The sequence below is a fragment of the Tamandua tetradactyla genome, chromosome X (genome assembly GCF_023851605.1).
Source record: "Tamandua tetradactyla isolate mTamTet1 chromosome X, mTamTet1.pri, whole genome shotgun sequence".
NCBI classification, from domain to species: domain Eukaryota; kingdom Metazoa; phylum Chordata; class Mammalia; order Pilosa; family Myrmecophagidae; genus Tamandua; species Tamandua tetradactyla.
The window spans coordinates 18,158,333-18,438,180 of NC_135353.1; the positions used below are offsets into that span (position 1 = coordinate 18,158,333).

Here is a 279,848-nt window from a genome sequence, read left to right on the forward strand (position 1 = left end):
TACAGTGAAGGTAATGTTTAACAAATGAATATGAGTGCTGAATCATTATATTATTCCTTTTAGTCTAAAGTATCTTAGAGCAGCTAGAAGTGAAAACCTAAAATTGTGGAATTGTAACCCATACAAAACTCTGAAATCTGTTCTATTTAATTGTTGCATTGTACTTTGCAATTTATTGCTTTTTTGTATATATGTCATTTTTCACAAAAAAAAGAAAAAAGAAAGAAGGAGGAGTATAACAGAGAAGATAAGATTTAACAAAAGAGTATGATTGCTGAATCATTATACTGATATTTCTTTTGGTCTCCAATGTCTCAGAATAGCTAGAAGAAAAATGAAAAATCACAGTAATGTAACCACATCAAACTTTAAAATCTGTTCTATAACTACTTGTTAAAATGTTCTTGGAAATTTATTGCTTTTTTGTATCTAAGTTATATTTCACAATAAGAAAATATATAAATAAATGTAGTTTGGGAAGGCCAACTGTGGATGGCAGAATGCTTCCCCTATTATAGGTCGTGCTTTGGCAGAGCTGCTCAGCAGCAGTCATTTACCAACAACTCAATGTCCTGCTAGCTTTGCTCTACAATGTACTGGTCTGTAAGTCTTTCAGAAGAAAGTTCTCTTTTGATTCTACTAAAAAATAAGTGTAAAGTAATTCTTTCTCATTGGTATTATTGATTTCTGCCTAATGATCTACTGTTCACCAGTTCTCACAGAGGAAAATTTAGACAGAGAACTGCCACAATATAATCTGCATGTATCACCGGATTGTTGATATCTTTTGTATTATAAATTGGTCACATGAGGAAGCAAAAAGATAAACCCTCCTGAAGGACAGATTTTTAAAACACTCTTTTCAAAATTATTAGGCTTTAATGTCACCAGAGTTAAAATAACTCCAATATGTTTTTGGTTTGAAAAAAATGTAATTATACCAAGTTAACTTGAGGGGAAAGCCACATCAGCATGTTTAGAGAGCATTACTGTCCAATATCATGGTGAGAAAGTGGACAGGTACCAAAATCCTTGATCCAGCTAAGCACCAAACTTGTCATTAAAGCAGATAATTGGACAGGCAGCTTTACCTCAGTGAAAGGGGCTTAGAATTGAATACGTCCAACCAAAAATGACTAGCTGATGCCATCCCCTATTTTGTCTAATCAGCTTGATTTTGTCTAATTCAGATTCAGTCTGATTTTCTTCAGCCACTGTGATAGTTATGTACTTTCAGAGGAGAAAATATTGCTGCATTAATTGGTACCAATCTTTACAGAACTGACTGAAGAGCAGAGAAGAATACCAAGCTTTAATTCCATGAAGAAGAACAAAAGGCAAAGGGAAAGTGGTACCCCTCTCAAGGGCAATCTCTGGGAGTTTGTGGAAAAGAGATCGATCAATCTTTTTCATGACTAACAATCAAAGACCTCCCTTAAGATGTGGTATAGGGGAGGAGCAGGTTTGGAGCTGACTAGTGAGATAAGGGAGACAGTGGGTTTTGTTTGTTTGTCAACTAGGTATGAAACAGGGCAGGGCATGGAGGGAAACTGGCAACACCGTCCAGCAGGTTCCCTTTCCTTTACACCAACCTTCTTTTCACATTGCCTCTGCTTATACGGAAAGGCAGCCTTGTTCAATTAAATCCCAGTTTGTGTATCAAGAGTTTGAACCTTATTATTGCTGGGTGGTATACCATGGTATGGGCGTACACAGTTTAACAACCATTCACCCACTGAAGTACATTTAGGTTGTTATCCTGTTTTTGGCTACTGAGAAGAAGAGTGCTACAAACAACTGTATATAGGATCTAGTGTGAATATAAGTTTCCATTTCTCTGGGATGAATAGCCAGAGAATGCTGAGTTGTAAAGAAAGAGCATTGTTTAGATATTTAAGAAACAGCCATAACATGTTCCAGAGTGACTATACCATTGTATTTTTCCACCAATAATATATGAGAGATCCAGCTTCCTACATCCTTGCCAGCATTTGGTACTGTCACTATTTTTTACTTCAGCCATTGTGATTGGTCTGTGATGTCTCATCATCATTGACTCAATTTGCATTTACCTGTAGGCTAGGGATGTTGAAATTATTTCATGTAATTATTTATCATTCATATATACTCCCTTGGTGAAATATCCATACATGGCCTTTGCCTGTTTTGTAATTAAATTGTTGCATTTTCAGAGTTCATTATAAAATGTTTTAGATAATGTTTCTCTGATATGGGGTATGATGGTTAAGTTCATGTATCAATTTGGCCAGATAATGATGTCCAGTTCTTTGGCCAAGCAAGTACGGGGTTGACTGTTACTATGAAGCTATTTTGTGGATATAAATCATCAGTAAGTTGATTGTATCTACAGCTGGTAATGTCTACAAGTAACTAAGGATATTGCCTTCAACAATGAAAGATGTCTCATCCAATCAGGTGAAGGCCTTAAAAGGAAAACTGATGACTTCAGCAGGCAGAAGGAATAACTTCCATCTCTACTTCCAAAAGTCAGCTTCTCCCGGAGAATTCATCAAAAACCAGCAAAGTTCCCAACTTGCAGCCTGTCCTACAGAATTCAGACTTGCACATCCCCACAGTCATGTGAGCCAATTCCTTTAATAAGTCCCATAACATTGATTATATATATACATATATATATATATGTATCTTGTCGATTCTGTTTCCCTGGAGAACCATGACTAATACATGGAGTTTATAAATATTTTCTCCATGTTTATAATCTGGACTTAAGAGTAGTTAAAATTGTATGTTGCAAAATATAGGGCAACTACTAAAAATCTTTTTTTAAAAAAGGGTAATTGTTGGGTGGGCCATGATGGTTCAGCAGGCACATTTGCCTGCTATGCCGGAGACCTGGGTTTGATTTCCGGTGCCTGCCCATTCAAAATAATAATAATAATAATTGTTGTTAAGTCACTGAGTTTGGGGCTTGGAAAGCATTAGACTCAGAAGTCAGTAACACAAAGCCAATTGATATCCTTGATATTTCCTCAGCATAGACAAGAATATAGCAAGGATATATTGCTACCAATACACCAATATATTAGGATTCTGAGGCCAGTTTCTATAGTACAAAGAGTAGTTCAGTTCAGCAAATAACCAGCTACAAAGACATCTCTTCTGACATTTTTCCCTTAGTCAAGCTAAACATTTCAAGGCCCTCATGATGTGTAGCTTCAGGGACTTCAGACAAACTTTGAATTATTAAATAAAATGACTTAAGAGTGTGTCTATATGGTGACATAAAGATGAATATGGATGAATAATTAAAATGACCAGTAACCTATTACTTAGGTAACAGAGGCACAGAAGCACTATTTATTAGAAATGATATTTATTGGAAATGTTATTTTAAATGAAAACAATCAAATACAAAAAAAAAGGATAATAGTTACGCTATACACCACAGTTCGCCTTTCTGCTTCTTAGTTATTGTACCCTTTAGTCACCTCCATCTATTGGGCATCATGGATAATGTCCAAAATAAACAATCCATTAGACCATTCACATTTAAAGTGATTATTGATAAAGTTAGACTAATGTATACCACGTTTGTATCTGCTTGTATTATTTGTTCTTTGCTTCTTTTTCCCCTCTTTTTCTGCCTTCTCTGGTTTTAATTGAAGGGAGATAAAATGGAGACAAAACACTCATAATATATATATGATATATTTATCTGGGTATTATATATATATATATATAATACCCAGATAAATTTCAGACTATGTTAAGCAAATAATTAAAAATACATAGGCAAAATCCCTTGAGGGACTGGAGAAAAAAATTGGAACTATTAAACTCTCCCATCTGGGAAACCCCTGATACTCACTCAAACACTAGGGACTCCCAAATTAATAGGCCAAACCCCTGTTCTTGAGGCTTGCACTTATGAAACTTATTCTGTAGCAAAGAAGCTCAGCCTGCCTATAATTAGGCCTAAGAGTTACTTCTAGAGAACATCTTTTATTGCTCAGGTAGGGCCCCTACCTCTTTAAGCTCTACTCTGCAAGTAAAATCATTACCCTCCCTGCTATGTGGGTCATGACCTCCAGGGAGTGAGTCTCCCTGGCAATGTGGGATCTGCCTTCCAGGGATGAGCCCAGACCTGGCACCACAGGAATTGACAATGCCTTCCTGATCAAAAGGAGAAAAATAAATGTAGCAAAATAAGGTATCAATGGCTAAGAGAGCTCATATCGAGTCAAGAGGCTATTCTGGAGGCTACTTTTAGCCAAGCTTCAGCTAGATATTGCTAATTGCTATAGTTTGCCAAACCTCACATAACATCATTTCTGTTAATCCTAAAGAACACCCAGGGCTTTATCTGAGATACAACAAAAGTTGTACTCACTAAGTTTACTTTTCCGAAACCTAAAACATTCAGATGGTTCCTAGGAAAGATAACTTCTGAAACCCAGAGGTGCCACTATCTCCAAGAACATAAACAAGTTCCATCCCCTTATTCCATATTTTTAACATCCCTTTGCGAAATGAAAAAAGTTAGAATGGGCATATCCCAAATATACCTAATGAATGGGGGAAGGATCAAAGGAGAAGGAGTTGTTTTAACAGAGAAATTAGGATATAATATATAAATATGACTACTGAATCATTATACTGATATTTCTAATTGGTCTCCAGTGTCTTGGAGCAGCTAGAAGGAAAAACCTGAAATTGTGGAACTGTAACCCATACAAAACTTTGACAGCTATTCTATAACTACTTGTTAAAAAGTACTTTGAAATTTATTGCCTTTTTATATATGTTATACTTCACAATGAACAAATGTAAATTGTCTAAATATTCCAATAATGGACAGAGAAGGTCAGAGTGAATAAAAATAGAAATTTCAACTATATGTTAGCTACAAGAAACCTACTTCAAATATAAAATGCCAGGTTAAAAGTAAGGCAATTGAGAGCCTCATGCCAATCAAGATGGTAGAGTGAGACACATCAGGGCGCCCATCCCCAGACAGAAACATTGAACAATAAGCAAGAAACAGCTTTCTCAAAGCTCCTGAAAACAGTTAAGGAGTTGCAATAACAGGGTGAGCACTAAAACAAGAAAAAGTCCATTTGAAAGCATTAGGATCTCCTAGTGTCCTGATGGGCACCTCCCCTACCTATCACCTGCTCAGCATGAGCCAGCCAATGCTATCAGTGCAGGTCCCTGGTTTAGATTCTAGAGAGAGCAGAGTAACTCTCATGAACATTCTGGGAGCATATATGTATGGCCCAATTTCTCTGGTAGTGGCCTGAGGGACTGAATCAGGATACTTGTCATCCCAGAATTTACACTGCTTGTAGAAGGCAGCTCACAGACCTTTCCTACAGAGCACTGTGGGAGATGATTCAAGTGGCAGCCTGAGGCAAGAGACTGCTGACTGTAGGACATACACTGAAATGCCCAGGATTGTGAGGAAACTGCTTCCTATGTTAGAGGGACATTTGTATCCCTGTAAAAGGGGAAAGTCCTAGGCCACATGCACATGCCTGAGACATGACACATGGGCAGAAAGGATCAGGGAGGCTCTTAAACTTCGGCGTAGAGCTATTCTCTAAACAGATTATACAGATAAGCCCTGAAGGAAAACATTCTGCAAGTCAAGCTGCAAAGACTAGAAAACGCATTTTCCTTTTTTTTTTTTTTGTTAGCTCCTGGCATTCAAGGAAATCTCTGTCATAGCACTAACTGAATACAAGCTTAAGAGACAGCTATATCAGAGTTTGAATTCCAACAATAACATACTGAAATATCAAAAAGTCCAAGTTTCAAGAAAATATTACAAAACATACAGTTTGCAAAACAGGAAACAAAGGCCCAGGCAAAGGAGAAAATTAAAGCATTATAAACAATCAATGAGGACGTCCAGACATGGGACATACCACACAAAAACATTTTTTAAATGGTCCTAAATATGTTCAAAGGGCCAAAGGAAAATATGGACAAAGAACTAAAAGAAATCAGGAAAACAACAGATGAACAAAAAGAGACTATCAATAGAGAGATGACAATTATGAAAAGGAATCAAAGAGAACTGAAGAGCACAGTAAAGAAACTCAAAATTCCCTAATGGGGTTCAACAGAATATTGAAACTAGCAGAAGAAAGAATTAGTGAACATGAAGATAAGACATGTGAAATCATCCAGTGAGAAACAAAAAGAAAAAAAGATGAAGCAAAGGAAACAGAGCCTGAGGAATCTGTGGGACACCATCAGGTATACAAAATATGCCTTTTAGGAATACCAGAGGAGAAGAGAGAGAGAGAAAGGAACAGAAAATTTATTCAAAGAAATAATGGCTGAAAACAACCCAAATTTAATGCAAGACAGGAATACACATATCCAAGATGCTCAACAAACTACAAACAGGATAAACCCAAATAGACCCATACCTCACTGAATTATACTAAAACTGCTTAAAGTCATCTATAACAAGGGAACCACAATAAGATTAAGTGCTGATTCCTCATCAGAAACCACGGAGGTAAGGCAGCAGTAGGATGACTACATTTAAAGTGCTGAAAGCAAAAAACTGCCAACCACGAATTATATATCATGCAAAACTGTGTTTCAAAGAAGAGGGAGAGATTAGCACATTCCCACATAAACAAAAGTTAAGGGAGTTCAGCACTACTAAACTGGCCCTACAGGAAATGCTAAAGAGAGTTCTGCAGGTTAGAACAAAAGGACACTAGACAATAGATAGAAGTCACATAAAGAAACAAAGATCTGCAATGAGGGAAATGACATGGGCAAAAATAAATGCCAGTAATATTGTATTTTTGGTTTGTAATTCTACTTTTTATTTCTCCCAGGATCTAAAAGGCAAATAAATAAAATGTAATGAGAAATCACTAGGTCTGAACTCATAATAAAAACATGTAATTTGTAAAAAGCTCTACCTACAGGTAGGGGAACAGAGGCAGACAGGAACACTCTGTATATAGTATTAAAATTAAGTTGGCATTAAAGTAAAGGAGAATGTCATATTTAAGATGTTAAACTTAAGTTCAATGGTAACTACACAGAAAATATCAGAGAATATGGAAGCTCATGGAGACAGAAATTAGAGTGCAGGTTGTGAGGAAAGGGGTGACAGGGGGAATCAGCAGTTAATGCAAAACAGGTATAGAGTTTCTGTTTGGGGAGATGGAAAAGTTTTATTAACAGAAGGCAGTGAGGGTACCACAACATTGTAAATACGACCATTCTCACTGAATAATATCCTTAGGAGTAGCTGAGACCAGAAAGCTTATGTTGTGCATATATAGACCCACAATTAAAAAAAAAAAAAAAGAATGAGCAACTAAAGAAACAATGCCAAGCAATGGAAAATATAATCCTATCAAGGGAGAAGGAAAATTTCAGACGGACATTACAGCAAATGTTCTAAAAACAATCATGGCGATGAAAAAAATGATCATGGTGATGAATACACAACTATGTGATGATACTGTGAGCCATAGATTGTATACCATATATGGACTGTATGTGTGTGAAGACTTGTAAATAAAAATATTTTTAAAGGACATTATTGGGACATGAAAAAATGGAATATTAACTGTAAAGTTTATGTCAACATTAAATTTCTTCAGCTTAATCATGGCACTTAAGGTGATTACAAAATGAGTATTCTTAGTCTACAGGAATGTACATGGCAGAATTAAAGGTTCAAAAAGCATGATGTTATGGACTGTAATTGTGTGAAGATTTGTCAGTAAAAACAGCTTTAAAAAGCATGATGTATACAACCTACACTCATGTATCCAGAAACTGGATTGATAATGGACAGAGACAGAAAGATGAATTGACAGATGGATGGATGGACAGAGTGATAAGGCAAAGATGGCAAAATGTTAAAATGGGTTGATCTGAGTATCTGGGGGATGGGGGATGTTGCATGGGGGTTGAATTATTTTTGTAACTATACTGTAAGTTTGAAAGTATTTCAAAATGAAAAATTTTAAATTAAAAAAAGTAAAGAATGGAGAAAAATATACCAGGTTAACACTAATCAAAGAAAGCTGGAATAGCCATACTAATTTCAGACAAAGCGGACTTCAGAATAAAGAAAATTATCAGGGATGAAGAGGAGCATCACATAACAAAGGAATCAATTCTTCAAAAAGACATAACCATCCTTAAGGTGTTCACACCTAACAAAAGGGCATCAAAATATTCTGCAAAAACTGGCAGAACTGAGAAAAGTTAAAAATCAATTTTTATAGTTGGAGACTCCAACACTACATTGTAAGTAACTGAAAGACAGAACAGTAAGAATATAGTTGGCCTGCACACCACCATGAATCAACTTGATCTAATTCAAATTTCCAGAATACTCTATGGAAAAAAAGTATCCACATTCTTCTCAAGCTCACATGGAACATCACCAAAAATATATGCCAAAGAACAAATCTTATCAAATTTAAACGAAAAATAATCATACAAGATATGCTCTCAGTCTACAATAGAGTTAATCAAGAAATCTATAACCGAAAGATAGCTGGAAAATCTCAAAACATTTGAAATTAAACAACACACTTTTACATGACACATGAATCAAAGACGACATCTCAAGAGAAATTTTAAAATATTTTGAACTAAGTAAAAATAAAAGTACATGTGCCAGTTTGAATCTATTATGTACCCCAGAAAAGCCATGTTTCAATCCCGATTCAATCTTATAGAGGTAGCCATTTCTCTTAATTCTGATTCAATAATTTATGTCGGAAACTTTTTTTTTTAATTTTTTTTTATTAATCAAAAAAAAGAAAAGAAATTAACACAACATCTACACATGCACTCAGTAATTCTTAGTATCATCACATAGATGTATGATCATCATTTCTTAGTACATTTGAATTGATTTAGGAAAAGAACTAGCAAAACAGCAGAAAAAGATATAGAATGTTAATATAGAGAAGAGAATTAAAATAATAATACTAATAAAAATATATATATATATATAAAGGAAAAAGAAAAAAAACAAAAACAAAAGATACAAACACACAAACAAACAAACAAAAAACTATATTTCAGGTGCAGCTTCATTCAGTGTTCCAACATAGTTACATTACACTTAGGTATTATTGGGCTGTCCATTTTTGAGTTTTTGTATCTAGTCCTGTTGCACAGTCTGTATCCCTTCAGCTCCAATTACCCATTATCTTACCCTGTTTCTAACTCCTGCTGGTCTCTGTTACCAATGATATATTCCAAGCTGATTCTCGAATGTCGGTTCACGTCAGTGGGACCATACAGTATTTGCCCTTTAGTTTTTGGCTAGACTCACTCAGCATAATGTTCTCTAGGTCCATCCATGTTATTACATGCTTCATAAGTTTAGTCTGTCTTAAAGCTGCATAATATTCCATCGTAGGTATACACCACAGTTTGTTTAGCCACTCGTCTGTTGATGGACATTTTGGCTGTTTCCATCTCTTTGTAATTGTAGATAATGCTGCTATAAACACTGGTATGCAAATGTCTGTCTGCGTCTTTGCCCTTAAGTCCTTTGAGTAGATACCTAGCAGTGGTATTGCTGGGTCGTAATCCATTCTGCCAGTCTATGTCTTTTGACTGGGAAATTCAGTCCATTAACTTTTAGTGTTATTACTGTTTGGATAATATTTTCCTCTAACATTTTGCCTTTTGTATTATATATATCATATCTGATTTTCCTTCTTTCTACACTTTACTCCATACCTCTCTCTTCTGTCTTTTCATATCTGACTCTAGTGCTCCCTTTAGTATTTCTTGCAGAGCTGGTCTCTTGGTCACAAATTCTCTCAGTGACTTTTTGTCTATAAATGTTTTAATTTCTCCTTCATTTTTGAAGGACAATTTTGCTGGATATAGAAGTCTTGGTTGGCAGTTTTTCTCTTTTAGTAATTTAAATATATCATCCCACTGTCTTCTAGCTTCCATGGTTTCTGCTGAGAAATCTACACATAGTCTTATTGGGTTTCCCTTGTATGTGACAGATTGTTTTTCTCTTGCTGCTTTCAAGATCCTCTCTTTCTCTTTGACCTCTGACATTCTAACTAGTAAGTGTCTTGGAGAATGCCTATTTGGGTCTATTCTCTTTGGGGTGCGCTGCACTTCTTGGATCTGTAAATTTAGGTCTTTCATAAGAGTTGGGAAATTTTCAGTGATAATTTCTTCTATTAGTTTTTCTCCTCCTTTTCCCTTCTCTTCTCCTTCTGGGACACCCACAACACGTATATTTGTGCGCTTCATATTGTCATTCAGTTCCCTGATCCCCTGCTCAAGTTTTTCCATTCTTTTCCCTATAGCTTCTGTTTCTTTTTGGAATTCAGATGTTCCATCCTCCAGTTCACTAATTGTAGCTTCTGTCTCTTTAGATCTACCATTGTAGGTATTCATTGTTTTTTCCATTTTTTCTTCTTTGTCCTTCACTCCCATAAGTTCTGTGATTTGTTTTTTCAGATTTTCTATTTCTTCTTTTTGTTCAGCCCATGTCTTCTTCATGTCCTCCCTCAATTTATTGATTTGGTTTTTGAAGAGTTTTTCCATTTCTGTTCGTATATTCAGCATTAATTGTCTCAGCTCCTGTATCTCATTTGAACTATTGGTTTGTTCCTTTGACTGGGCCATATCTTCAATTTTCCGAGCGTCATCCATTATTTTCTGCTGGTGTCTGGGCATTTGATCAGATTTCCCTGGGTGTGGGACCCGGCTGGTTGAAAGGTTTTTCTGTGAAATCTCTGGGCTCTGTTTTTCTTTTCCTGCCCAGTAGGTGGCGCTCGTGGCACTCGTCTGTCTGTGGGTCCCACCAGTAAAAGATGCTGTGGCTCCTTTAACTTGCCAATCCGAATCTCGCAGTTGGCCCGGGAAACCGCACGTGGAGGGGGGGTCGCCGGCGCCGCGGCTTGGGGGAGTGCTGGTCCAAATTGCCCAGCTGGCCCGAGACGCCAAGCGTGGTGGGAGGGCCCCGCTATCCAACGTTCCCAGTCAGACCGGGGAGCCACGTGCATGGAGGGGACCCCAGTCGCCAGCCGCCCCGGCCGGGAAAACGCGCGCCCCTCGGGTATCTCACCGCAGCGGATTCTCCCTGCCCGTTCGGCTGTTCCAGAATGGGGTACGCTGTCTTTTTGGTCTCTGTCGTGGCTCCGGGAGCTGTTTCGTATTGTTTCTGTTTCTTTAGTTGCTGTTCTGGAGGAGGAACTAAGACCCACACGTCTTACTAAGCCGCCATCTTCTCCGGAAGTCCTATGTCAGAAACTTTTGATTAGATTATCTCCATGGAGATGTGATGCCCAATTATGGGTGTGACTTTGTGATTAGACGGAGGTATGACTCCATTCATTCAAAGAGGGTCTTAATTAGTTTACTGTAACCCTTTAAAAGAGGAAACATTTTGGAGGAGTGAGAAAGGACAGGAGCCAACAGAAACTTAAGAGCAGAGCTGACACAGATGTTGACACTTGCAGAACAGAGACACGGGTGTTTGGAGATGCTTGGAGCCCAGCAGACAGCACCATGAGATGTTAAGCAAGCCAGAACCTGGAGAGAGCCAAAGGAAGTCAAGAGATGAAAGCCAGCCCTAGAGAAGCAAAGTGAGGAACCCCCACAAGAACAAACACTGAAAGCAATGGAGCCCAGGAGCAAGGGACCAGCAGATGCCAACCATGTGACTGTCCAGCTGGCAAAGGTGTTCCTGATTCATCGACTTTCCCTGACCTAAGGTAACCTGTTGTTGGTGCTTAAATTTGGACAATTTTACAGGCTTAGAACTATAAACTTGTAAGTTATTAAACTCCTCTTTTTAAACGCCATTCCAGTTCTGGTATATCACATTCCAGCAACTTGCAAACTAGCACAGTACAACTTATCAAAATGTGTGGGATGCAGCAAAAGCAGTGCCTTGTCCTGAGGATGAACCTAGACCCAGCACCATGGGATTGAGAAAGCTTTTTAATTTTTTCAATATTTATATTAACAAATCTGTATGCACATACATTTCACACATACTGTACCATCAATGGCTCTCAGTCTCATCACAGAGCTGTGTATTATCATCATGATCATTTTTAAAACATCTGCATCACTCTAGAAAAATAAAAAGAAAAAAGAAAAACTCATACATCTCATACCTCTTACCCCTCCCTCTCATTGATCACTAGTATTTCAATCTACCCAATTAATTTTACCCCTTATCCTCCCTATTATTTATTTATTTTTATCCATATTTTTTTACTCATCTGTCCATATCCTGGATAAAAGGAGCAAGAGTCACCCCTAGACAATCTTTTATTGCTCAGATGTTGCCTCTAAGCCAACTTTGCAGGTGAACACGTTGCCCTCCCACCTTTGTGAGACATGACTACCAAGGGTATAAATCTCCCTGGCAACGTGGAATAGGACTCCTGGGATGAGCCAGGGCCCAGCATCATGGGATTGAGAAAGCCTTCTTGACTAAAGGGGGAAGATAAGTGAGACAAAATAAAGTTTCAGTGGCTAAGAGATTTCAAACAGAGCTAAGAGGTTATCTGAGAGGTTATTCTTATGCATTATACAGATATCCCTTTTTTAGGTTATGGGGTATTGGAGTGGTTAGAGGGAAGTATCTGAAACTGTTGAACTGTGTTCCATAGCCTTGATTCTTGAAGAAGGCTGTATAACTATACAGCTTTTACAATGTGACTATGATTGTGAAAACCTTGTGTTCATTGCTTCTTTTATCCAGGATATAGGCAGATGAGAAAAAAAACTTGAATAAATAAATAAATAATAGGAAGGGATAAGGGGTAAAAAAAAATTGGGTAGACTGAAATACTAGTGGTCAATGATGGAGGGGTAGGGGTATGAGATGCATGAGCTTTTTCTTTTTATTTCTTTCTCTGGAGTGATGCAAATGGTCTAAAAATGATCATGTTAATGAACACACAACTATTTGATGATATTGTGAGTCACTGATTGAATATTTTAGATGGATTGTATGTTTGGGAAGATATCCCAATAAAAATATTTTTTTAAGTACATGGATGAAATTTAATTGCATGCTGCTAAATGAAGGATGCTAGTCTGAAATGACTCTATGCAACTATATGACATTCTGGAAAAGGCTAAAGTATACAGACAGTAAGAAGATCAGTGGTTGCCAGTAGTTTGGAGTAGGACAGAGAAGACTGAATAGATAAAATATAGGGTAATTTTATGGCAGCAAAACAATTATGTATAATAATGTCATGTGGATACAAGAACTAATATATTTGTCAAGACCCATTAAAGCTTACAGCACAAAAACTAAAGTCTCATATAAGCAAACTCCTAAAAAGTAATGTAGGCTATATTGATCGTTCTTTTAGTCTCCAGTATCTTGGAGCAGCTAGAAGGGAAAACCTAAAATTGTGGAATAGTAACCCATACCGAACTGAAATATGTTCTACAACTACTAATTGCAATGTACTTTGAAATTTATTGTTTTGTATACGTGTTATACTTCATAATTTTAAAATATTTATTAAAAAGGTATTATCGGTCCTGTAAAGAAATAAAATAAGGAATTATGAATTAAAGAAAGAAAAAAATTAGAAAGTAATGTAGGAGGTCAGGGAAATCCCAAGATAGAATGTAGAATGTGACAAAAAAGCTAACTGTATTACAAATGTATTAAACATCCTTAGTGAAAAGGATGGGGGGAAGTGCTGAGCTAAGTAACTTTAGAAATGAGTAGAGTATAGAAAAGCTCATGTCCAAATAAACTGTACAAAAGTACTGGACTCTAGTTAATAAACTTGTACCCCAAGGGGGGGATCAAGGGTAAACAATTCTGATATACATATAATGGAATACAACAATTATGTAAATGGATGGCAGATGGTAGGAGCCAGGTTTCTCATTGATGATCACAGATAACCAAGGGGAGGAGGCTAGAATGATACATGTGGTTTACATTTGAGTTAAAGACATCAGTATGCCCCATGGCTAGATTAATATACAGAGACAGTTACATGAAGAAATATGTATAGATAAGTACATATACACGGGTTAGTATACAAACATATTTTTTCTTGCTTTCAGTTGGGAGAGTATAGAAGTAATGACACCCCAGGAGCAATGAGAGCATCTAGTGTTCAGATCTTGGTTTCTAACATCATTCTCCAATAAAAGGTAAGAGAATACTTTGAAAAAATAGGCGATTTTAGGAGTAGGGCTAGAAATATACAAGAGGAGCTTGAAGGAAGGAAGGGAGGGAGGGAAAAAAACATGAGTGCATGTCACAGGAATGAAAGAAATTCGAGAGTATAGGTATCAGGGGATAAAAAAGTGGGCAGAGATTTGGCAATCAATGATTGAGGAGTACAGAATGTTCAATAAGGCTCACTGTGAAGGTTCCTAGATTGGAAGCTCTTAACTGTTATTTCTAAATTCTGAGATGCTGTGCTCTTTGTGTATAACCCGGTAGTTCCCTAGAACTTTAGGTATCTGTGTAATACCTGAGACTCAGAGTTAGAGTTCTATAGCTCTAGCAGTCACCATTACTCCATACAGCAACTCCATACAGTTAAAGAAGCTGAAAAATGGATCAATTTCAATGAAACATACTAATGAGGCAAATCTGGTTAGGACTAAGATAAATCAGAATATAGGGTAAATGATGGTATTGTCTGTATTTTAAAATTTCAACTTTTGTGTGAGACCAAGGGAAGAGATATTTATTTGGTCTGAAGTTTAAATTTTCTGTAACATGCTATCTGATTTAACCTGTCTGGTCAGTTTATTTAAATAACCTAATTACATGGAACCTAGAATAGGGAGAGAAATCTTATTGTTCTTTAGAGGTTAATGGAATACTCAGATACATTCCAGAATATTTTGGGAGGAAAATAAAAACGTATTTGCAAAGTCACCTTGAAAGACTGGGGAAGAAGGTGATCACTAAACTTTCCCACCTGGAGAATTCCTGATATTTTCTAAGGCATTAGGGACTCCCAATTTAATAGGACAAGCCCTCTATTTTTTAAAAAATATTTTAGTGAACTATCTTCACAAATATACAGTCCATCCAAAGTACGCTATCAATGGCTCACAATATCATCACATAGCTGTATATTCCTCACAATAATTATTTTTAGCACATTTGCATCACTCCAGAAAAAGAAATAAAAAGAAATAAAAAGAAAAAAGAAAAAACTCATACATCCCATACCCCTTAGTCCTCCCACTCATTGACCACTAGTATTTCAAACTACCCAACTTCTCACTGTTATCCTCCCTAATATTTATTTTTTATCTGTCAGCTGGAAAGCCACGTGGCTGGCATCTGCTGGTCACTTGCTCCTGGGTTCTAGTGCTTTCAGTCTCCGTCCATATGGGGGTTCCTCACTTTGCTTCTGTGGGGTTGGCTTCCATCACTGGTTCTATTGGCTCTCTCCAGGTTCTGGCTTGTTTAACATCTCACGGGAAGGCACACAGCAACGTCTGCTGTGCTCCAAGCATCTCTAAACATTCGTGTCTCTGCTCTCTCTGCCAGCCCTGAAGTTTCTGTTGGCTCTCTGTCATTTCTGGTCCTCTCCAAAATGTTTCCTCTTTTAAAGGCTTTCAGTAAACTAAGCAAGACCCACATGGAACAAGTGGAGTCATATCTGTATCTAATCAAAAGATCACACCCAAAATCAGGCATGTTACATTTCTGTGGAGATAATCTATTCAAAAGCTTCCACTCTATAGGTATTGAATTAGGATTAAAAGAAATGGCTGCCTCCACAAAATTAAATCAGGAATAAAATACGGCTTTTGCAGGGTACATAATACTTTCAAATGAGCACACCTGGATAAAAGGAGCATCAGACACTAGGTTTTCACAATGAGTTACACTGTAAAAGCTATATAGTTATGCAATATCCTTCAAGAATCAAGGCTGCTGGAACATAGTTCAACAGTTTCAGGTACTTCCCTCCAGCCACTCCAATACACCCTAAACTAAAAAGGGATATCCACATAACGGATAAGAATAACACCCAGGATAACCTCTCCACTCTATCTGAAATCTCTCAGCCAGTGAAGCTTTGCCTCATTTCTCTCTTCCCCCTTTGGGTCAAGTTTTCTCAATCCCATGACGCTGGGTCCCAGCTCATACCAGGACTCCTGTCACATGTTACCAGGGAGATTTACATCCCTAGGAGTCATGTCCCACATAGCGGGGAGGACAGTGAGTTCATCTGTCAAATTGGCTTAAAAAGAGATGTCACATCTGAGCAACTAAAGAGGTTCTCTGGGGATGACTCTTAGGCATAATTATAAATAGGCTTAGCTTCTCCTTCGCAGGAATAAGTTTCATAGGGGCGAGCCCCAAGATGAAGGGCTCAGCCTATTGAATTTGTTGTCCCCATTGCTTGCAAGAATATCAGGAATTCCCCAGATGTGGAAGTTGAATATTTCCTCCTTTTTCCTGAGTCCCACAAGGGGACTTCGCAAATACTCTTTTTATTCTCTACCCAAATAACTCTTGGATATATTGGCAAGCCCTGGATTTTGAGGCCTGCCCTTATGAAACTTATTTCTGCAATGGTAAAGCTAGGCTTGCATAATATTATTCGTAAGAGTCATTCCCAGAGAGCCTCCTTTGTTGCTCACACGTGGCCTTTCTCTTTAAGCCAACTCTGCAAATAGCCTCATTACCCTACTCCCTCCAGGAAGCACATGACTTCCAGGGATGTAAATCTCCCTATCAATGTGGGACATGACTCCCAGGGATGAGTCTGGCCCTGGTATTGTGGGAATGAGAATGCCTTCTTGACCAAAAGAGGGAAAAGAAATGAAACAAAAATAAAGCTTCAGTGGCTAAGAGATTTCAAATAGAGGCTAGCTGTCATTCTAGAGGTTATTCTTATGCAAACTTTAGCCAGATATTTCAAACTATCACAGTATGCCATGTCTCTATCAACAGTATTCCTGAAAACCCTAGGGAATGCCCTGAGCTCTATCTAAGTCACTATAAAAGTATTTCTTAGTAAGTTTACCTTTTCAGAAACAAGGCCTCCAGATTGTTCCTATGACAGATAAGCCATGAAACCAAGAGGAACCAGTCTCTCAAAGAACATCAACCAGTTTCATTCCTCCACCCCATAATGTCAACACCAATTTCCAGTATGAAGAAGTTAAAATTGGCATTGCCCAGATATTACTGAGGATTGAGAGAAAGATCAAATGAGAGGGAAGAGGTGGAACTGACAATAAGGATTTAATAAATGACTGTGACTGACATTATATAAATATTTCTTTTTACAGTCTAGTATTTGAATAGGCAGAAGAAAATATCTGAAATTGTTGAACTGTAATCCAATAGCTTTGATCTTTGAAAATGAAAGTATATAGCTTTAATCATGTGACTGTGTGGATGTAAAACCTTGTGACCTTTATCCATTGTACTGGTAGAAGAGTAATAAACTAAAAACATGCATGAAAAAAAAAATAGGTCAGGAGTATGGGGAAAAACACCCCTATGTAAACTATGGACAATAGTTATAGTATTACTTCAGCAATCTTTCATCATTTGTAACAAATGTCACTGTTTTCCTCAAAACTGCTAAGGTCATCCAAAACAAACAAAGTCTAAGAAACTGTTAAAGCCAAAAAGAGTCTATAGAGAAATGAGGATTAAAGGTAATGTGGTATTCTGGATGGGATCCTGAATAAAACTAAGGGAACATTAATTAAGTATGGACTGTATTTAACAGTGATATATAAATAAAGGTTCATTATTTGTAACAAATGTACTTAATAATATGAGATGCTAATAATAGGGGAAACTGAGTGCAGAACATACGGGGACTCTCTGTACTATAGTCATAAATTTTCTGTTTAAAACTAATCTAAAAAAGCTTATTCAACTATTTTGAAAATCAGTTGGCTAAAAAAACTTCAGGTATTTATGTGACACTTGAGACTGAAGAGTTGGAGTTCTGAAGCTATGAAAGTCAGCACTACCTCATACAGGAACTGTTTAAAAAGATGAAAAAATGATCAAACTTTGACTAGAGATATGAAAAAAGCTAATCTGAATAAGACCAAGGTAGATCAGAATACAGGGTAAAGGATGATATCATTCATATTTTAAAACTTCAACTTCTATGTGAGATCAAAGGGAGAGATGTTTATCTGGAGCAAAATTTATATTTTAGGTAGTGTACTACCTAATTTAACGTGTATGGTCAGTTCAGCTGAACACCACAGTACATAGAATCTTGAATACGACATGAGACCTTTTGGATTTGTGCAGATTAGTGGGATGCCCTGATGTATCCAAGAGTAATTTGGGCAGTGAATAAAGAAGTATTCTCAAAGTCCCATTGGGGAACTGAGGAGAAAGGAGGAAATATTGAACTTTTCAATTTGGAGAATTTCTGATATTCTTGAAAGCACTGGGGACAAACAAATCAAAGGGATGAGCCCTCAATCATGGGGTTCGCCCCTATGAAACTTATTCCTGCAAAGAGAAGGTAGGCCTACTTATCATCATGCCCAAGAGTCATCCCCAGAGAACCTCTTTTGTTGCTCAGATGTAGCCTCTCTCTCTAAGCCAACCTGGCAGGTGAACTCTCTGCCCTCCCCACTATGTGGAACTTGACTTCCAAGGGTATAAATCTCCCTGACAATGTGGGACAGAATTCTAGGGATGAGCTGGGACCTGGCATCATGGGATTGAGAGAGCTTTGTTGGCCTAAAGGAGAAAGAAAGAAATGAGACAAAAAAAGTTTCAATGGCTGAGAGATTTCAAAGAGTTGAGAGGTTATCCTGGAGGTTATTCTTATGTATCATATAGATATCCCTTTCTAGCTTATAGAGTATTGGAGTGGGTGGAGGGAAGTACCTGAAATGGTTGAGCCGTGTTCCAGTAGTCTTGATTCTTGAAAATGATTGTATAATGATATAGCTTTTAAAATGAGACTGTGTGATTGTTAACATCTTGTGTCTGATACTCCTTTTATACAGGGTATGGACAGATGAGTAAAAAAAAAAAACATGGATAAAAATAAATAAATAGGGTAGTACGACGGTGGCTCAGTGGTAGAATTCTCACATGCCATACCAGAGATGTGGGTTCTATTCCCAGTGCCTGCCAATACAAAATAAATAAATAAATAAATAATAGGGGGGATAAGGGGTAAAATAAACTGGGTAAATTGAAATACTAGTGGTCTATGAGAGGAAGGGGTAAAGTATATGGTATGTATGAGTTTTCCCTTTTTTCCTTTTATTTCTTTTCCTGGAATGATGCAAATGTTCCAAAAATGATCATGGTGATGAACACACAACTATGTGATGATATTGTGAGCCACTGTTTATACACCATGTATGGAATATATGAGTGTGAAGATTTGTCAGTAAAAATATTTTTTAAAAGATCAGTTAGCAAAGAGTGATATCATCAATATGACAACATAAGACATGCACTGTCTCTTCTCAGAAACAACTAATCAAAGGATAATTTCCACTTGCTTGGAACTCTGGAAGACGATAGAGACTGGATAAGGACTGCACAGCACCCAATCAAAGAAAAAGGAAATAAATACCAAAGACTGGTAAAGACTTATGTCCCAGACCCACCTTTCCAGACCTCTACCCCTCACTGTGTCTGACACAACTTATAGGTCACACAGAAGCATCACAGCCTGAGCATATCCTGCCATGGATGCAGACCATGAAGCCACTCACAGCAGTAACTTACAAACCCACAGGGACAAAGGGAACAAGTCAGCAGAGGTCCAGGGTGAAATACAAGTACCTGATGAGTGTTGCATACAAAAGTGTTTCTAAGAAAAAAGACTGTGGCATAACTGTTGAAAAGAGGTTCACACACTCAATCTGGTCTGACTGCTGGGTCACCTAAACCAAAAAGGGACCTTGCTAGATTCACCCCCATCTGCCTACCCAGAGAGGATACCCTAATTGAGAAGAAAAGCTTCACAGAAGAAAAGGGGGAAGGGAGGGAAGCTGCTGTAAAGCAGGATGGGTCTCACACCTGAAAAGGGTAATGAAAAGGATGCACCGAATGAAGAAGAGAATTGAAACAAACCATATGAGCTGGGGAAAAATTCTGCACAAAAACAAACAGATCAGGATTCCCAGAGTTAGAGTACAGGAAAGGAAGCTTATTCCTGGAGGTGAAACAATTAAACATAAAAGGGCATTCTGAAACGTACCACATATCCTGGGCAAGAATCAGGTGCAGAAGACCTGAGAAAATCTGAACAGTTAAACACAGGCTACACTAAAGGTCGAGTATAGGTTGGTCCACGTGTCAAAGAGACTCAACACTGCCAATCTACTAACCTCCAGATTTAGCACATTAAGATAATCAGATACCCAGACATCAGCAAAAATTTACAAGCCATATTATGAAAAAGGAAGCAATGGCTCAGTCAAGGGAAAAAATCCAAATTTTATAGGAGACGAATATGGAACAACTAATCAAAGCAGTTCAAACAAATCTCCTATCAATTAAAGGAGATGAATGAAAATATGCATCAAGACCTAAAGAAAATTAAGATGACAGTATGTAAATATAAAGAAGCATTTGAATGTTTAAAAAGAAATATAACAGAAATTACAGCATAATAATGGAGATTAAAAATATACTAGATCAAAACACAGGGAGACCAGAATAATCCTGTATAGTTCAATGTAATGCCTGAATACACCCTAGAATACATTAGGCAGATAATCAAAAAGTATTGGCAAAGTCCCTTGAGGAATGGGAGAAAACGTATGGAACTATTAAACTTTACCACGGGGGAAACCCCTGATACTGTGTGAAATATTAGGGACACCCAAATCAAGGGCCAAGCCCTTGATCTTGATGCTTGCTCTTTTGAAGCTTATGTATATAGCGGAGAAGCAAAGCCTACCTTATAGGTATGCCTAAGAGTTAATCCTGGGGGACCTCTTTTGTTACTCAGATGTGGCCTCACTCTCTCTAAGCCCAACTCTGCAAGAGAAATCACTGCCCTCCTCTATACATGGGACATGACATCCAGGGGTGAAAGTCTCCCTTGAGGGGTAGGAGATGACTGCCAAGGATGAATCTAGTCCTGGCACTGTGGGATCAACAATTCCATCCTGACCAAAAGGGGGAAAAGAAGGGTAATTAATAAAATATCAGTGGCTGAGAGAGTTCAAATAGAGTCAAGCGACTACTTGGAGGTCACTCTTATACAAGCTTCAGTTAGAATTGCTACCTATCACAACTTGCCAAACCCCAACCAAAACCATTCCAGCCAATCCTAAAGAACACCTAGGGCAATATATAAGATTCTACAAAGGTTCCATGCACTAGGGTAGCTTTCCAAAAACCTACAAATTCCAGATGGGTCCTTGGACCAGATAAGTCCTGTAATCTAGAGGACCCAGCCTCTTCAAGACATCAGTTAGTTTCATCACCCTACCCCATATTATTGATAGCCCCTTCCAACATGAAAAGGATAGAATGGTCATGGCCCAAATATCCCTAAAGAGTGGGGTAGAAAGATCAAAGGTGATGTTGGAGTTACACAGAGAAGGTAGGGTTTAACAAACCAATATGATTGCTGAATCATTATATTGATATTTCTTTTAGTCTTCAGTATCTTAGAGCAGTTAGAAATAAAAACCTAAAATTGTGGAATGGTAACCCATACCAAACTCTGAAATCTGTTTTACAACTAATTGTTGTGCTGTGCTTTGAAATATATTGCTTTTTTTGTATATATGTTATTTTTCACAAAAAAAGAAAAAAAAGTCAATTGTGATGATAAAAAATTATTTATTCCTTATAGCCTCCTATGTTCTGGGGAAGCTAGAAGGAAAAGTCTGAGATGATGATATGGTATCGTATGACAAATTCTGAGACCTGTCTTATAACTACTTTTTGAACACAGCTTTGAAAACTATTGAGTTTTTTGTTCTTTGCTTTGTATATATGCTATATTACACAATTTTTAAAAAGTTAAAAAAAATACATACTAGAGGAATACAACAGTAGATTTTTACAGGTAGAATAAAGAATCAGCAAAGTACAAGATAGGGTAACATAAATCGCAAAGCCAGAAAAGGAGATAGAGAAAAGAATGGAAAAAGAGAGCAGAGTCTAGTGGCCCTGTGGGTTACCATGAAGTGTACCAACATAAACATCACGGGAGTCCCAGGAGGAGAGGAGAAAGGAAAGGGGGCAGAAAAAAATATTTGAGGAAACAATGGTCAAAAATTTCCCAATGTATAAATATTAATGTCAAAGAAGTCCAACGAACTCCAAACAGAATAAACCCTAAGAGACCACTCCAAGACACATACTAATCAAATGTCAAATGCCAAAGATAAAGAGAGAATTCTGAAAGCAGCAAGAGAAAAGTGATTTATCACATACAAGGGATCCTAAGCAAGACCAAATTCCCATTTTTCATCAGAAACCACAGAAGTGAGAAGACAGTGGCGTGATATATTTAAGGTACTAAGAGGCAGTGGTATGATATATCTAAGGTACTGAAACAGAAAAATTGCTAGCCCAAACTTCTCTATCCAGTAAAAATGTCCTTCAAAAATGAGGACAAGTTTAAATATTCACAGATAAACAGAAACTAAGAGAGTTCATCAATAAGAGACCTGCCATACAAGAATTACTAAAGGGAGTTCTGCAGGTTGAAAGGAAAAGAAAAGTGATAATGGCTAAGAGTAGTGTAAAGTGAAGATCTTCAGTAAAGGTAACTAAATGCGTAAATGCAAAACCCAATAGTATAGTATTTGCAATATATAACTCTACTATTTATTCCTATAAGTGTCAGAATACCATTAAATAAGAAAAAGTCATATTTCCTGACAATAGACATGTAAAATATGAAGAGGTAATAGAGAATGTGGAGGCTACTGGCGTTAAGATGATATCTTTTCAAATTAGCAAGTTATAAACATAGGTTGTGTAATACAAATCCCAGCATAAGCACAAAGAAAGTATGGAAACAGAAATGAGAAAGGGATCAGATACATCACAAAGGATCAACTATACAGAAAAAGAGACTGCAATAAAAGAATAGAGACAAAAAAGATATGATATATAAAAACCAAAGGACAAAATGGCTGAATTAAGTACTGCCTTTATGGTAATAACAATGAAGGTTAATGGAGTAAACTCCTTGTGCTGGTTTAAAACTGTTATGTATCTCAGGAAAGCCAAATTCTTTTAATCCTCATCCAAACTTGTGGTGGCAACCATGTTCTTTTAATCTTGATCCAATATTGTAGAGTCGGACCTCTTGGTTAAGTTGTTTCCTTGTAGGTGAGACTTTTTTATTAGATTACTTCTATGGAGAAGTGGCTCACCCAATTGTGGGTAGGACTTTTTGACTGGATGGAGATGTGACTCTATCCAATTCAAGGTAGATATTAATTAGTTTAGTGGAGTCTTTAAAATAGCTCACACAGAAACAGTTTAAGCTGACACGCACACAGATGTTTGGGCATGCAGAAGATGCAAAGCCCAGCAGTCACTACCATGTACCTTTCCATGATATACTAAGCAAGACCCCACAGTACTGAAAAGCCAGAACCTGGAGAGAGCCAAGGGAAGATGTCCTAGTTTGTTAGCTGCTAGAATGCAGTATAACAGAAACAGAATGGCTCTTAAAGGGGGAATTTAATAGGTTGCAAGTTTATAGTTCTAAGGCCAAGATAATGTCCCAATTAAAGCAAGTCTATAAAAATGTTCAAATTAAAGCAACAACAAGAGATTACTAAGAATCATTTAAGAAAGGCCAATGAAGTTAGGGTTTCTCTCTCAACCGGGAAGGCATATGGCAAAAATGGCAACGTTTACTAACTTTCTCTGGAGGCCTCTTGCTTCATGGAGCTCCCTGAGGGCATTCTCCTTCTTCATATCCAAAGGGCGCTGGCTGGTGGACTCTGTTGGTTCTCTCATCATTCTTGTCACTCTGCTGTGTGTTGTTCTCTTGTCATTCTCCTTGTTCCCAAAAGGGACTCTCTCCAAAATGTCTCCTCTTTACAGGATTCCAATAAACTCATCAAGACCCACATAAATGGGTAGAGACATATCTCCATCTAATCAAGTTTAATACCCACAATTGATTGAGTCACATCGCCATGGAAATGACCTAATCAAGTTTCCAACCTATAGTACTGAATAGGGATTAGAAGAAACCGTTGCTCCCACAAGACTGATTAGGATTAAAACATGGCTTTCCAGGTGGGCCACAGTGGCTCAGCAGGCAGAGTTCTCACCTGCCATGCCAGAGACCCAGGTTCGATTCCTGGTGCCTGCCCATCCAAAAAAACAAAACAAAAACAAAAACAAACAACAACAACAACAACATGGCTTTCCTAGGGTACATAAATCCTTTTAAACCAGCACAGAAGCTAAGATAAGAAATCCAGTGTTTGTTCCAGAGAAGCTAAGAAAAGACCAGCAGACACTGGCCATGTGCCTTCCCATGTGACAGAGGAGACCCAGATGCTATCCAGTCCTTTCACGATATCTTTCTATGGATACCTTAGCTTGGACATTTCTATGTCCTTAGAACTAGAAACTAGAAACTTAACAAATCACTTTATAAAAGCTGATCCATTTCTGGTATATTGCACATTAGTAAACCAGAACATTCCCTAAAAGACACAGATTGGCAAAATGGATTTAAAAAAAAAGAATGGCCGAACTATATGTTGTTTATAAGAGACTCAACTCAGTCACAAAGACACAACTAGGTTGAAAGTGAAAGGATGAAAAAAGACAATCTATACAAATAGTAATCAAAAAAGAGCTGGGATAACTATACTAATATTGGACAAAATAGAGTTCAAGTCAGAAGCTGTTACAAGAGACAAAGAAGGGTACTATATATTAATAAAAGAGTAAATCTGCCAAAAGGAGATAGCAATCATAAGTATTTATGTACTGAACCACAGTGCCCCAAAATACATGAGGCAAACACCGGCAAAACTGAAGAGAGAATAAGAACCTCTACAATAATAGTTGTAGACTTCAATACATCATTCCCTTCAATAGAAATAACATTAGACAGACGGTCAATAAGGAAACAGAGAACTTGAATAATACGAAAATAAACTAGAGCAAACAGAGATATACAGAACAATACATAACAAAGCAGCAGGATATACATTATTCTCAAATGCACATGGATCTTTCTCCAGAATGTGGCATGTTGGTCACAAAACAAGTCTGAATACATTTTAAAATACTGATATTATACAAAGCATCTTCTCTGACCACAGTGCAATGAAGCTGAAAATCAATAATAGATAGAGAACTGAAAAATCCACAAATATATGGAAGTTAAATAACACACTCCTAAGCAATCAATGGGTCAAACATGAAATCAAAAGGGAAATCAGTAAATATCTTGAGACAAGTGAAAACGAGAACACAACGTAACGAAACTTATGGGATGCAGCAAAAGCACTGCTGAGGGGGAAACTTACAGCCCTAAATGCCTACATTAAAAAAGAAGAAAGAGTTAAAATTAAAGACCTAACTTCACGCCTAGAGGAACTAGGAAAAGAACAGCAAACTAAACCTAAAGCAAGCAGAAATAAAGAAATAACAGAGGTAAGAGCAGAAATAAATGAAATTGAGAATTAAAAAAAATAGAGACCATTGACAAAACCAAAAGTTGGTTGCTTGAAAAGATCAATAAATTTGACAAACCATTAGCTAGACTGACCAAGAAAATAAGAGAGGACACACACAAAAAAATCAGAAATAGAGGAGGGGGACATAACTACTGACTTAACAGAAATAAAAACATAAGAGGATACTATGAACAATTGAACAATTATATGACAACAAATTAGACAACTTAGATAAAATAGACAAATTACTAAAACACACGAACAACCTACATGACTCTAAAAGAAACAGAAAACCTCAACAAGACCAATTACAAGTAAAAAGATTGAATCAGTCATCAAAAATCTCCCAACAGGACTTCCGGAGAAGATGGCGGCTTAGTAAGATGCGCGGGTCTTAGTTCCTCCTCCAGAAAAGCAACTAAAGAAACAGAAACAATACGAAACAGCTCCCGGAGTCACGACAGAGACCAAAAAGACAGCGTACCCCATTCTGGAACAGCTGAACGGGCAGGGAGAATCTGCTGCGGTGCGATACCCGAGGGGCACGTGTTTTCCCGGCCGGGGCGGCTGGCGACTGGGGTCCCCTCCACGCACGTGGCTCCCCGGTCTGACTGGGAACGTTGGATAGCGGGGCCCTCCCGTCACGCTTGGCATTTCGGGCCAGCTGGGCAATTAGGACCGGCACTCTCCCAAGCCGCGGCGGCCAGCGACCCCCGCCTCCACGCGCGGTTTCCCGGGCCGACTGCCGTGCAGACAGACGAGCGCCATGAGCGCCACCTACTGGGCAGGAAAAGAAAAACAGAGCCCAGAGATTTCACAGAAAAAGCTTTCAACCAGCTGGGTCCCACACCCAGGGAAATCCAATCAAATGCTCAGACACCAGCAGAAAATAATGGATGACGCTCGGAAAATTGAAGATATGGCCCAGTCAAAGGAACAAACCAATAGTTCAAATGAGATACAGGAGCTGAGACAACTAATGCTGAATATACGAACAGAAATGGAAAAACTCTTCAAAAACCAAATCAATAAATTGAGGGAGGACATGAAGAAGACATGGGCTGAACAAAAAGAAGAAATAGAAAATCTGAAAAAACAAATCACAGAACTTATGGGAGTGAAGGACAAAGAAGAAAAAATGGAAAAAACAATGGATACCTACAATGGTAGATCTAAAGAGACAGAAGCTACAATTAGTGAACTGGAGGATGGAACATCTGAATTCCAAAAACAAACAGAAACTATAGGGAAAAGAATGGAAAAACTTGAGCAGGGGATCAGGGAACTGAATGACAATATGAAGCGCACAAATATACGTGTTGTGGGTGTCCCAGAAGGAGAAGAGAAGGGAAAAGGAGGAGAAAAACTAATGGAAGAAATTATCACTGAAAATTTCCCAACTCTTATGAAAGACCTAAATTTGCAGATCCAAGAAGTGCAGCGCACCCCAAAGAGAATAGACCCAAATAGGCGTTCTCCAAGACACTTACTAGTTAGAATGTCAGAGGTCAAAGAGAAAGAGAGGATCTTGAAAGCAGCAAGAGAAAAACAATCAGTCACATACAAGGGAAACCCAATAAGACTATGTGTAGATTTCTCAGCAGAAACCATGGAAGCTAGAAGACAGTGGGATGATATATTTAAATTACTAAAAGAGAAAAACTGCCAACCAAGACTCCTATATCCAGCAAAATTGTCCTTCAAAAATGAAGGAGAAATTAAAACATTTATAGACAAAAAGTCACTGAGAGAATTTGTGACCAAGAGACCAGCTCTGCAAGAAATACTAAAGGGAGCACTAGAGTCAGATATGAAAAGACAGAAGAGAGAGGTATGGAGTAAAGTGTAGAAAGAAGGAAAATCAGATATGATATATATAATACAAAAGCCAAAATGGTAGAGGAAAATATTATCCAAACAGTAATAATACTAAAAGTTAATGGACTGAATTTCCCAATCAAAAGACATAGAATGGCAGAATGGATTACGACCCAGCAATACCACTGCTAGGTATCTACTCAAAGGACTTAAGGGCAAAGACACAGATGGACATTTGCACACCAGTGTTTATAGCAGCATTATCTACAATTGCAAAGAGATGGAAACAGCCAAAATGTTCATCAACAGACGAGTGGCTAAACAAACTGTGGCGTATACCTACGATGGAATATTATGCAGCTTTAAGACAGACTAAACTTATGAAGCATGTAATAACATGGATGGACCTAGAGAACATTATGCTGAGTGAGTCTAGCCCAAAACTAAAGGACAAATACTGTAAGGTCCCACTGATGTGAACCGACATTCAAGAATCAGCTTGGAATATATCATTGGTAACAGAGACCAGCAGGAGTTAGAAACAGGGTAAGATAATGGGTAATTGGAGCTGAAGGGATACAGACTGTGCAACAGGACTAGATACAAAAACTCAAAAATGGACAGCACAATAATACCTAAGTGTAATGTAACTAGGTTGGAACACTGAATGAAGCTGCACCTGAAATATGGTTTTTTGTCTGTTTGTTTGTGTGTTTGTATCTTTTGTTTTTGTTTTTTTTCTTTTTCCTTTTTATATATATATATATTATTAGTATTCTTATTTTAATTCTCTTCTCTATATTAACATTCTATATCTTTTTCTGCTGTTTTGCTAGTTCTTTTCCTAAATCAATGCAAATGTACTAAGAAATGATGATCATACATCTATGTGATGATACTAAGAATTACTGAGTGCATTTGTAGAATGGAATGATTTCTAAATGTTGTGTTAATTTCTTTCTTTTTTTTGATTAATAAAAAAAATTAAAAAAAAAAAATCTCCCAACAAAGAAAAGCCCTAGGCTTCACAAGTAAATTCTACCAATCATTCCAGGAAGAATTAATACCAACCCTGCTCAAACTCTTACAAAAAGTTTGGAGAGAACAATACCTAACTCATTTTATGAGGCCAACATCACCCTAATACCAAAACCAGATAAAGATAGTACAAGAAAAGAAAATTACAGACCAATTTCTTTTATAAATATAGATGCAAAAATCCCCAACAAAATACTTTCAAATTGAATCCAATAGTACATTAAAAGAATTATATACCATGATCAAGTAGAATCTATACCAAGAAGGCAAGGGTATTTCAAAATAAGAAAATCAATTAATGTAATAATACACCACATCAACACAACAAAAGATACAAGCACATGATCATCTCAATTGATGCAGAAAAGGCATTTGTCAAAATCCAGCATCCTTCCTTGATCAAAACACTTAGAAAAATAGGAACAGAAGGAAACATCCTCAACATGATAGGATATATTTGAAAAATCCGCTGCTGACATCATACTCAATGGTGAAAGACTGAAAGTTTTCCCTCCAAAATCAGGATCAAAACCAAGATACCCACTGTTACCAGTGTTATTCAGCATTGTGCTGTAAATTCTAGGCAGAGCAGTTAGAGAAGAAAAAGAAATAAATGGCATCCATATGAGAAAAGAAGAAGTAAAACTTTCACTATTTGCAGATGACATCATCCTATACAGAATATGGACAACAAAGTTACTAGAGCTAATAAACTAATTCATCAATGTGACGGGGCACAAGGTCAACACGCAAAATCAGTGGTGTTTCTACACACTAGTAATAAGCAATCTGAGGGGGAAAAATCAGGAAAAAATTCTATTTATAAGAGCAACTAAAAGAATTAAATGTCTGGAAATTAATTTAACCAAGAATGTTAAGGACTTGTACACAGAAAACAATAAAACTTTGCTAAAAGAAATTTTAAAAGATATAAATAAATGGAAGGACATTCCATGCTCATGTTTTGGAAGACTAAACATTGCTAAGATGTCAATTCAACCCAAAATAATTTACAGATTCAATGCAATCCCATTTACAATGTCGGTAGCCACGTTACTGCTGGATGTTGGTGAACTTCCTGACTCCCCATCAGGGCTCATCTGACACCACCCAGCAGGGAGAGAGAGAGGTGCCTCATTACTGTTGGGTTAAGGTGAAAGTCCAGTTTCCCCACACAGTTTCCACTAACACTGAGGGCAAGGGAGTCTTGGTTATATCCTGGAGAGAATGAAAATCTCCACTTCTCTGATACCACTCCAGTGGGAAAGGGATTGGGGTGCCTTTTTACAGTGAGTGTAGAAGGCTATGCTCCCCATTTGGCCTTTGTTGGCATGGATAAGGATGGGGCTGCAGTATTTCCTGTGGTGTCTTGGTAAAAGAGTAGAGCAATTACAGTCTAAAAGTTTTCTGTCTTTGCTAGCCTGCCCTTTTCCTGTTCCTTTGGTTAAAGAGAAGAGGCTTTTATTGGGGCTTTTTTTTTTTTTGGTCTGGGCCTATTAGCATTGCTGGCTTGGTGGCTTATTCAGCTCCAAGTCTAAGACATACATGCCAAAAAGAAAACCCAATGAACTCACCACTGTGTCATTCCTCAGGTCCCAAAGTTCCTAGTCAAACTGCTGTCTTCTCTCCAGCTTTCATTGCCTTCTCATGTTTGTTTTATATATAAGGTCTAGGAATTTTAGCTGTTCTTAGCAGGAGAAATAGGGGAAAGGATGTCTATTCCATCTTTGCAAAAGTGTGAGTCCCCCTTGAAGGTTTTAAGTAGAGGACTAACAATGTTTGATTTGTTTTAGAAACATCACCCTTGCTGCAGTGTAAAAAAATTATTAGAGGAGAGCAAAAGTCAAGGAAGAGAGATCAGGTAAGATGCTGTGGCAGACCAAGAGTGAGTCAGTGAGTATTGCAAATTAGGACTTGGTTGTTGGGCAAGTCTATTTACCTCTCTGGGCCTCAGCATTCGTGTCTATAAAATGAGGAAGTAGGAGTACACAGGTGTCTATGGTTCATGTCAAGAGCTAAAAATTCAGTTGCCTTGGTAAAAGAAAAGTACTTTACTAAACAGCAGTGAAAAACAACCCAGGGTCTGGGTCAGTGGCAGTCAAGATAAGCAGAGACTGCTATAAGTAGACATCAATGTGAAGGGAACGATGTTTGGATTCAGTTTCCCCACCCCTGCCTCTGCTGCACACACACCCTTTGGGGCACTTGATTCAGACCTGTGGTCCCCATAACAAGGCCTCACTGGCCCGACTCCCCACCCATATTCATTACTGCACGGTGCTTTACAGATCTAGTGGGATCTCTTTCTTGTGCTAAAAAAGAGACTGAATATCAAGAAAGAACAGGAATTTGATTCAGGTTGCTCTGCTCAGCTCATATCTTTCCCAGTACACCATGGGCCATCAGGGAGTCTTACCTACAGGTATTTTATTAACCTCTAAGGGTCTTTCTAAAGTGGCAATTAAACAAGCTTATATATGAGTTGGTTCCTATGAATTGCATTTTTAGCAGGGGTCTTCTGGAGACACTGTCTTCTTCATTACTCAATTTTGTGGTTTCCATTACATCTGGGGTGCGGCCCAGGAATCTGGATTTTGCACAAGCTGCCCAGGTGATGCACAGCATGGATGGGATCTTCTGGTCTAACCCAAAGAAGTAATCTCTGTCAATGTCTCTCATACCTGGCTGCCATTAAAATGATCTGGGAAGCTTTTTAAAAGTTCTGAGACCCAAGATCTACCTCAGAACAAATATTCTAAGGAAAAGGCCATGCCTCATTTGGCTCATCTATAAAATGAGCACAGTGATAGTACATACCTCTTTAGGGTTGTGGTGAAATCAAGGAGACAAGGTATGCAAATGGCTTGTCACTTACTGGGTGCTCAATAAATGACAGCTCTGTCTATAAGCTCACCATGTGATTCTAATGTGCAGTCAGGGCTGAGGACCACTGCTCTAAATGGTGGGCATTTCAAGCATAGCAAATAGGAACACAAGCTCCTGGTAGGCAAAGGAGAGTTAAGGCTTAGCAGCCCTTGGCTCTACTATGAAAAACTCTGGTTGGGGATATGTGTGTTTCCATTCTGACCACTACTTACATTTGTCTGGGCTCACAGAGGTCTTGTACCTACCTTATCCAAGGGCACCAAAGTACCAAATGGGAAAACTGGGACTTTTAGAATTTCTGCCTTGCAAGCCAGTTTTCTTCCCTACGATTGCCCCCTCATCACTGGTTTTCACCACAGGGAGAATCTCCCTTGAGGACTTTGGTTAACAGGTCTGTTGGCCTAATTCCTGTAGGAAAGCAGTCATCTTTCCAATTATCTGAAGCACTAATTTTATGCTGCAGAGGGAAACTTTACTTCTAGAAATGGAGTGCAGCGAATAAAAATAAAAAAGCACAGCTTCTGGAGTCAGGCACTTGGTGGGTCTTCAATAAATGGGATCTACTGTCATTATGAATGATTCTGATGATACTTACATCAGCTTTCCAAGAAAGGGGGATGGTTAGGGAAGCCTGAGCAGGCCTGCGGGGGAGGAAAAAGAAGGTTGAGACACTCCTGGCATCCAAACCCATCTCCCACCACTTACTTACTCACTGCATGATCTTAGACAGAAAGTCATCTAACCTCCCTGAGCCTCGTTTAGCTCATCCACAAAATGGGCACAGCAATGGTACCTACCTCGTTAGGGTTGTGGTGAAGATCAAGTGAGATAATGTATGTAAATCGCCTGTCATTTACTGGGTGCTCAATAAATGATAGTTATTTTGATTACCCTTTCAAGGTGAAACCATTCCCAGCCAAAGCATTAATATCAGTGATTCCCTTTATTTGATGAACCAATCTGCATCTGATTAACTCTTTCTAAGTATCTCTTGGGGTAGAATTGCAATGTGTCCTTCACTTTCTCTCACGAGGAAGATTTGGCTGGAATTCTGTGTGGAGGAAATTAATGGTCTCCATGAATCCATTTGCATAAGTACTTGTGCTACTGCAGTGACATTAAAGAATGCACCCTGATCTGGTCCCGCCCGCACAGAAACAGAGCTGCAGGGATGAAAACAGACTAGCGATAGCAACTCTGAGACTGTTTTCCCAGAAGCTCTCAGCCTCCCTTATTTTGCTAAGATAGGCTAGAAAGAATTCGGCAGCAAAATGATCTTGCAGGAATAGCACCTAAGGAAAGACTTTCAGTTCCGAGTAACAGAAATTTTGCCTAGGGACAGGAGATAAAAATCCAGCCTCCCAATACGTGTCACACACATTGACTCCAGCCTCTCTTCCTGTGGCCAAGACCTTCCCTGGCTGAGAAGGTTCTCTGTGATTCTCAGGAGGGGCTTGACCCCCTCAAAGGCCGCAAGACACAGCTACCCACATCCAGTTGGCCAGGTCCTGGGGTACTTGGGACCTTGGCTGTATCCCCAGTGCACTCTTTACTGTCTTGCAAAGACTAGATGTGCACCAATGCCTAGCCCCAATCTCCAGTAGCCCACAGATATACATGCTAATGGAACTACAATGGCATTTGGCTGTGTGGCCTTGGCACAGTCTCTCAACTTTTCTGTGTCTAATTTCCTCATTTGTAAAATGGGAGGAATGAGTGTCTCCTCAAAGCTCTGAGGTGTAAATGAGATAATACTCAGCACATGTTGGATGCAACATAAGCTCTCAGCCAACGGCTGCTATCAGGTAGATTTAAGATCAAATGGATAGCAGAATTCTCACCTACCATGCTGGAGACTGGGTTAGATTCTGGTGCCTGCCCATGCAAAAAAATCAAATGGATAAAGTCAAAGCATTTTCCTACTTAGTGCTCTGGCTTTGAAGTTTAATCTATTGAAGTATTTTCAATGTTCAAAATATTTTACAATTTTGGGCCAACAAACAGCTGACAAATTGAAGCGTTATCCTAAATTTGTTTTTTTTTTTGTTTTTTTTTTTTTTTTACAAAAGTGAATGCTGAAGTGCTGGAGAAAGCAACCTCTCATATATTGCTGGTGGCAAAGTGAATTGTTTTAGCCTGTCTGAAGATGAATCTGGCATTATCTACTGAAATTAAAAATCCAGTTAGACTTCAAACTAGCTATGCCACTCTCAGGAATCTAATCCACAGGAATAAAAGCACCGGAAATGGGAGGAAAGTTTATGGTGAGAGGGATGGCTGAATGAATTATGCATCCAAACCATGGCCTTTCATGCCACCATTTAAACAAATGAGGTGGTTTCTATGGTGCGTTGAGGAAAACAAGATATGGTAGTATATATACTAGGATGCCACCACTGTAGAATCAAATAGCCCAAACATCCCTTATTTACGTGTAATATAAACATTCTATACAATTATGTAAGCACAGAAAAAGGTGTGGAGAAATACACACCAGGTTACTATCATTGGTTACCTTTGTGGGGGTGGTGTGGGGTGTCAGGAGAAAGGATGGGACATTTTCTAAAGAAAGGTGTCACGATGAAAACGCATATTCTATAATTTCATTCAGGTAAGATTCTATGTATGTGTGTGCACACAGGCATAAGAAGAAGCAAAAAAAAATGGCTAGGAAGATGTTATTGGTGCTTATCTGGGTGGGGGGTGGGCGGTTTCGATCTGCAGGTAAAAAGTAAAACAATATTCATTCATTCCTTCATTTCGTACAGTTAAAACCTGAAAACTTCCCTCAGCATAAATCTCATCTGAAGAATTGGGAGCACAGGTTCCTTTGGGGGAAAGGGAACTAAATAAGTAAGTGGGAGGTTGGAAGGGAAATATACATCTCACTGTCTAGGCTTTTGTTCCTTTTGATTTGGATATCATACGTATGTGTTACCATTTCAAAATAAGGACTAACATCTGATATTAACACCTGTAAGCCTAAGAACCGCAAGCTCTCAGACCAATGATTTGCCATCAGTGACCACACCACCAGCCTCCTCTCGGGCCCCTAGCACACCTCCTTTCCCACCTCAGGGTTTATGCAGTCCCCTCTGACTAGAAAGCTCCTTTCATCTAATCAACTCTTACTCGCCTTTCTGATCTTGGCTCAAACATCCTCTCCTCACCTCTGTGACTAACACAGGTCCCTTGTTCTCTCGCCCAATTGTACACTGCATATATCTAAGGAATCAAGACCACGTTTGATATTCACCTGGTTTTTCTTACTCTCTGCCGTGTGCGTGTGCAGGCTCACCTAGAAGAGTACTGCTGGTGAATTTGGAAGACTCAGGCAAGCTCAATTCTGATTGATTCCTACCCCCACCAGAACCACGAAAAAGCCCAGATGCTGTATTAGCAATTGGGTCCTTCATGCCCTCATTCAAGAAATATTTATGGACCATCAGCCGGGTCCTAAGCCCCATGGAGAAACTAAAGGGGGTAGAAATTGATCTCACAGAACTCACAATCTAGTGGGGAAGACAGGAATTAAAATTACTAACCAAATAAATGAAACAAGTTCTAGTGACTGCACGGAAGGAAGAGTGCAGGGACCTATCTGAACAATACATTCAAATATTGCATCTACTCAAGTGTATGCTACTTTTTAAAACTCAGGTGTATGCTACTTTCTAAAATTTAGATAGATGGAGCTAGGATCGATTCATTTAAAGGTGCTACTAAAATTCATAGTTACTTTTTTGCACAGTCACCAGATACTAAAAGCACAATTCTTCTCAACGTGGCACGTGGGAGGGTGAGGAGGGAAGAGACAGCTCGTGAAAACTGCTAACACTATAATGGGTCTTCACATGTGTGCATACTAAGGCCTTTCTAAGTGAATTTTGGATTCCTATGCCACAGAAAGCTATTCTACATTTTCATCATCTTTCTGCTGTCTCTTCTCTTCTCTCTCTCTCTCTCTCTCTCTCTCTCTCACACACACACACACACACACACACACACACACACACGACACACGAGCATCTGGCAAGTACTGGCAAGCAGCAACATGCCTATTAAAGCGAAAGATTACAAAATCACTGCTCCTGCATCCATCTCTCATCTCATAAAGACAGCCAAGAGCAAGATGAAGGGAAGGCCACCTCCAGTGGGGGCTAGTATCCAGTCCAGTTTGCAGATGTATCCTACTATACATCTGGTGCAGTGACTGCCCCATATTCCAGCCTGGACAATGAGAAAACAGTCATCACCCATCTTGCTCTTCCCTGGGATCCCAAAACTAAGAGAGAGAGGCCAACAGCTACATGATTGGATCCACACTGACTCTGCAGGGTATCAAGAAATGCAAAATTCAGTCTGTGCCCTCAGAGAGCCTGCAACCTACAGTGGAACCAGTACTTCGCATAAATTAAATGTTCAGTGAACCAACATTCTCAGTTAAGTGTTCCAACTCTATTTGGCTCATTTTCACTGGAAAGCCTTCTAAAATGTGTTACAAATTTGTCTTATTCAATGGAACATTCTGGACATCAACCTTTTCCTGATGATTTAGAATCATCAATATGATATCCTTTATTGTCCCTCATCAGAATTCACTATTCTGAATTCCCCTTCCTTCCACATCTGGCTGTCCACTGTCACTGCTCACCCACAGTTAATGAGCCTGTCTCTTCCAAACCTCTCAGCTAATCACTGATAATAAAAGCAAAAACTGCACAGATTCCCTTTTACATCCCAGGCCCTGTGTTAAGTGCTTTGCATGGATTAATTAATTAAATCCTCAGAACAACCCTTGAGGCAGGTACAATTACTATTCCCAAATTACAGATGTAACCAAGGGCCAGAAGGGTTAAGTAATTTGCCTAAGGTTACTTAGCAAGCAAGTAGCAGAACCATTCGTCCATTCTTGGACCCTCATCACCTGGTCTCAAGATCTCAAAATCTTTACCCCCTCACGTCAGTGTCTTTCAAACCCTTTTGAAAGTGAGACACAATTGTAAATAAATTGTATCGTCATCTACCAGAAGACACATACATATCTAACAACCAAAACTTCCAACAATTTTACTACATGGAACAAACTCTGATATTCTATGCTATCTACTCAATCATATTCATCATCATTACAGATATTCTATCTATTCTATCACCTTCATCATCAAGATCATTATTACTATCATATTAATGTTGATGACCCATAGACATGATTCCCAAGCCCGTTAATAGGTGACAACACATAGTTTGAAAAGTCCTGCAGTACATTTTGTGGCTAATCTGCTATGGGTCCAGGATCACTACTAGCCACATGACACCTTGGTGTGAACTGGGAAAAGGTGCCTCTTCTTCAATATGCTTAACTGCATCTGTCAGAAAATTGTCATAATACATCAATTTTGTTAGAGTAAGACCCTTTACCACCACTGGCCAGAAAATGGTTAAAATAAATAACTTTCAATGTCAACATTATAAATGGTGGCCCCTGAGAAGAAATGATATTGTGAATGCTCAGTGCATAACTGTACATATTGGCCCTAGCAGACAGGAAAACCAGATGACAAAACTGGTTAAGAGGTGTTTGTGAGATGAGTGAATTTCCTCAGAGTACCTGCATGCCCAGGATTTGTGACAGCTCTTCTGTCTTCTCAGACCCCTTCTGCTCACTTCCCAATTGGGGATGCCAGATAAAACTCAGGACATCCAGTTAAATTTGAATTTCAGGTAAACAACAAATAGTTTAGTATAAGAATGTCCCATGCAATATTTGGGATATGCTCATACTAAAAAATTATTCATGGCTTACTTCAAATTCTAATTTAATGGGGCATCCTATATTTTCATTTACTAAATCTGGCAAACCTATTCCCAATGCATAGATGGGTCAATGCAGGTCTTGTTATTCGGTCTTAGGAACCCAGGCTGTTACCAAAAGATACAGGCGAGGTGGCAATTCTGCTTTAACAGCTCAGAGCTTGTCACAAGGTAGAGTATTGTTCAGGGCCAAATGGTTGATCCTGAAAGGTAGAGGAATGAGTCAATGTACTAGAGGATATCAGTTATGAGAGAGGGTATGCAGCATTGTTGACTGCGGTGGAAAGGGAAGGCTTCCTGGAAGAGGCAGGCTTGGCAAGACAGGGAGAATGGCTAAAAATGTTGAGAACTGTCTCATGGGAAAAACATTAGAGAGCATGTATTGCACTTAGTGGGAGATGAGCCTGACAAGAGCAGGGACTTGAATATTTAATCATTTAGAGAGAAGCATGTGAGAGGTAGTAGTGACATGGCCTCCCTAAGGGTAATGGTTTACTTCTTTTTTCTTAATGGCACAAGGTGAGATTTTCTTTTTTGTGAAAAATAGCATATATACAAAAAAGCTATACATTTCAAAGCACATCACAACAATTAGTTGTAGAATAGATTTCAGATTCTGGTATAGGTTACAATTCCACAATTTTAAGGTTTTACTTCTATCTTCTCTAAGATACTAGAGACTAAAAGAAATGTCAAGATAATGATGCAGCAATCATACTCATTTGGTAAACTCGTCCTTCTCTGCATAACTCCACCATCACCTCTGATCTTTCTCCACCCTTTAGGGATATTTGGGCTATGCCCATTCTAACGTTTCCATGTTGGAAGGGACTATCGATAACATAGGGTATGGAGATGGAACTAGCTGGTGTTCTGGAGAGGCTGGCCCCTCTGCATTTCAGAACCTATCTGATCCAGGGACCCTTCTGGAGGTTCTAGGCTTCTAGAAAGTCACCCCAGTGCATGGACCCCTGTAGAATCTTATATAAAACCCTGGGTGTTCTTTAGGATTGGCAGGAAAGGTTTTGGCTGGAGCTTGGCAAATGGCTTACTTCTTGTAAAATAAAACTCCAGTGCCCCCCAAATAAGTTGCATATTTCCTTGGCCCTCTTTTCTGCTCTCTCCAAAAACTGGAGCCTGATTAATCCTACTCTGAACAGAAAAGAAGAATCCAGAAGCTCCTAATTGTTGGTATTACATCTACCAGTTTGAAATCTCACAGTAAACAGAGCAAACACAAAGGGGATCACAGGAGCCATTCCATTGACCAGCATTCTTTCCATGATGGGAAGTATGAAAATCCAAGAAGCCAAAACACTGGCTATATTCTTCTTTTTTTTTTTTGCCTCTTCTTATTGCTTGCTTTATTACTCACCTGTAAACTATTCCATCTGAAATTTGTTTTAAGATTACCAGATAGTACGGCTTTATTTGCCAAAACACTTAGCTTCTAAACTCTTAGTATTACTTACTCAGACATCAAGACCCAATGGCTGCACTTTGCCATACGAGCACTATCACAGCTGGATCTATGTTATCCAGGTTTGAAGAATGGTGGTTGCTGTGCTTACTTGTTGTCAGTTCCTTTTCTCCGATTCATCCATGCTCACCAGTCCAGCCGAGCTAGGGACAGTGCAGCCAGAGAGTGAGCTGAGGGGCTCTGGACAACATGCTGGGAAACCAACTCCCTGGGCGAGGGAAAAAGTCCCTGTTTGTAGCATTTGCCAATTTCCATGGTGGGATACGCCATCACGGCCAACTTCAAGCCACCAGTGTGACCCTGATGAATGCGAAGTTGGGAAGAGATGCTAACAAAAACTTTCTAGAGCCAGTTCAAGCTGAATAGGGTTTGGCAATACACTGTACAAAAGGAATGGGGCCCATTAGTAGCTGACTACTTAAATAAATAAGAGTTTATCCATACAATGGGCTACCAGGCAGTTATTTACAATGCTGATTTGGAGCTCTATTTATTTATAAATTTTCTTCTTTATAAATAACTACATCTATATTTATGGACACAGAAATCACCCACAATAGTCTATTTTTAAGATGAAAAGTCACAAAACAAGATGATTAGGATGATCCCAATAATAATAATAAAAATATAAGCTGTGTGTACACTCACAAACATAGAAAAAAACATGCACATATATATACAGTACGTAATCAGTGGGTGGTGGACTCATGGGTGATTTTCACCTCTCCTCTCCATAAATTTTCTATGCCGCAATTCTTTTTATAATGGGCACAAATAACTTCTGTATTCAACATGTATGTATATGCACACACATATATGTGTATGAATTTCTATTTTTAATTTTGAAAAGCAGGAACTTGAACACTGTGTTACTTAGTGAGCCCTTTTCCATTCCTTCCAATAGAAGTGGTTGGGCTAGGATGGGGCAGGACCTCATCTAGAATCTGAACAAAGAGCACACCCCTGTGAGTCTTATTCCACTTTCCCAAGTGCCAGCCTGAGAAGGGAAATCACTGCCCAACAGTACAGAGAAAATGAGTAGCAGTGCCCTGGTCACAGAATTCTCAGGGTTAACTGCTCAGGCAAGTTCTCCCTACAGCGACAGCCTCTCTGACAACACAGCATCCAGTGATTCTAGCCTAGCCCTTTACAAGTGAGGAATTACAGGGGCAAATTGCACATTGAGATTTTGCTATCTGGTGGACTTGTGTTCTGCAATCTAAGTTATAGCACCCACATCAATTCCTTACCACTTTCTTCTGAGAAATATGGGTCTCACTCCTATTTTAAGATGGTTAGTTTCTTAGGCAAACTGGCAAACAACTGCCCTCCAAACACATCATGATTTAAGTAGACTGTGGGCCAATACATGGTGTAACTGAAGGACAACATTATTTGCGAGTTAGCTTAAGAAACTAACCATCATAAATAATATTGCTTCTATGGGAAAATATGTTCCAGGTTTCCAACTGACTGACGCGTTAACGTCTGGAACATGACATGATTCATGTGTAAACTGGGGGCTGCCAACTGGGCACCAGGTGGTCTGATCTAAACAGATCAGAGCCGTATGCTTCTCATATGGAAATGTCTTTATAGATGTGCTCTTGTGATCAATGAATAATTTGAGCATTTGGGAAACGTTAGTTATTGACTCTCACTTGCCTGACCAAAGCTGGAGCTACAAAATGCCACACAAACTGAGTTTGGTCTAGACCTTCTCAAATAACTATGCTAGCTCTCTTCTTCCTGGGCCGGCTGTTTTCAAAGGGTTTCGTCAGTTTCAGGTTTGTTCGAGGAGAGCTCAGGTAAAATTAAGGATCAAATGTTGTCACTCAGAGCACATACAGAAAAAATGAAATTTCACTTAAAGAGAAATCCAACCTTCTGTTGGCTAAGATTTTATAGTTTTATAAGATTTTTAATAGTTTTCTTATTAGATGTATCTTCATGCAAAACAAGAATTTGGTTTTCACTCTCTTGAAATGGCAATGTTTGCTTGGATTATTTATTTGCTCTTAGTGAGAAGCTGTAAAAGGTTTTCAACCATCTGAGTAATCTGCATAGATGACAAAAATTCTGTTTTATCAGACCAATATACTTATTGATATGTAAAAAAGAGAGAGAGAGAGAAACCCAGCCCTCTCGTTCTCATTCAACGCAAGTTACCAGGGTATTATAGTTTCCCAGTTGTAACCCAACTTCTGCAATGTCACTTGCTTTTGGTTATTACTGTACTCCCACCCCTAATTTTCTAATTTCTTCCTTCAAAAAATTCCAAACCCATTTGTTTTTCAGGATGTTTCCCCAGGAATAATGACAATCCCCCAACTACTTTGCTTGGGAGGGGAAATATTACCAAATTTGTGCCTTCAGATATGAAAGCTCTCTAACCCAAAAGAGTCAGTAATTTAAATCACGACTCTCAATGGGCATGCTTGTGTTCTAGATAAACAATGGTTATGCTCTATTACAAACTATCTAGAATCTTTTTCTAAACCAAAAAGGAGAGGCTACACAGATTTTTAACCTACAAATCAGGAGACGTGGATCTAGTATTGCCTCTGCGACGAACTAGCTGTTTCCTGCAGCAAGTCTTTTCTCTTCTCTGAGCCTCAGTCAGTCTCCTCACTCAGAAAATTAGAGCTGTTCTACCTCCATGGGATTTCATCAAAGCCAGGAGGCCAGGCATGAGCCAGAATACTGCGTATGTAATCTAATGGGGAAAGCCATCTGGTTTAGCGAGATGATCCATCAAGAAGTACATCTTCCCACCTGAGGGCAGGCCGTCAGATTTGGTCTTGCAGGAACAGTCATCAAAAGTTCACAGTTCCTTTTTATCCCAGATCAAATGACAAATGGGGCAGCTGAGAAAGCGCAGCCAGTGCCTCCTAGAAAGGAGGGAAGATCTAAGAGTATTGGCACCTAAGCTCCGAATCAAAGTGGAAAACAGGGAAGGAGTGATTACTGCCCCCATCCTGCAAAAGACCAAATTGGTTCTGGCAATTTATGAATTAAAGCAGGGGTGGGTGAAAATGGAATCATTTATTAATTTTTCCTCTTATTTTGAAATAAATTTGTGTTGGAACAAATTCAAGCTCTGGGTTATTTCCAAGACTTTGAGAAGATGACTGTCATAATTCGGTTTTACCTCTCTCTCTCCCTGACCAGTAAGGTTCTTTGAAGGCAGGATGTAAGCACAGGGATTATCTAATATGATGTGCCAAATAAAGTACTGAGTAGCACAGTTCTGATTTTTTTTAATCGATTTCAACAGACCAAAATCAGCATAAAAACTAACAAGCTGCCTTAAAATCTTTCTGAAATGAGGTAGAGAATAAAATAATGAAACTGTTGTGATTAATTTCTTCCCAAAAGTTTCTTGATTCTTAAAGGGTAACGTCCCTAAATTGATATTACACTGTGAACAAATTCTGGAAAGCCCAAGCAGCCCTTTCCACCATTCATCCACACCACAGATATATTTAACTAACCTGTGAAAGCATGGCCCATATTTTAAGTTGAGATATTTCTATATAGAGTTAGTCTTTATGGAAGGTATTGAGTAGGGTAGTTAAGAATTGAGATCAGAGTTATCATTCGAGCTCTGCCAAGTAACCTTGAGCAAACGATAATACTTCTCTGAGCTACGGGTTCATTACCCTGAGGAGGAGGATAATGATGAAGCCTACTCATTGAGCTGTCATGAGGAATCCATGAGAAAAGGCATTAAAAGCACAGAGCCTGGGACATTGTGAGCCCTTATGTTACTGCTGCATTAGCCACAACAACACTCACATACATATATATATCTTTTATATATATATATATAAGACACAGGTTCTGTGAGTTCTCTGGAATCTCCTTCCAATGTCACCCACATATGAGAAGGCAGAGCATGGCTGCTGTAATCAGCCATATCCCAATAGGAAGGAGAAACCCAACACCGTACCTACCCATATTCTACCTTTTACAAACAGAACATACCACTACTATCAAGGTTAATATTGTTCTTTTCATCAAAAAATCTGAAAAATCCTCTATACATTAAAACCTGTTTAAGGAACCTTATCAATGTCTTTGATCCTTGCCGAAGCTGTATATTCTAGACTAATCACCTTCATAGATCTGCAGTCTTTCCTAACAGCAAAAGAAACCTAAACATATGCCTGACAAGCTCTTGCCATTCTTCCTAATTGCTGCCTGGCTCTCTGTCACAGCTGGAGGACACACTGTCCCAAGATTCCTTCTGCTACTTTATGGTTAATTACAATATGGAATCATCGAACTCAGAAAATGAATAAAAGCATACACCTCTTTACTGTACAATTCTGACAGTATTTATAAAATAGATGATCTGACAGAGATTCTGCTGAAACATAGTCCTTTCCAGTCAGTTGCCCATTATTAACAGGTTTATTTCCACTTAACTGCTGTTAGAACAATTGCTATTTGATCTGATAGCTTCATATCATGGAGAAATAGGAGTTATTTATTAGGTTTGTCAGATTTAGCAAAAAAAAAAAAATACAGGACGCCCAGTTAAGTCCAAATGACAAGTAAACAATGAATAATTTTTAATGTAGCTGGGTCCCAGATATAGCATGAGACATACTTATTCACTGTTTATCTGAAATTCAGATTTAACTGGGCATCCTATATTTCATTTGGCAACCATATTTGTATACAACTATTCATCTTGACTTGTAACATTCCAAATATATGAATTTGATAACATTTTATAAACGATAATTTAGTAATCAGCATCACTGTTTTCTATAGCAAAGGTCAACTAGTCACATTTGTTCTTTAATGTAGTACAATATGACTCCTTTAATAAATTCTAACAAAATTTCTATAAATCCAAGTAATGAGGCTTTTACTAGCATTAGGAATAACTGCATTAACAAACAGCAGAAACTACCAATGAATTCATAGTTAAGATAAACTCTGGCTAGGCCACTTTGAAACCTAATTCATGTTGGAAACTGGAGCTCCAAACCATCCCACTGAGGAAGGCTTCTGCCAGTTCACAAAGGTCATATTTACCTGTAGCTAGTGGCATTTCCTTGTTCCTAGATAAGATACAACAAAGGGAAGTGTTAGGTTCCAGGTGAGTGGGAAAGGGTGTAAGAAATAAGAAGATAACAGTGTTTGGTGCAGGTGGGAATGTGCCCAGCAAACGGTTCACTGCTACACACCCAAGAGTCCACTAACCAGCCATAATGCTATTATCATCACCCATTAAAATCCTGGTTCTCTTTCATCCTGTAGAAAATTCTGGCAGAGAAAGCGCCATAACTTTCCTTTTGCAGAGAGGGAAAGGTACAGTGAGATTGGTATTTATATTTAATGTTTATAAAACAGCCTGTCATGACTGTGTCCTGCATGGAGTCTCTAGTTAAGAGCCTAAAAGAGGAACTAATGAGGTTACAAGCCTCTGATATACAACTGCTCATTACTGACATCAGACAAGTAATAGCTTTGTGGCAGCACCCACAAGGCAGAGAATAACTGAGAAAGGCACTCATAATTTTGTAAGACCTTACCAGACTACAGGAGTATTCTCCTCTACACCATCGCTGCTTCCAAAGTTAATTGTCCGACTTTTGTAAATCAAAAGAATTTTAAATCATGAAATGGAGCCTACTTTTTAAAATGGGTGCTATGGTAAAGATTTCCCCAAACCCAGATGCCTAGGACTGCTAACTGGAAGAATCCAAATACATTCTGTAGTTAAAAAATACAACCTCCCAATGTCCTTGCTGCTTTTTCACTGGGGGAGAGGGGTCAGGAAGATGAGCTAGGTGAGTAAATACTAATAAAGATCTTTAAACATCTTATCTGCATAGGCTCTATTTTTTTCTGCACATCACTCCTTTAAGTCCCAAAGTATGTTTTGTTGGGGTTTTTTGGATGTAATTGTGAGGAATCTTAACGTATCATTAACTGCGGTCACTCGTTTACCAAATGAAACTTTGGGCTGTGAAGTATCAACTTCCTCACCCTTCTCTGCACCATATCCTTAAATCTTTTGTCCCATTCCTTGAGACAGGAAGCCGTGGTATCCTTTGGACTGGAGATTTTCCAACAGCACATACCCATATGAGAAGCAATGTGTGTGTGGTGGGGAAAGCACAGGATTTGAAGCCAAAACCCTCCATTTCAGTCCTGACTGCATGATTTACTGGCTGTGTAATCTTGAACTGATTATTTATTCTCTCTTCGACTCCAGAGCCTTACCTGCAAAATGGACTCTTGGAATCCAGTGAGAAAATGCATGCGAAAGTGACCTGTAAATAGTAAAGCAGTATAAAAATGTTCTTGATTGTTCTTATTAGAGGACTCAAAATGGAATTTCCAAGCCTTTTGTGCTAACAGGGTGGGAAGAGGGCAGAGGTGGCTTTTGTAGAGGCTCCCGGTGGTTGGTGGAAGGGCAAAGTCTGGAATGTGAAGCATCGTTCTCGCTTTAAGACTGAAGGACTTACCCCGCGACCCTTCTTTATGTGCACCCCTTCAATGACTTTTCATGAGGCCCCAGTAAACTAGAGTCAGCTCCTTTTTTGCAAAGAGCTCCTTCCTTAGGAGTTGAATCCCCCTTCCCTCCCCTGACAAAAGATGCGGCTTTCTCAAGAGGGCATGGGAAAACGCAGAACTCCTGTTCAATTTCATGTTGCCTGCATCTTCTGAACTGCCACAGATCCCGGCTGGCCAAATATTTGAGGCCACTGATGGCTCATGCCAATTTCTAGAACACACTGATTATACACACTGCTTAAATCTCACAAACTGAGTGTAAAACTGGTTTAAAGAGCTGCAAATCACCACCAAACCTAGGAAATGAGATTTTTTTTCCAGTTTAAACTATGCAGTGACAAAGTATAGTCTCTAATATACAGTATTATTTGTGAGGTATAATGACATAACAGCTAAAGCTGAAAGTTAAAAGACACCCATTACAAGAATGCATTTCTGCAATATTGTTATATCAAATCTGAAGATAATTTTGAGCTGGATTTCTAGTATTTTTAAAAGCACAACTGCCAGTGCTAAGTGACTAATAATGTATCATTCATAATATCCTCCTGGCTGTACAAAGCAAACAGCAAATTCCTTTCACAGTCTTAGGAAGTTTGTGAAATATAAGGTTTATAAGCTTCCTTTCCTTTGTAGGATCTTATAAGTACATGAAATAAAAGTGAAGCAAGTTCCATCTGGCTATGGGAAGTATACAGTAAGAAAAAAATTTTTCAATCCTATTGATATTAACTTCAAATATTTCTATCTAGACTCAAAATGAGGCACCTGACACTATGATGCATGTTACATGATAACTGGCACAACTGCACCTGTGGACAATTGGTAGGTGTTTGAGTAGTATTTTATTTGGTTTTGGTTACAAGTTTGGATCCTGGCAGCCAGGTTTGTACAATGCAATCCCATCCTTGACTACAGCTGATTGGTCCAGGGACAAGGACACATCCATGTATTTGGAACTGGGACTAAACGCAATGGTCTCACTCAGGATAGCTGGACTTACAAATAAATGCAAGTGCCATGCCCTAGGGATAACCATCTGCTGCCATGCAGTCTAGGGAGCAGGGAAAGGAAGAATCAAGTTGACTGTCTACAGAGAGGAACAGAAATGACAGTGAGGGAAAGGAAAGTCCTGACAACTCACTCAGCGCCTCGTTCCAGATCATTCCTGAAGTCTGGCTGCATCCTTGAGAACCTGGGGTCTGTAGACTAAAAATTTCTCCTTTTTGCCTAAGCCAGCCAAAGTGTGTCTCTGTTGCTTACAACCAAAAGAGTCCAAATGACTGTATATTCCAACTTTAATTTTGACAGTCTTTACTTTTAAAATAGAAACACTTGACCTAAAATAAAAAAGAGCTTGCAGTCAAGGGTCTAAATAGGCAGGAGAGATCCTGCCATAGTCTGGAAGTGTCTGGCAGGTATTCTAGAGGTAGGTGCTCCTATAATATTTGATGAATGGATGAATGCATGAATGGAATCATATATTCCAAATCTCGTGGCATGAGCTCAATCTGAGATTCAGATAAGCTCACAGCCCATGAATGTATGAGTATACAGTTTCTAAATCTTATTGAGTATTAAAACAGGTACATTTAACCCACTACTTTTGAAGCTACCTGAAAGGCAGGGGGACATAGTAGTTACAAACACTGGTAGTAGAGACAGTGATTGCATTTGAATCACGGCCCTACCTTTGGGTCTGTCAAGGCCTCAGTTTCCTCATCTGTGAAATGGACATAACAACAGCACATATATTTTGAGGATTACAGGAGATAATAAATGAACCACACACAGTAGTAGTAAGTGCTCAACAAATGTTAATGACGATTATGATGGTTTGGGGTAACGTTTAAAGAAATAAGAGCAGCACTGTTCAAATCTCACTTGGTATGTTCCTTTTGCCCTTTTTTTCCTTGATCCGACTTTTCTTTGTCATTTCTTTCCAACTGTAGGGTGCAGGGCAACTTGGTGGCCAACCTCTTCTGGAATATCCACCTAGGTGCCAATACTTTTGTCTCATCTAGTGACAGTCCTCAGAGGAATACCAAACACCCAGTTCCTATCTGGCTGCTTGAATTTTTAAAGTCTCTGTGACCCAAAAGCACGATAGCAGAAAAGTCGACATTCCTCAAGATGAGATTTTCTCCCATGGCAGCATTTTCTACAATTTTGCAACTCATTTAAAATGTTCTTGTGGTCTTTATGTTGCAGCCACACCTACTGAAGTATTTACAGATGAAATGATGTAACTTGGATGTGCTTCAAAATGACTGGAAGAGGGATAAGGTTGGAGTATAGGTAATACAGGGTGGGCCATGAAAACTAGGTGATGGGTACATGGGGATGCATTATACTAATCTACCTCTTTACATACTGAAAATTTTCCATGATAAAAGGTTATGTCTAAAAATGTTCTTGAGCACCCATTAAGCCTTCCCTCTGATGCTTCTATAGCCTGAGCTGTGAATGATTTTATGTATATAAAATGGAGAGTTTTCTTCTCTTACATCATAAACTGCCTCCAAAAGAAGCAGAAGACCCATATCCTACATGCAGGTGATTTACGCACAATTTAGATATTGTTTTTGAAAAGACTTAAACTGGTTTCATTCCTGTTTTGATACTAATCAGTGTAATAAGGAAGAAATCCTATGAGAAACTATCTCTTGGCTGAAAATTTTCTGTTTAAAACCTAAATGGTGTGACACAAGCACAGTGGTTGGAAAAATGACTTTTAAAAGATACCGATGCAACATAAATCAAAAGCCACATGAAAAACTGACTCCACCTTGGATCACAGAGGACGTTCTTCCATGCCTTGTAGTCAATATGGCAAATGTATCAAAACAACAGTAATGGGATGCTACTAACAAGAGCCTCCTCCAAATGTTTAATCTTGGTTGCAAGCTTCGTAGAAAATTCTTACCATGACGTTGTTTGACAACAGAAGGCATCATTTATGTGGCCATAAATGACTACAGGCCAATTTAAAGCACCAGGAAATGGCTGCCACTCTCTGATGGGGCCAGTCACTCAGGAAAAGGGGACAGATAGAAAGTAAATAAATATCATCTGCACTGTGATCACTGCCTTTAAATGGCCATCAGTGCTGATCATCTGTCTGCAGAGCCCAGTGGAATTGGGGATTGATTTTCTCGTGTGGCCCTTTTTACACAAAGACTCAATCTTTCAGCTGTGTTGCTGGTAGTGTAGGTTCATGGGCATATACTCTCCTTATCACCTCCCCTCCTCCTTGGAACAAACACATGGTGGAAAGCCAGCTGGTAGGGTTAGGGAAGAGGAGTAGGGCCGAAGAATGGAGCACAGCTAACTGCTCCCCATGGGGATCCAGCCCTGACCTTGGCCTCATTAGCTTTGGGCTCTGACTGAGTTAAACCAGCCCAGATGGCTCCAGGAATAAGACAGGCCCACTTTGGGGGGGGGGAATAGAAAAACAAATTAACAGCTTGCTAGTCCTAAAGTGATGCAGAGGCATGGAAGGGAAGATGTTCTAGATGTTTTTCTCAGTGAAAACTTCTAAGAACTTTTCAAGTCGCATCTGTTTCATAGTTACCATTACTACCATTATTATTTTCAAGGAAGGATGATTAAATCATTTATTTTCTCCCAACAGAAGCAATTTTTATATTGCTAAAAAAATGAGAACAAGGAAGTTTTTACTTTGAATAAAATTCACTTTTCCTGACACTTTCAAAGGGAAAGAAAAGAAGTAATATTCATCAAGTAACTTCTGATTATATAGATCATTTCATTCTCACACTCACAGCATAACCAGCTAGGTAATATTTTTCTCACCAGCCTTGAACACTGAGGCCTGGAGTCTCAGTCATCCAGAGAGTCATATGGCTAGTAAATAGTGGAAGGGGGATTTGAACTTAGGTCTGTCTGCCATCAAAGCACCCCTCCCCTCCTGCCCATTTCCTACAGTACCATTTGGCTTATCATTCAGAGACGCATAAAACAATCACAGGTGTTTGCTCAGAATGTCTGCTTGCTAAGAATGTCTGTGTGGTTTAGAACTAAGTCAATGCTCATTGTCAAAATTATTAAATTAAATCATAAAAGACACTCTGGAGTGTTTACAACAACTGACCATGTTTTCCAGGCAGCACCAAAAGTTGCATCACACAATTGTCAGCAAAATGGCTCCCAAATACATTCAGATGGTTTCTTCAAGGTGAGCACTGGAAACATATTTTTGGTGTGGGGGCACAAAACCCCTCTATGGTTGTAGTTGGACCAATCCACTACATTGTTTTCTGTGATCCAATGATGGTTCATTGCATTAATGGTTGGCTAGAGAGCAGCTGTGGTGCTGGAGGAAGGGCAGCCTAGTGCCTCCCAGGATAACTATGGCAAAAAATCAATCAACACCTGGGCAAGATAACACATGAGTTACCTAGATTAGAGAAACAGTTTCATAAACAGTGGCTATTGTTATGACCTGTATTATTGTGCTTCATTCTATTTTTCTTTTGCCCTTCCATGGGGAAAACCCCTCCTGTACCTGTGGCCAGGGTTTCCCACCATCAGCACTACTGACATTCTGGACAAGATAATTCTTTGGTCTATGAGCTGTTCTGTGAACTGCAGTATGTTTATTTAGCCACAGGACCAGGTCTAGGGTGTAGCAAGTGAGACACTCGCCTTGGGTGCAAAATATAAGAGACACCAAAAAACTCAGTAATTAATGTAAATGAATTTTGATATATTTTTAAAACAAAAGAGAATGCTACAAATCCTTGATGAACAAAATATTAAAATTGTAAATAAAGACAAAATCAATATTGCTGATTTTCCCTTTTGCCTCAGGCTCTGATGAGGCTCAGTCCAGCACTATTACTGACTCTCTTCCTGTCCTGTTAAGCAGCATCCTTGGCCTCTATCCCCTAGAAGCCAGTAGCATTCCCCACACCCACTCTCAATAGTGAAACCAAAATGTCCCTAGACATTTCCAAATATTCCCTGTGAAGCACAATCACCCCTGGCTAAGAATCACTGATTTCAGCATGGAGGGTCCTCCCCATCTAAAAACAAAACAAAACAACAGAAAAGACTAAGTACTGTGAAAGGCTAAGGGACATGGTAACACTGCAGTTAAGGGCACTTATCTGGCATCACGTAGACTTGTATTTAAATCTCAGGTTCAAGACTTGGTAGATGTGTGACTTTGTGTGTTTCAGTCTTGTGCTTCTATTTCACCACCTAGAAAGATGAGGCTAAAATTCACATCCTAGACTGTAAAGATGAAACAATTATTTGTCTAAATCATTTAGGACAATGCATAGTACAAAATAAGAACTCAAAATTATTAGTCACTATTATTCAAGGAATTAATCATTGTATGGGTCCACCTCTCCCTTTGGTTTCTGTACCAGGAGAAGGGACTTCTCATTTTTTTTTTTTTTTGAGCAAGAAGAAATTAGTGCTATAGGAAAGAGGAGCATGATATTTCCAATGACCTAATCTTCAGAAACACAAGTACAGGTAATTAAAATCTTTCAGAAGGAAATATTTAGTTTGTTTTATAATTATACATCTTGGTATGGAAGTCTTAGTGTCTCTTATTGCGAGATTAGAGCTTGACAAACCCGATTACAATTCAGAGAAAACGTTTGTTGTGAAGACAGAAAAGTTCAGCCCACAAACTTGTTCCTATGCCATAATTTAACAAATAAACAAGACAGCTTACAAACATAAGAAACCACTAGAATTTAACAGCATCAAAAATCTTATTTTGAGCACTGCCTGGAAAACAAATAAGGGCTGATTTGCTTTCATCTGAATGCAGACCAAAGAAAAGTACCAGAAATACTGAGCCACTCAAACGTGTAAATTCTTGAACACCCATTTCAAGGAAAATCTTTTACGCTACCTTGTGATGGGCTTATTTTAGTTTTTCTTAAGATCCTGAACATGCTGGATAAAAGACTGTTTCTCTAAGTCCAAATCACAGTTTCAAATTTTTTAAGTTTTGAGATATAATTCACATATCATACAATTCGCCCATTTAAAGCACACCATCCAATGGCCTTTCATATAGTCACAAGGTTGTGCAACCATCACAACCCTCAATTTTAGAACATTTTCATCAACTCAAAAAGAAATTCACCCTCATTCCCCCAGTTTCACGCACATGCACATCCGCATCCTGCCCACCTCAGCACCCAAGCATCTGGGCCCTGATTCCTCAATTCCTGTAACCCATCTACCCCTCATCCCATGCGTATGTGCACCCCACTCTCCAGCTCTGCTGAAGAGCACACTAGTGCCCCGACCCTAAGACACATGCACATGCTCAACCGTGTCATCACCAGCACCCATACATCTGCACCCCAACTGCTTGATACCTCCACCCAACACCTGTACCCTGCACATACATCCACTACAGCCTCGGTCCGCCCCTGCCACATGCATGCGCACCCCCTTGTCCCACAACCCAGAAGAAGTGCCCCACTCCCACACCCAGCAGTTACCCCCATGCACATCTGTGCCATACAGCCCTCCACCCCCAGAACTCATGTGTACCCCTGCCCACCCCACCCCCCGCACACCTGTACCTGTGCCAGGGCCCTGCCCATAAAATGCACACACACAAACACAACCCCAACCCACGCCCCACAACCTGTGCCCTGCCCCTGAACACACAAGCATCTGCATCACAGACCCCAGAGTCCCCTCCCCCCAACACAAGCACCCACACCCTGCCTTCCCTGTACCCCAATCTCTGTGCCCCAAACCCCACACCCTGATCCCCATGACCCCCATACTCAATGTGCCCACCTGCATCCTGCTCATGAATCAGCTCCCACACGTCCAAAGAACCCGTTCGATCTGCTTCCCATTCCACACTGTCTCTGTGTCACCTACACCATGCCCTGCTCCTGCACTCCAAGGCCTGCCTAACCTGCACCCAGCACCCATGGAGCAGGTTCACATAAGACTGAGTTCAGACTACACAACAAACACTATGGAGGTGAGAAGGCAGTGGTATGACATATTTAAGATCCTGAAAGAGAAAGACTACCAGCAAAGAATTCTGTGCTCAGGCAAACTGTCCTTCAAACATGAGGAACAGATTAAAATTTTCACAGATAAACAAATGATGAGAGGATGTATCAACAAGAAACTGGCCATACAAACAGTTCTGTTGGCTGCAAAAAAAAAGAAAAAGGCAGGAGAGGGAGGTCAGGGGGAGGGCACGAAATTGAAGAATGCCAGCAAGGGTAACTTAAAGGATAAAAAGACAGAAAGGGAAAAGAACATATAAATCTGACAAATAAATCCAAAGGATAAGATGGTGGACTCAAGAAACACCTTTGCAATAATAACTTTGAATGTTAATGGACCAAACTTACCAATTAAAAGACACAGATTGGCAGAATGGATTAAGAAATATGATTCAGCTATATGCTGCTTGCAAGAGACCCATCTTAGATCCAAGGATACAAATAAACTGAAAATGAAAGGAAGGAAAAAGATGTTCCACCCAAGCTGTAACCAAAACAAAGCAGGAACAGCTATATTAATATTAGAAAAAATAAACTTTAAATGTAAAGACATCATAAGAGACAAAGAAGGACAGTATATATAAATACAAGATATAATTCACAAGAAGAAATAACAATCATAAATGTTTATGCTCCCAATCAAGGAATTCCAAAATAAATGAGGCAAACACTGCCAAAACTGAAGGCACTGATAGACATTTCAACAATAATAGTACAAGACTTCAACACACCACTATTCTCTATAGACAGAACAACCAGACAGAAAACCAACTAGGAAACAGAGAACTTAAACAACTTGATAAATGAATTCGTCCTAACAGAAATACATAGGTCAATACACCCCAAACCGCCAAGATATACATTCTTTTCTAGTGTTCGTGGAACGTTCCCCAGGATAGATTATATCCTGGGCAACAAAAAGGTCTTTATAAATTTAAATGGGTTGAAATTATTCAAAGCAATTTCTCTGATCACAATGGAATGAAACTGGAAATCAATCACCAACAAAGAACAAGAACATTCACAAATATATGGAGATTAAGTAACGCACTCTTAAATGACCAATGGGTCAAAGCAGAGATTGTTGGAGAAATTATTAAGTATCTGGAGATGAATGAAGATGAGAATCCAGCATATCGGAACATACAGGATATGGCAAAGGCAGTGCTGAGAGGAAAATTTATTTCCCTAAATGCCTATATAAAAAAGGAGAAAGAAGGGAGTACAAAGGCAGTTCAGTGGTAGATACCTCACCTACCATACAGGAAACCCGGGTTCAAATCCCAGCCCATGCACATCCCAAAACAAGCAAACAAGCAAACTAACAAGCAAACAAAAACAAAAATTCAACAAATGGTGCTGCAATAACAGGATGTTCACATGGAAAAAGAATGAAATGTGACCCCGCCATACAGCATACAAAAAAAAAGAACAAAAATGAAGGACTTAATTGCTTACCTGGAGGAACTAGAGAAAGAATAGTAAACTAATCCCAAAGCAAATAGAAAACAAGAAATAACAAAAATTAAAGTACAGTTAAGTGAATGGGAGAACAGTAAAACAAAAGAAAGAATCAATAAAACCAAAAGTGAGTTCTTTGGAAAATCAATAAAACTGATGGACAACTCACAAGGCTGACAAAGAAAAAAAGAAAGAGGATACAAATAAGCAAAATAAGAAATGAGAGGGGGGTCATTATCATGGACCGTGAAGAAATAAAAAAATCATAAGAGGCTATTATGAACAATTACATGCCACAAACTAGACAACTTAGATGAAATGGACAAATTCATAGAAATACATGAAAAAGTTACACTGACTCAAGAAGAAATAGCAGATCTCAACAAACCAATCATAAGTAAAGAGATACAATCAGGCATCAAAAATCTTAAGCCTAGGACCAGATGGCTTCACAGGGGAATTTTATCAAACATTCCAAAAAGAACTAACACCAATCCTGCTAAAACTTTTCTAAAAAAAATGAGGAAAAAGAAACACTACCCAATTCATTTTATGAAGTTAACATCATTCTAATACTAAAGTCGTAAAGATGCTACAAGAAAGGAAAACTACAGGCCAATCTCCCTAATGAACACAGAAGCAAAAATTCTTAACATAATACTAGCAAACTGAATCCACGACATGTTAAAAGAATTAAACACCACGACCAAGGAGGGTATGTAATAGGAATGTAAGGTGGTTCAATAAGAGAAAATCAATTAATATAATGCAGCACGTTAATAAATAGAAAAATAAAAATCACATGATAATATCAATTAATGCTGAAAAAGCATTTGACAAACTTCAACATCTTTTTCTGTTAAAAACTCTTTCAAAAGGTAGGAATCAAAGGTAACTTCCTCAATATGATAAAGGGCATATATGAAAAACCCACAGCCAGCATCATACTCAATGGTAAGAGACAGAAAACCTTTCTCCTAAGATCAGGAATGAGATAAGGATGTCCTCTGTCACCACTATTATTCAACACTGTACTACATCTTCCAGCTAGAGTGATCAGGCAGGAAAAAGAAATAAAAAGCATCCACATTGGAAAGGAAGAACAAACTTCCATTATTTGCAGATGACACAATATTATACTTGGAAAATCCTGAGAAAACTACAACAAAGTTATTTGAGCTAATAAACAAATTCAGCAAGGTGACAGGTTGTAAAATTAAGTGCATATAAGGGAAGCCCAAGAAGAACATGTGTAGATTTCTCAGCAGAAATCATGGAGGCAAGAAGACAGTGGTATGATACATTTAAGATTCTAAAAGAGAAAAACTTCCAACCAAGAATTCTATATCCAGCAAAATTATCCTTCAAAAATGAGGGGGAAACTAAAACATTTTCAGACTAAAAAATCACTAACAGAATTTGTGACCAAGAGACTGGCTCTGTAAGAAATACAAAAGGGAACACTAGAGGAACATCAGAAAAGACAGGAGAGAGAGGTGTGGAGAAGAGTGTAGAAATGAAGACTATCAGTAAAGGTAAATAGAGGGAAAAAAATTAGATATGACATATAAAATCCAAAAGGCAAAACGGTAGAAGAAAGTACAGCTTTTACAGTAATAACAATAAATGTTAATAGATTAAATTCCCCAATCAAAAGACAGACTGGCAGAATGAATTCACAAACAGGACCCATCTATGTGCTGTCCACAGGAGACCCAGTTTAGACCCAAGGACAAACATAGGTTGAAAGTGAAAGGTTTGGAAAAGATATTTCATGCAAACAGCAATTAGAAAAAAGCAGGAATAGCTATACTAATATCTGACAAATTAGACTTCAAATTTAAAACAATTAAAAGACAAAGAAGGACACTATACACTTCTAAAGGGAACAATTCAACAAGAAGACATAACAATCATAAATATTTATGCACCCAGTCAGAGTGCTCCAAAATAAATGAGGCAAACACTGAAAAGAGAAATAGACATCTATACCACAATAGTTGGAGACTTCAATTTCCCACTCTCAACAATGGATAGAACATCTAGACAGAGGATCAATAAAGAAACACAGAATTTGAATAATATAATAAAAGAACTAGACATAATGACATTTATAGAACATTATGCCCCACAACAACAGGATACACCTTTTTCTCAAGTGCTCATGGATCATTCTCAAGTACAGACCATGTGCTGGGTCACAAAGCAAATCTCAATAAATTTTAAAAGACTGAAATCATACAAAACACTTTCTCAGATCATAAAGGAATGAAGTTGGAAATCAATAACAGCAAAGGGCCAGAAAATTCACAAATATATGGAGGCTAAACATCACAACCAGTGAGCTAAGGAAGAAGGTACAAGAGAAATCAGTAAATCTGTCTTGAGAGACAAATGAAAATGAAAACACAACATATCAAAATATATGGCATGCAGCAAAGGCAGTGCTGAGAGGAAAATTTATTGTCTTAAATGCCTATAACAAAAAAGAATAGCAAAAATCAAGGAAGTAACTATTCACTTGGAAGAACTAGAGAAAGAACAGCAAACTAACCACACAGCAAGCCAATGGAAAGAAATAATGAAGATGAGAACAGAAAAAAACCTAATTGAAAACAATTGAGAAATGTACAAAACCAGAAGTTGGATCTTTAAGAAAATTAATAAAACTGATGGACCCTTAGCAAGGTTAACAACAAGAAAAAGAGAGAGGATGCAAATAAATAAAATCAGAAATGGAAGAGAAGACATAACCACTGACCTCGCAGAAATAAAGGAGATGATGAGAGCATATTATGAACAGCTTTATGTTAATAAACTAGACAACATCGATGAAATGGGAAACTTCCCAGAAAGATATGAACAACCAACATTGACTCCAGAAGAAATATATGACCTCAACAAACCAATCACAAGTAAAGAGATTCAATCAGCCATCAAGAAGCTCCTCAAAAAGAAAAGTCCAGGACCAGATGGCTTCACATGTGAATTCTACCAAGCATTCAAGAAAGAATTAGTACCAATCCTACATAAACTCTTCAGAAAAATTGAAGAGGAAGGAAGGCTACCTAATTCATTCTATGAAGCCAACATCAGGCTCATACCAAAGCCCGACAAAGATACTACAGGAAAAGAAAATTACAGACCAATCTCTCTAATGAATACAGATGCAAAAATCCTCAACAAAATTCTTGCAAATCGAATTCATAAGCAAAATAAAATAATTATACATCACAACCAAGTGGGATTTATTCCAGCTATGCAAGGATGATTCAACATAAGAAAATCAAATATTGTAATACAGTATATCAACATATACTACAAACTACATGATCACCTCAATTGATGAAGAAAAGGCATTTGACAAAATTCAACATCCTTTCTTGATGAAAACATTTCAAAGGATAGTAATAGAAGGAAATTTCCTCAACATGATAAAGGAAATATATAAAAAACTCACCGCTAACATCATCCTCAATGGGGAAAGACTGAAAGCTTTCCCCCCTAAGATCAGGAACAGAAAAGGATGTCCACTGTCACCACTGTTATTCAACATTGTGATGGAAGTTCTAGCCAGAGCAATATAGACAAGAAAAAGAAATACAAGGCATCAAAGTTGGAAACGAAGAAGTAAAAACTCCCACTATTTGCAGATGATATGATACTATATGTCAAAACCCCAAAAAAATCAACAGCAAAACTACTAGAACTAATAAATGAGTAAATAGCAAAGTGGCAGGGTACAAGATCAACACTCCAAAATCTGTAGGGTTTCTATATACTAGTAATGAGCAATCTCATTGCTCATTAAGGGGAAATCAAGAAAAAAATTCCACTTACAATTGCAACAAAAAGAATAAAATATGTAGGAATAAATTTAACTAAGGATACAAAAGACCTATACAAAGAAAACCACAAGAAATTGCTAAAAGAAATCACAGAAGACCTAAATAAATGGAAGGGCATACTGTATTGATGGATTGGAAGACTAAATATAGTTAAGATGTCAATTCTACCCAAACTGATTTATAGGTTAAATGCAATACCAATTAAAATACCAAAAATTTACTTGCAGAAATAGAAAAACCAATAACCAAATTTATTTGGAAGGGCAGGGTGCCCAGAATAGTTAAAAATATCTTGAGAAAGAAAAATGAAGTTGGCGATCTCACACTACCCGACTTTATGGTGTATTTTGAAGCTACAGTGGTCAAAACAGCATGGTACTTACAGTGGAATACAATACAGTGTTCAGATATATATAGACCCTCTCATTACGGAGAACTGCTCTTTGATAAGGCAGTCAAGCCAACTCACCTGGGACAGAGCAGTCTGTTCAATAAATGTTGCTTGGAGAACTGGATATGCATATGCAAAAGAATGAAAGAGGATCCATATCTCACAACTTATACAAAAATTAACTCAAAATGGATCAAAGACCTGAACATTAGCACTAAAACCATAAAACTTTTAGAAGAAAATGTAGGAAAATATCTTACAAAACTTGTAATAGGAGGTGGTTTCCTAGCTCTTACACCCAAAGCATGAGCATCGAAGAAAAAAATAGATAAATGGGAACTCCTCAAAATTAAACACTTTTGTGCATCAAAGAACTATATCAACAAAGTAAAAAGGCAGCCACCCAATGGGAGACAATATTTGGAAAACACATATCAGATAAGGGTCTAGTATCCAGAATATATATTGATTCTTCAACTCAACAAAAAAAGACAAATAACCCAATTAAAAATGGGCAAAAGACATGAGCAGACACTTCTCAGAAGAGGAAATACAAATGGCTAAAAGGCAAGTGAAAAAATGTTCAACTTCACTGTCTATTAGGGAAATGCAAATCAAAACCACAATGAGATATCACTGATATGCACTAGAATGGCCATTATCAGAAAAACAGAAAACGACAAGTGCTGGAGAAGATGTGGAGAAAGAGGCACACTGATCTGCTGTCGGTGGGAATGTAAAATGGTACAACCACTGTGGAAGGCAGTTTAGCGGTTCCTCAGGAAGCTAAGCATAGAATTGCCCATTGCTAGGTATCTACTCAGAGGACATGAGGGCAAGGACACAAACATACATTTGCGCACCAATGTTTATAAGCAGATTATTTACAATTGCCAAGAGATGGAAACAGCCCAAATATTCATCAACAGATGAGTGGTTAAACAAGCTGTGGTATATACATACGGTGGAATATCATGCAGCTGTAAAACAGAATAAAGTCATGAAGCAATTAATAACGTGGATGGGCCCTGTGGACATTATGCTGGGTGAAATTAGCCAGAAACAAAAGGACAGATACTGTATGATCTCACTGATATGAACTACATTAATGAGTAAACTTGGAGAATTTCAGTTAAGAATATGTTACCAGGAGACAGAAATAGGGGAGAGATTGGGTAATTGGTGCTGAAGGGATACAGATTGTGCAACAGGACTGATTGTAAAAATTCAGAACTGGATAGCACAATATTACCTGATTGTAGCACGATAATGTAAGTACACTGAATGAAGTTGAACGTGAGAATGATAGAGGGAGAAGGGCTGGGGGCACACATGAAATCAGAAGGAAAGATAGACAATAAAGACTGAGATGGTATAATTTAGGAATACCTAGACTGTACAATGATAATAACTAAATGTACAAATTAAAAAATGTTTTTGCATAAGGAAGAACAAAGGAATGTCAATATTACATGCAGGGTGTTGAAAATAGATGGTAATTTATATTTTAAAACTTCAACTTCTATGTGAGACTAAAGCAAGAAAGGTTTATTTGGTACAAAATTTATATTTTAACTAGTGCATTTCCTATTTTAGCTTATACAGACAGTTTAACTGAACACCATAAGTACATGGAACCTTGAACAGGGCATGAGATTTTGTTGGTTTGTCCAGGTAAGTGTGATGTCCCAATAAATCCCAGAGTGATATGTACAGTGAATAAAGACGTATTTGCAAAGTTCCCTTGGGGGAATAGGGAGAAAGGGGAAAAACTCAACTTCCTGATTTGGAGAATTCCTTATATTCTCGCAAGCAGTGGGGACAACCAAATCAACAGGCCAAGCCCTCGATCTTGGTGATTGCCCCTATGAAATATTTCCCTGCAAGGAATAGGCTAACCCTCCTTAAAATTAGTCCTAAGAGTCACTCCCAGAGAACCTCTTTTGTTGCTCAGATGTGGCCTCTCTCTCGGCCAACACGGCAAGTGAACTCACTGCCTTCTGCCCTCTACATGGGACATGACTCCCAGGGGTGTAAACCTCCCTAGCAACATGGGACAGAAATCCTAGGATGAGCCTGGACTTGGAATCAGGGGATTGAAAAAACCTTCTCAACCAAAAGGGGGAAGAGAAAAATGAGGCAAAATAAAGTGTCAGTGACTGAGAGATTTCAAACAGAATCAAGAGGTTATCCAGGGGGTTATATTTACACATTATACAGATAACCCATTTTTAGTTTATGGTGTTTTAAACTGGCTAGAGGGAAGTACCAGGAACTTTAGAGTTCTGTTCTAGTAGCCATGTTTCTTGAGATGATTGTATAATGATGTAGCTTTTACAATGTGACTGCAATATTCTGAAAACCTTGTGTCTAATGCCCCTTTTATCTAGGGTATGGATAGATGAGTAAAAAAATATGGATAATAAACAAGTAATAGGGGAACAAAAGTTAAAATAAATAGAGTAGATGGGAATACTAGTGGTCAATGAGAGGGAGGGGTAAGGGGTATGGCATGTATGAGTTTGTTCTTTTCTCTTTTTTATTTCTTTTGCTGGAGAGATGCAAATGTTCAAAAAAAATGATCATGGTGATGAATAACACAACTATGTGATGATACTGTGAGCCTCTGATTGTAACCATGTCAAGAATGTTTGTATGTTTCTTTGTTGTTGACAATAAAAATATTTTTAAAAATTAATATACGGAAATCAGTAACGTTTCTATACACAAGCAATGACCTAACCAAGGAGTCAGTTAAGGAAAAAATTTCATTCAAAATAGCAACTAAAAGAATCAAGTATCTAGGAATGAATTTAACTAGGGCTGCAAATGAACTGTACACAGAAAACTATATAACATTATCAAAAGAAATAAAAGTAGATCTAAATAGGTGGAAAGACATTCCCTGTTCATGGACGGGAAGGATAAATGTAGTTAAGAATTCAACCTACCCAAATTGATCTACAGATTCAATGTAGTACCAATCAAATTTACAACAACCTAATTACAAGAATTGAAAAAGCTAGTTACCAAATTCACCTGGGAGGGAAAGAGACCCCAAATAGCTAAAAACATTCTAAAAAAGAAAATGAAGTGGGAGGATTAACACTCCCTGATGTCAAAGCTTATTATAAAGCCACAGTGGTCAAAATATCATGGTACTAGTTGGGGAGGGGATTCCTGGAACTCAGTCTGGGGACAGGTGACAGAGTTCAGATCCCAGACCCTGACCAAGGAAAGATGAAGATTTTATTTCACCCTAGAATACTGAATGGGCTACAATTTCTGAAACAAGACAAGGATGCCCACTGTTACAATTATTATTCAACATTGTACTGGAAGTTCTACTAGAGGGATCAGGCAGGAAAAAGAAATGAAAGGCATCCAAATTGGAAAGGAAGAAGTAAAACTTTCATTATTTGCAGAAGGCATGATATTATACATGAAAAATCCTGAGAACTCTATGACAAAGTGACTTGAGCTAATAAATTCAGTAAGGTAGTGGGATACAAAATTAATGTGCAAAAATCAGTAATGTTTCTATACACAAGCAATGACCTACTGAGAAATCAGTTTAGGAAAAAATTCCATTCAAAATAGTAACTAAAAGAATCAAGAAATAAACTTAACTAGGGACATAAAGGACTTACACACAGAAAATCACATAACATTGCCAAAAGAAATCAAAGAAAATCTAAATAGGTGGAAAGACATTCCCTGCTCATGGATAGGAATGTTAAATGTAGTTAAGATGTCAATTCCACCCAAATCAATCTACAGGTTCAATGCAGTCCTAATAAAACTTCAAAAAACCTACTTTGAAGACTTGGGAAAGCTAGTTACCAAATTCATCTGGAAGGGAAAGAGACCCCAAACAGCTAAAAACATCCTACAAAAGAAAATCAAAGTGGGAGGATTAACACTTCCTGACTAAAAGTTATTATAAAGCCATGGTGGTCAATACAGCAAGAAACTGGCACAAAGATATTAAGTACTGCCCAATGGAATCAAATCGAGAGTGAAGAAACAGAGGAGCAAATCCACAGTCAACTGATTCTTGACAAGGCCCCCAAATCCACTGAACTGCAACAAAATAGTCTTTTCAATATCCACTGAACTGAGACAAAATAGTCTTTTCAATAAATGGGCATGGGAGAACTGGATATCAATAGCCAAAACAATGAAAGAGGACCTTTACTTTACACCTTACACAAAAATTGACTCAAACTGTATCAAACACCTAAACATAAGAACTAGCACCATGAAGCTTCGAGAGGAAATGTAGAGAAACATCTTCAAGACCTAGTAAGAGGAGGTAGCTTCCTAACTTTACACCCAAAACACAAGCAACAAAAGAAAAAAATAAATAAATGGGAACTCCTCAAAATCAAATGCTTCTGCACCTCAAAAAACTTTGTCAAAAATGTGAAGAGGCAGCCAACTCGAAGGGAGAAAATATTTGGAAATCATATATCGTACAAAGGTTTGATATTCTGTATAACATAAAGAAATCATACAACTCAACAACAAAAGAACAAACAACCCAATTATAAAAATAGGCTAAAGATATGAATAGATGTTTTTCTGAAGAGCAAATACAGACGGCTCAAAAACAAATGAAGAGATGCACATTTTTGTTAGCTATAATGGAACTGCAGATCAAGACTACAATGAAAGGGTGGGCCATGGTGGCTCAGCAGGCAAGAATGCTCGCCTGCCATGCCAGAGGACCTGGGTTCAAGAATGCTCGCCTGCCATGCCAGAGGACCTGGGTTCGATTCCCGGTGCCTGCCCATGTGAAAAAAAAATAAGACTACAATGAGATACCACCTCAAACCTATAAGAATGGCAGCTAATAAACAAACAAGAAACTATAAATGTTGGAGAAGATGTGAAGAAATTGGAACACTAATGCACTGCTGGTGGGAATGCATAACGGTGCAGCTGCTATGGAAGATGGTTTGGCAGTTCCTTAGGAAACTAAATATCAAGTTGCCCTATGACCCAGCAATAGCTCTACTTGGTATATACCCAGAAGAGCTGAGAGCAGTGACACAGCAGACATTTGCACACCGATGTTCATAGCAGTATTATTCACAATTGCCAAAAGATGGAAACTATCCAAATGCCCATCAACAGATGAGTGGATCAACAAAATGTGGGAGTATATACACGATGGAATATTATGCAGCAGTAAGATGAAAAGGGCAATGAGGCTGCCAACTCAGTAGGAGAAAATATTTGGAAATCACACATTAGAAAAAGGTCTGATATCTGTATACATAAAGAAATCATACAGCTTAACAACAAAAGAGCAAACACCTCAATTATAAAGTGGGCAGAAGATATTAATAGGCATTTTTCCAAAGAGAAAATACAGATGGCTAAAAAAAGTTTGCTATTAAACAAACTCTCCAACTAAATGTTGGCGAGGATGTGAAAAAACTGAGACACTTATGCACTGCTGATGGGAATGTACAATGGTACAGCGCTATGGAAGACAGTCTGGTGGTTCCTCAGAAAACTAAATATCGAGTTGCCCTATGATCCAGCAATACCACGTCTGTAGTTAACACTTCCAGTAGTTAGAGACAACAGGAGAGCTGGAAGCAGTGACACAAACAGACATTTGCATATCGATGTTCACAGCAGCATTATTCACAATCTCGAAAAGGTGGAAACAATCCAAGTGCTCATCAACAGATGAGTGGATTAACAAAATGTGGTATATACCTACGATGGAATATTTTGCAGCAGTTAAGATTAAATGCCATTCTGAAGCACATGACAAGGTGGGTGAATCTTGAGGACATGGTGCTAAACAAAATAAGTCAGACACAAAGAACAGATACGGTTTGATTTCACTTTTATGACCATGGTAAATGTAAAGTCAGAGGCTTACAATACAGAATATAGGGGACATAGAGATAGACGGAAGCTAGAGATGGGTGAACTGTTAGCTAATGAGCTTGAACTTAAATGTAAGGGAACAGAAAGAAGTGAAGAAGTTCATTAGTAGGTACAAAAGTAATATTGCCATATTGAAGGTAAACATGATTGAAAAGTGTTGTATAGACCCATGTGTCTAACCAATTAACACTACAAATATAAATAAGTTCTTGCATAAAGTACTTCAAAAGTATGAATCTTGTACAAAGTGTATAATTTCAGGGTTTGGGGGAAAATCGCTATCACATCCTATGGGTTAATCTTAAACAGGAAAACATCAACAGTACCACAGCAATACCAGGGGTAAATAATGGAGGGCAGGACAAGAACTAAGGGGAGGTTTGGATTTTCTATTTGGTGAGGGTCTGTTTACCTTGTATTTTTCTCTTGGGAATGATGAAATTGTCTAAAATTGGGATTATTGATGAACTGCTGACTTTGGACATTATACTTGATGCCTATTCGATGGAGGTGGCTGAAGGATGCACTGACTGAAAAGTAGAACAGCGAATGATGGTATATATATATATATATATATGATCAAATATTGTGCTCTACAGAAAGCAACAAAAGTGTGAGGCATGCAACATCGTGAATGAACCTGTGGGATACTTGATGAGGCAAAATAAACCAGAAACAAAAGAGCAAATATTGTATGGCCTCATTTAGAAAACACTTACAAGAAAACAGGGGCCTAGATTGTAAGCCCTTATAGCAGTCACATTTAGTCTGGAGCAGTAATTGTTATTTCTAGATTTTGAGAGGCTGTGCTATATATGTATAACCTGGTAGTTAGAGACAAGAATGAAACCGATCAGGTTGGGATTAAGGTAATCCAAAATACAGAGTTAAGGAAGACACTGTCTGTATTTTAGAACTTCACCTACTCTAAGAGACCATAGAAAGAAAGGTTATTTTGTTCAGAACCAAATTTTTTTGTAGCACATAATCTAACTCAACCTATCTGGATAGGTCATTTAAATAATCCAAATACACACAAGGAGCCCAGAATAAGAATGAGGGCCTTTAATCTTGCATAGCTTAATGTAATGCACAGATACATCCAGAGTATATTATGCAGATAATCAAAAAGTATTGGCAAAGTTCCTTGAGAGATGGGAGAAAATATATGGAACTATTAAACTTTACCATCAGGGAAACCCCTGATACTGTGTCAAACATTAGAGACACCATATCAATAGGCCAAGCCCTTGATCTTGAGGCTTGCTCTTATGAAGCTTATTTATGTAGCAGAGAAACGTAGCCTACCTATAGGTATGCCTAAGAGTTACTTCCAGAGGACCTCTTCTGTTGCTCAGATATGGCCTCTCTTTCTCTAAGCCCAAGTCTGCAAGTGAAATTATTACCTTCTCCCCTATGTGCGACATGGCATCCAGGGGTGAAATTTTCTCTGGCATGTGGGATATGACTCCCAAGAGTGAGCCTGGCCCTGACACAGTGGGATCAACAATTCGATCTTGACCAAAAGAGGGAAAAGAAGTATAACTCAAAAAGTATCAGTGGCTGAGTTCAAATAGAGTGGAGACTACCTAGAGGTCACTCTTATGCAAGCTTCAGCTAGACATTTCTACCATCACAGTTTGCCAAACCCCAACCAAAACCTTTTCTGCCAACCCTAAAGGATAACTAGGGCTTTATATAAGATTCTACAGAGGTCCCATTCACTAGGATTACTTCCCAAAAACCTACAACCTCTAAGTGGGTTCCTAGGCCAGATAAGTCCTGAAAGCCAGAGGGGCCAGCCTCTCCAGAACATTAATTAGTTCCATCCCCCTATTCCATGTTATACACAGTCCCTTTCAATATGAAAAAGTTAGAATGGACATAACCCAAATACCCCTTAAAAGTGGGAGAAAGATCAAACAAGATAGTGGAGTTATACAGAGAAGGTAGGGTACCAACGACTATGACTGCTAAATCATTATATTGCTATTTCTTTTAGTCTCTAGTGTCTTGGAGCAGGTAGTAGTAAAAACCTAAAATTGTGGAATTGTAACCCATATCAAACTATGAAATCTGTTTTACAACTAATTGTTGTGGTGTGCTTTGAAATTCCTTGCTTTATTGTATATACGTTAATTTCACAAAAAAGAAATTCAGTATACTTTGTCACCTCCCCACCCCCAGACCTAAGCAACAACTAATCTTCTTTTTGTCTCTACAGATTTCCCAATTCTGGAATTTCATATAAATGGAATTATATAATATGTGGACTTTTGCATATGGCTTCTTTAATGACTCATACTGTTTTCAAGGTTCATCCACATTGTAGTATGGATCAGTACTTCATCCCTTTTTATGGATAAATAATATTCCACTGCTGAGCTATATTGCTTTTTGTTTATCCATTCATCCACTGATGGGCATTTGCACTGTCTAAACCTCTTGGCATATTCAGAATAATTATTCTTCTGTACACAGTCACATACCAGCTGTGGTGTGGACACCTTTTCTCACTGCTCTTGGGTATATCCCTATGAGTGCCATTGCTGGGTCATATAGTAACTCTAACTTTAACCTTTTGAGGAACTCCTAGACTGTTTTCCACAGTGACTACAGCATTTTTTATTCCCATCAATCAGGTATAAGGATTCCAATTTTCCACATCCTCACCAAGACTTGTTATTGCCCACGTTTTTTTATTACAACCATTCTAGGGTCTTTCACAGTGGTTAATTCTCATTGTGGTTGTGATTTGTATTTTCCTGATGGCTAATGATGTTGAGCATCTCTGCATTTGCATATTGGTCATTCATATGCATTCTATGGAGAATAAGTGGTTTCCATTTGATACTCCAGGAAGGTGGGACACTCCGGAATAGAAACAGGAACACTGATTAAGTATACATTAAATCTCCACCAAGTCCTTCCACTACATAAGTGAATAACAAGCTTAATCTACTGGAAAAAGAAAAAACATTTCTCTAATGGCAATAAAATTATTCTGTTTGTGGACCACAGCTGAGGTTTAACAGAAACTAGCTAATGGGGGAAGCTTGTTTTGCATGAAGAACATGCCCATCTCTAAATTTACTACAGAGCTTTGCTGAAACCCGGATTCTGCCAGTACATATCAGATCACTGTCGTGTGCTCTTGTGCACCTTTGGTAGCAGCATGAATGTGCTCTTTCTGTCTGAACTGAATGGCTTCCACTGTACTTTCAGTTGACCCTATGGGAATTTTTTTCTTCCATGTTTGGAAAAACATTCATATTTTCCTCTCTTCTGGAAATAAAGCTCTCCTCAGAAGACTACTATGAACATACAGTCCATCTATACTGAATTACCCCATCAAGATCCAATATTTGAGTCATTTCAGAAAGTTTGTAATGCTACAATCAGAGCTCTAGGGTTGAGATGACTACCCATCTCTGGAAGAACTCTGGATAAGCCCAATAAATTCAGACATGTGGAAATACCAACTCAACAGTCTGTGCAAAATAGGGTAGGCAAATGAAAACAGAACTCCAAGAGCATTAATCTAAATTAATTAACCCAGTGACATTGTCATAGAATTTTAGCCCCACTGTAGAGCCCAAATGAATACAATACTTCAGGTAGGTAAGCTTTTTTGATGTGGGATGTTTATTTACAATGAACTGCAGAAGAGGGTTAATCTAATGGGATGCAGGACAGCATCGGATGGTGAAATGCTTTGTGACCAATATCCATTTGAGATATCAATTAAGTTTTAATTCTTGGAGGGAAACAAAGCAGCACTGCACAAAGACTAAATTGGGGGTGGCATAAGGGGCACAGAGCTCATGGAACCTTAGGCCTACTACCTTTTTGTAACAGGGAAAGGCCTCCTCATCTAACACAAAGGGGATGAAGAGTAGGGAGGGAGAAGGGTGAATTGGTGTGTGGCCTGTTAACTCAATGATGTTTCTAAAGCTTGAATGCAAGAGTCAAAGCCACCCAAGTGACAACAGCGCTAAGTCAACAGCTTGGCAGAGACAGCATGACCTGAATGGAAATGCAAATGGTTCAGTCCAATAACTGCTTTGGGGTATCACTCGGTATACCAGCTCTTATATTCCTGGGAACCTTTGTGACTGCACACAGAAAAGCAAATCACCTTCCAAACTCCAGGGAAAATCCAATACATGCCAATCCAAATTAAGAGAACAGAAAAAAAAATGTACAGGGTGGCAATTCCCAATATTAAAAGCATACTGACTGTACTCAAGGTGTCCCTAAAGGGTCCTTTTAAGCCACCAGCCATGTGATTTTGAAAAAAGCACCACCTGTGTTCTAACAGAAGACTCTCACGTTCAACAGTGGAGAAAATGCTTTCCCTGCAATGCTGTTGTGGACATGTCTGGGCTTCTGACCCACCAGACGACGGCACATGAGTACATAATTAGTTTGTTTTCCAAAGGGGGAGCCACCTCATGCTTTTCTTCAAATTCAATCAAAACATCCACTTTCTAAATAGAAACACGTTCATTTGAAACCTCTTTGCATGAGCAGCTGTCTGGGCCAGGCCTGGCCAAAGAGCCAAATTCTATTCATCCCTGCACTCCAGCCAGTAAATGCTTGGCTTTGTTTACCCCCACCAGCAGAGACCTTCAGACTATGTCCATCGGGCAAGGGGTTTTAATGATCTGAGGCAGGTGTCCTCGGAGGCTGCCCAGGTGAGGGGGTCAGCCTGGGCACCATGACTCACTCACTTCTCCTCAGTTTACAAAGCAGCAACACACCCCCCACCCCAATTAATTACCTCCATTAATGTGCTCTACCAAGCAAGTGAAAGGAGATGCTCTCGGCATGCTTGGGGCCTCTGCTACCATTTAAGAGCTCTGAAGACAACCAAGAGCCACTGTTTTCAACAAAGGAGGGGAGTGAAGCACTCTCCAGAAACTCTACGAAATGAAATCATCACGATGGTAAAGAAATAAGCAGCTGCTAAGGCCTTATACTGTGGTCACAAGAAGCACAAAGATGGCCGTTCAGGGTTAAGAGACTCATATCCTCAAGTTCCCAAAACATAAGGAGAAGGCTGTAATCTTGCCCTTAATGAGTTTTAAAATATCACTGCAGAAGACAAGCCCAGGAGACAGAGAAAAATGATCCTTCTTTATGTCTAATTCATGCTTTTGCATTCTCAAAGCCCCTGGCTTGCATATTGCCCCATTTTATCCCCTAAGACTTGGTGAGGTAGGAAAGGTGAGTATTAACAACAACCCATGACAGATGGGGGAAAGTCAGTTTCAGAGAGGTTAAGGGATTTGCCCATAGTCACACAACTGAACAGCTGGAACCCCAGGGTGGGAGGGTATACGCAACTGGTGCCGAAGCCCCATCCACAATCAGACCTACAGAGGCGGTCCCCCAAGTCCTGGGGGAGTGCAACTGGCTGCATCCTGGGTTAAGCGGCCCAAGCTTTGCTGGGGAGGAAATTGGCATTTGATGGCCTGGAAGAAAGAGTGAGCTCTTTTGTCCAAAGCGTGCACCCCTGACATTGGAACCCAATTTGTGATGCTCTGTTTACTCTGGCTAGATAGGAATTTAAGTGTTTCTGAAAAGATGTTGCAGGACCCTGGAGTTTCTCATGAATGCAGAGCACCTGCCTTCATAACATTTTCTGAACTCTCTCAACTCTTGCCTGGAAAGAATTTTCACCAGGACTAACCAGTTTTCATCTCACTGCTGACTCCAGGACTCATTAAGGTATGTATTTTTTTTTTTTATTATATAACCTGCCTTATTCCAGAAAGAATTCCAGGAGGCTGAATTTTGTGTCCATTCACTCCTGCCTAATGTGAGATCATTTTTAACCCAATGGGTGCTGAGATGAGAGAGCTGCCTCTCTGTAGCCTACTGGTTAGTCTCAGGGTTCAAATCTCAGCTTCCAGCTATTTGCCACCTATGCAGCCTGGGGCTGGTGACTTAATTCTCTCTGACCCTCACTTGCTTCATCTGAAAATTAGGCACAGCAGCGAATATTAAGTGACGCAGAACACAGAAACTACTCAGCCTGGTGTATGAGGTGTGCTCATTAAATTTTAGCTGTTAAATCTATTAGCTTTCTTGTTGTGACACTTACAGTAGAAATCAACTGAAAAATACTGAAGACAGTGCCTGACACATGGTAATAGCTATGCTACTGTTAGCTGCTATCATTATCATGTTTTATTGCAATGATTATCACACTCTGCTCCCTATCCCTTATATCTCACAGTGAAGCCAAACTCATCTATCCCCTCCTGCTCTACACAGGTTATTCCCTTTAGTCAGGCTGAACTCCCTTTTCTGGATTTTGTCTGCTAGGTCGATTCTCGTTCAAGACACAAATCAGAGGGCACTTCCTCCAGAAAGCTTTCTGAGAAGTCTCAAAGAAGAAAACCGTGCTCCTCTTCTTGTTCTCACGTCACCGCTGGCTTGCCCATGACAAAGCTCCCCACACTGCCTTGTAGTCTCAGTCTCCCCCCATTAGACTGTGAGCTCTTCCAGGACAGGGGCCAGATCTCTTTCATCCCTCAGCCCCTAACACCTAGCTGAAAGCAGATTCAGATACATTTGCTGAGGAAATTATTCAAATGATTAGCAATTACAATTATCATTAACAAGGAAGCCTGCCATTCTGCCTCAGGCAGACTCCTCAAAGACCCTGGAGATTAAAGACATCCCTAGGCAGGCCCCAGAAGGGAAGAGGGGGGCAAAGGTCCACTCACTGGCTCCTCAGGCTGAATTCCAGGCAACAGCTGAGCTGCAGCACCCATGAAACCTGACTCTTTACCCTAGATTAAGAGGCAGGTGAACCAAATCAAACAGGTCTGCAGAACAACAGAGCCCTGCACTATTGAGTTAGCTGAATTTGGGTAGTCCAGCCGATTCGAGTCAAGAAGTCACTACTTCTAGGCTTAAGAAGTAAGGACAATTTAAACCTATCAGCAGCCAGCTAGAGTACCTCCAATGGGTAACCTAGCAGCTTCTAGGACTCTTCCTAGAAGTCCCATGCAAATAATCCCAACAAGAATCTCCTGAGGCCTGATAGTCCCAATCTCAGCAGCTCTCTATCAAGCACCAGGCATTCTATCAAGCTCAGCTCCTATTCTTACAACTGGGGGAGTGAGAAGCTGCTACTACTGCCATTTTACAGAAGAGGTCAACGGGGCTCAGAGAGGTTAAGTGACTTGCCCAAGGTCACAGAGCCAGTCAAAATACAGACTCTGATTCAGCAGGCTTGGGAGTGGGGCCCAATGTGTTGCATTTCTAACAACCTCCCAGGTGATGCCCATGATGCTGCTGGTTCATGGCTAGATTATCTCGACTTTTCATTTCAGGGTAGTAAAGAGGCCATGACATAATAGGTGTTAGATCCCAGGGAAGGATTTCCAATCTGGAGCTTCGGAAGCCAAGAGCCAGCCTGACAAACTCTAAATCCCATCTGTATAGCCTGCTAGGTGTCCCCAGTGTTCAGCACTATAAGCGCTACACAGATGAGCCAGGCCATGGTGTTTTAGTCCAAGGTTCTAGTCTAGAGGGCACACAGACATATTCAGAGATAACCATACTGCAAGGCCACCCACTCTCCATAACCTAAGACAGAACTCCACAGAAGGGAGTGATTCAGTGTAACTGGTGGGGATTTGGAAACATAATGTCTTTTTACACAACTGAATCTCAGAAGGTGGCCTTCTTTCTTAGTGCCATCTTCAACTTTGCAAACCCCCTTTATTTTGCTCTTGCTCAAACGCATTCACTTGCCCCACTACTTTTTTCTCCCTTCTTTTAGTGTCTGTCCTTTCTTAGCAGGCATAACATCCTTAAACCACCCTCATGGTTCTCACTGGCATTTTCCCTGCCACATTCCACTCATTGTTAGAGAATAGATTTGACAAAGGGGTGGGCGATTGGATTAGATGACTTTTAAGATTCCAACTCCAAGAGTTGAAGATTCTCTGATTCTAAGGCAAAGTGCTCAGATGCAAAGAAAGCCTCAAGAGGGAACTGCAGAAATTAAAAAAACAGACCTACTCATCACAACCATGAACTCACTCACCTAAAAATCTTCAAAACTGCTTGGCCATTTTAAATACAAAATCCCAAACAAGATTTGTCAACAGTTTTTAAACTATACGCTAAATTTTTAACCACTTTCCCAATTTAAAAGGTTGGTTAGAATCTTATAAATAGAGTCCCTCTTGATTTTCAAATGGAATTCTGATTCAAATCAAAAAGGGTTAAACAGTAAGTTAGAAATCAGCCCTTGAATTCAAAGCTGGGTTTAAGCGCAACAAAATGTCCTTGCTCTCGTCCAATAGGCAGGTTTCAACTCTATTCCTGCAATCCAAGGGCACTGAAAATGGGGAACCAGAGGTGACAGTCTTCATTCTCATCCAGGCCCCTATCTATACCATGTTAACAACAGAATTTTCACAACTAGATAGTGATAACCTAATTCTAAAACTTTATCTAAATCTAATAATAGGATTAAAGATAATTCAGTGAACCCAATCTTAGATCTCCCACCACATGTTAACCCCCAACAGACCCCCAGTGGTCATTTGCATGGGCTGTCCATTCATTTAAAACAGTACCATTCCCACAAGCCACAAAAGAAAAACACAGGTAAATTAGACCTCATCAGAATTAAAATCATGTATGCTTCAAAAGACCACAGAATGGGAGGAAAATATTTGCAACTGAAGTATCTGCTAAGGGTCTAGTATCCAGAATATATAAAGAACTCTTATAACTCAACAATTAAAAGGCAACCCAGTAAAAAACGGGCAAAGGTTATGAACAGACATTTCTCCAAAGAAGATATACAAATGGCCAATGAGCACATGAAAAGATACTCAACATCATTAGTGAATAGGGAAATACAAATCAAAAACAATATTGATACACCATTTCATACCTACTAGGACATCTAGGAAAAAAAGACAATTACAAACTGTTGGCAAGGATGTGGAGAAATGGGAACATTCACACATTGCTGATGGAAGTGTACAATGGTGCGGCCACTTTGGAAAAGAGCTTGGCAGTTACTCAAAAAGGTAAACATAGAGTGACCAGCAATGGCCCAGTAATTCCACTACTTGGTAAATACCCAAAATGAAAATACAGGTCACAAAAACCTGTAAGCCAAAATTATGATCATGAATGTCCACAGTCACATTATTTATAACAGCCAATAAGTACAAGCAACCCAAATGCCCATCACCTGATGAATGGATAAACAAAATATGGCATATCCATACAAAAGAATATTATTTTCCCTCCTTGCCTTCACTCATACTAGACATTCATCTCCAACAAGCAAGATCCAACTTATCTTTTAAACATCACTAGTCTCAAATTCTGTTTCTTCTAAAAAGTAATGCTTTGGTACGTGAAAAAGTTCAATAAATGTTTGTTGAGTGATTGAACAAATGAGTGACCTCAGTTATTCAGCCCTAAGTAGATTTGAAGGAGGAAAATTACCCAAAGTTAGTGTGAGCCCTTGCCTAGTTTCTCCAGGGGTTGCTAAAGCCACCCGGTGGCTGACTAGCAGGCCTGGGGGTAAGGTTATGTGGCTGGCTCCAAATTCATACCTGAGTATCCCATAAAAACAATGGAATAGCATGGCAATTCTCAGGCTTTTATCCATCAGGACACATATCATAAAAGATATATCCAGGAATAAAAACCTAAAATTATGGTATTGTAACCCACACCACACTCTGAAATCCGTTCTACAACTAATTGTTGCAATGTACTTTGAAATGTACTGTTTTTATGTATATATGTTATTTAAAGAGAAGGAAGAGTGTAACAAAGAAGTCAGGATTTAACAAATGAGTATGACTGCTAAATCATTATACTGATATTTCAATTGGTCTCCAGTGTCTTGGAGGAGCTAGAAGAAAAAAAAAATGTGGAACTGTAACTCATACCAAACTTTAAAATCTGTTCTATAACTACTTGTTAAAATGTACTTGGAAATTTATTGCTTTTCTGTATATATGTTATATTTCACTATAAATAAAAAAGTTTACATATATGTGTATAGATATTTCTCCTTTAAAATAAAAAAAAAATCACCAGCAAAACTACCTCTCACCAGGCACTGCCCTAGAGAGAAGGAAGGGTAGAAGGAAAAGCCTTGAACAAGAAAGGGGAGGGGAAATAAGTAAAGTTAATCTATAAAAGCAAATGGCCCCACATTGCCCATTTGCCTGTTACCTGTAGCCCTCCATCTTTCATTACTTGCAAGAGTGCCCACTTGTCCTCTTACTTAAATATCTAGTAAATTTTCTGCCTGCTTACTCTAAAAAAACCACACACACCAACAAAAAGAATGGGATCAATTGCTTTATACGGGCAGAATGTTTAACTAAGATGAACTTAAAACGCTTGGAAATGGACAGAGGTGACAGTAGCACATCATTGTGGGAATAATTAACAGTGCTGAATAGTATGTGAATGTGGTAGAAAGGGGAAGTTTACAGTCATGTATATCACCATAAAGAAAGCTGGAGGTAAAAACAAAGGAATGTATAACATGGTGAATCTTGTGGTAGACAATGTTCATGATAAACTTTACAAATATAAAGTTCTTTCTTGAACTAGAACAAATGTATGACACTATTAGAAGTTAGTAATAGAGGGGTTTTTGGGAAAATGTATCTATTGCAAACTATGAACTATAATTAACTAATATTTTAAAAACTCTTAACAACAGTTAGCGTTTAAAAACTCTAAAACAGTAAAATATAGTACACCAATACTATGGTAAATAATGGGGAGGATGGGAGGATTTGGCTTTTCTTTTTAATTTTTATTTCTTTTTAGAGTAATGAAAACATTCTGAAGTTGATCATGGGGATGCATGCACAACTATGTGATGATACTGTGAGCCAGCAATTGTATACTTCAGATGGTTTGGATGGTATGTGAATACATCTCAATAAAACTGCAAGAAAAAATAAATACAACAGCAAAAAGGCTACATACTGTATGAGTCCAACAATATGACATTCTGGAAAAGGCAAAATTATAGAGACAATAAAGGGATCAGTGGTTGCCAGGGGATCAGTGGGAGAGACAGATGAATAGGTAGGAGACAGGGGAGTTTCAGAGCAGTGGCACTATTCTGAATGATAGCATTAAGGTGGAGACATGAACCACGAATTTGTCAAAACCCACAGGACTGTACAGCACAGGGAATGAACCTGAATGTAACTGTGTGCTTTAGTTAATAATCATTTATCAATATTTGTTCATCAATTATAACAAATATACCACACTAATCCAAGATGTTGATAACGGGAAAATGGGGGGAGGGGGTAATATGGGAACTCTACTTTCTGAGTAATTTTTCTGCAAACTTATAACTCTAATAAGAAAGATTAGTATTAGAAAAGCAGTACCACCCCGCCACACAGCATTGAAAAAAAAGCAGCTCTATAAATAAAAACCTGTAAACTATGAGAGGTCATTACAACTGTCCATACTCTCAGCTTAAAAAATATCATTCTAGAGGGACTTCTGGGAAGATGGCTGACTAGAGTAGCTCTAGATTAGTTAGCCCTGCTTCACAGAAAAGTTAGAGAAGGGACAGGAGGGTGACTGAGGTGGAGATTCAGGACTGCGGCTGACATGGGAGAGCCTTCTGCACCACACGGGGCAGCCCTGGTAGCAGAGGCTGGGGAATTAAGAGGTAGAAAGCTGGAGCCTGGAGCGGAGGTGCTGAGCTACAGAGCCTGCACAAGTTCACGAATAGGAGCGCAGGACTAGGATGTCAGCCAGGCCATGTTCCTTGGGTGCGCTACACTCACCAGTGCAGCCCCGTGACTGGCAATTCACCCCACACCCCACACACCTGAGCCCCATCACCCAGTCCCATTCCCCATGCTCCAGGCATCCCCACACAACCAGCCCCCAGTGCCTGTACCTGCCCCACACCCCCACCCCAAGTGCAGCCCAACCCACCTTTACTGCACCCTCCAGAGCACTACCTCCCCCTCCCTGTTCCCTGCAGGCTGTTGCCAGCACATAAAAGTTGTAGACACTAACTTCCATACCCAGGCTACCCCTGCCACCCATCCCATAGTGTCGAACAGTCTCACCCCACCCCCCTGAACCTTGCACATCAGTTTACAGCACTCCCAAGTCCACACATGCACACAGGCCCCCAATCACACCATTCAGCTCTGGAAACCACACTTTACAGCAGTCTTAGAACCACGCATGCGCACAGCCCTCAGCCTCACTTCCCAGCTCTGAGAAAGTGCCAACCTGCACAGTCAGGCCATATCTGCCCCCAGTCCACAAATGCATAATGCTGACCTGCTGCCACAGCTCTACGCATGAGCACAAAGGGCCCCATGCCTTAGACAGTGCACACCAGGGTTATGTCCTCCAGTCTGGTGCACCCACACAGCTACATCTTCCCTGGCTACTGGGCACCCACATTCACAAGCATCAGCGTAACATCCCCAACCTGCCCCTATACCTGACCTGAAACAAATCACTGTACCGAGTGCTCCATCCCGTGCCCTGCTCCCTGCTGTACAACCATCCCGCAAACACAATGCCTTAGACTACTAAAAGAAAACAACTTCCAAAGTAAATCAATCAAGATATTTATATGCCATGAAAACAGCAGAAGATCACTAAGCATATCACAGTGCAGACAGATATAGTCCTGTTTAATGACCAAATTAAAACACCAGAGAAGGCACAGACATTGGAACGACTAATCAAAGATGTTCATACAACTCTTCTTAATAAAATAAATGAGACAGCACATGACGTAAAGGAGATCAAGAAGACAGTAGAAGAGCATAAAGAGGAATTTGAAAGAATAAATAGAAAAATAGCAGATATCACAGAGATTAAAGATTCTGGTGACCAAATAAAAAACATACTAGAGGAATACAACACCAGATTTGAAGAGACAGAAGAAAGAATAAGTGATATAGAGGACAGGATAATCGACTTTGAAGACTCAAAACAGCAAACAGCAAAAAAAAAAAAAAAAAAAAAAAAGATGGAAAAAAATGAACTGGTACTCAGGGAAATGATAGACAAAGCAAAGTGCACAAATATAAGAATGGTTGGTATCCCAGAAGGAGAAAAGAGGAATAAAGGGCTATAAAGAGTAGTTGAAGATATAATGGGAAAAAACTTCCCAACCCTCATAAAGGACATAAATACACAAGTCAAAGAAGACCAATGAACTCCAAGCAGAATAAATCCAAATAGGCTATCATGGTCAGGTTCATGTGTCAACTTGGCCAGGTGGTAGTATCTGTCTGGTTGGGCAAATGCTGGCCTGTCTGTTGCTATGAGGACATTTCATAGAATTAAATCATGATCACATAGGCTGCATCCACGGCTGATTCCATTTGTAATGAGCCAAGGGGAGTGTCTTCTGCAATGAGTGATATTTACTCTAATCAATGGACAGCTTTTAAGGAGAATTCAGAAGTGATCATCTCTCTTACTGCTTTGGCCAGTAAGCCTTTCCTGTGGAGTTTGTCAAGACACTCCATTGGTGTCGGCAGCTTCATAGCCTGCCCTATGGATTTTGGACTCTACATTACCATGGCTACGTGAGACAGTTTCATAAATTTTATATTTACGGATATTTCCTGTTGATTCTCTTTCTCTAGAGAACATTAACTAATACATATGCTTTCCCCAAGGCACATACTAATCAGTCTGTCAAATGTTGAAGAGGAGCAGAAAATCCTGAAAGCAGTAAGAGAAAAACAATCTACTACATACAAAGTAAACCAAATGAGACTGAGTTTGGACTACACAACTAGGACCCTGGAGGCAAGGAGGCAGTGGTATGATATATTCAAGAATCTGAAAGAAAGAGACTTCCATCCAAGAATTCTGTACCCAGCCAAATAGTCCTTCAAAATTGAGGAGAGTGGGCCAACATGGCTCAGTAGGCAGGGTACTCGCCTGCCATGCTAGAGACCCAGGTTCAATTCCCAGTCCCTGCCCATGCAAACAAACAAAATTGAGGGGGAGATTAAAGTTGTCACAGACAAAGAAGTCCTGAGAGAATTTCTCAACAAGAGACCAGCCCTAGAAGAAATACTGAAAGGAGTTCTGCTGGCTGAATATAAAAGACAGAAGAGGGAGGTCTGGAGGAGTGCACAGAATTGAAGAGTACCACTAAAGGTAACTTAAAGAATACAAAGAGGGAAAAGAATACATAGATCTGACAAATAAAATTTTAAAAATAAAGATGATGGAATCAAGAAACACCTTTTCACTAATAACTTTGAATGTTAATGGCCTAAATTTACCAATTAACAGATACAGATTAGCAGAATGGATTAAGAAACACAATGCAGCTATATGCTGCTTATAAGAGACTCATTTTAGACAAAAGGATACAAATACATTGAAAGTGAAAGGTTGGAAAAAGATTTTCAAAGCAAGTTTTAACAAAAAGAAAGCAGGAGTAGCTATACTAATATTGGACAAAATAGACTTTAAATGTAAAGACATCATAAGAGACAAAGAAGGACACTATCTACTAAATAAAGGGTCAATTCACCAAGAAGATATAACAATCATAAATGTTTATGCTCCCAATTAAGGAGCTCCAAAGTACATGAGACAGATATTGACAAATCAGAAGGGAGCGATAGATGTCTCAACAATAACAGTAGGACACTTCAACACACCACTCTCCTTTATAGACAGACCAACCAGACAGAAGATCAACAAGGAAACAGAGAAGTTAAATAACTTGGTAAATGAATTAGACCTAACAGACATATATAGGTCATTGCACCCCAAAGCACAAGGATATATATTCTTCTCTAGTGCTAATGGAACATTCTTCAGAATAGATCATACACTGGAGCACAAAACAGGTCTTCATATATTTTAAAACACTGAAATTATTCAAAGCATTTTCTCTGATCACAATGAGATGAAGCTGGATCTCAATAACCACCAAAGAATGAGAACATTCACAAATATATAGAGATTAAATAACACGCTCTTAAACAACCAGTGGGTCAAAGAAGAAATTGCTAGAGAAATCAGTAGCTATTTGGAGATGAATGAAAATGAGAATACAACTTATCAGAACTTCTGGGATGTGGCAAAGGCTGTGCTGAGAGGGAAATTTATTGCCCTAAATGCCTATACTAAAAAGCGAGGAAGAGCAAAAATCAAGGACTTAACAGCACACCTGGAGGAGCATGAGAAAGAATAGCAAACAAACTCCAAAACAAATAGAAGAGAAATAACAAAGATTAAAGCAGAGATAAATGAAAGGGACAACAAAAGAACAATAGAAAGAATCAATAAAACCAAAAGTTGGCTCTTTGAGAAAATCAATAAAACTGATGGGCCACTAGCAAAACAGACAAAAAAAAGTAAGAGAGAGGATGCAAATAAACAAAATCAGAAATGAGAAGGGGTGCATTACAACAGACAATAAAGAAATAAAAGAAATCATAGGAGGATATTATAAACAACTATACACCAACAAACTAGACAACTTAGATGAAATGGACAAATTCCTGCAGACACACAAACAAACTACACTGACTCAGGAAGAAATAGGAGATCTCGACAAACCAACCACAAGTAAAGAGATTCAATCAGTCATCAAAAATCTTCCTACAAAGAAAAGCCCAGGGCCAGATGGCTTCAAACATCCCAGAAAGAACTAACACCAATCCTGCTCAAATTTTTCAAAAAAATTGAGGAAAAAGGAACTCTACCTAACTCATTTTATGAAGCTAATATTTTAATAGTAAAACCAGGTAAAGATGCTATAAGAAAGAAAAACTACAGACCAATCTCCCTAATGAACATAGATGTAAAAAATTTCAATAAAATATTATCATATCACATCCAACAGCATATTATAAAGAATTATACACCTTGATCAAGTGGGGTTTATACCAGGAATGCAAGGATGATTCAACACAAGAAAATCAATTAATGTAATACAGCACATTAAAAAATCGAAAGGGTAAAATCACGTGATGATCTTGTTTGATGTTGAAAAAGCATTCCACAAAATTTAGCATTCTTTTCTGATGAAAACACTCCAAAAGATAGGAATCAAAGGTATCCTCAACATAAATGGAATATATGAAAAAGGAATAGCCAGTATCATATTCAATGGAGAGAGACTGAAAGCTATCCCTCTAATATCAGGTACAAGACAGGGATGCCCAACATCACCACTGTTATTCAACATTATGCTAGAAGTTCGAGCGAGAGCAATCAGCAGGACTAAGAAATAAAAGGCATCCAAATTGGAAAGGAAAAGTAAAATTCTCATTATTTGCCAATGATATACTACACTTAGAAGATCCTTGGAAATCTACAGCAAAGATCCTTGAGCTAATAAACAATTTCAGCAAGGAGGCAGGATATAAAGTTAATGTGCAAAAATCAGTAACATTTCTATACACAAGCAAGGACCTAGTTGAGGAGTCATTTAGGGAAAAAATTCCATTCAAAATACCAACCAAAAGAATCAAATGCTTAGGAATGAACTTAACTAGGGGTGTAAAGGATTTGTACACAGAAAACTACATAACATTGCTAAAAGAAATCAAAGGAGATCTAAACAGGTGGAAAGACATTTCCTGCTCATGGATAGGAAGCCTAAATATACTTGAGATGTAATTTCTCACCAAATTGATCTACAGATTCAACACAGTACCAATCAAAATTCCAACAACCTACTTCGAAGATTTGGGAAAGCTAACTACCAAATTCATCTGGAAGGGAAAGAGGCCCCGAATAGCTAAAAGCATCCGAAAAAACAAGAACAAAGTGGGAAGATTAACACTCCCTGACTTTAAAACCTAGTATAAAGCCACAGTGGTCAAAACAGCATGATACTGGCACAAAGATAGAAGCATTCACCAACGGAATTGAATCAAGAGCGCGGAAATAGACCACCAAATCTATGGTCAATTTATTTTTGACAATGCCCTCAAAACTTTTGAACTGGGACAAAATAGTGTTTTCAATAATTGGGCATGGAAGAACTGGATATCAATACGCAAAAGAATGAAAGAGGACCCCTATCATACACCCTACACAAAAATTAACTCAAAATGGATTAAATGCCTAAATATAAGAACTAGCACCAAAAATCTTCTAGAAGAAAATGTAGGGAAACATCTTCAAGACCTAGTAATAGGAGGTAGCCTCCTAAACTTTACACCCAAAGCACAAGCAACAAAAGAAAAAAGTAGATAAATGGAAACTCCTCAAAATCAAATGCTTCTGCACCTCAAAAGACCTTGTCAAAAAGGTGAAGAGGCAGCCAACTCAATGGGAGAAAATATTTGGAAATCACATATCAGACAAAGGTTTGATTTCCTGTATATACAAAGAAATCATACAACTCAACAACAAAAGAACAAACAACCCAATTATAAAATGGACTAAAGATTTGAATATGCATTTTTCTGAACAGCAAATACAGGTGGCTCAAAAACACGTGAAGAAATGCACATTTTCACTGGCTATAAGGAAAATGCAGATCAAGACTACAATGAGATACCATCTCACACCAATAAGAATGGTTGCTATTAAACAAACAGGAAACTACAAATGTCGGACAGGACATGGAGAAATCGGGTCACTTACGCACTGCTGGTGGGAATGTATAATGGTGTAACCACTATGGAAGACTGACGGTTCCTTAGGAAATTAAATATCGAGTTGCCTTATGACCCAGCAACAGTACTACTTGGTATATACCCAGAAGAGATGAAAGCAGTGACACAAATAGACATTTCCACACCAATGTTCATGGCAGCATTATTCACAATCGCCAAAAGACAGAAACAAACCAAATGCCCATCAACAGATGAGTGGATCAACAAAATGTGGGAGTATATACATACGATGGAATATTATGCAGCAGTAAGACAAAATGACGTCCTGAAGCACATGACAAGATGGATGAGCCTTGAGGACATAATGCTGAGTGAAGTTAGCCAAGCACAAAAGGATGCTATATGATTCCACTTTTATGACCAGCATAAAGGTATAATTAGAAGCTTATAATATAGAATATAGGGAACTTAGAGATACATAGAAGTTAGAGATGGGTGAACCCTTAGCTAATGAGGTTGAACTCCAATGTAAGGGAATAGATATGAGTGAAGGTGGTTCTCTAGTCGGTCTGTAAGCAATATTACCATATTGAAGATGAACAAGACTGAACACGTTTTTATAGACCTACATGTCCCACTGATTAACACTAGGAATATTAATTAGTTCTCACAAGAATTACTTTAAAGATATTATTGTTGTATAAGGAGTGTTTAAGTCCAGGGTACTGGGGGAAAACTACTATTGCATGCTATGTGCTATGTTCAAAAGGAAACCATCAGCACTACCATAGCAACAGCAGAGGTAAATAATGCGGTGAGGGACAAGAGTTAAGAGGAGGCTTAGATTTCCTATTTAGAAAGGGTGTGTTTATTGGTTTTCCTTCTCTTGGGAACAATGAAATTATCTAAAGTTGAGAATGTTGATGGACTGTGGACTTTGGGATCTCTACATGATGCCCTATGAATGCATGTGGCTGAAGGATGCACTAATGGAGAAGAAGATTGGCGAATGATGGTGCATACTTATGAACAAAGGTTGTCCTGCTACAAAAAAGGAACAAAGTCATGAGGCATGCAATGAAGTGAATGAACATGTGGGACATTTGGTGAGACAAAATAAGTCAGAAACAAAAGAACAATAATGGTGTGGTCACCTTTAGAAAATGTTTATAAGAAAACAGGGGCCTAGACTGCAAGCTTTTAGAGCAGACACACTAAGTCTGGAGTGGTGATTATTATTTCTGGATTTTGAGAGTCTGTTTTATATATATAACCTGATATTAAGGGATAAGAATGAAGCTGAGAGAGGGGGCCAAGATGGCGGCTTAGTAAGGTATGTGCGTCTTAGTTTCTCCTCCTCCAAAGCAACTACTAGGTGAACTGAAACAGTGCAGAACAGCTCCCGGGGCTATGGCAGGGAATGGACACACAGCGTACCCCAGTCTGGACTGGCTAGTCTGACTGCGAGACTCGGCTGAGGTGAGATCCCCGAGCAGCGCGCGATTTCCTGAGCAGTGGCAGCTGCGGCGGCCGGAGCTACTCCCTCCCTCCTTCCCGGGCCGGCTGAGAGTCTCGGAGAGGCAAGTTTCCCAAGCCGAGGCAGCCGGCGCCCCTCTTTTGCGGGCGGCTTCGAGTCTCGGCTTCGAGTCCGCGGCTACAAGTCTCGGATCAGAGGGCTATCCAAGCCGCAGGGGCCGCCCCCCCCGCGGGCAGCTTCCTGGTCCGGTGGCAAATTCCCCGGGCCCGCTGCGGCCGACGACCAGCCACAGGGTCTCCTCAAGCCGCGACGGCTGACGCCCCCGCCACGCACGGCCCCTGAACCAACGGAGAGAATTGGATCAGAAATCCCCAGGCCGCGGAGATCGGTGACCGGGGGGATCCATTCCAAACACGTGAGACAAACGTGTGCCACTAGCGCCACCTACTGGGCAGGATAAGAAAAACAGAACCCAGATATTTCACAGAAAAATCTTACAACCTTGTTGGGTCCGACACCCAGGGAAATCTGACTAAATGCCCAGACGTCAGCAGCAGAAGATAACGGTCCACGCTCAGAAGATTGAGAATATGGCCCAGTCAAAGGAACAAACCAATAGTTCATATGAGATACAAGAGCTGAGACAACTAATGCTGAACATACGAACAGAAATGGAAAACCTCTTCAAAAATGAAATCGATAAATTGAGGGAGGACATGAAGAGGACATGGGCTGAACATAAAGAAGAAATAGAAAAACTGAAAAAACAAATCACAGAGCTTATGGAAGTGAAGGATAAAGTAGAAAAGATGGAAAAAACAATGGATACCTACAATGATAGATTTAAAGAGACAGAGGACAGAATTAGTGATTTGGAGGATGGAACATCTGAATTCCAAAAAGAAACAGAAACTATAGGGAAAAGAATGGAAAAATTTGAACAGGGTATCAGGGAACTCAAGGACAATATGAACTGGACAAATATACGTGTTGTGGGTGTCCCAGAAGGAGAAGAGAAGGGAAAAGGAGGAGAAAAACTAATGGAAGAAATTATCACTAAAAATTTCCCAACTCTTATGAAAGACCTAAAATTACAGATCCAAGAAGTGCAGCGCACCCCAAAGAGAATAGACCCAAATAGGCATTCTCCAAGACACTTACTAGTTAGAATGTCAGAGGTCAAAGAGAAAGAGAGGATCTTGAAAGCAGCAAGAGAAAAACAATCCATCACATACAAGGAAAACCCAATAAGACTATGTGTAGATTTCTCAGCAGAAACCATGGAAGCTAGAAGACAGTGGGATGATATATTTAAATTACTAAAAGAGAAAAACTGCCAACCAAGACTCCTATATCCAGCAAAATTATCCTTCAAAAATGAGGGAGAAATTAAAACATTCTCAGACAAAAAGTCACTGAGAGAATTTGTGACCAAGAGACCAGCTCTGCAAGAAATACTAAAGGGAGCACTAGAGTCAGATACAAAAAGACAGAAGAGAGAGGTATGGAGAAGAGTGCAGAAAGAAGGAAAATCAGATATGATATATATAATACAAAAGGCAAAATGTTAGAGGAAAATATTATCCAAACAGTAATAACACTAAATGTCAATGGACTGAATTCCCCAATCAAAAGACATAGACTGGCAGAATGGATTAAAAAACAGGATCCTTCTATATGCTGTCTACAGGAAACACATCTTAGACCCAAAGATAAACATAGGTTGAAAGTGAAAGGTTGGGAAAAGATATTTCATGCAAATAACAACCAGAAAAGAGCAGGAGTGGCTATACTAATATCCAACAAATTAGACTTCAAATGTAAAACAGTTGAAAGAGACAAAGAAGGACACTATATACTAGTAAAAGGAACAATTAAACAAAAAGACATAACAATCATAAATATTTACACACCGAATCAGAATGCCCCAAAATACGTGAGGAATACACTGCAAACACTGAAAAGGGAAATAGACACATATACCATAATAGTTGGAGACTTCAATTCACCACTCTCATCAATGGACAGAACATCTAGACAGAGGATCAATAAAGAAATAGAGGATCTGAATATTACTATAAATGAGCTAGACTTAACAGACATTTATAAGACATTACATCCCACAACAGCAGGATACACCTTTTTCTCAAGTGCTCATGGATCATTCTCAAAGATAGACCATATGCTGGGTCACAAAGCAATTCTTAAAAAATTTAAAAAGATTGAAATCATACATAACACTTTCTCGGATCATAAAGGAATGAAGTTGGAAATCAATAATAGGCGGAGTACCAGAAAATTCACAAATATGTGGAAGCTCAACAACACACTTCTAAACAACGAGTGGGTCAAAGAAGAAATTGCAAGAGAAATTAGTAAATACCTCGAGGCGAATGAAAATGAAAACACAACATATCAAAACTTATGGGACGCAGCAAAGGCAGTGCTAAGAGGGAAATTTATTGCCCTAAATGCCTATATCAGAAAAGAAGAAAAGGCAAAAATGCAGGAATTAACTGTCCACTTGGAAAAACTGGAGAAAGAACAGCAAACTAATCCCAAAGCAAGCAAAAGGAAAGAAATAACAAAGATTAGAGCAGAAATAAATGAAATTGAAAACATGAAAACAACAGAGAAAATCAATAAGGCCAGAAGTTGGTTCTATGAGAAAATCAATAAGATTGATGGGCCCTTAGCAAGATTGACAAAAAGAAGAAGAGAGAGGATGCAAATAAATAAGATCAGAAATGGAAGAGGAGACATAACTACTGACCTCACAGAAATAAAGGAGGTAATAACAGGATACTATGAACAACTTTACGCTAATAAATACAACAATTTAGAGGAAATGGACAGGTTCCTGGAAAGACATGAACAACCAACTTTGACTCAAGAAGACATAGATGACCTCAACAAACCAATCACAAGTAAAGAAATTGAATCAGTCAATTTCAATTTTTAATCAGTCAATTCAAAAGCTTCCTAAAAAGAAAAGTCCAGGACCAGACGGCTTCACATCTGAATTCTATCAAACATTCCAGAAAGAATTAGTACCAACTCTCCTCAAACTCTTCAAAAAAATCGAAGCGGAGGGAAAACTACCTAATTCATTCTATGAAGCCAACATCACCCTCATACCAAAACCAGGCAAAGATATTACAAAAAAAGAAAACTACAGGCCAATCTCTCTAATGAATATAGATGCAAAAATCCTCAATAAAATTCTAGCAAATCGTATCCAACAACACATTAAAAGAATTATACATCATGACCAAGTAGGATTCATCCCAGGTATGCAAGGATGCTTCAACATAAGAAAATCAATTAATGTAATACACCATATCAACAAATCAAAGCAGAAAAATCACATGATCATCTCAATTGATGCAGAGAAGGCATTTGACAAGATTCAACATCCTTTCCTGTTGAAAACACTTCAAAGGATAGGAATACAAGGGAACTTCCTTAAAATGATAGAGGGAATATATGAAAAACCCACAGCTAATATCATCCTCAATGGGGAAAAATTGAAAACTTTCCCCCTAAGATCAGGAACAAGACAAGGATGTCCACTATCACCATTATTATTCAACATTGTGTTGGAGGTTCTAGCCAGAGCAATTAGACAAGAAAAAGAAATACAAGGCATCAAAATTGGAAAGGAAGAAGTAAAACTATCACTGTTTGCAGACGATATGATACTATACGTTGAAAACCCGGAAAAATCCACAACAAAACTACTAGAGCTAATAAATAAGTACAGCAAAGTAGCAGGTTACAAGATCAACATTCAAAAATCTGTAGCATTTCTATACACTAGCAATGAACAAGCGGAGGGGGAAATCAAGAAACAAATCCCATTTACAATTGCAACTAAAAGAATAAAATACCTAGGAATAAATTTAACTAAAGAGACAAAAAACCTATATAAAGAAAACTACAAAAAATTGCTAAAAGAAATCACAGAAGACCTAAATAGATGGAAGGGCATACCGTGTTCATGGATTGGAAGACTAAATATAGTTAAGATGTCAATCCTACCTGAATTGATTTACAGATTCAATGCAATACCAATCAAAATCCCAACAACTTATTTTTCAGAAATAGAAAAACCAATAAGCAAATTTATCTGGAAGGGCAGGGTGCCCCGAATTGCTAAAAACATCTTGAGGAAAAAAAACGAAGCTGGAGGTCTTGCACTGCCTGACTTTAAGGCATATTATGAAGCCACAGTGGTCAAACAGCATGGTATTGGCATAAAGATAGATATATCGACCAATGGAATCGAATAGAGTGCTCAGATATAGACTCTCTCATCTATGGACATTTGATCTTTGATAAGGCCGTCAAGCCAACTCACCTGGGACAGAACAGTCTCTTCAATAAATGGTGCCTAGAGAACTGGATATCCATATGCAAAAGAATGAAAGAAGACCCATATCTCACACTCTACACAAAAGTTAACTCAAAATGGATCAAAGATCTAAACATTAGGTCTAAGACCATAAAACAGTTAGAGGAAAATGTAGGGAGATATCTTATGAATCTTACAATTGGAGGCAGTTTTATGGACCTTAAACCTAAAGCAAGAGCACTGAAGAAGGAAATAAATAAATGGGAACTCCTCAAAATTAAACACTTTTGTGCATCAAAGAACTTCATCAAGAATGTAGAAAGACAGCCTACACAATGGGAATCAATATTTGGAAACGACATATCAGATAAAGGTCTAGTATCCAGAATTTATAATGAGATTGTTCAACTCAACAACAAAAAGACAGCCAACCCAATTACAAAATGGGAAAAAGACTTGAATAGACACCTCTCAGAGGAGGAAATACAAATGGCCAAAAGGCACATGAAGAGATGCTCAATGTCCTTGGCCATTAGAGAAATGCAAATCAAAACCACAATGAGATATCATCTCACACCCACCAGAATGGCCATTATCAACAAAACAGAAAATGACAAGTGCTGGAGAGGATGCGGTGAAAGAGGCACACTTATCCACTGTTGGTGGGAATGTCAAATGGTGCAACCACTGTGGAAGGCAGTTTGGCAGTTCCTCAAAAAGCTGAATATAGAATTGCCATACGACCCAGCAATATCATTGCTGGGAATCTACTCAAAAGAATTAAGGGCAAAAACTCAAACGGACATTTGCACACCAATGTTTATAGCAGCGTTATTTACAATTGCAAAGAGATGGAAACAGCCAAAATGTCCATCAACAGACGAGTGGCTAAACAAACTGTGGTATATACATACGATGGAATATTATGCAGCTTTAAGGCAGGATAAACTTATGAAGCATGTAATAACATGGATGGACCTAGAGAACATTATGCTGAGTGAGTCTAGCCCAAAACTAAAAGACAAATACTGCATGGTCCCAATGATGTGAATCGACACTCAAGAATAAACTTGGAGTATGTCATTGGTAACAGAGTTCAGCAGGACTTAGAAACAGGGTAAGATAATGGGTAATTGGAGCTGATGGGATACAGACTGTGCAATAGGACTAGATACAAAAACTCAAAAATGGACAGCACAATAATACCTAATTGTAAAGTAATCATGTTAAAACACTGAATGAAGCTGCATCCGAGCTATAGGTTTTTGTTTTGTTTTGTTTTGTTCTTACTATTATTACTTTTATTTTTTTTCTCTATATTAACATTCTATATCTTTTTCGGTTGTATTGCTAGTTCTTCTAAACCGATGCAAATGTACTAAGAAACGATGATCATGCATCTATGTGATGATGTTAAGAATTACTAATTGCATATGTAGAATGGTATGATTTCTAAAAAAAAATGGACAGCACAATACTACCTAATTGTAATGTCATTATGTTAAAACACTAAATGAAGATGCATCTGAGCTATAGTTTTTTTTGTTTGCTTTGTTTTTTATTTTTTTCTTATATATTTTTGTATTTTTTATTTTTAATTTTTCTCTATATTATCATTTTATTTCTTTTTCTGTTGTCTTGCTATTTCTTTTTCTAAATCGATGCATATGTACTAAGAAATGATGATCATACATCTGTGTGATGATATTAAGTATTACTGATTGCATATGTAGAACGGAATGATTTCTAAATGTTGTGTTAGTTAATTTTTTTTAATTAATAAAAAAATGTAAAAAAAAAAAAGAATGAAGCTGAACAAGTTGGGGTTAAAGTAATTCAGAACATAGGGGTAAGGAAGACAGTGTCTATATTTTAGAACCACACATACTCTTTGAGACAAATGGAAGAAAGGTTTATTTGATTTGGAACTGAAATTTTCTGTAGTACATAATCTAATTCAACCTATCCGTATAGTTAATTTGAACTGAAACACAGGGAGCACAGAGTAAGAAAGAGGCCCTTTAATCCTGTATAGATTATTGTAATGCCTGGATACATCCTAGAGTATATTAAGCAGATCATCAAAAAGTATTGGCAAGGTCTCCTGAGGGACAGAAGAAAAATTCGGGACTACTAAACCTTACCATCAGGGAATCCCCTGATACTGTGTCAAACTTTAGGGACACCTGAATCAATAGGCCATGCCTTCGATCAGGAGGCTTATTCCTGTGAAGTTTATGTAGGTAGCAGAGAAGCTTAGACTACCTATAGACATGCCTAAGAGTTACTTCTGGTTGACCTCTTTTGTTGCTCAGATGTGGCCTCAGTCTCTCTAAGCCCAACTCTGCAAGTGAAATCATTGCCCTCCCCCCTACATGGGACATGACATCCAGGAGTGAAAGTCTCCCTGGCGACGTGGGAGAGGCCTCTCATTTGATGAATCCAGACCTGAAACCATAGGATCAACAATTTCATCTTCACCAAATGGGGGAAAAGAAGTATAATTAATTATCAGTATCAGTGGCAGAGAGAGTTCAAATAGAATCGAGAGGCTACTCTGGAGGTTGCTCTTATGCAAACTTCAGTTAGACCTTGCTACCCATCATAACCTGCCAACCCCCAACCAGGACCATTCCTGCCAATCCTAAAGAACACCTAGGGCAATTTATAAGATTCCACCAGGGTTCCAGGCACTAGAGTAACATTCCAGAAACCTACAACCTCCAGATGGGTCCCTGGTCCAAATAAGTCCTGAAACCTAGCCCAGCCTCTCCAGAACATCAGATAGTTCCATCTCCCAAACCCATATTAGTGACAGTCCTTCCAATATGAAAAATTTAGAATCGCCATAGCCCAAATACCCCTAAAGAGAAGGATGGAAAGATCAAAGATGATGGTAGAGTTATACAGAAAAGATAGGATTTAACAAATGAATATGAATGCTGAATCATTAAATCGATAACTCTTTTAGTCTCCAGTATTTTAGAGCAACTAGAAGTAAAAACCTAAAATTGTGAAATTACAACCCATGTCAAACTCTGAAAATGTTCTACAAGTAATCGTACTGCTGTACTTTGAGATTTATAGCTTTTTTGTATACATGTTATTTTTCACAAATAAAAAGAAGTTTAAAAAGTCGATTGTGATGATAAAAAAAATAATTAAACCCTCTAGCCTCTTGTATTCTGGAGCAGCTAGAAGGAAAATTATGATAGTATCGTATGGTAGCCCATGACAAACTCTGGGATCTGTCATGTAACTACTTGTTGAAGAGTGCTTTGAAAACTATTGTTCTTTTAATTCTTTGCTGTGTATGTATATTATACTATACAATAAAAAAAAGTTTAAAAATTATCATTCTAAAGAGATTCTTAGTTTTGCTGATTCTCAAGTTTTAAAAATTCCTCATTCAGAGGCGCAAGCTGTCTATGTTCTCTTCCAAGGAAATGCTGACTCTAATTTGTGAGAAAAATAAATTTGAAAGAGATCGTGAGACATTTGGAATATGATTTTCAAAGAAATTTAGCTGTAGTGAGTGGGCCACAAGCAATTCTGGTAGAGTATTTTCTCATTGGTAGCTCCAGCTGGACTGAATTCAGGAATCTAGTCTTCCATTAATTATTCTCTGCCGTGCACTTTTTTTCTTTTAAACATGGAAAATTGGGGAATGAACTCATTAGACTTTAAGTACTTTATAGTTTGCTATGATTATGCATGTTTCCAGTGGCATGGTAGTCAAATGGTGGGCAATTGAACTCTTCAGAAAAAAATAAAGCACATTGGAAAAGAAGTTAGAGAGTACAGATTTTGATAATCAATGGCATGCATCACCCTTTTCTCTGCTTTTGTACTGAAAGAGGGTGAATGCAGAGGTAGGAGTGCGGAAGAGTGGCTATACTGCAAGTGAAAAATTATCTTGCAGAAGAATCTATTCAAATATTAATAGACATATACCTGGAATAACAAAAGCAAAAATATACCAGGCCACACCACAGTATTCATTCAGGCTGCTAATAAACACTCTTCTAATACTGCAGAAAGTATGTCTTATGGAGACATTTTCTGACCACAATGATTGTATGTCTTTCCATAACAATTGTCTTTTAAAAACTAACTACCAAGTTTCTATGTCAGTAAGAAAGCAGATGAACTGGGAAAGGAAAGGAAACTTTGTGCATACAGCTTGTTTTCCATGACATGGGAGGTCTGCTTTTGAAAGCCAGCAAAGGGTTCACTTATTAAGAAAACCTAGTTCTTTGAGCCCCTGCTAAGTGTTTTTGGGCTCAGCACTTACTAAGAACTCAGGGTATGGATTCAAACCTCCCTCCCATCCATTCCCCTACCTCCCTGAAAAACAGGAACTCGTACTGTGCTGCACTATACCTTCATCCCTTCAACCTTGCTGCAAGCAGGGCTGAATATTATGTGAAACTAGTCACAAAAGAGAAAAGCTGAAGGCAGGTGCAGGAACAAGACGCTGTATTCCTTGGAGAGGGCCTTAGGTAAGTAGCTACAAGAGTTGTACATGCCAATCAAAGACGTGCAAAAGGGTCAAGCTCCCTTTTGTGCACAAACAAAGACTAATTGCATGTTCATAGCTGTAGAGTCTGTGGGCACTAATTCAAGAGAGGAACTATAAAAACCTTGGACTCCCGCCTCCCAACAGCAGCCAAGGCAAAGCAGCAGGCTCAAGGAGCCCAGTTGCTGTCAACCAGCTGGGCCTCTCCCTGCCTTCTCCACAGCAACCAGGGGCTCCCACGTGGCTGCCATTTCAGAAATGAAAATAAGCCATTTTGTGGAAACTGAAAGGATAGCTGTGTGTACATAACGCCAAGCCAATAAGCAGCAATGGAAAAGGCTCCGAGCCACTTAGTTTCCTTTGAAGCACAATACCCAATACTGTTGGCCTTGCTTTTTCATTGAATCGACCAAATTAGGTGGCTCCTTTGACATCTTACAGACATGACTGGTCAGTGCCGGTTGTCCTTTTCTTATATTCAAAAACAAAGGTCTGTTAAGGTGGTTTGGTTCTGGAAGGAACCATTTTGAATCAAGTTACTATTAAGTCTAAGGGACTGAAGCAGCCAGCTTTTGAATTTATTATTAATAACAGCTTCCACTCATACAGCATGTTCCCATTTCCAAAACACTTTCATTCATTCATTCCCGAAACATTCATCGGTACTCCTGCTATAGGCACGGTTCTGTACTTGACAATGTGGAGAAAATACACACGTTAGCCAAATGAGAACCTTGCTCATTCAGCCAGGCAGACATGATTATGTTCATTCCAAAATCAAAGAAACTCAAAACCGACACAGTGAAGTGACTTGCCCCAGCCATACAGCCTCTTAGTAGCAAAGCCAAGACGATGATATGCAGCCCTCACCCTCCCCTCAGTGCTCTGCCCACTGCACAACACTGTCTTTTTCACAAGCAAGCTTAAGAAGCCCTGCAGTAGAGGGCAGTGAGTGTGGGCAAGGGCAGGGGACTTCAAGCCTGCACCGTTTCTCAGTTCAAAATGAAACAACTCCTGGCAGTATGTGTGTGGGGGGGGGAGACACCTTTTTGCTGAACTCCCATATATAGAGCAGATGAAAGCAGAGTTGCTCTGGCTGAAGTGGAGATGGAGCCACTGTTTTAGTAGAAAAAGCACTGGCCTGGGAATAGGAACACATGGGCTTCGATCCCAGTACTTCCACTGACTAGCTATTGACCCTGCACAAATCACTTCTTCGCTGGGCCTTCTATTCCCCATCAGCAAAAGGAAGGGGGCTAGGCTCACTGAATCTGTGAGTACTGAACTTGGCTGACCATCACGGGCCCTTCCTCAGACCTTACAAATTCTCATTCCCAGGGGAAAAGGCACAGGACTCTAGCGGAATGAGCTCAGCAGAAAATCCTGCTTTGCAGCCAGGATCAGAAGCCCTGCACAACATGACTTGCAGTGACTGGTCTGGCCCATGAAAATCCACACATAAGGGGTAGAAATCAAATGAGATAAGATGTGAAGAAGCTGCCCATTTATTTATTTGTTCATGCATTCCACAAACACTCGGAACCATTCTTGCTCTGATTTCTGTATTGGGCCCGAGGAAGACAAACACGGCTTTGCATATAGTCCCTGCCCTTAAGAAGTGAATAGTCTAGTTGGAGAGACAGGCATGTAAAAAGATTAGTGCAACTTCATAGCTGCACTATTCACAATAGCCAAAAGACAGAAGCAACCCAAGGGTCCATCAGCCGGTGAATAAACAAAATGTGGTATATACACACAGCAGAATATTGTTCAGTTGTAAAAAGGAAGTCCTGATACATGTGATGATTACGGATGAATCTTGACATCAGGTTGAGTGAAATAAGGCAGACACAAAAGGACAGATAGTGCATGATCTCACTGTTACGAAACAACTGGAATAAGCAAATTCATAGAATCAGAAACTAGAATACAGGTTACCAGGGGCCAGGGTGGTGGGTGGGGAATGGGGATTGAATACTTAATTGATGCTAAATTTCTGATTGGGGTAACAAAAAGTTTTCATAATGAATGGTGGTGATGGTAGAACAACGCTGTGAATTTAATTAATGCCACTAAACCATATGCTCGAAAGTAATTAAAATGGAAAATTTTATATTGTATATATGTTACCACAACAAAAAAGAAAAAAAAAGATTAGTGCAACAAAAGTGGTACATGCTTGGAAAAGGATGGGTAGAGTGTTATAGGATCACAGGGGAGAGAACCTGTGGGAACACCTGAGCACAGCTAAGGCATATGGGCTAGTTCATGAAGTAGTGAGGTAGGAAGGGCTGTTCACCACGATAAGACATGACAAAGAGGCTGAACTTTATCCTGTAGGCACTGAGGAACCCCTGGGGTGTTTGAGGCAAGAGAATATGATCAGACTGGTGTTTTGAAAAAATCCCTCCTGTCTGCTGGATAGAGAATGGGTTGGAAGGAGCCAGAGCAAAGGCAGGGAGAACAGCAAAAGGAAAGACGCCAACAGACAGCACGAGAGACAACTGGGGCCCTGACCTGGAGCACTACTGGCTCCCCCTATATACCCAGCACCCAGAACATGCAGCACCTGGAAGTGCTAGTTAAATGAAACAGATACACTGGGCACTTTTCCAAGCTTCTTGCTTAATTCCTTTAACAATCCTACAAGATAGCTGTCATTATTATCATAATATTTATTTTATAGTTGGGGCACCTGAGGCCCAGAAAAGTTAGGAGACTTGTCTGAGTCAGTTGGAAAGGAGTGCAGTAGAAATTTGAGCTCAGGCAATCAAAATCCAAAAGTCCAACTCCTGACCACTTCAACTCTGCTGACTCCCTAACAGGCTCTTGGTAATGTCCGTAGGAGGGAGGGAGGAAGAATGGGTGAGTGTGTAGGTATGTAGGAGGGGAGCAGAAGAGGCAGGATTTATCAACCCATGGATACAGAGGATGACAGAGAGAGAAGTCAAGGATGACAGTCAGGTATATGACTTGGAAAGCTGGCTAGAACAATGGATGAAAACATCAGTACATCTTCTAGGTGAGGCAGAAACCCAGAATAAATGGTATAATGAAGGGCCCCAGAGGATTTGAATAGAGTGGTAGTAAAGGTTTGAAATAAGGCACTACAGAAAAAGGAAGCTGTCAAAGCCTAAGGTGATTGCTGGGCAGCTCCTTAGTCTCATGATTTTGCTCCAGCAGTGCCTAGTAGTCCAGGAATGGAGGCAGGGCATGGCGGGAGATGCTGCCAAAAATACTACAAGACTTACTCCGGTCTGACTCTTCTGAACATGAGCTCAACTAATGCCTATGGTAGACTGGCACATGGGGCAGGCAACAGAGAGGAACCCCATTTCACTTAAAACTCAACCAACAACTTTTTCCCCCTACCAAGGAGTCACTTAGATATTCTGGAATGTTCCACTGTGGTGCTCACCCAAGTGAATATGGTTGCCAGCGGTGGCCAGCATGGGGTGGGGGAGGTTCTATTTTGGAGTCTGGAGGAAAATGCCAGCTTGCTTGGGAAGCTGCTTCCCCACCATCCCCAACCATCAGAATTTAAGGAATCAATGGACAGTGATCTGTAGGGTAGGGCCAGGGTTTGTCACAGAGGGAGCCCAGCCCTCTAGGCCTTGGCTATGGTTCTCCAACTGTGGTGTGCATCAGAATAACCTGGGAGGCTTGTTAAAACACAGATTGCTGGACACCACTCTCAGAGCCAGATGTGGTGGCTCTGGAGTGGGGCCTGAGGATTTACATTTCTAACCAGTTCCCAGATGATACTGATACTGAGGATTCCAGGCCACCCTGTGAGGACTGGGACCCTTTCACACTTGTAACAATTATTGAAACTCTTGAGGAGATTTTGTTTGTGTTGATTCTATCTATATGGCTATATTAGAAATTAAAACTTAGATATTTATTCATCGTTTAAAATAAATAACTATAAACCTATTACATAGCATAAATAACATTTTTATGAAAATCATATTTTTAAACAAAAATGTGAGTGAGGAGAACGGCTTTTACGTTTTTGCAAATCTCCGTAATGCCTGGCTTACCAGAAAACAGCTGGATTCTCTTATTTGCTTCTGTATTCATTATGTGGTTATCATTGATACATAGGAAGAAACTCCAGCCTCCCACAGATAACTGTGCTTGAAAAAGGGAACAGAACATAAAAAGTCTTTTCAGATAATCATGGATATTAATCTTCAGCACTACATAAAAAGTCCATGAGTGATCATTTCTTCAAGGTTAGTGGTAGTGTATAATTTGAAACTGTATCAACAAATTTTACATACTCTGTCATACTAAAATCCATTATCTACCTTTTCATTTGAAAGTCATAAGACATAACATCATACATCAATCATTTCAAAAATATTGATTTCCAAGTTGTGATGATCTTCTAAATATTTGCACTTTTCATTGTACAATATTCAGAAATTTCATATTTATCACCACTAACCTCATCAGAAAAGTCTTTAGATACTGAGAAATTGCCAGGCTTCCAGTGGTGGATTCCAGTTTTCCAAAATTCTAATCTTTGCTTGAAAGTTCAAATTTTATTTGAACCAGCTGTTCTTCTTAAAGTGACAGGCTGACTCTGTTCATTTCCAAGAAAATGTCAGCCAAATACCCAAATCTGAATAACCGTAGTTTGTCTGTCAGTCGTTCTTTTAAGTAAAAAAACAAAAAAAAGTGACCTGTTCAGCATGCAAATCAAACAACTGCACAAGTACTTTTCCTCCAGACAGCCACAGCACTTCAGTGTGCAGAAATGATTTATGCATACAAGTACTTAAGGGTGGAGATTTAATAAAATAAATATTTTTTTTTTACTGCTTCATCAAGGATGTTCTTAAGCAATACTGGCTTTTTTTAAGAATGCAATGATTACTAGTAGTAAGGTTTGTCGTCACTGCTGCCTAAAATCGTACTAAGATGCCAACTGCTTGATCCATCACTACTTTCACATCTTCCATGCAAACAGCAAGACAGAGAAAAGGGCAAATAAGGTCTTAGTAGCGCTGTGACAATCATTTTGGCCTCACAAACTCCCTGAATTGGCTTCAAGCATCCCTAGGGTCCACGGACCTTGCTGGCAGATCTGCTGGGCTAGAGCAGTCTGGATCCTAAGCTTTATTTAATTCCATTAACTGTTGATTCTGTTATTTGTTCAATCTTTCACACACTCACTCACTCACCCAAATACAACAATTAAATACCTGCTGTGTGCCAGACTTCCCACAGCTTACTTACATTTCCTCCTACTACCATCTGCTATCCAGATTAAGTTGAGGGGCTAGTACTAAAGCAGAAACCTACCTCCAAATTTTTAAAAGGGGGGGACAGGATTTAGGTGATCCCCAGGCTGTCATTTCCCAGTGAAGCCTGCTTCATCCAGATTCCAATTCAGTGTCCTGCCATTCTGCACTGGCTCAAAGGTATCACGACACTCACCTAGGAACACTGTATAAGCAACAGTCAGGCATCCCACAAGCACCCACTATATTACGAGCTTGATGACTTATAGGAAGGTGAATGGAGTCAGCCACAACATGGCATTCCACCTTGCCCCACTTCACTTGCAACTACACAATTTGAACCATCACTTATGGCAATTACAGATTTCAGTCACTATGCACTATTGGCAATCGTCTTTTTAAGATGGCTCACAGCAAGTGCTATATGTGTTGTGAAATAAAATACATATGGTCCAGGCAGGCACTCATCTAAGGACAAATCTCACTTTTATCTCACTCTTCTAAGGCAGATTTGGCATAAATGCTTTATGTCCGTTAATAATTAGTGGTTATAATTAAACTGTATCAGAAAATAAAAAGCTGAAGACCAATTTTTCCATTTGGGTGATACAAAGCTTAAAACTTATCACAGCAGAAGCTGCAGCTAAACTTCATTGTAAGAAACAGAATTCCTGAGCCTTCATCTAAAGTCTCGATGATCGGCCTGCTATGCTTGCTTCTATCCTAAAAACTTTATTTTTATTTGTTTGGATTTTCCTCCCCCATCGCCTCCCTCTCAAACTGATGCAGCTGCATCCAGCCCATACCACTAAGTATTACTACATTTATAGGGAATTACATAACTTTCAACAGAGGGTTGGGTTTTTTCTATTACCACAAATGTGCAGGGCATCTTACGTACTGTTAATACTATTACCATTGATACCTAATGCTTTGTTAACACAAAAGGGAAACATTTAAGTACAAATCCAGGAAATGCTATTCTCTGGGGCAACGCACCCTGACCCATTTGTTCTGGAGTGGGACAAATGCTGAAAGTGGCAAGGTATCATCAAAAGTTTATTTACATTCATTGTCTGCTTGTTTCCCACACAAATATATTCTGTGTTTAAAATGTATAAAGCCAGGCCAGGCCTTCTCACGCTGTTTGCAGTAAAATATGGCTTGCCACGTCTCTCTGAGGAACCACTGACAAATAGGCTCTTGTTGTCCAACTTTCGCTCTGCTGAGGATAATGATTCAGTAGTTCAGAAGGTTAATTCCTGGAGATAGTGTTGTTTTTGGCTTGAACAGATGTTGGTAGTGCTTTAATGTGGTTATCAAACTAGGCTGCCCTCCATTCTTTGCTCTCGGGAGCCCGGGGCATTGTTCCACAAGGCATTCCAGCCCCCCGCTATGGAGATCCAGCAGAGCTGAACATACCACAGCATTACTCCTGCCAGCACAGGATCCCTCGGGGTCACCGGGGATACTGACAATATACAGCACCGAAACTTATAATGACAGATTTGATCTTTAAATGATCCGTAAATATTGGTCAATGCATAAATATCTGGAATGCCTTTTGATGCTCTGATTCAATAATCTGTAAAGCTACTCACTTTTTAGGTGTTCAAATCCCTCAAAGGCTTTATGGACTGGCCCCTTGATGACTTACTACATACCTTAATATCTTCTTTGTCATAGCAATCTCCTAAATGTCCAGAATAATTGTGCAATCAGGAGGTCCAAAGCCACTAAATGGAACCAACAATATCAAGCAAGAGCCCAAATACCCAGCAGGTTCAACTTTGCTGGTGCTGTTATGTAATGATGAAATCCACCGTAACCAACTGAGTGATAGAGAGAATTCCCTAGCCTAGGAGAGCTCATTTCCATCAAAGCACAGATTCCAGCTATTCTGGCAAACTGCTGTCACAACACCACCACTGCAACAGTAGCATCCCAATGGCATAATACCATTTCAAAATCACACAGTGGTAGGCAACAGCCTGTGATGTGTCCAAGTGCTACACAAAATAATAAAGAAATACAAGAAGGTCCTACTGTTATGGAACTCAGTCTGGGGAGCTGATTTACATATACAAAACAATTCAAGAGCAACAGGTACCAGACAGAAGATAACTTGGTGTCAAATTGTGTGCAAATACCACAGACTGTCAGGAAGGAGACAATGTGATTCTGGTAGCGGTTAATACTGATATTCAATCCAGCTTTACTGAGGTCTTTACTCTGGGCCAGCCCTGAGTTAGGCACTAAGGTTACAAAGATGAAGAAGACAGAGCCCTGTCCTCAAAGAGTCACAGTCCAGGGGGAGAGAGACCTGTAAACCAATCATTTCAACACATCTGATAAGGGTTAAAATAGAGGACTGAACAAAATGCTAGGGGAGCCCGAAGCAGGAAGCCATGAGCACTAATAAGAAGGAAAGGGGTGTTCAGGAGAAACATCACAGAGAAGTACGGCCCATGTGGGACTTTAAAAGACAAGTTGCAGTTCTTCAGGTAGAGAATGAGGGGAAGGAATGATGGGGTGGGTGGAGGTCAGCCATGTGAAGGATCATGGCCTACGGAGGAAAACAAGAGTCTACAATTGCTGATCATTTATACGACAAGGCAAATGAGGCTCAGGTTAACTCACCTCTCCTAGGTCCCACAGCTGGGAAGTGACAGGCAAGATTCCAGTTCACATCTGATGGACTCATCCATGACTGTCTCAGTCAGCAAACAGCTTCCATAAAGACCTGTGAACAAGCACCGAGTCAATTCAAGGAGTTCATAAAGCCCCTGTGCAGTTTAAATTTGTAATAAATACACTTCGACATAAGATTCTAACAATCTGCAAAAAGCAACAACAAGAAAATCTACTTAAGCTTTAGCACCTTTTTTTAGTTTTGGCATCTTTAATTGAAGGAATGTTAACTTTCAAAATTGGCAACAACAGTTTGGATACATGAAGATATAGCCAAAGTGCTTACTACATGGAAAAGAAAAGAAGGAAAATTGAAACGCATCATTACCAATTTTTTTTTCATTTTTTTAAACATTTTTTATTATGAAATATATAAACAAAAAAGCAATAAATTTCAATATACATTTTTTTTAACATGGGCAGGCACTGGGAATCGAACCCGGGTCCTCTGGCATGGCAGGCAAGCATTCTTGCCTGCTGAGCCACCGTGGCCCGCCCTCAATGTACATTTTAACAAGTAGTTATAGAACACATTTCTAAGTATGGTATGGGTTACAGTTCTACAATTTCAAGTATCTCCTTCTAGCTGCCCTAAGACACTGAAGACTAAAAAGAAATATCAATATGATGATTCAGGAGTCACACTCATTTGTTAAATCCTAGCTTCTCTGTTATAACTCCACCTTCTCATTTGATCCTTCTCCAAGTCTTTAGGGATATTTGGGCAATGACCATTCTAACTTCTTCATGTTGAAAAAGGATGTCAACATTATAATGTAGGGGGATGCAAAAGGTTGATGGTACCTCTTGGAGAGATGGTACCTCTGGGTTTCAGGACTTATCTGTTCTAGGAACCACCTGGAGGTTTTAGGTTTCTGAAATATAAACTTAGTGAGTGAAATCGTCATAGAATCTCAGCAAGAGCCCTAGGTATTCTTTAGGGTTTACAGAAATACTGTTGATCACTACCAATTTTATTTAAACTTTCAGGACTTGAGGAAGCCCCATGTACAAAGACAGGGACCTCAGCAAACAACATGTAGAACAAGCTTCATCCCTTCTCTGGGACTAGGTTTCCGTGCCTGCAATTCAAGGGGGCTATACTTGTTGGAGAGACATAAAAATTCTTACCAAACAGCTGACAAGAAACTGAAAAGAAATATTAAATGAGATAATAACCTTCTACAGGGGTAGTGGAAAGGAAAAGGGCCTCAGTTTCTCAACTTGAAACTGGAGGGACAGGTCAGGATGTTCCTATGGGCTCCACTCTGCTCTGACTCTCTATGCTCCTATAGTTTTCTATAAGGCTTGGTTCTCACAGGGGCACTATAGTCCCCAAGGTACATATTCCCCCAAAACTGGGGGGGGGGTGACATTTTGAATGTCACAGTGACTGCAGGCATCAACGTTGCCATTTAGTCATTGGGGACCAAGAAGTCACACAACAAAGAATTGTCCCACATCACACATGACTTCTACAGGTCTCACCAGACCTCCATGTAGCTGGAAATTGTTTTTATACCTATCAAAACCTTAAAAACCTAATTCTATTTTAAACATGCATGGTTTTAGTATACACTATGTTTTCCAGGAATGCAGATATCATATATATCCAGAAAATACTGCACAGTACATTGTTCAGGTCAGTACTTCACCAAGAGTTGCCCGACATTTCAGTTACCAGCTGTGATAACATTCATTGTATTTTGGTAGCTGAAATAACCTGGGCACCATCAGTCCACATGCAGAGCTGCAACTTCACACAGGTCTACATATAGGGGAAAGCATCTGGCTACTTCATTATGTCTTCTACAATAGTTGGGTGTGAGCCTTTGTGTATGAAAAACATTTTTATTATTATTCTGTTTTTTTCTTTATAAGGGAAGCTGTGGGTTTACAGATCAGGCATAAAATACAGGATTCTCACATACCATCCTATTATTAACACTTTGCATTGGTGTGGAATATTTGTTACAAGTGATATGGCACATTTTACTAACTGTACTATTAACTATAGTCCATGGTGGAAAACATTTTATTACAACTACTTTTCCATTTGTTTCCCCTTTATAGTACAGCTAAAGCATTTTGTTTCCTTATGTTTAATTATGGGTGTACATATATTATAGCAATGACACTCAAAATTTGCTGTGCATATGGACCACCTGGGGATCTTGTTAAAAGACAGATTCTGATTCAGTAGGGCTTGTGAATGGGGCTCAAGGTGCTGCATTTCTAACAAGCTCCCAGATAGTGCCCATGATGCTTAATTTCATTTCAGGATAGTAAAGAGGCCATAACATAATAGGTATTTGATCCAAGGGGTGTGTGATCGAATGTGCTTGAGGATCACTGCATTAGAGAGAAGCCCAGAGCTCTGGAAACACTTGGGGAAATGGTATCATTTCTTACTCGTATGAAATAATGTCCATTTCTTGAGCACATAACAATGTGTAAGAGGTCCAGTGCAAAATGTTTTTGATGTATGATCGCATGTGATCCTCACAGTAAACCTGTGAGGCAGGAAACATTATTGTCTCTAGTTTTTAGATAAAGAAATCGAGACACACCATGTAAGATGTCATAGCCAATAAAAGGCAGACTTAAATCTGTCTGATGTCAGAGCCCTTGCAGGAACCTCAGGAAAAGATTCTTTGTAATCCAGCACAAGAATTCAGGTCCCTATGCTCTGTCCAACTGCAAAATCCCCAAGACACTCAATTGCCCAACGAAGGGACATTCTGGTACAGTCACCAAGTAGGAATTCTCAAACATCCTACCCTCCCTACCTGCTGGGTGCCAGGTGGGCCTGGGGCCAGGTAGCCATGCTCGGCCTCTGGGCCTGCCACCCCCTTTCACCATGGGCAGGAAGGCTGCTCAGTGCACCTTGGGTATGAGTCTCCTTTTCCAGTTCCCTTGCTCCCTTATCCATAATGTAGGAAGGAACTATTTCAGAAGAGGAAATGGAGACCTAGAGAGCTTATGCAACTTGCCTGGCTCAGAAATGGTAAGCAGGGACTGAAGGAGATACCTACCTCCAGGGAACATGCTAACCATTGCTACACTAAAACTACCCACCCTTCAGTTTGGGACTGAGACAAAAGCAGGGGCCTTGCTTTTAAACAAAAATTCCCTTTTCAAAGCCCAAGCTTGGCAGAGTTTCTTCGTTGGTGTTGGCATGGTCAGGTTAATGTGTCAATGTTGGAGAAATCATAAAATATTGCTGACATGGCTGCCGTGGCTGATGCAAGGCAACACAAAATGACTGACCCGAAATCTGCCCTCCGCCTTAGCAACAACGGTGACCAATCCCAGAAATCTGCCCTCCGCCCTAGCAACAACGGTGACCAATCCCGGAAATCTGCCCTCCAGCCTAGCAACAACAACCCCAGCCCGACATGTATCCCTGCATGCTTCCCAGCCTATATAAGCCTGTGCACTTCCTGAATAAAGCAGACACCTTCCATTTTCCCCTGAGGGTTGTCTCCTGAGTCACGTGCTGTGTGCTCTGTGTCTGTGTGACTGATTCAGTACAGCCACTTACCCCCAGCCATCAGCCAACCAGCCATCAGCTACCCCACATGTCAACTTGGCCAAGTGGTGGTACCTGTTTGTCTGGTTGGGCAAGTGCTGGCCTGTCTGTTGCAATGAGGACATTTCATAGAATTAAATCATGATCACATCAGCTGCATCCACAGCTGATTCCATTTGTAATCAGCCAAGGGGAGTGTCTTCTGCAAGGAGTGATGCTTAATATAATCACTGGAAGCCTTTTAAGGAGGATTCAGAAGAGACAGGTTCTCTTTCTGCTTTGGCTGGCGAGCCTCTCCTGTGCTGTTTGTACAGACCCTCCATTGGAATCGTCAGCTTCACAGCCTGCCCTGCAGATTTTGGACTCTGTGTTCCCTCGGTCACATGAGACACTTTTATAAATTCTATATTTGCAAGTGTTCCCTGTTGATTCTGTTTCTCTAGAGAACCCTAACTAATACAGGTGTCTTTCCAAATGCGTTGGGAGAGACTTTTGCAAACTGTCTACCTGATGTCCAATCAACCACTTATGGTGTTAAAAAAAAAGTTAAATCAAACTGTGATTTCATTTCTATAAGAGCAAACAAATGGTTCAGTTGTTGGTTGGTTGGTTTTATTTCTATGGAATTAGCTTATGAAATGTGATACTGTTTTAAGAAAGTTACAGCTCATGATTCTGTACCAGAGCTTCAAAATCAAATAAGGCATAAAGGAAAAGAGATTTTGCAAACAGTGCTTTCTGAGTTTAGTGGAAATGAGCCATGTCTCAACCTGAGAGTGGCTGGGAAATAGAGTGTTTGGGAGTCACCACTGCACAGACCCATTGTGCCCCAGAAGTGTAAATCACATAGAACACCTGGAAATGGTGCCCTTGGAAGTGGGCCATGCAATAGCCTTCAACCAGTTTCAAAAAGCCTTGCTCGGGATCAGGGGCAGATTCAGGCTTTGTGGAGTCTAGAGCTGATCCAATTGAGGGTGGGCCTCTTATAATGAATGAAACTTTATGAATACAGAATTAGGCACAGGCATAGGTTTAACAAATGATGTACTAGAATGCTCAAAGTGTATATTTCTGAAAGCCCCAAACTGGAATCAATTCAAATGGATAAAGTATAATATACTCACACAGTGTAATAATAGGCAGCATTAAAAACTAACTCAAGTATATATCACAATAAGGATGAACCACAGCAATAAAAAATAAATTACTAAGGGTGGGCCATGGTGGCTCAGCAGGCAGAGCTTTCACCTGCCATGCTGGAGACCTGGGTTCAATTCCCGGTATCTGCCCATGCAAAAAAACAAAAAAATAATTACCAATACATATAACAATAAGGATGAACCTCACAGATAGGACTTTGAGTAAAAGAAACCAAGCACAAAAGAGGACAAGCTGTACGATTTCATTTCTACAACTTAAAAACATAACCAAACCAAATCTATGCTCTTAGAATCCAGCCCAATGATTACCTTTGGGGGTTAGCAACTGGAAGGGAGCACTTGGGGGGTTCTGGGGTGTGGGTCATTTTCTGATTGTTTTATCAGAGTGCTGGTTACCACCTGCAAAAAAAAAAAAAAAGTGTTAAACTGGGGCTGAATAGCGTAGCTAGAGATTAGTCCTGCTCCATGGAAAAGTTAGAGAAGGGACAGGAGGGTGACTGAGGCAGCAACTCGGAACTGCAGCTAACCTGGGAGAGCCTTCTGCAGCACATGAGGTAGCCCTGGTTGCAGATGCTGAGGAACTGAGAGGCAAAATGCTGGAGCCTGACACAGAGGCATGAGGCCATAGAGCCAGCTGGAGTGCATGGACAGGAACACGGGACTAGGAAGTAAGCCAGGCCACATTCCTTGGGCGCGCTACTCTCACCAGTGCACCTCCATGACCAGTGACTCACCCCACACCCCACGCACCTGAATCCCATCACCCGCTCCCATTCCCCATGCTCCAGGTGCCCCACCCCACCAGACTCCAGTGCATGTACCTGCCCCACAACCCCACCCCAAGTGCAACCCAAGGCATCTCTCCTGTATCCCTCCCGAGGACTAACTCCCTATCCTTTTTTACTGCAGGCTGTTGTCAGCGCATAAATGTTGCAGGCACTAACCTCCACACATAGGCTACCCCGCCCCCCTCCATCCATAGTGTTGCACAGCCTCGCCCCACCCTCCCTTAGCTCCACACATCCGTTTACAGCACTCCCAGGCCCACGCATGCATGTGGGCCCACAATGACATCATTCAGTTCTGGGAACTACGCACGTGCACAGCCCAAAGCATCACTTCCCAGCTCTGAGATAGTGCAGACTTGTGCAGCCGGGTCACATCTGCCCCCAATCCACAAAGGCATAATGCTGACTTGCTGCCACAGCTCTACACATGTGCACAAAGGGCCCTGTGCCTTAGACCAGCGCACACCAGGGTTACGCCCCCCAAGACTGGTGCACCTGCACAGCTACATCCTCCCTGGTCTCTGGGTGCCCATGTTCACAAGCATCAGCATAACATCCCCAACCTGCGCCTATACCTGACCTGAAACAAATCACTGTACTGACTGCTCCATCCCGTGCCCTGCTCCCTGCTATACAACCATCCTGCAAACACAAGGCCTTAGACTACTGAAAGAAATCAACTCCCAAAGTAAATTAATTAAGATATCTACATGCCACAAAGACAGCAGAAGATCACTAAGCATATCACAATGCAGACAGATATAGCCCTGCTTAATGACTAAATTAAAACACCAGAGGAGACACAAACATCGGAACAACTAATCAAAGATGTTCATTCAACTCTACTTAATAAAATAAGTGGGACAGCAAATGACATAAAGGAGACCAAGAAGACAGGAGAAGGCATAAAGAGGAATTTGAAAGAACAAATGGAAAAATAGCAGATCTCACAGAGATTAAAGATTCTGTTGATGAAATAAAAAACATACTAGAGGCACACAACCCCAGATTTGAAGAGAAAGAAGAAAGAATAAGTGATATAGAGGACAGGCTAATTGACTTCAAAGACTCAAACCAGCAAATGGCAAAAAAGATGGAAAAACTGAATGGGAACTCAGGGAAATGACAGATGAAACAGAACAACACAAATAAGAGAATCACTGGTGTCCAGAAGGAGAAGAGAGGAGTAAAGGGCTAGGAAGAGCACTTTGAGGATATAATGGGGGTAAACCTCCCAACTCTAATAAAAGACATAAATATACAAGTCAAAGAAGCCCAAATAACTCCAAACATAATAAATCCAAATAGGCCTTCCCCAAGGCACATACTAATCAGCCTGTCAAATGTTGAAGAGAAGTAGAAAAACCTGAAAGCGGCAAGAGAAAAACAATCTACTACATACAAGGGAAACCAAATAAGACTGAGTTCAGACTACTCAACTAGCAACCTGGAGGTGAGAAGGCAGTGGTATGATATATTCAAGATCCTGAAAGAGAGAGACTTCCAGTCAAGAATTCTGTACCCAGCCAAAATGTCCTTCAAAACTGAGGGAGAGATTAAAGTTTTCACAGACAAAGAAGTCCTGAAAGAATCTGTCAACATGAGACCAGCCCTACAAGAAATACTAAAAGGAGTTCTGCTGGCTGAAAAAAAAAGACATCAGAGGGAGGTCTAGAAGAGGGCACAGAATTGAAGAGTACCACTAAGGGTAATTTAAAGAATACAAAGACAAAGAGGGAAAAGAATATATAGATCTGACAAATAAAATTAAAATGATAAGATGGTGGAATCAAGAAACACATTTTCACTAATAACTTTAAATGTTAATGGACTAAACTTTTGAATTAAAAGATACAGATTGGCAAAATGGATTAAGAAACATAATCTAGCTACATGCCACATAAAAGAGACTCATCTTAGACACAAGGATACAAATAGACTGAAAGTGAAAAAAAAGATTTTCCATGCAAGTTGTAACCAAAAGAAAGCAGGAGTAGCTATACTAATATCAGACAAAATAGACTTTAAATGTGAGGTCATCATAAGAAGCAAAGAAGAACACTATCTACTAAATAAAGGGTCAATTCACCAAGAAGATACAACAATCATAAATTTTTTGCTCCCAATCAAGGGGCTTCAAAGTACATGAGACAGACTTGGCAAGTGAGAAGGAGCAGGAGATGTTTCAACAATAATAGTAGGAGACTTCAATACACTACTCCCCTCTATAGATAGAACAATCAGACAGAAGATCAACAAGGAAATAGAGAAGCTAAATAACTTGATAAATGAATTAGACCTAACAGACACACATAGGTCATTGCACTCCAAAGCACAAGGATATATGTTCTTCTCTAGTGCTCATGGAACATTCTCCAGGATAGATCATGTGCTGGAGCACAAAACAGGTCTTTATAAGTTTTAAAACATTGAAATTATTCAAAGCACTTCTTTGATCACAGTGGGATGGAAGCTGGATCTCAATAACCACCAAAGAATGACAACACGCACAAATATATGGAACTTAAATAACACACTCTTAAACAACCAGTGGGTCAAAGAAAAATTGCTAGAGAAATCAGTAGCTATCTGGAGACGAATGAAAATGAGAATACAACTTATCAGAACTTATGGGATGTGGCAAAGGTTGTGCTGAGAGGGAAATTTAATGCCCTGATACCTATATTAAAAACAAGAAAGAGCAAAAATCGTGGACTTAACAGCAAACCTGGAGGAACTTGAGAAAGAACAGCAAACTAATCCAGGAAGAAGAGAAATAACAAAGATTAAAGCAGAGATAAATGGGAGAACAAAAGAGCAATACAAAGAATCAATAAAACCAAAAGTTGGTTCTTTGAGAAAATCAATAAAATTGATGGGCCATTAGCAAGACAGAAAAAGAAAAAAAAGAGAGGATGCAAATAAACAAAATCAGAAATAAGGAGGGGTGCATTACCACAGACTCTGAAGAAATAAATCATAAGAGGATAATACAAATAACTATATGCCAACAAACTAGATAACTTAGATGAAATGGACAAATTCCTGGAGACATACAAACAAGCTACACTCACTCAGGAAGAAATAGAAGATCTCAACAAACCAATCACAAGTAAAGAGATTCAATCAGTCATCAAAAATTTTCCTGCAAAGAAAAGCCCAGGGCAAGATGGCTACACAGGGGAATTTTATCAAACCGGGAATGCAAGGATGGTTCAACCAAGAAAAACAATCAACATAATACAGCACATTAACAAATTGAAAGGGTAAAATCAAATGATCATCTCAACTGATGCTGAAAAAGCATTCAAAAAAATTCATTATCCTTTTCTGATAAAGACACTCCAAAATATAGCAATCAAAGGTAACTACCTCAATATGATAAAGGGAATATACGAAAAACCGATAGCCAGCATCACACTCAATGGAGACAGACTGAAAGCTTTCCCCCTATGATCAGGTACAAGACAAGGACACCCACTGTCACCACCATTATTCAACATTGTGCTAGAAGTTCTAGCAAGAGCAATCAGCAGGCCTAAGAAAGAAAAGACATCCAAATTGGAAAGGAAGAACTAAAACTCTCATTATATGCAGATGATATGATACTATACTTGGAAGATCCTGAGAAATCTACAGCAAAGATCCTTGAGCTAATAAACAATTTCAGCAAGGAGGTGGGACATAAAATTAATATGCAAAAATCAATCACATTTCATACAAGAAATGACCTAGCTGAGGAGTCAGTTAAGGAAAAAATTTCATTCAAAACAGCAACTAAAAAAAATCAAGTACTTAGGAATGAACTTAACTAGGGATGTAAAGAACTTGTACATGGAAAACTTCATAACATTTCTAACAGAAATCAAAGGAGATCTAAACAGGTAGAAAGATATTCCTGCTCATGGATAGGAAGGCTAAATATAGTTAAAATGTTAACTCTCCTCAAATTGATCTACAGATTCAACACAGTACCAATCAATATTCTAACAACCTGTTTTGAAGATCTGGAAAAGCTAACTGCCGAATTCATCTGGAAGGGAAAGAGACCCCAAATAGCTAAAAGCATCCTAAAAAAGAAGAAAGAAGTGGGAGGATTAACATTCCCTGACTTTAAAAGCTATTATAAAGTGGTCAAAACAGCATGGTACTGGCAAAAAGACAGAAGCACCGACCAATGGAATCAAATCGAGAGTGCAGAAATAGACCACCAAATCTATGGTCAACTAATTTTTGACAAGGCCCTCAAATCCTCTAGGAAAAAATAGTCTTTTCAATAAATGGGTAAGGGAGAACTGGGTATCAATAACCAGATGAATGAAAGAGGACCCTAAACTTACATTCTATACAAAAATTAACTCAAATTGGTTCAAACACCTAAATATAAGAACCAATACCATAAAGCTCCTAGAAGAAAACGTAGGGAAACATCTTCAAGACCTAGGAATAGGAGGTAGCTTCCTAAACTTTACACCCCAAAGCACAAGCAACAAAAAATAGATAAATGGGAACTCCTCAAAATCAAATGCTTCTGCACTTCCAAAGACTTTGTCAAAAAGGTGAAGAGGCAGCCAATTCAAGGGGAGAAAATATTTGGAAATCACATATCAGACAAAGGTTTGATTTCCTGTATATACAAAGAAATCATACAACTCAACAACAAAAGAACAAACAATCCAATTATAAACTGGGCTAAAGATTTGAATAGGCATTTTTCTGGGTGGCTCAAAAGCACATGAAGAGATGTTCATTTTCATTGTCTATAAGGGAAATGCAGATCAAGACTACAATGAGATACCACCTCAAACCTATAAGAATGGCTGCTATTAAACAAACAGGAAACTATAAATGTTGGAGAGGATGTGGAGACACTAGGACACATATGCACTGCTGGTGGGAATGTATAATGTTGCAGCCACTATGGAAGACTGTTTGGCGGTTTCTTAAGAAACTAAATATTGAGTTGCCCTATGAGCTAGCAATATCGCTACTTGGTATATACCCAGAAAAGATGAAAGCAACGACACAGACAGACATTTGCAAACCAATGTTCATAGCAGCATTATTCACAATTGCCAAAAGACGGAAACAAACCAAATGCCCATCAACAGATGAGTGGAAGAAAATATGGTATATACATACGATGGAGTATTATGCAGCAGTAAGACAAATGATGTCCTGAAGCACATGACAAGATGGATGAACCTTGAGGACATAATGCTCAGTGAAGTTAGCCAGACACAAAAAGGTAGGTTCTGTATGATTCTACTTTATGACCAGCATAAAGATATAATCAGAGGCTTATAACACAGAATATAGGGGACTCAGACATACATAGAAGTTAGAGATGGGTGAACCGTTAGCTAAGGAGGTTGAACTCCAATGTAATGGGAATAGACAGGAGTGAAGGTGGTTTGCCAGTGGGTCTGTAAGTAATATTACCATACTGAAGATGAACAAGATTGGAAGGCGTTGTATAGATCCACGTGTCCCACTGGTTAACAGTAGAAATATTAATTAGTTCTCACAAGAATTATTTCAAAGATATGATTGTTGCACAAAGAGTGTTTATGTCCAAGGCACAGGGGGAAAAGTGCTATTGCATACTATGAGCTATGTTCAAAAGGAAACCATCAGCACTACCACAGTAACAACAGAGGTAAATAATGGGGGGAGAGACAAGTTTTAAGAGGAGGTTTAGATTTCCTGTTTGGTGAGGGTGTGTTTATTGGTTTTCTTTCTCGTGGGAACAATGAAATTATTTAAAATTGAGAATGTTCATGGACGGTGGACTTTGGGCCCTCTACATGATGCCCCATGAATGCCTGTGGCTGAAGGATGCACTAACGGAGAAATAGATTGGCGAGTGATGGTGCATACTTATGAACAAAGGTTGTGTTGCTACAAAAAGGAACAAAGTCATGAGGTATGAAACGAAGTGAATGACATGTGGGATATTTGGTGAGACAAAATAAGCCACAAACAAAACAAGAACAATATGGTCACCTTTAGAAAATGCTTATAAGAAAACGGGCCTAGATTGTAAGCTTTTAGAGCAGACACATTAAGTCCAGAGTGGTGATTATTATTTCTGCATTTTGAGAGTCTGTTTTATATATATAACCTGATATTTAGAGAGAAAAACTGAACAGGTTGGGGTTAAAGTAATTCCGAACACAGGGGTAAGGAAGACAGTGTCTATATTTTAGAACCACACATACTCTGAGACCAATGGAAGAAAGTTTTATTTGGCCTGGAACTGAAATTCTCTTGTAGTTCATAATTCAACCTATCTGTATATCTCATTTGAACAACTGAAACACAGGGAGCACAGAATAAGAAAGAGGTCCTTCAATCCTGTATAGATTATTGTAATACCTGGATACATCCTAGAATATATTATGCAGATAATCAAAAAGTATTGGCAAAGTCCCCTGAGGGAGGGGAGAGAAATATGGAACTATTAAACCTTACCATCAGGGAATCCCCTGATACTGTGTCAAACTTTAGGGACACCTGAATCAATAGGCCATGCCCTCGATCAGGAGGCTTACTCCCGTGAAGCTTATGCAGGTAGCAGAGTAGCTTACACTATCTATAGGTATGCCTAAGAGTTACTTCTGGAAGACCTCTTTTGTTGCTCAGATGTGGCCTCAGTCTCTCTAAGCCCAACTCTGCAAGTGAAATCATTGCCCTCCCCTCTACGTGAGACATGACATCCAGGGATGAAAGTCTCCCTGGCGATGTGGGAGATGACCTCCAGGGATGAATCCAGACCTGGCACCGTGGGATCAACAATTCCATCCTGACCCAAAAAGGGGGAAAGAATTGTAATTAATAAAGTATCAGTGGTAGAGAGAGTTCAAATAGAGCCTAGAGGCTACTCTGGAGCTTGCTCTTGCACAAGCTTCACATAGAACTTGCTACCTATCATAACCTGCCAACCCCCAACCGGGACCATTCCAGCCAATCCTAAAGAACACACAGGGCAAAATATAAGATTCAACAAGGGTTCCAGGCACTAGAGAAACATTCCAGAAACCTACAACCTCCAGATGGATCCGTAGCCCAAATAAGTCCTGAAACCTAGCCCAGCTTCTCCAGAGTATCAGAGAGTTCCATCTTCTTACCCCATGTTAGTGACAGAGCCTTTCAATATAAAAAATTCAGAATGGCCATAGCCCCAACACCCCTAAAGAGGGTGATAGTTCAAAGGTGATAGTGGAGTTATACAGAGAAGACAGGACTTAACAAATGAAGATGAATGCTGAATTATTAAACTGATGACTCTTTTAGTCTCCAATATTTTAGAGCAGCTAGAAGTAAAAACCCGAAATTGTGAAATTGTAACCCATGTCAAACTCTGAAATATGTTCTACAATTAATTGTGGTGCTGTGCTTGGAAATTTATAGCTTTTTCGAATATATGTTATTTTGCACAAAAAAAAGTCGATTGTGATGATAAAATAATATTTAAGCCCTCTAGCCTCCTATATTCTGGAGCAGCTAGAAAGAAAACTACGAGAGGAGCATATGGTAGTCCATGACAAACTGTGGGATCTTTCCTGTATTTGTCATGGGATCTTTCCTGTAACTACTTGTTGAAGAGTGCTTTGAAAACTATTACTTTTTTATTTCCTTGCTTTGTATGTGTTATACTATACAATAAAGAAAGTAAAAAAAAAATGCATTAAACTGTACCCTTATGATGTGTGCACTTTCCTGTATGTACATTATAATTCAATTTTTTAAATGCTTTTTTAATAGGTAGAGGGCCTTGGAGGGGGCCTGTGTTCTAACCTACCACAGCCCTGGGACACTAAGACAGAAACAGTTGTCCCCTTCAGTGTCAGTGTCTACAACATTCCCAGGAACAGAATTTGGGAGAGGTCTTTGGGGAATGCCACCTCTGTCTTAGCTACCTGCCACCTAAGACCTCTTGCTGGGACATCTTACTTAGGCCTGTCCCTCCCAGAAAGTTCCCTTCATTCAGGGTTTTCTGAGCACTGTCCTCAACCTTTTTCCCATCTCCCTAATTCCCATGCTTATCTGTCCCATGGCCTGTCCCCTCCAGACTCAGATTTCTGTTCCCAGGGATCTCTGAAGACATGGCCATTAAGTAACAGGTGGAGCTAATGGAAATTCGGGACTGCTGGCTGGCTGATGAGGGAGTTGTGAGAGCAGCCTCCACCACCAACCACCACCACAAAACCAATTAGAAAAAAATTAAGAATTTTTAAAAACTAACACTAACAGCTTCCTATATGTCAGGCATTGTTCTAAGTAGTTTATCAGTATTAACTCAAGACTCAGAATAACCTATAAGGTGGGTGCTATCATTTTATGAAACTCAGAGATGAAATGATTTGCTCAAAGTGGCACAGTTAAAAAGTGGAAGAGCTGGGATTTGAACTAGGTCTAAGTAGACTCTGAAACCTATGCTCAACCACCAAACTATGCTTCTAACAAGCCCTAAAGGCCCTACTTCTAACCCCAACTTACATTTCCAGCCCACTTTCCCAATGCATTTCTAGAACATCAGTAGTTTGCTCCCAACAGAGCAAGAGCCTCCAGGCTGCTCTTTCCCCGTCACATCAACTCAGTAAACAAACTGAACACACAGGCAGGGGATCCCCTCACAGTTCAAAACTAAAATAGTTCACAAATATAACAAAAGTATTCCCAAGCATGTTAGTGCCACCAGCGCCTCAGTGATCCTGTGAATACATACATGTGTACACTCTCAGGTGTGTGCACATGTGTGGGTAAGGTCACGTGTATATGCAAGACCACATCTGTTTGAGCACCTGTATCTGTGCGCCCATGTGCACGTATGTGCTGGTAAATGTGCAGATAGCACTGTGGTGTGTGTATCTATGCATATGGGTATATAGGTGCATATGCGTAGCTATGTATATTGTGTTTCCATGTTCGTGTGTCTGTGTGTACATCTGTATAAACACGTGTGTCTGAGTGTTGGTGTGCTTCTAAGTGTGAATATGCATGTTCTCTGCATGGCTCTCTTGTATGAAGCCGTGTTTGTGTGCCAGTGTATGTCTGTGTGTCTACATGGCTTTGTACCTGTACATTTGCATAAATGCAAGTGGGCAGTTTGTGTGTTTCTATGTGTGGGTGGGTGCATGTCTGTATGTGTGGCTTGAGTTCATGGGTACCTGCATACATGTTTACACAGATATGTATTTAATTGTTTATCTGTGTTCTTGTGCACGCGTGTGAGTCTGCTTGCTTGATGTAGCTGTGTGGGTCTGTCACACATAAATATATGCGTGTTGTGCATCTATACACGAATCTGTATGTTTATGTGCATAATATTCTTGTGAATTTTTTGATGATTGCATGTACATATAAAAATATCCAGCTAATTCTTATGTTAAACTATCAAAGCTTTGCTGGAAAACTGTTTCCCCTTCAATATATGATGGTACAGCAAAGCTGTTAAATAAAAATGTAGCATCTCAGGGGAGCATTTTAAATTGCAGAAGTAAAAAGTTATAGCATATATAATTCTGATGAGTTTAATTTTATTTTTTACAGGGAAGATTTTTCCCCCTAAAACTACTTCTGGGATGACAAACTGTTTCCATTCTTAAAACCTGCAGTTGTAAAAAAAATACAAAATTAAAAACCCAGCTACCTAAAACTCTCCAGCTCGGAATTTCATTCCATCAGTTCTGTTCTGCCCCAAATCACACCTGCTCATCTCTTGAAGATCTTCCCTCCTGGATTTCAATATGCAACTAGATAATCTTCCAAAATGCCCTGGCCTCTCGGTTCCTTAAACGCCTCCCCTCCAATCATCCGGCCCTGGCCCCCACCTCAGTAGCTCATTCCAACAGTCACACCCTAACACGGTGATTATCTGTTGCTGCACAACAAACTACCCCAAAACTCAGCAGCCTAAAACAACTCCGACTTTTCGTTACTTACGATCCTGTAGACTGGCTGGGTGGTTCCTCTGCTGGGCTCTCACCTGAGCTCAATGACGCTGCTGCACGAAGCAGGATGCGTTGGCTGGAGGCCGAGCTCAGCTGGCCGCTCTCTAGGTGTGGTCTTTCATCCTCAAAGAAGCTTTATGTGTTTTGCTTGTTAGTTTTTTTTTAACCAGGTGGTGGAAGCCAATCGATAGCATAAGGAGGGAAACGGCCCGACGTCTTGAAGTTGAGGCGCTGAAATTATACATCACTTCCTCCTCTTTCTATTGGTCAACTCAAGTCACGGGGTCAGCCTTGCTCCTACTGGCCAGGGAAACAGACCCCACCCCTTGATGGGAGAAACTGCAGGGAGTTTATCGCCGTTTTTAATCTAGTACACCAAGGCCTTTCCGGGAACAATAACTGCAAACCTTCCATAATCTCAATTTATAAACCCCCTCTCTGAGGGCCACCTCCAATATTGTCAACTCACTTCCTCTTATTCTGCAAATCCAGGCATCTTTCAGCCTTGCTGGGACCTCTATTTCGTGGATCCTACCGCCTTTTCACTACTTCTCTAATGGTCTCACTTTTCTCCTGGCCCAGCTTAAATTATTTGGGCAATCATTGGCATCCCTTGTGGCACTTACCTAAATAACAATCCACCTCCCACCTACCAGCCCTTGCACTTGAGCATCTTGAGTGGTGCTGCGGAAAAGAACACGCGATGATTCCAACTGGATTCCCTCTAAATTCGTAACTGTCAGCCTCAGGTGGGACGTTGATACTGCCCCAGAATCATAGTACCCTAGTCCATTTATTCCGACACTGCCCTTGAAGAACATTTCATGCTTGCTTCTCTCTCTTCAAATCTCTAACAGCCGCCCCACACTCAGCTGACCACTTTGCTTCCTGTTTGGCTGAGAATGTTTCCGCATCTTTGCCCACAAAGAAGATTTTTCCCTCGGATTACTAGGGATGACAGGGCTAGGCTCCTAGCTAAAACAACCTCCCCACCTGTGCATACTAATCCCATTCCCTCTCACCTACTCCAGGACTTGCCTCCAGCAATTCTTCCCTTTCCCTTCTGCCTCATCAAGCTCCCCTCTCTACTGGATCCTGCAGTTCTGGATCATTCCAGTCACATGTATACCAGAATTTCTCTCAACTTAAAAAAAAAAAAATCTCTCCACCTCCCTTCTCCATCAGCTCTTGCTCCAATTCTTCACTCTCCTTAATAGCAAAACTCAAGCCTTCTGCACTGCTATTTGCAATTTCCCCTCCCATTCCCTCTCCAACCCATTTCAATCAGGTATTTGTCCCACCACTCCACTTTAAACTGCTCTTCTCAAACTCAGGGATGAGCTCCATGTTTTCAGACACAATAGGCAATTCTCACTCCTCTGTTACTTGACCCATCAGCTACGTTTTGCCCATTATCACTCCTTCCTTCTGCAAACACATTCTTCATTTGGTGTCCAGGAGAACACACTCCATTTCCCCTGTTTTCTTATTTTACTGGCCACGCTTTCTCACTTCCACTGATTTCATCCAGTTGCATGCTTTTAAATACCATCTATTTTTTGATAATTCACAAATTATTATCTTGAGGCCAAATCTTGAGGCCAAACCTTTCCTGAACTCCAGACTGACACATCCAATTAAATCCTTGTATCTCCATTCGAATCTCTGATTGGCATCTCACACTTCACATGTTCAAAACCCAATTGCAGTTCTTCCCCCACAAATCAGCTCCCCCTGCAGCATTGCCCACATCTGTTAATGGCACTTCAACCCTCCTATTTGCTCAGGCCAAAAGTCTTTGCATTGTCTTGACTGAGTGCGCTCTCTCTCACTCTCTCTCTCTCTCTCTCTCTCTCTCTCTCTCTCTCTCTCTCTCTCTCTCTCTCTCTCTCTCTCACACACACACACACACACACACACACAGAAACATACACACATACACACCTGATCCAATCCATCAGCCAACTCTGTTGGCTTTACTTGCAAAATATGTCCAGAATCCTACCACATCTCAACACCTTCACTTCCTATCCCCTTGGCCCAACCCACTAGCTTATCTTGCCTGGACCACTGCAGGAGCCTCCTACCCAGTCTTTGAGCTTTTATCCTTACCTCCCCCTTCAGTCTATTCTCAAAAAGCAGCCAGAATAATCCTGTAAGAATAAAATTTAGATTACATTACTCTGCTTCTCAAAACCCTGCAATGACTTTCCATCTTAGAGTAAAAGCCAAAGTCTTTATGATGACTACAAAGACCCAGAAGATCTGGCCCCATTACCACTATGATCTCATGTACTATTTTCCCTTTAGTTTCTCCCACTCCAGTCATACTAGCTTCCTCATTGTTCCTCCAACATGCCCAGCAGTCTCGCACCCCAGGGCATTTGCACTTGCTGTTTCCTCAGCCTAGAAAGCTCTTGCCTCGGATAGATGCATGGCTTACTCCCTCACCTACCTCCTTCAGATCTTAACTCAAAAAGATGTCCTGTTGGTCAGACCTTCCTGGGCTACCCTTACCTAACATAACAACCCCTGTCATGGTCAGATTCATGTGTCAACTTGGCCAAGTGGTGGTACTATCTGTCTGGTTGGGCAAGTGCTTGCCTGTCTGTTGCAATGAGGACATTTCATAGAATTAAATCATGATCACATCAGCTGCATCTACAGCTGATTCCATTTGTAATCAGCCAAGGGAAGTGTCTTCTGCAAGGAGTGATGCTTAATCTAATCACTGGAAGCCTTTTAAGGAGGATTCAGAAAAGACAGGCTCTCTTCCTGCTTTGGCTGGCGAGCCTCTCCTGTGGAATTCATCCAGACCCTCCATCGGAATTGTCAGCTTCACAGCCTGCCCTGTGGATTTTGGACTCTGCGTTCCCACAGTCACATGAGTCCCTTTTATAAATTTTATGTTTGCAAGTGTTCCCTGTTGATTCTGTTTCTCTAGAGAACCCTAATACAACCCCTAACCAGCATTTCACATCTCTCTCTTACCTGCTTATATTTTCTCCCAAGCACTTATCACTATCTAACCAAACACGTTGTTTTATTTATTTAAATCCTGTCTATTCCCTGGCTTACCCACTAGAATGGCAGATCCACAAGGGCAGGGATTTTTATCTGTCTTCCTCAATGCTGTATCCCCAAGGCCTAGAAAAACTTCCATCACATAATGTAATAAGTGCTAAAAATGTAAAATATGCTGAATGAAAATACATCTCTGTGTATCTATGTATGCATGTATGCATCTGTACATTTGCATGTGTGTGTGCACAGATCTGTGTTAACCTCTGTGTGTGTGCCCGCAAGTGAGTATATGTCCATGTGGGCCCATACATAATAGCAAGGCTGAAATTTGAATAATAACAGCCACTATTTACTGAGTGTTCGCTATGTGCCTGGGGCTGGGCTAAGCTCTTTGCATGTACCATCTCATTTACACTACCTGTGCGGCAGGTGTCCTGGACTGTTTAAGAATACTCCCTGGAACAGGCTGCCTATGTTTGAATCCCAGCATTTCTGCTTACAAGCTGTGTAACCCTGGACAAGTCACTTACCCCCTTGGAGACTCATTTTCTTCCTCTGTAAAATGAGGATAATGATAGCACCTACTTCTTAGGGTTGGTGTGACTATTAAATGACAAAATATGTATAAAGCATTTTAAACAGTGCCTGGCACACAGTAAATATTATATAAACATTTGCTAATGTCCCCATTTTACAGATAAGGAAATTGAGGCTCTGAATGGTTGAATTTGACTAATAACAACAGTAGAAGCATAGCATTTACTAAGCACTTGCTATGTCCCTCTTCATATATTAGGATAATATATGTGCACATACATATAAAAATGCACATACATATTACATATACATTTTTAAATACCAAAATGAAAAGTTTCAGAAACCTGTCCAGAGTTACACAACTCTAAGAGGAAAATGCAGGACTGGTGTGTGAGAAGCCAAAGCTAGAACCCTCAACCATCTTGCACTAATGTACTATGTGTTACATCAAGACAAACTCTGCATGTCTTTGTGTGTGCTCTCTGTGCAAGGGCATGTGTTTCTCTGGCTTTTTATGTAATTGTAGATGTCTGTCCCTGTGAGAGTGTGGGGGTTTGGAAGAGATCCTTCTGGCAATTTCCACACCTGCCCTTCCCCACTACAACCAGCAGAGGGGGCTCAGGAATTTTTTTCTCATCCTGAAGAAGCCAAGCTTCTAGAACAGGAAGAGACACAGCTTCCTTTGAAAAGAGCCAGTTCTGGAAGGGGATAGCTATGTTCTTTAGGAGTAGCTTTTCATATACTCTGAAGACACAAAGCAGACAGCAACAGGGAGCTCAAATCTACCCACAGTCAGGGCCATCCCTATCTGAGAGCAGGCAGTCTGCTCCCAAAAGATGCTAAACCATTGAGTTGCCCACCACTTCCTTGCCTCTGGTGACACCAGGATGGCCTACTCGCTGCCCTCCAGCTATCCAAAGCCCTCTCTAGAGCTTCCTCTGAGTACCCCAGTTTCCTTCTCACCTGTCTGTCTTTGGTTGTCTGTTCGGCTGCAATTCAACTGATACATGCAGAACACCTACAGGCCTTGTTTCATCTAATCCTTCCAACAAGTCTGGGAGGCAAGAACTACTGTTTTACCCTCCTCATTTAGCAGAAGCACAAATAAGACCCAGAGGGGAAGATGCCTTATCTAAAGCAGTACAGTAATTTAGGAAGGGGCAGAGGCAGAGGCAGAAAGCAAGTCCAGGACTCTCTGAAGCCAAAACCTACTCTTCTTTCCAATACATAGTGGACTGGTTAAATGGTAGGGTTGGGATAAGAATCCAGGTAGTATCTGAATCCTTCTCTCCTGGTGACCAACCCCTACATCAAAAGTTCAAATACTTGAATGTACATCAAAATAACCTGAGGGTGTTATTTAAGAAAAAACAAACCACAAACAAAGAAACAAAAGCCACAGGGTCTCTGTATGCAGCAAGTCCAAGGGTCTGCCTTTGTTATAAACACTCTATATAACTCAGATGCAGGTGGATCCCTGGCTTTACTAGGGAACAAAACAGACCTCCTGCAAGGCCCACTCAGTCTCCTTCAAGCACAAGATCTTGGCCAGAGCTTCAACAAAGCTTCAGGACAGTTCCAAATAAGCATGGTGACCATCTATACAGCACCTGTCATATGCCAGGCACTTAACGTTTAGATCTACAATTCATAATGAGTTCATTTCTGGGAAGGGCATAAAGCCTGTGTCTAGATTCACTTTTGTTTTGCATGTGGATGTCCAGTTTATTCCAGCAGCATTTATTGAAAAGAATATACTTTCTCCATTAAATTGCTTTTACTCCTTTGCCAAAAATCAGTTGACAATATCTGTGTAGATCTATTGCTGAGTTCTCTATTCTGCTTCTCTGATCTGTATGTTTATTTTTTCACCAATACCACATCTTGATACCACATGACTTTATAGTAAGTCGTGAAGTCAGGTAGTGTCAATCATGCAACTTTGTTCTTCTGCAGTATTGTATTGGCCATTCTATGTCATTTGCTTTGCCATATAAGTTAGAAAAAGTAGTTCAGTATCTACAAATTAGCTTGAATCTATATATCAAGCTGAGAAGAATTGACATCTTAAAAAATATTGAGTCTTCCAATCCATGGGCAAAGAATGTCACTCCATTTATTTAGATCATCTTTGATTTATTTTATCAGAATTTTCTAGTTTACCATATACAGATCTTGTGCATATTTTTTAGATTTGTATCTAAGTATTTCATTGGTTGGTGCTATTGTAAATGGTATTTTTTGTTTCGAATGCCAATTCATCATTGCCAGTATACAATTGATTCTTGTTTATTAACCTTGTATCCTAAGACCTTCCTATAATCACTTACTACTTCAAAGAGTTTGTTGGGAAATCCTTTGGGATTTTCTAGATACAGTCATGCCATCTATTAACAATGGCCTGGGTGTTTTATATACATTATACCTCAAAAAATCTCTGCAAGCCAGGTCCTATTAGTATCCCCATTTTACAAAGGAGGAAGCTGAGGTTAACCATAAGTGAATTGTCCCAAGGTCATAAAACTTAAAAGTAGAGGAGCTGAGGTTCAATGCAAGTTCTGCCTGTGTCCACAGCCTGTGGTCCCTTCACTCCACCATCATGAGCTGCATGAAATAATTTGCTGAAACAAAAAGTAGCAGGAAACCCGTGGATGTGGGACACTCAAGCTCTGCCCCTGACCCAGTCTAGTGTGTGATATTACACAAGTCACCTCATCTGAAAAATCCAAATCATTCACATCACAGAAGTGTAGAAGACCTAAGACTTCCAGTCCAAGACCCTCTTCAGATTACTGATAACGAAACTAATGACCTGAGATGCTACTTGAAATTTCCAACTTAAGAGAAAATATTCCCAACATATACAAATTACTAATTAGGGGGGTGCATGGAGAAGGTTCTTGAAGAAGCAAGGCGGCTTACCCTCTCTGCACAATGTGCCACACCCTTACACATACAGATCCCAGAACAGGAGTAAAGCTTCTATCTTAGGGAAGCTGGCCAAGCCCGATGATAAACAGTCTGGAGCCATAACTGAAAGCCATTGTGGAAAGGCATACCAGGAAGGGCCCCAGTAGGGATCAGAGTCAAGGAGGCAGGAACAAGGGGGACTCACAGGATGGAGACACCAGGGACACACCCGGTGGTTCACCACTGTCAATATCTCTCCAAACAAGACTGAGACTTTCCTAAATGAGAGCATGGGTCTCACTCTCAATGTGTGGCCCCCAATGTGCCAAGCACAGTGCTATGTACAAGGCACGTGTTCAATAAACATCAACAGTTATTATCTCGATGCCTTCAGTGAGGAGATGGGTCTTTCAGCACAAGTTGGAGTGGTGACCATTACTCCAGTCCAAAGCTTTGTTACCTCATTTCAGGACAACTTACTCTGAGACAAATCAGCACTGAGTCAGTGTGGTCTTATTTGTGGGCCTTATTGAGTGGCCTTCATTCACCCATTGCTCATTTATTGAGCCCTTTTCCTGGCCCCAGGCAGACCACTAAATATGATCATGGGCCCAGGGCTCAGCCAAGCCTGGGTTTGACCAGCTCTGTGCCCTGGGGTGATACAATTCTGGAAAGCCTTAGTCCCCTGATCAGGAGAAAGGGGATAGAAATCCCACCACCTTCACAGGATACTGCTGGGAACAAAAGGAGAGGATGCAGGTGCTGCTCTGAGCACAGTTCCTGGTACTCAGTAAATGCTCCAACAATGTCAGTCCTGCAGCTCTGCTATCTGACCACCTCTAACCAAGTGTGCTCAGGATGTGGGGGCAGAGGGAGCCCAAGATCCCCACATGTGACCACTTTCTACTTGGCCAGCAATGCTGCACAAGTACGAAGAGCTTGAGGGAAAGAGCAGATTAGAGCCCAGTACCAGAAACACCTTAGCCTCAATGAAGGGTGATGCCCCTGGATCCTGCTGCTGAGGGAAGTCCTCAGTGTCAGTAAGGGATCAGTATGTGTACTGGACATGCTAACAGGCCAGGGTTGGGGTATTTTGGGCCTGAAAGTTTGGTTTTAAAAGTGGGTAATGAAAGAGGATATTTAGGTCCTAAACCTAAAGCAAGCAGAGAGAAAAAAAATGATTAGAAAGGAAATAAATGAAATAGAGAATAGAAAAAAGTACAGAGAAAAACAACAAAATGGAAAGTTGATACTTTGAAAAGATAAACCAAAATTTCTAAACCTCTAGATATATTTCCCAAGGGAAAAAAAGAATACACACTTAAGGAATACCCCACCTCAGAGTCTAAATTCCAGCAATAACACATATTACAACATAAAATATTAAAATGTCTAAGCTTCAACAAGAAGTTATAAAACATACAAAGAAACAGGAAGAGAGGGTCTAGGCAAAGAAGGAAGTTTAAAGCATTAGAAACCATCAATGAGTTGGACCAGACCTGGGACATTACACACAAAGACTTTAAAAAATATGGACCTAAATATGCCCAAGAGCTAAAGGAAAACATGGACAACTAAACAAAATGAGAAAAACGATATATGTAGAGGAAGAGAATATCAACAGAGAGATGGAAATTATGAAAAGGAACAAAAGGAGTTGAAGACCACAGTAACAGAAATTTTTAAATCCCAGAGCAGTGCAACAGCAGGTTAGGACTAGCAGAAGCAAGAATCAGTGAACTGGAAGATAAGACTATCGAAATAATCAAGTCTGAAGAACAGAAAGAGGAAAGAAGGAAGACAAGAGAGCAGAGCCTCAGGAACCTGTGGGACACCATTAAGTGCAGGCAATGAACACACTGTGGAAGTCCCAGAAGGAGAAGAAAGAAAGGGGCAGAGTGATTAGTCAAAGAAATAATGGCTAAAAACTCCCCAAATTTAAAAAGGGACAGTAATATACACATCCAAGATACTCAATGAACTCCAAACAGGATAAACCTAAGTAGACCTACACCTTACCATGTTATAATCACAGTCAAATTCCAAAGAGAAAAAGAGAATGCTGAAAACTGCAAAAGAGAAACAATGTGCCACACACCAGGGAGTCTTGTGCTGGTTTGAAATGATGTATGTACCCTAGAAAAGCCATGTTTTAATCCTAATCCCATTTTGTAAAGGCAGCCATTTCTTCTAATCCCTATTCAGAACTATATGTTTGAAACTGTAATTAGATCATCTCCCTGGAGATGCAACTCAATCAAGAGTGGTTGTTAAGTTGGATTAGGTGGAGACATGTCTCCAACCATTCAGATGGGCCTTGATTAGTTTCCAAAGTCCTATAAAAGAGGAAACATTTTGGAGAAAGAGAGATTCAGAGAGAGCAGAGCAGAACGACATAGCCACGAGAAGCAGAGTCCACCAGCCAGTGACCTTTGGAGATGAAGAAGGAAAATGCCTCCTGGGGAGCTTCATGAAACAGGAAGCCAGGAGAAGAAGCTAGCGGATGACACCGTGTTTATAAAGTGCCCTTCCAGATGAACGAGGAACCCTGACCGTGTTCACCATATGCCCTTCCACTTGAGAGAGAAACCCTGAACTTTACCAGCTTTCTTTCCCTGGATGCCTTTGACTGGGCATTTCTATACACTTGTTTTAATTGGGACATTTTCTCAGCCTTAGAACTGTATACTAGGAACTTATTAAATTCCCCTTTTTAAAAGCCATTCCATTTCTGGTATATTGCATTCCAGCAGCTAGCAAACTAGAGCAAGTCTTAATAAGCTTAAGTGCCAATTTCTCATTGGAAATCATGGAGGCAAGAAGGCAGTGGGAAGACATATTTAAAGTGCTGAAAGCAAAAAGCTGTCAACCAAGAATTCTATACCCAGCAAAACTGTCTTTCAAAAATGAGGAAGGAATTAAGCCATTTCCAAAAACAGAAAAACTTAGAAACTCATCACAAGACAGGCCCTACAAAAATACTAAAGGGGATTTCTGCAGGCTAAAAGGAAAGGACACTAGATGATAGGTTGAAGCCACATGGAAAAATAAAGCTCTCCAATAAAGAAAATGATATGGGTAAATATAAATACCAGTACTATTGTAGTTTTTACTTACAACTCTATTTTTAACTTCCTACAAGATCTAAAATGTAATGATAAATCAGTGATTTTGGACTCATAATATATAAATATGTGTGCTGGTTTGAAATGATATATGTGCCCTAGAAAAACCATGTTTTAATCCTAATCCCATTTTGTAAAGGCAGTCATTTCTTCTAATCCCTATTTAGCACTGTATATTTGAAACTGTAATTAGATCATTTCCCTTGAGATGTGATGTAATCCAGAGTGGCTGTTAAATTGGATTAGGTGATGACATGTCTCCACCCATTTGGGTGGGTCTTGATTGGTTTACTGGAGTCCTATAAAAGAGGAAACATTTGGAGAATAAGAGATTCGAAGAGAGCAGAGAATGCTGCAGCACCACGAAGCAGAGAGTCCATCAGCCAGTGACCTTTGGAGATGAAGAAGGAAAATGCCTCCCAGGGAGCTTCATGAAACCAGAAGCCAGGAGAGAAAAGCTGGCAGATGATGCTGTGTTCGCCATGTCCCCTTCCATCTGAGAGAGAAGCCCTGCATTCACCATGTGCCCTCTCACTTGAGAGAGAAACCCTGAACTTCATTGGCCTTCTTGAACAAAGATATCTTTCCCTAGATGCCTTTCATTGGACATATCTATAGACTTGTTTTAATTGGAACATTTTCTCAGCTTTAGAACTGTAAACCAGCAACTTATTAAACTCCTCTTTGTAAAAGTCATTCTGTTTCTGGTATATTGTATTCCGGCAGCTAGCAAAATAGAACAATATACAATTTGTGATAAGAACTACATAACTCTGGGGGAAGAGAGGAATATAAGAACATAGTTTATGCTATTTTCTAAAGCTGGGAAGACATAGGGATACTAAGAACAACAGTATGACGTGCTGTTGAAGTTTTTAAGTTGGCATCAAAGCAAATAAGATTATCAAGAAATTAAAAAAAACCTTCTTGACCAAAAGGGAGAAAAATAAATGAAACAAAATAAAGTTTCAGTGGCTGAGAGATTTCAGAGTCTAGAGGTTATCCTGGAGGGTATTCTTATGTACTATATAGATCTCCCTTTTAGTTTATGATGTATTGGAGTGGCTAGAGGGAAATACCTGAAACTGTTGAGCTGTGTTCCAATAGCCTAGATTCTTGAAGACAATTGTGTGAAGATATAACATTTACAATGTGACTGTGTGATTGTGAGAACCTTGTGTCTGATGCTCCTTATATTCAGGGTATGGGCAGATGAGTAAAAAATATGAATTAAAATAAATAAATAATAGTGGGGACAAAGGATAAAATAAATTGGGTAGATGGAAACACTAGTGTTCAATGAGAGGGAGGGGTGAGGCATATGATATGTATGAGTTTTTTCTTTTTTCTTTTTATTTATTTTGCTGGAGTAATGCAAATGTTCAAAAAATGATCATGGTGATGAATATACAACTATGTGATGATATTGTGAGCCACTGATTGTACACCATGTATGGAATGTTTTATGTCAAGAATATATGTTTGTATGTTAAGTTTTTACAATAGAAATATTTTAAACAAAAGATACAAAGCATTTCTATCATCCCTGAGGGTTTCTTTATGCCCCATTCCAGTCAATATTCCCTCCTACCCCATCAAGTAACCTCTGGTTTGACTTCTGTCACCATAGACTAATTTTTTTTAAAAAAGCAAATAATATTGTTATAGACTTCAGATGTTAAATGTTAGCCTCATGGTAGCCACAAAGATAATAACAGAGAATATGCAAACTCATAGAGACTGAAAATATAGTACACGTTATCAGGGGTGGGGGTAGGGACAATGGGGAGTTAATAAAAATAAGTGTAGGGCTTCTGTTTGGGGTATTGAGAAAGTTCTTGCAATGATGGTGAGGAGGGTACTGCAACATTGTGAATGTTAATGCCACTGAATGGTATGCTTGGGAGGGGTTGGGATGGGAAGATTAATGTTGTATATATATGTCTCCACAATTTACATATAAAGAAAGAGAAAACAGAGAGATAATGACAGTACAATGCAATTTATGATAACGGATGGAATCTAAAAATGGAGGGGAAAACACAAAGGAGCATTTTTGGGACATAAGGAGCAATTGGAATATAGAATATAAGTTTTATTTCCATGTTAAATTTCTTAAACTTGATAACTGCACTTAAGGTAATGACATAGTGAATATCCCTGTTTGTAGGAAATATACATGGAAGAATTGTGTGTTCGATGAGTATGATGTGTGCAAATTGCTCTCAAATGTTTAGAAGACAGATAGATAGAAGATGAAAGGAGGAAAGAAAGGGAAAAGGTGGCAAAATGTTAAAATTGGTGTACCTGGGTGTGTGCGGGCATGTGGCAGTTCTCAGTACGGAATTTGTATTATTTTTGCAACTTTCCTATCAGTTTGAAATTATTTCAAAGTAAGAAGTTAAAAAAAATTCAGGAATAAGGAGTTGGCACTTCTACTGATGTTACAGAAATAAAATGAATTATAGAAACACTAAGAACAACAGTATGACAACAAATTACATAACCTAGAAGTTCTAGAAATATTACCAGAAAGGAGACAACCATAAAAATTGATTCAAGATGTGGTAGAAATAGGAATTCTAGCAAACATTAAAAGAAGAATTAGTACCAATTCTTCACCAACTCTTTCAAAAATAGATGAGGAAGGCATACATCCTACTCATTCTATGAGGTCAGAATTACCCTAATGCAACACTATAAAAGATATCACAAGGATACTGTATACTAATATTCCTCATAAATATATACACAAAAACCCTCAATCATTTCAAACTGAATTCAACAGTATATAAAAAGGATTATACCATGACCAAGTGGGATTTATCCCAGGAGTGCAAGGTTAGTTTAACATCTGAAGTCAATTAATGTAATATGCCATGTGGTATAACATGAATAAAATAGCCCAAAACACATGACCATCTCAATGGGTACAAGGAAGGCATTTGACTCAATCTGACATCCATTCATGGCAAAACACTCAACACAGCAAGAAAAGAAAGGAACTTCCCTGACCTGATAGAGGGCAACTACGAAAAACCCACAGCTAGCAACATACTGAACAGTGAAAGTCTGAATGTTTCCCTCTAAGATAAGTTATAAAGCAAGGATGTCTACTGTTGATACTTCTATTCAACCTTGTAGTGGAGGCTCTGCCCAGGGCAATAAGGCAATTAGACAAGAAAATGAACAGGAAATTGTAAAATTATCTATTTTTTGATGACATGATCTTGTACATAAAAATAAAACCCATAAGGAATCCATTAAAACACTATTAGATTTCAGCAATTTTGCAGGATACAAGACCAACATACACAACTCAGTTATATTTTTATATAATAGCAATGAGCAAACAGAACAAGCAATTCAATTTAAAATACCATTGAACAATATCAAATGCTTAAGTATAAATTTGACAATTTATTCTCTGAAAACTGGATTTTACCCTTTTACTTTGGATGGGCTATCATTTCATTTTTCTTTGTTTTGTTATCTTTGTTGCACAAAGTACATTTTAATATTTTCAAAATGTTAACTCTGGGATTTATTCTCTGAGATGTCTGTTTCTTGACTTCATAACCAACTGGTGATATTTTAACAGAGATTTTCTCGTGTGACAGGAGCTAACAAAACCAAGCAAACCTAAGCAAAAATCACCTTTCACCATCTTTGCAAATTGACTTTGCTTAGGCTGATGCTCTCCTTTAGAGTTCAGTCCTCCTATTAAGAAGGTCAGTCCAAGTCAAATGCAAAGTGCATGGTCCCCACTGCCTTTTCTACACCTGTGTCTTGTCCTTTGCTTGTGCTTGCTAGTGACCTTAGGAGTTCCCTGTTTAGAGGAATTTAAATGCCACCTCTACTTCCCAGGAAACAGACTTTCTCCCTCTCCTGGGTGTTCCACTGCAGGACTTAAAGCAGGTAAGCCTTTCCCTCAGGTCATCTGCCTCAATTGTTTCTTATACTCCTTTCATTGTCTCAAACTTCTTTTGCCTGAAGGCCAAATTCTGGGAAGGGGGCATGCTAGAGAGGAGTTTCCCAAGTCAATCTTTCCCAGACAGAATAAGGCCAGGGACCCAAACTGGCCTGGGGAGAGGATGATGGAAGGGCCAGGAAGGCCACCATAGCTTCTTCTATAGCACCCTAAAGCTGTGCTTTCTGGGCTTAGCCCCTGCCCAGCAAATGCAGCCCTTCAACCACCTTAAAACTCTGAGTTTTAATTTCCTTCTGCTGCCTTTATCCAGGGTAATTTGGAACAGTGGCCATGCTCAGAGTGGGCCCCCAGTGATCTGAAGTAAGTAATCAAAAGAAGTGATCAGTGATGAGTACATGCCCCTCCCACCCACATCTTGGGGAAGTGGATTTTTTTGTCCTTCTCTGATACCAGCAAGCTATGCCAGGGGACAGACCCCACTGCTGCCACAGTGAGAGTACGGGATGGGCAACAGTAGTCTCCTCAACAAGAGAGCAAATTACTGATATTTACCATAATTTATCAACCTCTTCCTCCCACACTTCCCTGGATGCTGTTCAGTGTTCTACTGGACCCCAAAGTTTTGAAATAGTTGATTCAGTTGCTGCCTGTTTAATGGTTGTTCTGTAGAGGGACTGTTTCCTGGAGCTTCCTACTCTGCCATCTTCCCACAATCCTCTCTGAACCAAGTTGCTGTTTTAAAAAGAGGGTAATGGGGCCACAGCAAAGATTAAATAAGTTAATTTATGTAAAGCAGTTAGCACATACACAGACCCCTAGTACACATTCAATGAATATCAGCTACTATCATAACCCAGATTGGATTTGTAGAGAGTAGCCCACAATAGTGAGATTTGTGGAGCATTAAACAGGCCCCACTGCCTCAGAATCTCTCACCTACAGGTTTGATAATGTTGCAACATCATTGCTAGAAATGGATTCCTTACAAAATGGGTGTCAAATGCATAGAACTTTTTAAAAAATCTCTTCCTCCTGCATTCGGGGCAGGCATCGCTGATGAGGCATTCTGTCCCACCAAGCTCAGTCAGGACCTTGGATAAGGCTTCTCGACACAGCGCTGAAGCAGAAATTGCCAGCAGATGTGAGGTAGCCTAGGAATCAGACCATTTGCCTCCTCAAATACATAGCTTCTCTCTATTTTTTCAGCTTTGGTTTTTCAACTAATATTGTCGATGCTTATGTTACATTTTCTTATTGAACTCTACATTGAGATCATTGGAGATTCATGCTCATATTTAAGAAATTCTACAAAAGATCCAATGTACTCATTACCAAATTTCCTCCAGTGGTGACATTTTGTAAAACTGCAGTACTAGAGATGTATTCCAGAGTGATGTCAGTGAAAATGGTATAGTAGGGAACTCCAGCCTTTGTCCTTTACCCCAAACCACTGTAAAACCAGGCAAAAATTTTCAAAATCAACCCCATCAGTACTTTGGAAGATAGTCAAAGGCTTACAGCAATCAGGTAAATGCTTAACCAGGAGAAAGGCCACTGAAACATGATAGGGGAACTCTGTGGCATTTCAACTTACCCTTGCCCCCACATCTGATGCTGGTGCGCATCGATCTTGAAGATGGTATCTGGTGTTCCTGGTGTGAGTATCTGTTTCTGAAGGCAGCAGAGAGCACATTGTTCTTAAAGAATTGTGATTGTCTTTTTTGACCCATCTGGGGGTTCTCTGAAGGACAATACAGGGGGTTTCCCTTTGTCTTGCCTAACTCTGAATTGTTTAAGTGAAGAAAAGTGGTTATGCATAGGATGTTTCTTAAAAAAATACTGAAAGATAAATGAACAAGCCACAACCACCTGTGGCAAAATATAACAACTGGTGCACACCAAAGAAAACCTGTTAGAGCTAATGAAACAAATTCAGCATAGCTACATGATACAAGATTAACACTCAAAAATATCAGTTATATTTTATACTCTAGCAATGAACAATCCAAAAAGGAAATTAAGAAAATTATTCCATCTACAATAGCATCAAAAGAATAAAAAGCTTAGGAATAAATTTAACCACGGAGACACAAGACTTGTGCACTGAAAACTACAAAATATTGCTGAAATGAAATTAAAGACCTAAATAAATAGGAAGCAATCCTGTGTTTATGGAGTGGAAAATGTAATATTATTTAGATGGCAATGCTCTCCAAAGAGATCTACAGGTTCAAAGTTGAAACAGAAGCCACAAAAAGGGAGAAAATATATGCAAATCATATATCTGACAAGGGTTTAGTATCTAGAATATATAAAGACATCTAACAAATGAACAATAAAGACAAACATCCCAATTAAAAAGTGGTCAATATATTTGAATAGATATTTCTCCAAAGAAGTTAGACAAATGCTCAATAAGCACATAAAAAGAGGCCCACCGTCACTAGTTATTAGAGACATGTAAATCGAAACTACAATGAGATACCACTCCACACCCACTAAGATGGCAATAATAATAATAGAATAGCTACAAATTTTGATGAAAATGTGGAGAAATCGGAATCCTCCTACATTTTTGATGGAAATATAAAATGGTGCAGCTGCTTTAGAAAACAAGTTGGCAGTTCCTTGAAAAGCTAAACAGAGTTACCATAAAACCCAGAATTTACATTCCTTGATATATACCCAAGAGAACTGAAATACATGTGCATGCAAAACTTCTACACATGCTAAGTGAAAGGAGCCAAGCAGAAAAGACCACATATTTTATCATGATATTTATATGAAATGTCCAGAATAGAAAATCTATAGGGACAGAAAGTAGATTGTGGCTGCCAGGGACTGAGGTTGGAGGGGAATTGGAAGTGATTGCTAATAGCTACCGGGTTGGGTTTTGACATAATGGCAGTACCCTGGAATTAGACATTGGTAATGGTTGTGCAACACTGTGACACTACTAAAAACCACTGAATTGTACGCTTAAAAATGTTTAAAACAGTGAACTTTATGTTATGTGAAATTAACACAATAAATTTATTTAAAATAACAACAATTTTCACCCACTTGGGGACGATTTTGCCCCACTGAGAATGTACGTTAGATGTTGATGAGTCTTGCCTCACTCTAGTGTCTAATAGTCGAGTGTAAGCAGAGATTTCAACCCCTATTTGACTCTGTGAAACTCGGTCACAATTCATTGAAGTAATACATTTGTGACACTGTCCTAGAGCTAATAATAACGCTAACCCCAATAAAGTCTTACAGTGGGAAAGTTTCATGATTCTGTAATTCACAATCTCTCATTCAATCCTCAAATACCCCTACATAGTAAGTGTTAGATGAAACAATATGAAACTGCCAATTCTTAGTCCAAAAAGCTTGAAATTCAGTTATTTAATACAGTTCAGTATAATATTATCCTCATCCCCATTTCCCAGACTAGGAAATTGAGATGCAGTGAGGTGAAATAACTTACTTCCCTAAGGACACAGGGCTACTAAATTAGTAGAGTCAGGATGTGAAGTCACTTCTTTCTGATTCAATGCCTCCTAACAACCCTAATGTCTTTATACATTCATCATTCACTCGATAAATATTGATTGTGCACCTACTACATGCCATCAATAAGACACAACAAACCCTGCCTTCTAGGAGCTCACAGTATAGCAGTGAAGACAGATGTGAAAACAAACAAGAAAACAGCCACTCGAGACTGAAATAAGGGCAATTATAAAGGACAATTGTAGAGGTACCTTGGAGAAGGGAGGGTTGTGTTAGTCCAGTTCTCTGAAAAACAGACGCTGTGGTAGTTAGATTCAGTTGTCAACTTGGCCAGGTGAAGGCACTTAGTTCTGTTGTTGTGGACATGAGCCAGTGGTACATGAACCTCATCTGTTGCTGATTATATCTGCAGTCAGCTAGGAGGCATGCCTGCTGCAATGAATGATGTTTGACTTAACTGGATGGTGCTTAAATGAGAGAGCTCAAGGTAGCACAGCCCAGGCAGCTCAGCATATCTCATCTCAGCACTCCTCAGCCCAGGCCTTTGGAGATGCAGAAAGGAATCACCCTGGGGAAAGTTGTTGGAACCCAGAGGCCTGGAGAGAAGGCCAGCAGAGATGACCCTGAGCCTTCCCATGTAAGATAGAACCTCAGATGAAAGTTAGCTGCCTTTCCTCTGAAGAACTAGCAAAATAAATCCCCTTTTATTAAAAGCCAATCCTTCTCTGGTGTGTTGCATTCTGGCAGCTAGCAAACTAGAACAGATGCCATATAAGGATTAAAGAGGCAAGGATTCTATTAGAGGAAATACCTGTGTGAGAGAAAAATAGGGAGAGAGCCATTAAAAAGCTGGGAGATTCATCAGACCATGAGATAAATCTGACCCAAATGAAGGAGACAGAGAAGGTTGGGCACAAGCTACCTTAAAGGAGGCTTGACAGAGCCATCGTTAGGGACTCCTGAGACCAAAGTCACCATCAGAGAAGACGCATGTCTCCAAGGGACAATTCTGCCTTAGTATCCCTGCAGTGTTCAATTACTGATTGGTAATGACCCAAGAGAAGTGTAGCGAATGTAGAGATAGATTTGAGCTTGCAGCACATGAGACCCTTGGCCCATTACACTCCTTGTAGTTGGAAGTCTTTGAGATGCAGTCTTCATGGATGCCACAAGGGTTAAGAGTCAGGAAAGACTTTCTAACAGCCATAATTTTGATCTGGGTTCTAAGATTATAAACTCCTGGTGAATCAAGACAATATAAGGAAGAAAACTGAGCACTGTGTAGAAAAGCAAGAACAGATAGACTCAGAATTCAAATGAACTAGTGATGGTGTTACTTGAAAAGCTGTAGACCAGCTATGAGACTTAGTCCTCAGAACTTTCATGAGAGTTTTTCTTGTCGTAGCAAGTGTCCCCAATGTCTTACTCTTAAAATTTAGTGTTTATTAAATATGTTACAAAATAAAATATAATTAGATTAGCACTGAATGTTGTATCACTCACTGTAATTCAGCTCTTCATTTAACAACTTGAAAAACTTTGTAGATTAATAATCAGCCATTTCAGGCAGAGAACGTCTAAAAGATATGTAGTTTATTTACATGTTTATCTGCTCTTTTCTCTGCTGGAGTTGTACTGTTCTTCTGCCTGATGGTAAGAGTGAATTGGATATTTTGAATGCATCCATCAGATTCGGAAATGATTTCTTAATTGACAAAGGTGTTTAAACAGTTAACTGAACAATTATATTGTAAACTTCCATTTTTCTTAAGTACAGAAATAGCACAGCAGGGCCATGGGCAAAAAACAAGTATATCACACAAACATCTTTCTGTGTTGATCTTCCTTTCTGCAATATCCAAGCTTCCTGGCAATGTGCTAGGCACACAGTAGGATACTCAAAGAATGTTTTTAGATTATGTATGATCTCATTGTCTATGAATTTTTGAAAATTTAAATATACAGAAGCAACTGTGTCTTTGTTATATGTGACCACTGAGGTTAAGCTGATCTTATGTTAAGCTTTTAAAATCTGAATGTTACTAATTTATCTAGCTTGGGTTATATACAAATGCTTCATCGGATGTTTACGTTACATCTTTTTTCCCCTGTTCCCCTGTTCTTTCTTCCAACCCAGCAACCTTATGGCTGCCTAGAAGTTATAATAAAGTATATAATTCTTCCTTAAACCCTAAAACACAGGTATATTCGTTAACCAAGTATATAGGAAATAATATCCTTTATTGTGGATCTCTTTGAACCATGAAAAATGATTACCTGTATTCTTACTTAGAAAGTTATGTCATGTCCTTCTTTCATTTTAATATTCCAAGAATTTGTGCCAACCAAGAGGTATTCATATTTCTTCCAATCTGTGCCAACCAAGAGGCATTGTGCTTCTTGCAATTTTCAAACAAGTATGTTAACAAAACTATTTGTTGGGAGTTGCTAACATACATATTGATTTAGTACCTGTAACCAAATTATAATTGCACCATACTCCTGAGAAATTGCTATTTGGAGAATACAATGAACTTGCCATTTTTCTTTCTTTGACAATTCCATTCTAGAAGTCTAGCTTTCTCTTTGTAGTATCCACTTCTTTGGCTGACCTTAGTTTCTTATTTCCAGAAATTATTTACCTAGGTAAGTGTCAGTGTATCAGGAATTAGGTCTTTTTGTTACTCTGAGTTCAGGAGAGAGACCAAAGAAGCTTGGAGAGCTGTCAGACAAAGATACAGGTCTTAACTGTATGGAGGAGAGAAGGAAGGAAGATTGCAAAGAAAAAGTCAAACTGCAGTGCAGTTCTAGGAGAATCTCAGGAAGACCAATGTGGAGTCCTTGTGTCAAAGACATTCTGTAAAGGCTACCGTCTATTAGGATCTCAACGTACCTTTGTAGACTGTAGGTAATCTAGTGACAGTTGGCCTACTAGAGAGAAAGTCACAGTTTTGTCCACCAGTCAATTACCAGCTCACCCCTGCCTGGGATTTCTGAGGCCAAAAATAGTGAGCAATCCCAGCCCATACTGATAAAGATGAGCAGAAAACAAAAAGTTAGCAGACCCCAGCACATGAGAGAAAGTTCTTTCAGAAGGATGCCAGCCAAATAACTGCAGAAGGAATAAAAATTAAACATCACCATTTTTCCAGCCCCTAGTGAAATAGCTGATTCAAGCCAAAATCATCAATGGATTTTAAAAAATTGAGTAAAGGGCTGATGGAGAACTGGATCTTCTTGTGTTGCCGAAGTATCAGTCCACTGACCTCGTGTTAGTTACAAACAGAAAAACATTACAATGGAAGGATTAGTCTGTCACCATCCAAACCCACTGTTCAATCTCGTCATCACTAGTCCTTGCTAGTTATTCAAAGATTCTGCTGGGGGACGGAGGCCTGGACCTTTGCACTCTGCCATCCTGATCAGGGCAGGGATTGATCTTCTTTTACAAGGGGGAAAATTGCAGCATGATGAGAGTGGTATCTGCCTTTTTGAACAGAGAGAATGACATTTTATAGTTAAGGGAAATTCAGATGGGGGAAGAAGTATATATTTTAGAAGTATAAGAAAAGAGATATCAGAGTAAGGAACCAGAAAATGTTCTGCCTGGAAGGAATTGCTGATGTGCTAGGACACCTGGCTTGAGAACCAACATGGGCTTCTGATGGCATGACTCCTTCAGGGCAGACAGAAGTTTCTTGCTTTTTTCTCAAAGCCATGTGCCTGCACTGAAAGTTTGTATGATGTATTGGTGTTTGCAGGAGTTAGTGTTAATTTTTTTCTTCTAAGAAATATCTTGTGTGTGGCAGAGAGGTGGTACACCTTCACTGGTAAAGGTTTGCTGTTTTTGTAAATATGGATGTTTTGCACTTTCAGAAGTGGGTTGGTTAAGATTAAAAACAAGTCATCTGAGTGTACAGGTGGTTCAGTGGTAGAATGCTTGCCCTTCATGGGGGAGACCTGGGTTTGATTCCCAAACCATGTACCCCCCCAAAAAAGGAAAAAAAAAGTCATCTTAGGAAAATTTACAGTGGTAAAGAAGGCATGTGGGACCATTTTTCTCTCCTCTTCCTCAAATTTGGAAAGTTGCTCCTCTGTGAAATGGTCATAAAGATTGTAGAACTCTTTAATGCTCAGGATGGGGAAAAGAAGGGCACATTTATGGCTTAATAAAGTGAGGTCTCAGACAGCCAGGTTCCTGGAACCAGCCTCTCTACCTGAATGAGTGGTGTGGGAACAAAAACCTCACAAGTACGCTTAGCATCTCCAGAGTCTTGTGCTTTACCCTTTACCTCCACTGTTTGCAATCTTGTCATGACCAAAGATATAGTGGCCAAGTAAAAAGTGTTCTCAAAACCTGGTAGTTTGTATTTGCAGACATAAAATGGAGAAGCTGGCTTCTTGGCAGAAATTGGTAAACAGCTCCTAAAACTCATATGGAAAAGCGAAGAACTAAGAATAGCCAAAAGAACTTTGAAAAAGAACAACATTGGAGGACTCACAATTCCAAATTTCAAAACTTAGTACAAAACTATGGTAGTCAATACTGTGTGATACTGGTATAAGGATAGGCATATAGATCAGTGGAATAGAATTGATATTCCACAAATAAGTCCTTACACTAATGGTCAACTGGTTTTTGACAAGGGTGCCAAAACAATTCAATGGTGGAAAGAATAGTCTTTCAACAAACGGTCCTAGCTCACCCCTTCCTTTCATATCCACATGAGAAAGAATTAATTTGGACTCCTAATTCATACCTTTAAAAAAAAAACTCAAAAGGAATCAAAGACCTAAATGTAAGAGATAAAACTTTAAAAACTCTTAGAAGAAGCCGTATGTGAAAAATTTCATAACCTTGGATTAGGCAACAGAGTCTTAGATATGACATCAAAGGCACAAACAACAAAAGATAAAATGGACCTCATCAAAATTAAAAATTGTTGTGCTTCAGTGAACACCATCAAGTAAGTGAAAAGATAACCCACAGAATGGGAGAAAATATTTGCAAATTACATATTTGTCAAAGCTTTGCAAACCACTATTACAACACAATAATAAAAAGACAAACAACCCAATTTTAGAAATGGGAAAAGGATCTGGATAGTCCTGTCTCTGAAGAAGATATACAAGTGATAAATTAGCACATGAAAAAATGCTCAACACCATTCATTCTCAGGAAAATGGAATTCAAAACCACAAGGAGTTATTGCTTCAAACCCACCAGAAAGGCTATAACAATAACATAAATACATAAATAAAAGATGGACAATGACAAGTCTTGGTGAGGATGTGGAGAAATTGGAAATCTCCTATATTTTCTGGTGGAAATATAAAATAGTGTAACCACTCTGGAAAACACTCTGGCAGTTCTTTGAAGGCTTAACATAGAGGCACCAAAAGACCCAGAAATTCCTCTCCTAGATATATACCCAAAAGAAAGAACATATATCCACACACCTTCTATACAAATGTTTATAGCAGTATTATTAATAATAGCCAAAAAAGTGGAAACAGCTCAAACATCTATCAATTGATAAATGGGAAAATAATATGTAGTATATCCATACATGTAATATTATTGGCCATGTAAAGTAATGAAGTACTGATACATGCTGTAACCTGCTTGAACCTTCAAAACAGTATGCCAAGTGAAACAGACCAGTCACAAAATACCACATATTGTATGATTGCAAATATGAAATGTCCAGAATATTCAAATCTATACATACAGAAAATAGGTTAGTGTTGCCTAGGGCCGGGGGAGGCAGGGTCAGGGGAGATATGAGGGTGAATTCTAAAGGGTTGGGCTTCTTTTTGAAATGATTAAAATGTTTTAAAATAGATTATAGTGATAGTTGCATGAAACTGTGAATATACTAAAAACCATTGAATTGTACACTTTACTGGTTGAAATTTATGGCATATGAATTAAATCTCAATAAAGCCATTATATTAAAGAAATAGGAAAAGAATATGAATAGGCATTTCACTAATGAAAATATACAAAGGACCAATAAGCACATAAAAAGATTTTCAGTGTTTTTTGGAAAAAGCAAATAAAAAAACATGAGAAGATGCTACTTTAACCACACTAGGATTCTAAAATAAAAATACAAACAATAACAAGTATTTGGACAGATGTGGAAAAATTGGAACCCTCACATATTGCTGGTGGGAATGTAAAATGGTGCAGCTGATTTGGAAAACAGTCTAATGGTTCTTCAAGGTTTTAAACATAGAAGAACCATATGACCCAGCAATTCCACTCCTAGGTATATATCCAAGAGTAATGAAAGTATATGTCCATGCAATAACATGTACACAAATATTCAAAGCAGCATTATTCATAATATGCCAAATGGTGAAAATAGCCTTGTGATGGTTAAATTCAAGTGTCAGCTTGGCTAGGTTATGATGTCCAGCTGTTTGGTGAAGCAAGCACTAGCCTGATTTTTACTGGGATGATATTTTGTGGATTTAAATCATCAGTCAATTGATTACATCTATGGCTGATTACATCTACAATCGACTGAGGAAATTGACATCAACAATGAGAAAAGTCTTATCTAATGAGCTGAAGGCTGATGATTTCAGCAATCAAAAGGAAAAATTTCCTTCTCTATTTCAGCCAGACAGCTTCTCTTGGGCGAAGTCATTGAAAACCTTTTTTGCAGTTCCCAGCTTGCAGCCTGCACTATGGAATTTGGACTTGCCCATCCCCACAATTGGCCTGAGCCAATTCTTTTTTTTTTTTTTGGCATGGGCAGGCTCCAGGAATCGAATCTGGGTCTCTGGCATGGTAGGCAAGAATTCTGCTGGTGACGAGAATTTAGCGCCAATTCTTATACTAAATCTCTTAATTGTTCATTATAAGTATACGTGTGTGTGTCCTATTGGTTCTGATTCCCTGGAGAATACTAACCAACACAAGCCCAAGTCCATCAACTGATGACTGAATAAACAAAATTTGGTCTATCTATAATCTATGCAATAGAATATTATTCAGTCATAAAAAAGAATGAAGTATTGATACATGCTACAACATGGATGAAACTTGAAAATCTTATGCTAAGTTAAAGAAGCCAGGCACAAAGGGTACATCTTATATGTTTCCATTTGTATGAAATGTCCAAAATAGGCAAATTCACAAAGATAGAAATTAAATTACTGCTTGCTAGGGGCTGAAGGGAGGAGTGAATGGGGAGTGACTGCTTAATGGTCATGGGCATTCTTTTGGGGTGATGAAAATGTTCTGGAATTAAATAGTGGTGATGTTTGCACAGGTCTGTGAGCATCTTTAAAAATCACTGAATGTTACAATTTAAAAGGAGGAGTTTTTTCATATTTTAATTATATCTAATTATAATAATATATAATAAAACCATTATTTAAAAAGGAGAAACAGGAAAAGTCAATAAATGTATTTTAATTCATTTGAAACCTTCTCCCAAAATGTTTATAATAATTTTTATTTTTGTTACTCCTGGACTGTTATACTCAGGCTGTAATGTGGATATTTATAAGAGATTTTCATATCTTTGTTTTCCATGAACATTGCTGCAATACACAGTCTCATACATGAGAAAAAAAATATTAAGAATGCATTGTAGAGTGGGTAAAAAATTAAGAATTAAATGTTTTGACATCAAGATCAGATAGGCTAGAGAGGGAGAATGGAAGTATATATTTGTAAATTTCTCTTACTTCAAGTAATGTGGTATACTATTACTTGAAGGTAGTCTGTGATAAGTTAAAGATACATACTATACACCCTAAAACAAGTGCTAAAATAACAAAACAACATGTTACAGCTAGGAAGCCAACACAGGAGACAAAATGTAATCATAAAAAATAATTACTCCAACAGAAGGAAGAAAAATATTAAAGCAAGAACAAAGAACAAATGGGGCAAAATAGTAAAATGGGAGCTTTTTAACCCTGCCACATCAATAATCAAATTAAATATAAGTGGTCTAAACACCCTAGTAAAAAGTCAGAGATTTTTAGTGTGGATAAAACAGCAAGGAAAAATTGTATGAGTCTACAAGAAACGTGCTTCAAATATAAAGAAACAGATAGGTGAAAAGTAAAAGGATGGGGGCATACAGCAGTTATCCAGCTCCCATTGTGTCATGACCATTGTGCTGGAACCACAAGGACACAACTCACAAAGACCTGGATGTGTCCTCCAGAACTCACAGCACACCAGGGGCCCATTTTGAGGACTGCACAAAGCCAGAGATGATGTAGAAGAAATCAAAGCAGAAATCAGCAAGTATTTTCAATGGAATAAAATGAAGGCACAATATATCACAATTTCTGGAATGCAGTTAACATGATATTTATTGGGAATTTTTACCATTAAATCATATATTGAGAAACAAGAAAGATGCAAAATCAATTACCTCTTTTCTACCTTAATATGAAAAGAAGAAAACCAAATTAAACCTAAAGTAAGCAAAAGAAAAAAGAACATAATAAGGGTAAGAGCAGAAATCATTGAAATACAAAAATCAATATCAATACAAAATCAATAGAGAAAAACCATTGAGATAAAAAACTGGTTCTTTGAAAAAATAAATAAACCTCTAGCCATACTGATCAGGTTAAAAAGGAGAAGACACAAATTACCAAAATCAGAAATGAGAGCAGAGACTTATTAAAAAGCTATAAGAGAGTATGGTATCGACATGAAGCTAGACAAATATATCAATGAAACCAAAGAGTCCAGGAACAGACCCACACATATATAGTCAACTTATTTGTAATGAAGGAGCAAAGGCAATTCGGTGAAGAAAGGACTATTTTTTCAACAAATGCTACTGGAAAACATGAATATACATATGACAATTTAAAAAAAAAGAAAAGAACTTCAAATGAACCTCACACCATATGCAAAAATTTACTCGCGAAGAATCCTAATTTTGGCTACCTATGTGATACCTAAGACTCAGAGTTGGAGTTTTGCAGCTCCGAAAGTCAGCATTGCTACCTACAACTGTGAAAAAAACCATAAAAGAGATTAGGCTTCAATTAGAGATAAGAATGAAGCCAATCTGGTCAGGACTAAGATGAATCAGAAAATGGGTAAGAAGGACACTGTCTTTTAGAACTTTACTTACTGTTTGAGACCAAAGGAAGAGAGCTTTATTTTGTCCAAAAAATAAATTTTCTGTAGCACATAATCTAACTCAACTTGCCTGGAGAGCTCATTTAAACAACCCAAACACATGGACCCAGGAATGGGAATGAGGGCTTATAATTCTGTATAGCTTAAGGTAGTACCCAGATACATCCCAGAGTATGTTGGGCAGTTAATTGAAAAGTATTGGCAAACTCCCTTGAGAGACTGGAGAAAAAATAGGGAACTGTTAAGCTTTACCACCAAGGAAACCCTGATACCTTAATTCAAGGAAGGCCGATGGGTCTGGAACACCTCTGTCAGCTGGGAAGTCACGTGGCTGGCATTTGTTGATTCCTTGCGCCTGAGCTCCATTGATTTCAGCTTCCGTTCCTGTGGGGGTTCCTCATGTTACTTCTCCAGGGCTGGCCTTTATCTCTTGGCTTCCCTTGGCTCTCTGCACGTTTCTGGCTTGCTTAATATCTCATGGAAAGGCACATGACAACATCTGCTGGGCTCAAGCATCTCCAAACATCCGTGTCTCTGTTCCCTGAAGCATCTGTTCTCTAAGAGTCTACATCTGCTCTTCTTTTGGCCCTGAAGATTTTGTCAGCTCTGCTCTGGACTCTCTCCAAAATATTTCCTCTTTTAAAGGACTCTAAATAGTAATAAGAAAGTATATGTCCATACAAAGACTTGTAAACAAATGTTCAGAGCAGCTTTACTTGTAATGGAAGAAAAGGAAACATAACCCAAATGTTCATCAACAGGTGAAAAAATTAATCACTGATGTATTCTAGCTAAATTAATATTAAATCTGAGTAAAAATCTCAAATTAGATGATTTACAAAAAATATGGATGAGCAATGAAACCAAAAATCTTTTAAATGCAAATCACTCTTTATCATATGGTCAGGAAGTGTAATGCCTCTGTTAATTATTTCTTGAAATATTAGAGCCATAATGTAAATTGAAAGTGTAATAATAATCTTGAGCTAAATTTTCAGACTAATCCATCAATGCCCGGGAAAGGGAGGAAGGGATAAAATAAAAATACACTGAATCTTCTCAGGATTTAATAGAAGCGAGAGACAAAATGTTGAATTCTGATGATAGCACTTGGGCCAGCCAGATGAATTTAGAGAATGAATTCATCTCTAAATTGATGGTGAAATGCAGTTTCAAATATCTTTGTTGATCATTTCAAGATAATTTGCAAATTAGAAATAGGAAGTAGACCTTCTAATCACATAAAGAATAAAAAACAAGGGATAATATGAAACTTCTTTATACCAGTAAAATTAAGATAAAAGAAAGAAATTAAGAAGGCAATAGGAATTCATAATAAACAGAAAAAAAGATGCAATAGGGAGCAAATACAATAAACACAAATGGGTTGGTTTTCCTTATTAAAAAACAAATACTCTCAGAGTAAGTAAAAAAAAAAAACAGCCATTAATTGTTGACAAAAAGAATACCCAAAATAAAATGATATAAGAAGGTTAAAATAAAAAACAGGTACAAGGATATACCAAGTAAAATCAAATATAGAGAAATGAGAATGTTTTCATACTGATTGTAGTGGTGAATGCATAACTATGTGATTATACCATGTGCCGGTTTGAAAGTATTATATACCCCAGAAAAGTGATGTTTTTTTTTGTTTATAGTCTTTGTTTGTTTTTGTTTTAAAATGCTCAGAATTTGGGGGAAGGCAGATAAGAAAACATATAGAAAAAATTAAAAATCATCTCTCATTCTACTTTTCAGAGATAATCACTGTTAACATTTAGATCTATTCCTTCCAGTCTTTTTCTATGCATATCTTTGTTCAAATGGAAATTTTAATTTATTTAAAACAAGTACATCATGAATCTGGGGAACAAAAGCAAAAATTAATGAATACAACATAGATTTACAAATTTTTCGTTCCTGCTGTAGTCTTAAAACATAAAAGAGTATATAAATATATACTTATATTTTATGTAAATAACCATTAGCTTAATAACACATATTTGAGGCTTACTATATCAACATACCCATATATGCTCCTTTTTGCTCTTGATCTTAGCAGCATTCAATTAAGGTCTAATATTAATATTAAACTAAGAACAAAATCCAAAAATATAGCAAAAAACATGCAAAGTTTTGAAAGCATGCAGATTTATAAATTAAATAGCCATTCAGCAGCTTGTGCCCCCTGGTCAACCCTGGCCCTCTTTGCGGGGGCTTTAACCAAAGAAAGAGAGAAGTCAGAGGCTGGCATGTTGCCCCATGTTGGTTATCCTGCAGGCACATAATTGCAGCCTCTAATTCTTGCTTCTAGTGGTGCCTCCAGTCCAAAGATCTATGGTGATGATAGCACTTGGGCCAGCCAGCAATATATGTGAATACATTGGTATTATGCAATTGCCACTCTCCTTATAGAAAAGCGACATTTTAATCCTGAACGAATCTTGCCGGGGGGGGCAGCCATTTATTTTAATCCTGATTCAATATTGTAGGGTAGAAACTTTTGATTAGATTATTTCCACGGTGATGTAGCACACCCAATTGTGGATGTGACTTTTTGATTAGATGGACATGTGATTCCACCCATTCCAGGTGCATCTTGAGGAAAAGTGACTTGTCCAAAGTCACACAGCTAGCCATTGATAAAACAATGTCTCAAACACAGCCTTTCCTACTTCAAAATCCATGCTATTAAGCATGGAGCAATTTACATATTTAAGTGTGTGAAAAATCAAAATCATAAAAGTATCAGAAAAAATATATATAGGGGAGTTTTGTTTCGTTTTTAAGTCATGGGGTAGAAGGTCAATCATTTTTTTTACATTAAGGCCAGGAAGTAACTAGGAAAAACCTAACAGCTCTGAATTAATTAAAAATTAAACACTTTTGTATAAAAAAAAAACATCAGAAACAGAGGTGAAAGAAAAATGCAAACAAGGAGAAATATTTACAATATTTATGACAAATAGTTACTAGCCAGAAAATGCAGAAAGGGTCTACAAATCAATTTTGAAATAATCAGAAAAGACATAAACAGAAAAAAAAACACAAAACATCAAGAAACAGAAAAAAAGATACTGAATTACATCAATATCAATACAATTTAATTTTATGGAGCCCTTAAAAGACCAAGTAGATTGCCTGTAGTCACATGAAGAGATGTTCAGAAGATACTATTGGGTGAAAAAATAAAGTTATAGAGAACTATGCAAAGGATGATCCCAATCTGCAGTAAATTTTAAATTTGTGTATATTGTGCTTAGAAAGAGTTTAAAAGGATGTACACTAATGTGTTAATAGTGAGGATTTAGGGGAATAGGATTATAAAGTAGGGGAAGATGGAGAGTGTTTCACTTTCGGTTGCATGTAATACTCTAAGGTTTTTCTTTTTTTGCAATGTGCAAGTACCTTTATAATTCACATGTATTAGTTGTTATATTATTGATTAAAAGTAGTGTTCACTGCAAAAATGACAATCGCATGTAGCAGATTATATATTAAAGATTATATATATTAAACAAGCAACAAAATATGAGTAATACAAGTTGAAAAATAATGGTGTTTATATTTGTATATTGGGGAGGGGGAGGTGTGGAAGAAATACCCTGGACTGTGAGTGGGTATCTCTCGGGTTTGGAGTTGTAGGGGTTTTCATTTTTACTTAATATGGTCCATTTCAGGATTGTTTGATCCTAAGCGGAGGGAAAAATGCATCTGTCAGTCATGTGTATATCAGTGGGAAGTAAGTTCACTGGCCTGGGAATCAGAAAAACTAGGCTCTGATACTGTCTCTCTTCCTTTCTTCTCTTCCAGTTTTCTCACCTATAAAGTTGTTTGACCTCATCCAACTTCTAAAATCCCTCCCAGCTCTAACAAGCTATCTCTTTATGATTCTACAGAATTCAAAGCTCATGCATTAAAAAACAACCTTACCAGCCACTGAAAATTGCCTGGAAATGTTAATGCCCCTTTTAAACAACAACACCAATAAACTAATGATTTTACTATTGCCATCTTCTGTTCCTGGTGCCCACCCAATAGGATTGCTTTACGGTTGGAAACAAACATCCCGCAAAACGCAGGGGCTGGGGGCAAAGCACAATACAGGGATGACCTATGGTAGAAGGTAGTCATGATCTAAAAATAGCACAGGTCAAATTAGAGAAGTTATTTTGTTGTTATTGTGTTTGTCGGTTTTGTGCTTTGGTAAATACGCGCGAGTTCCATAGTCAATTCCTGCCCTGACATAGCCCAGTCTTCTGTTTTCACCAGTGAGCAAGCCCCTGCCCCCTGACGCCCCTCCCCCAACCCTCTCCAACCCCATCCCATAGGTTCCTTGTTAGCAGCCTTCGCTTTCAGGGAGATTGTAACATTCCTGAAAGAACACCAAAATACAATTCTGCTCATCATTAATCCTTGTCTTCTCAGGCCTCCACAGTACAATCGCCTCTCTATTTCATTCATGGCTCCCCCATCTACAACCTGCACAAATTCGCAGTCAATCGGAGAAGTAATTACTTTTGTCCCGGGAATACCACAAGCCAACTCTTATTTCCACTAGACACAAATATCAGTTAGGCATAAAATTCAACTTATGCCTTAAGTGCTGCAGAACCTCCCACCAAAGGAAGGGAAAAATGATTCCTTAACCTGATTTCCGGCTTCAGATTTTAAAAGGGAATAAAAGGGCAGGAATTCTTTCAAACCGTTTAAATGGTCCAGTTTTTACATTCTTTGGAGCAGTTTTCTCCGTGCAAAACTTAGGTAAAATCTGTAAAACTCTGAGAAACATAGAAAAATGAAGTTCCACATTTTTCAGTAGCTCAGAAGATGCTTTAATAAATCAACTTAAAATGGCAATTGAAGACTATCAGTTGGCTAATTATGGAATAAATTTATTCAAGGTAATTGAAGATAGGATAAGGATTAGATCTGCAAAAAAACAAGAACTCCCTCAGTTCTTGTGATTGATTTTACCGGGTGCAGGCAAAACTTGAAATGCATCTGCTGATAGAAATCAAATACTGCAAAATAAAAAGTGAACATTAAATTTTATTACATAACTAGTAATCAAATAAATTCTCCCATATTATCATTCGTTTTCAAATGCTTAAAATTTAATAAAATCCACCAACCTGGCGAATACAATAGAATCTTCCTAAAATAATTAATATTATGTGAGAATGTTTTGTAGGTCCTTCCTTGCGTGTTCCAAGTTGTGTTATTTTCTTAACGCTCTGCTTTTCTTTTGAAGTTATGTGTGTGTGTGTGTGCATACATGGACACAATACATCCACACACAGACAAATGCCCACATACCTGACACAAACAAGAGGGCTCTGGTGCTTGACCAGCCTGTCTTCCTTCTCGTATTAATACAACTACTAATCACACACCAGAGCCCTATAATCTTGAACTTTGGGAAACAAAATACATTCATCAACGTTTGAAAAGTAACCCCCAAGAAATGCATTCCTAAATCCTTTAAAATAAACAAATTAAGAGTCCAAGAATAGGAATTCAAGGAGATTTAAATTTGAATTAGCTTAACTACTTTTGACAAGTTTACACATGAAAGACACCAAGATTGTATGTACTACTTGCTGCTTTAAGAAGTTTCATTCTGTCTGTCTATATAAAAAGTTTCAGCCAAAGTTAAATCAATCTCCTCTGCTGATTTTCAACATTAGACAAATACCCAGCCTTTTTTTTTTCTTTTTTTTTTGAACCCTGCTTTCAGCCTGACTTTTTCCCCGATTGAAATTCAGGACCTCAATGGTTGGTTTTTCTTGGTTCTAAATGTTGATAAAAAAGGGTTTTCTCCACTCCCTCAATTTGATGTGACAGGCTTCTGACATGAATAATGGAAGCATTTCTTTCACAGGCAAATCAACTTAATTTAGCAAGCCTTTATACTCTCAGTGGGCAAGCCACAATCCCCAAGATTCCATGAGAGCCTTTAAGTTAGATGAAATCTTTAGAATTTGCAGAAAATGTATAAAGTAAACAACACTTATTTTGTCACAATACTTGAATAACTTTTATGCAGGAGTTACAGATGAATATATTACTTCCTAATCAGATCTTGATTTACAAGCAATTTGTGATGAACCCTCCAAGCACAAGGGGATCTAACTCCCAATAAGAAAAATAAGGAAAGTCTCTACACAAATAAAATTTAAAGCCTGCAGATTGAAAATAAAACAAAACAAAAGGCTGGTGGGGAGAACACTTCCTTCCCCTAAAAAAAAAAAAAAGACGAATTAAAATCAAGGTACACATACCTTGTAGGCCTCAGTACAGCACCAGCGAAGATGTATTTTGAACAACGCTTTTATGCAGTATCTTGGATAACTGTAAGGGCAGCAATTCCTAGCCATCAGGTTAAAAGAAATAGATCCTACAGTCACTTCCACTTCCAAATTCAGGACACAGTCTGTTATTCCCCTGAGAACATTTCAGAATAGAAAGAAGACATGTTAATAAGGCATTGGTGAAAGAGGGAGTGATGAGACTTGTAAGAATAAAACTAAGACATATGCCTTCTGAGTTGACCATTGAGGAATGTTTAAAAAATGAATGCAACCAGATTTAGAGTGCAGCAGGTTTTGCATCAAAACATCTATCAGAATATGGTGGTTGTCATTTGCCCTCTGGCCTTTTGATGTATTTATATAAGGGAAGCTTGGAAGAAAAGAGAGAAGACAGGAGTGGGAATCTGGAGACAGGCTCCAAGCTCAGCCAGAAAATTCCCCCAAGTGACCTTAGACAAGTCCCTTCCTCTGGCTGGACTTTGGAGTCTCTTCTGGCCAATGAGATGGTGTGGAACTAGATAATCTCTAAATTTCTTTCCAACTACAAAATGCTATAATTCTATAGCCTGGTGACAAAAGTCCAGATGAGTAATGATAAAAATGGAAATGCTATAGATAATCATAAATCTCAAAGAAAACTTACAACTCTGGAATTAGGGGTTGAGTTGGTTTAGCAGATTAACCATAAGCTTCCTCTAGCAGCTTTCCATAATTTAGTGTTTCCAAATATGTCTATATGAGAAAAATGTGCTTGCATCTGTGAAGGAAAAACCAAATAACAGAGTTCTCTGGAGCGAGAACAGTTTCTATCCTAAATTGTTTTTGTTATCATCAACTTCTGAGGATATTTATAAAGTGGTAAATGACCACTGAGAAGAGAATTCTGCCTACATGCACACTTTTAAAAAAAAATTTTATATTCTTATTCTTAATTTAGTACAATTTTCTGCACACACACAAAAATATACCTGTCCCAATAGTATACTTGTTCAATAAAGACAGCTTCTGTTTTACTGTTATTTAAATTTTAATGACATGTTCAAGAAAAAAAAAAACTGACTCCCTTAATGTCAGACCTTTCATATTGTATTCCTATCTCACATTACATGTTAAGATTACAGGATTTGTAAATCAGGAGGTAACTGTTCCAGAAAAAAAAATGATGCTCTAAATTTCAAATAATAAATCCTTAACAACCAAGCATAGTTTTCACATATTGTTTCAGACAATAAAGACCTGTGGTTTGCTTTGGTTTGGTTTTTTAATCCATGTTCAACACATTCTCCCTCTCTCTCTCTCTCTCTCTCTCTCTCTCTCTCTCTCTCTCTCTCTCTCTCTCATAATTAGCTAATCAGCCAATTAGGGGCTCCAACAATTACAAATGTCAGGGAAAGGAGAAAGGAAAGAAAAAATGGGAAACCAGTCAAGGTAGAACAAAATTCTTTTATTTTAAATGGTGTCCACCATTAACCCCAAAGAATTCTACTCCACCTTGATGGATTTGCTGTTCTCAGTCTGGACCCCTCCCACTTGCCTTCCCTATTATCATTGTTAGGTCAGTTAATTGGCTGATTAAGGATACCCCTGCATTTTTATTAACTGGCAATTAGAGTCAGACCCGGAGGCATAGAGGATCCTTTCTAACTGGAGGGTGTCACTTGAGTTACAAAGATTAATAAAGTCAAATGAGTTTTAAGGTCTCGTTTGGTTAATTTAGGCTTCTTTGGATGGATAGTTAGTTTAGCATCATCCATAGCTCTAATACCATCTCAGTTGCCTTTATGTCAAACTGCGTTTATTCGAGAGCAAGCAATCATTTAATTCCCAAACAGGAAGAAAAGTACATCTGGGAATATTATTTAATCACAGGCCCTAGAGTTGCCTCCATCTGTTATAATAAAAATTCTTATATTTTATTCACACCCTTCTTGTTTTGTCTCTACATAGGTCCATTTCAATAAAAGGCCGAAGCTCCCCATTCAGACAGCCGGCAGGAGTGTGACGTCCAACGTGCCTGAATCCCCTCAGCCTAGTAAATCCTCCTACAGTCTCTTTCCATAACTTCTCGAAGACGACCTAGCATTTGTACGAATATCCGTTATGCCAGGAGCCCACTCATGTGCAAGGCAAATTCTCCCTTGTAATCCCAAACTAGCGTATGTTATGAGAAAGTAAGGGAGAGGGAGACCCACAAAAAGTGCTGGGGGCCATATAAAGTGGTAGTTAATCCCAAGAGCTTCCACTCAGATCCAGCCTAAGTATAAACCACAGTTCCAAAGTATCCTGGCGTCAGCTACTCAGCCTGTGCAAGCAAGTCTTCGTTTCCTCAACTGTAAAATGACGATAACAGGATCATTTTACAGGTTTAGGAGAAGGATAATGAGAGAATGCACACCAAGCATTTCAAACTGGGGAGGCCACTGGGCGTGCTCACAATGCTGAGGCCTGCCAGTTATTCCCAAAAGCTGTTGCACCTTTGGGGCTGAGCACGTGGAGAATTCTGCCAAGTGACTCAGTATCCCGTGGTCATAGAGGATAGGAGCATGGGCTGTGGAGCTGGGCTGCCTGAGTTCACATCTCTGCTGTTACTAGCTGCTTGACCTTAAGCAATGTATTTAACCCTCTCTATGACTCAATTTCCTCATCTGTTAAAGAGAGGACAATATAACATATAATCCATGTCGCAAAAATTAAATGAGTTATACATGTAAAATTCTTAGAAGAGCACCTGGCAACAGTGAGTGCTATATAAGAATTTGCTAAATTAAATAAGTAAAACCTGTACTGCTTTAAGCAGGATTCACTTTGTCCTCATGTCACTGGCACCTTGCCTCCAAAGGCAAGTGTTTAGGACACTATGATGCATTTGATCCTTGGCCCAGCTTTGCAAGATAGCAATGAGATGACCAAAAACCAGAAAGGGAAGATGGTGAAGGAGCCAGAAGTCCAAAAGCCAGTAATGTATCTCACTATGTTAGTTTACTTGGTTTGCAATCCCAATGACACACAGTGACATACAAGCATCCATAACCTTTATTAGCCCTCTAACCTGAAACAGGCACAGCAGGCAGCAGATCTAGCACTAGTCAAGACTCATCTCCTCTCCCCCTAAGTTGTTCTCTCCTTTCCCTGCAACATATAATGCTAACACCCCTACTTTAAAAAAAATGCTCCAAACACACACCAGAATATTAGGGTTTGATGATCTCTCTCCACATCCTATGCCCTCATTTTATAGATGAAGTCACTGGGGCCCCTAGAGGGAAAGTGACTGGCATTAAATGATCAAATTCATATATTTGTCCAATCTCTTCAGATTCAGTATCAAGTTGCACTTAGAGAAGAACAATGGACTACTCTCATTCCAACATTTGCCATTTGGATTCTTTGCAGACTGGCATGCCTTCCAAGAGTTCAAGCCAAATGCCACTTCATGAGTTCTGATGTGCTCTTCGCATGGGGCATTCCAATGCAAATCAAGTGTCGTGGTCATAACATCTTGGTCTTGTTCTGCTCCCAGATTTGCATGCCTAATATATGCAAGTGTCCTATAGTCCAAGGGCATCTGGGGGGATGGGGGGTGGCAGTAAAACGACACAGGAAATATTGCCCTTTCATGTTTCTGTTTTCTCAGTGGCAGTTTAGTTTCCCCAAAATAGCATTTTTACCCCAGATGTGAACCTGAAGAGTCAGATCACATGACCAGCCTGGAAACAAAAAGGAGATAGAATTTGGAAAGAAAAAGGAAGACATTGCTGAGTCCAACCCCATCCTTGTTTTATATATGAGGAAATGCTAAGTCCAAGAACGCAAGGCACAGGGCTAATTAAGGACAGAAAAAGGTCTAGACCCCAGGTCTCTGATTCCTACACAGTTTTGTGCACAAATTTCAGTTTACATGAAATTCATTCAATAAATGTGTGACTTGAGGTGGAGGTGAATCATGTTATCCCAGAATACAGTCTTGGGACTTAAATTCACAGACCCTCTGTGTTAAACACATTGCTGTCTTTTCATGAGCAGAAAAATTTGATAACTTCCATAACTGCTCCTGGAATTCTGAGTATGGGTGATAGAAATTGCTAGGGGAGTTGCAAAGGAAGGTCAAAATGGTACTCACACACTCTATGTCTCACAACAAAAACTCCCTAGAAATATTTACTCAGCACCCTGCCTTTTATCATTTGTTAATGTTTGATCATGTTAAATTAAGAATTAGGATTTTTCTAGATAGCCAGACTGCATTTGGAGAAATCCAATCATAGAACATTTTTATGGTATATTTCTTTCCCTAATTTTCTTAGTTATCTACTGATCTTCATTTGCCAATGAGAACCATACATTCACATTGAAGTTTGGGAGAAAATGAATGACATTTCTTGCTATGTTATAGATCAATAGTTAAACGATCAAAACTTCATTCTTTTCCCATTAATATTGCTTATTTGCCTCATCTCAATGTACATCAAATGGTAATAAGATATGGCATATATAAAGTGTGTGACCAGTGCCAGTAGGTTTTGTTGTTTTCTAGAATTTTCTTAATTGCTTGCATTGTGTGTCAAGATCTGATTCTCCCTGCCTTGTTAGAATGGTGGTTCTTCATAATGCCATTGAAAAGAGAACTAGAAGGAGTTTTGCCAAAGCAAGGAACAGAGGCAACATTTCCTAAGGGCAGGGCAATGATTTTTACTTTTAGGATTTGGAAAATAAAATGCATTCCATTCTGTGAAGCTTGTTGAGTATAAAAAAGAATATTTTACCAGGAAAAAAGAAAAAGAACAAAAACCACTCAATTTGAAATTGTGCACCGATTTCAGAGGTTTCAGGTTAGAACACATTTCTGGAAATAGAAAACTGACTAATATAAAGAAATTTTCTTGCCAACTTCAAGTAATGACCTGCCTTGTACAGCTATGTATACTTTACTTCACCTAATAAATGTCCTCCTTAGCTATAGGAGAAAAGATTAATTTTTGGAAATGAAACCACATGCTAACCTCTCCAAGGGAGTTCACTTTTTGAATCAATGGGTAAATTATTTGCGATGTGAATAATCCCATCCTACTTTATCTATTGTTGATGGTTGTATTTTTGTTTATTAAATTTCTTAACACAGAGCTAGCCTGCATAAACTTATCTCTCAGCACTTGAAAGACAGGGCTTTGGGGAAACAGAAAAGCAGGGCAGGAATAAGTAAGGTAAGTAAGGACACAGGGTGGGAAAGTCAGAAGACCTGGGTTGAATCTCGGTCTCACACTAGCCAAAGAACCATGGATGAGACAGTATATCACTACAGGCCTAGGGTTCTTTACCTATAATATTGTCACATAAAGAAACTGTGACAATCAAAAGTTGTCACCTATGTGAATTGCAAAATGCTAGACAAATGAGGTTGATAATTAATGATAATAAAACCAATGAGTTCTATGCCCCTACTCTCCTTGCCAAGCCCGATAATGGAAATGATACTCATCAGGTCCAGAACAGAAAGTCCCACATCAAAGAGCACAATTTAAATTTTTAGCCTATGGTTGGAGCTCTGGATGGAAAAACAAAAGAAGGAAGGCAGGTAACACCAGAAAATCCACATTAGGTTGGATCTAACTTAGCCTGTATGACGTCTATGACAATGGCACCAAGGCACGTGTTGAGGAAATGGAAAATAGTTTCACTCACACCAGGCAAACTCAGTGCAGAAAACATGTGGAGAAATCCCCAGGCAATCAGTGAATTTAAACTCTTTTGGGATCTATTTCAAATTTGATCCTGTACAATATGATGAGGGTAGCTCTTTTAATTAATTGATTTGAAAAGTACTGATCCTTTAAGGCCCAGTTCAGTCACCTCTTCCATGACCAGCCATGGTCCCCTTCCATTGGAATTAATCTTTCCCTCGTCTCTGCTCTAAATACATATGGTATGCCTTTAGTGTGGCACTCATTCATATTTAGCTTATATTAGAGTTCTGCATCTGTGTGTGTGTGTGTGTGTGTGTGTGTGTGTGTGTGTGTGCATGCACTACCTCCCCTATAGGAATATAAGTTCCTGAGGACAGAACCCATGTCTTGATCATCACAGCCTCTAGCACAAAGTCTTACACATAGTAGCTGCTCAATAAACACTGCCAGCTGTTAAAGGGAATGGGTACCAAACATATACTGTCACATTAAGTATTTCCTTTTCCTGTGCCCTAAAATTATCTTCTTCAAGCTTAAAGGAACTCCTTCCTTATTGGATTCTTAAATTTAGGGAACAAGTCCATAGAATAACAGCTGACTGTAGGTGAATTTGGGGGGGGAGGGGTGGCGGCAAAGGAAATATCAGCCCCAAACATAAGCATCATAATTACTGTTCTTGAAGCAAAGTTGCCAACGAACTCAGATTTGAAAGGAGGGATTCCTGTTCCGAACAGAAGTGAGTAGAGCTGTGTTATTAAATCCCCCAAGGGAGGTCAGCGTACTTGAGTTAGCACAAGTCTCTATCCCAATTAGAGGTTAGATCCATCTAAGACGCTGCTATCCAAAACAGGAGCCACTAGCCACATGTGCCAACTGAACACTTGAAATGTGCCGAGACTGAACTGAGATGGACTGTAAATGTAAAACACACACCAGATTCAAGGGGGAAAAAATAATATAAAATGTCTCATTAATAACTTTATATTGATTGCATGTTAAAATTATAATATTTTAGAAACACTGGGTTAAATAAAAAACATTTTTTAAATGAGCTCCATCTGCTTCTTTTTTTAATATGGCTACTGGAAAATTCAGAATTACCTATGTGGCTTGCATTATACTTTTATTGAGCAGTACTGCTCTAAGTGATCAAGAAACTAAGAATGATCGACAGAGGAGCTAAAATTGGAAACCTTCTCCCAAAGATTCTATCCTTAAAAAATAAAAACAACTAAATATTAATGATTAGCACATTTGCCATCCCCTCTTAAGGCCAGCCAGACCCCAACAACCAAAGGGCCATGGCATTAAGCACTAATACAAGACTGCCTCTTTATATCCCAAATATCTGAGCTTGTATCCAGCTAGGAGCAGGAGTGCTGTATGAATGCAGAGGAGAGAACTCTGAAAGTTTCAAGAAGAGTTAAAGGTAAATAAGAGAAGTGTTCTTGGCATTTCTGAACAATGAATCCTCAGTATTTACCAATTTAACTTGTGCTGATATGAAGCCACAAAAAGCTGAAAAGGTAAGAGAAAATCCAAATGATCAGACTATACTGCCTTGTAATCTAACAGTGTTTCTTGAATTGAATTAAATTTGGAAAAGGTTGTCTAATTGAATTTGATCTCTTTTTAAAGTGAAGTAGCAATCTAAGCAGCGTATGTCATATGCACAGCTAAAACTCTCTCCACTGAGCCTTTCTGTACCCCGTATCGTGGGCACGTACTATGCTATTTTAACCCATTATTGAGTAAGTACTGGATCCTACTAGGGCATTAGCTGATACAGGGCAGAATGAGGTATAAACTAGATCTTCATTGTAAGGAGGGCCCCTGTGGCATGACCCCTGGTGTCCACATCGTAACAGAAACTCAGAATATTTTGCACACACCTTCAGAATTTAAATTTTATCATCCATGAAGGTTTACATTTCATGTATATGGGCACAGACATTATCTGAAATTGGAGTATTAAAAAAAGACTTCAAGAAATAGGAAGAACTGATTTTGAAGCTAAGGAAACGAACTGAAAGACTAGCCTCATCCAATTGCACAAAGTTCCACTAAAAACATGAAAAGCCAAAGCAGCACCAACAGGCCTATTCAGTCAACTCAGTGCAACAGTAAAGAAAAATATTCAAGGCAGGTGGCATTTTGCATTGTGAAAACAGACTGAGCAGCTGATTGGTCGATCTTATTCTCAACAGGTTGTGTGGGCATCCTTTAGGCATGGACTTAATCTGTGGCTATTGCCTTAATGGAGGCAAAAATCCGATTGGCTATAGCAACATGAAGATGACCACAGTGACCCAGCAACCTCTGCGCAAACTTTACCCAACATTCGGACACTCTTCTGCTGGGCTGTTCTGAATGAGAACCAAATCTATTTATGTATTTTCCTATTCTTCTTTATCACCTCCTTGTGTACCATTGAGCAGTTTTTTTAGGAGACGAGCCATTATTACGATGTTGTCAAGGCCCTTCTCGTTTTCTAGTTCAAATCCTTGTTCATGCTGTTTGCTAAGTACTTGTTCCCTGTGACAGCTTTCAGCCAAACAGAACAAACTGAATGCTGCATTCCAAGCCACTCTGTCCTGCTGGGCTCCGAGTGAAACAAGCTCTTCAAACTCCATCATGTGAACTTTTCACAAGGAACAATCTCCCTCAGACAATTCCATTCAAAGATACTATCCGTGAAACTGGGACTTGGGGAAGAGGTGACATCACAGGCTTCCCCTTCTGGCCGGGGTCATGACCACCAAAGTTGTATGTAAGAGGCTCCCACGTGGTTTGGCACATGATTTTCTTAATGGTCTAACATTTCCCCTGACTTTCCCATAAGCTTCCAATTTAAGATATTCCCACTTAAATACAAAATTCAGTACTGGTGTCAAGAAAGCCTGGGATTTCAAGAAGTAAAGAATGAGAAACTTGTTGCCCAGGTCTCTGTTAGGAGGTTAAACATAAGACATACTATATAATATATACCATATGTGGCTCTTGAGGCAGTACATTAGGAAACTTAAAAACAAATATATGATATCCAAACAAAAGGCTGAACATGAAAAAGGAAGAGGGGAGTTAAAGGGATTAGATTTTTTTTTAAATGTCTGAAGCCAAGATTTAGAGGTGAGTGCATTAAAAAATGCAGGATAATTGCTCTGCAGTTAGGCTCACCCCAGGAGAGGAGCAAATACACTGCCTTCCAAGAAATCTTAAGATTGCCACAGAAAGACCTGCCTGTTGGCTCCTGAGGAAGGCTTTGGGCTCTCGAAAAAAAAGCTCTGTAAGCAGAAGGGAGCAGCTCGTGGGTTCAGGATGACTTCCATGCCAGTTCTGATCAGAGTTGGGGCATGTGGACTTGTGGCCTTCCAAGTCCTCTTTTAGTCCAACTGAGGCTATAAACTTATCCTAATGTGTAACAACTTCCTGCTCAACTTACTCCTTTGAAAAAGAAAAGTGCCTAAGGGGGCGTGTGCTTGTAACATACCCCAAAAGCACTCAGAATTGTTTTGTTTTGCTTTGTTTTGTTTTAATTCTTGATCTGCTGAAAAAAAGATGCAACCAAAAGAGAAAGAAGGAAAGACGATTCTTCCCATCCTACAAGTGGCCATGTTGTTGCCACCTGGCGAGTCGCCCAGCTTGGAATTGTTTCAACCTGGCAATCCTCATTCCCAGGGACTCACAAAGCCTACCTGGTCGGACACTAGATTATCAAAACGGGAATAACACAGAAAAAAGGACATCAGTATCACTGCCTACTGAATGACATCCCAGATCGGAAAGTGCCTGTGGGTGGCAGGGACCTGAAAAATCAACCAACACAACTAACTCCTTTATTCCACAGACCAAGCAAAAGAGGGCTCAGAAGAGAAACTGACTTACCCAAGGTCAGTGATTGAGAGAGTCGTGGTTTAAAACTAGATCCACGTGTGCTTGCCACCGATGCCTGAGACACTGTGATCCTATCTATAAATAAGAATGAATGACAGGAATTTAGGAAATGCTACGCTTCTTTGGGAAAGCACGTGGTGTGGCCCCTTGGAATAAAACTGCTCTGCCCAAGTTTTGGTTTGACCTTTCCTTTCCCATAATATAATTTTATGACAAAAGCAATTTTTTTCATTAAAAACATAAAAGTAGAGTAGCATGCTGAAAATGGTTTTTCATCCTACACATGGAGATTCGCACATTCCTCCCTAGGGAAGCGAGCCCACTGGGATGAGTATCACTGATTTCCAGTCTAGTGGGACAACCCACGAAGCAACCTGGCAATGGCAGGGATGGTTGTGACAGAGGCAAGCCCCAAGCAGGAGGGGCAAGGAAGGTAACTTTTAAAAGATAAAAGCCTGATGTGAGCTTTGAAGGCTGAGTAGGACTTGAGCTGGCAAAGAGCAGGGCAGGGCAGGGCATTCCAGACCACAGGAGCAACAAGGAAAAAGGGTCCAGAGGCAAGTGATGATACAAAGTTCAGGAAGCTTCAAGTGGTCAGTTTGGCCGGAAACTAGAGTGCATTGGTGGTGGCAAGGGGTGACCTGTGCTCCCTGAAAGCACATCTCCAACAACTTGCCCCAAATAAATACAACATGGCAAATAAAAGAGTGTGCCTGCCAGGCCAGAGTGACTTCACAATACAAATGCCCTAGCTCCACCCATCCATCAACATATGAATTAAAAGGTCACACACAATATAACTAAGGGAGGTACAGTAAGGGAGCAATTGACTGGAACCTGGTATGGGGTAGTATTTACCAATAAGTCGCTGTGGCCCTTCCTGGTGAGGTCGGTTGCCCCAACTGTAAGATAAACAATCACCCCTGCCCTGGGTGATCTTTAAGGTCCTTTTTAGCTCTGAATTTGGAAAGGATCCCACCATGGTTGGACTACTAGAAGACTCAAATGCAGAGCTCTATAAACCTCCCACAAAGGCCCAAGTTGATCAGCCTCCAATCTTCCTTCGACCCCTACTCCATCATCATTTCATAAAAGGCGAGTGATCTAATTCCAATGCTTCCTGACTAACCGTCCATCATTTTAATTAGGATGCAGCGGTCTAATGGATAAAATACTAGAAGTTAAGAAATCAGAGCCTTCTCCTAGGCGTTTATGAAAGGAAAAAAATGAGGAAATTTCACTTACTAATATATGCTTGCTTCAGTCTTCTCCTCTATGCCCCTAGAAGGAAAATGTTTGAAATATGCAAAGTGATAACCAAAACTGTACTGATAAATGGGAAGATTCACTTTAAGCCTGCAGGGCAAATTCACCGACAATGAAACATCAATCAATTAAAAATTAGATCCTTGGATTGATCACAAGTCTCCTAATCAACCCCTGGAGGAGGAGGGGAAAGGGTGGTGTTCACACTAGGCTCTGCCTCGGAATAACCCAGGCACCCTCGTGAAAATTAGGCAGCTTTGGAGACACCACCCCACCACCCTGCGCTAGAGATTTCAATTCCACTGGAGTCAGGTTCTGAAGTTGCCACTTTCACGAGCTCCTCGAGAGATTGTGATGGGAGCCAGGCAAAGGGCCAATCATGCTTTCAAAAAGCTAAATCCAAGGGTTAGGAATGAGGGTAAAGATGCACAGGGGGTAAACATCTAGAAGTTAGGGTACAGGCTTCAGGAGTCCTGCTTGGGCAGTGAATAAACAGAGGGAGGGGAAGGGAAATGGCTAAGGGGCTGCATGGGAGCCCCACTTGTCCACTCGTTTACTATTTTTTGAGTGCTCATATGGGTCAGGAACAGTACTAGATACTGGGGATTATAGAAGTAAACATGGCAAGACAGACGTTCCTGCTGTCATATTGACATGCCCTCGTACAACTCTCCCAATCTACCCGTAAAATCGCTGGAGTAGCTTGGTCAGCCCTGTAGCCGCAGTGCCAATGATTCCACTGGACACTTAAGCCCAAGAGACAGGAAGAACCACAGAAAGCAGGGCTGCTTTGTTTTAAGACTAGCCCTCCAAAAGGCACTGTGTCTAGAACCTAAGGCTTTCTCAGCCTTCAAGAAGCTGCCCTACCCTACCCCCAGCCACCCACCCACAGCACACAATGGAAGTGTGTGCAACCTTGTATAGGTAGTTGCGTGGGAGATGTGGGAGGATGGGGGTGAGAAGGCCCCATCAGTGTAAACATCTCCCCAAGCCGGCTTAACCAAATGGCAATGTTCTCAGCAAAGAGCATCCTTAGCGGGATTCTCTGAGCTATCCTCGCAGCCAAGATGTCACTGTTAGGCCACCTACCATCCTAATTGGGCAGTGTCACCGCCCCAGGATGGAATCTATTAAGAGCTGAGTCAGGCATTCAAAACCCTGCTAAACTTCGGCCCTTACCTCCCCTACTCAGCTCCTGGACTACCTTGAATGCACTTAACTGTTTCCAGCTTCTCAAAGTTTGTTAGCTAGCCTTCCCCTGCTGGAGACCCTAGTGCCATCCCTTCCCACCAATTTTTCTGGGCCCAGTGCAAATGCCACCTCCTCCTCTTGGCAAGGAGGGACTCTGCCCTCTGAAACCTTCTGCACAGAACTTTGGGTGCTTCCCCTCCAGATAGAAGTCCTTTCCTGGCTATTTAATTTATCTTCCAAGTCAGGATGAACTATTTGAAAAGGGACTGGGTTTTTTTTCCTTTTCTTTTTTATATCCCTCCCCAGGACCTTGCATAGTATCTCAGTAAATAATTGCAGAGGACCTCAGTAGCATATTCTTATTCTCAGGGAATTCATTTTATTTTGTTGTATTATTCTGATGCATTGGTCGATTGCAAATCTACTCAAAACACCACACTATAAAAACAACAATCCCTCTGATACAGACCTAAAGACAAGATTTTATTAATCTATAATATTTCGTGCTCTGATTTGGGGAGACCCTGGGGAGATTCAGGAGTTGTAACCCTGCCCCATCCCCCCTTCCATACTCTCCCCCCTCTACCTCCTATATCACCTCCACCCCACCCCACCCTTATCAGAACCACTCTGCCCCTTTAGCTACTTCCAGAACCTTCAATTGCAAATTTTTTCCACCCTAACCCTCCGCACCCCCACCCCCCCAGCACATTATTTCAGGCCAGAGGAAATAGGTTTTTCGTTATTTCTGTTTGCAAAGTGCATCCCCCAGGCAATTTCAGGCTACCCTGGCATCCAGAGTGGTGATCCCCTGTACTCCTGAGCTAAATGCCTTTATAATTATACAAGATCTGGGGGTTTTAGGCAAGTTTCAACTATTCAACAGTAGTGTCCAGCTCAAATAGAGATTCTACTTGCTGATTTCTGAAATTGATCTATTTGGCTGTTCTCTTTCCCCCTAAAGGTAATGGTGTTTAATGTGTTACTGACTTTTATTGATAGAGAAGGAAGAACGTTTATTGAGTACCTTTAGGTGTCAAGTACTAGGCTAGACACTTGAAATATGGATTTCATCTAATTCTCACAAGGACCAGAGGCGCCATATGTTTTTAGTTCCATTTTACAGATGAAAATACAGAGGTCAGAAGACAGGAAGCGACTTGCCCAAAATCATGCAGTGAATTCGTGGAGCTAGGATTCCACCATTGGCCTTTTAATACACAGCCCGTGCTCTTTTAGTTGGACCATGCTGTATTCTTAAAACCCAGAAATTCATTTTGACTATTTGTTCTTCCAGTCCAAAACAGAGATCACCAAAATGATGGGACTTCAGAAAAAGGAACTTCTACATAAGGAACTCCACTGGGCCACCAGGGATGCCAACTTATTTTATCAGGATCACAACTGCTGGTTTTGTTTTCCCATAGGGAACACTGAAATGACTCAATATCAAGTATTACCTGCCCAACCACCATAGCACCTCTTTACACCATCACACGATCACCAAAATCAACTAATTTTCAAAACAAAAATGCACTGGCTGATATGTATTACTTGCACTGTTTCCTTCTAGAAAACAGACGCATGAAGTAAAAACCGAAGACTCCAGATTTCACAAAGATGTCAAGTCCTACATTTTGACACGCTCTAAAGGATCTGGCAAAAACCGTTAAAGCAAACCACCAACCAAACCAGAAAGGCTAAAAGCATCCTATCACCATGTAGACACCTGCCACGCTTCCTTCCCTTTAAGAATTTAAAATCAAGTCACATTTATTCATTCAACAAACATTTATTGAGCGTCAGCAACTGTGCTAGGTGCTAAGGAAGAGAACTGTGAACAAGATAAACCAGTCTCTCCGTCTTGACCCGATACTTTTGCTCAAAACGATCTTGCTAACTAAGTGATAGTGGGAGTTCTCTGCTTAGGGTTCTATTTCTCGGCAAGTCAGAGTCTTAAGAGGCCTCTTCTGGAACACTTGGAACATTTCTTTACGGCAAACTCGGTAGAAACCTTTGATTAACTTAAGAGTCAGAGGAGAGGTGGTCTCGAGTATCCACTCGAGCGCGCGGCGGGTCGAGTCGGCTCTCAAGCAACATAAGGTTGGTCGACGACCATCGACGGCGGGTTTAGGCCATCCGGTTGCGCTTGTGGGTCGGGGCGTCTGTGAGGCCGTCCCCGCACTGGGCCGAGGTGCGCTTGCGGAGTCCCCCGCTGTCCAGGCGAGGGGCCAGTTCTTCCGCGTGGAAGGCGGTCGAGTCGCCCTCCAGGAAGACACCCTTCCGGCGCTCCTCTTGTGGCGGCGATCCCGGCGCGCCGGATAGCACGTTGACGCCCGCCATGGCACCGCTGAGGCCGTGCAGGGCGATGGCCTCGTGGAAGGGCTGCAGGTCGACGTCCACCGACGAGCTGGCTTCGGTGGCCGCCGCCTGGCTAGGTGCCCCGGCGGGCGGCTTCGAGGGCGTCCTGGGGACGCGAGGCGCTGGCGGCGGCGCGGGGGGCGCTTTGCCACAGAGGAAGCTGATGAGGTCCTCGCGGCGAATGGTGCTCCGGCCCTGCTTCACCCACTCCAGCACGTCTCTGATGCGACGTTGGTAGCCAACCTGGACGCCCAGGTCAAAACTTCGTTGGTGGGCATCCCCACTCTCCTTGTAGAGGCTGGTCAGGGCCATGGCTGCACTCTGGAAGGGGTCCCACATGGACAGTCCCGGCTGCGGGCACCCGGAATCTTTGTAGAGCTGGGCCACGGCGGTGGCTGAGGTCTGGAAAAGGTGCCACAGCTTCTGCTGCTCGCTCCTCAGCCCTGGCGCCTCGGCGGCCGCCGCCTGCTGCAGCTCGGGGTGCAGCTGCTCCCTCTGCTCGGCCTCGGCCAGGCACTGACGCTCCCACTTGGACAGCCAGGGCTCCGCCACCTCGGCCTCGCCCTCCTGCGGCGACTTCTCCATCCTCCTCCTCCGGGCCGCCTCACCTCCGGCGCCGCGCTCCCCTCCTCCTGCCGCCTCCGCCGCCTCCTCCGCGTGCAGCCGGGCGGGCGCGGGCGGCGGGGCCCCGGAGGCCAACTGCTTCGGCGCGCGCCGCCTGCGGCCGGGTTGCACGCTCCGCCCCGCCCGGCCCCCGGCAACGCGGCCACGGAGCTAAGCCCGCCGCCGCTGCCAGCGCCGCCTCCTGCCCCCTGCTGCCCGCTCCTACCGCTCCACCAACACCCCCCCCCCCAACACGCAAACACACACACACACATACACCCCGCCTCCACCCCCAGGGCGCCGCAGCCTCCCGGTAGCAGCCGCCGCCACCTCGCCGGCTGCTGCCGCCGCCGCCGCCGCCGCGCACCCTGCAGCTCGGCCCTCGCCCTCAGCTCGCGCCGCGGCCGCCGCCCGATGGCTCGGAAGGGGCCGGGAGTGCCGGCTCCCTTTTCATACATTTTGGGGACCCCTCGTCACACATTTTAGGGACCCATCGGCCTCATCCAATGAGCTGATCAAATTTTACATGCTCTGTTGCCAGAGAGGATTATGGGGCAACTTACATAGTGTCGATCACATCCTGGGCGCCGATCCGAGGGAGGCACGGGGGTAAAGTGGAGAGAGCGCGGCCCTGGGGAAAAAGGCAGAGCCATCCGGACCTGGGCCAGGCGCTCCGCACAGCAGGCGGCCGAGAAAAGGGTTGCCTGTGGACCGAAGCGGTTATTTGTGAAGAGGGGGGTGGGGTGAGGATCACATCAGGCCAAGCCCTCCCCCTCTCTGGGCCTCAGTTTCCCCAAGTGCCCGAGGAAGGGGTTGGACAGGGTTTTGGGAAAGCATTTCTGATCGTGGTTTTACCTGAGAACTTTCCTGTTGTCCCTGCAATGCACCTACCTCTTCGGACTAGTTGCATACTTAGAAAATTCTAAGAGTCACTTAGCACGGTCAGAAATGGCATTGGGTCCCCCGCCCCCCGCATTCTTGCAAGGTTATCTTGCATTTAAAAAAAAAAAGATTTGTTGGGGAATTTTCTGTGTGGTCTACTCTTAATTCCGGAAAATTCCAAGACGAAGAGTAAGGGAAAATAATCCAAACATAGGATTTTTTCTGCTCTAGTGGGAAATTCCGTCCCTTGTAGGAAAGAAAGAAAAGCTTGCCTAATTTCCACCACCCTAAGCATTCTAGCTAGTTAAAATATACTAATACCAAATCAAGTTCAAATGATATGGAATACTACTATCTCTTCCTTTGTAAGGATGCTGTCCCTTCTCAGTGCCAACAATTCCAGAGTAAACTATTAAGTGAAGAAAGATTATCACTGAGCTAAGCATGTTATCGAAAGTGGGAAGAACTAACATCTAATCATTTATAACATTTAGGAGAAAAAGGAATTTTGAAGTTTGGGTTGTGGAACATTTACTGAGTCTCCAGAAAGCCTTGCAAAGCTAAAAGCAGTTGAATCTTCTAGCAAAATATGTTTAATAATTCCCAAGTATGAAAAATAATACATATAATAAAATGATCTGATCATGAGGTTCTGTCATTTTCCTTAAAAGAAATACATGTTTCTAAGTTGAATTTAAAAGAGAAGAAGAGGGGATTGTGCCCTTTCTCTGCAAACCGGGCTTTTTCACGATTCATTAAACCCTTTTTCCATATGTGTAATTGGACTCTTCTCATTTACATAAACGATAGATGAGGCAAAAGACCTAAGAGCGGCCCAAAAAAGGAGAGATATGTTTCTTATTCTCTTAGGTTAAAAAAAAAAAATACTGTAGAAGAAAACTCAGAGAAAGCAGCCTCCCCTCCCCACCCAACCCAGTACCCCACCCCCACCCCCACAGCAGCCCTGAAATACTGCCTGGCCAGGGAATTACAGGCATTGCTGGAGCTTTGAGGGCTCTACGGGTTATCCTGCACACTCAGTTATTACCAGAGGCACATATTTTTATTTTATTTTCTCTAATTAAAAAGCCTGGGCTGATGTGACCTAACAGTAGGATACCATATCCTACGTTCTCTCCTCATTTTCGACTGGGTTAAAGAAGAAAGGCCGCACTGTCTTTTAAAGAGCGCAACCCTGGGCTTGGGCTTCGGTTGTCTGGCTGGTATCCTCCATTCAGTTGGTTTCAGCACCTGATTAATTAGTTAATTAGTACTTAGCACTGACTAGCCCCGGTCGGCAGTTTTCATGCCCTGCCTGGTGAAATGTTGAATCCGGCATTGAAATTTCGGTGTCGCGCACCCTAATTATTATCACCCCACTACTTTACAAACCATTGCCCCAAATTATTATCATACCTAGAGCCAGGCAACTGTGTGGGAATATGTTCTTTTTTGAGAGATAATAATAGACAAATCAATATTTTTCACTGTTGCCCTGAACACATTTAAATAAAACAACTGAAAGGGAAAATTGCTGATTCCATTAGCCACCAACTCCTTTCAATTGAGAAAATACTTTTATATATGCGCGACAGTAGAAAACCCACACCCCCATCTTTTTTCAAACCCCAAATGTTTAATAATGTTTTTTTCATTCCCCAGATGGCCAAGAGTTTGTTACAGGACAGCCTATGTGCGATAAGTTTTGTTCCCATGTAAGTCTAAGATGTCAAGAATAAAAAAAAAAAAAAAGAATAGAATGTAGAAACAAAGCAAAAATAAATAAATAGAAGAAGAAAGAAAGAAAAAAAAAGCCATGACAAGATCATTTAACTAGCTGTAAGGAAATGATGCTATGTAGCAGCCTTTTGTTGTTTTAAAAAACTGACATGCTTTAGGAGTGAGTCTTCTATGGGAAAAAAGTTGTTCCTTGGCCGCTGCCCCATTCGTCTATAAATTTGATGTCATGGCTAAGGTTAAATATCAACTAAGGAAAAAGTAGTTCTAGAAAGTGAGTTAGGACACAAACCGAGTGCAGTCTAAATTTTTGGCATTTCTCAATGTATGTACCATTTCGGAAAAGGGCCCAGTGTGTTACTGATTTCCAATATTATTGGGAGCTATTTTCACCTGGAAATAATCCTTATATATCAGTAGTTGGTTGCCTGTAATTGTAAGAGCTAAATGGTACACAAAACTGGATACACAACCACACAGACCAGTAAATGGGTCGCACTGAAAGCAAAAGTAAACACCAACCTTAGGAAATGAAAGAAGTTAAAAGATAAGTGTTAAGGACCTTATTCTTTTTGGAGAATAAAACAAGATTTAGTAGCTTTCCACTTAATTCAAATGAAAAGAATCACTACCTTACATATTGCAGTGATAATGTAATGGGGAAAGAAAACAAAAAAGTCTTTGTACAAATGACACCTCCTATAGATGTTGTGAAGAAACTTTTCCCCTTGGTATCTGCTAACAAATTCTAATTAATGCTGCACATTCCTTTACTGAAATCATTTAATGCGTAACAAGGGGGGTAAAAAGAAATGCTGAATGCTCGTGATTGCCCTGTTAGAATTATGGGAGTGAAAGCCTGGGGCCCCAAACTTACTGTCTATTAAAGCCGAGCTTTGAAAAAGAAATGCAACCTACAAAAGCTGTCAATCTCCCTTGCCCCTAAAGCCTGGGTTCACATGGATTCAAGTGACAGCCCTCCTCCCCCGCGCACAATACATCAATCTGTCTCTCCCACAAGCACCCACAGCCCATTGTGCTGGCTGCAGGTGCCTATTATGGCACCCATGGCTGCCTCCCACCGCTCCGCCCCTGAGAAACAGGAACTGCAGACAATGGAGCCCTGTGGGAAGACAGAGGTGGGTGTTGGGAGGGATAAGAGACAGATGGTAAAGGGTATAGGGTAGTAAGGTAGTTTCAAAACAAATGTCAAACATTCAAAATTATTGCTTTCGCGTGCCCCCCCCCCTCGCCTTTTGAATTGCCTATGCTTCAATCACCATCTGCCATAATTATAAAAACCCTTACCTGTTATGATGACTTTTAGCTCCCCTTTTTAGGTCGAGGTGGAGGGGACGACCTTTACTACTCTACTCTTCCTATTTAGCTTCTAGGTTTCTCAAGGTCACACACTGAGGAGTTTGAATTAGGTTATCCCAGTAAAACATACAGGGGAAGGAAGGACTATTTCTAAATATCTTCCCCCCCTCCTCGCCAGTGTCTGTGATTTCCTTTTTGGTGTTGGTTTGGGTCTTTTTTAGGGAACAAGAGTTAGAAAAACTATGTGCTTTGGAGAATACATTTCTGAGCTCACCGTACTATGAGACTTCTTACGAAAGTTATACCAAACAGGTGGAATTTCTATGCCATTTCTTCTCTGTAAGAAGTCAGGAAAAGGGAGAGGAGGTGGATTTAAAGTGCTGATGCTCTCTGACAGCCTTTTTATCTATCCCAAGCATGTCAACAAAAATAAGTACAACTAAAAAAAAAATTTACTCAATACCATTCACATCGAGTGCCATTATCGGTTCAAGTACATTTTTAAACATTTCAGTTTTAAAGAGTGTCACTCGTCTATGGTGTTTTATCTTCGGAGTTCTCGACTAATTAAGAGGCAATGAGTGGAAGAATGCAAATATATGCCAAAAACACATACATAAGCTCAAAGAAGTTGATTTAGATGCTTTTGCCCTTACATGGTCATCTCAATATACAGCACTTATTTCTGTTTCCAAAATAGTTGGTCAAAATTAAAACAAAACTGCCAATACGTCCATCAGTGCTGTTATTATGCCTACCTCAAACAAAAAGCGACCAATAAAAATCTGGCACAATGCTAAGTCAGGTCAGGACAATTGGTGACTTGTTGGGATGGGGCACCCCAGAATAATACCAGGAACTAAAAACAGCCAGTTTTCTTGGAGAAAACAAGAGAGTCTCGGTTTGCTGTCAAAAACCGCAATCTAGGCTTTAACTAGGGACTGTCAGAGATCCAAGTGAGCTCCTGACAAAGAAAAGCTTAATTAGCAGAGTTGGTTTGGATGTTTAAATTATACCAGAAAAACAACCAACATGATATGAAAGCATGCAGTGGTGTAATGCAGCATAAATTTCATTGTTCCATTATGTGTGTGTGTGTGACTGTGCCTGTGCGGGTAATGGTTTGCATATTTCATTAACAATTTAAATTTGGATTTCAAACATTATCTTTTCATCCGTCACTAGAACATGTTTCTTTTACTTTCTTCTTGTATAGCCTTTCGGAGATTTTTAAACTGTATTTCTCAGCAAATACAAATATGCATGTAAATGATAGCATACCATATACACTATTATTTTGTACCTGATAAGAGTAAAAAATACATAACATGCACTGTTATTTTTCTACCTGATCTTGGAGATCAGTCCATATCAAAACATGAAGAACTACCAAGACATATTTCTTAAATGTAAATAGCTGTGTATCATATTTGCTATTGTAAAAGCTAAGATTCAAGTTCAACAATGGAAAACTATATCATTCCAATATCTGGCTATCAAAATGAGCGAGCCATTTATTGACTACTTTTTTTTCTATTAAGAGTGATCATACTAGACATCAGTTTCAAATACCCAGAAATTAGTACAGTTAACTCCCAATTATCCACATTAAAGGGAGCCAGAGAGTGTGGGGAGGAGAAAGTCACACATAACCAACCTTTGTTAGACATGTTGACATGGGAATACTTTTAAGATATTTATTGGTAGAGTTTGTAAATTGTTTTTATGATATCCAAAATATTTAGAGTTCAAAAGAAATCCCTGAGACTTGATCCATGGTCCGATATTCATCCTTCTGGTATCTTGCAAAAATGACTTGGTTCTATGGATTTATCTGATTAGAAGATGCCAGGTTTTAGCTGCAACACTAATTGACAGTACACAGTTCATTTACTAACTACAAAATTAACTGACAGTACACAATTCATTTACCTGTGCTCCAACATCGAGTTCTCCTTCACTTCTAGATGTTTTCCAAAGAGGCGTTGAACCTGTCCCTTTTAAAATTACCATAGTTTGTTCGTTAAAAGCCAAGATTTTTTTTCTGTCGGACAAACCTTTTCTCTAAACCTGGCTCTGGCACTTGGTAGTGGGGTGATGTCATCTCTGATTCTCAGTTTTCTCATCTCTACAATGGGGATCATTATACTACCTACCTCATAAATTTGTTGTGACAATTAAATAAGACCATGCATGCACTCTTAGAACAATGTCTGGGAACACAGCAAGTCCTCAACAAACAGCACCTATGGTTACTATTATTAATAATAGTATCAGTGATAGGACTCTAAGAATTACTGGATGGGTGGTTCCCAAACCTGATTGAGGAACAAAATCACCCAGAGGAGTTCTTCTGGTTTTTGTTTGTTTGTTTATTTTTTAAATACGCCCACTCCAGCACACCTCCCTAAAAATTCTAATTGAATAGATCTATGTGGGGTGGGGGTGGGGGAACTCTATTTCAAAGCACCTCAAATGAGTGCATTAAAAGAAATCCCAAGTTGATAAGTACCAAGCTGACCAAGAAAGCAATAGGTTATAATTAGAACAGGAAGTCAGAGGGCTCAGTGAAAAATATACTTAAGAAGGACAAGGCTCCATACTCAACCTCTATAATTAAGAAACTGGAAGCTATTTATAAGTACCCTTGGTTGACAATAAAAATGAAAGGCAATTAGAAACTCCAGGACAAACAAAAAGCTGTATAATCATCATGGCTCTAATAGGAAGCATACTAAACTGTGGCATCACTCCCAGCCATCGAACAAGTGTGAGTAAAGAGAATCCACCTGATCTTGACACATGAAACGCTTTCTCCTTCCAGCAGCACTTCTTTAGTGCCATACAATTCCATTTTTTTTCCTCCATGGGTCCAGTTACACGACTTGGTCCTGCTGGGGATAACATTTACATGAAAATTCATATTGGAAACACTGTTTAGTGGTTTGGTTGGGGTTTTTTTTTTACCAAACTTCTTCATTTTGAAGGAATTTCATGTGCGGTTGTAAGAAATAATAGAGAGATCCCCTGTACATTTATCCATGGTAACATCTTGCAAGACTTTAGTACAGTCTCACCACCAGGATAGTGACCTTGATATAGTCAAAATACGGGGGCGTTCCATCACCACCAGGGTCCCACAAGTTTCCTTTTTATGGCCACACCCATTTCCCCATCCATCTTTAATCCCTGGAAACCACCAATTCATTCTCCATATCGGTAATTTTATCATTTCAAGAATGTTACATAAATGCCATCAGACCATATGCAGTGTTTGAGGGTTAACTTTTGTCACTCTGCATAATTCGCTGGTGATGCATCCAGGTTGTTGCATGCATCAACAGTTTATTCCCTTTGATTGCTGAGTAGTATTCCTTGGTGTGGATGTACCACAGTTTGGTTAACCATTCACCCATTAGGCCTGTTTCTGGTATATGAATAAAGCTATTACAAATAAAACTTCTATGAACGTCTGTGTACAGGTTTCTCTGTGGACATCAGCCTTCATTTCTCTGGGATAAAGGCCCATGAATTGCTGGACTGCATGATAGTTGTATGTTGCTTTTTTTTTTTTAAGAAGCTGCCAAGACGTTTTCCGGAGTGGCTGTACCTAAGATTTTTTTCAGTAATTATCACTACTTTTTTTGTCATTAATAAGAAGCATTCTCAAGTGAAGGACAGAGCACTCTAGGCAGAGGGACCAGCGAGGGTAGAGGCACATGTAGTGAATGGTAGCTGGAATATAAGACTTGTTGGGAGGAGCAGGAGGAGCCATAGCTATAAAGGTAAGCTGTCACCAGAAGATGAAAGGCCGTGTTGAGATGTTTTTACTCTATTCCATGGCACATGGGAGACTTACAGAAGTGTTTATGAAAGGGAGTGGTGCCTATCACATGCGTGTTTTAGCAAGAGAACTCCAGTGGCTGTGAAGAGTAGACTAGAGAGCAATAAGCATCTAAACAGGAACTGATTCGGGCAAGATTATTAAGACAGAAGGGAGAAGATTCATTTGAAGGATGTTTAGATTATCAGATTGACAAGATTTAGCAACTGTTTGGGTGAAAGGGAAGATGTAAAACATGACTTTAAGGTTTCTAGTGAAGGTGACCTGGTGGATGGGCTTGCCATTCTCTAAGACAAAGAAGACCGGAGAAAAGAAGTTAAAAGAGTGAGGCTTCAGGATGTGGGGAAAGAGATTAGGTATTAGATGTGGAACCCTTTAGGTTTGAGATGCCTGTGTGACATCCAGAGGTGGATATGTCAATCAAGCAGTGGAAACCACTTGTGGATCAATCTCGGGAGCCTGTCTCCAGAACAGAGTGGAACAGACATCACCTCCATGGAGTATGGTGATGAAGAGAAGCAGAAAGGTCCAGCTGACCTCAAATAGTTTCCCTCACCAATCTGAAACTCTATCAGTAGACAGTGTTCTTTCAGATTTAGGCTTTGCATTTCTAAAACTTCTCACTTAAAAATGCAAGCACCCTTTATTTGTTTATTCAACAAATACCAATTGTGCAGACACCACTAACAACACTGAATAAAACAGAAGAAAATCCCTTTCTTGAGAGAAATTTCATTATGGTAGGAAGAGATAATGAAGACATATTCAAAATAAATCAGGTTTTAGATGATGGTGAAAGGTTCTGTGGAGAATAATAAAGCATGGAAGGAGAATAGGGTGTGTGGGGCCCAGAGGAGTTGATTTTAATTTGGGTGGTCACGGGAGGTCTTACTGCAGAAAGGACTTTCAAGACCTGAAGGAGGCGAGGAATTGAGCCATATAGATAACTGGGAGAAGAGCAAAACCAAGCGCAAAGGCTTTGAGGCAAGAGTGTACCTAGAGAGTTTGAAGAAGTGAGGTAGGATCTACTGTATAAGTGGTAGGAAGCCAGTGTGAATGGAGTGGAACATACAGAGTGGGTATTGGTAGTAGAGGGTCACAGAATGAATGAGTTGTACCAAATTTTACATCACCACCAGCACTGTATGAGTGATCAAGTTTTACCACATTTCCATCTACATTTGGTATTGTCACTATTTTTTATTTTAGCCAATCTCATACGTGTGTACTGATAGCATATTGTGGCTTGAATTTGCATTTCACTAATCCCTAATGATGTTGGACATATTTTCATGTGCTCATTGGCCGTCTGTGTATCCTCTTTAGTGAGCTGCTTCTTCATATTTTTTGCACAATTAGTTCAATTTTTTGAATCCAGCTATATATATATATATAAAGTAGACTGGATTTCATTGGAGTGGTAGGACAGAATTTATTTTATTGTTCAGATTGTTTTTTTTTTTTTTCAGGTGCATGGTCGGGAAATCGAACCCGGGTCTCCTGCATGGAAGGCGAGCATACTACCACTGAACCACCCGTGCAACCCAGATTGTTTTTATTTTATTTAACACTTTAAAAGCATGTAATACATGTCAAATACACTCTTAAGTGCTTTGAAATATTTATTCCAATTTAAGTGAAATTTAATCCCATAGCATCTCTAGGGCTGTCATAACAATTTACCACAATCCGGGTCACTTGAAACAACAGAAATGTATCTGGAGGCTAGAAGTGTAAAATCAAGGTGTCAGAAGTGATATGCCCCCTCTGAAGGCTCTTTAGAAGAATCCTTCCTTGCCTCTTCTTAACTTCAGGTGGTTGCTGGCAATTCTTGCTATTCTTTGGCATGTAGCTGAAGCACTCCAATTTCTGCTCAGATTTTCACATGGTTTTCTTCCATCTGTGTGTATCTGTATGACTCCGAAACTCTCTTTTGGGAGCTAGAAGGACACCAACAATTGGACTGAGGGCCTGACTGAATCCATGTAAAAACTTGATTTGCACCTGCAAAGACCCTATAGCCAAATAAGATCACATTCATATGTTAGGATTTCAACATATCTTTTCGAGGGACACAATTCACCCCACAACACCCATGAAGTAGATACTATTATCATCATCTAAACATGACAGGTGAGGAAACTGAGGGCCCAGTGAAGTTAAGTAACTTGCCCGAGATTACACAGATATCCAGTGGGGGAGCTGGGATTTGAATTATTATACCCTTCACAATGTAAAAGTAACATTAAAGCTGAAAGAAGTCAGAAGCAGTGGGAGGAGGGAAAAATCAGAGAAAAATATCTCTGGAAAGAGAATTGAGAAATATTTTCTGAAATTAATGATTTCAGGAAGAGAGATTTAAATGTAGTTTTTAAACTTATAAAGATAACCACTAAAAAAGTTCTACTACTACTAATAAGAATATATAACAAAATGTTGGGAAAATCAAGAGCAGATAAAGGAGGTGGCATAAGTATGTTAATAACTTTATATTTTTTAGCAGAGAGTCAATAAGTACTTTATAAATTTGATATAGCAAGAAAATGAAGTAAAAACTTATTATTTAGTAATAATGTTAACCATCTCCTCCAGAGAGTGGAAGCTATTAATAGAACATGAAACTTTTCTTTGTGCTTTGTACTTAAATGTTCCATTTCTTTAAAATTATATGCATGTATTATTTCGAGCACCCCAGGTATTCTGATATGGGCAGGTTTGGTAGCCACTGAGCTAAATTGTACTTAATATTCTGGGGTGGGTCTTCAAAGATAGGCAACAATCAACAGGTTAGCCTATTGGATTTGTGGGCAGGAGCGGGGAGGGTAGAATGGTCACTAGGTGCATTGGTTCTACTTCTGCTATCCTTAACTTTGAACCCACCCTTGGATGCCATTCGAAACAATATATTCTCCATGGTCCTTCTGCTCCTTCTGTTGCCCAAACTATTCCTCCTCAAAACCAGAATTGGAAGATTGGTGACCATAACGTTGTTAGGGTCAATGGTACGGAGTTTCCATCTTCCAAATTCCAGCTCCTCACATCATTCTCAAAAGGTGGCACTTTATTCAATGGAAAAAGTAATATATGTGCACATGGTTGCAAAATACTACAGTGGGGAAGGGTATTCATTGGTAAGTAAGTATCCCTCTATGACCAGACCCTACGTTCTCCTTGCCAAAGTCAGTCAATCAATGTTATCAGGCTGTTTTTTTCATTTTTCATTCCAGATAATGCACTTACACACACACAGAGAGAGAGAGAGAGAGAGAGATGAAAACACCCTTCATATCATATTGCTCCTTACTTTTTCTTTTTTCCATATAAAAATATTCATTTGGAGATTGGTTCAAATCTTCGCATATAGAACTATTTCCTTCTTTTTTTATAACAAACCTAATATCCCCCCTATATGGGTGTTCTAATTTGCCAGATGCAGGAAGCTTTTTAAAAAGGGAATTTAATGAGTTGCTAGTTTATAGTTCCAAGGCCGAGAAAATGTCCCAATTAAAACAAGTCTATAGAAATGTCCAATCAAAGGCATCCAAGGAAAGATACCTTGGTTCAAGAGGGCCAATGACCTTCAGGGTTTCTCAAGTGAGAAGGCACATGGCGAACACAGTAAGGGCTTCTCTCTCAGCTGGAAGGGCACATGGCAAACACAGTCACAGTTTCTCTCTCATCTGGAAGGGCACATGGCGAACACAGTCACAGTTTCTCTCTCGGCTGGAAGGGCACATGGCAAGCAAGGAATCATCTGCTACTTTCTCTCCTGGCTTCCTGTTTCATGAAGCTCCCCGGGAGGTATTTTCCTTCTTCATCTCCAAAGGTCGCTGGCTCGTGGACTCTGCTTCGTGGTGCTGCAGCATTCTCTGCTATCTCTGAATCTCTCATTCTCCAAAATATTTCCTCTTTTATAGGACTCCAATAAACCAATCAAGATCCACCCAAATGGGTGGAGACATGTCGTCCCCTAATCCAGTTTAACAACCATTCTTGACTAAATCACATCATCCAGGGAGATGATCTGATTACAGTTTCAAACATACAATATTGAATAGAGATTATTCTACCTTTATGAAATGATATTTTGATTAAAACATGGCTTTTCTAGGGGGCATACTTCCTTTCAAACCAGCACAATGGGCACATCATGATTTATTTAACCAATTTACTTATAGATATTTTCATTACTAAAATTTTATATTTATCATATTTATCATTACAAATAGTGCCAGTGACATACATTGTACATAAAGCTTTACAGCTCCTCTTATTTCAGTATAATATATACCAAGACACATACAAGCATTTAATATGTGTATGTTATGTGGATATATATTGTGTTAGGGTTCTCTAGAGGAAAGAACCAACAGGAGAGATCTGTAAATACGAGACAAAGGTGTCTCATGCAACTACGGGAATGGAAGAGTCCAAAATCTGTAGGGCAGGCTGTGAAGCTGGCAGCTCCAATAAAGGGTCTGGATGAACTCCACAGGAGAGGCTCCCTGGCTGAAGCAGTGAAAGAAGCTCTCTTCTTCCTTAAAAGCCTTCAATTGGATTTTCTTGTTGTGGGAGACGTACCTTAGTTGATCGCAGATGTAATCAGCCACAGGTGCTATCAACTGAATGATGATTCATCAACAAGCTTCTGGTTTATCAACCAGCCACGAAATATCCTCACAGCCATTGCTGTCAGGTCAGTGCTTGCTTGACCAGACAAGTGGGCATAATCACTTGGCCCAGTTGACACCAGAACCCAGCCATCACATGTATCTTTCTATATCATCTCAGCCTATTATATGTCTGCATAGTATTCTATTATATGACCCCGAATATACCATAATTTATCAAAGCAGCCCCTATGATAAGAGAGTTGTTACCAATACTTTGTTATTCCAAAGAGGTTCTCTATCTTTCAAAAAAAGGGGAAAGGATGAGGCTGAGTTTAACTATGTCACTGAGTGGACATATGTTTATGTATATGTGTGTGCATGAAAGCACATTTAAAGTCAGAGATCTGACTTAACACAGCTAACATCATCCCCGTAAGGTCACCACTGCTATCCTACATTGTACTGAAAGTGCTAGCCAAAAAAATCAGGCAATAAAAAATAAATAAAAGACTCCAAATTAGAAAGGAAGAAGTAAAAGTATCCTTATTTGCAGATGTCATGATTCTATATAGAGAAAATTCCAAAGAACATACAAGAAAGCTACTAGAGCAAACAAATGAATTCAGCAAAATGGCAGGGTACAAGGTCAACACCTAAAAATTAGTGGTTATTCTGTACATCAGCAAGGAGCAATCCAAAAATAAAATCAAGAAAGCAATCCTAGAGGTGAGGTAATCAGCATGGGTAACATAAGATGTCCCCTGGAAACGTCTCCCCTAAGAAACAACTAATGAAAAGAAAAACCCAACTTGCTTGGAACTTCTGGAGGATGATAGAGACAAGAGAAGGACTCCACAAATGCAGAATGGAAGAAAAAGAAAACAAACACCAAAAATGATAGGAGCCAGTCCAGCTGCCTCCCCCTCACTCAGCCCCACACAGCTTAGGAGCCACATAGAGGCAGCACAGCCTGGGTTCCATCTGCTACAGATGCAAAAGTGGAGTCACAGCAGTAAGTTAAAACTCTATGCATATCCAGGCACAAGTTCCCAAGTCCACAGAGACACAGCTCAGAACACAAACAGCTGAAGGAGTGCCACGTACAAAAGTGCCCCCGGAGAAAAAAGAGAGAGCAGAAGTATTGGCAAAAGGTGCACACATTCAACCTAGTCTCTGATTGCAGGATTACCTGAATACAAAACGGACCACTTTGGAATTATACCGTATGACTTTGTGGGGTGAAATACCCCAATGGAGAAGTAACTAAAGATAGAAAAACCTCACAGAAAAAAAAGAGGGGAAACAGAGCTGTTGTAAGGCAGGAAAACTCCCAGAAAAGTGTAATGAAAAAGAGGCACTGAGTGAGGGAGAGAATTTCAACAAATCCTAGGTGCTGGAGAGAAAATTGTGCATAAAAACAAACAGAACAGATCTGAAGTCCTGGAGAAGTAACAGAGGAAAGGAAGCTTACTTTTAGAGGTGACACAATCATGCATAAAAGGGCAATCCTAAAAATTGTACTACACACTGCATAGTGAACCCTAAGTTAAACCATGGCCTATAGTTAATAGGACAATTATAAAAATGTGCTATCATCAATTGTCATGAAAATTCCACACAAATGCAAGGTGTTAATAGGATGTCATATGAAAATGCATGATTTTTCTGTAAACTATAATTTCTCTATTAAAGAAAAAATGATTCATCAATTTTGAAAACTGTACTGCATATCCACAGGAAGAATGAGGAACAGCTAAACACAGATTACTCTAAAGGTCCAATATAATGGACCAACCATCAAAGAATAGCCTTAACACATAGCCAATCTGCAATAACCCTAGTCAAAAAGGAGAAACTGACCTTCAGAGTTAGTATATCAGAATAAGCAGATGCCGAGACATCAGCCAAAAATTACAAACAATACTAAGAAACAGGAAGATATGACTCAGGCGACAGAACAAATTAAAACTGCAGAGGAGTTTTATTTTTTTTCTTTTTATTTCTTTTTCCGGAGTGATGCAAATATTCTAAAAATGATCATGGTGAAGACTACACAACTATGTGATGATATTATGAGCCCTGATTGCATAATATGGTTTGGACTGTTTGCAAGTGTTTATTTCTCAATAAAAATTTAAAAAACAGTGAAGGAAACACAGTATTTGGACCAACTAGTTAAAGAAACTCAATCAAATATGCCAAATCAATTTAAGGAGAGGAAGGAAAATATGGATGGAAATAAACTAATGGTGGATATAAACCTAAAGGATGTTAAGAAGACAATATATGCGCATAAAGAAGAATTAGTGTAAAAAGAAGCATAAATTATGGGAATGAAAGGCATAATAGTAGACATTAAAAATATACTAGGGGCATACAACAGCAGATTTGAACAGGCAGAAGAAAGACTCCATGAATTAGAAAACAGGGCAATCAAAACCATACAGTCAGAAAAACAGGTAGGAAAAGAACAGAAAAAAATGAGAAGTGTCTCAGGCCTTGAGTGACAGCATGAAGCATGCAAACATATACATCATGGATATCCCAAAAGGTGAAGAGGAAAGAAAAGGGGCAGAATGAATATTTGAGGAAATAATGGCGGAAAATTTTCCAACTCTTATGAAAGACATAAATATACAAGTCGAAGAATCACAACGAACTCCAAACAGAATAAACCCTAATAGACCTACACTGAGAAACATACAAATCAAAATATCAAATGCTAAAGATAAAGAAAAAATTCTGAAAGAGCAAGAAAAAATTGATTCATCACACACAAGAGATACTCAATGAGACTAAGTGAAAATTTCTCATCAGGAACCATGGAGGCAAGAAGACAGTGATTTGATATTTTTAAGGAACTGAAAGAGAAAACCTTCCAGCAGAAAATTCTTTGTACAGTAAATCTACCCCTCAAAGAACGAAGGAGAGTTAAAACATTCACAGATAGACACTGAGTTTGTCACCAAAAGACATGCCCTATAAGAATTGCTAAAGGGAACTCTTCAGGTTGAAAGAAAAAGACAGGAGAGAGTGGCTTGGAGTAGTATTAAGTAACACCAATATCAAACAGCGATCAAAGAAGAAACCACAAGGGAAATCAGTAAATTTCTGAAATGAATGAAATTGTGAACACAGAATATCAAAACTTATGGGATATGCAGAGAAGGCACTGCTCAGAGGGAAATTTATAGCTCTAAATGTTTACATTTAAAAAGATTTTTTTCTTTGCTTTGTATGTATACTATAAAATAAAAAAAGTTTTTTTTAAAAAAGAAAAAGAACATTACCAGTCACACACACAATTTCAATGGTACTTAACGAAATAAGTAAATGTATATTCAATTCTAGAGAATTGAAGTTCTTTTTGGGTTTGTTTTTCTATTTTTTTAATTATTAAAAATTTTTAAATCATTTTTCTATTAATTTTCTCTCTTGTAGTTTAGTGTTGTTACCATCTGTTAGATATAAGACTTTACTTAACTTTCATTTTACAATTTGGTTATAAATATATCTCATGAGTCTACATTATGTGATTAATAATTGTATTTCTGCTTACCAGTGTTTGATATTTTCCTTATAAATTTAATTTACAATTCCAAATTTAGCCAGCTCTATAGTATGAAATTCTGTGTCTAAATATTCATCTAATTAGTTTAAAAGCATATATTTAATAATTGATATATTGCCTCTAATTTTTAAAAGTTTAATATTTTGGACAGAACTGGCTCATAAGAACAATGAAATACAGTTATAAAATGCACAGCAATACCAACTTTTTATAATTTTTGTTTTATAATATTTTATAATATTTTCCCAATATTTCATATTGCATATCTATGCTTCTATGTTTTAACAAACATGTCCAATGGCTTATTAGATGTATGACAATTGGCCCTGTGGGAATTATGGGAACAATGATTAATCAGTGTATAACTCTGATAGGAAAAGATGGTTAATAAGTATGAGTTAAAATAAATTAATATATATGTTAAAAAAATAAGAAAAAGCTAAATTCAAAGACGTAACTGCACATCTGTAGGAACAAGAAAAAGAACAGCAAATTAAGCTTAAAGCAAGCAGAAAGAAAAGAAATAACAAAGTTAAATAAGTGAAATTGAGAATAAAAAATAATAGTGAAAATTATCAAAACCAAAAGTTAGTTATTTAAAAAAATTAATAAATTTGACAAACCCTTAACTAGACTAGCAAAGAATAAAATCGAAAGGACACAAACACATAGCATCAGAAATGAGAGGGAGGACATTACCACCAACCTCACATAAATAAAAAGGTTCATAAGAGGATACTATGAACAACTCTATGCAAACAAGTTAGCAACCTAGACAAAATGGACAAATTCCTAGAAACACTCTAGAAATTTGACTCTAGAAGAAACAAAATATCTCAGAAGATCTACTACAAGTAAAGAGATTGAATGAGTCATCAGAAAGCTCCAAATAAAGAAAAATCCAGAGCCTAATAACTTCCTACATAAATTTTACCAAACATTCTAGGAATGATTAATACCAATCTTGCACAAACTCTTCCAAAAAATTGAAGAGGAGGAAGCGCTACCTAATTAATTCTATGAGACAACCATCATCCTAACACCAAATCAGTTAAGGATCCATTGAGAAAAGAAAATTACAGGCTAATTTCTCTCATGAATATAGATGCAAAAATCCTCAACGAAATACTTGCAAATCAAATTCAATAGCATATTAAAAGAATTACATACCACGACCAAGTGAGATTTATACCAGTCATGCAAGTATGGCTCAACATAAGAAAATCAATTAAAGTAATAAACCGCATTAATAAAATGAAGGGGGGGAATCGCACAATATTCTCAATGGACACAGAAAAAGCATTTGAAAAATCCAGCATTCTTTTTTGATAAAAACACTTGGAAAAATAGGAATAGAATGAAACTCCCTCAACATCATAATGGGAATTGTATTAGTTAGGGCTCTCTATAGAAACAGAATCAACAGGGAACACTCGCAAATATAAAATGTATAAAAGTGTCTCACGTGACCGCAGGAGCGCAGACTCCAAAATCCACAGGGCAGGCTGTGAAGCCAATGATTCCGATGCAGGTTCTGGACAAACTCCACAGGAGAGGCTCACCAGCCGAAGCAGGAAGGAAGCCTGTCTCTTATGAATCTTCCTTAAAAGGCTTCCAGTGATTAGATTGAGCATCATTGCAGAAGACACTCCCCTTGGGTGATTAACAAATGGAATCAGGGGCAGATGCAGCTGACGTGATCATGATTTAATTCTATGAAATGTCCTCATTGCAGGAGACAGGCCAGCACTTGCCCAACCAGATAAACAGGTACCACCACTTGGCCAAGTTGACGCATGAACCTGACCATGACAGTCCACTCTTTCTCAACTTGGCAGCTATATATATCACCTTAAACCATATCTAATTTCTAAATAAAAAACATTGAAATACACATTTTTTTTTCACCTAACTATATTCAACTGTCCTGCATGTAAGTGGAAACACCTTAACTCTCTCCAGAATAGGGTGCAAGTCCTTGGATAATATTCATTCTTAAACTTGATATTTTACAACTTAAATAGTATAACAGGACAAAACAGCATCACAGTCCTCATTTCTGTAACTGATCACATGGTCGTAGTTCATATTTATCACTACCTTCTTCCACTGCCCATCCCATATTCCCGTTACCCTCAGTAAGCACTTCAGTTGGTTGTGGTTCTTTGCCTGATGGGGTGACCAAAACCTTCATTCCTGAAGTTTCAGACCCATTGGTAGTCCTGCCCAGATTGGGCTGTTGCAGTTTTCCATTGATTTTAATCATAGGGCATGGTAGTACTAAAAGATGCCCTAGGGGATCTCCTATATTCCAAGAAAACTCTTCTTTACCTCCAATGTGTAGTTGCAGTCCTACTTTCCCCTGATAGTCAGGGTCAATCACCCCAGAAAATAATGCAATCCCCTTCTTGGCTTGTTGATCCAGGGGGCATGAGTAGCCCAAAGTGACCAGGTGACAGGCTTAGATTCCAGTTCAATGGAATCATTATTGTATCTCCTGGTGGAAGCACTCCCCGTTTTGCAACTAAAACCTATGGACCAGCAGAACTCAGGGTCACAGGGACAGGAAGCAAAAATTTTCCTAGTGGACCACTACGAGTAATAGTGATTGGTGCCACTCCCATTTCCACCCCTTGGTTGCTGAACCCATGGATACAGACTATGGGAGAAACAGTACCATACAGCAGACGCTGATTCAAAGCATATACAGCCTCCTGGAGAACATTACCCCAGCCTTTCAAGGTATTGCCACCTAGCTGGCACTGTAATTGAGTTTCAAAAGGCCATTCCACCGTTCTATCAATCCAGCTGCTTCTGGATGATGGGGAACATAGTAAGACCAGAGAATTCCATGAGCATGTGCCCATTCCCACACTTCATTTGTTGTGAAAAGTGTTCCTTGATCAGAAGCAATACTATTTGGAATACCATTATGATGGATAAGGTATTCTGTAAGCCCACGGATGGTAGTTTTGGCAGAAGCTTTGTGTGTAGGGAAAGCAAACCCATATCCAGAGTATGTGTCTATTCCAGTTAGAACAAATTGCTGCCCCTTCTATGAAAGGAGTGGTCCAATGTAATCAACCTGCCACTATGCAGCTCGCTGGTCACCTCAGGCAATGGTGCCATATCGGATTGGGAGTGTCATTCTGATTATGGGAATCAGAGTCCTTAGTGCATCTGAGTCCAGTCAGAGTAGAAAACCATTCATAAAAACCCATTTTTAAGATTCTGTTTCTTAAGAACCACTCCTGGTACCAGGCTATATTAGTTAGGGTTCTCTAGAGAAACAGAATCAACAGGGAACATTCGCAAATATAAAATTTATAAAAGTGGTTCACGTGATTGTGGGAGTCCAGAATCTGCAGGGCAAGCTGTGAAGCCGATGACTCTTGTAGGGTCGGGACAAATTCCACAGGAGAGGCTTGCCAGCCGAAGCATGAAGAGAGCCTGTTTCTTCTGAATCCTCCTTAAAAGGCTTCCAACGATTAAATTGAACATCACTCATTGCAGAAGACACTCCCCTTGGCTGATTGCAAATGGAATCAGCTGTAGATGTAGCTGATGTGATCATGATTTAATTCTATGAAATGTCCTCATCGCAACGGACAGGCCAGCACTTGCCCAACCAGACAAACAGGTACCACCACTTGGCCAAGTTGGCACATGAACCTGACCATGACAGGAATATATGAAAATCCTACAGCTACCTTCATAATCAATTTTGAAAGACTGAAAGCTTTTCCTCTGAGATCTGGAACAAGAAAAGGATGACCACTGTCACCACTGTTATTCAACATTCTGCTAGAAGTTCTAGCTAGAACAATTGGGGAAAAAATGAAAGAAAAAAGGTATTCAAATTGGATAGAAAGAAGTAAAACTTTCGCTATGTGCAGATGACATGAGCCTTAATATAGAAAGCCCTGAAAAGTCGACAGCAAAGTTGCTAGAGCGAGTAAACAAAAAGTTCCAAAAAGTGGCTGTACAAGGTCAACATGCAAAAACAAGTTGCATTTCTCCCTACTTTTATGCAAGTTTAAGCCAGATATTGCTGACTTGCATGGTTTGCAAATCCCAACTAACATCATTCTTCTTACCTCTAAAGAACACCCAGGGCTGTATCTGAGATTTACAAAAGTTTCTAGCACTAAGTTTATTTTTCAGAAACCTAAAACCTTTGGTTGGTTCCCAGGCCAGATAAGTCCTGAAACCCAGTGGTGCTCATCTCTCCAACAAAATCAACCAGCTCCATTCCCCATCCCATACTGTCAACACAAAAGTTAGAATGAGCATATCCCAAATATCCCGAAAGCATGGGAGAGGGATCAAAAGAAAAGGAGGAGTTGTAACAAAGAAGAAAGGATTTAACAAATGAAAATGCCTGCTGAATCATTATATTTATGTTTATTTTTAGTCTCCAGTGTCTTAGAACAGCTCAGAAATACCAGAAATTGTGTAATTTTAATTGAAATTTGTTCTAAAACTGCTTGTTAAATTGTACTTTGAAATTTATTGCTTTTTTGTATGTATGTTATATTTCACAATTAAAAATATTTAAAAATGGGCAATAGATTTGAATAGACATTTCCCCAAAGAAGGTCTATAAATGGGTAAAAAGCATATGAAAATATGCTCAACATCATGAACTATTAGAGAAATGCAAGTCAAATCAGTGACATAGCATTTCACACCCACTAGAATGGTTACAGTAAAAAAAAAACAAAAAGAAAAACACAAACAGAAAATGACAAGTATTTGAGAGGATGTGGAGAAATAGAAACACTCATTCATTGCTGGTGGCAATGTACAATGATGCAGCTGCTGTGGAATTCAGTTTGGCAGTTCCTCATAAAGCTAAATGTAGAATTACTATATGACCTGACAATCCGTCTACCAGGTATATACTCAGGAGAACCGAAACCCGGGATGCAAGCATATACTTGCACACTATGTTCATAGCAGCATTACTCAAAATTGCCAAAAGATGGAACAACCCAAGTGTCCATCAGGCCAATGAATGGTTAAACAAAATGTGGTATATACATACAAAGGAATATTATTCAACCATAAAGAGAAAAGAAGTTGATTCATGCCATAACATAAATGAACATTGAAGACACCATGTTGAGTGAAATAGGCCAGACATAAAAGGAAAATGTTGTATGATCTCACTGATATTAAGTCAGTAGAATAAGCAAACTCATAGAGTTAGAATCTAGAGTATAGTTGTGCTGGTTGAAAGGATTATGTACCCTTGAAAAGCCATGTTTTGATCCTGATTCAATCTTGTGGGATCCGCCGTTTCTTTCAATCCCCATTAAAATATTTTGATTAGATTAGATTATTTGATTAGATGACTCACCCAATTGTGGGTATTAAACTTCGCTTAGAGGGAGATGTGACTCCACCCATTCCAGGTGAGTCTTGATTAGTTTACTGGAATTCTTTAAGAGTGGAAACATTTTGGAGAGAGCTGTGACAGAGCCATAAGAGGACAGAGCCATGGCAGAGCCATGAGAACCACAGAGCCAATGCAGCCAGAGAACTTTGGAGATGAAGAAGGAATACACCCCCGGGGGAGCTTCATGAAGCAAGAAGCCTGGAGAGAAGGCTACCCTTTCCAGTTGAGAGAGAAACCCTGAACTTCATCGGCCTTTCTTGAGTGAAGGTAACCTCGTGTTGGTGCCCTAATTAAGACATTTTTATACACTTGCTTTAATTGGGATATTTACAGGGCCTTAGAACTGTAAACTTGCAATTTAAATCCTCCCCCCCCTTTAGAAGCTGTTCTGTTTCTGGTATATCGCATTCCAATAGCTAGCAAACCAGAACAATAGTTTATCAGGGCCTAAGCTAGGGGAAGTTAATGGGGAATTAATAATTGAGTTGTACAGAGTTTCTAAATGGGTTGATCTAAAGTTTTGGTAATAGATTGTAGGGATGGTAGCAAAATATTGTTGATTTAATTAACAGCACTGCATTATATTTGTGAATTTGGTTAAAAGGCAGAAATTTTAGATTGCATATATGTTAAAACAATAAAAATTCTAAAACAAGCATAGGACTGTACAACACAGTCAACCGTGTTGTCAACAATGGACTATAGTTTATAGAACAATTTTGATTAAAAATACAGCTACAAAAAGTTCTTTCATGAATTGTAATATATATACCAAGCTAATGCAAAGTGTTAACATTAGGGTCATATTTTATTAATGACTTTTATGTAAGCCGCCAACTTCTCTAATAATAAATAAAATAAAGTAATTACATTTGCAATAGAACTAATAGAATAAAATATCTAGGAATAAATTTAACCAAAAATGTAAAAGACATGTATGCCAAAACTATAAGTCATTACTGAAAGAAATTAAGGAAGACTTAAATAAATAGAAAGATATTCTAAGCTCATTGATTGGAAGGATTAATATTGTTAAGATGTCAACAAATGGAAAGTGATGTACAGATTTAATGAAACCGCTATCAAAATTACAACACCTGGGCGGGCCACAGTGGCTCAGCAGGCAAGAATGCTCACCTGCTATGCCAGAGGACCCGGGTTCGATTCCTGGTGCCTGCCCATGTTAAAAAAAAAAATTACAACACCTTTCCTCACAGAAACAGAAAAGCTAATCATCAAATTCCTATGGAAGTTCAAGGAACCTCGAAGAGCCAAAAACATCTTCACAAACAAGATTAAAGTTGGAACACCATACTTTCTCAGTTCAAAACTTATTACAAAGGGTTCTAGTTTTTAGCTGCTGGAATGCAATATACCAGAAACAATGGTTTTTAAAAACGGGAATTTAATAATTTGCTAATTTACAGTTCTGAGTCTGAGGAAATGTCCCAATTAACAAGTCTATAGAAACGTCCAATCTAAGGCATCCAGAGAAAGATAGCTTGATTCAAGAAGGCCGATGAAGTTCAGGGTTTCTCTCTCAAGTGGAAGGGCACATGGCGAGCACAGTCAAAGTTTCTCTCTCATCTGGAAAGGTACATGGCGAACACGGTCAGGGTTCCTCTCTCATCTGGAAGAACACATGGTGAACACAGCGTCATCTGCTAGCTTCTTCTCCTGGCTTCCTGTTTCATGAAGCTCCCTGGGAGGCATTTTCCTTCTTCATCTCCAAAGGTCGCTGGCTGGTGGACTTCTCCTTCTTGCGGCTACGTCATTCTGCTCTGCTCTCTCTGAATTGCTTTCATTCTCCAAAATGTTTCCTCTTTTACAGGACTCCAGAAACTAATCAAGACCCATGCTAATGGGTGGAGACACGCCTCCACCTAATCCAGTTTAACAACCACTCTTGATTAAATCACATCTCCAGGGAGATGATCTGATTACAGTTTCAAACATATAGTATTGAATAGGGATTATTCTACCTTTATGAAATGGAATTTTGATTAAAACATGGCTTTTCTAAGGGGCATACATCCTTTTAAACCAGCATAGTATGTATGAGCTTTTTTTTTTTCTTTTTATTTCTTTTTCTGAATTGATGCAAATTCTTTTCAAACCAGCACACAAAGCTACTATCCTTGTACTGGCATAAGGACAGATAGGTAGACTATACGTAGAATTAAGAGTGCAGAAATAAATTGACACTTCCATGGTCAACTGATTCTTGACAAGGTGCCAAGTCCAGTCATTGAGGAAAGGTAGTGTCTTCAACAAATGGTGCTGGGGAAACTGTATATTCACATACAAAAGAATGAAAGTGAATCCCTATCTCACAATATATATAAAACAATTCAAAATGGATGAACAATCTAAATAGAATAGGTAACCCTATAAAAAGCATAGAAAGAGAGAGAAAATTACATTAAGGCCTTATATTAAGCAATGGATTCTTACACTTTACACCAAAAGTATGAGCAACAAAAGAAAAAATACCTAACTTAGACTTCATCAAAATGTGAAAGATTTGTGCCCTAATGTGTGTTGGTTCCATAGGAGGCTAGGGGTGGGGTTCCCATATGATCTTGCAACCCGTTGCTAGGTATATACCTGAAAGAACTGAGAGTGGTGACACAAATGGGCATTTGCAAACTGGTGTTTATGGTGGTAGTATTCATGATTTGTGAGTAGCAATGGATGAAGGTGACCTTAGGGTTCAATGACTGAGGAATGGAAGAGGGAGCTGTGGTGTTTACATACAACTGCAAGAAGGAATGAAGTTGTGAGGCATGTAACTAGATGAATGAACCCAAAGGACAGTATGTTGAATAAAATGTCAGAAACAAAAATGCAAATATTATCATGTCTCACTCATGTAGAGTAACTATAATATACAAATTCATAAAATTGAAGTCTAGATTGGGTTATCAGGTTTGGGCCTTGTGCTGGTTTGAAATGATGTATGTACCCTAGAAAAGCCATGTTTTAATTTTAATCCCATTTTGTAAAGGCAACCGTTTCTTCTGTTCCCTATTCAGCATTGCATGTTTGAAACTGATCATCTCCCTGGAGATGTGATGTAATCAAGAGTGGTTATTAAGCTGGGTTAGGTGGTGGTGTTTCTCCACACATTTGGGGGGTCTTGATTAGTTTCTGGAGTCCTATAAAAGAGGAAAAAATTTGGAGAATGAGGAAGATTCTGAGAGAGCAGAGAATGACATAGCCATGAGAAGCAGAGTCCACCAGCCAGTGACCTTTGGAGATGAAGAAGGAAAATGCCTCCCATGGAGCTTCATGAAACAGAAAGCCAGGAAAGAAAGCTAACAGATGATGCCATGTTCACCACGTGCCCTTCCAACTGTGAGAGAAACCGTTTCTGTGTTCACCATGTGCCTTCTCACTTGAGAGAGAAACCCTGAACATCATCAGCCTTCTTGAACCAAGGTACCTTTCCCTGGATGCCTTTGATTGGACATTTCTATAGACTTGTTTTAATTGGAATATTTTCTCAGGCTTAAAAATGGAAACTAGCAACTTACTAAATTCCTCTTTTAAAAAGCCATTCCTTTCTGCTATATTGTATTCTGGCAGCTAGCAGACTAGGCCTTTTGTAAAGGTTCCTAGATTGTAAGCTCTTACAGCAGTCAGTCACATACATTTAGGAGAGCAACTGATATTTCGAAATTCTAAGATACTAAGTTATTTGTATATAACCTGGTTGTTCCCTGAAACTTCTAGTATTTAGGTGACACCTGAGACTCAGAGTTAGAACACTGAAGCTATGAAAGTCAGTAGTACCCCATTTGGCAACTGTTTTAGAAAGCTGAAAAAGTCATCAGACTTTGTCTAGAGATATCAGTGAGGCTGATCTGGATAGGACTAAGGTAAATAAGAATACTGGGTAAAAGATGATGTGGTCCATATTTCCAAACTTCAACCTCTGTGAAACCAGAGGGAAAGATGTTTACTTGGTGCAAAATATATATTTCGGGTTATCTAATTAAACTTGTATGGTCAGTTCACTTCAACACCATAATTACATGGACTCTTGAATAGGGTGTGAGATCTCATTGCTGTGTATAGGTCAGTGTGATGCCCTGATATATCCCAAAATAAGTTGGGCAGAGAATAAAAAAATATTTGCAAAGTCCCCTTAGGGGACAGGGGGAAAAGGAGGAAATATTCAACTTCTTCATCTGGGGAATTCCTGATATTCTCACAAGCAGTGGGGACAACCAATTCAATAAGCTGAGCCCTCAATCTTGGGGCTCACCCCTATGAAGCTTATTCCTGCAAAGGATAGGCTAAGACTCCTGATAATTATGCCTAAGAGTCACCTCCAGAGAGCCTCTTTTCTTGCTCAGATGTGGTCTCTCTCTCTAAGCCAGCTTGGCAGGTGAACTCACTGCCCTCCCCGCTATTTGGGACATGACTCCCACAAGTGTAAATCTCTCCGGCAATGTGGGACCTGACCCCCAGGGATGAGCTGAGACCCAGCTTCATGGAATGAGAAAGCCTTCTTGACCAAAAGGGAGAAGAGAAAAATGAGACAAAATAAAATCTCATTGGCTGAGAGATTTCAAACAGAATCTGGAGAGGTTAGCCTGGAGATTTTCTTCCACATTATATAGATATTCCTTTTCAGTTTATGCTGCATTGGAGTGGATAGAGGGAAGTACCTGAACTGTGTTCCACTAGCCTTGATTCTTTCTTTCTTTCTTTTTTTTTTTTTTTTTTAAGTGCATGGACTGGGAATCAAACCCAGGTCTCCTGCATGGAAGGCGAGCATTCTACCACTGAATGTGACTCTTTTTTAAAAAATATTTTTACCGACAGATCTTCATACACATATAGTCCATACATGGTGTGCAATCAATGGCTCACAATATTATCACATAGTTGTTCATTCATCACCATGATCATTCTTAAGAACATTTGCATCACTCCAGAAAAAGAAAAAAGAAAAAGTATATTTACAGAAGACTTTAAAACTATATATCTTTTACAATGTGACTGAGTGATTATGAAAACCTTGTGTCTGATGCTTCTTTAACCCAGGGTTTGGACAGTTGAGTAAAAAAAAATAAGGACAAAAAACAAATAATAGGAGAAGATAAAGGGTGAAAATTGGGTATATTGAAATATTAAGGGTCAATTAGATGAAGGGATAAAGGTTATGGGATATATGAGGGTTTTTTTAATTTCTTTTTCTGGAGTGAAGCAAATATTCTAAAAATGATCATGGTGAAGAGTACACAAATATGTGATGATATTGTGAATCATTGATTGTATAATATGATTGGACTACATGTGTGGATATTTCTCAATAAAAATATTTTTAAAAATTAAATTAAATTAAATTAAATATTTTTGCCCTAAAGGACATTACATAGAAAGAGAAAAAACAACCAATATGATAGGGGACAATATTTAAAACCATATTTCTGTTATGTGTTTAATACCTAGACTATATAAAGAATTCCTATGACCCAAAAACAAAAAGGCAAATCAATATAAAATGGGCAAATTGAATAGAAGAAAATAAACAATAAACATATGAAAAGATACTAAATACCATTAGCCATTATGGAAATGCAAATCAAACCCACAATGAAAAACCACCTCACATCCACTAGAATGGCTATTATTGAAGAAAAAAATGAAAAACAACAAGTGTAGATGAGGATGTGGAGAATTAGGAACCTTAGCACATTGCTAGTAGGAATGAAAAAGTGTGCAGCAGCTGTGAAAATGATTTGGCAATTCTTCAAAAAGTTAAATGTAGAAATACCATACGACCTATCAATCTGACTTCTAGCTATATATCCAACGAATTGAAAGCAAGAAGCAGAGACTTGGACAGATATTTGTGTAGCAATGTTCACAGCAGCATTTTTCACAATAAGCCAAAAGATGGAAGCTACCCAAATGCCCATCAGCAGATGAATGGATTAAAATCATGTAGTATATACACAATGGAGTACTATTCATCCCTAAAAAGGAATGAAGTTCAGAAGCATGCTATTATATAGATAAACTTGATGACGTCTTTCTGAATGGAATGTCAGACACAATGGGACAGATATTGTATGATTCCATTTGTATGAAAGAGCTAGAATATGCAAATTCATAGGCACAAAAAGAAGATTACAGTTTACAGTGTAGGGGAGGGAAATGGGAAATTAATATATAGTGGATACAGAGTTTCTACTGAGGTGATGGGAAAGTTCTGGTAATGGACGCGAGTGAGGGTAGCATAAAATTGTTAATACAATTATTACCACTGAATTGGAAGCTTGAGAGTGGTTGAGTTGGGGAAGTTTATGTTGTATATATGTCCCCACAATAAAAAATACATGTTACTAGACTGGATCTAATAATGGAAGAGAAAATGCCCAAAGGACATTATTGGGACATATGAAAAAATTCGTATATAGATTGCAAGCTTTGTATCAGTGTTAAATTTTTTAAACTTCATAATTGTGCTTAAGGTGCTTACATGAATGAATATCCTCATTCTTAGTAAAAGTGTATGGAATTAATAAGTGTTCAAGGAGCATGATGCATACAATCTACTCTCAAATGTTTAGAAAGTAGACAGATTGGAAGGCTAGATATATGATGAGATAGATGATGACAAAGATAGATAGATGATAGATAGATGGATGGATGGAAGGAAGGAAGGAAGGAAGGAAGGAAGGAAGGAAGGAAGGAAATGTGGAAAAATGTTAAAAGGGGGTGGATTTGGGTGTCTGGGTGGGGGTATATTGGAATTCAATATATGGGTTTTCTATTATTTTTGAAATTATTTTGTATTATAAGTTCAAAATTATTTCAGAATTTAAAAGTTTATACAGGGTGGGACACGGTAGCTCAGCAGGCAGAGTTCTTGCCTGCCATGCCAGAGACCTGGGTTCGATTCCCAATGCCTGTCCATGGAAAAAAAGAAAGAAAGAAAGAAAAAAAAAAGTCTATATGGTCAGTGACCATTTAAGAATTTAGAAACAAGACCAATATTCACTCGATACTACCCATTTATTTATAGCGGCTGTAGTTGAAAATGTACCAAGTTTACCATTACTCTATAATAGTGAACCCTACACTACTTTTTCCAAATCTGTATCCTTTTCCTTAGAAAAATTAAAGCACAAAAATTCATATATTTTAGTTGTTCCACTAATGAAACAATTTTAAATTATATATAACGTTTTCTTACTATTCTGCCCAGGCCAGTCATAGAGCTACCCTCAAGTACTAGGTTAGAGTCTGGGATCTCATCCTTAGGTACTGCGATAAATCCTTCAGTTTCAATCAGATTCTATTGCATAAGCTCCAGATTTTGTCCATCTTTCCAAAATCCCTGGGATCTAACAAACCACACAAAAATGTGCAGGACAAGTTTCACACCCTCTAAAATGAGTAAATTTTACCAAATATTATCACCAAATATAATTGCTGAAATGTCTTATGAACTAGGCACAATTTCACCAACCAACAGTAGTATTTCCACTTCCAATCTAAGTCCACATGATTGGTACCAGTCAAAGGCAACAGATCCTGATCTCAGTATAGTGTAAGTACAAAGAGAAAACAGAGGAAAAACAAACAAACAAACAGAAAGAAAGAAATAAACAAGAAAAGCTCTTGAGACACACAGAGCTGGATATACATTTGGGAAAAAAGTAAACTTCAACCCTTATCTCATACCATGCACAAAATAGCTCATCTACCTAAATTTTTACAAACTCAAAATCTAAGAGTTCTGGAAGAAAACATAGGAGAAATATTCAGGATCCAGAGGATGCAATGATTTCCTAGAATCCCAAAAGTATAAACCATAAAAGAAAAAAACCACTCAAATGGTTAATGTTAAAAAGATTGACACTGGAGGGAAAAGTAGAGGATATAACATGGGTCTGTATAACACAGCAAAACCTATCATGCGCAATGATTGTGGTTAATTGTACAAATATGAGAAAGCTCTTACATGAACTAGAACAAATGTACATCACTATTACAATGTGTTAATAATAAGGTGATGTGATGGTTTGAAATTGTTATATACCCCAGAAAAGCCATATTCTCTTAACCCTGATCCAAATCTTGTGGGGGCAGCTATGTTCCTTAATCCTGATTCAATATTGTAGAGTTGGATCTTTTGATTAGGTTGCTTCCATGGAGATGTGGCACACCCAGTTTGGGGTGTGAACTTTTGATTAGATGGAGTGGTAACTCTGTCCATTCAATGTAGGTCTTCAATAGTTTACTGGAGTCCTTTGAAAGGGGAAACATTTTGGAAAAAACTCAGAGCCTACAGAGATGCAGATATTTGATAGAGAGCCAAAAAGAAAACATACACCTAGACGTCAATGTTGGAGATGCAGAGCCCAGCAGACATTGACATGTGTCTTTCCATAAGATACTAAGCAACCTGGAACCCAGTATCTTGCCCTGGAGAAGCTAAATGAAGGTGCATAGGTACTTAGAGAAGAAGCTACTGGGATCAGAAGCTGGAAGCAACAGAACTGAGACCAACAGATGCCAGTCACATGCCTTCTCATGTGACAGATATTGACCTTTCTTTGGAGTCAAGATACCTCTCTCTGGATGCCTTAGTTTGGACATTTTTAAGGCCTTAGAATTGTAAACTTGTAACTTAATAAATCCCATTTATAAAAGCCATCCATTTCTGGTATTTTGCATTCAGGCAGCATTAGCAAACTAAAATAGGTGGTATATGGGAAAAATACAATTGATGCAAACTAAGGACTATAGTTAACAATGACATTGTAATATTCTTTCATCAATTGTAACAAAGGCATTATACCATAGCTAAGCAAGGGTATGGGATTTTTTTTCAGGGAATTGAGAATGTTCTCATATTAAGTGTGGCAGTGAATGCATAACTATGTGATTATTCTGAGTCATTGTTTGTACGCTTTGGATGTATTGTAGGGTATGTGAATAAAAATGTTTATAAAAATAAAAAAAGATTGACAATATCATGTGTTGGCGAGGATGTGGATCAACTTAACTTCTCATAAATATTCCTAGTAGGAATGCAAAATGGTACAGTCACTTTGGAAAACAGTATGGTGGTATTTATATATGTTACAAAAATTAAACATACACAAAATACAACTCAGCAATTCCACTTCTAGATATTCACTCAAAAAATATGCAAATACATGTCTGGAAAAGACTTGTACTCAAAAGTTCATCAAGGCACTATTGTAATACGGAAACAACTAAATATGCATTAATTGTTGAATGGTAAAACAAACTGCAGCAAATCCATACAATGGAGTACTACTGAAAAATTAAAAGGAGGGAACTGACAGACACAACAGAATATAGGAATCTCAAAAACATTATGCTAAGTGAAAACATTCAAATGCAAATATTGTAAGCTATATGAGTTCATTCACATCTAGAGAAGGAAAATAATGTGACAAAAAGAAAACCAGTGGTTGCCTGAGACTAGGGGTCTGGGAAGAATATAAAAGGGCATGAAGCTGGTCAACCAAGAAGATGGCATAAGATGCTCCAAGATGTTGTACTGCCAAAAACCTTTGAACAACTAACAAAGCTGGCAAGCCATACTCCTCAGAACTCTGGAAAGCAGGATTGTGGTAACTGGGTCAGCACAGAATCAAGAAAATGCACCATAAAAAAAATGGTGGGAGAAGCTCATGGCACCATGGCTGGCCCCTGCCCCACCCCTCCCTGACATGGTTCGGAGACAGCCTGTGCTCCAACTGGGGGTCCTTGACCCAGAACCAGAGGGAACAGAGTAATCCTTATGCACATACTACAGTGCTTGTATATCGATTCCACTCTATCAGATGACACCATGAAAGACTGAACCAGGAAACTCATCTCTGACATACCAACCCAGAAATTGCCCTGCAGACAGAAACATCTTGCTGGCAGCTAAAACACTGTAAGAAAAAATTAAATCAACATGTCCTGGGGCAAAAGACTACACACTTTAAATCATACAATAGAACACATTGGAGGGGGAGAAAGTCTATTTCATAGGGAATAGAGGGGGCACGTGAAGTCCTGTAAACATGGGAATTCCTACGACCATGAGCAACCACAAGCCCAAAACAATACACAGGCTCAGAAAACAAGGAGAAGACCCTGCACTTCATGTTTGCCTCGAGCTAATCTTCTTGCTATTAAGGCTAGCCACTGAAGGAGAGCACCAGCCAATGCAGAGCCAATTTTAAAAGACAGAAAAGTGTTTTTTTGAATTTGTTTGTTTTTGATAGTTTTTGGCACCCAAGGAAATCTCTTTCACACCACTAGCTAATGCAAACTTGAAGAACAAACAGCTCAGGTATCAAATCCCAGAGTTAACACTTTAAAATAGTAAAATGTATAGTTGGCAACAAAAGATTACAAAACCCAAAAAGAAACAGAAAATTATGGCCCATCCAAATGAAAAAGATGAAAACCCAGAAACCATCAATGAAAAAAAAAAAAACAAACTTTGGACATATCAGACAAAGCCTTTTAAAAAAAATGATCCTTAATATATGCTCAAGGAGATCATGGAAAACAGAGAGAAAGAGCTCAAAGATGTCAGCAAAACAATTAATGAACGATGTGAGAATCTCGGTAGATAGTTTTTCAACAGAGTGAAAATAAAATTCTTGCTTTGTGTAAAGATACATTTGCTAAGAAAACTATTAAAAATCTTATAAAGCTATAAAATCTTAGCTAACCTTAACTACAACCAATAAAATTCACTTCCAACAAGACTTCCACAACTTTCTGTAATCATCCATTTTGTCCTACAATTCCTGTTTCTTATTCTGCAACAATCAGTTATTTTAGTTTAGGGGGAAAAGTACTCTCTTTTTCCTTAACAAAAACACTTCCTTAATACTTACATATTTATATTACCAAAAAAGATCTTGAAATCAATCTTCAAGCCAACATTTACAAAACACAATTATTTTTTCTTGGTTTTTGTGTGTGTGTGTGTGTGAAAAATACATGTGTATACGAAAAAGCAATAAATTTCAATGCACATCACAACAATTAGTTGTAGAACAGATTTCAGAGTTTGGTATGGGTTACAATTCCACAATTTTAGGTTTTTACTTCTAGCTGCTCTAAGATACTGGAGACTAAAAGAGATCAATCTAATGATTCAGCAATCATATTCATTCATTAAACCCTACTTTCTCTGGATAACTCCAAAATCACCTTTGATCTTTCTCCCACTCCTTAGGGGTATTTCAGTTATGCTCATTCTAACTTTTTCATGTTGGAAGGGGCTACTGATAATATGAGAGAGGGAGATGGAACTAGTTGATGTTCTGGGGAGGCTCGCGCCTCTGAATTTCATGACCTTTCTGGTCCAGGGACCCATCTGGGAGTTGAAGCCTTCTGGAAAGTTGCCCTAGTGCACGGGACCTTTGTAGAATCCTATATAATGCCCTAAGTGTTCTTCAGGATTGGCAGGAATGGTTTTGGTTGGGATTTGGCAAGTTGTGGTAGGTAGCAACGTCTAACTGAAGCTTGCATAAAGTGACCTCCAGAGTAGCCTCTCAACTCTATTTGAACTCTCTCAGCCACTGATACCATAGTTGTTACAGTTTTTCCCCCTTTGGTCAGGAAGGCATTATTGATCCCACAGTGCCAGGACCAGACTCATCTCTGGGAGTCATCTCACACAGATGTTGCCATGTTTGACACATGCTCTTCCAGTTGAGAGAGAAATCCTGAACTTTATCAGCCTTTCTTGAGAGGAGGTAGCCTCTTGTTGGTGCCTTAATTTGGACATTTTTATAACCTTGCTTTATTTAGGACATTTTCATGGCCTTAGAACTGAAAACTAGCAACTTAATAAATTCCCCCTTTTAAAAACCATTCCACTTCTGGTATATCACATTCTGGCAGCTAGCAAACTAGAACAGGGGTGTCTAATTTGCAAGCTGCTGGAATGTTATATACCTGAAATGGAACAGATTTTCAAAAAGGGAATTAAGTTGCAAGTTTACAGTTCTAAGGCTATGAAAATGTCCAAATTAATGCATCCAAGGAAAGATACCTTTGTTCAATAAGGCTGATAATATTTAAGATTTCTCTCTCAGCTGGAAAGGCACATGGTGACATCTGCTAGCTTTCCGTCCAGGAATCTTCAATGGCTTCCCTGAGACTCTGTTCTGTTGGCTGTGTCCATTCTGGTGGCTGTGTCAGTTCTGGTGGCTCTAAAGTTTTTACAAAATGGTTCCCTTTTTAAAGTGCTGCAGTAAGCAACTCCACCTTGAATGGGTGGAGACACATCTCCATGGAAACCTTCTAATCAAAATTACCACCCACAATTGGGTGGGTCATATCTCTATGGAAATAATACAAAAGATTCCCCAACCAGCAATATTGAGTGAGGATTAAAGGACATGGCTTTTCTGGGGTACATAACAGCTTCAAACCAACACTGGGAAGTCTGTTCTCTCAGCCTGAGATGTCTTCACTCCATAGCTCAGCTTCCATGGATCTCTCTTTGAAGACGTTTCTTTCCCTCTGTCCCTTTTCTGTCCAGGCTGGCCATGGTTCCATTTGTACAGATCTCACAACAAATTTGTTAGTTTTGCATGTAGTATGCAGGGGTCCCAACCATCAGACAATACAACTTTCCACAAATTCTTTCTACATAGCCACATTTCCAATCCCAGCTTGCAATGAAATGGCTGACTGTTTCCATGTTCAGTAAATCCACACATGGGACACTATCCTCTAGGGACACACTTTCCAGAAGCTCAGAATTTTCCAAACCATCAATTTTGTTTTCTATGTACCCAAGATTTCAGTTCTCAGTTTATCTCCTTCCTCTTGCATTTTACTATAAACTGCAAGGAGAAGCCAGGCTGCAATTAACACATTTAGTTTGGAAACTTCCTCAGCTAAATATCCAAGCTTGTTACTTTCAAATTCTGCCTTCTATCTGACATCAATACTCAATTTTACCAAAAATCTCTGCCACATTAAAACAAAGATCATGTTTCTTCCAGTTGGCAATGACACATCCATCATTTCTGTTTAATGCCTCATTGGGAGGACTTTTAGTGTCCATTTTCTACCAATAGTCTCTACAAAGCAATCTATGCCCTTTTCTATCAAGCACCTTAAAATTCTTCCATACACTACTCATTACTCAATAGCAAAGCTGTTCAAGGATTTCTGGTATTTTCAATCTCAGCAACCCACTTTTGATACCAAGATCTGTTTTAGTTTGGTAAGGCTGATGAAATGCAATATACCAGAAATGGGTTGACTTTTACAATGGGGGTTTAACTCACAAAATTACAGTTCTTAGGCTGAGACAATATCAAACTCAAGGCATCATCAGGAAATGCTTTCTCCCCAAAGGCCAATTACCAGCAAACTTGGGGTCCTCTGTCACATGGAAAGTTGTATGGTGATATCTGCTGGTCCTTCTTTCCCAGGTTTCATTGTTTTTAACCTCAGGCCTCAGTGCTTTCCTCTCACAGCTTCTCTATATGTCTTCTTTTTTAGGTTCTGTCCCTCTTAGCTGCTCTAGGGCTATTTTCTATGAGCTTCTCTTGCCTTCTCTGTGTGTGTTTTTCAACTGCAAATTTTATTATCATATATTGACATGCCACACAATCTATCCAAAGTTTTCAATCAGTGTCTTACAGTATCAACTCCTAGTTCTGTAATCATCATCACACTAAATTTTAGACCACTTTCATTACTCCAGGGAGGAAAGTAACAAACAGGTATAAGAAAAGAAAACCCAAAATTTCCCATACCCCTTAACCTCCCTCATAATTGATGCCTAGTATTGGTGTGGTACATTTTCTACTTGTGATGAAAGAATATCAAGATATTTCTATTATCTATAGTCCATAATTGCATTAAGTACTTTTTCTCATATACCATTCTATTACTAACTTTTTGTACAAGCATCATACTTTTATACTAATTCATGAAAAAAATTTATTCACATGTGTAGTGTTAATCAGAAACATCATCCACAACAAAGTCACTGTGCCATACAATACTCTATTTTAACCTCTACCTTTCCATTTTGTGACAATTATGACTCTAAACAACCCCTTTCAACTAAATCCACGTACAATTCAGCACTATTACTTATAATCCCAATAACAAGCTACTCTCATCTCTATCTATCTATTGGCCACCTTATTACCCTTTTGACAAAGTCATCTGAAGCACAGAAGTATTCAGTTTTCAAGAATTCCCATTTATCTATTTTTCTTTTGCAGCTTCTGCTTTGGCCATAAGGTCTAAGAAGCTACCTTCTAACACTAGAACTTTTTGAAAGAAATATTTTTATTTTATATTATATCCACACACATACAGTCCAACAATATTGTACAATCAGTGGCCTGCAATATCATCCAATAGTTGTGTATTCTTCATCATGATCACTTTTAGAACATTTGCATCACATCAAAAATAAATAAAGAGAAGAAAAAATAACTCATATGTTCCATACCCCTTACCCCTCCCTGTCAATGATCCACAGCATTTAAATAGACCCAGTTTTTACCCTTTATCTCTCCTATTATTTATTTTTTTCACCCTTAGTTTTTTACTCATCTGTCCATACCCTGGATAAAAGGATCATCAGACACAAGGGATTCACTATCACATAGTTATATTGTAAAAGCTATAAAGTTATACAGTCTTCTTCAAGAATCGAGGCTAGTGGAACACAGTTCAGCAGTTTCAGAACTTCCCTCTAGCCACTCCAATATGCCATAAACTGAAAAGGGACATCTATATAATGTGTAAGAATAACCTCCAGGCTAACCTCCCAACTCTGAAACTTCTCAGTCACTGAGACTTTTTTTTGTCTCATTTCTCTCTTCCCCCTTTTAATCAAGAAGGTTTTCACATGCCCATGATGCTGGGTCCCAAGTCATCCTCAGGAGTCAGGTCCGACATTGTCAAGAAGATTTATACCCTTGGGAGACATGTCCCACATAGAGGGTAGGGCAGTGAGTTCACCTGCCAAGTTGGCTTAGAAAGAGAGGCCACTTTTTCAGCTTTTTTTAACAGTTGCTGAATGGGGTAGTGCTGACTAACTCTGAGTCTCAGGTGTCACATAAATGCCCAAAGTTTCAGGGACTCACCAGGTAATATATAAATAGCTCAGTATCTCTGAACTTAGAAATATAATTTACAGCTCCTAAATATATCTGACTACTGTAAGAACTTACAAGATAGGAACCATTACATTAGGCCCAAACCTGATTACTTATGCTCTTGACTTCAGTTCTCTGAGTTTGTGTATTATAGTTAATCCATATGAGTGAGGTATCATACTAATCGTCTTTTGTTTTTGACATTTTATTCAATGTACTACTGTTCTTTTTATGTAGTTGCATCCCTCACAACTTCATTCCTTTTTGGAGCCACTCAGCAGTACATTGTGTGCAAACACCACAGTTCTCCCTTCCGTTCCTCAGTTGTTGTATCCTTAGGCCACCTCCATTCATTGCCAATCGAATCCTGAACACTGCTGCCATAAACACTAGTATACTAATGTCCATTCGTGTCCCCACTCTCAGTTCCTGCAGGCATGTACCTAGCAACAGGGTTGCAGGATCATATGATAGCCCCACCCCTAGCCTCCTGTAGAAACCCCACACTGCCCTCTGCAGAGCACCACTCAGGTTCCCTACCGACAATGAATAGGTACACATCTTTCTCCACATTTTCTCTAGCATATGTTTCTCTGTTCATTTTTAAACAATTTTATTCACACATCATACAATCCAACCTAAGTAAACAGATATGCCTTTGCCACCATAACCTATATGAAGACATTTCCTTTTCTACTGCATAACATCCATACCCTCCCGAAGGCCCACCAATTATTGCCATTTAGTTTTGGCATAATGCCTTTGTTATATTCAGTGGAAGCATATTACAATTTATCACTAGATCTTGAAGATGTTTCCCTACATTTTCTTCTAGGAGTTTTAGGATATTGGCTTTTATCTTTAGGTATATAATTTTTCTATAGTGTGTAATGTAGCATCTTCTTTCCTTCCTTTGAATATGCATATCCAGTTCTCCCAACAGCATTTATCAAAGATAATATTCTGTCCCAGTTCTGTCAAAAAAACAATTGACCAAATGTCTGAAGGCCTATTTCTGAACTCTCAGTTTTATTCCATTGATCAATATGTATATCATTATGCCAGCAGTATGCAGTTTTTTAAATGAAATTTTTATTGTAAATCTTCATACATATACATTGCATACATGATGTAAAATAATGCCTTACAGTATCATCACATAGTTATGTATTCATCACCATGATCATCTTTTAGAACATTTGCATCACTCCAGAAAAAGAAATAAAAAGAAAAAGCTCATGCATCCCATATCCCTTACCCCTCTCTCTCATTGACCACTAGTATTTCCACCTACTCATTTTATTTTACCCTTTTTGCCCCTATTATTTATTTATTTATTATCTATATATTTTTACTCATCTGCCCATACCCTGGATAAAAGGAGCATCAGACACAAGATTTTCACAATCATGCAGTCACATCATAAAAGCTATATCATTATACAATCATCTTCAAGAATCAAGGCAACTGGAACACAACAGTTTCTGGTACTTCCCTTCAGCCACTCTAGTACACCATAAGCTAAAAAGGGATATTTACATAATGCATAAGAAAAATTTCCAGGATAACCTCTTGACTCTGTTTGAAATCTTTCAGCCAATGAAACTTATTTTGCCTCCTTTCTCTCTTCTTCCTTTTGTTCAAGAAGTCTTTCTCAATCCCTTGATGCTGGGTCTCAGTTTGTCCTGGGATTTCTGTCCCATATTTACAAGGAGTTTACACCCCTGGGGGTCATGTCCCACATAGCAGTGGGAAGGCAGCGAGTTCATCTGCAGAGTCAGTTTAGAGAGAAAGGCCATATCTGAGCAATAAAAGATTTATCTAGGGGTGACTCTCAGGCCTAATTTTAAGTAGTCTTAGCCTATCCTTTGCAGGAATAAGTCTCATAGGGGCAAACCCTAAGAATGAGGGCTCAGCCTATTGATTTGGTTGTCTCCACTGCTTTTGCCAGAATATAAGAAATTCTCCAAATTGGGAAGTTGAATATTTCCTCTTTTCTCCCCACTCCCCTAAGGGGATTTCACAAATACTTTTTTATTCACTGTCCAAAGTACTCTGGGATGTATCAGGGCATCACAGTAACCTGGATAAACCAACAAAATCTCATGCCCTATTCAAGATTCTGTATACTTAACGATGTTCAAATAAACTGACCATACAAGTTATAGTAGGAAATGAGCTACCCAAAATACAAATTTTGTACCAAATAAACATCTCTCCCTTTAGTCTCACACAGAAGTTGAAGTTTTAAAATATGGACAATATCATCCTTTACCCTGTATTCTGATATACCTTAGTCCTATCCAGATCAGTTTCATTTATATCTCTACTTGAAGTGTGGTCACTTTTTCAACATTTTAAACAGTTTCTGTATGGGGTAGTGCTGACTTTCATAGCTTCAGAGCTCTAACTTCTGAGTCTCATGTGTCACATAAATACCCAAACTTTCTGTGAATGACCAGGTTATATGCAAATAGCTAGATATTTCAGAATTTAGGATTAACAGTTACCCCTCCTTAATATATGTGATTGCTGTAAAACCTTACAATGTATGCCCCAACCTGATAACCCATGTTCACATCTTTATTTCATTGAGTTTTTATATTATAATTGGTCCATATGATTGAGATATGACATTTGTCTTTTTGTTCCTGACATTTCATTTAACATACAGTCCTTAAGATTCCTTCCCCTAGTTGCATGCCTCTTAACTTCATTCTTTTTTGCAGCTGCTCAGTAGCCCATTGTATGTATACACCACAGTTCCCCCTTCCATTCCTCAGTCTTTGTACCCTTAGGCCACCTCTATCCATTGTGGATCAGGAACACTGCCACCATAAACACCAGTGTGCATATGTCCATTTCAGTCCCCACTCTCAGTTCCTTCAGGCATATAACGAGCAAGGGGGTTGCAAGATCATAGGGTAAATCCACCCCTAGCTCCCAGTGGAACCATCACACTGCTCTCCCAGAGGCTGCACCTCTCAGTTTACCTACCAATGGTGAATAGGTACATCTCTTTCTCCACATTTTCTCTAGCACTTATTTCTCTATGGTCATTTTTAAACATTTTATTCACACATCATATAATACAGCCTAAGTGTATAGACATGACTTCACCACCATAGTCTACTTAAGACATTTCCTTTTCTTTCACAAAGAATCCATACCCCTTCCCCATGTTCCCTACCTGTGGAGGTTTAGTTTTGGCATACTGCCTTTGTTACATTCAGTGGAAGCACATTACAGTGTTACTGTTGACTATAAACCCTAGCTTGCATTGATTGTACTTTTTTCCATATACCGTCTGTTTTCAACACCCTGTAATTTTTTTTCTTTCTCTTTTCTAGCATGGACAGGCTCTGGGAATTGAACCCAGGTCTCCAGCATGGCAGGCGAGAATTCTGCTACTGAGCCACCATTGCCAACCCAACACCTTGTAATTTTGACATTCATTTGTTCTTCCTCATACAAAAAATTTTTTTTTATTTGTACATTCAATCACCATCATTGTACACTCTAAGCACTCCTAAGTCATACCACCTCAGTCTTTGTCCTCTATCTTTCCTTCTGGTTTCATATGTGCCCCCAGCCCTTCTCCCTCAATCATACTCACATTCAGCTTCATTCAGTGTACTTACATTATTGTTCTACAATCAGGTACTATTGTGCTATCCATTTCTGAATTTTTACAGTCAGTCCTGTTGCACAATCTGTATTTCTTCAGCACCAAATGCCTAATCTCTACCCTATTTCTATCTCCTGATAACCTGTGATCTTAACTGAAATTCTCCAAGTTCACTCATTAGTGTTAGTTCATAGTAAGACCACACAGTATTTGTCCTTTTGTTTCTGGCTAATTTCACTCATCAAAATGTCCTCTAGGTTCATCCATGTTGTTACATACTTCATGACTTTATTCTGTGTTACAGCTGCATAATATCCCATCATATGTTTACACCACAGCTTGCTTAACCACTCATTTGTTGATAGACATTTCAGCTGTTTCCATCTCTTGGCTGTTGTAAATAATGCTGCTATAAACATTGGTATGAAAACATCCATTTGTGCCTTCAGGTCCTCTGAACATATATCTAGTAATGGGATTGTTGGAACCTAAGGCAATTCTATACTTAGCTTCCTGAGGAACCGCCAAACTGCCTCCCAGAGTGGTTGTACTATTTTCCATCCCACCACCAGTGGATAAGTGTGCCTCTTTCTCCACATTCTCTCTAACAATGGTCATTTTCTGTTTGTTTGATAATGGCCATTCTAGTGGGTGTCAGATGATATCTCATTGTGGTTTTGATTTGCATTTCACTAATAGCCTGTGAAGTTGAGCATCTTTACACACCTTTTAGGCTTTTGTATTTCCTCTTCTGAGACATGTCCCTTCAGGTCTTTTGCCCATTTTTTAATTGGGTTGTTTGTCTTTTTGTTGTTGAGTTGAAAAATCTTTTTATTTGCTCTGGATACTAAATGCTTATCTGATATGTGGTTTCCAAATATCACCACCCACTGCAGAGGCTGCCTTTTTACTTTCTTGACAAAGTTCTTTAATGCACAAAAACGTTTAACTTTGAGGAGTTTCCATTTATGTATTTCTTTCTTCAATGCTCGTGCCTTGGCTGGAAAGTCTAGGAAATCACCACCTATTCCAAGTTTTATATTTCCCTACATTTTCTTCTAAAATTTTATGGTCTTAGAATTAATGTTTAGATCTTTGATCCATTTTGAGTTAATTTTTATATAGTGTGAGATATGGATCCTCTTTCATTCTTTTGCATATGGCTATCCAATACTCCAAGCACCATCTATTGAAGAAACTGCTCTTCAACCCCCAGGTGGGTTGGCTTGACTGCCTTATCAAGGATCAATTGTCCATAGATGAAGTGTTTATATCTGAACACTTATTCAGTTCCATTGGTCAGCATATCTAGCTTTATGTAAGTACCATGCTGTTTTGACCACTGTACCTTCATAATATACTTTAAATTCAGGTAGTGTGAGACCTTCCACTTCATTTTTCTTTCTCAAGATATTTTTAGCTATTCAGGGAACCCTTCCCTTCCAAATAAATTTGGTTACTGGTTTTTCTATTTCTGCAAAGTAAGTTTTGGGGATTTTAATTGGTATTGTATTGAATCTATAAATCAATTTAGGTAGAATTGACATCTTAACTTTACTTAGTCTTCCAATCCATGAACATGATATGCCCTTTCATTTATTTAGGTCTTCCATGATTTCTTTTAGTAATTTCTTGTAGTTTTCTGTGTATAGGTTTTTTCTATCCTTACTTACATCTATTCCTAATATTTGATTCTTTTGGTTGCTATTGTAAATGGAATTTTTTTACTTGATTTCCTCTTCAGATTGCTCATTTCTAGTATATAGAAACATTAATGATTTTTGGGTGTTGATCTTGTACCCTGCCACTTTTATGTACTCATTTATTAGCTCTAATAGCTTTACTGTAGTTCTTTGACATTTTTTGACATAAAATATCATATCATCTGCAAACAGTGAAAGTTTTACTCCATCCTTTCCAATTCAGATTCCTTTTATTTCTTTTTCTTCTCTAATTGATCTGGTCAGAACTTCCAACATAATGTTGAATAACAGTGGTGATAGTGGACATCCTTGTCTTGTTCCTGATCTTAGAGGGAAAGCTTTCAGTCTTTCCCCATTGAGGATGATGTTAGCTGTGGGTTTTTCATATATTCCCCTTATCATGTTGAGGAAGTTCCCTTCTATTCTTATCCTTTGAATTGTTTTCATCAAGAAAGGATGTTGAATTTTATCAAATGTCTTTTCTGCATCAATTGAGATATCATGCAGTTTTTCTGACTTGATTTGTTGATATGGTATATTACATTAATTGATTTTCTTATGTTGAACCAACCTTGCATTCCTGAAATAAATCCCACTTGGTCATGGTCTATCATTCTTTTATTGTGCTGCTGAATTCTATTTGCAAGTATTTTGTTGAGGATTTTTGCATCTATATTCATTAGAGAGATTGGTCTTTAATTTTCTTATCTTGTAATATCTTTGTCTGGCTTTGGTATTAAGGCACTGTTTGCTTCATAGAATGAGTTAGGTAGCTTTCCCTCCTCTTCAATTTTCTTGGAGAGTTTGAGCAGGATTGGTACTAATTCTTTCTTGAATGTTTCATGGAATTCACATGTGAAGTTATCTGGTCCTGGATTTTTCTTTTTTGGGAGCTTCTTGATGACTGATTCAATCTCTTTACTTGTGATTGGCTTGTTCAGATGATTGTTCATGCCTATCCAGAAAGTTGTCCATTTCATCTATGTTGCCTAGTTTATTAGCATATAATTGTTTGCTTATCATATCCTATTATCACCTCCTTTATTTCTGTGGGGTCAGTGATTGTGTCTCCTTTTCCATTTCTGATTTTATTTATTTGTATCTTCTTTCTTTTTTGTTCAATCTAGCTAAGGGCCCATCGATTTTATTGTTTTTCTCAAAGAACCAACTTCTGGTTTTGTTGATGTTCTCAATTGTTTTTATGTTTTCCGTTTCATTTATTTCTGCTCTAATCTTTGTTATTTATTTCCTTTTGTTTGCTTTGGGGTTAGTTTGTTGTTTTTTCTCTAGTTCTTCCAAGTAAACAGCTAATTCCTCAATTTTTGTTCTTTCTCCTTTTTAATATAGGCATTTAAGGCAATACATTTCCCTCTTAGCACAGTCTTTGCTGCATCCCATAAATTATGATATGTTGTGTTTTCATTTTCATTTGACTCAAGATATTTACTGATTTCTCTTGTAGTTTCTTCCTTCACCCACTTGTTGTTTAAGAGTGTGTTCTTTAGCCTCCATTTATTTGTGAATTTTCTAGCCCTCTGCCTGTTATTGATTTCCAACTTCATTCCATTATAATCTGAGAAAGTGTTTTGTATGATTTCAATCTTTTAAAATTTATTGAGACTTGCTCTGTGACCCAGCAGATGGTCTTTCTTTGAGAATGATCCATGAGCACTTGATTAAATGTGTATCCTGCTGTTGTGGGGTGTAATGTTCTGTTAATGTCTGTTGAGTCTATTTCATTTATTGTGTTACACAAATTCTCTGTTTCTTTATTGATCCTCTGTCTAGATGCTACATCCTTGATGAGAGTGGGGAATTAAAATCTCCAACTATTATGATAGAGGTATCTATTTCTCCCTTCATCAGTGTTTGCCTCATATACTTTGGAGCATTCTGGCTCAGTGCATAAATATTTATGATTGTTATGTCTTCTTGTTGAAATGTTCCTTTTATTAATATATAGTGCTGATTTTGTTGAATGCCTTTTCAGTGTCAATTGAGATGATCATGTGAATTTTCCTTTTCAATTTGTTAATGTGTTTTATTACATTAAATGCTATTCTTACTAGAACAACACTTGCGTGCCTGGAATAAATTCCACTTGGTTGTGTGCATGATTATTTTAATGTGCATTGGATTAGATTTGCAAGTATTTTGTTGAGGATTTTTGCATCTATTTTCATTAGGGAGATTGGCCTGAAGTTTTCCTTTCTTGTAGTATCTATATCAGGTTTTGGTATCAGAATGATGTTATCTTCATAAAATGAGTTAGGTAGTGTCCTCTTTTCTTCAATTTTTTGGAAGAGTTTGAGCAGGAATTGTGTTAGTTCTTCGTGGAATGTGTGGTAAAATTTTCCTGTGAAGCCATTTGACCCTGGGCTTTTCTTTGTAGGGAGGTTTTTGATGACTGATTGAATCTCTTTACATGTCATTGGTTTGCTGAGGTCTTTTATTTCTTCTCAAGTCAGTATAAGTTGTTCATGTGTTTCTAAAAAAAATTTTCCATTTCATCTAAGTTGCCTAGTTTGTTGACATGCAGTTGTTCATAGTATCCATGTTTTGAATTTTTTTATTTGGGGTCCCTTGTAATGACTGTCTTTCTTATTTCTGGTTTTAGTTATTTGCATCTTTTCTCTTTCTTACTTTGTCAGTCTACCTAATCAATCTTATTGTCAATCTTGTTGATCTTCTTGAAGAACCAACTTTCCATTTTATTGGTTCTTTCTATTGTGTTTTTGTTCTCCAATTCATTTATTTCCATTTTAATCTTTATTTCTTTTTCTCTACTTGCTTTGGGTTAGTTTTCTGCTCTTTCTAGTTTCTTCATTTTTACAGTTAGCTCTTAGGTTTTATCTTTTTCTTCCTTTTTAATGTAAGTGTTTAGAGCTATATATTTCCCTCTCAGCACCACCTTCATTGCAGTCTATTGGATTTTTCCTTATTTTCATTCATTTCCAAATACTTACTGATTTCTCTCTCAATTTCTTCTTTGACCCACTGATTATTTAATAATGCATCATTTAACCTCCAGATATTTGTGAAAGTTCTGGGCTTTAGGTGCTTATTGATTTCTAGCTTCATTCCTTTATGATCAGAGAAAGCACCTTGAATAATTTCAATCTTTTTAAAAATATTAAGACCGGTTTTTTTCCCAGTATATGATCTCTCCTGGAGAATGTTCCCGGAGCACTTGATAAGATTGTATATCTTGGTGTTTGGGGGTGCAATAATCTATATATGTCTGTTAGGTATGATTAATTTATTCTTTAAGTTCTTTATTTTATTATTTACCCTGTGTCTGTTTGTTATATTTATTGAAGATAATGGTACATTGAAGTCTTCTAATATTATTGAGGAAATGCGTATTGCTCCATTCAGTTTTGCCAGTGTTTGCCTCATGTACTTTGGAGCACTTTTATTGGATGCATAACATTTATCATTGTTATTTCTTCTTGGCAAATTGCCCATTTTATTAATATATAATGTCCTTCTTTGTCTCTTATAACACCTTTGCATTTCATGTCTGTTTGCCTGATATTAGTATAGCTACCCAAGCTTTCTTTTGCTATTACTTGTGTGGAATTTCTTTTCCATTCTTTCACTTTCACAGTTTGAAGCTATTATGTACCCCCAGAAAAGCTATGTTCTTCTAATCCAATCATGTTGAGGCAGACCTATTGTTGGGTGGGAACTTGAATGAGGTTGGAGATGTGACTCTGCCTATTCAATGTGGGTCTTAAACCACTTATTGGAGCCCTTTAAAAGAAGGACATTTTGGAGAGGACACACATACATTTGGATATGTAGACAGAAATGCCCATGGAGATGCTAAGTTAAGAAATGAAATACAGAGGTTGCAATGGAGAAGCTTAGAAAGGTCCCACAGATGCTTAAAGATGGAAAGCCACTAGACTCATAAGCTGAGAGCAATGAACCAGGAACAAGAACCAGCAGATGCCAGCCATGTGCCTTCCAGGCTGATGGAGGTTTTCAAGATGCTGGCTGCTTTTCCTCTGAGATGGTATCCTCTTGTTCATGACTTAATTTGGATATTTTCACAGTCTTAGAATTGTAACTTGTAACTTAATAAATCCGTTTTATAAAATTCAGTCCATTTCTTATATATTACCTTCTGACAGCTTTAGCAAACCAAAACAGATTTTGGTGCCAGATAAGTGAGGTGCTGTGGTTTGAAATATCAAACATGTTGGAATGGTCTTTTTACTGGATAAGGGGAAGATGCTGGAAGAATTGTTATAAGTTTAATAGGAAAGGCCTAGAATGTTTTGAAGAGACTGTTGGTAGAAATATAGACTCTAAAGGTATTTCTGATGAGGTCTTAGGCAGAAGTGAGGGATGTGTTATTGAATACTAGAAGGAAAGTGATCTCTGTTTTAAATGGCAGGGGATTTTAGCAAAATTGAGCACTGGTGTTGGATGGAAGGTAGAATTTGATAGCAACAAGTTGGGATACTTAACTGAAGATATTTCCAAATTAAATGTGGAAAATGTAGCCTGGCTACTCCTTGCAGATAATAGTAAAATGTGAGAGGAAAGACATAAACTGAAAATTGAACTCTTGGGTACAAAGAAGCCAGAAATTGATGGTCTGGAAAATTCTGGGCTTCCAAAAATTGAGAGCCCAGAAAATAGTGCCCCATGAGAGAATTTAACCAAACATGGAATCAGTTAGTGATTTCAGCACAAGCCAAGGCTGGAAATGGAGTTATCCAGAAAGAACTTATAGAAAATCCTATTGTCTTGTGGCTGTGATCCCTGTATACTGCATGGAAAACTGACAGGAGTGCTGTGGGATCTGTATGAATGAATCCACTGTTAGCTTGGACTAAAAGGGACAAAAAGGGCAAAGATTGAAGGCAAAAATGACTTCAAAGGCAGAAGCATGAAAGCTAAGTTCAGGAACCAGGAAATCTTGGTCCAGGAGTGTGGATCCACCCATGCATGTGGAGAGGGTGGGTTTCTCCGGCAGCAGAGGGCAGACAAAAGTGCTGCTGCTTCAGGCCTCAGAGAGGGTGGAGAACATTCTCAAATGATTGGGGAGAGGCTGGCCACCACCCTAATATTCTAAGGGGGTTGAGTGTGTGCCCCAGAGATGGAAGAGTATCCAGGGGCCACCAGATACTTGAGAAGGATGAAGCTGAGAACAAGGTAGCCTCCCCAATGTTCCCCAATGTTGCAACCATCAGCCCGTGTTTGTAGAGAGCACAGCTGTTGCATAAGCCCTTGGAATGGGTGGGATTATTGTTCTCTCAAGCCCTGAAGATAAAAAAAATCACTCTATAAATAACTCTCAAACTTTAAAACCTAATGGCATATGGCCTGCAGATTTTTGGAGTCATTTAGGTCTGGTGATTCCTGTTTTCCTTCCAATTTCTTCCTATGGAAGTGGAATGTTTATCCAATGACTATCTCTCCTTTATATATTGGCAGATAATTTGTTCTAAGTTTCTCAAGTTCACAGCAAGATGGAAAATTTACCTTAGAACAGCCCATGCCTGTAGGTGACTTTGATGAAACTTTGTACTGTTTTTTACTTTGTATTGTATTTGTATTGTTACTGGAAAGATTTAAGGCTTTGGTGATATTGTGATGGAATGAATGTATTTTGCATTTGAGAAGAACATCTTTTGGGGGTGCAATGGGGGAATGTACAGGTTTGATACTATTGTATACCCCCAGAAAAGGGCATATTGTTCTAATACAATCTTTTGGGAGCAAGCCTATTGTTGGTGGGATGTTTTAATTAGTTGTTTCCATGGAGATGTGATCAGCCAACTGTGGGTGGGACCTTTTGATTAGGCTGTTTCCATGGAGATGTGTCCCCACTTATTCAAAGTGGGTCTTAATACACCTACTGGAGTCCTTTAAAAGAGGGATATTTTGGAGAGGACACATAGACGTTTGGAGATAGAGATAGAAATGCACCAGGAGATGCTAAGCTAAGAAATTAAATACAGAGTTTGCCCTGGAGAAGCCAAGAAAGGGCACACAGATACTTTGAGAGAGAAAGCCACTGGAATCAGAAGCCGAAAGCAATGAATTGAGAGCAAGGACCAGCAGATGCCAGCCACATACCTTCCCAACTGACAGGTTTTCCTGATGCCAGCTGCCTTTCCTCTGAGAAGGCATCCTCTTGTAGGTGCCTTAATTTGGATATTTTCATGGCCTTAGACTTGTAACTTGTAACTTAATAAATTTCTTTTATAAAAACAATCCATTTCTAGTATATTGGATTCTGGCAGCTTTAGCCAACCAAAACACACTTTCAACCTATTTGTACCTTTGAGTCTAAGATGAGTCTCTTATAAACAGCATATGGATGGATCATATTTATATCTATTCTGCCAAGCTGCATCTTTTCATTGGGGAGTTTAATCTATTAACACGCAAAGTTATTTCTGTGAATACAGTTCTTGATTCAACCATCTTATCTTTTGAATTTTATTTGTCAGATTTATTTTTTCTCTTTTTATTCTTTAAGTTACCCTTCATAATACTCTTCAATTCTGTGCCATAATACTCTTCAATTCTGTGCTCTCTCCTGTCTTTTTTTCTTTCAGCTGACAGAACTCCCTTTAGTATTTCTTGCAGGGCTGGTCTCATTAACAAATTATTTCAGCATTTGTTTATCTGTGCAAATTTAAAATTCTGTCGCTTTTGAAGGGCAGCTTTGCTGGATAAAGAAATTTTGGCGGGAAATTTTTCTCTTTCAGAATCTTAAATATATCATACCACTGCCTTCTTGCCTCCATGGTGCCTGAGGAGTAGTCAGCACTTAGTCTTATGCAGCTTCCTTTGTATGTGGTGAATCACTTTTTTCTTGCTGCTTTCAGGACTCTCTCCTTCTTTTCAGCATTTGACAGTCTGATTAGTATGTGTCTTGGAGTGGATCTAATTGTATTGATTCTATTTGGAGGTCATTGGGCTTATTTGATTTGCTTATTTATGTCTTTTATAAGGATTGGGAAGTTTTCCAAATTATCTCCTCAAGTAATCTTCCTAGCCCTTTACTCTTCTCTTCTTCTTCTGTGATGTCAACGATTCTTTGTGCACTTCATGCTGTCAATCATGTCTCTGAGATACCTTCCCCCTTTTAGTCAGGATGTAATTGTTGATCCCATGGTGCCAGGGCCAGATTCATCCCTGGAAGTCACCTCCCATGCTGCCAGGAGACTTTCATCCCTGGATATCATGTCCCACTTAAGGTGGAGGGCAATGATTTCACTTGCAGAGTTGGGCTTAGGGAGAGTGAGGCCACATCTGAGCAACAAAAGAGGTCTTCCAGAAGTAACTCTTAGGCATACCTATAGGTAGACTAAGCTTCTCTGCTACCTACATAAGCTTCACAAGAGTAAGCCTCAAGATTAAGGGCTTGGCCTATTGATTTGGGTGTCCCTAAAGTTTGACACTGTATCAGGGGATTCCCTGATGGTAAAGTTTAATAGTTCCATATTTTGCTCCCATCCCTCAAGGGACTTTGCCAATACTTTTTGATTATCTGTTTAATATACTGTAGAGTGCATCCAGGCATTACATTAAGCTGTACAGGATTAGAGGACCTCATTCTTATTCTGAGCTCCCTGTGTTTCAATTGTTCAAACAAGCTATGCATATAGGTTGACTTAGAGTATACACTAAAGAAAATTTAGGTTCTAGACCAAATAAATCTTTCTTCCTTTAGTCTCAAAGAGTATGTTTGGTTCTAAAACATAGACATTGTCTTCCTTACCTCTGTGTTTTGAATTACTTTAACCCTGACCTTATTGGCTTCATTATTATCTCTAAATACCAGGTTATACATATATATAACAGCTTTCAAGATCCAAAAATTATTATTAAGACTCCAGACTAAATGTGTCTGCTATAAGAGCTTACAATCTAGGCCTCTGTTTTCTTATAAGCATTTTCTAAAAGAGACCATACCATAATTGTTCTTTCATTTCTGGATTATTTTGCTTCACCAAATGTCCCACAAGTTCATTCACACTGTTGTTTACCTCATGACTTCATTTCTTTTTGTAACAGCACAATATTTGATCATATATATACACCATCGTTCGCCAATCTACTTCCTAGTCAGTGTATCTTTCAGCCAGCTCCATTCATTAGGTACCATGCATGTGACCTGTTTTTTAATAATAATTAATGTATTTCTATATATATTTATTTATAATTATTCTACCTAATCTAGCCCCTGTGGATACCTGCATGCCAAATGTAGCCATTATGCCAGTGGTTCTCTCTCTCTCTCTCTCTCTCTCTCTCTGTATATATATATATATATCCTTATATATATACAAAGATTATATATATATATATATAACTGGGGAACTTTCAAAACTATTGAAGTTCAGGGTCCACCTTTGACCACTTAAATCAGAATCTGGGGATTAGGGGTGACAGCATGAATATTTTATAAAGCTTCCCAGGTGAATCTAATGTGCAGCCAAGATTGAGACACAATATGTTTAAATGATGACACTCTTCCTTCTTCTTCTTCGTATTAGCACCTACTTAAATGCTTGCCTCTGTATCAGCCATCATTTCCATTCTCAAATATGATCCGTGTGTATTCAACTTCTTATCTTATGCCATCTGACCCTTTCCTACACTAGCATCACTCAAATCTGAATATGCTTTAGCATCCAGGAGGGTGTGATCTCAAGTTCCAAGACCCCCAGGGTTTTCAGCAAGCCCAGAAATCTGCCTTTTGGATAAGCACCCCAGGTGACTAAGATAGGTGGCACCCTGGCCAGTAAGACGACCAACTGGAGCCACAGAAATCCCCCGGTTATGGGACTTTCATGCTAAATCCAAAGTCCCTGGCAAACTGGGACAAGTTAGCCACTCTCCTTGCCAGGCCCATCTGTTACTTCTCTTTGGAACCACAAGTTCTTAACCAGTTGGCTCTAGAAACCATAAAAGTGTTAACGAACAATCATCCTGGCCATGTGGGACCTGCCCTACCCAAGCACTTTACATAAATCAGTTGTTCTCAACCTTGAGCATGCATCAGAGTCACCTATTAATAAACAGATTGCTAGCTGCCACACCTTACCCAGTTGGTTAGGGATGAGGCCTAAGATCTGCATTTCTAAACAAGTTCCCAGGTGCTGCTGCTGGTCTGGGATCCACACTTAGGCAACAACTGGCCTAAGAAACTACTCATTAAGGGAGTGTGTGGAGAAGGTTCTTGAAGAAGCAAGGAAGCTTATCCTCCCTGCAAAATACACCACCCCCTTACATACACAGATCCCAGAACAGGAGTCAAGCCTCCATCATATGGGAGCTGGTCAAGCCTGATGACAAACTATCTGGAAGCCATAACAGAAAGCCATCATAGAAAAGCATACCAGGCAGGGCCCCAGCAGTACTTGATCAGAGTTAAGGAGCCAGGAATGAGGGGTACTCACAGAATGGAACCACCAGGGGCATGCCAGGTGGTTCACCACTGTCAATGTCTCTCCAAAGAAGACTCAGAGTTTACTAAAACAGGGTATGGGTCTCACCCTTGATGTAGGGCCTCCAGTGTGCCAAACAGTGCTATGTACAGCAGCTGCTCGATAAACACCAATAGTTATTTTCTCGATGCCTTCAGTGAGGTGATGGGTCTTTCAGCACAAGTTGGAGTGCTGACCATTACTTGATCACAAAGAGTGGTGATCCATTGCTTTACTACCTCATTTCAGGACAACGTACTCTGAGACCTTCCAGCACCAACTCAGGGTGGGCTTATTTGTGGGCCTTATTGAGGGGCCCTCATTCATCCATTGTTCATTTATTGAGCCCTTCTCTAGGCCCTGGGCAGACCACTAAACTTGGTCATGGGCCCTGGACTCAGTTAGGCCAGTGTGTGACCAGCTGTGTGCCCTGGGGCAACTGCAACTCTGGAAGCCTTAGTCTCCTGATCAAGAGAAATTGGATGGAAATCCCACCACCTTCACAGGACACTGGTAAGGTTAAAAGGAAAGGTTATAGGTTGTGCTCTGAGCACAGTTCCTGGCACTCAGTAAATGCCCCAGTGATGTCAGCTCCGCAGCCCTGCTGTCTGACCACTTCTAGCCAGGTTTTCTCAGGATATAGGGGTGGAGGGAAACCAAGACCCCCACATTTTGCCACTTTGTACTTGGCCAGCAACACTGGGATACAAGTAGGTAGAGTTTGATGGGAGGAGCAGATCAGAGCCCACTACTGGAAACACCTTAGCCTCAGTGAAGGGTGGTGCCTCTGCGTTCAGCTTGTCTGAAGTCCTTGGCCAAAGACTCAGTGGCATACTGGACAACCTAGTGGGCCAGGGTTGGGGCATCTGAAGGCTGGAAATCCTGATGTCAAAAGTGAGTAACAGGACTGTAGTAAGGCTTATATATGCTAACACATGTAAAACACTTTGTGTAGGTCTTGTGCCTAATACTTGATCCATGACTATTGGCTACTCTTTTGGTTTGGTAAAGCTGTTGGAATGCAATAGACCATAAATGGGTTGGCTTTTTCAATGGGGATTTATTAGGTTACAAGTTTATAGTCTTAAGGCCATGAAAATGTAGAGCTATGGCTATTCTTTTTCATGTTGGAAGGGGCTCTTGATAATAAGGGTTGGGGGGTGGAACTAGTTGATGTTCTGGAGAGGCTGGCCCCTCTACATTTCAGAATTTATCTGGTTCAGGGACCCATCTGGAGTTTGTAGGTTTCTGGAAAGCTACCTTAGTGCATGGAACCTTTGTAGGATGTTATATGACTGTTCTAATTTGCTAGCTGCTGGATTGTAATATACCAGAAATTGAATGGCTTTTAAAAAAGGGAAATTAATAAGTTACAAGTTTACAGTTCTAAGTCCATGAAAATGACCCAATTAAAGTAAGTATATAAAAATGTCCAAATTAAGGCACCAACAAGAGGTTATCTTCACTCAAGAAAGGCCGATGAAGTTCAGGGTTTCTCTTGCAACTGAAAAGATACATGGCAAACACGACAATGTCTGCTGGCTTTCTCTCCAGTCTTTTTGTTTCATGAAATTCCCCAGGGGCATTTCCCTTTTTCGTCTCCAAAGGTCTCTGGCTGCATGGGCTCTTGTGGTTTTTGTGGCTCTCATGTCATTCTAAAAGTGACTCTCTCCTACAAACTCTTTTAAAGGATTCCCATAAAGTAATCAAGACCCACCTGGAATGGGAGGTGTCACAACTCCATGGAAGCCATCTAATCAAAAGTTACCATCCACAATTGAATCGGTCACATCTCCATGGGAACAATCAAAAAGCTCCCAGCCAGGAAGAGATAAATGAGATAAAATAAAGTGTCAATGGCTGAGAGATTTCAAACTGAGTCGAGAGGTTATCCTGGAGGTTATTCTTATGCATTATATAGATATCCCCTTTTTAGTTAAGGTGCATTCATGAGGCTAGAGGAAAGTGCCTGAAACTGTAGAGCTATGTTCCAGTAACCATGTTTCTTGAAGATGATTGTATGATGACATAGCTTTCACAATGTGACTGAATGTGAAAACCTTGTGTCTGATGCTCCTTTTATGTACAGTATGGACAGATGCATAAAACATATGGTTTAAAAATAAATGAATAATAGGGGAACAAATGTTAAAATAAGTTGAGTAGACTGAAATACTAGTGATCAATGAAAGGGAGTGGTAAAGGGTATAGAAAAAATAGAGGGAACAAAGGTTAAAATCTATTGGGTAGATGGAAATACTAGCAGTAATGAGAGGGAGGGGTAAGGGGTATGGTATGTATGAGTTTTTTCTTTTTTCTTTTTATTTCTGTTTCTGGAGTGATGCAAATGTTCTAAGAAATGATCATGGTGATAATGATGTGAGTCACTGATTATATATTAAGAATGGAATGTTCATATGTTAAGAATGTTTGTGTTCGTATGTTGGTATGCTTTAAAAAATAATAATAATAATAACCTAGGCGGGGGAAAGCCCCTAACCAAAAGAAAAAAAATTAAAATCTAAAAACAAAAATGAAAAAGCTCCCATCCAGCAATGTTGAATGAAGATTAAAGGACCTGACTTTCCTGGGGTTTGCCGCAGATTCAAACCAGCACAATGATGCCCTAGGTGTTCTGTAGGATTGGCAGGGATAGTTTTGGTTGGGATTTGACAAGGTATGATAGGTAGCAATGTCTGACTGAAGCTTGCATAAGAGTGACCTCCAGAGTAGACTCTTGACTCTATTTGAACTCTCTCTGCCACTGATACCTTATCTGTTGTACTTCTTTTTCCCCTTTTGGTCAGGATGGCATTACTGATCCTATGGCACCAGGGCCAGGCTCATCCCTGGGAGTGAAATGTATATTTTTATTGATGCAAGAAATGTGACATGCAATACCCATTCCCTAACAAACTACAAACTCTTGGAATACAGAGTAAACAGGAAATCTAACCAGCTCCAATAAGGCAAAAATTTGGTTTCACAAAACTGAAAAACATATTACAAATCTTTGTTGTGTGTGTGTATATATATATATAGTCAGTCTTATCATCATGTTGAGTCAGACAAAAGAAGAAATTTTATTAGTTTAAAAAAGACCCTGGTCCTTGAATACAGCACAATTCATTTGTATTCCCAGTGAAATATATCTAGGTGATTCCTACAAGATGAGGGTTTGCTTGTGGTTTCTATGACTCAAAGTAACCACATGGGATTTTAAAACATTGTCTCATAAACCTACACTCCCTCTGGTAGCTTGTATAAACCATTATAGCCCTGGTTAAAGGGCTAAAAGGATTTATTTCTCCCATATAAAATCTAAAGTGTGTCCATTCTAAAATTGATTATGGTGATGGAATCAAAACTCTGTGAATATGCTAAAAGCCATTGAATTTGACAGTTTAAATGTATGGTAAAAAGATCTGTTTTTAAAAATCTAAAAAAATAAACTGGACAAAGGAATTGAATAGACACTTATCCAAAGAAGATAAACAAATGGCCAATAAGTATGTGAAAAGCTGCTCAACATCATTAAGGAAATGCAAATTAAACCACAAATAGATGCCACTCCATGCCCACTAGGAAGGCTATTATTAACAAGAAGGGAATATCAACCAACAAGTGCTGGTAACAATATGGAGAAAGAACCTTAGTGCATTGCAAGTGGAAATGTAAAATGGTGCAGCCACAAAATCCCTTGATGGATGGGAGAAAAAATATGGCACTATTAAATTTTACCACCAGGGTAATGCTGGATACTGTGTCAAACATTAGGGACACACAAATCAATACCTTGATCTTGATGCTTGCTCTTGTGAAGCTTATATATGTAGTGGAGAAACTTAGCCTACCTACAGGTATGCTTAAGTGTCACCTCTGGAGGACCTCTTTTGTTGCTCAGATGTGGCCTCACTTTCTCTAAACCCAACTCTACAAGTGAAATCATTGCCCTCCACCCTACATGGAACATGATATCCAGAGGTGAAAGTCCCCCTGGTGGTGTGGGAGATGACTCCAGGGAAGAGTCTGGCCCTGGCACCAATGATGTCATCCTGAATAAGAGGGAGAAAAAGTGTAACAGATAACATATCAGTGGCTGAAAAAGTTCAAACAGAGTTGAGAGGCTACTCTGGAGTTTGCTCTTACAAAAGCTTCAGTTAGACATTGTTAGCAACCATAACTTGCCAAACCCCAGCTGTGCCAGTTTGATCTGTTGTATAACCCGAAAAAAGCCATGTCCTTTAATCCTCATTCAATATTGCTGGATGGGAGTTTTTTAATTATTCACGGAAATTTGACCCACCCAATTATGGGTGGTAACTTTTGCTTAGATGGTTTCCATGGAGATGTGTTTCCACCCAATCAAGGTGGGGTTTGCTTACTGGAGCCCTTTAAGAGGGAACCACTTTGGAAAGAGCCATGAGAGTCCATGCAGCCAGAGACTTTTGGAGATGAAGAAGGAAAACGCCCCCGAGGGAGCGTCATGAAACAAGAAATCAGGAGAGAAAGCTAGCAGACATCATTATGTTTGCCATGTGCCTATCTAGTTGACAGAGAAACTCTGAATATCATTTGCCTTCTTAAACCAATGGATCTTTCCCTGGATGCCTTAGATTGGACATTTTATAGACTTGTTTTATTTTTGACAATTTCATGGCTTTAGAACGTACAAACTTGCAACTTAATAAATTTCCCTTTTTAAAAGCCGATCCATTTCTGGTATACTGCATTCTGGCAACTTGCAAACTAGAACACCAACGACCATTCCTGCCAATCCTAAAGATTACTTAAGATGTTATATAAGATTCTCCAAAGGTCCATGCACTAGGGAAACTTTCCAGAAACTTACAGCTTCCACATGGGTCCCTGGACCAGATTACTCCTAAAATGCAGACAGGCTAGCCTCTACAGAACATCACCTAGTTGCATCTCCTATCCCATTTTACTGACAGCCCGTCCCAACATAAGAAATTTAGAATGGGCATAGCTCAATTCCCCTAAAGAGTGGAAAAAAGATCAAAGGCGATGGTGGAGTTATACTGAGTAGGTAGGGTTTAACAAATGAGTATGATTGTTGAATCATTATATTGATATCTCTATTTTTTTTTTTGCATGGGCGGGCACCAGGAATAGAACCTGAGTCTCTGTCATGGCAGACGAGAACTCTGCCTGCTGAGCCACCATGACCTGCCCTATATTGATATGTCTTTTAATCCGCAGTGTCTGGGAGAAGCTAGTAGTTAAAACCTAAAATTGTGGAATTGTAACCCATACCAAACTCTGAAATCTATTCTACAACTAATTGTTGAAATGTGCTTTGAAATGTATTGCTTTTTTGTATATACGTTATTTTTCACAAAAAAAGGTAAAAATCAATTGTAATGATAAAAAAATAAATAAACAAAAAATCAATCACAGATTTACCTTAAGCCTGGGCAATTCCACTCCTAAGCATATACCCCATAGAATTGAAAGCAGGGACTCAAACAGATACTTGAACACCAATGCTCATAGCAGCATTATTCACAATAGCCAAAAGGTGGAAACGATCCAAGTGTCTATCAATAAATAAATGGATAAACAAATTTGGCATACGCATATGCAAAGTATTTTTCAGCCATGAAAAAGGAATGAAATTCTGATTCCTGCTACAACATTAATGGACCTCTAAAATGTTATATGGAGTGAAATAAGCCAGACACAAAAGGATAAATATTATATGATTCCCCTTATGGGAAATATCCCAATTCATGGAAACAGACCGTAGTTTAGAGTTTACCAGCAACTGAGGGGATAGGGAGTTATTGCTTAATACGTACAGAGTTTCTGTTTGGAGTGAAAAGAAAATTTTGATAATGGATAGCGGTGATGGTAGTACAGCATTGTAGATGTAACTAATAATACCGAATTGTACATTTAAAAATGGTAAACTAGAAAGAATAAAAAGAAAACAATTTAAAATGATAAAAAACAGAAAATTAAAGAATTAAAAAACAAAAAATGGGAAATGGCATGTTTATGCATTATATATTTGTTACCACAATTCAAAAACATAGGGAAATGACTGACAGATGAAGAAGCATTCCAGTCCTGAAACTTGGAGCACTCTCAGCTCCGACCTTCAATCTCAGGAACAAAACACTACTGAATACCCTGTTAGTGGCCCCATGCCATCAGACTAAAATGTGTCATGTGGCTTTCAGAACCGTGGACTTTCTTATAACCAAAGCTAGTCCCCAGCACAGTGATTTCTAAAACCTGCTGGGCTGGCCCCAAGGAAATGTATGGAGCTCGTTTTGTTGAGATTGTCTGGGTTCCTGGGTTTGAATTCCCACTGCCTCTGTGCAAACAGAGGAGCTTCCAAGCCCACCTATTATTAGAGTAATAACCTCTAATCAGCCCTTCCCCTCCAGAGAGCAAGAAGGCCCCTCACCAGCTCAGTGGATCACAGTGACAGTTATCTGCCCACATTTGCGTCTCTTAACTTTTCCTTTATTCCTGATTTGTGAATTTGTAATAAGGAGCTCATTTTGGAACGAAGCTCCTGGGCCTAGGATCTTTACATTTCTCTATTCTTTAATGTATGTGTTTTTTGTTACTTTCCAAAGACCTGACCTACTTCCTTGGCATTTAATCTTACACCCTTTTCTCCTTCAAAAGCTTCTCTCTCCTGACCTCATGATACCAAATGTCCTTTTAAGGTCTTTTCTTGAAACCTATTCTTTTTGCTCATTTATTAAACACATTTTTATTGAGTCCTTATTCTTTGCTAAGTACTGTGCCATGTACTAGAGATGCATCACGGAACAGTGCATACAGTCTCTGGAATCCAGTAGTTTGCCTTCTATCTTGGAGAGAGTAGTATTAAACAATTTATCACAGAAATGATTAACTTGTAATAAATAAATAAATACTGCAATATCTTCCCGACTTAGTTGGAAAACTCACATAAGTGAAAGTTAAGTAGGGCCTTATCAATGGCCACACCCTTTTAAAAAATAACATTTTCATGGAGCTCAAAGTCTCCTGGAGAAAGCAGAGGTTGAACAATTCATTACAAAAGAAAATGTCCCCCCCAAATGGGAGGTCTTGGTTCAGAGGGGATGTGGAAAATGGTTCCAGGGATAGCTGGTGAGAGCTTTGAAGGAAATGTACAGGATTTTAGAGCTTATCCTAAAAGGTGTTAGGAAATAGAGTGTTATGATCAGATTTGCATTTTAGTAATAAGGAGACAGTCATGGGATTGGACAATGTTTTAAGCACTTCACACATGGATTCCCACATTTAATGCTAGCAAACTTATGAAAGGGGAACAACTATTTTCCTTATCTTACAGGTGAGGAAACTGAGGCACACAAGGTATTAAATAACTGGTCCAAAGTCACATAGCAAAGCTTGTAACCAAACCTAGAGACTGTGCTTAACTCTGCCACAGCACCTCTTAAGGATCACCCTACACTGTGAATCTAGAGGCTACTCAGTGTAGAATGGACCAGACAGGCAAAAATGGGTGTAGTAAGACTAGTTGGGAGTCTGTGGCAGCTTTCCAGATAAGAAACATTAGTGGTAATAGAAAAATACAGACAAGACAAACACTTAAGGTAAAAACCAGTTGTTCTCAAACTTGACTGCACAACAAATCACCTGGGAGCCTTAAAAATATATGAATGTCTGGGTTCCACTCCCAGAGATACTGATGTGATTGAGCTATAGTCATGGCTGGGTACTAAAATTTCTAAAAAGTGCCTCAGCTATTCCAGTACACAGGCAAGGTCAAATACCACTAAACCAGCACTTTCAGTCTTTAATATGAATAAAAATAACTTAAAAATCTTGTTAAACTGCATATTCTGATTCACTTGGGGAAGAGCACTGGACACTTCTGGGTGATACAGGTAAGTACTACACGTTGAGTAGCTTCCCTGCTCTGCGAATGTGTTATAAGTATGTTGGTGTTATTGGTCCCTTTGCGGTGTCTAGGCAGATCCTGAGTCAACCAGGGTTCCTGGACTGATTGTCTCCCTCCATAAACAGCCTTTTATAGGCTCCTTGCAGGTTGATCAGTTAGGGGCATGTTCTATCAGGTATGCCTATGAGACAAAAATTGAATAATACTGATTTAGGCTATAGCAACATGACAATGACTGAATGGCAATGAAGATAACAGAGATATTATGAGGCCTTGATTGTATACTTTGGATGGATTGTATGGTATGTGAATATATCTCAATGAAACTGCATTTAATAAGGAACAGAAAAGTGGTACGGCCTGTGCCTCTCCCTTGTCTGCCCGGCTGCTGCTCGCCACATTCACCCGGTACTTGGATACCGCGAGCAAAGCACACATGCTAAGCGCCTAGGAGAGGAACCAACTGCTCCAAACCTGAGGGCTCTGGGGTGGAATGAGCTGGAAGGCTGCGACGCCATCTTCAAAAGTTCAATTTCAAAGCCTTCAAAAGGGCATTGGGTTCCTGACCAGAGTGGCCCTGCAGGCTGGGAAACTCAATCACCATCCTGAGTGGTTTAACGTGTACAACAAGGTCCACATCACCTTGAGCACCCATGAATGTGCAGGCCTTTCAGAACGGGACATAAAGCTGGCCAGCTTCATCGAACAAGTAGCAGTGTCCATTGCATAGACCTCACATTTCCTCTTTCCCTGGGGTTACCAAGTGACTGAACAGGGAATCCAAGGAGGGAACCAAGGAGACCTTGCTGCAAGTCAGAATTCTCAAGTCAACTCTGCTGCCTCCATTTGGGGGTGAGTCTTAGCTGTAGAAACAGGTGATGACTGTTTCACTGCCAACACCAAGACTGGAGACATATCCCACACACACCACTCTCCTCATTCTTAGGGCTCTGTTATGTGTACACTCATTGGAATAAGCTTTTTCCTTTCTTTGCAACCTCCCAGCTTCAGTAATTTCTTTCCCACTGCATCTTGCTTCCTTTCTAATTCATTTCCCAAGAAGCTGTGGTTTAGAGTTAAAGAAAGTCCAATTTTAGAAACCAGGGCTCTAAAGTGATCAAAATACAATGTGCTTTTATGCTTCAAATAAAAGTCTTACATCTCTCTCTCTCTCAAAAAAAAAAAAAAAGTAACAGAAAAGCAAAGAGAAAATTCTCAACTTTCTGGCTTCGGGGATTGAATGGTTATTTGATGGTATTATATAGACAGTACTGCAGAGCACCTGAGTTGTGTGTGTCAATGTAAAAAAAAAAGATAATTTTCAATTGTTCAGAAATCTGCAGGAAGATTTAGACTGGAGAAGGACCTACAAATACCAGACTGAAGAAAAAGAAAAATATCAGGTAGGAAACTTCTGTCCAGGACTGGCTGGTCCTCTTCCCTTCCCCATACTCAGTCTTACACAGCATGGGAGAGGCTCAGAAATAGCAACTGGGATCTCTCCCACTGGGGGCACAGAATACAAATTCTCTGACAACTGTGAGACAGACTCCCACTGTTTGGAGACCCAGGGGACACAGGAGGATATTTCAAGGGCCAGGTCGGTGTGGGACAAAGAGTCTAACAAAATGTGTGCAGAGACTGAGTTTCCAGCCCTGGGTCTATAAGCCTTTCCATCATCCCTGAGGGAAACGATAGTGGATGGTCTGTTCCTTGCCTGGGGTTCAGTGGAAAACTGGGATGGCTGGGGAAGTCCTCTACCACAGGTAAAGTGGGGAACACAGCCCCACATTGAACTAGATTTTGGCCTGAAAAATGGGGCACAGAAACCCCACAGTTCCAGCCCTGCGGGGTCAGACACAGTCTGAGCTTCTGAAGCAAAAAGCATCTGAAGACGATTACATTATCAAACAGTGCCATCTGCTGGGCAGACCGGAAAGTGCAAGGGAATTGAAGGGCTTTTCAGAGACTCTCCAGACCCTATCTCAGGCCTATGAAGCTAGTCTAGACCCCCTGCATGGGAATCCGCTACTATTTTAACTGAGAAATACGCATGACCCAATGTTAAAGCAGTGCCCTAAAACAGACCCAGACCTTGAAGACTGGCAAGAAAACAGCACCACTGGGAGACAGCAGACTTGTTTCACCCACAAACAGAGACCATGCTGTGGTGCCCAATGCCTACCCCCATCCCTGAGGCAAGCCACTGTGGTCATCTGATTTTTAGGCTAGACTAGGGGGGGCAGAGACAATCTGAAACTGGATGGTGAGAGAGATGAACAGACAGAAAATAATGCCAACCAACAGGAAAATCCTAGGCAAAGGAGAGAAAATGAACTAAGCAAGAAAATCAGATGTCTCAGAACCAACAAAAAATCATGAGTCATACCAGGAAGCATGAAGATATGGCCCAACCAACGGAAGAACCTAACACCTCTACTGAGATACAAGAATTGAAACAACTATTTTAATATGTTCAAACAAATCTTCAAAATCGAATCAATGAGTTGAAAGAAAATGTGGCAAAAGAGATGAAGGACATAAAGAAGACACAGAGTGTCCACGAAGAAGAACTAAAAGTTTGAAAAAAAACAACTTATGGGAATAAAAGTCACAATACAACACATGAAAAAAACAATGGAGACACTGAACAGCAGATTTGAAGAAGCAGAAGAAAGGATTAGTGAACTAGAAGACAAGACATCTGAAATCCTACACACAAAAGAACAGATGGGGAAAAAGTGGAAAAATATGAGCAGGGTCTCAGGTAATTGAGCGACAACGTGAAACACATGAATATATGTGTTATTGGTGTCCCAAAAGAACAGGAGAAGGGAAACGGGCAAAAAGAATAAAGGAGGAAATGATCCCTGAAAATTTACCAACTCTTATGAAAGACATAAAATTACAGGTCCAAGAAGTGCAGCATACCTCTAACAAAATAGATCCAAGTAATTTACTCCAAGACACTTACTAAACAGATTGTCAAATAACAAAGACAAAAGAGAGAATTCTGAAAGTAGCAAGAAAAAAGTGATCCATCACATACAAAGGAAGCTCAATAGAAATAAATGTGGATATTTCAGCAAAAACATGGAGGCAAGAAGACAGTGGGATGATATATTTAATATACTGAAAGAAAAAAAGAAACTTCCAACCAAGATTTATGTATGGCAAAACTGTTCTTCAAGAATGAGGGTGGGCAGTGCAATGGTGGCTCAGTGGCAGAATTCTCACCTGCCATGCTGGAAACCCAGGTTCAATTCCCAGAGCCTGCCCATGCCAAAAAAAAAAAATGGGGGACATTTTCAAATATTTACAGATAACAGACACCGAGAGAATTTGCCAGGAAGAGACCTGCTCTACAAGAAATACTAAAGGGAGCACTTCAAGAAAATAGGAAAATTGGTTACCAGACATCCCTATATAGTTTTTCTACTTCTTTTCCCAGAAGGCCTCAGGAAGGGAGGGCACTTGTTCATTGGAAACCACATGAATTACTGTGGGTACTGTACTCAATGTGGAAGAGAAAGAGCAGAGCAACTAATTATGAAATGAGAACTACTTGTTGTACACAAATAATTATGGTGTGACCATACAGGAAACAGAAATTCACTTTAAAATTATGCCATACTTTGATTTGAGCTGAAGGTAGTAAACACTTTAATGTTTATATTCATGGGAATATCTGCACATAATTAGGAAGATGCATATAACTTGTGGAAGTGCTGTTTTGTAATATAACAAATGAGAATAAGGTGAAAATGAATACACTAAAATACCCAACAATTGATATTTTTACCAGCTGACATCATTTCTCAGTACATTAAAAAACAGTCATATTACTGTGGTTTCTGGGCCTTCAGTCCATTTTAGCTACCACATTATGGATATGTCCCACTTCAGTCAAAGCCTCAAAGTTTTAAAAGTGGTAGTGATTAGTCTGATGTATTTCTAGAAATTAAAACTTGAAAGTTTCAAAGCTAAAAAAAAAAAAAGAATTAGTACCAATCCTGCACAAACTTTTCAAAAAAAAATTTGAAGAGGAGGGAAAGTTACCCAACTCATTCTATGAAGCCAACATCACCCAGACCAGACAAAAATACTACAAGAAAATAAAATTACAGACCAGTTACTTTAATGAATATAGATGCAAAAATCCTCAACAAAATACTTTCAAATTGAATCCAGTGGCATATTAAAAGAATGATACACCACGACCAAGTAGAATTCATCCCAGGTATGCAAGGATGATTCAACATAATAAAATCAATTAATGTAATACACCATATCAACAAATCAAAGCAGAAAAAACACATGATTATCTTGATTGTTGCAGAAAAGGCTTTTGACAAAATTTAACATCTTTTCTTGATGAAAACACTTCAAACGACAGGAATAGAAGGGAATTTCCTCAATATGATAAAAGGAAAATGAAACACAGCTAACATCATCCTCAATGGGAAAAGACTGAAAGCTTTCCCCCTAAGATCAGGAGTAAGACAAGGGTGCCCACTGTCACCATTGTTATCCAACTTTGTGTGGGAAGTCGCAGCCAGAGCAATTAGACAAGAAAAAGAAATACAAGGCGTCATATTTAGAAAGAGAAAAGCAAAACTCTCAGTGTTTACATATGATTTGATACTATATGTCAAGAATCCTGAAAAATCCACAGCAAAGCTATTGGAGCTAATAAATGAGTACAGCAAAGTCGCAGGGTACAAGATTAACATGCAAAAATCAGTGGCATTTCTATATGCTATTACTAAGTAAGCTGAGCAAGAAATCAAGAAAAAATTCCATTTTAATAGTATCCAAAAGAATTAAATATTTAGAAATAAATCTAACCAAGGCCACAAAAGACATACACACAGAGAAATATAAGAAATTGCTGAAAGAAATCAAAGAAGACCTAAATAAACGGAAGGACATATTGTGTTCATGGATTGAAATAGAAGACTAAATATAGTTACGATGTCAATTCCACCTAAATTGATTAGTAGATTCAATGCAATACCAATTAAATGTCCTATAACTTACTCTGTGGAAATAAAAAAAAATAGTAATCAAATTTATTTGGAAGAGCAGGGTGCCATGAATAGCTTAAAATATATATTGAGAAAGAAAAATGAAGTGGGAAGTCTCACACTACCTGACTTTAAAGCATATCACAAAGCTACAGTGGTCAAAACAGCATGATACAGGCATAAAGATAGATATACTCACTGTGCCAGTTTGAAAGTATTACGCACCTTAGAAAAGCCATGTTCAATCCTGACCCAATCTCGAGGGAGCAACCATTTCTTTTAATCCTGATTCAGTACTGTAGATTGGAAATTTTCAATTAGATTATTTTCATAGAGATGTGACACACCCAATTGTGAGTATAATCTTTTGATTAGATGGACACGTGACTCCACCCATTCTAGGTGGGTCTTGATTAAATTACCATGGTCTTTAAAGGGGAAAACATTTTGGAGAAATTCCAGAAGCAACAGAGCCAACAGAGAGCTGGAAGTGATAGACACGACAGAAGCCTCAGAGCCAACAGAAACTTCACAGCAGAGCTGACACAGATGTGGACACATGGAATACAGAGACACAGATCTTTGGAAATGCTTGGAGCCCAGCAGACGCCACCATGAGATGTGAAGCAAGCCAGAACCTGAAGAGAACCAAGGGAAGCCAAGAGCTGAAAGCCAGCCCTAGAGAAGCAAAGTGAGGGATCCCCACAGGAACAGAGACAAAGTAACAGAGCCCAGGAGCAAGGGACCAGCATTTGCCAGCCACGTGAATGCTCAGCTGACAGAATTGTTCCAGACCCATTGACTTTTCTTTGAATTAAGGTATCTTTCCCTGGATGCCTTGTTTGGAAATTTCCATTGGCTTAGAACTTTAAACTTGTAATGTATTTATATTCCCCTTTTAAAAGTCATTCCAGTTCTGGTATATCACATTCCAGCAACTTGCAAACTAACACACTGACCAGTAGAATTGCATTGAGTGTTTGGAAATAGACCCTCTCATCTACGGACAGTTGATCTTTGCTAAGGCATTCAAATCAACTCAACTGGGACAGAACAGCCTCTTCAATAAATAATGCTCTGAGAACCCAATGTCCATAATCAAAAGGATGAAAGAGGACCCCTATCTCACACCTTATACAGAAATTAACTCAAAATGGATCAGATCTAAATATTAAAGCTAAGAACATAAAAGTTTTAGAAGAAAACGTAGGAAAATATCTTTAAAATTTTGTAATAGGAGGTGGTTTCCTAGACCTTATAACCTAAGCAAAAGCAATGAAAAAATAGGTGAATGAGATGGCCTTATAATTAAACACTTTGTGCATCAATAGACTTGTCAAGAAAGTATAAAGGCCACCTATACAATGGGAGTCAATATTTGGAAGCCACGTTTCAGATAAAGGTTAATATCCAGAATATATAAAGAGATCCTACTGCTCAATAACAAAGAGACAAAAAACCCAGTTAGAAAATGGGCAAAGATATGGACAAACACTTTTCCAAAGAGGAAATACAAATAGCTAAAAGGAGGGTGCATGGGTGCTTTAGTGGTAGAATGCTCGCCTTCCACGCAGGAGACCCAGGTTCAATTCCCAGATAATACACCCCCACCCCAGAAAAAAAAAAAGCTAAAAGGCATATTAAAAAATGCTCAACTTCACAGGGTATCAGGGAAATGCAAATCAAAACCACCATGAAATATCATCTTACACCTACTGGCATGGCCCATCATCGAGAAAACAGAAAACTACAAGTGCTGGAGAGGATGTGGCGGAAGAGGCACACTTATTCACTGTTAGTGGGAATGTAGAATGTTGCAACTACTTTGGAAGGCAGTTTGATGGTTCCTCAGGAAGCGAAGTATAGAATTGCCATATGCTCCAGCAATACCATTACTAGGTATATATTTGGAGGAACTGAAGGCAGGCACACGAATGGACATTTGCACAACAATGTTTATAGTGGCATTATTCATGACTGCCAAGAGATGGAAACAGCCCAAATGTCCATCAATGGACAAGTGGATAAACAAACTGTGGTATATACATATAATGGAATATTACATGCCTGTAAGAGAGAATAAAGTCATGACACATGTAACAACATGGATGACCCTTGAGAACATTATTTTGAGTGAAATTAGCAAAAGAACAAATATTGTGGGGGCTCACTAATATGAACTATCTACAATGATAAAATTCTGATAGTTAAAGTTGAGAACACAGGTCATCAAGAGATAGAAAGAGGGTAAAGTTTGGACACTTGATGCCTAAAGAGTACAGAATGTTCAACAAGATTGCACGTAAAAATCCATAAATGGACAGCATGATACTACATGATGGTTGCACAATATTGTAAGTATAGTGAACAAAGCTGAAGGTGAGTATGGTTGAAAGAGGAAGGCTATGGACACATGTGACACCAGAAGGAAAAGTACAGGATAAAAATTTGAACTTTATAACTTAGTGAAACCTAGAGTGGGCAATGATGGTGATTAAATGTGCAAATATAAAAAGGTTTTACTTGAGGGAGGACAACTGAATGCCACCATTGTAAGGTAGTGGAAAAATACAATTAATGCAAACTAGGGTCTATAGTTATCAGTAACGTTACAGTGCTCTTTCATTAAATGTTACATAGGCAATATTCCAAATCTAAAAGACAATAAGAGGGGGATATAATAGAGAGTAGACATGGGATTCTTACTCTTGTTGTTGGTTTTTTTCTTCTTTTTTCTTTTCTCCTCTCCTTCTCTTTTTGTGGAAAAAGTGGAAATGTTCTTGTATAGATCGGGTGGAGAATGCATAACTATGTGATTATAACAGAAACCATTGATTGTACACTTAGGATGGATTGTACGATGTGTGACTAAAACTGTTTAAACAATAAACAGAAAGATGTAAGTGCTGGAAAAGAGTTGAGGAGAGAGAGATATACCTGTTCACTGTTGGTAGGGCAGTAGAATGGAGCAGCCCCTCTGGAGGCCAGTGTGGTGATTCTACAAGAGACTAAGTATAGGGTTGTGATATAATCCTACAACCCCGTTATTAGACAAAGACTTGGAAAAGACGAAGGCAGAGACATGATTAGGCATTTGCACATTGATGTTTATGGCAGCATTTTTCATGATTTGTAATGGATTGAGGTGGCCTAAGGGTACAATGATCGATGACTGGAAGGGCTAAATGTGGGGAATATATACTATGAAATATTGCGCAGCTGCAGGAAGGAATGTAGTTGTGAGGTATGCAGCTAGGTGAATGAAACTTGAGAACATTATGTTAAGTGAAATAAGCCAGAAACAGAAAGACAAATAATGTATGGTCTCACTAAAATAAACTAACTATAATGAGAAATCTCTGAGAGTTGAATTCATGAGCATAGATTATTAGGGAAAGAAGTGGGCAGAGGTTGGCAATTGATGTTTAAGGAGTACACAATGTTCAAATAGGGGGATGTTTAAGGAGTACACAATATTCAAATAGGGTTCATTGTACAGGTTCCTAGATTGTAAGCTTTTATAGCATAACATATTTGCAAAGTCACCTTGAGGGACTGGGGAAAAAGGTAGAATTGCTAAACTTCCCCACCTTGAGAACTCCTGATATTCTCTCAGGCATTAGGGGCACCCAATTTAATAAGCCAAGCCCTCAATTTTGAGGCTTGCCCTTACAAAATTTATTATTGCAATGATGAAGCTAGGCTTGCACATAATTGTGCGTAAGAATCACCCCCAGAAATCCTCTTTTATTGCTCAGATGTAGCCTCTCTCTTTAAGCCAACATTGCAAATAAAATCACTACCATCCCCACCTATATGCGACATGACTTCCAGGGGTGCAAGACTCCTTGGCAATGTGAGGCATGACTCTCAGGGATGAGTATGGTCCTGGCATCATGGGATTGAGGTAAACTTCTTAACCAAAATTGGAAAAAGAAATGGATCAAAATAATGTTTCAATGGCTAAGAGATTTTAAATAGAGTCGAGAGGTCATCCTACTTATGCCATATGATGAGAAGAAAACAAGATATTTGCTTTATATACAAATACAGACATACACATAACAAAACAAAGAGGAAATATTCACACCATCACAGTCCTCATTTCTGTAATGGGTTGAGTGGTCTTAGTTCATATATATCACTACATTCTTCTACTACCCATTCCATATTCTCTTTACCCTCAGCAAGCACTTCAGCTGGCCAGGGTTCTTTGTCAAGTGGGGTGACACACACTTTCATTCCTTAAGTTTCTAGGCCATTGGTAGCCCTACCTGGATTGGGTTGTTTCAGTTTTCCATTTATTTTAATGACAAAGCATGGTAGTATTAAGAGATGCCCTAGGGGATGTCCTATATTCTAGGAAATTGCTTCTTTACTTCTATTGTGTAGTTGCAGTCCTGTTTCCCCTTGATAGTCAGGATCAGTCATCCCAGCCAATATGGTAATTCCTTTCTTCTGCTATTGATTCAGAGGCATGAAAATCCCAAACTAGCTAAGTGGCAGTCTTAACTTCCAGTTCTATGGAATTATTGTTGTATCTCAAAGTAGGAGCTCTCCTCCTTTTGGGACTAAGACCTCTACACCAGCAGAGCTTAAGGTTGCAGGGACTGGAAGCAAAAAATTTTCTAGTGGAACACTAGGGGTAATAGTGAGTGGTGTCACTCCCATTTCCACATCTTAACTCCTGGACCCATGGATCCTTGCTATGGGGAAAATAGCACCATTGAGTGGATGCTGATTCAGAGCATACAGTCTCCTGGATAACATTTCACCAGCCCTGAAAGGTATTGGCACCTAGTTTATGCAGTAATTGAGTCTTCAAAGGGCTATTCCACCATTCTATCAACCCAACCCAGATGCCACCGAATGATGGAGAACATGATAAGACCAAAGAATTCCATGAGTGTGTGCCCATTTCCAAAATTCATTTGCTGTGAAGTGGGTTCCTTGATCAGAAGCAATGCTGTGTGAAATACCATGATGGTGGATAAGGCATTCTGCAAGTCCACAGAGGGTAGTTTTGGTGGAAGTGTTGCATGCAGTGAAGGCAAACCCATATCCAGAGTATGTGTCTATTCCAGTTAGAACAAATCGCTGCCCCTTCCATGAAGGGAGTGGTCCAATGTAATCAACCTGCCACGATGTTGCTGGCTGGTCACCTCAGGGAATGGTGCCATATCGGGGGCTGAGTGTGGGTCTCTGTTGCTGGCAGATTGGGCACTCAGCAGTGGCTGTAGCCAAGTCAGCCTTAGTGAGTGGAAGTCCATGTTGCTGAGCCCATGCATAACCTCCATCTCCAGTACCATGACTACATTTTTCGTGAGCTCATTGGACAATGACAGGAGTGGATGGAGAAAGAGGTTGTTTTAATCCACAGAATGGGTCATCTTATTCACTTGATTATTAAAACCTTCTGCTGAAGTCACCCTCTGGTGAGCATTCACATGGGACACAAATATCTTCATGTTTTTTTGTCCACTCAGAAAGGTCTATCCACATACCTCTTCTCCAGACCTCTTTGTCACCAATTTTCCAATCATGCTCCTTCCAAGTCCCTGACCATCCAGCCAAACCACTAGCAACAGCCCATGAGTCACTATACAAACACATCTGGCCAGTTCTCCTTCCAAGGAAAATGAACAACCAGATGCATGGCTCAAAGTCTGCCCACTGGGAGGATTTCCCCTCACCACTGTCCTTGAGGGACATCACAGAAAGGGGCTGTGATGTTGCAGCTGTCCACTTCTGGGTGGTACCTACATATCGTGCAGAAACATCTGTAAACCAGGCCTAAGTTTTCTCTTCCCCAGTCAACTGACTGTAAGGAACTCCCAAAGATGCAATAGTCCTGGGCCAGAAAAGAGAAGGTAATGTGGCAGGAGTGGGGGCCATGTATATTTGAGATCCTTCCTCATGTAACTTATGTACTTCAGGACTTGCTCAAACCATATGTCTTATATACTATTTCCATTTAATGATGGAGTGCTGCTGTGCACATCCAACTTAATGGCTTGGTGGGTCAAACAACACACAGTTTTGATCGGCAACTCAGGTCTCATAGTAACTTGGTGGCCTGTGGTTAAGCGTTCAGCCTCTACCAAGGCCCAGTAGAGGCCAAACGCTGTTTCTCAAAAGGAAATTGGTTATCTGCAGAAGATAGTAAGGCTTTAGGATTCTTCCAAAATCCTAAGGGCATGCATTGTGATTCTCCTATAGGGGCCTATCAAAAGCTCCAGACAACATCTCTATTTTCCACTGACATTTCCAGCACCATTGTATCTCTTAGATCACATGCCCCAAGGGGCAGAGCAGCTTGCACATCAGACTAGCCCTGTCCCAGAGCCTCCTTTTGTTCCAAACCCCACTCAAAACTAGCAGGTTTTCTGGTCACTCAGTAAATGGGCTGGAGTAGCACACCCAAGTGAGGAATTCAAAGAGGCCAACTAAGCATTCTGCCTCTTTTTTTTGGTCATAAGAGGGGACAGATACAACAGCTTATCCCTCACCTTATAAGGAATATCTTGACATGCCCCACACCATTGGACACTTAGAACTTACACTGAGGTGGAAGTCCCCTGTATTTTTGTTGGATTTATCTCCTATCCCCTGACATGCAAATATCTTACCAAGTCTAAGAGTACTTGCTAGTTCTTGCTCATTATGTCAAATCAACATGATATCATCAATAAAATGGACCAGTGTGATGTCTCGTGTGAGGGAGAAACTATCAAGTTCCCTGAGGACAAGACTGTAACATAGGGCTGGAGACTTGATTCACCCTTGAGGCAGGACAGTAAAGGTATATTGCTGGCCTTGCCAGCTGAATGCAAACTGGTTCTGGTAGTCCCTCACTAACAGCTATTAAGAAAAAAGCATTTTCCAGATCAATAGCTGCATACCAGGTATCAGAGGATGTGTTGATTTACTCAAGTAGTGATACACATCTGAAACAGCAGCTGCAATTGGAATCACCATCTGTTTAAGTTTATGATAATCCATTGTCATCCTCCAAGACCCAACTGTTTTCTACACAGGCGATTTAGGACAATTGAATGGGTATATGGTGGAATCACCACCCCTGCATCCTTCAAATCTTTAGCAGTGGCACTAATCTCTGCAATCCCTCCAAGAGTATGTATTGCTTCTGATTCACATTTTTTTTTCTTTACTTCTTTCTTTTTTTGCATGGGCAAGCACCGCTGATTCACTATTTTTGATAGGTAGGTGTAGTTCTAATGACTTCCACTTAGCATTTCCTACCATAATGGCCCTCACTCCACAAGTCAGGGAACCAGTGTGGGGATTCTGCCAGTTGCTAAGTCTGTCTATTCCAATTATGTATTCTGGAGCTGGGGAAATAACCACAAAGTGGGTCCAGAGACCTACTGGACACAACATGAAAGGGACCTGAGCTAAAACCCCATAAATCACCTGACCTCCATAAACCCCTACTTTGACTGGTAGACCAGAGTGCCATTTTGGGTCTCCTGCAATTAGTGTCACTTCTGAGCCTGGCTCTAGTAATCCATGAAATATCTGATTGTTTGCTTTTCCCCAATGCACAGTTACCCTGGTAAAAGTTTTCTTGGGGAAGGCTTGGATGAAGGTTAACAGTGTAAATTTTGGCAATGTAACAGGTGCTCTTCTTCTCATTTAAGGGGATCTGGGTCTGTAAACAGTCTCAAGTCTGGGAATTGATTAAGGGAAAGTGACTCTCAGTTTTTGTAATTCAAGTTAGACTTCTGTTCACCTGACCTAGAACACCCTTGTTTATACAGATCAAACAAGAATTTAGTGGACTGCCCATCTATTTTACTTCTAGGTACCCCAGGATCTACTAGCGAAAACCACAGTAAGTCTTTATGAATCACATTATGATGACTGCTGCTTTGAGTCTCCTGTCCATTATGGTAGCCATGTCCACCTTGTCTATGGTAATTAGTGTCACCACATGGCTTCTGCCAACTTTAGATCTGATCATCCCCATTATGTTTAAGGATTACAGCTCAATGATAGCAGTTCCCACATTAATATCTGGCCTACAGAGAAGGGCGACTACAGAGCTCTTCAGGGAGAATGGAGGTAGTCCCAAATTTATTCCTCAAATAATATGATAAGAGGTGTATCCTCTGGACATTCCTGGGGTGTGTGACCAGATCTCCCATGATAAATCCACTCTAACATTCCAATCTTTCTAAGCCTCTGGATCCCCTCATTTGCATTATACTAGGGCAGTTGTGGCATTTCGACCTCAGGTAATGTCAGCCACCTTTTGATCCATGTTTCAGCCAACCACCCAAACTGTGTTAGATTCAATTGTCAACTTGGCCAGGTGAGCATACCTAGTCTTGTTGCTGCGGACATAAGCCAATGGTGCGTGAACCTCATCTGTTGCCAATTACATCTGCAGTCAGCTAGGAGGCGTGTCTGCTGCAATGAGTGACGTTTGACTTAATTGGCTGGTGCTTAAATGGGAGATTGCAATGTAGCACTGCTAAGCAGCTCAGCATTCCTCATCTCAGCACTAGCAGCTCAGCCCAGGCCTTTGGAGATGCAGAAAGAAGTTACCCCGGGGAAAGTTGTTGGATCCCAGGGGCCTGGAGAGAAGACCAGCAGAGACCATCTTGTGCTTTCCACATAAGAAAGAACCTCAGTGGAAGGTTAGCTGCCTTTCTTCTGAAGAACCAACAAAATAAATCCCCTTTTATTAAAAGCCAATCCATCTCTGGTGTGTTGCATTCCGGCAGCTAGCAAACTAGAACACAAACAAACCGTTATCACCCTTTTTAACCCCTCAAGTTACAACATTGAATGCAGAATCTCTGCTTAATGGGCCCATATTAATAAATTCAACTTGATCTAACTTCATATTCCTTCCACCATTATCTCACACTCCTACTATCCATTCCCACACACATTCCCCTGATTTCTGTTTATATAGAATTGGAAATTCATGCAGTTATTTTGGAGTATTTAGCATACCTCACCATGGGTCACACTTTGTTCCTCACCTTTCAGGGCCCCTTGGGATTTTAGTCTGGTTATAGGTCTTGGGGAAAAAAAAGAGTGGTGGGGGTGGATCATTAAAAAATAGAAGTGTTGTTCAAGCCAATTACCTCAGAACATTCCATTGCAGCTTCGTCTGGGGAAATAGAATTAATCCTTCCAGACAGAGGCATGAGGGCTGTTTCCTCAGGGGAGGTGATTACAGGTTTAGCAGGCACTGAAGGGTTAACTTCTGTTTTTTAACTTTTTTATTGTATAGTATAATGTATATACAAAACAAAGAAATAAAAAAGCAATAATTTTCAAAGCAATTTTCAGCAAGAAGTTACAAGACAGATTCTAGAGTTTGTCATGAGCTGCCATACCATCTTCTCAGATTTTTCCATCTAGCTGCTCCAGAATATAGGCGGCTAGAAGGCTTATTTTTTTATCACCACAATCGACTTTTTTCTTTCTTTCCTGTGAAAAATAGCATATATAAAAAAAGCAATAAATTTCAAAGCACAGCACCACAATTAGCTATAGAACAGATTTCAGAGTTTGACATGGATGACAATTCTATCATTTTAGATTTTTACTTGTAGCTGCTCTAAGATACTGGAGACTAAGAGATATCGATTTAATGATTCAGCAATCATGTTCATTTGTTAAATCCTATCTTCTCTGTATAACTCCATCATCATCTTTGATCTTTCCATCCCTCTCTTTAGGGGTGTTTGGGCTATTACCATTTAAAATTTTTCATTTTGGAAGGGTCTGTCACTAATATGGGATAGCGAGATGGATAGCGAGTGCCCAGCCTCTAGGTTTCAGGACTTATCTGGTCCAGGGACCCATCTGGAGGTTGTAGGCTTCTGGAAACTTACACTACTGCAATGAACCCTTGTGGAATCTTACATATTGCCATAGGTGTTCTTTAGGATTGGCTGGAATGGTCCTGGTTGGCAGTTGGCAGGTTATGATAGGTAGCAATGTCTGACTGAAGCTTGCATAAGAGCAACCTCCAGAGTAGACTCTCAAATCTATTTGAAGTCTTTCTGTCATTCATACTTTATTTTTTACACTTCTTTTCTTCTTTTGGTCAGGATGGAATTGTTAATCCCACAGTGCCAGGTCTGGATTCATCCCTGGGAGTCATCTTTGAAGTTGTTATTGCAATAATTAATTTATATTTCTAGTATTAATCAGTGGGACATGTAGTGAAGGGTTAATTTCTTTCGGTAAAGGTTGAATGACAGACTACTCAGGATAGAATGGAGGACCTGGAAGCTGCTTCCTCAAGGCAGGCTGAGGATTGGGTGGCTGCTTCCTCTATGCTGGATAGAGGTGGGGCAGTTGCTTCACTAGGACAGACTATTACAGGTCTATCTGGCAAAGACTCAGCAGAATCCAGGGTTTCCAGTCCCCACTACCATCATTATCAAGCCATGTATGCCCATCCAAAGTTTCAGGATCCCATTCTTTTCCAATCAAAGTCATTACTTTAACAGCAGACCCCTATGAGGTTGAGATTTTAGTTTACATTGTAAATGTGCTACTCACACAATGAGACTCTGGGTCTAGTTTTCAGAGATCTCAAGTCTGTGGCCACAGGAAATGAGATTTTCTTTCGGGGCATACTTAGAAACTTTTGCATGTATCATATGACATTTAAGTCGCAAATTTGAAGCCTTCAGCTTTTCCCTTTCTCTCATAACTTTATCCAGTAAATCTAAGAATAACCAGCCAACATCATATAACTCTTAACTCCACAAATCTGCTAAAGCATCATGAACATTGTCACCCAGAGCCTTCCCTCATATAAGTGTATGAATAGGAGAAACAAAAGATGATATTTTGTGTATCTGTATTGCCAACTCACACCATGGACAGTCAGTGTCATCTTGATTATTGAAAATAAAGTCATTGGTGCTTTTGAATCTAATCAGAGAGAAAACCAATTGTAAAAACCTGTTTTTAAGGTTCTGTTTCTCAAGAACCACTCCCAGTACCTAGGTTTGTTAGTTAGGGATCTCTAGAGGAACCAACAGGAGAGATCTGTAAATATTAGATTTATAAAAGTGTCTCATGCAATCATGGGGATGAAAGAATCCAAAACCCATAAGGCAGGCTAGGAAGCTGGTAACTCCAATGAAGGTCATCAACAAACTCCATAGGAGAGGCTGGCTGGCTGAAGCAGAAATGAAAATTCTCTTTTTTTTTTTTCTTAAAAGTCTCAACTGATTGTATTAGCTTGTTGTGGAAGACTTGCACTTAGTTGAGCATAGATGTACTCAGCCACAGGTGCAATCAATTGACTGATGATTTAACAAATCAGCCTTTAGGTTATTAACCAGCCACAATATATTCTTGCAGTAATGGTTAGGCATGTGCTTATCTAACCTAATTACTGGGCACCATCACCTGGCTAAGTTGACAGCTGAACCTAACCATTATAGGCTCCAGCTTGCTCCTAGACCAGAAATGTCCTGAATCAAAGAGTCTATCCAAGACATGAAACAGTTTCATTCCTCTACCCCATAAGGGCAACACCCCTTTCCAGCACGAAGAAGTTAAAATTGCCCAGATATTTCTGAAGATTGAAGGAAAGATGAAATGAGAGGGAGGATGTGTAACTGAGAAATTACGATTTAACATATGACTGTGACTACTGACTCATTATAAAGATATTTCTTTTTAGTAACATTTTATTGTGAAATATAACATATATACAAAAAATTTCAAAGTACATTGTAATAAGTAGTTATAGAACAGATTTCAGAGTTTGGTATGGGTTACAGTTCCATGATTTCAGGCTTTTCCGTCTAGCTGTACAAAGACAATGGAGACTAAAAGAAATATCAATACAGTGATTCAGCAATTATACTCATTTGTTAAATCCTGTCCTCTCTACTATAACTCCTTTTCCTTTGATCCTTCTCCCAATCTTTAGGGGCATTTGTACTATTCCCATTTTTAATTTTTCATTGGAAAATGATGTTGATAATATATAATGGGGGGATGGAACTAGTTGATGTTCTTGGAAAGGCTGGCCCCTCTATGTTTCAGAACTTATCTGGCCTAGGAACACATCTGGAGATTGTAGGTTTCTGGAAATTAATCTTAGTATGTGAAACTTTTGTAGGATCTCAGAGCCCTAGGTCTTCTTTAAGGTTACCAGGAATAGCTTCGGTTGGGATTTGGCAAACCATGGTAATTGGCAATATCTAGCTGAAGCTAGCATAAGAGTAGCTTTCAGAATAGCCTCTTGACTTTATTTGAACACTTTGAGCCACTGGTACCTTATTTTGTTACATTTCTTTCTCCCATTTGGTCAGGAAGGCATTGTCAATCCCACAGTGCCAGGGCCAGGCTCATCCCTGGGAGTCATGTCCCATGTTGCCAGGGAGACTTTTATCCCTGGATATCTCGTACCAAGCAGGGAGGTGGGTAATGATTTTCCTTGCAGAGTTGGGATTAGAAAGAGAGAGGCCACATCTGAGCAACAAAAGAGGTCATCTGCAAGTGACTCTTAGGCATACCTATAGGTAGGCTAGCTTCTCTGCTATATACATAAACTTCACAAGAGCAAGCCTCAAGATCAAGGGCTTGGCCTATTGACTTGGGAGTCCCTAATATTAGAGAGAGTATCAGGGGGTCCTCCAGTGGTAAAGTTTAATACCTCCATATTTTTTCTCCCATCCCTCAAGGCTACTTTGCCAATACTTTTTACTTATCTGCCCAACATACCCTGGAATGTATCCAGGTATTACATTAAGCTATACAAAATTACAAGCCCTCATTCCCATTGTGGATTCCAAGGGTTTGAATTGTTTAAATGAGTTACCTGAACAGATTGAGTTAGATTATATGCTACAGAAAATTTAGATTTGGGGAAAACTAAACCTCTCTTCCTTTTCTCTCATACAGTATATGAAGTTCTAAAATACTGACAATGTCATCCTTACCCCTGTATTTTGATTTACCTCAGTTCTGAGCTGATCAGCTTCATTCTTACCTCTAATTGAAACCTGATCTCATTTTCTGTTCCATTAACCGTAGTTGTATGTAGTAATGCTGACTTTCAGTGCTGGGGAACTCCAATGCTGAGTCTTAGGTGTCACACAGGTACCCACACTTCCAGGGAGATATCAGGTTATACCTATGTGTTAGTTTGCAAGCTGCCAGAAAGTAATATACCTGAACTGGAATGGCTTTTAAAAGGGGAAATGTAATACATTACAAGTTTACAGTTCTAAGGAAGTGAAAGTGTCCAAATTAAGGTGCCAACAAGAGGTTACCTTCACTCAAGAAAGGCCAATGGGTCTAGAATACCTCTGTCAGCTTGGGAAGTCACATGGCTGGCACCTGCTGGTTCTTTGCTCCTGGGCGCCATTACTTTCAGCCTCTGCTCCTATTGGGGTTCCTCATTTTGCTTCTCCAGGGCTGGCTTTCATCTCTTGGCTCCCCCTGGCTGTCTGCAGGTTCTGGCTTGCTTAGCATCTTATGGCAACGTGGGCTGGGCTCCAAGCATCTGTGACATCTCTCTCTCTGTTGGCTCTGTCATTTCTGTAGGCTTTCTCTCTGTGGGCTCTACAGTTTCTGTCATTTCTGGCTTTCTCTCCAAAATGTTTCCTCTTTTAAAGGATTCCAATAAACTAATCAATACTCACCTGGAATGGGTGGTGTCGCATCTCCCTCTAATCAAAAGGTCACACCTACAATTAGGTGTGCCACATCCCTGTGGAGATAATCTAATCCAAAGTTTCCAATATACAGCATTGAATTAGGATAAAAGAAACAGCTGCCTCCATAAAATTTAATCAGGATTAAAACATGGCTTTTCTAGGGTACATAATATTTTCAAACCAGCACAACATCTCATAATCTAGAAATAACATTTACAGCTCTGGACTAAATGTGACTGCTATAAAACCTTACAATCTAGGCCCCAATTTTCTTATAAGTATTTTCTAAGAGAGACCATACAATTAGATATTTCTTTTTCATGTCTAGTGTTTTAGAATAGTCAGAAGGAAATACGTGAAGTTATTCAACTGTAATCCAGTAGCCCTGATCTTTGATAATGATTGTATAACTATATAGCAAAAAAAAGTCAGTTGCTCCTGTTTATGTGGATCTACTTCTGTGTGCTTTGTTTTATTCCACTGATATATATATCTGTCAATACTACACTGTCTTAGTTAACCTACCTGTATTGTAAGTCTTCAAATTGGATAGATTCATCCAATTGTGGGTGGGACCTTTTGATAAGGTCATTTTCATGGAGATGTATTTCTGCCCATTCAAGGTGGTTCTTAATCCACCTACCAGAGTCCTTTAAGAAAGAATCATTTTGGGAAAAGCTCAGAGCTGACACAGAGATATTTGGAGATACAGAAAGAAAATGCCCCCAGGAAAGCTTTTTGAAAACAGAAGCCAAAGAACCAGCAGACACAAGCAAGGTGCATTCCTAGCTGACAGTGGAGTTCTGGATCCATCAGCTTTTCTTGAGTCAAGGTATCTTTTCCTGGGTGCCTCAGTTTGGACATTTTATGGCCTTAGAACTATAAACTTGTAACTTAATAAATTCCCTTTATAAAAGCCAACACCCTGCCATGCCAGAGACCAGGTTAAATTCTTGGAGCTGCCCATACCAAAAAAAATGCCCCCCCCCCACCAAATTGGGTAGATTGGAATACTAGTGGTGAATAAGAGAAAGAGCTATGGGGTATGGGATGTGTCATGGTCAGGTTCCTGCATCAACTTGGCCAAGTGGTGGTACCTGTTTGTCTGGTTGGGCAAGTGCTGGCCTGCCTGTTGTGATGAGAACATTTCATAGAATTAAATCATGATCATGTCAGCTGCATTCACAGCTGATTCCATTTGTAATCAGCCAAGGGGAGTGTCTTCTGCAATGAGTGATGCTTAATCTAATCACTGGCTCTCTTCCTGCTTCGGCCAGCGAGCCTCTCCTGTGGAGTTTGTCCAGAGCCTCCATCGGACTCATCAGCTTCACAGCATGCCCTGCGGATTTTGGACTCTACATTCCCATGGTTACATGAGACACTTTTATAAATTTTATATGTGCAAGTGTTTCCTGTTGATTCTGTTTCTCTAGAGAACCCTAACTAATACAGGATGTTTGGGGCTTTATTTTATTTTTTATTTAATTTCTAGAGTAATGAAAATGTTCTAAAAATGATCATGGTGATGAATGCACAGCTATGTGATGAGTCTGTGAACAGTTGACTGTATACTTGGATGGATTGTATGGTGTGTGAATATGACTCAATAAAATTACATTTAAAAAAGATCAAGGTGTTGAGTGTGTTGTTCCCGTGGGTTGTGTATGACAAGGCCTAGGGTAGGGAGGAAAACTGAACCTATGGCCAAAGTCTTTGGTGAATACCGCGGGAGGATTGTCTAGGAAACCAATAGATGAAAGTAACAAGAGAGGATACAGGCAGCTAAACTAACTGGCGTAACTCTCAAAAGGAACAAGGTTTGCCTATTTTTGCTTTTGCTTTTGTTGGTTTTTGGTTTTGGTTTTGTTTACCTCAAGGTGGAGGAGCAAATCAGCCGAAAGGGGCTTTGGAGAGTAAAGAAAAAAACTGACCCTGATGTACCACGATGTGTGGGAACATGAGCTGCAGTTGGAGAGATGGTGTGTTCACTGATGTACAGGTTTCACTTAACACAAAGTTATAAAATACAGCTTGGTGAAGAGATTTGATTTGTCGGCAAAATTGTTAAATGTAGAATGTGAATCCCAGAAGATTTGAATGGGGGGTGGGAAGGATTGAAGCATGGCAAAATTACCTGCTGCACAGGGTCAAGGGGACAATGGGTCACAGTAAATGCCATGGAGGATGGTGGGAACCCAGAACTCTAAGAATTCTATTTTGGCCTACATATGATGCCCTGAAACTACTATGTAGGACTAGATTTTTTTTTGTTTTGTTTTTATATTTTTCTTCCTTATGTTCCTCAGGGGTAGTTTAGCAGTTGGTGGCAACCAGGGGACCCTCACTGTGACTTTCAGTTCCTTGATATCTTTCTTTCAGCCAAGTCGACAATAATAATAATTGTAAATTAGAAAATACTTTACTGAATGCCTACCTTCAGGCTTCCATTCTGGATGCTGGGAACAGTTCATATATGGCAGACAAATTCCTGGCCTCACAAAACATATGTTCTATTGGCTAGTCAGACCATAGAAAAGGAAGAAAAACAAAATGCATATATAAGTTGGGAAGCAGTAAGTGTTACTGCCAGTGTGTGTATGTGGAGGAGTAGCTATATTAGTAGGGTTAGTCAAAGAAGTCCTCTTTGAGTAGAGATCTGAATGATGGTAAGGAGCCATCCATGTGAAAATTGAGGGAAAGATCATTTCAGACCAAGGGAATAGCAAGTGAAAAGTTCTAGAGAGAGAGAAGACGTTTGAGATATTTGAAGAACAAGATCATTAATGACCCATAAGAGGTCTTGTTAACTCCAAGACTAAGATGCACCCTACTTTTTTTTTGTTTTGCTAGTTTCCTTAATATAAAGAGAGCTTCTACAAATCAATATGGATCAACAACACAACATAAATATAAAGGACATACATGAAACCAAAAAGTCTCATGCACTTTATGTGGAAAAAGCTGTGAGTAAATAGATGCTCTTAATTATTGTTTGATGAGAATGTAAATTGGCATGAGCACTGTGGAGGACAATACTCAACAACTATTAAAATTACACATTTTCTTTTGTCTTGCAACATTCCTTCTAGAAATATATACTATAGAGGCACTAGTGCATGTATGAAAAGTTATATGTACCAGCATATGAATTAAAATATTATTTGTAATGGCAATATAGGAAACAAAAATATTTATCTACTCTTTTCACAATCACACAGTCACATTGTAAATGCTATATAGTTATACAGTCGTCTTCAAGAATCAAGGCCACTGGAACACAGCTCAACAGTTTCAGGTACTACCCTCTTATCACTCCAATACACCATAAACTAAAAAGGGATATCTATACTCCATAAGAATAACCTCCAGAATAACATCCCAACTATGAAGTCTCTCAACCATTAAGACTTTATTTTGCCTCATTTTTCTCTTCCCCATTTTGGTCAAGAAGGCTTTCTCATTCCCATGATGCTGGGTCCTGGCTCATCCTCAGGAGTCAGGTCCTGCATTGCCAGGGAGATTTACACCCCTGGGAGTCATGTCCCATGTAGTGGGGAGTGCAATGAGTTCACCTGCTGAGTTGGCTTAGAGAGAAAGGCCACATCTGAGCAACAAAAGAGGTTCTCGGGAGTGACTTTAGGTAAAATTATAAGTAGGCTTAGCTTCGTCTTCGCAGGAATAAGTTTCATAGGGTGAACTCCAAGATCAAACACTCAGCCTATTGAGTTGGTTGTCCCCACTGCTTGTGAGAATATCAGCAATTTCCCAGATGGGGAAGTCGAATATTTCCTCCTTTCTCCCACAAGGGGACTTTGCAAATACTTTTTTAAAATTCTCTACCCAAATTACACTGGGATTTATCAAGATATCACACTAACTTGTACCATTCAATAAGTTCTCACACCTTATTCAAGATTCCATGTAATTACGGTGTTCAATTAAAATGACCATAGAGGTTAAATTAGATAATGTGCTATCAAAAAAATTAAATTCTGCACTAAATAAACTTCCTCCCTTTGATCTCACACAAATGTTGAAGATTTAAAATATGGGCCATATCCTTCTTTATCCAGTATTCTGATTTACCTTAGACCTATCCAGATAAGCTTCTTTTGTATCTCTAGATGAAGTCTGATCACTTTTTCAGCTTTTTTTTTTAACAGTTTTTTAACAGCTGCTGAACAGTTGCTGAATGAAGCTGATTTTCATAGCTTCAGTGCTCTAATCTGAACCTCCTGTGTCAAAGAAATACCCGAAGTTCTGGGAATGATCAGGTTATATACAAATAGCTCAGTATCTCAGAATTTAGAAATATCAGTTGCAACTCCTAAATATATGTGACAGCTGGAAGAGTTTACAGTCTAGGAACTTTTACAATAGGCCTTAACCTGATAACCCATGCTCTCAACTTCAATTTTCTGAGTTTGCATATTATAGTCAATCCATATGAGTGAGGCATGATATTTATTTTTCTTTTTGTTTCTGACATTTTATTCAACATACTGTCCTTAAGTTTCATTCACCTGGTTGCACGCCTCACAACTTCATTCCTTCTTGCAGCTGCTCAGTAGTCCATTGTATGTATACACCATAGTACTCCCTTCTAGTCCTCAGCCATTGTACCCTTAGGTGACCTCCATCCATTGCAAATCATGAAACATTGAGATGCACACACTTTGTTCTAGCTTGCTACCTGCTTGAATTTGATACACCAGAAATGGAATGACTTTTAAAGGGGGGAATTTATTAAGTTGCAAATTTACAGTTCTATGCCCATGAAAATGTCCCAATTAAAGCAAGGATATAAAAATGTCCAAATTAAGGCACCAACAAGTGGCTACTTTCACTCAAGAAAGGTCAACAAAGTTCAGGATTTCTCTCTTAACTGGAAGGGCACTGGTGAACATGGTGACATCTGCTGGCTTTCTCTCCAAGCTTCTTGTTTCAAGAACCTCCCCCAGGGGTGTTTTCCTTCTTCATCTCCAAACGTCTCTGACTGCGTGGACTTTCATGATTCTCATGGCTCTAAAAGGGACTCTCTCCAAAATGTTTCCTCTTTTAAAGGATTCCAGTAAACTAATCAGGACCCACCTGGAATGGGTGGAATCACAACTCCATGGAAGCCATCTAATCAAAAGGTACTGCCCACAATTGGGTGGATCACATCTCCATGGGAACAATCAAAAAGCTTGCAGCCAGGAATATTGAATGAGGATTAAAGGACATGGCTTTTCTGGGGTACACCACAGATTCAAACCAACACGACCCTTTCAACCACCTGCTGCTACAGATGAGGATGTAGGGTCCCACAGTCTAATTGCATAAGGACCTTAATCTCCCAAAACTGGTCTAAGACATTGAAGCTCAATGGAAACAGCAGGCTACCCTTGGGGGAGATGGGGGAACTGAAGAATCCTTGCTACACACTGGCATAGGAGAGAACTTGCTTGGTTGGTCCAAGATCCCTTGGTCCCAGATCTACTGTAGAATCACAGTGGAGATAGGATTATCATTTCCATTATCTGAAAACACTTCATCATAAGCTGGAGACTTGCCTAGACCCTTGGTTTGGTGCTATTTCATGAGATAAGATTTGGCAGGGGTACCAATAATGTGAATGGCAGAAAAATTACATGATATAGATGATTTAAATTCCTTCCCCCCTCCCCCCAAAAAAAGTAATCTCATGGGCCTCCAGCCAAGAGGAAGCAAGGCAAGTTTGTCAAAGATAGTATAATTTATGGATGGCTAGATGCATAGTCAAACCAATTGTGATTTATGGTTTCAACGATCACTGGTTCCTTTGATTGGATTATCTTAGGTCTGTGAATCAGAGTTTGGATTCATGAAATCATCTAAAGTTCCTGAGACAATAGTCAACATGCAAGAGCATACGTCCTGACCCCTAGTGGAATAAGAAATACCTCATTATAAAACTAAGGACCAGGATGCAGTAAGGGTTTGGAGCTCAGCAGACTGGTTAATGGCACACTCATGGGCTTATATGTACAAATAAAGGTGCTTTTTTGTGATAGCACTGTTCCAGCCACTTGGGCTGGTAAATATGGGAAGGCAACCTTCATAGCTATGCAATGTGTGAGTTTTATTGGGAGGTCACTTTGGAAATGCTGGGGGTTCGAGGATTTCAGCTGGGTTTAATACATAACATGTAGGGCCTCCCCACTTCAGATCATCCTTGAAATGTCTCTAAGGCTAGATGATTCCACTTAAGCTCCTGCAGAATGTATGGGTGGGATGATTGGTCCCTGCCTCCCACCCCAGAATTCTGCAGAGCACACCAGGGCATTTGGTCAGGTAAATGGGAAATACCAGCTACACAGGAGGGCTGGACATTGGGTCCGAGGGGATTTTATTATGTAGACTCCACCAGAATTTTTAATAACTCATAGCCACAAACCAAACCAGAACTAGCCACTAAATGGCTGTTGTAGCTATCCTTCACAGCTCAAGGAATAGCTGCATATTCTTACTCCTATTCTCCTTCCTTTTCTTGTCTTACTTTCTTAGGTTTGATCCCATTGGTTCACAGTGCATTCTCCTGTCTAGCCTGTCTGGATTGATGCCTCATTTGCATGACTGGCCAGGAGTGGCCTCTCCCTAAGATGTTGCCTCTCAGCTTTGCTGTCTTCGCTCTGTGTACTGAAGTTCTAGGCAAGGGTTGTGTGCTGGTTTGAAAGTATTATGTGCTCCAGAAAAGCCATGTTTTAATCCTGGTCCTGATATGCGAGCAGCTGTTTTAATCCTGATTCAATGCTGTAGTTTGGAATATTTTGATTAGATTATCCCACTGAGATATGATATGCCCAATTCTGTGTGTGACCTTTTGATTAGTTGGATATGTAACTCCACCCATTCAGGGTGGGTCTTGATTAGTTTACTGGACTTCTTTAAAAGTGGAAACATTTTGGAGAGAGTCAGAAATGATAGAAGCCTCCAGCATGAAAAAGTTAGATTGACCATAGCCCAAATATCCCTAAAGAGTGAAAGAGAGACCAAAGGTGATGGTGGAGTTATACAGAGAAGTAAGGTTTAACAAATGTGTATGAATGCTGAATCAGTATATTCATATTTCTTTTAGTCTTCAGTACTTTAGAGTAGCTAAAAATAAAAACCTACAATTGTGGAATTGTAACCTATACCAAACACTGAAATCTGTTCTACAACTAATTATTGTGATGTACTTTGAAATTAATTGCTTCTTTGTATATATGTCATTTTTCACAAAAAAAAGAAAAAAAGAGAAGGAAGAGTATAATAGAGAAGGCAGGATTTAATACATGAATATGACTGCTGAATTAATATATTGATATTCTTTTGGCCTCCAGTGTCTAGGAGCAGCTAGAAGAAAAAATGAAGAATTGTGGAACTGTAACCCATACCAAACTTTAAATTCTGTTGTATAACTACTTGTTAAAATGTACTTGGAAATTTATTGCTTTTTGTATATATATATTACTTTTACAGTTAAAAAAAAGAAATGACATAAGCCTCAGAACCAACAGAAAAGTCAGAGCAGAGCTGAACAGATGTCAACACTTGGAGAAGAGAGACACAGGTGTTTGGAGATGCTTAGAGCCCAGCAGATTTTGCCATGAGATGTTAAGCAAGCCAGAACCTGGAGAGAGCCAGGGGAAGCCAAGGGATGCATGCCAGTCCTAGAGAAGCAAAGTGAGGAACCCCATAGGAACAGAGGCTGAAAGCAACAGAGCCCAGGAACAAGGAACCAGCAGATGCCAGCCACATGACTACCTAAATGACAAAGGTGTTCTTGACCCATTGGCCTTCTTGAATTAAGTTATCTTTCCCTGGATGCCTTGGTTTGGACATTTTCCTGGGATTAGAACTGTGAACTTGTAAATTATTAAATTCCCTTTATAAAAAGCCATTCCAATCCAGGTATTTGCATTCTAACTGCTTGCAAACTAATACATGTTGCTGCTCCTATTCCCATCCCAGGATTCCACATACCAATGATCAGGGACCTCATTTCTTTGAGTGTGTATGTGTATGTGTGAATAATTATAGCACATGTTTTAATTTCTTGTTCATGTTGACCTCCCTCAACTTGCCTGTGAGCCTCTGAGTGGCAGAAGACCTGGAAGCTGAGTCCCAAACCAACTTCCTCATTTATAAAAAGAGAAATAAAATATCTTTGTTTACCTCACAGGGTTGTTCTGAGGACAAAGGAAAACAAATGACAATAAACCACTCTGGTAAGGTGTAAGGCATCATAAAATTGTGTTGATGGTATCTAAACACTACTGATACATAAAATTGTATGTATGTATTTTATGAGCTGGCCCCTGCTCATCTCTCCAAACTTAAGTTCTAGCCAGTCCCATCTCCTTGGCATTTGCCATGGTAATTGTTTGGGGGAGATCCCTGGTTCTGTCAATGAACTTCATCATCATCATAGTTAAGAACTTTATAACCATCATGACCATCTTCCTCTAGCATCTGAATGCAGCTACTGTAAAGGCAAACTAAACACCAGGAGCAAGAAGGACTGAGAAACCCACCATGAACCAGACAGGGTGCTCACCACTCACACATAGCCTGCCTTCCTCTTCAGTACTCCTTAACTTTGAATGAGCAAAAGGGTACCTTGCTATGGGCAATCAGTTTGTTATGTCCAAGGCATGTACAACACAGAGCACACTCATTTCTGCTTCCTGGTCTTTGCTCACATAGTTCCCCCTCCTTTGAATAGGCTCCTCTTGCCCTTTACCTTGCTAATTTCTTCCCATCTTTGCATACCCAGCTGAAACTCCTCTTCCTTCAGGAATGTTTCCCAGAATGCTCCTCATGCATCAATCACCTCCCTCCTCTGACCTGCTGCTTAGAATATGTACCCAAACAATTCCAAGTCCATAGTTAGCCTCTTGTCATGTCTCTCTCCATAATTGTTTTGGGTTACTAAGGCTTATCTCCTTCACTTCTGTGTACCTCTCTATCCTTTACTGTAGAGTCTGCTAAAATACTAGGCACACAGTAAGGGCTAGATGGAAGAATGGATTTGAAAGTTATAGAAAGAGAAAATTGATAATGCCAAAAACAGATTTCATCCACTTCATGATTTCACCTCCCACTGCCCTTTGACAGAAGGGGCACACCACAGATAATGGCTTGCTAGTTACAATTGAATAGCATGGGGTATAATGATTTGGTATGGATTAAGTTTATGGTCTTATTAAAAGCTGATTAATATGATTAATCTCAGAAACAAATTGTGAAGGCTTGCTGCCTAAAACATCAAATAATATGCAATTTTACTATTAGATGGATAGTTTGCTTTTCTCCTAAACAATTAGAAATATTTTATGTCCTGTAACCTCTCATTTAACATTTTATGAGTGTCTACTATATGTGAAGCCCAGCACTGGGCCTTAGAGACAGAAAGGTGAAAGAAGCCTAGAATTTTTCCCACAGAGATCTCAGCAGTGGGGAGCCAGGGCATGTATACAATTGGTTAAATACAATGGAAGGGGTGGGCCATGATGGCTCAGCAGGCAGAGTTCTCGCCTGCCATGCCAAAGACCTTTCACACTGTGAAAGCTATATAGTTATTCAATCATCTTCAAGAATCAAGGCTACTGGATTACAGTTCAACAGTTTCAGGTATTTATTCTCTGTATTCTAATCCACTAAAAACTAAAAAGGGATGTCTATATAATGCATAAGAATAACCTCCAGAGTGACTTCTGGACTCTATTTTAAATCTCTCAGCCTCTGAAACTTTATTTTGCTTCTTTTCTCTTCCCCCTTTTGATCAAGAAGGCTTTCTCAATCCCTCGATGCTGGAGATTCTGTCCCATTATACCACGGAGATTTACACCCCTGGGAATCATGTCCCACATAGGGGGAGGGCAGTGAGTTCACTTACTTGGCTTAGAGAGGCCACATCTGAGCAACAAAAGAGGTTCTCTTGCAATGAATTTTAGGCATAATTATAAGTAGGCTTAGCTTCTTCTTTGCAGGAAAAAGTTTCAAAGGCAAGCCTTAAGATAGAGAGTTTGGCCTATTAAATTGGTACTCCCCAATAGTTGTGAAGGTAAGGAACTTTACTCCCCAGGTAGGGAACTTTAATATGTTCATATCTTTCCTGAGTGCCTCAAGAGAACTTCACAAATACTTTTTTACTTTTTGCCCATATTACTCTGGGATATTGGGGCATCACACTAACCTGTATAAACCAACAGGATATCACTCCCTACTCAAATTTCCATGTAATTATGGTGCTCAAATAAACTGTCACGCAAGTTAAATTAGACAGTGTAAAAAAAATTTTTTTTTATAAAGTTTTACATAAATTTTGCACCAAATAAACATCTCTTCCTTTGGTCTCACACGGAAGTTGAAGTTTAAAACACAGTCAATATAATCCTGTACCTTTTAGTCTGATTTACCTTAGTCCTAACCAGATCAGCTTCATTCATATCTCTAATTGAAATCTGACCTCTTTTTTGCTCATATTTTTCAACACTTGCTGTCTGGGATAATGCTAACTTTCAGAGCTGCAGAACTCTATCTCAGAGTCTCAGATGTCAAACAGATAAACAAAGTTCAAGGGAATGACCAGGTTATCACAAAGAGGTGAGCATCTCAGAATTTACAAATAAACCATAAGAACTCAGGAATAGACATGACTCCTGCAAGAGCTTGCAATCTAGGAACCCTTACAATAACCTTTCCCCTAATAACCTATGCTCTAGAATTCAATCCTCAGAGTTTGCAGATTATAGTTAGTCAATATTAGGGAGGTCTTACATTTGTCTTTTTGTTTCTGTTATTTCACTCAGCAGACTGTCATCAAGGTTCATTCACCTAGTGACATGCCTTACAACTTCATCCCTTCTTACAGCCACTCAATATTTCATTGTATGTATACACCACAGTTCACCCTTCCATTCATCAGTTGACATATGCATAGGCCACCTCCATCCATTGCAAATCATGAATACTGCCACCATAAAGACCAGTGTGCAAATGTTCATTCATGTCCCCACTTTCAGTTCTTCCAAGTATATACTTAAGAACAGAGTTGCAGGATCATATGGCAACCCTATGTTTAACCTACTGTGGAACCATCACACTGTCCTTCAGAGGGCCTACACTGTTCTATTTCCCTACCAACATGAATAAGTACACCTCTCTCTCCACATTTTCTCCAGCACTTGTACCTTTCTGGGTTTTTTAAAACTGTTTTATTTACACACCATGCAATCCATTCTAAGTAAACATACAATGGTTCCTAGTATAACCACATAGCTATGCCTTCATTACCACAATCTATATGAGGGTAATTCGATTTATTCCACAAAAAGAAGAAGAGGGAAAAAAGAAAGAATAAAATATAAAATAAAATAAAAAGGGGAAACAAAACAACAGAAAGAATCCCATACCTTTCCCTTATATCCCCCTCTAATTGACATTTAGCTTTGGTATATTGCCTTTGTTACATTTAATAGAAGCATATTACAATATTACTGTTAACTATAGACCCTAATTTATATTAATTTTATTTTTTCCATATTCCATCCCATTTTCAACACTTGTGCAATGTTTACATTCATTTGGTCCCCCTTATGAAAACATTTTCTTATATTTGTACATTTAATCACCATCATTGTCCACTCTAGGTTTTACTAAGTTATACAGTCCCAGTCCTTATTTTCTATCTTTCTTTCTGGTGTCATACATGCCCCTAGTCTTCCTCTTTCAACCATACTCACACTCATCTTTGTTCAGTATTGTGCTACCATCAGATAGTATTGTACTGTCTATTTATGGATCTTTACAATTAATTCTCTTTAACATTCTGTACTCTTTCATTGTCAAATGCCCAATCACTACCTCCTTCTATCAACTGATAACTTGAGTTCTCAATGTTAACTCTCAAAGTTGACTCACTAATGCTATTCATACTGGTGAGACATACAATATTTGTCCTTTTGTTTGTAGCTGATTTTACTCAACTAATGTCCTCAAGATTCATCCATGCTGCTGCATGCCTCATGACTTTATCCTGTCTTATAGCTGTGTAATATTCCATCATATATATATATACCACAATTTGTCTGTCCACTCATCTGTTGATGGACATCTGGGCTATTTCCATCTCTTGGCAGTTGTGAATAATGTCACTATAAACATCGGTGCATACTAAGGTGGAAGAGAAGGAGGCTTGCCCTTCACCCAAAGACTAGGAAATGAGACTGCAGTTGGGCGGACACAATGCTCTATTGTGTTGTCCTCCACCTGAAAAAATCTAAAAGGTTGGTGAGAGGTTGCTTCATTGTTGGGATGGGCCTATGTTCCTGGGATTTGTCAGGGCAAAGAAAGCAAGAATGTTTTCTGTGTAAACCAGCTGTGGATCACTCACAAAGAGAGTCAGCAAGGGGTTATCTGGGACCTGACCTAGACGACCATCAAAAGGTGTGAACAGACTTCAGCAAATTCAGACTTACTGGATTGCCAGGGTAAGTGACAAGCTCGGCTAGAGATGCAATAGTCAAAATAACTGCAGTTGGGAAATTGCCAGAAATGGAGATTTGTGCAGAAAAAACTACAAAAGTGCCCAAGAGAGGAGTTAGCTCTTAATACCTATGTGGTGCAAAGCACATGATGGCAGCTCATAACAGGATCAACAAAAGATCTGTTCCTCATCCCATTCTGTATCCCTTGGGAGGCCACAAACAGGTTAGCAAGATCTGAGGGTTAAATTTACATTGAAGGGAAACTGAGAAGTGATCACACTCTTTCGCTAAATGCAGACTTCTCTATCTACATAAACTGAGAGTAGTGAGAAAATCTTTAACTTTAAGTCAGGTTCGAAATTTCAACTATTATGCATGACTGGATATTTAATTCCTAACTTGAAGGCCTTCTCTTCATTAAAAGTGACCAGAAATGAGATGGAGTTGTCCAAATTTTTGTTCCAAGGATAGAGGAAGAAATAAGCTCTATAGAGCATTTTCAAAGTAACAGTGGGAAAATAAAAATTAAGTTGTTTAGGATAATGCTAAAAGTGCTTGTTCAACATGGTGCTTCATTATCACTGAGCACCTACTTTGTACAAAGATGAACTCAATAATGTTCCTTCCTAAAAGAATCTGTGAACACAATATCATATGATAAATGTAGTAATAGAAATAGTATGTAAAAATTAAAGAAGTACTGTAGTAAAAGGAAAGATGTGAGGAAACTTTATTTGAGGAGTAGAGGTAAGACATAGAATCTCAGGAAAGGTGAAACTTAGCAGAATTTGAGAGAAGGGTAGATGAACACTAGGTGGACAAGGCATCAGAAACTGTCAAATCTAAGCCATCAAGGCATGAAATAGTATGGTGTATACGTGGGAAAACTATAAGCATTGTGAGGGGGCATGCACATTTAACCGAGTGATTAAAATGGAGGTGAAATAGAGGTCATGGGTATTTAGAAGGTTGGGCTGGGGCTCTAGGAAGGCTCACCAGTTCAGAATTGAAGGAATTTTAAAATAGATATACGTGCTAACAGGCCACTTATTTATTCCATCAATCATTTCCTCACTCTTCTCAGCCTTCCCTTTTTCGTGTTTTATTCTTTATTTTTATTGATAAGTATTATATATTCACATACCATGTCATCATCCAAAGTCTACAATCAATGGTTCACAATATAATTATATAGCTGAGCATTTATCATCACAATTGATTTTTTTCTTTTTTGTGAAAAATAACATATATACAAAAAAGCAATATGTTTCAAAGCACGTTGCAACAATTGGGTGTAGAAAAGACTTCAGAGTTTGTATGGGTTACAATTCCACAATTTCAGGTTTTTACTTCTAGCTGCTTTAAGATACTGTAGACTAAAAGAAATATCAATATAATGTTTCAGCAATCCTACTCATTTGTTAAACCCTACCTTCTCTGTCTAACTCCAACATCACCTTTGATCTTTCTCCCACTCCGTAGGGGTATGTGGGCTATGACCATTCTAACTTTGTGATGTAGGAAGGGGCTGTTGATAATATGGGATGGGGGATAAAACTAGTTGATGTTCAGGAAAAGCTGGCCCCTCTGCATTTTGGGACTTATCTGATCCAAGGACCCATCTGGAGGTTGTAGGTTTCTGGAAAGTTACACTAGTGCATGGAACCTTTACAGTATCTTTTATAATGCCCTAGGTGTTCTTTAGGATTGGCAGGAATGGTTTTGGTTGGGGTTTGGCAAGTTATGGTGGGTAGCAATATCTACCTGAACTTTGCATAAGAGTGACCACAGAGTAGCCTCTCGACTCTATTTGAACTCTCTCAGCCACAGATACCTTATTTGTTACTCTTCTTTCCCCCCTTTTGGTCATATGGCATTGTTAATACCATGGTGCCAGGGCCAGGCTCATCTCTGGGAGTCATTTCCCATGCCACCAGGGAGACTTTCACCCCTGGATTTCATGTCCCACATAGAGGGGAGGGCAAAGATTTCACTTGTAGAGTTGGCCTTAGAGAGAGAGAGAGAGAGAGAGAAAGAGAGAGTGAGAGAGACTGCATCTGAGCAACAAAAAAGGTCTTCTGGAAGTAACTCTTAGGCATATCTATAGGTGGGCTAAGCTTCTCCACTACATACGTAAGCTTCACAAAAGCAAACATCAAGACCAAGGGTTTGGCTTATTGATTTGGGTGTCTCCAATGTTTGGCACAGTATCAGGGGTTTCCCCATGGTAAAGTTTAATAGTTCCATATTTTTTCTCCCATCCCTCAAGGGACTTTGCCAATACTTTTTGATTATCTGCTTAATATACTCTGGGATGCATCCAGGCATTACGCTAAACTATGCAAGATTAAAGGCCCTCATTCTTATTCTAAGGTCTCTGTGTTTCAATTATTCAAATGAGCTATCCAGACAGGTTGAGTTAGATTATGTGCTACAGAAAATTTAGGTTCCAGACAAAATAAACCTTTCCTTCTTTGGTCTCAAAGAGTGGGTGTGGTTCTAAAATATAGAAAATGTCTTCCTTACCCTTATATTCTGAATTACCTTAATCCCGACCTAATCTGTTTCATTCTTATCTCTAAATACAAGGCTATAGATATATAAAACATCTTCTCAAAATACAGAAATAATAATTACCACTCTGGACTAAATGTGTCTGCTATAAGAGCTTACAATCTAGGCCCCTGTTTTCTTATAAGCATTTTCTAAAGAAGATGATACAATAATTGTGCTTTCATTTCTGGTTTGTTTTGCCTCACCAAATGTCACACAGGCTTTTTCACATCATTGCATGCCTCAGAACACCGTTCCTTTTTGTAGCAGCACAATATTTGATCACATGTATTCACCATCGTCTGCCAAACTACTTCTCAGTCGGTGCATCCTTCAGCCACCTTTACCATGGTCATAAAAGTGGAGTTATACAGTATCTATCTTTTTGTGCCTGGCTTATTTCACTCACCATTATGTCCTCAAGGTTCATCCATCTTGTCATGTGCTTCAGGACATCATATCATTTCACTGCTGCGTAATATTCCATCCTATGTATAGACCATATTTTGTTAATCCACTCATCTGTTGATGGGCATTTGGTTTGTTTCTATCTTTTAGCAATTGTGAATAATGCTTCTACGAGCATCAGTGTACAAATGTTTGTTTGTGTCACTGTTTTCAGCTCTTCTGGGTATATACCAAGTAGTGCTATTGCTGGGTCATAGGGCAATTCGATATTTAGTTTCCTAAGGAACTGCCAAACTGTTTTCCATAGCTGCTGTACCATTATGCATTCCCACTAGCAGTGCATACCTATGGTCCCAATTTCTCCACATCCTCTACAACATTTTATAGTTTCCTGTTTGTTTAATAGCAGCCATTCTTATTGGTGTGAGGTGGTACCTCATTGTAGTCTTGATCTGCATTTCCCTTATAGACAATGAAAATGAGCATCTCTTCATGTGCTTTTGAGCCATCTGTACTTGCTCTTCAGAAAAATGCCTATTCATATCTTTAGCCCATTTTATAATTGGGTTGTTTGTTCTTTTGTTGTTGAGTTGTATGATTTCTTCGTATATACAGGAAATCAAACCTTTGTCCCTGATATGTGATTTCCAAATATTTTCTCCCATTGAGTTGGCTGCCTTTTCATCTTTTTGACAAAGTCTTTTGGGGTGCATAAGCATTTGATTTTGAGGAGTTCCCATTCATCTATTTTTTTCTTTTGTTGCTTGTGCTTTGGGTATAAAATTTAGGAAGCCACCTTCTATTACTAGGTCTTGAAGATGTTTCCCTATATTTTCTTCTAGAAGCTTTATGGTGCCAATTCTTATATTTAGATGTTTGATCTACTTTGGGTTACTTTTTGTGTAGGGTGTAAGGTGAGGGTCCTTTTTCTTTTATGGTTATGGATATTCAGTTCTCCCATGCCCATTTACTGAAAAGACTATTTTGCTTCAGATCAGTGGATTTGGGGACCTTGTCAAAAACCAGATGACCATAGATTTGGTGCTCTGTTTCTGTGTTCTCAATGTGATTCCATTGGTCAATTCTTCCATCTTTGTGTCAGTAGCATGCTGCTTTGACCACTGTGGCTCTATAATAAGTTTTAAAGTCAGGAAGTGTTAATCCTCCCACTTTGCTATTCCTTTGTAGGATGTTTTAGCTATTCAGGGTCTGTTTCCCTTCCAGATGAATTTGGTAACTAACTTTTCCAAGTCTTCAAGGTAAGTTGTTGGAATTCTAATTGGTAGTGCATTGAATCTGTAGATCAATTTGGGTAGAATTGACATCCTAACTATATTTAACTTTCCTATCCATGAGCAGGGAATGTCTTTCCTCCTATTTAGCTCTTCTCTGATTTCTTTTAGCAATGTTATGTAGTTTTCTGTGTGCAAGTCCTTTATGTCCCTAGTTAAGTGCTTTCCTAAGTACTTGATTCTTTTAGTTGCTATGTTGAATGGAATTTTTTCCTTGACTGACTCCTCAGTTAGGTCATTGCTTGAGTATAGAAATGTTACTGATTTTTGCACATTAATTTTAAATCCTGCCACCTTGCTGAATTTGTTTATTAACTCAATTAACTTTGTTAGTAGATTTCTCAGGATTTTCCAAGTATAGTATTGTCATCTGTAAGTAATGAAAGTCTTACTTCTTCCTTTCCAATTTAGATGCCTTTTATTTCTTTGTCCTGTCTGATTGCTCTAGCTAGAACTTCTAGCACAATATTGAATAATAGTGGTAATAGTCGGCATCCTTTTCTCATTCCTAACCTTAGGGGGAAAGCTTTTAGTTTCTCTCCATTGAGTGCCATGATGGCCATTGGATTTTCATATTGAGGCAGTTACCTTTGATTCCTATCTTTTGAAGTATTTTTATCAGAAAGGGATGTTGAATTTTGTTGAATGATTTTTCAACATCAATTGAGATGATCATGTGATTTTTCCCTTTTGATTTGTTAATGTGTTGTATTACATTAATTGATTTTCTTGTGTTGAACCATCCTTGCATTCCTGGTATGGTATGGTATCCCTGCTTTGATTGGTTGTTTAAGGGTGTGTTATTTAGTCTCCATATATTTATGAATGTTCTCATTCTTTGGTGGTTATTGAGATCCAGCTTCATTCCATTGTTATCAGAGAAAGTGCTTTGAATAATTTCAATGTTTTGAATTTTATAAAGCCCTGTTTTGTGTCCCAGCATATGATCTATCCTGGAGGATATTACATAAGCACTAGAGAAGAATTTACATCTTGATGTTTTGGGTGCAATGCCCTATATATGTCTGTTAAGTCTAATTCATTTATCAAGTTATTTAACTTCTCTGTTTCCTTGTTGATCTTCTGTCTCATTGTTCTACCTATAGAGGAGAGTAGTGTATTGACATCTCCTACTATTATTGTTGAAACATTTATTGCTCCCTCCAGGTTTGCCAAAGTACAAAGCTCATGAACTTTGGAGCTCCTTGATTGGGAGAATAAACAATTACGATTGTTATTTCTTCTTGGCAAATTGTCCCTTTTATTAATATATAGCGTCCTCCTTTGTCTCTTATGATGCCTTTACATTGAAAGTCTATTTAGTCTGATATTAGTATAGCTACTCCTGCTTTCTTTTGGTTACAATTGCATGGAACATCTTTTTCCATCCTTTCACTTTCAATCTATTTGTATCCTTGTGTCTAAGATGAGTCTCTCATAAGCAGCATATAGCTGGATTATATTTCTTAAACTATTCTGCTAATCTGTACCTTTTTGGGGGGTGGGTGGGTGGTACATGGTCCTGGAATTTAACCTGGGTCTCCCTCATGGAAGGCAAGCATTCTACCACAGAACCACCTATGCACCCTCTATATCTTTTAATTGGTAAGTTTAGTCTGTTAACATTCAAAGCTATTACTGAAAAGGTGTTTCTTGAATCCATCATATTATATTTTGGATTTTATTTGTCAGATCTACATATTCTTTTCCCTCTCTCTACTTCTATCTTTAAGTTACCCTTACTGGTACTGTTCAATTCTGTGCCCTTCTCAGACCTCCCTCTCCTGTCTTTTCTTTTTTTTCAACTGTCAGAACTCCCTTTAGTATTTCTTGTAGGGCTGGAATCATGTTGAGAAATTCTTTCAGGATTTGTTTGTCTGTGAAAATTGTAATCTCTCCCTCAGTTTTTAAGGGCAGTTTGGCTGAATTCTTGGCTGGAAGTCTTTTTCTTTCAGAATCTTAAATATATCATACCACTGCCTTCTCACCTCCAGGGTGCTAGTTGAGTAGTCTGAACTCAGTTTTATTTGGTTTTCCTTGTATGTAGTAGATTGTTTTTCTCTTGCTGCTTTCAGGATGTTCTGCTTCTCTTCAACATTTGACAGACTGATTAGTATGTGTCTTGGGGAAAGCCCATTTGGATTTATTCTATTTGGAGTTTCTTGAGTTATGTCCTTTATAAGGGTTGGGAAATTTTCCCCTATTATATCCTCAACTAATCTTCTTACTCCTTTACTCTTCTCTTCTCCTTCTGGGACACCAATGATTCTTATATTTGTGTGCTTTGCTTTGTCCATCATTTCCCTGAGATCCCATTAAAATTTTTCCATCTTTTTTGCCATTTGCTGTTTTGAGTGTTCAAAATCAGTTGTTCTGTCCTCTAGTTCACTTATTCTTTCTTCTGCCTCTTCAAATCTGTTGTTGTCTATCTCTAATATGTTTTTTATTTAGTGTACAACATCTTTAATCTCTGTGATAACTGCTATTTTTCTCTTTATTCTTTCAAATTCCTCTTTATACTCTTCTAGTGTCTCCTTGATCTCTTTTATGTCATTAGCCATGACATTTATTTTATTTGGTAAAGTTATATGAACATCTTTGATTAGTTTTTCCAACATCTGTGTCTCCTCTGGTCTTTTAGTTTGGCCACTAGGCTCGGCAATATCTATCTGCATCTTCATATGCTTAGTGATCTTTTGTTGCTTTTGAGGCATGTAAATATCTTGATAGGTTTACTTTGGAAGTTGATTTTCTTCAGTAGTTTAAAGCCTTGTATTTGCAGGGTGGATGTGGAGCAGGAGGCAGGGCACGGAGTGGGGCACAACATTGTGGTGATGTATTGCAGCACAGGTATAGGCACAGGTTGGGGATGCTACCCTGGTGCCTGTGATCATGGGTGCCCAGCTGCAAGGGAGGATGTGGCTGTGAGGGTGCACAGGTCGGGGAGGCGAGGGTCTAGGGCATGGGGCCCTTTGTGAGCATGCATAGAGCTAGGGCAGTGGGTCAGCCTTACACCTGCATGGGCTGAGGGCAGATGTGGCCGGCTGCACAGGTCAGCACTTTCCCAGAGCTGGGGCATGAGACTGGGGTCTATGTGCATGCACAGATCTGAGAGTGCCGTTAACTGATGTATCCATGCACAGGGCTCATGGGGTGCAGGGTGGGGCTGCATGACTCTATGGGCTGGGGGCGGGTACAACCTGGTAGGGAGGTAAGTGCCTGCAGCCTTTATGCACTGGTGAAAGCCTGTATGGGGCAGGGACTTGGAGGTAGGGCTTGGGAGGGGCAGGGTGACACTGCTTGTGCAGGAGAGGTGGGGAGGTGGGTTGGGCTGCGGGTTGTGGGGCAGAGCGGGGTTGAGTTGTTATTGGGGCTGGGGTGCTTGGAGCACAGGGAGGGGGTGGGTGATGGGATTCAGGTATGGGGTGAGTTGCGGTTGCAGGGCTGCACTGGTGAGGGTAGTGCATTCAAGGAACATAGCTTGGCTAACTTTCTAGCCCTCATCTCCCCATCCGGGCACTCCTGAGGGCTCCAGGCTTTCACAATAGGCTGTTTGCGCCATCCGGATGGTCTCTGGTTCTCAGCTTCTCAGTTCCTCAGATTTTGGAACTAGGGCTGCCCTATGTGGTGCAAAAGACTCTCCCAGTATCACTTACACCCTGGAATCACCATCTCAGTCACCCTACCATCCTTTCTCTAGCTGTTCCTTGGAGTAGGGTTGAACTCCCCCAATTTCCTGAATCTCCCCCTTACCTTTTGTGAAATTTTCCAACACCCATTTTTTGTAGAGTACTGACATGATGGTAAGGGTATGTTTTCCCACCCCAGTGCCCACAGTTGATGGAACCAGGTTCTACAGCTGACATAGATGGGATTCTTTGGATCTCGCACCAAAAAATTTAGAATTGGAACATCGAGAGACCAGGTTATTTAGATAGGAATGTTGCACTTTTAAGAACAGGTAAGTTTCACAGCCAAGGCTACCATTTGTAGGTGGCCATTTGGGGGCTAGCAAGGCAACAAAGGGCAAGCAGAAGTAGCTGATCTCTAAAGAGAATCAGGGGAATGCAGCTAATGCACAGAGACAGAAATGAAGACAGAAGGCCATGTATTCTCACAGAGAAAGAGGTGGAGTCAGTGACTATGTTGGCTCTGACAGCTTTCTGGCCCTGTTTCAGTCCCACCTTAGGTCTGGCTGCTACTTTCTCATTATTGAGTTTCCTCATTTTCTTTGAATCTTTGTAATAGTTTCATCTCCATCTTTCCTTTTTCTTTAGAGAACACTGTAATATGCCTATGTGAGTTCTTCCCTTCTTGATGCTCTTGTCCTAATAAAACCATAAACCTTTCACATCAGAAACACATACATGTATAGCAAGTACACATACTTAACTCACTACAGCTTAAATATGCCCAGAAAAAGTAGATCTTTTATTTTGTCTAGGGTCTTCACCTGTGTACTAGGTATCTATTATTGTCTAACAAAATACCACAAAACATAGAATCTTAGTCAAACAACAACAAACATTACCTCATAGTTTCTGCGGGTCAGGAATTTGGGCAGTTCTGGCATGGGGTCTCACACATGTTGCAGTCAAGATGATGGTGAGAACTGTGTCACCTGCAGGGTCTGCTTTTGGCTCACTCACATCTTTAGTTAGTTGATGCTGGTTCTTGGTAAGAGGTCTCAATTTCCCACGTATGGGCCTCTCCAAGGGCTCCCTATGACATAGCCACACTATGACATAGTGGCTTCCTCCAGAATGAGTAATCCAAAAGGGAGAGAACCAGGTGGAAAGTATCCTTTGTCTTAGAAGTTACAGAGAAGCACTTCTGCCACACTCTATTAGAAACAATCTGGTCCACTTTCAAGTGGAGGGAAATTCATGTTCACCTTTTGAAGGGAGGTATAATAAAGAATTTAGATGTTTTTTAAACCACTACAACTCAATATGATGTAAGGAAAAGCAAAACAAAACAAAACAGAAAACCATCAGTGTGCAAATATCCATTCATTTCTCTGCATTCAGTCCCTCCAAGTATATACTTAGAAATGGGATTTCTGGATCATATGGCAATTCTATGCTTAGCTTCTTGAGGAACCGCCAAACTGCCTTCCAGAGAGGATGCAACATTTTACATTCCCACCAATAGTGAAAAAAAAGTGCCTCTTTCTCCACATCCTCTGCAGCGCTTGTAGTTTTCTAGTTTATTTTTTCTTTGATCATGACCATTCTAGTAGGTGTGAGATGGTATCTCATTGTGGTTTTGAGTTGCATTTCCTTAATAGTCAGTGAAGTGAAGCGTATTTTCATATATTTTTCAGCCATTTGTAATTCCTCTCCAGAAAGGTGTCCATTTCTTTTGCAATTTTTTTAATTGTTTTCTTCTTGTGGTGGAGTTGTAGGATTTCTTTATATATTCTGGATATTAAACGCTTATATGAAATGTGGCTTCCAGATATTATCTCCTATTGTGTAGGCTGCCTGTATACTTTATACTTTCTGACAAGTCCTTTGATGCACAAAAATGTTCAATTTTGAGGAGATCCCATTTATCCATTTCCTCTTTCATCGATCGCATTTTCAGTGTAAGGTCGAAGAAACCACCTCTTATCACAAGATATTTAAGATATTTCCCTACATTTTCTTCTAAAAGCTTTATGTTCTTAGCTCTAATTTTTAGGTCTTTGATCCATTTTGAGTTAAGTTTTGTATAGTGTGTGAGATATGGATCCTTTTTTATCTTTTGAATATGGATATCCAGTTCTCCATAAATCATTTATTGAAGAGGCTGCCCTGTCCCAGTTGAGTTGACTTGACTACTTTATCAAAGATCAACTCTCTGTAGATAAAAAGATCTATTTCTGAACACTCATTTCCCTTCCATTGGTTGGTATATCTATTTTTATGTCGGTATCATGTGGTTTTGACCACTGTAGCTTTGTAACATGCTTTAAAGTCAGGTGGTGTGAGACCTCCTACTTCATCTATCTTTCTCAAGATATTTTTAGCTATTCATGGCACCCTGCCCTTACAAATAAGTTTTATTAGTGTTTTCTTCTACTTCTGCAAAGTAAGATGTTGGGATTTTAATTGGTATTGCATTGAATCTTTAAATCAATTTAAATAGAACTGACATGCTAACTATATTTAGTCTTCAATCCATGAACATGGTATGTCCTTCCATTTATTTAGGTCTTCTTTTATTTATTTTAGAAATTTCTTGTAGTTTTATGTGTATAGGTCTTTTGTGGCCTTGGTTAAATTTATTCTTAAATATTTAATTTATTTGTTTTTTGCTTTACTTTTTTGCCTACTATTTAAATGGAATTTTCTTGATTTCCTCCTCAGATTGAGCATTAATAGCATATTGAAGCACTATGATTGTTGCAGTACACTACTGATTTTTTTATCTTGTACCCTGCTACTTTGATAAACTTATCTATTAGCTCTGGTAGCATTGCTCTAGAATATTTGAGATTTTCTACATATAGGATCATATCATCTGCAAACAGTGAAAGTTTTACTTCTTCTTTTCCTATTTGGAAGCCTTTAATTTCTTTTTCTTGCCCAATTGCACCAGCTAGAACTTGCAGCACAATGTTGAATAACAATGGTGACTGTTCTAGTTTGCTAGCTGCTAGAATGCAATATACCAGAAACAGAATGGCTTTTAAAAAGGGGAACTTAATAAGTTACTAGTTTACAGTTCTAAAGCTGAGGAAATGTCTGAATAACAACAAGTCTATAGAAATGTCCAACCAAAGGCATCCAGGGAAAGATACCTTGGTCCAAGAAGGCTGATGAAGTTCAGGGTTTCTCTCTCAAGTGAGAAGGCACATGGTGAACACAGTCAGGGTTCCTCTCTCATCTGGAAGGGCACATGGTGGGCACAGCATCATCTGCTAGCTTCTTCTCCTGGCTTCTGGTTTCATGAAGCTCCCTGGGAGGCATTTTTCTTCTTCATCTCTAAACGTCGCTGGCTCATGGACTCTCTGCTTCGTGGTGCTGCAGCATTCTCTGCTCTCTCCAAATCTCTCATTTTCAAAGATGTTTCTTCTTTTATAGGACTCCAGAAACTAATCAAGACCCACCCAAATGGGTGGAGACATGTCATCACCTAATCCAATTTAACAACCACTCTTGATTAAATCACATCTCCAGGGAGATGATCTGATTACAGTTTCAAACATACAATATTGAATAGGGATTATTCTACTTTTATGAAATGGGATTTAAATTAAAACATGGCTTTTCTAGGGGACATACATCCTTTCAAACCAGCACAGTGACAATGGGCATCCTTTTCTTGTCCCTGATCTTAGAGGGAAACCTTTCAGTCTTCCCCCAACCAAGATGGTTGTTGTGGGTTTTTCCTTTGTTCCCTTTAGCATGTTGAAGAAGTTTCTTTCTATTCTTATCCTTTGAAGTGTTTTCATCAAGAAAGGATGTTGAATTTTGTCAAAATCCTTTCTGTATCCGTTGAGATTATTGTTTTCCCTCTTTGATTTACTTATGTGGTGTATTACATTAATTTATTTTCTTGTAAGAACCAGTCTTTCATACCTGGGATAAATACAACAGGGCTATAGGTGTACAATTCTTCTAACACACTGTTGGATTCTATTTGCAAGTATTTTGTTGAGGATTTTTTGTGTCTGTATTCATTAAAGAGATAGATCTGAAGTTTTCTTTTCTTGTAGTATCTTTGCCTGGCTTTGATATTAGAATGATGCTGGCAACATAGAATCAGTTAGGTAGCTTTCCTTCCTCCTCAATTTTTTTTTGAAGAGTTTGAGCAGTATTGGTACTAATTCTTTCTTAAATGCTTGGTAGAATTCACATGTGAAGACATCTGCTCATGGACTTTTCTTTTGGGGGAGCCTTTTGATTATTGATTCAATGTATTTACTTGTGATTGGTTTATTGGGGTCGTCTATTTCTTACCAAATCAATATTTGTTGTTCATGTTTATTTTAGTTTGCTAAAGCTGTAAAAATGCAATATACCAGACATGTATTGATTGATTTATACAATGGGATCTTTTAGGTTACAAATTTACAATTCTAACAAAATGAATACGTTTAAATTAAGGCATCAAGAGGATACCTTCATTCAATAAAGGCTGAGCACGTCCAGGGTTTCTCAGGCACATGGGAAGACACCTGATGACATCTGCTGTCCTTTCCTGGCTTCTGATTTCAAATGGCTCTCTCAGCTTCTGGCATCTCCTTGGGCATTTCCATCTGCATTTCCAGTTGTCTGTGTCTGGTTTCATCTTTCTGCTCTCTGTGTTGGATCTGCTCCCTCTTTATGTTTCCTGCCTTTTATTTTCTTCATACAGGGCTCCAGTTAAAGGTTATAAACCGCCTTGAATGGGCAAGGTCATATCTCCATGTCATCAAAAGGTTCCACCCACAATTGTGTGGGTGAATCTCCATGGAAACAACCTAATCAAAATTTCCCACCCAAACAATGGGTCTGCCCCCCACAAGATTGGATTAGGATTAAAAGAAAAAGGTTTTTCTGGGATACATAACAGTTTCTAACCAGCAAAATGCTTTTCTATGAAGTTGTACATTTCATCTATGTTGTCTAGTTTCTTGGCATCTAGTTGCTCATAGTAACCTCTCATTATCTCCTTTATTTCCAAAGGGTCAGTAGTTATGTCTCCTCTCCCATTTCTGATTTTATTTATTTGCATCCTCCATCTTTTTTTGTCAGCCTAGATGATCAATTTTATTGATTTTCTCAAAAAAACAACTTCTGATTTTGCTGATTTTCTCTATTGTTTTCAATTGCATTTATTTCTGCACTAATCTATGTTATTTCTTTCCTTCTTTTTGCCTTTGGATTAGTTTGTTGTTCTTTCTCTAGGTTCTCTACATGAACAGTTCATTCCTCAAGTTTTTCTCTCTCTTCTTTTTTTTAATATACACATTTAAAGTAGTAAGTTTCCCTCTCAGCACTGCTTTTGCTGTATTCCATGAGTTTTGTATGTTGTATTTTCATTTTCATTTGCCTGAAGATATTTACTGAGTTATCTTTTAATTTCTTCCTTGGCCCAGTGGTGGTTAAAGAGTGTATTGTTTAGCCTCCTTATATTTGTGACTTTTCCAGTATTCCACTTGTTACTGATTTCCAACTACATTCCATTATTACTTGAGACAGTGTTTTGCATGATTTCAGGCTTTTAAAATTTATTGGGACTTGCTTTGTGACTCAACATGTAGTCTATGCTGGAGAATGATCTATGAGCACTCGAGAAAAATCCATATCCTGCTATTGTTGGCTGCAATGTTCTGTAAATGTCTTTTAAGTCTAGTTCCTTTATCACAAATTCAAAATCTCTGTTTCCTTATCCATCCTCTGTCTAAATGTTCTATCCATTGATGAGAGCATTGTATTGAACTCCCCAACTATTATTGTAGAGGTGTCTACCTCTCCCTTCAGTGTTGCTGGTGTGTGCTTCGTGTATTTTGCAGCACTCTGGCTCGGTGCCTTAAATATTCATGATTTATATGTCTTCTTGATGGATTGTCCCTTTTATTAATACATAGTGTCTTCATTGTCTCTTTTAATTGTTTTACGTTTGAAATCTAATTTGTCTGATATTAGTAAGTTACCCCTGCTCTTATATGGTTGCTGTTTGTGTGAGATATCTTTTCCCAACCTTTCACATTCAACCTACTTTTGTCCCTGGGTCCAAAGTAGGTCTCCTGTAGACAGCATATAGAGAGGTACTGTTTTTTTAATCCATTCTGCCAGTCTATGTTTTTTGATTGGGAAGTTTAAACCACTAACATTTAATGTTATTACTGTAGAAGCAGTACTTTCTTCTACCATTTTTTCTTTTGGATTTTTATACATCATATCTTATTCTCTCTCTCCTCTCCTCTCCTCTCCTCTCCTCTCCTCTCCTCTCCCCTCCCCTTCCCTCCCCTCCCCTCCCCTTCCCTCCCCTCCTCTCCCCTCCTCTTCTCTCTCTCTCTCTCTCTTTCCTTATTGATAATTTTCATTTCTACACTCTTATCCAAACATCTGCTTCCTGTATTTTCCTTTAGTGGTCCCCTTGGTATTTCTTGCAGAGAAAGTCTCTTGTTCACAATTCTCTTGGTGTCTGTTGTTCTGAATATATTTTATATTCTCCCTCATTTTTGAAAGATAGTTTTTTTCTTTCAGTATCTTAAATATATTATACCATTACCTTCTCATCTCCATGGTTCTTGCTGAGAAATCCACACATAGTCTTATCAAGCTTCCCTTGTATGTGATGGATCACTTTTCTCTGGATGCTTTCAGAATTCTCTCTTGGTCTTTGACATTTGACAATCTGATTAGTAAGTATCTTGGAGTAGGTTAATGTGGATGTATCCTGTTTGGGGTATGTTGTGCTTCATGTATCTGTAATTTTATATCTTTCATAAGAGATGGTAAATTTTCAGTGATTATTTCTTCCATTATTCTTGGCCCACATCCTGATTGGTGTGGCTTCATTGTAAGTAGCTTATCTTCAAGATGTTATTTCAGTTAAGGTGTGGCCCAGCTAAATCAGTTGGCTTTAATTCAGTTTACTGGAATCCTTTATAAGCAGAATGAAAGTCAGGTAAAGAGAGAAGCCACAGGTAGCAGCGTGAAATCAAAGGAATTCAGAGGAGATGGGGGAAAATATCACCATATGCACTGTCATATGATGGAAAAGCCATGGACCAGGATCACCAGCAGCCAACTCCAGAAGAGGGAGAAGGCATTGCCTTGCTGATGTCTCAATTTTGGATTTCTCCCAGCCTCAAAACCATGAGCCAGTAAATTCCTGTTGTTTAATTTAGCCCATTGTTTGATATTTGTTTCAGTAGCTGGAAAATTAAAACAACCCCTCCCCTTCACCATTGTGCCCAAGACCTTCACTCCATTTTGTATTATTTTGGTTTCATTATCCAATTCAGGAGTGTTTGTACTCTGGGTAGTGGTACATCTCCAATGGTGTGCCCACAAGCTCAGAGGCACTCCTGCTGGGATCTGATTTGAGGTGCTACTTAAAGTCATTCCCTCCTCTAGGTCCCCTGTAAATCCCATCATTGGCTGACCTCCCCCTCCAGAAAGCTGAGCTTATTTTCCAACCAAAAATTTTGAACCATGGTTTGACAAAGGATTTTGTGATGTTAATTTCAGGTTCAAGCAATAGTTTGGGAGATGGTATTAAGGCAGAGATATTGGAACTATATGAATGTTTATATGTCTTATAATAATAATTGGGAAAATTGTCTGCAGACTTTAAAAGAAGCTGAAAATCACTAACACTAGGGGAAGGTTTTACTAGTTAAATACAATGGAATACAAGGCCATGCCCCATCAAGATAACAGAGTGAGACTCTTCAGGGATCTATCTTCCTATGTAAGCTTTGAATAACCAGTAAGAACAAGCAGAAACATCTTTCTAAAAGCTCCAGAAAACAGTTAAAGGATTCCAGTAAAGGCATCCTGAAAGTGCTTAATCAAGGTAAAGGAAATTAAAAAATCATAGGTTCTCATGGCATCTTAGATGGCCCAACTGCAATCCTCTTACTGGCTCAGCATGAGGCCAGCCTGCACTTAAGAGTTGGATTCCTGATCCGAGTCACAAAGGGAGCAGAGTATTGTGCACATACTGGGAGCACATACATCTGGCCCAATCTGTATTTTGGTGGCCTGAAGGACTTACTGTCCCAGAACTTGCCCTGTGCATAAAAGGCAGCTAAGAATTTTCCTACAGAATGCTGTGAGAGAGCAGTCAAGTTGTGTTCCCTGGGTTGAGGTATTGCTATACTGTGAGGAAAGTGCTTCCTAGGGAAAAGGGGACATTCATGTCTGTGTAAATGGGGTATTGCTAGAGCTACACATATATATCCAAGTCAAGAGGCATAAACAGAAAGGATCAGGGAGGTACCTATGTTTTGGCCTTGAACAATTTTACAAACTCATAGAATGGGTAAGCCCTGAAGGAGAGCACTCAGCACATGCCAATCTGCAAAGACTATGAAAGATGTTGTCTTTCTTTCTTCGTATTTTTCTTTTTCATTTTTTGGTTAGTGCCTAGCATTAAAGGAAAGTTCTGACATACTAGCTGGATACAAGCTTAAGGAACAGATGCATCAGAGTCTAAATAACAGCAATAACACATAAAAATATCCAAATATTTAAGTTTCAACAAAAAAATTACCAAATATACAAAGAAACAGGAAATGATAACACAGGCAATGGAGAAGATTAAAGCATTAGGAACCATAATGACAAGGATCAGATATGGGACATTCCAGATAATGATTTTTTAAATAATTTTTGTATATGTTCAAAAAGCTAAGGGAAAACATGGACAAAGAACTAAAGAAAATCAGGAAAATGATAGATGAACACAAAGAGAATATCAGTAGAGAGATGGAAATTATGAGGAGGAACCAAACAGAGCTGAAGTCCACAGTAACAGAAATTAAATATTCTATAGAGTTGGAAGAAAAAAATCAGTGAATTTGAAGATGAGCCAAGTGAAGTCAGCCAGTATATGGAACAGAAATAAGAAAGAAAAGTGAACAGAGTCTGAGAAACTTTTGGCACACCATCAAGCATACCACTATATGCATTGGAGGAGTCCCAGAAGGAGAAAAAAGAGAGAAAGGAGCAGAGAAAAGATTCAAAGCAGTAATAACTGAAAACTTTTCAAATTTAATTAAGTCATGAATACACACATTCAAAATGCTCAGTGAGCTCCAAACAAGATAAACCCAAATAGATCCAAACTTTATCATGTTATGATCAAATTGTCAAGTGCCAAAGAAAAGAGAAAATTCTGCAGGGCACGAAAGAAAAGCAACTCACATAAAAGGGAGCCTCAATAAGAGTCAGTTATGATTTCCCACCATAAACATGGAGCATAAAAGACATATTTAAAGTGCTGAAAACAAAAATTGCCAACCAAGAATCCTGCATCCAGCAAAACCACTCTTCAAAAATGAAGGTGAGAGAGGCAGGGCAAGATGGCAGCATAGGGAGGCTTGGGATTTAGTTTGTCTTCCAGAGCAGCTAGTAAATAGCCAAGAATGGTACAGAACAATTGCTGGGGGGACATTAGTGACTGGACACATAGTGTACACCAGTCTGGACCAGGAGGAATGGCTGAGACTCCACACAGAACTGTAAGTCCCCCAAGCTGCAGAGGCTGTCACCACTCCCCAATGGGCATGTGAGGCTGGTTCCCTGAGAAGAAAGGAAACAGACTTTAACTAGTAATAAGAGCTTAGCTCAATCAAGCTCCTATTTTGGAATTAATTAACAAATTCTGACTACTGAAAACAGGCACACAGCGCAGACAACCTTGAAATAAGCACTGAAGGAACTAGGAGTTTTTGCCCTGGCAGAGAGGGGATGGGGCTGACAGAAAAAATAAAACAGAGGCTTTTTAGTTGTACAGCACAAAATACTGGAAAAGGGCTGGACCCCAAGAAAAAGGGGCATATAGAGCCTGGGAACACATAGAGCCACCTACCATCTCAAGCTCTTGGTTGACAAACCCAAGGAGTGGGGATCTGGCTCTGAAAAGGCTTTTTTTTATTATTCTTTTTTTTTTTTTTTAAAGAATAAGTAGTAAAGTTTATTAAAAAGAGAAGTTTATCAAAAAGAGAGAGTACACTTTAAAGAGGATAAAATGTGTCCAAGGCAGGGACAACACTGAGTGGAGTGGGCCAGCTTGTTTTATAAGAAAGTTTTGTTGGTAGCAATTTTCTATAGTAACCTTTGAATGCTAAGTGTCTTCTTTGTTCTAGGAGGAGATAACTAGCAGAATTCATGGTTTGTTGTCACATACCTAAAATTTATCTTTGGGCAAATGTTTAACAATCTTTATGACCCTATGCTTCCTATTTTTAACTAAGGGTTTGCTTTGGGCCAGAATTTTACAAGCTTTTATGGTGTGTTAGTTTGCAAGATAACAGAATGCAATATTCCATAACTGGAAATGGCTTTTATAAAGAGGAATTTACTAAGTTAAAAGTTTACTAAGCTTATGTAAATGTCCAAATTAAGAAAACAACAAGTGTTCCCTTCACTCCAGAAAGGTCCATGGGTCTGGAACAGTCCTGCCATTGGAAGTCACGTGGCTAGCATCTGCTACTCCCTTGCTCCTGGTCTACATTGCTTTCAATGTTCCTGAGGGGGCTCCTTACTTTGATTCTCTAGGGCTGACTTTCATCTCTTGGCTTCCCTTGGCTCTCTCCAGGTTCTGACTTGCTTAACATCTCATGGTGATGTCTGCTGGCCTCCAAGCATCTCTAAACATCTATGTCTATGTTCTCCATGTGAATGCGCATGTATCAGTTCTGCTCTGAAGTTTCTGTTGGCTCTCTCTGTCATTCCTGACTCTCTCCAAAATATTTCTTCTTTTAAGGGATTCCAGTAAACTAATCAAAAGCCACCTGGAATGGGTGGAGCCCATCTCCCTCTAATCAGAGGTCACCCCATAATTGGGTGAGTCACATCTCCATGGTGATAATCCAATAAAAATCAGCAAAGTTGAATCAGGATTAAAATAAATGGTTGCTCTCACAAGATTAGATCAAGATTAAAACACGGTTTTTCTGGGGTACATAATAATTTCAAACTGGAACATGTGGTTTGGGGAGGTTTCAATGATTTGGGGGCTTTAGGGAAATTTTTGCCCCAGGAAGTTTGCAGCCTGTATTGGTTCCTTTGGAGCTACATAAAAAACAAGGGGAGTGGAGTTGTCAGTTAACTCTGTCAGAGCTGAATAGAAACTGGGAACTTATAGCTGTCTTCTGTTATCCTGCTTCAATCTCCCCCTGAAAGAGTAGAACACTCTTAATTTTAAGGGGTGCTGAGAGGTGAAGGTCCAGCTTCTAAAATTTCTTCCTGCTGTTTTAAGGATGGTAGACTCTACCTGCAAGGGTGCAAAACTCCTTCTCTATTCTAGTAAGGGTAGGGATAGGCTGTTCCTGGTTTGGAACAGCTTCATATTCATGGGTGAGCATGAGCTTAATGTGGAATGCTTGCAGTCTGTTGGAAACAAATTTGACAAGTAGGTTAAAAATATACATGGGCCAAACATAATAATGAGAAGAAAAAGAATTCAGGAGCCTAGAAAAGAGAGGGCTCAAGTTGTTAGATTAAGCAGATGTAGAAAAGGATTCCAGTCACTTCCAGAATTGTTCTTAATTTGTTGAGATTGTTCCCAAAGGTCCTGTATGATTTCTTGAATTCTACCTGAGTGGTTGACATAAAAATCAGCACTCTTCCTGTAAGAAGAGGCAAGTTCCCCCTTGTACTGCAGTGAGTGCATCTAAGGCTCATCTGTTTTGGAGCACCACTGCTACTAGGGATTCTATCTGGGTCCAGAGGAAGCCTAGAGCTTGTGCAGTGGATTCTACACTATGTGTGAGCTCTAAGGAGATGTTGTGGTGGAATGGGTGGCTGGTAACAAGTCCTCTTATGTTGAGTCCAGTGGCTGCAAGTGTGGTGCTTATTAAAAGAGGAATCAGGAAAAGTAATGAATGTTTTGGTGGAGAATATTGTAAATGAAGGGAGAGTGACTGGGTTAGAGTCTGGTAAATAGGATAATTTTGGCCTAGTATAGGCTAAAGAGCAAGAAGCATTGCAGTTGCTGGGTAAAGTAAGGTAGATATTAGATCCACAGAGAAAGAATAATCCTTCCTCAGCTTTCAGGGTGACATCAAAGTATAGAGTAGCTGGATGTCCACAGACTGAAGTAATACAGCCGGCTGGCTGCCCAAAACAATTTGGGTTGCTCCACAGGTATTTTTCCTTTGTCTGCCTAAGGGGCACGAAGGTATATTTGGGAAAGACTCATTCGAATGGTAGTTATGGGTGACAAAAGAAGTGATGGTGCTTCCAGGTGTTCATAAAAAGAATGCCAGGTGCCTTTTTATTTTGACAGGTCATATTTATGAAGGGACCTGTTATTTTGGGGTCTACTTTACAGCACTCCTCTTGTTGAGTAGTAACATTTAGGAAAAACTTGGGGCTTGGCTTGTGTGCCGGTTTGAAAGAATTATGTACCCTAGAAAGGCCATGTTTTAATCCTGATCCATCTCATGGAGGTAGCTGGAAACTTGATTAGATTATCTTCATGGAGATGTGACTCACCCGATTGTAGGTATTAACTTTAAATTAGAGAGAGATGTGATTCCACCCATTCTAGGTGGGTCTTGATTAGTTCACTGGAATCCTTTAAAGGAGGAAACATTTTAGAGCCATGAAAACCATAAGAGCCCACATAGTCAGAGACCTTTGGAGATGAAGAAGGAAAACATCCCTGGGGGGGCTTCCTGAAACAAAAACTTTGGAAAGAAAGCTAGTAGATGTTGCCATGGTCACCATGAGCTTTTCCAGTTGATAGAGACCCTGGATTTCATCATCCTTTCTTGAGTGAAGGTAACCTCTTGGTGGTGCCTTAATTTAGACATTTTTATAGACATGTTTTAGTTGGGACATTTTCATGGCCTTAGAACTATAAACTTGCATCTTCATAAGTTCCCCTTTTAAAAAGTCATTCTGTTTCCAGCTAGCAAACTAGAACAGCCTGTTTTGGGAGAATTGGGTTCCATCCTGACAGTTAATTGAGGATTGGTCTAACTTAGCAGTGAGGAAATAGTTGGGGTTGTTGCAGGAATCAGGGTGTCCTGCTCTGGGGTTTCCTTGGGTTTGGCTCTTGAGGGTTGTGACTGTTACCTTGAAATTGCAAGTTTGGCCATTTGGGTTGGTGTAAATTATGGATTTGCACAACTTAGGTGGTATTTCTCCTAAGTATGGATTTTTGTGGGGTTTGATTTTATGAAAAAATGGAAAGTGGCATTAGGAGCTGTTGTTATTTTGAAGTATATGGCACCTGTAACAGGAGATGTGGTAGGTGATGAGCAGTGCTCCTAGGAAGGAACCTAGAGAATCCTTTGTATAATAAGACCAATGTTCTGTGTGTTGTAGAGCTGGAGAAATGGAAAGCTTTGCTGTTCCCCATTATGCACTGTTGCCTGGCCAAACTATAGTATATTTAGAATATTTAGGACATGGCCAAGGATGGGACAGATTGAGGTGATGGGCAGTATAACTTAAGAGGCATTTTAGGGCATGTTCAGCTAGGATGTGGGAGTGCAAGGAATAGTAGACTACCACTGAGATAGAGAACTCATATTTAGCTCTGCTTCTTTAGTAGGAGTTTTAATCCATTTAATGGGTGATAGCTGTAGGGTTCTTTCTGGGTAGGAAGGTCTGCTGGATTTTGGCTGGGGAGCTTGACCCTGAACAGGTGAATACAACTGGAGATTCCATAGACTCTAACTGCTGCCACATCTAGAGAAACCCAGGGCTCCATCATTTTTATATTTTTTTGGAAAATCCCTGAGAGCCATTGGTCCCAGGCCCCTTCAGCCCTGGTCAGGGGCAGCCAACAGGGATTTGGAGAGGCTTTGCTCCCCCACTGGGACTCAATGCACCCTCAGGTCCAGTGTCCTGCCTTCCCAACTAGTGGACAGGGCCTTGGAAGCTCTCTCCATCTTTGGGGCTCCTTTGGTCTTTGTGAACATTTCCACTTCCAGTGCTCCAACTCTCCATATTGATGACAGATTCCTGGTGTCCTCTGCCCTGAGTGGCCCTGAGATGGCTGGCTAATTTTCATAGCCAAATCTATGAGCCTTACCTTATTCCTGTTTCTCTTTGTTCTCTTTTCTTCTGCAACTGAAATGCAGGTCTCAAGGGCTGGTATCTTACATGGAAGATGCTGCTCTCCTGGGATCTTTTGAAATCACATCTGGAGGGCTCACCAGTATATGCAACTGGTTTCTTGCAGGCAATGGTGCCAATTGAGCCTTGATTGAGGTTCAATAGTCTAAAAACTAAAAGAATTGAGAGATGAGAGGGCCAGGAGGAATAAGTAGTAAAGTTTATTAAACAGAGAAGTTTATCAAAACAGAGATTAGACATTAAAGAGGTTAATGTGGACATGCCCAAGGGAGAGGCACACCTTTTTTTTGTTACTACTTAACAGCTCACTAGGTAGAACTGAAAGCACTTTGAGGCTCCAGCACAGCCCCAGCAAAGAGCAGAACTAAATCCTGTCTGAGAGACAAAGAAACTAGTCAGTTTGAAAGGGGTTAATTCCCTAAGGGGTGTGCCTTCCCCAAGAAAGGGTGGGGTGGGACCCAGCTCAAGTGTAATCCCTTCTTCAAGGAATTCAGACACCAAGGGCTGGAAAATAGAAGCAATCAAAGCTATCCTACTATCTCCCTTCTGTCACAACCACATTCCTGGCAGGGAGAGTCTGCTGAAATTAAGGGGACCACATCACTTTAAGTATGTGGGAAGCCATTGGAAGACAAGAAGCACATGCTGGTCAGGACAGGAAAAGCACAGAGCATAGGAAATTCTTACAACCTGCCAGGTCTCCCCCTCCCCCCCAGGGAAAATTGATTTTGACTACTCTTTGATTCATTGGCCTGTCTGGTTTGGGAAAATCTGACTGAGGTCTATAATATCTGAGGAGATTCTCCTCAAAAAAAAAAAGGCTCCATATAGGCAGGACACAGAAAAATAAGAACTGAAAAATTCTGATCAAGTAAACAGAACCTATGCTGGAGGTCAAGAATAAGTTGAACTGAATGTCAAAGAACAGTTAGAGAAAAAAGCCATTCAGCAAGAAAACCCTAGTTTTTCTTGGAAAACAACCTCCAGAGTAAATGAATTATGGAAATAAAATACCTAGAAGCCAGCAAAAAAAAAAAAATAATGAGTTACACTAAGAAAAACAAACATATCACCCAGTCAAAGGAACAAACTGACACCTCAAATGAGATACAGGTGTTGAAACAACTAATTCAAGATGTTCAAACAGACATGCAAAATTTCATAAAAAATCAAATCAGTGAGTTGAGGGAGGACATAAAGATGACATTAGGCGAGCAAAAAGAACTTGAAATTTTGAAAATACAAATTGCAGAACTTATGGGAATGAAAAGCACAAGAGAAGAGATAAAAGAAACAATGGAAAGCTGCAACAATAGATTTGAAGAGGCAGAAGAAAGGATTAGTGAACTAGAGGATTTGACATCTGAAATTTGGCACACAAAAAATATATATAGGGAAAAGAATGTAAAAATATGAGCAGGGTCTCAGGAAATTGAGTGACACCATGAAGCACATGAATATATGTGTTGCTGATGTGCCAGAAAAAGAGAAGGGAAAAAGAGGAGAAAGATTAATAGAGGAAATAATCACTGAAAATTTGCCATCTCTACTGAAAGACATAAAATTACCAATCCAAGAAATACAGCATACCCCAAACAGAATAGATCCAAATACATGTATTCCAAGAACTTACTAATCAGATTGTCAAATGTCAAAGACAAAGAGAGAATTTCAAAAGCTGCAAGAGAAAAGCAGTCCATCACATACAAGGGAAGCTCAATAAGATTATGTGTGGATTTCTCAGCAGAAACCATAGAGGCAAGAAGGCAATGGTATGATATATTTAAGATTCTAAAAGAGAAAAACTGCCAACCAAGAATTTTATACCCAGCAAAATTGTCCTTCAAAAATAGGGTACATGGGTGGTTCAGTGGTAGAATGCTTGCTTTGCATGTGGGAGAGCTGGGTTCAATTCCCAGACCATGCACCAAAAAAGTAAATAAATAAATAAAAAATAAAGGAGAGGGCGGTACAACCATGGCTCAGTGGCAGGATTCTCACTTGCCAGAGACCTGGGTTCAATTTCCAGTGCCCACCTATGCAAAAAAAAAAAAAAAACCATAAAGGGGAGATTAAAATATTTTTAGGCAACCACTGAGAGAATTTGTGACTAAGAGACTACTCTGCAAGAAATACTGAAGGATGCACTACAAGGCACATAAGAAAAGGCAGGAGAGAAAGGTCTGGAGAATAATGTAGAAATGAAGACTATCAGTAAAGGTAAAAAGAGAAAAAAAATTAGATATGACATATGTTGTAGTTTGCTAGCTGACAGCATGTAATATACCAGAAACAGAAAGGCTTTTAAAAGGGGGAATTTATTAAGTTGCAAGTTTACATGTTCTAAGGCCAGGAACTCATGGCCAAATACTCATGGATCATTCTCAAGGATAGACCATATGCTGGGTCACAAAGCAATTCTCAAGACATTTTAAAAGATTGAAATCATACAGTACTTTCTCAGGCATTCATGGAAGATGATGGAATAGGATAAGTTAAGTTCACGCGTGCTCCAAGGAACAGCTAGAGAACTGACAGAAAAATGACTGAGGCAGTGATTCCAGGGTGTAAGTGACCTGGGAGTCTCTTATACACCACATAAGGAGGCCCTGGTTGCAAATGCTGAAGAATTGAAACACAAAGAACCAGAGGCCACCCAGTTAGTATTAATAGCCTAACACACCCCTTTGCAAACAGAGGCCTGGAGATTTCAGGGGTGCACAGACAGGGAGATGGGACTAAGAATTAATCCAAGGAGTGTTCCTTGAATGTGCTACGTGCATGTGTGCCACCATTGCCCCACGACCCATGACTCCACCAACACCCCATGCATCTGAACCTCATCACCTGTCCCCCCCACTGTGCTCCAAGGACCCCTGCCAAACACCCCTACCTCACACACGTGCACACATGACCCAAGTTGACACACCTCTTTACCACAAGCGCACAGTCTCACCCTGCACCTCCCAAGACCCGCACATGCGCACCCAGCCCCTCTACCTCCCCCTCTCCCTCCCTGTCCCTGGCAAGCAGTCACCTGCACATGTGGGCTGCAGGCACTCACTTTCCTACCCGGTTCATACCTGGTCTAGTGCATACAGTCGTGCAACCCTGCGCTGTCTCCTCCTGAGCTCTGCACACACACATCTGTGTCCAGCACCCCCACTCCTGTGCACAGACATGCACACACACCTGCCATGCCCCCCCCCCCCCAGTTCTGGGCTGACCTATACATCCAGGCAACAACCACTCCCAGCCTGTGCAGGTGAAAACCCGACCTGATGTGACTGAGCTCTGTGCACACTCACACCAGGATGCCCCTCCAATATCCACACACATCAAGGTCCCACCCACCCCCCAGAGTCACACACGAGCACAACCACATCATCCATGCTGGGCACCCGTGTATCCATGCACCAACTTCTTGACCCTTGCACTCCACTACCCCTGCCTGGCACAAGTGCTCACCTTTGCACCACCCCTCAGCACAACCACCTTGTTCTCACACCTAGCAGGTGATCAGGTATACATCTATGCCACATAGCCATGGCACTGCACACATGCCACACCCCTGGCACCTGTGCACCCATGCCAGGACCTGGCCCACCCAAAATCACCTGCATCTGAACCATGTCCCGCAATTCCTGAGACCCGTGCCCCAACGCTGCGCACTCATGCATCCACATCCAGACCCCCTGGGACCCTTCCCCCTCTGCAAGGACACATCCATACCCTGCCCTGCCTGTTCTGTGACATCTGTCCACTGTACCCAAAACCCTGTTACCCACAACCCCTACACTTCACACATCCATGCACATCTTGCCTGTGCAAAAGCCCCTTTACATCCTCACAGCACCCCCAACAACCCCCCAACAAGTCCTACCTGTGTCCCTCATACCACACCCTGCTCCAAGACAGGGTGCCTGAGATGCACCCCATCCACATGGCAGCACATTGCACCTCTGCAACCTTGTTTCACACAACCCATGCTCACAGGCACCAGCAGAGCATACCCAACCCATGCCAATACCTGCAATGCAACCCGTCACCTCACTGTTGTGACCCCCATGCTCCACATCCTGCTCCACAAGTCCCACAAATATAAAGCTTTAGACTACTGAAAGAAATTGACTTCCAAAATAAACCTATTAAAATATTTACATGCCTCAAAGAAACAAAAGATCACTAAGCAAATGAAGATGCAGACAGATATATCCCAGCCTAATGACCAAATTAAAACAATGAAAGAGAAATAGACATTAGATCAAAAATCAAAGATGTTCATATAACTCTACTAAATAAAATCTATAGGTTGGCTAAAGACTAGAGGAGATCAAGAAGACACTAGAAGAGCCTAAAAAGGAATTTAAAAGAATAAATAGAAAAATAGCAGATATCACAGAGATTAAGGATGCTGTAGACCAAATAAAAAATATACTAGAGGCACTCAACAGTAGATTTGAAGAAGGAGAAGAAAGAATAAGTGAACTAGAGGACAGGACAATTGATTTTGAACCCACAAAAGATCAAATAAAAAATATATAGAAAAATCTGAATTGGATCTCAGGGAAAAGATGGACAAAACAAATACACAAATATAAGAATCATCAGTGTCCCAGAAGGAGAAAAGAAGAAAAAGGAGTTAGGAAGATTAGTTCAGGATATAATGGGGGAAACTTTTCAACCCTTACAAAAGACATAAATATGCATATCAAAGAAGCCCAATGAACTCCAAATAAAATAAATCCAAACAGGACTACCAA

The 279,848-nt window shown here is 39.3% G+C and overlaps 1 protein-coding gene, 1 long non-coding RNA gene and 1 pseudogene across 2 annotated transcripts; 1 reads left to right on the plus strand and 2 right to left on the minus strand.

Moving 5' to 3' along the window:
• Positions 1-50,045: 50,045 nt before the first annotated feature.
• LOC143671467 (uncharacterized) lies at positions 50,046-141,962 on the minus strand. Its single transcript, XR_013169571.1, has 4 exons — positions 141,627-141,962; positions 104,759-104,848; positions 99,707-99,809; positions 50,046-50,425 (listed from the first exon to the last, which is right to left on the minus strand). It is a non-coding gene; the product is annotated as an uncharacterized LOC143671467 (long non-coding RNA).
• Positions 141,963-161,506: 19,544 nt separating this feature from the next.
• Positions 161,507-162,649, minus strand: HAPSTR2 (HUWE1 associated protein modifying stress responses 2). Its single transcript, XM_077146226.1, has one exon. It carries the CDS (start codon positions 162,647-162,649, stop codon positions 161,834-161,836), a length of 816 nt encoding a protein of 271 aa, XP_077002341.1. The 3' UTR covers positions 161,507-161,833.
• A 3,704-nt stretch (positions 162,650-166,353) lies between these two features.
• LOC143671699 (pterin-4-alpha-carbinolamine dehydratase pseudogene) lies at positions 166,354-222,618 on the plus strand (annotated as a pseudogene).
• Positions 222,619-279,848: the final 57,230 nt, after the last annotated feature.

Coding starts and splice junctions, on each gene's coding strand:
- HAPSTR2 (XM_077146226.1), bottom strand. CDS start 162,649: ATGGAGAAGTCGCCGCAGGAGGGCGAGGCCGAGGTGGCGGAGCCCTGG.